The sequence below is a fragment of the Dermochelys coriacea genome, chromosome 21 (genome assembly GCF_009764565.3).
Source record: "Dermochelys coriacea isolate rDerCor1 chromosome 21, rDerCor1.pri.v4, whole genome shotgun sequence".
NCBI lineage: Eukaryota > Metazoa > Chordata > Testudines > Dermochelyidae > Dermochelys > Dermochelys coriacea.
In genome coordinates, this window is record NC_050088.1 from 15,049,364 (window position 1) to 15,311,951 (window position 262,588).

The 262,588-nt window shown below is 55.1% G+C and overlaps 1 protein-coding gene across 1 annotated transcript; it reads left to right on the forward strand.

The window, feature by feature from the left end:
• Window positions 1–8,893: 8,893 nt before the first annotated feature.
• NAV1 (neuron navigator 1) lies at window positions 8,894–235,763 on the forward strand. Its single transcript, XM_038380090.2, is given in 33 exon segments — window positions 8,894–9,044; window positions 19,394–20,211; window positions 23,401–23,504; window positions 43,937–44,680; window positions 131,658–131,760; window positions 140,056–140,421; window positions 199,571–199,709; window positions 200,449–200,749; window positions 202,066–202,759; window positions 204,136–204,579; window positions 205,005–205,046; window positions 205,813–205,961; window positions 206,854–207,024; window positions 208,083–208,135; window positions 208,608–208,685; window positions 210,100–210,183; window positions 210,918–211,029; window positions 212,371–212,492; window positions 213,130–213,138; window positions 218,057–218,253; window positions 218,806–218,971; window positions 219,363–219,537; window positions 220,031–220,122; window positions 220,260–220,355; window positions 221,033–221,192; window positions 221,633–221,871; window positions 222,397–222,551; window positions 223,443–223,472; window positions 223,474–223,512; window positions 224,117–224,313; window positions 225,827–225,945; window positions 226,340–226,537; window positions 227,642–235,763. Coding segments are annotated over 32 exon segments (6,474 nt in total). The 5' UTR covers window positions 8,894–9,044; window positions 19,394–19,411; the 3' UTR covers window positions 227,738–235,763.
• The last annotated feature ends 26,825 nt before the right edge of the window (window positions 235,764–262,588 follow it).

Consider the following 262,588-nt stretch of genomic DNA (forward strand, 5'->3'; position numbering starts at 1 on the left):
TGGCAATCAGGCACCTGAATCCCCCAGGCGGCTCTGAAAACCTCAGCCCTCATTTAGATCTGGACAATGCCCCTAGGAGCTGTCCTTTCAGCACCACCAGTGACAGGCCCTGGTAGCACATCAGGGCTGGGATCCAGGGGCGTTCGCATCTCTCTGAGAATGTCATCTCTGATGTAGCTTTTGCTCAGTAAGTTCTACACACATGTGCACATGCACACACAGCACGTTTGCATGCACAGACATAATCACACACACACTTGTGCACTCACGGACATACACACTGGTTTCAGATAGCAGCCGTGTTAGTCTGTATTCGCAAAAAGAAAAGGAGTACTTGTGGCACCTTAGAGACTAACAAATTTATTAGAGCATAAGCTTTCGTGAGCTACAGCTCACTTCATCGGATGCATTTGGTGGAAAAAACAGAGGAGAGATTTATATACACACACACAGAGAACATGAAACAATGGGTTTTATCATACACACTGTAAGGAGAGTGATCACTTAAGATAAGCCATCACCAACAGCGGGGGGGGGGGGGAAGGAGGAAAACCTTTCATGGTGACAAGCAGGTAGGCTAATTCCAGCAGTTAACAAGAATATCAGAGGAACAGTGGGCCACAACTCTGACTGGGGAGGAAGGAGGAAGGTGAGATTGTTGTTGTCACTTCTGTTTTTAAAATCTTGGAGGAGCTTAGATACCGTCTGTTAATAGTGGGAGCTACCTAACTATCTAGACTGCCTCTCCTTCCCCAGCCCACTTTCTGTGATGTCAGGTAGCAGCTGTACCATCCACTGAAATGTTAAAAACCTCCCACCCTGGGGTCTCTCTAGGTTACGCCAGGTTTTATCACTATTAGCTTTTTCCAGCTGCAAGCAGCTGTTACCTCTTCATTACCCAAGAGTCCCTCCTGATTGTATCTATCCCTCGTATTTAGGTGGAGGCATTCACAGGCCCAAGAGACAGGTAGGCACCTGGAAGTCGGTGGGCATTGTGTGCTAACTCCCATATGTGCTGGTGACCATCTCCCCCTTGGCCTTCCATATGGATGATGGGTATTTGCTTTTTTATGTCAATTTGCCTTGTCAATATTTGCAAAGCAAAACATGGAACTGCCTCATGCAGAGAAAATGCAGAACATACAGCGAAGCAGAAACACCAATAGCTTGGGGCAACCCCTTGAAGTAGAGCCAGAAAGCAAAAGCAAGAATCACCTTTCTCAAGGTGCCTGTGCTATAAAAAGAAATCCCTATGGACATCCCCTGCTAAGGTTTCCTGGGAACTCTCGCCAGAGCAATGCCCCTGTAACTGGGGAGAAGTGCTAACAAGCTGGAGATGTGCTATTCTCCTGGCTCTGTTTGGGGTTAGTTCCCTCCAGTAGCTGTCAGAAATCAGACACTCTCTTGGTAGGACACTAGCGTGGGCTTTCCAAGAACACTCAGCACTGGCCAGACTTTGTTCCCAACTAGAAGGATTCCCAGTGACCTCAAGGGGGGTGGAGTTAAGCCAATGCCTAGTGGTTTGGAAAATCTTTCACTTTAAAAGGGGCATCCCAGTAAAATTAAATCTGGCCTGTGATAGCCCAGGCTAAGCCCCTGGCACCTTCAAGTCAGGGATGCTGGGCTATGCTCTACCCCCATCATCGGACGTTTTCCAAAGTAATTGGTGGTGTTGGGGGCCCAACCTGGGACACCTCACACAGGCCTGCTTTTCAGGGGCTAGGTACCCAGCACTTCCTGGAAGCCGGATCCTATTAAGGGCTCGCATGTTGGGGCCCCCCTCACTAATCACTTTTGGAAACACTTGCCATCCATAGTGGGGTCATCATCAGCGAACTATGCCACTAGCAACAAGCAGCAGAATTACATTTCCTGAGGCTGACTTGGGCCAGTCATTGGCTGTCTTGGCTTCTTCTGCCATAATTGGCTTAGACACCAGGTTGCCATGCTGGCACCAACAGATTGGCATAGAAGTGGGGCTCAGCATGGAGAGGGACAACATGGAGGGAAGCAGGCGTGTATATGAGAGATGCGGAGAGGGGGCTGGGAGTAAAGACTTCATCCTCCGAGGTGCTGAGCACCGGCTAAAGGGTGCTGCACCCCCTCAACTGTTATGTATCTGTGCCATGGTAGTGCCTATGAGTCCTTGTCATGCTCCAGGATCCATTGTGCTAGGCACTGTAAAGACACTGAACAAAACAAGTGCTCTATGGGTCCCTCAGGATCTACCTCGGAGACCTGCCTGCCCGCCTGTGTCTCTCTGATTTCATCCCTTTATCCTCACTCCCCATCACCAGCGTGTTTTAATCAGAAGCCTGGCAGGAGCATTGAGACTGGACTCCATTTTGTCAGAGGCCCCTGTAAAGAGACGGCTAAGAACACTTTAGTGTTAACCCGACACTCCCTGTGTCTCCATCTCGTTGAGTCTCCAGCTTTCTTCCCATCTTAGCAGGAAAGATCTCTCTCTCTCTCTCTCTCTCTCTCTCTCTCTCACCTTCCCTTGTCTCTGCCTCCCCCTCTCATCTGCTGTTATTTATTATTTAGTCCCGTCAACACACAATTTCATTCTGTATGAAGTGGCACAAAATAAAATTCATTGTGTTGTAATTGTAAGTGCAAAATGCTGTAATAATCTTAGTGTGAGCACACCTCTGCCCTCTCCTTTGTGCAGCTTGAACTGCTCATTCATGGTCCTGCGTTATCCACTAGGTGACACTGCCTCCTGTCATACAGCAACTTTCCCCGCTTTCCCACTGACTTCAGTCCCCATCCCATGAGGTTAGCAGAGCACCCGTCACGATAGAATCTCATCCATTTCTCAATGCATTTACGGTGTGCCCATCACCATACTATGTAGGCACCAAATAGACAATTTTAAAAGCTACTTTCATCCCGCAGCCTCAGCCTTCCTGCCCCTCTGCTGCTGCTTCCAGCCCTTTCTAAGCAGGGATTTTTGTGTTCAATTGCTCGTTGCCTGGGGAAGGACTCCTGGCCGTTCCCTAGTTAAAGTCAGTGTGAGAGGGCTGGCACAGGCTGGGCATGCTGCAGTCTGGACACATCCTGATCTCCAGTGGAAGGGAGTTCCACAGCCAAAAGCTCAGCGGTGAATCATGGGCTGTCAGCTTGGGCATCCCTGCTAACTGCAGAGGGCATGACGGCTTGCCTGTCCATGACAGTTGGGTCCCACTTGTGGAAGGGATCTTCAAAAGTGACTAGCCATTTGGGGTGGTCAGTTTCTGCAAAGTGCCCAGCACCTAGCCTCTGGGAATCAGGCTTCTTTGAGGTACTCAGAATCACTCTTGAAAACCGTAGCCTCTAAAGGATGAGGATCTTGCAGTGGATCTGATATTGGAGATGGAGCCAGTAGAAAGCATGACGTGATGGGCACTTATCTGTCTGTGTGGGCCACCTGGTGATTCCACGGGGCCTTTGCCACCGGGCTCACACAGAGCACCTTGTAGTGGTCTAACCTGGAGGTGATGGAGGCATGAATCCCGGTGCAGTCTCCTAACCAGATGGAGACAGGCACAGCCCTGAAACATCATTCTAGCAATCAGAGGGTACATGGCCTCAGTGGCAGGAAAGATCAAAGTTCTTGAAATTTTTCCCTCATCCTCACTTCAGTTCTCTCTGGAGTATGCTTGAGCCAGCTGCTCTCCATCCATGTCCGGGTCTCGCACAGCCCCTGTGGAATGAGCAGTCCCACTGCCGAAGGGAGAGGACTTACTGTCCAGGGTGGGGGCTGCCTGCCGCCACAACTCCCAAAGCTGGGTCTGCTGCTGAGCTTTCTCCTGTCTGGCCAGCTCCGGCTGGTGCCTGGCTGGCAGGACCTGCCCTGGACCACAGGGCCAGACATCCACTTCCTTTGCTTGTGTTTCATTCTGGCCCCACAGCCCCTGCGGGTCAAGACCCCCAATCCCATGAAACAGGAGCTTCATGGGGTCTTTTCCCTATTTCCCCTCAACTCCTCTGGGACAGGCAGCAACGGTGTTGCCCATGTTGTACAGATGCGGAGCTCAGGCCCAGAGACCCTAAGGCCCAGATCCTCAAAGGGATTTAGGTGCCTAATTTTCTTTGAGGAGCTGGGCCTACAGGCCTGGCCCAAGGTCACACAGGGAGTCTGTGGTGGGATTGAACACAGGTCTCCTGAGTCCCGGGCTAGCTCCCTAACCGCTGAGCCATGCTGCTGGCCTACCTGGGCTATGGCTGCCAGATGATGTTCCTGGTTTCCTGTCCTGCTCCAGACTCTGTTGTAGGACTTGATCCTGACCCTTCCTCAGAAGTAACATGATCCAAATCGCTTATTCCTCAACTGGCTTCCTCTTCATCCAGCCCTTGGTCCAGCTCCCATGGTTTGCACGTGCCTAGTTCTGATTCTGTCTCTTCATGCATGGCCACTCCTTCCACGTATCCTGCAGCTTCACCTTGTTTCCTGACTGTGCTTCTCTGCAGCTGCCACTAACACCATATTCCCTTCAGCGAGATCTTGACCAAGCCCCCATCCAGGTCTCAGCTGCCTCCTTAGTCAGACTCACAGCCAATCTGCTGCCAGTCATGAACATCTCTTGCTTTTTGCTAATAGAAATTGAGAAGGGCAATGCCAAAGCAAGGGAAGGATGGCCTAGCAGTTGGGGCCCTGGCCTCAGACTTGGGAAGTCCGGGGACAGTTCCTGACTCTGCTACAGACTCGGTGTGTAACCTCAGGCAAGCCCCTTAAGCAGCCATTTCAGGAGGGCTGAGCAGCCACAATATACGGACTGGCTTTTGTGAAAGCTGCATGTGTTGGGTGCTGGGCGAATCTGAGCTTGAGTGTCCCAGTGGGAGCTGCTGGGTGCCGACAGCCTTTGGAAATGTGAGCCCCAGCTCCCCTCCTGTCCAAGGGTTAGTGCAAGTTAAATCCATTCACGTTTCTCAAATGTGAGGGCGAGAGGGGCAGGATCAGGACCCAGATTGAAAGAATGCCATTTTTCTTGGACCCATTCCCATGGGTCCCCATCCCCCACTGTCGTACGTACCGCCCCATCTCGGACTCAGCAGATTGCTCTTGCGTCTCTCACGCTCCTCCCCGACATTCCCAACTTCTCACTGGCCCATGGCACAAGAGTCGGGAAGTAACTGCCAGTCTCTGAGCTCCTCCAGTTCATTGTGCAGTAATGGGGAGCTCCCATGCTCGGGTCTCTGCAGAGCTCAGCACAGGTCTGTGCTAATGCTGGAAATGGGGGATGGGGGGAGGGGGTTGGACCTGGTCGGGCTTCAGCTGGGTTTGGGATTTGTCTTTAAAGCTGACTCAGGGGTTGGACATGGGTCTCATGTGCTGGCCTGGCCAACTCCACGATCCTGCACAGCCCCTGTTCAGTCTGACCCAGAGCCAAAGCCCTCGCTGTGGGTTTGGATTCAGGGATTTGAATCTAAGTTGCCCCCTGATTCAGTAGGGTTCAGAGTTGAGGTTCCTCAAATGGTTCAGAATTGGGTCTCTGTCTAGCTAGGAATCCAGAAGTCCAAATGCCCATGCAGCCCTCGGCTGACCTGCCCCAGCTTCATACAGCAGCACAGCTGTTCTGGATCTCCTGGCAGCAGGCTCTTCCATGAGATCCCTGCTAACTCCTGCTTCTGTTTGGACTACAGATACCGAGGGGATCATAGCATCCTGGAGCTGCTGGGCCAGATCCCAATCTGAGCCCAAAACACAGAGGCAGCTCTGCAAATGAAAGTTAATGGGAGGAAAGAGAGGTTACCCGAACATCTCAGAGCCCTCGGGTCAGAGCAAGGCAAGGTTTATTTAAACTGGTTCCCCCTTGCCTCTAATTAAAACAACTCTGAAGGGACTTTTGTAGCTCATAGCTCCCAGTGAAATCATTGGTGCTAATGCATGAGAACACTTAGATCTTGTCTGATAAATAAGACCTTTCTTTCCGTGACTCAGCGTGTTACCCGGAGTCCCTCCGAAAGCCCTGCTGGTCATATGATTTAGCCCTCAAGGGCCATTGAAAAGTAGATTTCATGTTAATTTAGCTGAATGCAGCCTGATGAAATGAAAAGCCTGTGGACGTCGCAGGACGTGCAGGCTGGGATTTGCATTCCCTTAGCCAGCTGTGCTTTTTAAAGATTAAATACACTGCCAGTCTGATTCCTCTGATGGATTACAGATGTCCTTTCAGACGGTTTTTTTGCAACCTCTGAGCTGTAGGCCCCTGATGCACCCTGAAAGCATGACCTATATTTCAGTTCTCACACAGACTGAAGAGATTCCAAACCAGGCCGGAGCCCACCTTTTTGTGGCAGGTGACTCTTGGTTGGCTTTAGCTGGCAAACTGGGATCGTAGAAGTAGAGGAGGTTGGAGAACATCATGGCAGAGATTCCTCCAATCTCCCCTCCACCTTCCTGCTTTCCTTTTCTCTGTCTTCACAGTCTTCCAGTCTCCCTTGGGAAGGGACCACGGTTGTAAACAGCCCCAGTCACAGTGTCTTGGCAACGTTGCTCATTGTGGTTTCCAAGCTGTTCACTTTAGCCGGTTCAGGAATGGACCCAGCTCTCCAGGCAACCCTGTGCACAGCGCAGACAGCAGCAGATACAGAGAGCATCCCCAGTTCCCAACCTCTCATGAACCACGTGCTGGCGTTAGATTTGCTGGGGCCTGGAGACAAAGCCCAAAGGCTTCAGCCCGGGGTGGCAGGGGTCAGGCTTCAGCTTTGCCCCCCAGCCCAGGGTGGCAGGCCTTAGGTGGGCTCAGGCTTCAGTCCCCCCTCCTTGAGTCCTGTAGTCATTTTTGTTGTCAGAAGGGGGTCAATAGTGGGCAGAGGGTGCAGAGCGGAGCCGGTAGCATGGTGCGAGGGGTGCACACACAAAGGGGTGTGGCGTGGCACAAAGAAAAAAGAGGCGTGGCTTGAGCTGTATGTCCCTTCCCTCCCCCATAGGCTTGCTTGAAATCCACACAAGGATTTCTCTAGGCAGGTTCAGTTTACACCTATCGGCCTGTGTGCCAGCGTGGGGGCACCAAGCACTGCTCACCCTGGAGCAGGGGCAAGGACACTTGGAATGAGGATCGCCAAGCCGTGACAGAGCCCTGCAGGGGCAAGGCATGGTCGCTGGATGGGAGGCAAAGAGAAGGATGCGGAACGAAGGGCCTTGCACTGCAGCAGACAGCTGTCCCTCCAGGAGGGAGCTTTGCATGGGGCCGCTGCCGATTGCACGGTAGCTCACAGAGCGCCTTGCTGCGTGCACAGGCTGTGCTCTGATCACATTGCACTATACAGCCTGGCGTGGGGAGCAGCCTGTGGGGAACTTTTAGGACTGCAGGTGTGTGGGAATAACAGCCTGGCCCAAGTGTTGATCGGGCTGGCTCACCACCCATCTCAGCGCCCCCCTCCCACGCAAGCTTGGCAGCTGGAAAGTCCCTGATGTTTAGTCCTCCCACGGGGCTAACTGGCCCCAGCATGGGCCGTGGCCCTGCTAAGATAGCCATCCTGCCCTGGGCTGTTCTCCGCTGGGTACACCTCCACCTAGGCTCCCCAGTTCCAGAGGGCTGAAGCAATCCCAGAGGCATTGGTTGGGGGCATGTTTGAGGGCACTTGGGGCTTAGATGCCGAACCGAGCACAAGGCATGAGATTTGCCCAAGGCATAGGCACCACTTAAGTCATCAAAGCCAGCTTTGAATGGGGCCTAAGTGTGTTTCTAAGCCTGGTGCTACCCTCTCCGCCAGGGGAGTCGCCCCCAGAGAGGGGACTGGGCCCTAAGTGTTATAGGGGAACACCCTTCAAAACTAGGGACTGGAAAACCGGTTCCCGGAAAATCAGAACTGACCCATACTTGCTCCCAGGACTCGGGGCCGAATGGAACCTTGAGGGAGGGTTGGAAAAGTTGCTGTCACTTTTTTAAATGCAATTTTTGCAGCTGCTCCAGCCAGTCTGTGTCCCGTTTGGGACTAGCAGTCAGAGAGCCCAGATACTGCAGGGGCCTGCACTCCCAGCCTGCAGCTCTGGAATCTCCAGGGAAACTGCAGCCTGAATTTTGGAGCCAAGAGTTCTGACCAGACAGACCCATGTGGCTGGACGCTCAGCCTGGCAGAGGCTCTGACCCTCTGGGGAAGTTCCCAAATGACAAGTCTTTTGCTCCCTTTCAGTGCTCCTTATTACTCATGACACTCTCCCCCATCATTGCCCAGCTAGTCTCCTTGTGCAATGTTCCAGCTTTGTCTTTCAGTGATGGTTTCCTCACTGGCTGAGTCCAGCCAGAGGACAAGAGACCTAATACTCCTACCACCTAAGGGAAATCGCCAATATCACAAGTGATGAAGGCCTTTGTTTTCTGTGCAGGAGCAGGGTTCTAGCCCCAGCTTTGCACATGCCTGTGATTTACCCACTGAGAGTATCTGTGGCACATGGATTTGTTATTGTTGCATGGGGGAAAACTGAGGCAGGAGGCAATTAAGTGACTTGGCTGTAGCCATGCAGGAAGTCAGTGCTGGGAGCAGAACTCGGGAGCCCCTGCTCGCACCTCTAGACCCATTCTCCCTCCACAGAGACTTTCTGGGTCTGCCCTCGAGAAGCAAGCGTAGCTGGGGAAGTGAACTAGCAAGAGCAGCATTCTTCGACTGCCAGGGACTCTCGTGTTCCCGCTGGCTTCATCCTGAGTAACTAGCTCTCCCCGCCCTCCCAGATGGAGCCAGAACTGAAAGCCAAGACGGCAGCTGGGAGAACGGGTGGAGGGAAGGGAATTAAACCAGGGGAAATAGTCATAAGGGGGGGAATTAAAAACCCAAATCCAAAGAAGCCCCATTTGTAGTGAGCTGTTGAAGAAACCGACGGATCATCCAAGGGGCTGGCAATACTGCTTCAGATGGGTTAGCAAGTGAATTATCTTAGCAGCACCGAGAGCCTCCCACTCCCTGCCCGGCTTGCAGAGCAGGAGCCAGTGTGCTGGGGAGGGATGTTTCGGTCAGCGAACATCTGGTGAGAAATGGGATTTGCCTTCCCAGATTTTGCATTCCTCTGCGTACGGCCTACGGGGAGCGTGTGAGTGGAGACTGCTTAGCCCAGGGCTCTGGTGAGTCAAACCCCCTTTCTCATTCTCCGATGTACTGTGCCTCCCGAATGCAGGCGGGTTGCACTTAGCCCTGGGCTGCAACTCAGGATGTTTGGCTAGAAGGAGCTGGGCTGCAGGGAGCTGCCATGCTCAGGCAGGGAGCTCCCTCCCAGGAGGCTGCAGTGCAGTGGAAAGTGGCTGCAGTGCAGGCAGCCCTGTGCGAGTGGAAGTAATAGGCTGCTGCAATGGACTGCGGTCCTGGGAGCACCGTTGCATTCACTAGGGCTGTGACATGAAAACTTGAGAAGTGGACAGTGGGATTAAGAAGAAAGTGACCCCCCGTGGTGGTTTATTCTTCCTTTCTCTTGTTTCCTCTCCTTTACAGCATTCGTGCATGTAGTATCTGAACAGCTCATGAACAGTCATGGGTGGCGCCGGGAGGCTGGGAAGTGTTTTCCCTATTTTACAGATGGAGAAACTGAGGCACGGACTTGCCCACAGACCCAGGAACAGATCCTAAGTTCTAGTCCAACGCCTTCTCCACAGGCCCATCCTTCTGCCCCGTCACATGGCAGAACGCTGCTTCTTCCACCGGCTGGGGGTCGAGGCACGGGACAGGCCTGTTCCCACTTGCGTGGTCACATTTCCTTTCGCTTCTTTTCGTTTGCCTAGCCCAGCCCCTGGCCAAGTCGTACAAACTAGCCACGAGCTAGGAAAGCAAAGGGTGGATCTGGGCCAGCCCGGCTCAGCCTCTCAAAGCTACGACCTGTGTGTAGGCCCAGGGGAAAGCTGAAGCGAAGGGAGGGGCTGGGTGCGGCTCATTTGCATGCCAGCCCCCAGCAGGCTTTTTGAGCATGCCGCGTGTCCAGAATGGTTCGTGAGCTGTGAGCCACGTTTGCGTAGACGGGGGTCACTGCACTCCAGCCTTGGGGAGGTTTCCCGCTCGGAGTTGGACAGTGAAACTCCAGTCGCATGGGATGTAGAGTCTTATAACCCAGCGCTGATGGTGTGGGTGTGAGACTGGACAATGGGCCAGGGCGGAAGCTCCCTGCGAATGGGGGTGAGGGAGCAAAGGGAGGTATTGGGACTAGGTGTGGAGAGGTGGAGGGCTGGGGGTTCAGACCTTCCGCTCCCAGGCCCATGGAGAGAAATCTGGGGGCCCAGCACAACCTGTTTGCTGGGGCATCTCCCCTTGCTCCTGCACTTCATTTACACAGAAGTTACAGCAGTTTTGGGGGCACATCTCAGCTCAGGGCCCTAACACAATTGTCTCCCTTCCCCACCCCCTTGTCAGCCCTGCCTGGGCCCATTCCAGCCCCTCTGGGTCCCACTCCCTGCTCCCTGGCTCCATCCTGGGCACCACGGCAGCTGCACCAGCCCCTGCAGGTCCCCCTGTCGCCTCTGCCCTCCCCCCAGGCATGTGTGAGTCCCTGCAGTATTTCCACTGCGGGGATGCTAACCTTCCCATTCCCCTCTCCCCACCTGTGCTGTCACCCCTGAGTACAATAACACCTCCTTTAGCATGCGCTCAAGGGGGTAACGAGATCATTCATCCACAGCATTATCAGAATGTCTGGACATGCTCAGCAAAGCTTCCAGTATTAACCTTAACTCTGACCCCTGTTTCCCCTCCCCAGCCTTAACTTTAACTCTTCCCCCTGTTTCCCCTCCCCCCACCACCATTTCTAACTGCAGTCACATGGCCTCTTGCTGTACTAGGGCATCCACCTCTCGCACCTGGGTTAGGAGCAGGAGGGTTGTGCCAAGAGGGTCAGGTAGGAGTAGGGGGAACCTGTATGTTCCATGTAGCTATTCTAGTGTCACCCAGTGGTGGAGGGTGGATGCTAAAGTAGCACGGCAGGCTACTGGATAGGCCATCAAAAGCCGTGGCACCTTATCCTCGCTCTCGTTGGCTCTGACGCTTGCTGTGGCAGAGACGCCGTGCTCCAGTGGGGAGAGCGTCTGAGTGGAAGTCAGGGGCCCTGAGCTCGCTTCCCAGATGGGGCGATTCCCACCTGCACTCTGCAAAAAGCGCTGCACAAGTGCTGAGGATAGCTGCGCAGCGGATCCGGGCCTTTGTGTTCCACCACGTTGGCGGAGGAATTTCCTTAGCTCCTGCCCTGCCCCTTTGTGGGTTATTTACCCTCATGCAGAAAAGGCACCAGGCAAGTGCAGTGTGCTGTGGGATGAGGATGCTGGCCTGGCTCCTGTTGCACAAGGCTATAGTCATGGCACATTGACCTAACCAATAGAGCACTGGATTTAGGGCCACAACCTTGTGGCTCTGGTCTCCTGTGGGGTCATTAGGTGCTACTGGAATAGAAATAATGCTAAGGTGCAAGGCAGTGGAGAATCAAGCTTCCCTAACAGCCTGGTGCTTTGCATGTGACATCCTCAGCTGCAACTCCAAGAGATCAGCATCCAAGCAGGAGAGACCACGTGCTTTGCACTGGAGTGGGTCAGAGGCTGGCTGGGAATGCGAGAACATAGTGCCTGTGAGCTGCTTGTATCCACCTCACCACCTGCCCATTGTCCCCCAGCAGAGGCGGGGGAAGTGGGCAGCCAAGGTTTCAGGGGCGGGAAGCATTACTGCAGGCCAGCTGTGGCTGGCAGGCTTCCCAGCTGTGCTCCGCAAGGCCCTGTAATCTGAGCACATTCCCAAGACCAGCAGAGGGCTTCCCTGCACATCTGTCCTGGGCGGTGCTTGGACAGGACAAGAAAGAGGCTCTTAAGCAGGGGAAAGTTTCCCCGCCAGCCTGTGCTGGGGAGTGCATTACTCCAGCCCCTGCAGGCCCTGCCTAATGATGCTCAGGCTAGGAAACTACAGGGATGCGATGAGACAGACACCCAGGCCAGGCTCAGGGAGAGCGAACAGCTCCGCCTGCCTGCCCCTCCAGCGCAGCAGAGAGCTAGAAGGCTGGAACAGGCAGTGTCAGCATGCAGCAGGTCCCAGCAGGGATCATAATTTATACTGCAGCTAACAGCATCTCCGGGGGTCACTAGGACAGGGGATACTCCCAGGGTAGCACACAGGAGGAAGGCCAGATATAGGACAGGGCTGTCCAACGCGAGGTCCTCCATCGAGAAGGAAGACATGCAAGCCAGACCTACCGACTGGGGGGTTGTGTCCTGGAAAGCAGGGACTCAGACAATCTTTAGCGGGGCCAGAGTGGACCAGCAACGGAACACGAGTGCCCAGCGAGATGCTGTGGCCAAAAGCACGACTGCAATATCTGAGCGTTTCAACAGGAGCGGTGAGCAGGAGCAGGAAGGCGACTTTACCTCTGTGTGCGGCACTGGGGAGACCAATACTGAAACGTTGCTTCCAGTTGTGGGGCCCACGATTTTTGAAAGGACGTTGCAAAATGGGAGCAGGCGCAGAAAAGAGCCACCAAAATGATTCAAGGGCTGGAGAAAATGCCGGACAGCGACAGACTTGCTGTGCTCGGTCTGTTTAGATGATCAAAAAGAAGAGTGAGAGTAAATACCTTCCCGGGGAGAACACAACAGGCTTATGGGGCTCTGCAATCTAGCAGAGAAAAGTAGAAGGAGAGTCAGTGGCTGGAAGCTGAAGCCAGACAAAGTACCAGTATTTAACCGTGAGTCGCAACAAACTCCCCAGGGAAGCAGTGGAGTCTCCATCTCTCGATGTCTTTAGATCCGGCCAGGACACCTTTCTGTTGAGCTCAGCACAGGGGCAACTGGGGGAAATTTCCTGGCAGGAGGTCAGACAAGGTGAGCTAATCGTCCCTTCTGGCCTTCAACACTTTGAACACTGGCTGCAGGGGCTGGTGACAGGCCTGTAGCCTCCAGGGAAGCAGCTCCAAAGCAGCCCACATCAGGGCGGAAAGTTGTTCCCCGCTTTAGATGTGGTTAACGCACCGGACACAGCCCCTGTGAAATGAGCTGTCAGGTTTCAGACCACATCACAGTCACTGCTAATTGGGTCCCTTAGAGGGCGTCTCCGCCGAGAGACCAAGGGGGGACCGAGTCAGGCAGACCCCCAGGCCCTCTCAGCCCTAGACGTCATCCCTCCAGCAAAGCATGTGGGAAACTCGCACTGATATGTGCTGCACTTGTTCCAGAGACGTACAGAGACCATCAGGCTCTTCTCCTGGCCCTGTTACATTCACACGTGCACAAGCTCTCCCAGACCAACAGGTGCCAGCCCCCTTCCTCGTGCACGCCGCATGCTGGTATAATCGTACAAAGCACGCCGAGCCCATCCTGGTTCCACACTGAAGGGGGAATTCACCCGGACGCCTCCTCCGATGGGCCAGTGCACTCCCACTTACCAATGGGGAGGCTGGCAGCTGGCATACCACGAAGGCAGAGCATGCTGCTGTTACCCCTTTTTACCCATGCAGTTGGCCAAAGTTTGTGGGTCTGGCAGGTTGTTTTTGCTAGGAGGAGAAAGTGATGGTGGAGTCGGGTATTAAGGTTGCCAACCCTCCAGGATTGGCCTGGAGTCTCCTGGAATCGGCATCGATCTCCTGGTGACTATTGAAAGCAATCTGGGAGATTTTAATTGGATATTTTAAGAAAATGACATTAAGTCATGTTGGGGATGGGGAGGAAATCTCCCGAAATAGCTTCAGTCAGAATTGGGTATCCTTGGCGTAGTGATGTTTATTTACAAGACCGTACATAAAGTCCTGTTTCCCTGAACACAGCAGGACTCAAACTCTAGGAGTTAGTGTCTTTGCTCACATCTCCAACCCCCGGTCAGCCAATACTCAGCCTAAAAGCTCTCCCTCTAGGCTTTTCTCAGGGGCACACGCCCAGGGCTTGTTTAGGTTGTGTCTGAAACTTCCTTGCTGCCTTCTCCTTCCTTCTCCAATGTTTCTCCCCTTCTCTCTCCCCAAAACCCTCCACTTGCATCGTGCCAATTGCTGAGCCCACTCAGGTGTGCCTTACCTTTGTTTTGGGTGCTGACCTGCCTGCGTTTTGGTTTGAAGCCCCCTTTTGGATCTGAATTTTATCCCACAGGCTACACTCTGCACTCACCCAGTTTCACCCAGCCCCACCATGCCATCACATGCTTTACAGGAGGGGGGGGAACCTGCATTCACTTACCCCCTTCTGTTAGCTGTTTCCTCTGATATGCTCCCCTCCTCCATTTATCACGTACACGCCCGTAGGCCCTGTCTCTGTCCGCTGTAATTGAAGAGGCTCAGGGCTGGCTCAAGACACAGTGGGTATCCCCATGTCACCTGGATAATACGCCGTTAGCATCCACAGCGCTAACCTTGCATTGCCCCAGGCGCTGCTGGCCTCATTCTCTGTGCATGGCCGCAGGGCCCTCTGTCTTTTGCTGTGGGACGCCATGGGGCAGCAGCCCAGATTGTCCAAGAACACACTGGATACAAACACAACTGGGCAGCGTGGCCGGCACAGATACAAGAGGGTAAACAGTGGGAAAGCGGCTATGTGGCGACAACTCTGTCCTGTTTGCTGTGACGGGGTCAGATGAGAGGGAGAGTCTTAACCTGAACAGAGGGAGCTGCCCGCAGGAGATGTGAAGCCTAGAGCAGACATGCTAAAGGAGCCAACCAGAGACATCTGCATGGGGCAGGCCTCTGCCCCTCGTGCAGCTGGTTCCTTATAAGGAGCTGAAGCAGTTTGGGGGGCAGGGCCTGAGGGGCTGCAGAGGAAGTGGTTTGGGTGGGGCAGATAAGAGAGGCTCTGTGAGGGAAGCTGTGTGTGCTCCCCTGGCTGTGAGGTAAGAGCCATGCCCTAGGACAGCTTGGGGACTCCGTGAGTGACTGTGGATGTTCCCTTTTCTTAGGGTTACCATATCTGAACATTCAAAAAAGGGGACACTCCATGGGAGGGAGAGGTATTTGCTCATGCCCCCCTGCCCTGGGCCCCACCCCAACTCCACCCCTTCCCTGCCCCCATTCCAACCCCTTCTCCAAAGTCCCCACCCCAACTCCGCCCCCTCCCTACCCCATTGCACCCCTTCCCCAAATCCCCACCCCGGCCCCGCCTCCTTCCCCTCCTCCCCCCTCCCCCCTCCCAGCCACACCTGGGAGCTGGGGGAATAGTGGGCACTCTCTCGAGTGATCAACATTCACTCTCTTTCTTGAATGATCAACTCTTCTTTGGGGAAAAATAATAATGGCAAAATCCCGGACGTTTTTAGATATTTAAAAATTCCTCCCGGACGGTGATTTAAGAACCAAAAAGCCGGACATGTCTGGGGAAATACAGACGTATGGTAACCCTGCCTTTTCTGCTTGTGTTTGAAGAACTTTGTGAATACGGAAACCAGCCCCCACGCAGGGCTGTGAGCAAAGGAGAAAGACTGCATGGGGCTGAAGGAGCCCTGCCCCTGAAGAAGGGGAAATGGGGCAGGCACTGCAGAGGTACCCCTGGCTTGGGTGGCAGCCATGCTGTCACACTGGGTTACAAAGCGGCACTGATAGGGCCAGATCCTCTGCTGGTGTAAATAAGTATTGCTTCGTTAAAGGGAATGCAGCAGCCTGTTGAGGATCAGGCCTAGCACATGGACCGGCCCTTAGATTTCTTTAGAGCAGGGGGCTCAAATAGGAGATGATGTGTGTGAGTCATGGGGCTAGTCTACCCAGGGAAATGTACCGTGTGGACAGGCTTATTCTGGAGTAAGCATGTTCACACTAGATGTTATGCTGATCAGTTTCCACAAGCCCTCAGGGAGTCTGACTGGTTTAACATATACACAAACGGGCTGGGGAAAGTGACGCTTCCCTACGCTAATTTCCTGGAGTCCAAGGCCACTGGTCTGGTCTGACCTCCTGCACGGCACAAGCCACAGAAGTCTCCTGTACTTGCGCAGCTCTTCTTGCAGAGTGCAAGTGGGAATCACCCCATCTGGGAAGCGAGCTCGGGGCCCCAACTTCCACCTGCTATCTCTGATACGCAAGACCTAAACTACGAAGGGTGTTGCAGAGCCAGATCAGCCCGGCACAGTGCCTAGATACAGTGGTAACTGGCCCCCTAGAAATGCCTACAGCAGATGGCTGGAGGGCAGTGCTACGGGTCACTGGTGAAATAGACCATACAGGACAGGTTTTCCAATGAGCTCGGCATGCTGGGGGCTGAGCTCTTCTGCAGACCTGCTTCCATGTGTGCAAGGCCCCCAAGTAATCAGGTGGCCTTTCCTACCAATGGGAGGGTGTCTGATAGAACCTGGTGGAGTGGGCCAGTCTGGGGGTGGCAGTGATATAGGTTAATCTGTTTGCAATAAATCAGCTCTTGCTTTGCTTAATTCTCTGCCGAGCTAGGTGTTCAGGGCACAAGGCAGTCAGCTCCTCTTCAGGGCAGCACATAAGGACTCCAGAGGCTAAACAGCGATGGAGTTTAGAGCCAGCTGTCCTCTTTTTAGGTGAATTACGGCACAGCGTGATTGACTGCTGTCTTGCAAACCTGCCTGCGTGAAGGAAACCAAGAGGAGGATCTGTTCCCTGGCCTGTGCTCGGTGGAGGCTGCCTGCTCTGGGATCATGGCCCTGGGGGCAAAGCACAATTCAGATTAAGATACAAAATAATAACGTCACCGGGAGTTGTACAGGGTCCCTGAAGCAAAGCAGGTACTGGGAGGCAGAAAGGCTCTCCCCTGGTTTTGTTCTGCATCTGTGCCCCAGCCTGGTTAAGGCCAAGTTTCCTATTGGTGCACTTCTTGTTAGACCCCTAAATAAGAGGCCTGATTTCTGTCTATGTAGATATTTGCTCTGTTGTTGTAGGATCCGAGTAGCTCACCATCAATGGCTTAACCCTCACATGTCCCAGGAGGTAGGGGAGTTATGCTCTAGGGATTATTGAGGGGCAGTTCTCTGGCCTGCACTATACAGGGGTCAGACTAGATGATCACACTGGTCCCTTTGGGCTTTGGAATCTATGAAGCTGGTTTCACAGCCATGGAACTGCTGCACAGGGTAGGTGAAGTGATTTGCCTCGATTGGAACCCAGGTCTCTGGGTCTGTGTCAGAGCTGAGCTGTGCTAAACCCAACCTCTGCTGGACCCTGTGCCAGGTCACAGCGGGAGTGTCCTGCCACTGGGGCCAGGTGGCCCTGAATCAGAGATCCCAGTCAGCCTTGTGCAGCTGCCTCTCTCTGCTACGTCTGAGCTTGGGGGCAGATCAGAGGCCAGAGTGCCACTGCTGGAGTCGGACCCGCCTGCACCAGGTCTGGTTCAGTATGTGCAGGCAACTTGGGACATGCAGCACACGAGATCCCCAGAACAGTCGCAAATCCTGTCTCCTGGCAGCCCTTGGAGAACCCACGCAGGGTGATACCAGCCTCTCTCTTCAGTCTGATAGGCCCAGCTGAGCGTTTCTCTGTTGCCTGCAGTTACCCAGCTGGCAGTGCCCACCTAGGTGTGCTTCAATACACTAGTTTATGGTGGGTAGAGACTGTTACGCATCCCGGGATACTTCGTAGATTTCAGTGATAAATATGGGAAAGAGGAGAGAGCCTCAGAGGCAGAGACAAGGGAGAAGAGCTGGGTGTTCAGATGAGATTTAGACAGAGATGGCCAGCGCAGGAGCTCTGGGGGGTGCAATGCTGCAGTGGAGAATGCTCTTGCACCCCGTCAGGGAGGAGGCTGGCACTAGCTGAGCAGAGCAAGCCTGTATCCTGGCAGGAGACACAGGGAGCTTGGAAGCTGAGCAGAGCACTAGATCCTGGTAGCATTCACCTGTCCTGGCTGAGTGTTTACAGCTGATTTCACAGAGAGCGAGAGAGTGCTTTGCACTTAGGGTTCTTCAGATCTGTTGTTGCTTTGAACCCCAAACCGGGTCGTGACCTCAATTTCCTGTAATCTGACTAAAGTGCTGGGTGGAGCGATATGGACTCCAGGTGGCTTCTTAATGGAAATTGAATTCTTGCAATCGTTTCATCTGCCCATTTTTCTCCGGCATATGAAAGGAATTCCTCTCGGCCACTCGAGGGCTCAGACGGTGACCTGTTCTGTGTGGCTGGACCTCATCCCCTGCTTTCAGGGGCAAGGCACCATACGGGACAGGTGAGAATCTCCCTGAAATGTGGATCAAGTGAGGAGATGGAGGGGAATTGTGTAGAAATGGATAATCAGGGAAATGGCCATTGCATTCTGGCCATTGTACTGGGGTCCTCCCCCCCCTGCACCCACAGCATTGTGACAAGGGGAACCTCAAAAACAGCACTGGGACCCAGCTTCAGGCAACAGACCTGGATCCCAACTTTCCTGGAGGTCTGTGGGGTGTGGATGACAAAGGGAGCTTTATTCAGACCCATCCACAAAACGGGGGCCAGCTGCAAGTTGTGAATCTGGAGTTGGACGTCTCCAAAGTTTTAGGTGGGTTTGGATCTGGGGGAGGGTTGGTGCATGTGATGCCATGTTTGCTTGCAATATATTACCCAACCTCTAGGTGTCTCTGTGCTGTGTAGTGTCCAGAGAGGTTATGGTCCATGGTGAATGAGCACAACAAAGCTGGAGCTCAAGCTGTGTGGAAGATTGTTTGTGTCTGTAGTTGTAGCTAGAACACCAGTTTAAGAAAGACTGTGATACCATAGGCCAGAGACATGATCTATGCTATCTCTGCTCCAAAGATTTGGTGGAAATCACCTATAAGAATGGATCTTAAATGTTTCTGAATGAAGTAACCCTCTTTTTAGTGCTTCCTGCTGATGTTTCCTGCTTCTGTCTAAGCCAGAAGCATCCCAGGTACAGCCCCTCTTGCAGTTGATTGGGATGGGCTTTTAGACCAGGGCCAGTGGTCTATCCTTGTGGGGATGGGGTAGGCAGATTGATGAGCGATGCTGTTACTGCCATGAGATTGGATCCAGAGGGCAGCACTGGGGCTCCTGGCAAGTTGACTGCAGGGTCCTGTGTGTCGGAGGACACCCCTGTGCTCATGAGAGAAGCAGGGCCCCTGAGCCAGCACCCCTCGGCTTGGCCAGCTCAGGGTCCCCAAGAAGCGGTGCCCTGTCTGTGATCATGCTTTCTCCGGGCTATAGCCAGGCAGACACTACAGCCTCTCTGTTGCCTGGATTCTGCAGTCAGTTCCCCAAAGTCCAAGCAAAGCTCCAAAAATACAGTCCCGGGGTAAAGGATCTGGGGTAAATGGCTGGGGCAGACAGGGACTCCATCCCCTCCAGCAGGGTGGGCTGGAGAGGGGTAGCCTATTATGCAGATCTTTAAGGGATCCTGAGGCCAAGGAAACAATCCTATTGCCAGTGGGCAGGGTCACGGGTCTCCTCATTAGTCCAAATCCCAGCAATTCCTCTGCCCCCCATAGTCTGGGCACCACACTGCCTGAGGAGGCCCTCTACCACCCCATCTAGGAGCATCTCCCCCATTCGCCCCCAAGCCCAGCCTTAATCTGCTCTGCTTTTCTCTTCCCTCCCCAGCCTGCAGACTCTCTGACGATGAATGGGACGGCCAACGTGAACGTGACTGGCCGGAGCCATTATGCGTCTGCTATCCCAGTGCCCCGCGCTATGTCTCAGAGCAAGCTGCCCTCGAGGCAGAGCAGCCTGGGGGCCCCCCCTTCCCAGCGGGCGGCATCACCACGGCCGGGGAAGGCGCCAGGCTGCATGGGCAGTCCGGCAGCCAAAGGCTCCAAGCCCAAGAGCCTTTCTAAAGCCCCCGTGGAGGCCGAGCCTGGGCCGGAGACACCAGAGGCATCGGAGGGCAAAAGGGCCGACGGGATGGAGTCTGGGCTCAGCCAGAGCACTAGGACTCCAGGCAGCAGCCCCCGGGGGGGGCCAAAGGCGACACCTCGAGCGACGGGGGCTCCGAAGAAGGCTCTGGTTCAAGGGACAGAGAGAGAGAAGGAGAGTCCGAAGCCCGGCGAGGCCTACAGCAGCCACAGCACCAAGAAGGGCTCAGGGAAGCTGAGTGGCGCAGCCGAGCTGGCCAAGACCCCTCACTTGCAGGGGAAGAGCCCCTCTCGCTTCAGCCTGTGCAGTGAGTCTGGGCTGCCCAGCGTCCCAGAAGGATCCAGTGCCAAGAGGCCCCAGAGCTGCCCGGTGAAAGGCCAGTGGGTGTCGGAAGCCCTCTGGAAAGGCAGTGGGGTGCCCAAGGCAGCCAGGGGTGAGGACAAGTCCCCGGGGATCTCACTGGGCACCAGCAACCCCATGCAGAATAAGGAGCCAGCCATCAGCTTCTCCTCAGTCCCACAGCAAAGTCACCCGGTCACCGCCACCGTGGCACCCTTCCACTACCGGTGAGTTCCCTGCCCAACAGTGTGCAGGGCACAGGGCTCCTTTGCGGGCAGGGGCATCTCATCTTCCCCTCCCCCGACTCTTCCCACCCCACACAAACCACGGGGCCATCTTCCCATGCCCCTCATTGGCACTGGGAGCATTTGCGGGGGTAGGGTAGGCTCACACCATGGAGCTTGGGGAGTGGCTTTCAGAGATCAGTTATGAGGAATGTGGAGCTTAGTCCATGCATGGGTTGGGGGCTGGGCATGCTCAGTGAGCAGTTGTGGGGGGCAGGCAAACAGGGTGAGGGGTTGGGCATATGCAGAGGGGCGGTGGGGTTGCTAACTTTCTAATTGCAAAAAAGAAATAAGTGAGCTGTAGCTCTCGAAAGCTTATGCTCAAATAAATTTGTTAGTCTTTAAGGTGCCACAAGTACTCCTTTTCTTTTTGCGAATACAGACTAACACGGCTGCTACTCTGAAATCTTTCTAATTGCACAAACCCAAACACCCTTGCTCTTCCCTGCCACGCCCCTTGCCTGAGGCCCCACCCCCTCACTCCATCCCCCCTCCATCTGTCACTCGCTATCCCCCACCCTCACTCACTTTCACCTGGCTGAGGCAGAGGGTTGGGGTGTGGGAGGGGGTGCAGGATCTGGGAGGGAGTTTGGTTGCAGGAGGGGGCTCAGGGCTGGGGCAGGGGGTTGGAGTGCGGGAGCAGGTGCAGGCTCTGGGAGGGAGTTTGAATGTGGGAGGGGGCTGGGGCAGGGAGCTAGGGTGCAGGAGGGGGTGAGGAGTGCAGGCTCTGGGATGGAGTTTGGGTGAGGGGGGCTCAGGGCTGGGACGGGGGTTGGGATGTAGGAGGGGGTTTGGGGTGCAGGCTCCAGCCGGGCAGCGCTTACCTCAGGCGACTCCTGAAAGCGATCGGCATATCCGGCTCCTAGGCTCAGGGGCGGCCAGGCGGTTCTGCACCCTGCCCCTGCCTACAGGCACCGCCCCTGCAACTCCCATTGGTCGCAGTTCCTGGCCAATGGGAGCTGTGGAGTCGGTGCCCAGGGCAGGGATGGCACGCAGAGGCTCCCTGGCTGTCCCTGTGCCTAGGAGCTAGACAGACGTGCCGACCACTTCCAGGAGCCGCGCAGAGCCAGGACAGGCAGGGAACCTGCCTTAGCCCCGTTGTGCTGCCAACCAGACTTTTAGGGACCTAAAATCTCCCAGGTTGGCTTCTGTAGCCACCCAGAGATCGAGGCCCATTCCAGGAGACTCCCGACCAATCCGGGAGGGTTGGCAACCCTAGGGGGGCCCAGAGTCATGGTGGGGATTGGAGGTGGGGTGGGGGTTGGTTGCACACACAGTGAGTGGGCAGCGTGGGGGTTGGGCACGTACAGTCGTGGTGGGGTTGGGCTGGGCACAGACAATGAGGGGCTCTGGGGGGCTGCTCCTGCTGTTCACCCCTGTCATTCTCATGCTCTGCTTGCCAAAATCGTGCCTCAAGTCTTGGTGGTTCTGAAAGTAGGGGGAGCTCTGTCCTGCCCTGCTGGAAGGGAGAGAGCTGTGCTCCTGGAAGCATCCCTCCTCCACCACCCGCCGTGGTGTTGATCCCAGCCACACTCGCAGGAGCCATGCACCGAACTGTATCCCATAACAGCTGCACGCGAGGGACGGTCCCACAGGCTCCTGGGGGTGGGGAGAGGGGCAGCGTCCAGCTGGGCAGCATTAGAGTAGCTCGGATGAGTCTGCGGCTGGGTCTGTCCTGTGCGGTTAAACGGCTGGATCCTTCACAGTCTTCCCAGAGGCCCACACCGTTTCAGCTCCCCATTCTATACTCCCTGACCCCTTAGCTGGTGCAGTCAGACCTAGCCCCTAAGCACCAGAGGCCCATGCTGATGTTTCTAGCCTTTGTGGATGTAGAGAAAAGGTTGATAATGTGGCCTGCCTGTGACCCTGGCAGCAATACCAGAGTCTGCAGGGAGCCTGAGCCAATGGCTCTGAAGGGTGTGAACTGCAGCAGGCATCTCCAAATGGTGTGAACTCCCAGGGCTCCACCAGCTTCCACGCAAGAGTGGGGAAAGCAAGAGTGCAGCATTGGGAGGGGAGAGGGCACCCTGCCACTGCCAAGCCAAGCTGGGGGGCGAGGCCACAGGGTGGTTCCATGGACAGCTGTCTGGGAACACAACGATCCCCTGTGGAACAGAGTATTCCCCTGGGAAAAGCCTGCCCGGGCTGAGTGGCTGAACAAGACAGTGGGGTAGGAAGTGTGGAGCAACTTGGAGCAAACCACTGATCCCTGTGTTATCTACCCATCCAACTGGGTGTAAATCAGGAGTAACCCCTGTGGAGCTAGTGGCAGTTACACTGGTCTCAGTAAGAGAAGCACCAGACCCAAGTCCTGATCTCTTTAGACCCATAAGCATCACATCACTGACCTCATGGAAGGAACGAGGATCCAACACGTGTTTAAACACCCCCAGACCACTGGGATGGGTTCCCTAGGGAGGTGGTGGAATCTCCTTCCTTAGAGGTTTTTAAGGTCAGGCTTGACAAAGCCCTGGCTGGGATGATTTAGTTGGGGTTGGTCCTGCTTTGAGCAGGGGGTTGGACTAGATGACCTCCTGAGGTCTCTTCCCACCCTGATCTTCTCTGATTCTATGAATCCTTAATGAGTCCCAGACCCATTTCCAAATCCAAAGGCCATGAGGAGGGCCAGATGGGCTCCCTGCTGCCATCAGAGGCCAGGCCCTACCTCCGAGCCAAGAGAGGCAGCCTGGCAACCAGCTGTGCCTTCTGCTGCCTCCTTGACTCACCCTTTCTGTCATGGTCCCCTCCGGCTGTGGGGCCCGGATCTTCTGGCTTCCCCTGTCACTGCTACTGGAAGTGGGGCCGGTTGAGTCTGCTGCCCGGCAGCCCAACGAGCTTTCAGTCCCCAAATGGCTGGGGAATGAACCTCTACCCCAGGGGACTACCCTGCATCTCCAGGGCCCTGCTTTTCATGCATGCATGACAGTAGACCTCTTGGCCAACACCTGACATGACGGGTTGAACCAGGGATCTCCAGAGCTAAAAGCAGCAGCTGCCACAGCTTGAGCTAAACAGCCCAGACGTCCTGCTTGAGGGCTGTAACAGACTCATTTCCCCTGTGGAGAAGGGGACTTGTAACACATTCACTGGGGGTCACACATGCACTGACCCTACTCCTTTCTCCATCTCCAGGCTGCAGGGAGACAGGGAGAAGAGTGAATTCTCCCAGGAGAAGCGCGTGGTAGAGGAACCGACCAGCCCTGCAGATGGGCCTGAGCTGGGCTTCCCAGGCTTGGGTGAGTCAAGCTAGGATTCACTCCTCTAGGGATTGGGGTCGGGGACAGCACGTGGGACCTGAGCAAACAGCTCTGTCACCGGGCGAGGGAGCTGGGAAGGAAGGAGCCAGCAGCTGTGTTTTAGGGTAACGGACTGACTAATAGCTGGCTCGGCCGAATCTGGCGCTCGGCAAGGCCTGGTTGAACATTGAGGTTGCTGCACTCGGTGGCCAGAGGCAGCGGAATGCGGCTGGTCTGCTCTTGCGGCGTAATGAGAGAAAAATTGAGACACCGGGTAATTAGCTCAAAATGAGGCAGGCCGTCAGTGCGCCATTGCCTGCGGCTGTGTGCTGGGTCTGTTGGGGTGCTCAATGAGCGCTGGCAGCAGGCCAGGCTGGGTAGCGCTCGTTGTTGCCTGGGGATGCTACAACAGCTGATGTGCTCACATCGGTTGTGCTAAGTGGTTTTTCTGAACCGGGTCCAGATGTCAGTGGGGTTTTTACAGGGGCCTGGGTTCTAGGTCTGCCACGGGGGGAGAGGCTGCAGGGAACCCTGCTGGGCCTTTGTGACCGGGATGGGCTGCAGCCAGGCTCCAGGGCCTGATCCTTCACCAGTGCAGAATGAATGTAAAACGCTGCCTAGCCAGCAGGGTAGCTGGTATGACCAATGCCCAAGGTGCTGGGGAAGGGACAGTCAGGTCCTGAATGCAAGGGACAGGGAGCGTTAGCACCAGTAGCACTCTACAGGGGCATATCTATGTCCCTTGCCTCTTCAGCACCTGCTAGTGGCTGGGGGAAGACATGCAAGCTAGGTCTGACCCTGCCGCCATAGCTGTCAACGACAAAACTTGTGCTGGCCTCAGTGGGAGTTGGAATGTCACCTAGAGCCATGCTGCCTGCTTCGGTCTAATACCGGGGAAAGGCTCCTGCTGCCTACTTCTGTCTAATACCGGGGAAAGGCTCCTGTGATTCCTGCTGGTCCGTGCCCCTCTGCGCTCCCCATAGCGCCGCTAGTGCTCTGGAAGGCACACAATGACAACGCGGCTGTATCTCTCTTGCTTGTCAGTTTGACATCGTTTTGGCACGTAGATGGGTCTTGTGGAGGGAGAAGGAGCAGATGCTGCTCTCACCTACACCAGGGGGCTCTTTTTTTATTTGAACAGAGTGAAGCTGGATTTACTCCAGTGTAAAGCAGGACAGGAATCTGGCCCTGTAGTTCCAGTGAGTCACATCAGTTCCACTCATGGTCAGGGAACTGATCAGCCCCTCCGGAGCTAGATACCTCCTCTGCCTTTTGCTCACATCCATTTCACTCCCTCCCTGAGTTATCACCATACGGTCTGAGGTGGCTGCCAGACCATTTGTCTGTGTGGACGAGGTCTGCCCAGCCACCCCAGGCCAAGTGGCGTATTTACCATGCCCTTTGATTGTGGGGGCAGGAAAGATGGTTTGCACTGATTGAAATCTGCCCCAGACTTGGACCCAACCCAGCCTGAACAGGACAGTTTGGTTCATTTTTTCAATAATGGTGTGGGGTTCTAGGCTTCTGGGTTTCAGCTAGTGACAGCTGTGAAATGACCGCTTGCTTGCCAGCCCGTTTGAGCCAGCAGTGCTGGATTTCTGGGTAAACCTGAACTCGTCAGATGTGTGGCCCGATCTCAAGACCAAAGGGGTTCGGGCACGTTCAGAAAAGAATCAGAACCCTGGAGCGCTGCCCTAACCTGAACCATTTGGGGCAGAAAGGTCCAATCCTGCTGGCGTAGTGTGTTTGAACATTAGGGTGGAGCGGCCTTATCTCCCAGAAGGAGTGAATAGGAATTGAGAAGATGCTGCCCCTCAACCCAGGTTTGGGCCCTGAATATAAGTATGCTTTTATCTCTGGGTGTCCATCCCTTGGGAGAACCTAATCAGAAATCAGAGTCATGCTTCTGAGTTGTGCTCCCCCAGTGGTCTGATCTCAGAAGCCATGTGATGTAGGAGACTGAACTCATGGCTGGAAACTGCAGGACTTCTAATCCCAGCTCTGTCACTGGCTATTGTGTGACCTTGAACAAGTCACAGCTCCTCTCTGTGCCTCTGTTTACCCTTTTGCAGAATATGGGGCTATGGCAGGCATTAGCAGAGATGGCACTATTACACATATCCTCCAAGTAATTTTTCTGAATGTGCGAGTAAGTTTTTAGTGTTGGAAGAAATGCTAGTGTTATTACTTTTAGGTTGGTCAAGGTTCTGCGTACAGGGAGCTACGTGAGTGGCAGGAAACTTTTCTCTCTGTCTTGGGCTCTGATTGGAGTCAATTCGTGAGGCTCCTTGGGAACTGGTCATTAGTGCTGGGCTGAGATTCCTGGAAGAAGGGATTGCTCTCCATGCTATTTGATCCCCTCTGTTCCAGGACTGGTGTTTGTGTGAATAAAGCAAGTCACACTTAAGAGGTACTCAGACTCTGCATCACTGATCTCTCCTCCACTGGGAAGCTGACCTGTGTGGCCCCAGAACGCTGCCACAGCTCAACCGAGGAGTGACACTGGGGTGAGAGCGGGATAGTGATGTCAGAAAGAGGCCCTGATATTATTATTTTTAATTAATAATCTCTATTATTTCTAAGGACCCCAACGGAGGCACTATGGTGCAGAGCACTGTACAGACAAATAGTACACAGGCAACTGCTGCTCCAGGGAGCTCACAATGCAGGATTTAGACAGTACCAAGAGAAGGAACAAACAAGACCAACCTTGCAGGGGTATGTGTGGGGTAGTATAAAGCCTGCAGTGATCTAAGACCCCGTCTCCTCCTAGCGCTGCAGCTGCAGTGCAAGCAGAAGAGGCCCTCAAACCGGAATCCCTCTTGATTTAAACAAAAAGGGGAAGCTGGCAGGCTGTTTGTGAGAGCCCCTTAACTCTGTTCCTCATGTCCTCTTTTGCAAGCCATCCAGATGTGCTGGAAGGTGCTTCATTTTCCTGAGGCATGTGGGGAAGGAGTGGCTAGGCATGGAGCTTTGGAGGAGTGCATTGGTGGGCAGCTATAAGCAGCCAATGCAGGGAGAGGCAGGTTATTATGGAGCAGATATTCGATAGACTCTATTCCCAGTCGGGCACGGAAAGAAGTGGCCAGATTTTCAGAGGGGCTGCGAGCCCTGGGTGCTGAGCTCTGGTGAAAATCTAGCCAATCAGGTGTAAATCAGGAGTAACTCCACAGGGTTTGATTCTGGCCTTTAGCTGGGTGCCTAAACGGGCACTGAGGGAGTCTAAAAATCAGGGCCTGGTTGCAGGAGGTGAGCGCTTGGCACTCTGACCCTGCACGCACAATGGACAATGGTGCTGACATTTATAATGCCTGGCTGAATCTTGTAAATGTGCCCAGAGCAGAGCAGTAGCATCCAGCACTATGCAGTGTTACCTACCGAACGTGTTAAATAGCCATGATATTTCTACCAAAGGTCTGCTGAGAATATCCATGCATCCATCCATCCATCCATCCAACCACCCACCACTCAGCATACTTTGTCTGTGGTCCTCTGTTGTTTGCAGTGTTGCTGTAGCTGTGTTGGTCCCAGGATATTAGAGAGACGAGGTGGGTGAGGTAATAAGTTTTATTGCACCAACTTCTGTCAGTGAAAGAGACGCTTTCGAGTCACACTGAGCTCTGTGTAAACTTGAAAACTCATCTCTTTCACCAAGGGAAGTTGGTCCAATAAAACGTATTACCTCACTCCCTTATCTCTCTATTTTCCTAGCTCCTTGGTTACACATCTGTCTATCAGTCTCTCCTGCTAGCTGTTACTATCGTCTTTGTCTGTCTGCCGTTCTCTGCCTGTCTGTCCTCCTAGATCTTAGTATACTGGTCTTCCCAGCTATCCGGCAGGGTTACCTGACTGAAGTGGCCACCGCATAGAAATGTACAGGGTGGAGACATCGATCTGTGACCTTGTTTGCTTTCATGATAGGAACTGGGCTCCATTACACCATCAGTTCTGGGATACTCCTTGTATCTCTCTAGGAGCCTGGTAAGGAGAGTGGCTCTTTCGCTAAAGGGACTGTGAATGGGGCCTTCGAACAGAATCCGCCTACTCTGGGTTTGTTCCCAAACTCACCCTGCTCCCTGAGGCTGGCTCTGTTAACAAGGTACCTCCCACTAGCATGGCTCCAGCCTCTCTCCCCAGGTGTGGCTGATTTCCTGGGGATGCTGCCTTGGGATGCCCCAGCCCCAGGAATGAAGGGGAGTGGAGGGTTAAAGTTTCAGCAGCCCTGACTGTGCTTGGTTCCAAGAGACTCCTGCAAGGTGCTGAATGGCCTCCACACCCACCAAAGCCAATCATAGAATATCAGGGTTGGAAAGGACCTCAGGAGGTCATCTAGTCCAACCCCCTGCTCAAAGCAGGACCAACCCCAACTAAATCAGCCCAGCCAGGGCTTTGTCAAGCCTGACCGTAAAAACCTCAAAGGAAGGAGATTCCACCACCTCCCTAGGTAACCCATTCCAGTGCTTCACCACCCTTCTAATGAAAATTGTTTTCCTAATATCCAACCTAAACCTCCCTCACTGCAACTTGAGACCATTGCTCCTTGTTCTGTCATCTGCTACCACTGAAGATAGTCTAGATCCATCCTCTTTGGAACCCCCTTTCAGGAGTTGAAAGCAGCTATCAAATCCCCCCTCGTTTTTCTCTTCCACAGACTAAACAATCCCAGTTCCCTCAGCCTCTCCTCATAAGTCATGTGTTCCAGCCCCCTAATCATTTTTGTTGCCCTCCGCTGGACAATTTCCAATTTTTCCACATCCTTCTTCTAGTGTGGGGCCCAAAACTGGACACAGTACTCCAGATGAGGCCTCACCAATGTCGAATAGAGGGGAACGATCATGTCCCTCGATCTGCTGGCAATGCCCGTACTTATACAGCCCAAAATGCCATTGGCCTTCTTGGCAACAAGGGCACACTGTTGACTCATATCCAGCTTCTCATCGACTGTAACCCCTAGGTCCTTTTCTGCAGAACTGCTGCCTAGCCATTCAGTCCTAGTCTGTAGCGGTGCATGGGATTCTTCCATCCTAAGTGCAGGACTCTGCACTTGTCCTTGTTGAACATCAGATTTCTTTTGGCCCAATCCTCTAATTTGTCTAGGTCCCTCCATATCCTATCCCTACCCTCCAGCGTATCTACCACTCTACCCAGTTTAGTGTCATCTGCAAACTTGCTGAGGGTGCAGTTCATGCCATCCTCCAGATCATTAATAAAGATACTGAACAAAACCGGCCCCAGGACCAATCCTTGGGGCACTCCACTTGATACCGGCTGCCAACTAGACATGGAGCCATTGATCAATACCCGTTGAGCCCAACAATCTAGCCAGCTTTCTATCCACCTTATAGTCCATTCATCCAGCCCATACTTCTTTAATTTGCTGACAAGAATACTGTGGGAGACCGTGTCAAAAGCTTTGCTTAAATCAAGGAATAACACGTCCACTGCTTTCCCCTCATCCACAGAGACAGTTATCACATCATAGAAGGCAATTAGATTAGTCAGGCATGACTTGCCCTTGGTGAATCCATGCTGACTATTCCTGATCACTTTCCTCTCCTCTAAGTGCTTCAAAATTGATTCCTTGAGGACCTGCTCCATGATTTTTCCAGGGACTGAGGTGAGGCTGACCAGTCTGTAATTCCCTGGATTATCCTTCTTCCTTTTTTTAAATATGGGCACTACATTAGCCTTTTTCCAGTTGTCCGGGACTTCCCCCAATCACCATGAGTTTTCAAAGATAATGGCCAATGGCTCTGCAATCACATCCGCCAACTCCTTTAGCACTCTCGGATGCAGCACATCCGGCCCCATGGATTGTGCTCGTCCAGCTTTTCTAAATAGTCCCGAACCACTTCTTTCTCCACAGAGGGCTGGTCAGCTCCTCCCCATAAAATGCTGCCCAGTGCAGTAGTCTGGGAGCCTAGAGAGGAGGGTGCGGTGCAGCTGCCAGGATCGGGCCCTTACACTGAACTCGGCCCCTGGTTATCAGCTGGATGGGCTGGACAGTGTCTAGTCAGTCCCATAACCCTGCATCCAGCTCCAATGCAATGAGGGACAATGGGATTGGCTGAACCTTACCCCTCTTGGAAAGATGGTCCAGGGTGTTTCAGAGGAGAACTCTGCAGCTCCAAGCAAAGCTTGGCAGGTGCTGCTCCTTGGCAGGCAGAGAGCAGGGCTCTGCTCCTGACTCCCCAACTGATTCAATGTGTGACCTTGAGCAAACTGCTTTCCCCTCTTCCTGCCTCAGTTTCCCCAGCTGTCACATGGGAGCCCGTGATACTGATCCCTCTGTAAATCTCTGTGAGGTCCTTCTCAGCATGCACTGGGAGCAGGGAGAAGAGTGGGTGAGGGTCAGGCTGGCCGTTTCAGTTCTGGAAACCCCAAGGGAAGCATTTGGAGAGGAGCCGGGTCAGAGATAGCACTAGGCAGTGGGGATTCTGGTAAGTGGGCTCTAGCGTTGCACTGATCTGCTTCAGTGGCTCAGAGCTCTGAGTGCTTAACACCAGGAGGAAAAGCTGGTGTCGGGTGTCTCGGGTGTGCTCAAGCTAGCTGGGTTGGTCTGGGCATCTCATTCATATGCACGACTGGAGAATAGGCAAGGCCACATTTTATGGCCAGCTAAAGCAAGGCAGCCATTCTTATGGTGGCCCCTATGTATAATATAGAGACACTCTGAAATCAAACTCGAAAGCCTCTCAGGTTCACCCGCGCGACTGAGAAGCACCAGCCCACAACGGAGCAAGGCGGTGGCAGATTTGTCACGTGGCCGTTGCCCACTTTGAAGCAAGTTTCCTTGCCGTTTTGTGTGAAGAACGTGAACCGTGCAAAGCCAGGAAAGCGCAGCCTGCGGTGGTGGTGGATGAACAGGCCTGGCCCACATGTAACCACGCTGGTGGTTCTCGCATTGGTCTGATGCCTGAGAGATGTGAAACTCCATCATCATCCTCGCCACTCAGGCAACGAGCATGTGTCGCCACCCGTGCTGCAATGTCCCCACGGCTATTTGGAGTGCACTCACTGGAGCGGAGCCAGCGCATCTGCCTGCCTGTGCTGGGACCAGCTGCACTGTAGACATCCCCTTGATAGTCAGAGGAGAGCTTGTGCTCTTCCCTATTGCAGTGGATGGCCGTTGCTATAGCCTGCCATGAGTGTGCCAAGATTCAGGCTAGGCCCCATAACATCTCTTCAATCCCTGGCTAACAACTGAGCCCCCAGCGGCGGCCTGGCTCAGCCAGGTCATTGCAAGCATTGGCATTCCCCTGCCGGGCTACACAGCACCTGCCCGGTAGCTGGTCACTTGGAGACAGGTTTCTTCCATCCCTGGACACGGAAGGCTGGATTCTCAGACAAGGAGAGTGATGGGAGGAAAAGTAGCTGTAAGCTGGCCAGCAACAAGAACAGCCCCTGGTATAAACTAGAGCAACCTTAGGGCTGCTCTAAATTCTGCTGACTGCCCCAGAGAGCACTGGACTGATGCAGAGCACCAGAGTGCTATGTGCTCTGTCCCTCCCCACCCGACCATGCACATACACTAGCTTATAGCCAAGCCAGCATGAGTGGGGTGAACGGCCAGGCTGGTGGAGTTAAGGAATGTCCAGTCCTGCTAGCATGCAGAATGGGCCGAGGAGCAGCAGTGAAGGGAACTCCTGGAAAGCAGGTGCCATTCAGTGCCGGAATTAGCCGCAGCTGGGCCCAGCACGCGAATCCACATCAGAGCCTAGAGAAAGAGGAGCCAGCTCACACAGTGTAAGAGAATTACAGCCCCATTAGGGGATTCTGCCCTAATTTGACTGCATGGCCATGAAGTGAGTGGGGGATAGTGATCAGCTCAGTGGATGCAGCCCAGACACCGCTGCAATGGAGATTAAATACAGAGAATTACTGCTGTTTACATACGGGTACGTTTCCCCTAAGCTGGCCCTAAGAAGCTCATGCCCCATGTCTGGCTCTAGGGGCAAATCCTGAGGCTGTCATCCAGGTCAAACTCTCACTGACTTCCATGGAGCTTAGCCCAGTAAGGCCTGGGAGGGAATGCAAGAATTAGGGGGTGTGGATTTGTGAGAGAGAATGACAAGGCGTCAGATTGCCATGGATTTGTGGGATCTTATTACTCACCAATAGAGCTGGTCAAATCCTGCAAAGCCCATGTGCACAACTGTGCATTCAAGTTCTAATCAGCTGTTCAGTGCAGACACAGCCGTGCCTCTTCCCTCTTTGCTGTCCGCAAACAGCTGTGCAAGGTGGGTTTTGTTTGGCTGCGTGTCGAAGAGCCGACTGCTGCTTGGGTGCCCCCCCCCCGTGGCCCTAAGGGCTTTGTTGCAAGGATAGGTTCCTGGGTTAGTGGTTCTGTTGTGTGGTTCCCGTTGCCAACTCTGTCCACATATCTATTCAGGGGACACCATCATAGGGCCTAATCACATCAGCCACACTATCAGAGGCTCATTCACCTGCACATCTACCAATGTGATATATGCCATCATGTGCCAGCAATGCCACTCTGCCATGTACATTGGTCAAACTGGACAGTCTCTACGTAAAAGAATAAATGGTCACAAATCAGACGTCAAGAATTATAACATTCAAAAACCAGTCGGAGAACACTTCAATCTCTCCGGTCACTCGATTACAGACCTGAGAGTGGCTATCCTTCAACAAAAAAACTTCAGAAACAGACTCCAGCGAGAGACTGCTGAATTGGAATTAATTTGCAAACTGGATACAATTAACTTAGGCTTGAATAGAGACTGGGAGTGGATGAGTCATTACACACATATTTCCCCATGTTATTTCTCCCCCCCACCCCACCCCCCACTGTTCCTCAGATGTTCTTGTTAACGGCTGGAAATGGCCTACCTTGCTTGTCACCATGAAAGGTTTTCCTCCTCCCCGCCCCCCCGCTGGTGATGGCTCATCTTAAGTGATCATTCTCCTTACAGTGTGTATGATAAAACCCATTGTTTCATGTTCTCTGTGTGTGTGTATATAAATCTCCCCACTGTATTTTCCACCAAATGCATCCGATGAAGTGAGCTGTAGCTCACGAAAGCTTATGCTCAAATAAATTTGTTAGTCTCTAAAGTGCCACAAGTACTCCTTTTCTTTTTGCGAATACAGACTAACACGGCTGCTACTCTGAAACCTGTCATTTGAGCAAGTTGAGTTCCCTCTGTGTGCCTCACTTTCCCCATTTGTAACATGACACCCCACCTTATGATCTACAGCTGGAAAGCCCCATGTAAAAGTTAAGGATTGGTCCCCATTGCCCCCCTCCAGCCCTCAATTCTGCAGCTCCTCCAGAAGAATCCCAGAGACTCCCTCTCAGTCAAAGTGCTTTACAATCTGGGCACCTGGTCCTGCCCCACAGACATCGCTGAGATGTTTGCCATTGGTGGCAGAACTACAACTGACTCATCACTGTACTTGTGGGGCGGTGAGAGGCCTTTAAGGGACATGGAGCCTTAAAGGGCCCTGCCTGACAGAATCATGGCTTTTAAGGCCAGAAGGGACCATTCTGATCATCCAGTCTGACCTCCTGTATAGCACAGGCCAGAGAATTTCATCCAGCTACTTCTGCACAGAGAGCGTGGGTTTTTAAGGCATTGGCTTAAAGAGCCTCTCTGTGTCTCAGTTTCCCCTTCCCTTCACCTCCCTTGCCCATTTAGACTGTAAGCTCTTTGGGGCAGGTGCTGTGTCTCTGCAGGGTCTGGCCCAATGGGCTCTGGTCCTATCTCTGCCTTTCTGCTGTCTCTCGGTCCTTATGGCCATGTGAGGCTGGGAGCCCATTGTGGGCAAATCCCAGAGCCAGCAGGCCCAGCTGTTCCCAGCTCTCAGCCTGCCTGGGAAAATAGAAATCCCTCTCTTCCAGCTGCAGCCCATCTCCAGGTGCTAGGGAGGGTGTTTAATTCACCGAGCCCGTGTGAAAATGACAGTCTCTTTCTGGGAACGGCTCCTCCTGGCCCCTCAGCCTCATGGGTGTAACACTATCCGGCCTGGCAGAGCTCTGATTTCGGGCTGAGAGCGCAGATTTGTCATGGGGCCTGCTCAGGAGGCAGCAGTAGCATGGGAACCGAATGAAGGGACACAGGCTCGCAATGCTGGAGCAGCTCCGCATTGACAGCAGTGCTCTCTGCCCCCAGTGGATCAGCAGACCCCTGGCTCGCCAGGGCTGTCACTCCAGTGCCATGCTCAAACACCTAACGCCCTTAGATCTCTGCACGTCAGCAGCTCTTCTGAGCTGGGATTCGGCAACGTCCATTAGAACCGCACTCGGCTGTACTGCTTAGAGTGAAAAATAGACCCCCAGATCTTGGGGCTCCTGCTGGGGTGGGGGATTTATCTTGCTGGGGTGATGTGGGGCCGTTTCTTTCCCATCACAAGCTCTCCCCAAAGGTAAATTTCTCCTTCTTCTGATTTAGCACATGCTGGGCTATTGCATGGGGGTGGGACGGGGGGAGATTACAAACCCATTCCAGCATAGCCAGGTGGTGAGGGTGCTCAACTGGGGTATGGGAGACCTATACCCCTGCTTTGTCTGACTCAGAGTAGGGGCTTGCACTTGGGTCAGCCAAGTTCTCTAAACACTAAGCTTTTGAAGCTGTTCTACTTGGTATAAATAATTAAATCTATTCAGTGACTTACAGAGACATTGATGCTCTAGCCTAGTGGTTAGGGCAGTCACGTGTGAGACCCAGGTTCAAGTGCCTACTCTGAACCTGGCACCACCAGGATTTGAATCTGGATCTTGGTGAGTGCCCTCACCTCTGGGCTTTTGGCTCTACTGGGGTGGGTCGGTCTCTCTCTGGCTTTGACCAGAAATTCCATCCTGGATCTGAGGAAACTTTCATCAAATTGGAGACATTTCTGTGAAAAAGTTCAGTTTGGACAACTCAGCATTTCCCACCCCTCCCGAGTGGCTCCATTTAGCAATCTTCAAAAGGCAATCAGTGCAGGCGAGACTAGTGATGATGTCCTGTAGGCCATCCCCAACCATCTCCATGTCCCATCAGCCTCCCCACCTCATACCCACCACCTCCCGCACTCTGACCCTCCACAAAATAAGGAGATTTAGGGTCAAATTATCAGAAGTGCCAAAATAACTCATTTCCAAAGGGATCCAGGTGCCTGGAGAGGCAAAGATTTTCAGAAGCCTCTAAGCAGGTTCAGTGCCTAAATCCCCTTGGCTATGCTGATCCCAGTGCTTTGCTGCAGCCTGCTGCAGCCAAGATTAAACTCCCCTTGCCAGCCCCTTTGCTGTTAAATGGAAAGAAGAATACAGCAACATTGTCTCTTTCCTCCTCTAATGACTTGATTGGATTCCAACAACCTATTATACATGCTCAAGCACTGGGCATCGCTTGGTTTCTCCTCTGTCTTTACCCCCTTTCAGTTTTTCTTTGAGCTCCAGGAATGACCCATTGCTAGAAGGATGCAGAGAGAGAGCAGAGAATTTAATGTTGCAAGCGAGACACAGCCAATGGGCTCCCCGTACAGCGTTATATCCGGGTTGAGGGTCACTAGGAGAAAATCACTGGTGAATTAATCTCCTCCATGCAGAAGCCACTATGTGCAATATTTGCTTGGCATCTTCGCCCCCTTCCAATCTGATGGTTGATTCCACGTTTACAAAGTCATTCTTCAATGAACCATTCACAGACATTTATTCCAGCTCATTGTATTTTGCAGGCTCTGTGCTGCCAGTGATACAGTGAGAGGTTGGAGGGGGGAGAGGGAGGGAAATCTAGTTACCTCATTTCTTAGAGGAAAAATCAGACACCCTCCAAAAAAAATCCCTTTGCAAATTGGTCTTACAAATGTTCCAGACCTCTCTAGGTTGTTATTTTATTGACTGATACTGGGATGGCTGTTGCCACGGCAGCAAGGAGCTGGCTCTGCCGTGGAGGATGGTGGGATACTCCGGGGATGTGCAGAGAATATAAAAAGAAAGGGAGAGAAGAGAAAAGGGAGAGGTTGGTTTAGGGAGCGTCTGAAACTTCTCTAGCTAAAATGGTTCTTTAAAGGGACAGAACTCACTCTAAGTCCCAATGAAAGTCCTATTACAGACCTCTCATTTTTGAGGCGCGACAGGTCCCTTCGGCGAGCTGGTCTGGACAGTGTTCATATTACAGGGCGTCAGGGGGCACAGGTGCCTGTCTGACATGGACTCCACCCATGCAGCCACATTTTCAAAGCAGGCTTCTGATTTTTGGGAGCCTCAGTTTTGGGTTGCCTCAGGTTGGGCCCCCCAAAAAGGGAGATGTACAAAATCAGCTAAAGTGATGATGGCCCATTTGCAAATGATTGACTTGAGACCTATTGGTAGCAAATTAGCAGGTGAGCGTGCAAACATGATGAAAGCAAGAACTGGGCCTCACAGACTGGCCTTGGCTTATTTGCCTTAGCCTGGTGTGAACTACTGATGCCCCTCTTGGATGCTCTGCCAGTAAGTATCCTGCAGTGCGGTTTGCAAAAGTAATAAACTTTCCAGCTAAGGAGACCACCCTACTGGACCGTCACTGCTGTTAAACCCTGTGCTGAGCAAAGAGGCGGGGCTGCTGGGTTTTGGGTGTGCGAGTTATAGGGTGAGCAGATTAGCGAGGTGCAAATTAGCCTGCTCTGGGATTCAAGTCTGCACAGCCAGATTTGGGGCTGTCAGCCGAGGAATAGACAGCTCAGGTGCTGGATTTCTCGCATCAACTTTTCGCTTTCTATTCTGATTCTTTGACAATTATGGCTGCATAGGGCAGGCTCGGCTCAGGTGCAAAAGGTCCATAGCGTTGAACTAGTTTCCCCACAAGCACCCTGGGCAGGGGGTCCCTAAAATAGTCTCAGCAAGCTCCTTAGGTGGTGCCTTTTGTCCTAAATTCTATGACTCTGGGAATCACAAGCAGCCCAGCCTGGGTCAATCATCATTTTATAGTTATCCAACGAAAAAATAGTCCCAAAATAAATGCAGTAGTCCTGGGATTGGGCTACTCCTTCAGCAAGGCTCTGACAGTCTGCAGAAGTCCTGGGCTATCCCTATTCAGGGAACAAAGAATAGGAGGACTGTTCTCCTCTGGGTCAACCAACAACTGAGCTGTCCCTCCATTATCTGACAGAGAGTGCAGGTGTAGCGGAGAGGGGCTGAGTCAGCCACAGCAGCTTGTTAACCCTCGCTGGCTTGGTGCAGGGTTGGTTACCCCATCCCAACAACTGATAATTAGTTTATTTGTGTCTAGCCCATTTATACAGCAGCTGCCACAGACAATCAATACAGATAAAGTGCCTGGGCTGTGCAAAGCTACTAATTAAGGGATATGGGTGCCCCAAATTAATGCGAATTGGGCATCCAAATCCCCTAGGCATCTGACAATCTCATCCTAAAGAATCAACCAAAAAATGTTGCAGCTAATGTGGGGAAATTCTATATTAGACCTTGTCCTGACAGATAGAGAGGGACTCATCACAGAACTAAAAGTTAATGATAGCTTAGGTTTCAGAGTAACAGCCATGTTAGTCTGTACCCGCAAAAAGAAAAGGAGGACTTGTGGCAACTTAGAGACTAACAAATTTATTTGAGCATAAGCTTTCGTGAGCTACAGCTCACTTCATTGGATGCTTGCAGTGGAAAATACAGTGGGGAGATTTATATACACACACAGAGAACATGGAACAATGGGTGTTACCATACACACTGTAAGGAGAGTGATCAGGTAAGGTGAGCTATTACCAGCAAGAGAGCTGGGGGTGGGGGTGGGGGACGGACCTTTTGTAGTGATAATCAAGGTGGGCCATTTCCAGCAGTTGACAAGAACTTGTGAGGAACAGTGGGGGGGGGGAATAAACATGGGGAAATAGTTTTACTTTGTGTAATGACACACTCACTCCCAGTCTTTATTATTTTTTCCCCATGTTTATTCCCCCCCCCACTGTTCCTCACACTTTCTTGTCAACTGCTGGAAATGGCCCACCTTGATTATCACTACAAAAGGTTCCACCCTACCCCACCCCACCCCCCGCCCCGCTCTCCTGCTGGTAATAGCTCACCTTATCTGATCACTCTCCTTACAGTGTGTATGGTAACACCCATTGTTTCATGTTCTCTGTGTATATAAATCCTCCCACTGTATTTTCCACTGCATGCATCTGATGAAGTGACCTGTAGCTCACAAAAGCTTATGCTCAAATAAATGTTTTAGTCTCTAAGGTGCCACAAGTACTCCTTTTCTTTTTAATGGTAGCTTAGTTACAAGTGATCATGATTTGATCACATTTATCATGTGCAAGCAGAATAAAGTCCAGACCGGTAAACTATCTATCTATCTATCGATAGATCGATGTATATACACACCCGGTGCTTTAATAGGGACAATTTCACAGAGCTGAAAACAATTATGAGTCAAATCAGCTAAAAGGAAGACTGTAACCAGAAGAATGTGAATGATCATTGGGAATCATTTCAAAACTAGATGCCCAAAAAGGCCCACAATTGTGCCCATAGGATTAGTCCCATAACCTAGGAAGCAGGCTGTGCTAGTTAAAAAAAAAAAACCTTGGTTGGTTTAGAGGGGAATTGAAGGCAGCTATGTATATATATATATAGTTATATAGTTATATAGTTATATATATAACAAATGGAAGAAGAGTGAAGTTGACAGTAATTAATATAAATCAGAAGTTAGAAATTGTAGAAAATTGATAAGGAAAGCCAGGGGACACAAGGCAAAAACTATGGACAGCAGTGTTAAGGACAATAAGGAGTTTTTAAAATATACTGAGAACAAAAAGAATCCTGACAATGTTATTGGTCCATTACTAGATGGAAATGATAGAATGATCAATAATAGTGCAGAAAGGGTGTTCAATAAATATTTCTGTTCTGTTTGGGGAAAAACAGGTAATGTGATCTCCTCATGTGATGATAACACTCCTTCCATTCCACTAGTATCTCTGGAGATATCTGTATCAGTGGTTAAACAGAAGCCACTGAAGACAGACATTTTAAAATTAGCATATCCAGATAATTTGCATCCAAGAGTTTGAAAAGAGTTGGCTGAGGAAGTCACTGGACAGTTAATGTTGATTTTCAGTAAGTCTTGCAGCACTGGAGAAGTTCCAGAAGACTGAAAGAAAGTTAATTTTGTGCTAATTTTTAAAAGGGTAGATGGGATGACCCAGGTAATAGTAGTTCTGTCAGCCTGACATCGATCCAGAGCAAGATAATGGAGAGGTTAATGTGGGATTCAATTAATAATGAACTAAAAGAGGATAATATAATTAATGCAAATCAACATGAGTTTATGAAAAACAGATCCTGTCAAACTAACTTGATATCTTTTTTGATGAGATTACAAGTTTGATTGATATAGGTAATAGTGTTGATGTAATATGCTTAGATTTCTGTAAGGTATATGACTTGGTAATGCACAACATTTTGATTAAAAAGGTAGAACAATATAACATTAAATGGATTAAAAACTGGGTAATGGGTAGGTTTCAACTTGTAACTGGAAATGGGGAATCGTCATCAAGTAGATTTGTTTCCAGTGGGGTCCTGCAGGGATCAGTTCTTGGCCCTTCGCTATTTAACATCTTTATCGATGACCTGGAAGAAAACATAAAATCATTATTTATAAAGTTTGCAGATGACACAAAAATTGGGGGAGTGTTAAATAATGAAGAGGACAGGTCACTGATTCAGAGTGATCTGGATCGCTTGGTAAATTGGGTGCAAACAAGCAGTATATGTTTTATTATGGCCAAATGTCAATGTATACCTCTAGGATCAAAGAACACAGGCCATACTTTCAGGATGGGGGACTCTATCCTGGGAAGTAGTGACTCGGAAACAGATTTGGGGGTGATGGTGGATAATCAGCTGAACAGGAGCTCCCAGTGTGATGCTGTGACCAAAAGAGCAAATGCGATCCTGGGATGCACAGGAATCTCAAGTAGGAGCAGAGAAGTTATTTTACCTATTTGGCACTGGTGTGACCATTGCTGGAAGGCTGTGTCCATTTCTGGTGCCCACAATTCAAGGCAGATGTTGATAAAGTGGAGAAGGTTCAGAGAAGAGCCATGAGAATGATTAAAGAATTAGAAAACCTGCCTTTTAGTGATAGACTGCAGGAGCTCAATCTATTTAGCATAACTAAGAGAATGCAAAGGGGTGACTTGATCACAGTTTATAAGTATCTACATGGGGAACAAATATTCAATAATGGGCTCCTCAGTCTAACAGAGGAATGTCTAACACGATCCAATGGCTGGAAGTTGAAGCAAGACAAATTCAGACTGGAAATAAGGTGTAAATTTTTAACAGGGAGGGTAATTAACCACTGGAACAATTTACCAAGGGTCGTGGTGGATTCTCCATCACTGGCAATTTTTAAATCAAAACAAGATGTGTTTTCTAAAAGCTCTGCTCTAGGAATGATTCTGGGGAAGTTCTGTGGCCTGTGTCATACAGGAGGTCAGACTGGATGATCACAGTGGTCCCTTCTGCCCTTAGAATCTATGAGCCAGACCAGATGCCTGGGACAGAGCCAACCCAGAAACTAGCAATAAGGCTTGAAGCACGGCCCAGATCCTCTTAGCCTCACTCATGAAAGTAACTTCCTTGGATGGGCAGTTAAGGGAGATGGAAGACACTTGCCCAAGGCCACCCAGTGAGCCAGTGCCAGGATGAGAACTCAGGTCCTGACTCCCAGACCTGTGCTCCAATCTCTAGGAGGCATTGCTTCCCCAGGAGATCTGCTCCCCAACTTGTCTCAGTCCCTGTTTCCTGTGATTCCCAGTGGCTAAGGGCCTGATCTTCCCGTCACAGGGAGTTTTGCCTAAGAAGGGACTGCAGAATTGGGTCCCAAGGAGCTTTGGTCTGTCTGCAGGAGTTTTCTCTGCTTTTCCAAGTCTCCTCCCTCTCCCTTATCTCTATAGCATAGTAATGTACCCTAATGCAATATATTTCGTTGGTTGCCATGGAATCCTGTGTGAGGTCACCACATAGAATTAATTCCCCCCTCCTAAGGGAAGGGTAATTAACAAAAAATGATGATAACCAGAACCCACTTCCCCCTTTGCCCTTAATTCCCTTGGAATATTAGAGATGGGCAGACAGATTCACGCAGACCCACCTTCCACAGGGGTGTCAGAGGCTGCTGGAGTCTTGTGAGTCTGACTCCTTGCTTTGACCTGCCTGCTGCCAGGATTTTGCCTTCAATCCCAGAGGTGCCACACCTGCACCCGCAGCTCTTAGGGCCCAGTGTGGCACTGCAGTGATAGGGATCTGATCCAGTTGGAGTCGTTCCATTGACTTCAATGCGCTTTGGCTCTGATCGGAGGTGCCTGTCTTCAAATGGCTCACTGCTTTCATGTCCTCTGAGCAGGTGCCCACAGGTAGCCATGTGGGGGTGGGGGGAGTTGGACGTGCTGTCTGGAGCTCTGAGGCCAGCTGAGTCACTCTAAAACATGTGGTATTGCAGCTAGCATGGGAGACTGGGCAGGCAGGACTCCTGGATTCTCTTTCTGTCTCTTCCACCTACTCTAACTGTGTAAGTTGGAGCAAGTTGTGTCACCTCCTTTCCCCCATGCCACAAAATAGGTTTAACAATCAGACAGTGCGGTCAGGACTCTGAGACCTGGAGAGAGCTGCTGGGGGACTCCTGAGGACAGGGCAGCAGGTAGGACTGCAAAGCACAGTGCAGAGATGGTGACAGGCAGGCACTAAACATGGCCCCTGGGGAGATGAGGGCGTACCTACAGGGTCAGGCAGATTGGGCAGCGCTGAGGATGGAGAGCCATGGTGATAAAGTGGAGCAGATACCACAGGGACAAGCGCTGTATAAAAACAGATGGAAATCATGAGCACACTGCACCGATCCAGCCTGTCTCCTGAACTCCATCCTGCAGTGCAGTGCTTGGCATGTAGGAATTGCCCCAGAGCCCCTGCTCCCTGCATTATGGGATAGGAGACACTGACTGTGCTGTTAGGACAGTTGTAAGGTGTGCTATGGGTTCGGTTCAACCCAGTGCTGAGGGCTGGGCCCCCTCCTTCCTTCCCGCTGACCCCCGGGGAACAGAGGGTGATTAGCTCCTTGCGCCATCCAGCTCCACGCATGTGGACATGCCGGAGTAGCCTTGCTTTCCGGGCGTCCTAGACTGCTGCAAGGACAAACCACTCCATGATCCTGCAGCAACTGGGCCTGGGCACAGGGAAGGTCTCTGGGCCCCTCAGGCTTCTGGTTGGACATTCCCTCCAAGCTTTCCCAAACCCACAGGAGCTGGGACCTCAGTACAGAGTCTCTGCAGCATCATCACTGTGACTAAGTGGGCCAGACATTGGAGGGTGGGGTGGACCATGGGGAGGCTCCAAGTCATTGTCTGTCCATGTGAAGTGAACAGATCTGCTCCGTGTTATCTTGGCTGGGTTTGGAGCAGGCTTGACTGGCCACAACCCAGCCCCGCAATGAGTCAGGAGCAGAGCCGAGAGGTAACTTCCTTCAATAGGCGTTTGCTCTTGGGATGTCTGCTGACTTCCAGAGGGCCTCAGTCCTCATGGCCTTTGCTTTGTGTTCCTGGGCTGGGCCTCTGCCTTTCCCTCAGCACCCATGTGTGTCTCTGCTTCTCCTCACAGCCCATGGGGGTGTCTGCTTCTCCTCAGCACCTATGGGTGTCTCTGCTTCTCCTCACAGCCCATGGGTGTCTCTGCTTCTCATTGCTCATGGGTGTCTCTGCTTCTCATCAGCACCCATGTGTGTCTCTGCTTCTCCTCAGCACCCACAGGTGGCTCTGCTTCTCATTGCCCATGGGTGTCTCTGCTTCTCCTCAGCACCCACAGGTGGCTCTGCTTCTTCTCATCACCCATGGGTGGCTCTGCTTCTCCTCAGCACCCACGGGCAGCTTTGCTTCTCCTCAGCACCCACAGCTTCACTTCTCCTCATTGCCCACGGGTGGCTCCGGTTCTCAGCACCCACTGATGGCCACTTCTCCTCATCATTGCTTGGTGGCTTGGCTTCTCCTCAACCCACGCAGGAGGCTCCTCTTCCCCTCAGTGTCCGCAGGCTGCTCTACTTCTCTGTAGCACCCATGGACAGCTCTGCTTCCCCTCAGCACCCACGCGGCATCCCCTTCCTGTCCACTGAGTCCGGCTTCTCTTTATACAGTACTGAGCTAGCCCTAGTGACAGGGCCTGGGTATTTCTGTGTGTGCAGCCTGAGCAGGGCACTTCCCACCCCACTGCCTATTTGCCACCCTAACCCTGATGCTCCTCTTTCCTCAGCCCCTTCAGCAGTGTCTCTGCTCCCAGCCTCTGACACCAACAGCACAGAAATTCCAAACCTTGCTTTTAGGGGGGTGCCCGCTTCAAGCCCTGTGTGCCATGACATCCTCGTAAAGGGGTTGTGAGATCAGGGGGTGCAGCCCCAAGCAGGGCACTGGGGTCAGGACTCCATCCCCGACTCTGACACACTCTGCTGCCACACTGGGAAAGTCACTGAATAGCTTTGTGACTCAGTTTCCCCCCCTGTATGGGGATAATGATATGCCCTGCCTCACAGGGCTATTGAGCGCTTTGAGAGAACACAGTCAGGGTGCTGCTTTTGAACCCTGTTCCCCGGCCCTGCTCCTTTGAGACCCAGGGGATGGTGCGAGAAGCCCCCTAAGAAGGGGTCTGGAAGAAGGCTTTTTCCTGGCTGCCTTCAGTGGATCTGGGAGTGGCCGGCCCATGCGACCCCCGAGCCCCGGCTGCGCCCCCCACTCACACGTGGAGCGAAAGCCTTGGAACCGCTGGGGGAGCCGGGACACGCCCGGGGCCGACGGAGCGGGGCTCAGGGTTGGCCCCTCGCTTCCTTCCGAGCACATCCTATTGGGGAGCACAGTGCCCTGGGCAGGGAGTGGCAGAGGCGCACGTGGGGCCAGGTTCCCGAGGCGATGGGGCAGGGGGCCGCCCCTGGGAGCAGCAGACCCTTTGCAAGCCGGCCGTGCGCTCCGGCTGCCCGTGGGAACGCAGGCAATCCAGGGCAGGGACCGCGGAGGGGTGTCGGGAGGGGTGTGTGGGTTGAAGCCACCCCTCGCTTTTGCTGGGGGGGGGGCGAGGCGGGGCGCTGGCTCCTCCTAGGCCCTTTAGGGAACCAGCCCGCATCCTCCCCCCCCCCACCCCCGCCAGCCCTGCGCACACCCGGGCGCGCAGCCTCCCCTCCCCGAGCGCTGGAAATAGAAGGCGGCCCTGCCCGCCTCCCCTCCCCTCGCTGGCTGAGCATCGCAGGCAGGAGGCGGAGGGGGAGGGCCCTTTTTGCGGGCCCGGACCTTCCGCCGGGTCTCAGTCTGCCGGCGGCGCGGCGCAGCGCGGAGGGGCTGCAGCGAAGCGCACTGGGCTGGGCTGGGCACCCTCGTGGTCTCACCGCCTCTCTCTCTCTCTCTTCTCTCCCCGCTCCGTGCCCCCTCCCCCCCCCCAGCAGCCGGCGTGTTAAATGGTTTCAGCGCAGGCGGGATGCTTGGCACCAACCTCAAAAGCCTGGAGCTCAGCGGCGAGGGGCCGGAGGAGCTGAAGGGCTACCGGAAAGGGGCCGAGGGCAAGGGCGGCGGCGGCATGATGCCCAAGCGGCCCAAAGCGCCCGGGGCGCACGAGCTGCGGGTCTTCAAGTCGGGCAGCGTGGAGAGCCGGCTGCCGCCCGGCCCCAGCCTGCGCAAGCAGAAGTCCCTCACCAACCTGGCCTTCCTCACCGACGCCGAGAAGAAGATGCAGCTCTACGAGCCCCGCTGGAGCGACGACATGGCCAAGGCGGCTAAGGGAGGCGGGCGCGGGGGGCTGAAAGCCAAGGAAGCCCCGCTCATGTCCAAGAGCCTCTCCAAGTCGGAGCACTCCCTCTTCCAAGCCAGGCTCGCCCCCGGCCTGGCCAAGCCGCCGCTGGCCCCGCTCCCGTCCAGCCTCGGCAAGCCCAGCCGCATCCCCCGCGGGCCCTACGCGGAGGTGAAGCCCCTGAGCACGGCGCCCGAGGCCGGCGGGGTGGAGGACAGCAAATCCGACGATGAGATCCTCTCCAGCAAAGCGAAGGGCCGGGAGAAGCCGCAGCAGGAGCCGGCGCCGGCGCCCGGCCCGGCGGGGAAGGGGCAGGAGGAGCGAGCCTACCTGAAGGTGGACCCGGAGCTCGTGGTGACGGTGCTGGGGGACCTGGAGCAGCTGCTCTTCAGCCAGATGCTGGGTGAGTCCCGTCCCCGCGCCCCCAACCCGTTACCGGCGGCGAGTTCAACTCCGGAGCGGGATCCGCTGGGCCAGGAGGGAATGAACGAATAGGGCCGGGGGAGGGGGCAGAAACCCGGCCCCTGCCCCCTTGAATCCAGGGGCCCGCGGTTGAAAGCGAGGGCGAGTTTGGGGGGAACATCCTCTCTTATTTGGGGGGCTTAGTATCGGCATTTGGGTCCCGTTTAGGCTGCGATCAAAGGGACTGGCGGAGGGTAAGGAGTGAACAGTGCCTAGAGCAAATGCTGCGTCCCGGAGGAGTTACTCTCTTCTCCTGGGTTTCTCCTTCCTTTATTCTGCAAGGCGCCGGCACACTGGGGCTCTTTACGTGGCTTTTTCCCCCTGGGTATTTGTAAGTGTTTCCTTGAGGTTCTACCTTAAAAAGCCCCCCCTCCCCTTCACTTTGTCTCCGGAGAACAATGCTTGCTTTGGCAAAGCGAGCCTTTCCTAGCCCGAGAGAAATCCCCTGGCTTGGCGGGACCGTGCGAGCTAGAACAGGGAGCGGGGAAAGGGGCAAGGGAGGAGAGAGCAACCCCCCCCCCAGGAACAGAGATGTGGGGGATAGAAAAGCACCCCTTTCCTGAGCATCCTTGTGATTGTCTTGGCTGGTGGAACTGACAAGGGGAAGGGGGAGGTGTGAGCTACAGACATCAGCCGGAGACCACAAGCTGGGCTGGGGGGGGTGAGTGTGTAAGGGTTGTGCATGTCATGATTATCTCAGCTGTGTCATTGATATGGGGAAGGGATAGGTGTGAGGTGTCAGACATCAGCCAGAGACCACAAGCCGGGCTGGGGTGTGTGTTGTGTGTGTGTGGGGGGGGGGGGAGTGATGTGCATGTCATGATACGACTGACATGGGGAAGAGAGAGCTGAGAGATGTCAGACATCAGCCAGAGACCACAAGCCGGGCTGGGGTGTGTGTGTGTGTGTAAGAGTGTGCATCTGTGTCAGCGCGCTGTGGGGGGAGCTGGAACGTGACACTCAAGAGGGAAATGGATGACAGATTGTGCCTCGCATCCTAGCGAGAGGCAGCTGCAGATGAATCAACTTTCGTATATGCAGCTGTGATGATCGGAGCTGTGAAAGGGCAGATCTCTGGGGAGGGGGCTACAGGCAGAAGGGAGGCACCAGGACCACCGAACCTGGGCTGTCCGCGGTGACATCCGTGCAGTAAATACAGCAGGGCCCTGCAATGTTGCATGCAGCTGACCCCTGGCTCTGCGGAATGGTTGTTTCACGGGCGTGTGTGGCAGGAGGGATACGCCTGCTCTTAGCAGAGCTGCTGAGTGCCCATGGCAGGCAGACATGGAGTGATCTGGGGGAGAAGGGGGAGTGGCCGTTTACCAGGCTCTGTTCTAGTCCCTTGTTTGTGGTACAGCTGCAAGGCAAGCGTGAGAAGACGGCTACTGGGCCAAAAGATGCACTGATGCCTCCTGTTGAGAGACAGAGAGTCATTTGATGAACCAACACTGAGTATCAGCTCTGCTCTGACCATCCCCTCTGTTACTATAGCCATTCTCTCCCCCTGCCCCCCCCCCCCAGTATTACTAGGGACAACAGCAATGTTCATGCTCCAGCATGGATCTGCGGCAGTTCTAGTCCCCATCTGGAGTCTTGGATTCTCTGTAACCCTTCCACGAATGGGATCTTCACGGGGGGCACTGACCAAGGGGTGTGATCTGAGCTGGGGAATCAGCAGCAGCAGCTGATCTGCTCTAAGCACAGAAGAGCCTGTTTCCATGCAACCGCCCCCCCATGATCAATACACACACACCCCGGAAAACAGATGATAATTAGCCGGAGCTGTGTGTGGGGATAGTGCTGTCCGCAACGACGCTTTGGAGAACTTGGGGTGGGAGGGGCAGACTGGATGAGCTTTTGCTTCTGGAGGTTTGGGCTAGCAGCAGGCTGTGGATGATACGGAGATAAGCCTTGCAGCCTTCATCTGTTACACTGCAGACATGTATTTGTTCATATCACACAAATTACCACCCCCTGGAGTTTGATTGGCAGCCACTGCTCAGGGCTGGAATAGCAGGAGAGCAGTGGGTCAGGATTGAGGGGCATTGGCAGAGCTGTGGGTGGGTGGATCCAGCACAGGAATAGCAGGAGGGTCTGTAGAGCGGGACTGGAGTGCGTTGGCACAGCTGCAGAGGGGGAGCCCAGGGCTGGAATAACAGGGGAGGAGACTATAGATTTGGTCAGTGTGCGGTGCCTGGCAAAGCTGGCGAGGCAGAGGATGGACATAGCTAGAGGTTCTGCACTTCAGGAGCAAGATGAATCTGCAAAGCTGCACAGAGGGAAAGTTGCACAGCGGCTGGCTGCTCTTTTCCCAGCTCGAACAAGCAGCCAAGCCCCAGCTTTCAAGTGCTTATGATATTCCCACACATTTCACAAAGGGTGAAATATTAAAGGAGCAGGGCCTCGGCGAGGCTCAGCGTGGGCTGGGGAAGGGGTGGGAGGCTCCATCGCTGGCTTGGGTTTCAAGGCTAAACACACAGAATATCCCCTTTCCTTGCAGCCCTGGAAAGCTTTCCACTTCCCCGTCTTGGCTGAGAATCCGCCCGCTCCCAGTACAAGAGGGGAGTGTAAATCCTGACGCTAGAAGGTTTGACAGACACACAGGCCTAGACCCAAATGAAAGGAAAAGGCAGCCGCGAAACCCGATCCCCTTCCCCCCCTCACTAGGAGCCCCCTGCCCCACTCAGCTGGGCCGCAGATGCTCTGCCAACACCACGCCCCAGAGCTCAGTCACCTTGCAAAAGGCAGGATTAGAGCCTGGCTCTGGAAAAAATATTATTGGCCCCTGTGTGTGTAGTTTCCTGGCACATCTGCAGGAGTTACCTGAACACATGCTACAGGCAAAGGCGGTCTGGGCATGGTAACGCCACTATCCAGCCTTGGGGCAGGGAGAGAAGGTATATCTGGGATATCTACCAGAGACACCCTGGAGGAAAGACTGGTCCAAATCTGCAGCTGCTGTAGCTCATCAGAGCTCCATTGGCTTCAATCAACTTCCACCAGTGGGGGTTCTGGCCCGTGATTTATGTATTGTACCAGTTTTGCGCATGGATTTCCTTCCAGCCCAGTGCATCCTTCTCCAGACATAACTGTGCCTTATCACTTTGTTTCCAAGGAGCCCAAAGACCTTCCCAGCTATTAAAGAATTAAACTTCACAAACCCTGTGAGGCAAGCAAGTGTTCCCATTGTGCAGAGGGGGAAACTGAGGCACAGGGGGTGACATTTCTTGTCCAAGGCCATACAGTGAGGCAGCAGTGGGAATAGAACCCAGGAGTCCTGATGAGCCATCATTGGTTCCAACCAGATCTCTTCCCAAAGCCAGTAATAGAACCCAGGACTCCTGCTTCCCAGTCTCTTGCTCTAACCACTAGACCCGCTCCCTCTTCAGGCCCATAGCATCCTCTGCTGATGGCAAGCCATGGTCTCACAAATCCAGCTTTAAGGTGACGGTTTGGAGTCTGGATCCCATCTGGCAAGTGGCAGTCCAGATGCTGGATTTGCCCCTGATCAGCAGACCTGCTTAGACTGCAGAACTGGAGTGGGGATTCCAGTTCTCCTGGCCCTTCCACGCAGAAAGAAAAGATTCGGTGTGTGCTTGGTCCTACAGATCAGGGAAGGGTCTGGAACCCCTGTTATTTTTTCCGCACTGGTTCCTCCATGGCTAAGCCCAGCACATGGCCCGGTTGTGTAGGGAAGGAAGTGGGGCTGGGTGGGAGCCAAGGTCTTCCTTTAAACACAGATGTCTTTGGTCATTAGCAAATAGCCCCAGGACTCTTCCCCCTTCCTGGTGTGGTAGCGAGTGCAGCGTGGACTCTGAGAGAGGGGTCAGGCCAGGCTCAAAGACCCTCTGCCACTGTGGATGCTCGACTCTGACTTCAGCTTGTGAGGAAGAGCCCAGATTCACCCCCGTGTCTAACCCAGCAGCACAGACCTGGTGGAAGAACATCTGCCAAGAGGTGGCAGGGGAAAGCAGCTGTGACTTCCCTTTCCGCTTAAGAGGCGGGTGGTCCAGTGGATGAGGCATCCGGCAGGGGCTCAACATAGGCTTCTATTCATAGCTGCAAACAGCAAACTGCATGACCTTGGGAACGTCCCCGCTCTCCTCTCTGGGACCCATCTGTGAAGCAGGGATAACGACACACCCCTTAGATCTAGGTGATAAGAGCCACTGCATTCAACTAGCTTAGGTACTGTCTGGCCTCCAGCTCCCCAGTGCCTGAGTACCTGGCTGTATTTACCCTGAGGTAGGGCTGTGTTCCTATCTCCATTTTACAGGTGGAGAACTGAGACGCAGAGATTACCTCTACATTGCAAAAAGAACCCTGCACCAGTGAATCACAGGGCCTTGGTCAGCTGACTCGGGCTTGCGGGACTCGCATGGGGCTAAAAGCAGCAGTGTAGACGTTCCTGCTCAGGGTCTGAAACCCGGGGAGGGGGTGGGTCTCCAAGTCTGAGTGGGAGCGTCTACATGGCTCTTCTTAGTGCCATAGTGCCAGCAGAAATCAGTTGACCTGGGCTCTGGGACTTGCTGCTGTGGGTTTGCAGAGATGACCTAGAGAGATTACAGGTTGGGTTTTCAAGGGCAATCAGGCACCTAAAGATGCAGATAGACACCTAGTGAGATTTTTTTAAACCAGTGGGAGTTAGGCACATATGAAAAATCCCAGTAGGCACCTAAACCCCTTTGAAAATCAGGCCTTATGGTTACGTCTTCATTACGTACTAACCCTGGGCCCTGTCTCAGGTTTGAGCCCAATGCCCCCTTCCGTCCACACACCAATCAATCAGACTCGGGTCAGCAAGTGCTCAGCACCTGGGTCCTAGGACCCTGCTGGGGGGTGGGAGGTGGAGCCCATGCCCTGCTGACTTGGCTCCACACCCTGTCAGTTTGGTTCAGCTCAAGCTGTAGACCTGAGTCTGAAGGTCAGCCCAGTGTGGTGTGGATGCATTAGCACAGCTGTGAGACCTGGGCCCAGCCACTGAAAGCCCAGTTTACAATGCAGTGGACGCTCCAGCACGGGCTTGGAAACACTGAGTCCACAAGTCCAAATCCCCCAGACCCGGGCTTAGTGTGCAGGGTAGACGTATCCAAAGTAACTAGCTTGAAGTCACGTGGGGATTTTGCAGGCACACAGGGAACTGAACCAGGTCTTTGGTGCACAGGCTAGGGCCTTAACCATTAGCCTATCCTGCCTCTCTGCCTATCTGTCTAACATCCCGGGCTTTGTGCTTCGTGGGTGACATGCACATATACAGGCATTGGGTGGGTGGAGGTGGGAGGAAGGGAAACTATTGTGAGTTATTTTTCAGCGTTTCTGCACCATTAATTAGAATGTCCCCAGCTTCCTCCCCAAAGGGGGAAGGGAAGGGCCAAGCCAAGGAGCTCACAGCACTAGGTCAGCAGGATGGAGATTCACGTTGTTTCCGGCCTTGCTGCTCAGGGGAATTTCAGGTTCTGCTTTGATTCTTTCCTCCCAACCTTGTGTTTTTGGGCACTGTCTTGCTTCTAAATCAGACTGAGGAATGCCAATACTTCTCCTTCCAGCCAGCTTGGCCTTGCTCCATCCCTGTGATCAGAGCTCCCCCTTCCCAGCCAAGCCACTGGACTGACCTGGGGGTGACCGATGGCATGTGGTGATGGTTTATGTAAGAGTGCCCTTATGTTGCCCGTGCAAGCATAGGATCGCTGCGTGCAATCTGGCATTGGGCTGTAGATAAGAGGCCCTGCTGCAGCAGGGCCTGCTTGCTTCTCTGTTCTTCCGGGACCACCGCTTCACTATTTACACCTGCAGTTTTAGCCCAGGGGGGTGGAATGTCCTTGGAAAGCAGAGCAGGTCCTGCCAGTCTGATGTGCTTGATCTTTCAATCCAGACCAGTAAATAAATGCAATAGCGCAGTTCTGGTTCTTCTTTGCACCATGGTGCGCCAGGCTTTGGCTAAGGTAGCAAAGATGTTGGGGTCCCAGACTCCTCTCAGGTCTGATCTCTGGGCCTGTTTCCACTTTTGGTAAATGAATCTGGGTCCCCCCAGCTGACACATGCACTTAAGAAGGACCTCAGTCAGAGCTCAGGGGTGTCTGGCTCTTGGGTTTCCATTAGGGTCAGTTACAGAGGTAGAAGCCCATCTCCAGTAAGGGCCAAGCATCATCTAGCTAGACTTTTGTTAGGCCTGCTTGCGGGCCTGATCCTGGGAGGTGCTGAGCTCCCTCAATTCCCATAAAGTCATGAGGAGCCTGGGGACAGCAGGGTGTGGAATCATACTTGGTTCTTCCCACATGTGCCTGGGATCGGGTGGCAGCAGGAAACACTCAGGGGCAGGGAAATGGCTTCCCACTCGGGTTCTCCGGAGCCCAGATCAGATGGCAGGTGGGACGTGCTGCAGGACACCTCTCTTTTCCGTGGGGTGGGGAGATGGCAGAGTGGGGCTGAGAGAGGATTGAGGGGGGCTGTGACGGACTCCACTGGAGTTGATGCTGGGCTGGGAGGGAAGGTGTGACAAGGCAGGAGCACTACCTACTCCCTGGTGAACATGGGGTTAACCTCTGCTCCCCCTTCTCTGGTACAGATTATCGGGGGAGGGCTATCTACTGGGAGTCAGAGGGGGGAGAGTGCCTTTGGGGAGGATGAGCTCTTCACTAAGTGGGGTGTGGCAGAGTGAGGCTGGGTGGGGTGGGACAGAATGGATGGGGTCAGGCAGGGTGAGGCTGTCGGGTGGGGTGAGACAGCGCAGGATAAGTCTGAGGGGCAGGGATGGAGCTGGTGGTGTGGGGCAGGGCATTCTCTGTCACTTGTTCCTTTCAGCTCACAGTAATGGGGCCTGATCTCTGGCTGCCCGCATCGCCCCAGGGAAAGCTCTTGCTGATAATGACCGTGCTCCCGTGCTGCTGAGCCAGCCCCCGCAGCTGGCAGACGCATCTCTGGTTCTTTGGCGATTTGGTTTTAAGTTGGTGATGTGCTGAGAGGATGGGCCACTTCCCCATGGGAGATGCTCCATAAGCGTCCCTCTGAGTCCAAGTGAATCAATAGATACCCATCAGGGCGGAGAGCGACTGCAGGGTCAGCTTTATGGCAGGAAATTGCGTCCCTACAGGGAGGCCCACTCCAGTGACATTCCTCCAGCACAGGAAGCCTGGAGCGGCTCAGCACCCTTCAGGCCCAGAAGGCTGCATGGGATGGGGGGCTGTTCCCTCCCTTGTGTGAGCAGAAGGAGAGAGGATGGCTTATGGTGCATGTCCCCAAGGGGCAGTGGTTGTCCAGCAAAGGGCCATGTCTGCAATCCATACACCCCACAAGCTGCCCATCATGAATGCACCATGCTGTACCTCCGGGAACACACTGCCCCTTTCCTAATCTTTGGTCCCTGCCAGCTGGAGTTCTGGAGCAAGAGATGCATCTACCACCATCATGCCGTCCCTTGTGGTGCTGGCCAGGGTAGGATTTGGCCATATGTGTAGGAACCACTTCAACCTCCAGCAATATGCTGCCAGCTCTGGAGTGGAATGCAGCAGCTGGGTGGCAGTGCCCAGCAACGATCCAGTGAGGAAGAATGCCATATCTAGTAGGGACTGCAGGAGAAGCTTGCATAGGCAGAGCAAGTGCAGAATACGCTCCCAAGTGAGGACCTCACAGGGCTGACGAGTTTCTTCACTGGCATATAATCAACTCGTTGCAGCCCCTGCTTCAGGGCACCCACAAGGCAGTACACCAGCGCAAGAGAGCAAACAGTCCACAGCGGTGTATCCCTAACACCCTGGGCTCAGGAACGTCCAGTCTCTATGAGGATCGTGTTAAGTCTATGGGGAGCGAGGATTTGCTTTGATGGGCTATGGAGCCTGGCTACCCCTCCTCTCCTTGCCATGCACAACCGTGTCAGGAATCCGCTCCCTCCGCCAAAGGTTTCCCTGGAACGCAGGGAGCTGCCTTCATGCACCGCACAATGGACACTCTCTGCGGGTTTCCCATTTGAACCCTGGGAGAGAGACGGGGCTGCGTGAGAACAGAGGTGCTGAGGCTGAGATGGAGGCAGCGAGCTAGAACAGAGAGATGAACAACAATGGGAGCCAGGTGAGGATGAGCCCCATCATAGAGACAGGCTACGCCTGGGTGTGCCCACGTCACCCTGCGCTAGCCCCAGCCTATGGAGCCCGCAGGACTCTGCACATAGGGCTGGGAGTGCCATAATTCCCACTGCTCTTGATGTTAGCCCCGAGGGTGTATTTGGGATGTGACGTACCGCACAGTGATGGGGCTGGATTACGCTGATACTGACCTATCACAAGATGTCACTGAAGCAAAGAGCTTAGCCGGCTTCCTAAAGGATTAGACACATATAGGAATAATAAAACGATCACCCGCAATGACACTGGCCAGGATTAACATGGAGGAGCTCAGCACTCCTGCTTCAGGGCATGTGCTAGCCTGAATGCCCTCTGGGGGTGGAGGGCTAGTCCCTCATTGCCCAGTAGGGGCATTCTTGCACCTTCAACTGGTCATTGGGCGGCATGGCAGACAGGACCAGCAGATGTGATGGATCCCAGACTGTCCATTGCTAGAATCCCACACTCCAGGCAGCGAACTCTAACTCTCACCCATGAGATGCCCGTCCATCCTCTGCCTTGGCTGCTGGACTGTTCAGTGAAACCTCGAACTCCTGCTGCGGCTCTGGAGCGGGTGCATCCATCCTGGGGCTATGGAGAAGAAGCCCTCGCATGGAGCTGGCCTCTGGAGACAGAAGTAGATTCTCATGATGGTATGATGGTATCTGCTAAAGCAGCGAGACTCAGACTTAGGCTCACGAGCCACAAACAGCTCTTTAATGTGTCTCCAGCGGCTCTTTGCAGAACAAGATATTAAAACATTGGTTAATAATTCAATCAGTCAATCTCAGTTATTAACCAATCAGGATGCTTTTACTATGTTATTAACCAATTGTAGAACACTTGGTCAGTCATTTTGCTGTGAGAATAATATATATATGTAAATGAAACAATGAATTCACATGGGCTCCTTTGGGTCATGTTGATCGCTAATTTGGCCCCTTAACCACTGAGGTCTGAGTGTCAGTGGACTAGAGGCCTGGAGCATCTCTGAGATCTTCAGTCTCTGTGCTGTGGAAATACACTCTGCTCGTGTGGCCTGTGGGGGATGAGTCCACCAGGATCTGTCTCATGCTCCGGCTGGCCACTCTCTGTTATCTCCTATGCTTTTTCAGGGAGCCATCCTTAAATCATGGAAAGCTGCTGATTCTACTCTCTGGACTGTGTCCCTGGTGGCCAGGACACTGGACTGGTGCAATGAACCAGCTGAGACGGAAGCTCTGACGGGAGAAGACTGGACAGACTCAAGAGTGTAAACTTTTAGCTTTAGTTTCAGATTGTTACAGGCTAAGTCCTGGCTCTGCTCAATCTGTAGGAGCCGGGCCCTGGACTTCAGTGAGGTCAGGATTCAGTCCTGGGAGGCAGGAGTTGCTCTGAGGAGAACTTAACTGCAACCTGGCCCCCTGGCTGGGATACACCACTGGAAGTCAAGAGAGCTGGGTTCTCTTCACTGAGTCACTGGGTGACCTTGGGCAAGTCCCTTCCCCATGCCTCTGTTTCCCCATCTGTAAAATGAGGATACTGGTACCTCTTGGAGAGTTACAGATGTAAGGCACAATAGACAAGCTGAGTCTATTATTGTATTATTTCCCCATATTTACCAATGGCAGAATACCCACCAGAAGCACATGACCCATGAATGAACACAGGCATTCAGGCATCTAAATCTCATCCCCATAGCAACATACTTCATAAATGTGCAGCGTGTAGTGCCTCTCCAGAAGTCGGACATCAGCTGGGTAACTTCCCTGCAGGGGTCAATGACCATAGAGCGTGGAACAAATCCAGACCAGTACAGGATCCTGTTTCATCGAATTAGACAAGCAGATTGTGTTCGCAGTGCACGTAGGGAAAAGGGACTGGGTGGAGAGCCGTGGGAAGCAAAGCTCTTTCTTCATCTCCAAAGCAGCATGGACAGCAGAAGTGCTGGTTCCCCACTTCCTCCCTCCCCACTCCAGAGATGTGCTTCAGAATGAGGCATCTGCCAGAGTTAGAGGCGAACTCCATCTTTGCATTCAGTCCTTGGCCTGTCTGTGGTGACGGCCAGTTGGTACCACGCATGAGGTGTTTTTTGCAAGACTCACCAACTCACCTGAAAGTCAACAGGCAGATATCGACTCGTACCAGCTTTCCGTCACTGCGGAAGTAGTTGGCTGCGAACTGGTGGCCTCTGCATGAAAGCCTCTGCCTCCACCCATCAGTCCAGAGCCATCCACTCCCCCTGCCTGGCGGTTTATGCGCTTTGCTCACTACTTCCTGAATTCTCATCTTTGCTGCATGGTCCGTATGCCAGAAGGACACACAGGCCTTTACCTTCGTGCAACACTGGCCAACATGTAGGATATTTGCAGCCTCTTAACATCTCATTGCTGTGGGGCGTTACCCATGTAAAACCATCTAAATCTTTGCAAGGACTGCACAAACAAAGCCACCTCCATAAATCAGGAGCAGCCTGCACCAGCTGGGAGAGGTCATTGGCCACATCAACCACATGTGTTTTACAGAGACTATTTCTAACATCAAATTATACCTTCCATGTCATCTGGAGACAGAGGTTTCTCATCAAAGCTCGACGGGAGCTGGGATTGCTAACTCCACTGGTAGCAGTCCCCGGCGTGATGGGGCATAGAGACCATGTGGGCAATGTGGTGGGAGAACCCAGTTTAGAATATCGTGAAGCTGCTTTTCTCTGTGTGTGTGTATGTGTGTGTGTGTGTGTACACAAGAGGGCATATGATGTGCCCTAGTATATGCTGTAGTTGCAGGGTGTGTGTGCTCTCTCTGTGTCTGTGTGCTCTGTACTTGTGGCACCTTAGAGACTAACAAATTTATTTGAGCATAAGCTTTTGTGAGCTACAGATGCATCCGATGAAGTGAGCTGTAGCTCACGAAAGCTTATGCTCAAATAAATTTGTTAGTCTCTAAGGTGCCACAAGTACTCCTTTTCTTTTTGCGAATACAGACTAACACGGCTGCTACTCTGAAACCTGTGTGCTCTGTGTGCGTGTTTGTGTCGGTGCAAGAGTGCATATGCTGTGTCAGTACATGTATTTGCAGGTATGTATGCTCTCTGTGCATGCTCTGTGTGGTACACGAGTGGGTGTGTAGGTGCATGGGTGCATAGGATGTGTGTGTCAGCACATGCTCTATTTGCAGTAGTGGGTGCGCTTTGTGTGGCAGGAAGATGAATGCGGTGGAAGCATGCATGAGTATGTACAGCGGTTTGCCATGAAAAGGTCAGCACTTCCCGGGGAGATTCCTAGGAGTGGTGTCTGAAATCCCACAGGTACTGTCTGTTCTAGGTTTGGCAATAATGCAGCTGGCTCTGGGCAGCACTTACTGTAGAGGGAGTACATGTGGCACCTTAGAGACTAACAAATTTATTTGAGCATAAGCTTTCATGAGCTACAGCTCACTTCATCAGATACATTCGGTGGAAAATACAGTGGGGAGATTTATATACACACACAGAGAACATGAAACAATGGGTTTTATCATACACACTGTAAGGAGAGTGATCACTTAAGATGAGCTATTACCAGCGAGGGGGGGGGGAGGAAAACCTTTTATGGTGATAATCAAGGTGGGCCATTTCCAGCAGTTAACAAGAACGTCTGAGGAACAGTGGGGGTTGGGGGGGGGGAGAAATAACATGGGGAAATAGTTTACTTTGTGTAATGACCCATCCACTCCCAGTCTCTATTCAAGCCTAAGTTAATTATATCCAGTTTGCAAATTAATTCCAATTCAGCAGTCTCTCGTTGGAGTCTGTTTCTGAAGTTTTTTTGTTGAAGGATAGCCACTCTCAGGTCTGTAATCGAATGATCGGAGAGATTGAAGTGTTCTCCAACTGGTTTTTGAATGTTATAATTCTTGACGTCTGATTTGTGTCCATTTATTCTTTTACGCAGAGACTGTCCAGTTTGACCAATGTACATGGCAGAGGGGCATTGCTGGCACATGATGGCATATATCACACTGGTAGATGCGCAGGTGAACGAGCCTCTGATAGTGTGGCTGATGTGATTAGGCCCTATGATGGTGTCCCCTGAATAGATATGTGGACAGAGATGGCAACGGGCTTTGTTGCAAGGATAGGTTCCTGGGTTAGTGGTTCTGTTGTGTGGTGTGTGGTTGCTGGTGAGTATTTGCTTCAGGTTGGGGGGCTGAAGAGGATGACTCTTAAATGGCAGCCGCTGTATGCAGGGGTGCACATGTGGGCAAGGGCCAGACAGTGCGTGATTGCTGTATGGATGTGCATGGGGGCAGGACACCAGGCGCCTCCGTCTCCTTGCATCCCCATGCCATGGCCAGGTACGACAGAAGTCCATGCTTGTGCTGGCTGGCCCTGGATGGTCGGGATGGCTTCCATGGAGCTCTTTCCATGCTGCCGAGGAGGGAGCGGGCCACTCCTCCTTGACCACTGGAGCAGTGGGTGCAGGTCTCCTGGGGACATGGGAGGCATGTGGCTCAGCAGTGCTCTGGCTGGGGCTGTCCTGAGTCACAGGTACTCCCGGTGTGTCCAGTATCATCAGCTCTGGCTCACGGTTGGGGAACACAAAGGGGAAGTGAGTGGCTCAAGGTCACCCAGCAGGTCAGAAAGGAACCCAGGAGTCCTGCCTCCCAGGCCAGTGCTCTGCCCACTAGGCGAGGCTTCCTGTTCGAGAATGTTCCCTTCCTAACAGGGTTGGCTAGGGACTGGAGAGGCAGAAGGCTGCCTGTTTGAGAAGAGCCAGGCCCTCAGAGAGGGAGCTGGGAGGATGGGGAGAAAAGGAGCCAAGCTGCCCACAGTCTTCCAAAAGCTTCTGGGCACAATGGCCAACTCAGCGGGCAGTACCTTGCCACCTAATTCCTTCACTGATTGACTAAAAAACCCATCATTCACAGCTGCAGGGAAGTCGGTTGGCTGGCACATGACAAGTCCCACTAAGAGGCAGCCCCACTTGCAGAGGAGGTGATGCTGTGTGCGCTCCGTTCCCCTGGCCTGCTGCCCATCTCACCTGCCTGCTGGCCACGGGACCGCACGCTTCCCTCCCCTCCCCTCAGTTGTTGTTGCTCTGTTTAGTTAAGCGATAATAGGGCTGCCGATGCTGCTTTACGAGGCAATAACCCGGCCCCATACGCGCAAGGAAGCCATAGGCCGAGTAGCTCTCCTGCATCAGCAGCAGATCATTGCCTCGTAAAGCCACACCATGGACACCGTGGTGCTCAGAGCACCATTATGCTAATTGTGTTCCGCTTGCAAGTCCCCAGTGCCCTGCTGCTCATGTGAGATGGTCAGTAGGGAGACAGATTTCTTTCCTGCCAGCTGTAAAATCTGGAGTAAAGCTCCTGAAATTGGGACATGGGATAGAAGAGGAAGGAAGGATCCTACCATCCTGTCACCCTCTGGTCCTTGGGCTTCATCTTAGATCCTTCAAGTGACCACTGCCAGGCTCCTTTCTTGAAAGACCAGAAGAGATGGCTGTCGTGGTCTTTAGGAGCAGAAAGCAGAAGCCCTGATACAAGCTGGTAATTTCCCCTTTGGTTAGCATGGGATGGGCATGGTGGGTGGGCTGACACCATCCAGGAATCACCAAGCCAGTTGGTTGGGAAAGGTTCTATGTTCTTGCAAGAAACTTTGAATTGGGGAGGTGGGGGTGAAAATCAAAACATTTTCTTCCAACGTTTTTAGTAAAAAGGTGAAACCCCCCAAACCTGATCTTCTTCTTCTTCTTTTGACAAAAATATGTGGCTTTGGTTGCCTAAAACTGGAAATATTTTGCATTTCAGACTCTTCACTGAAAATTTGAAAATGTTGCTGAAACTGGCAAATGTCCATTTTGATTAAAATTCATTTTTTGTCCAAAAAAAAACATTTTGAAAAATTTGGCCTGAGCCCCCTCACCAGCATGAGTCTGTCAGGAAAGCCAGCATGCCCATCTCCAAGCAGACATGGGCAGGGAAACCAGCAAGAGGACAACTCCACAGCTGGGCAGTTAGCTCAGGAAATGAAAGCACGGGGGCTGGTTGTTGAGACCTGAGCATCACTTGTTGTTGGTGTTGGTGTTGCCCTGCCTGAGGGTTTATCCCATCAAGGTCCTGACCTCCTCGCCAACCCACTCCTGGGTGATGCAACTCAAGAATTTTTGCGCTGGGTGATGCAACTCGGGAAGCTCCAGGGCTGTGTGGTGCGTGCTTAGCAGCCTGTGCCCCATGAGTGATGCAGTTCCCAGGGGCTCTGGTGACAGATGCCAGAATGCTCAGTAGGCCCCTTGGCTCTGCCCAGCTCTCAGTTTGTGATCACTGTGCATTGTGTCCTGGGCTTTGCTTTGCGCTTTCCCCTGCTGCAGCAGCCTCCAGCATTATTTCCAGCATGAGTCCCCTTTCCCACCATGTTGGTTTCCAGCACCCCCACCCCTGTCATTCCAGTTGAGTTACCACTTCCTTGATTTCCCAGTCAGCTTCATGCTTCATGGTGCAGGATAGTTATTCACCTCCGTGTCTCCTTCACTCTTGATCTCATTAAAGCCTCCGGGGGAATCACTCAGCCGGCATTTGTGCCTGCTTTACCTTGGGGAATTCGTTCCAGGTCAGTGCAGAGCTGCAGATAACATCCTTTAAGGTGCGCAACCTTTTAATAATGCCAGCCATTGGTGACAGGCCATCTCCTGTGACAAGTGCTTCCATCTCTAGCTGCTAGCGGCTGGTAGAGCAGCTCCTTCAACATAGCAAGGGACAAAAGCTGTTCCTTGAAGAACAGAGGGCTCGAGTTCAAATCCTGGGGCCTGCATGTGATTAGCAAGTTCATGACTGTGTTAGGCCAGTTGAAGTGTACGTAGTTGTGCCACCTCCAGTGGCTGGAGCTCAGCTGGGATACAAGCCCAGATTCTATTTTGTCAGATGGAGACCCTCCTTCATGTGGAGTGGTTAGTCCTGGTTTGTGTCCCCACAATGCTGTCTGTGTCTGTCAGCAGTACCATAATGCCATGTGTGTGAGTATATGGTAGTACTCCAGTGATGTGTGAGTGTGTGTGGTTGTACAACAGTGCTTTTGTGGTGATATAGCAATGTTGTGTGTGTGAAGTCCAGCAGTGCCACGTGTGTGATGGTACAGTGGTGCTGAATGTGTGTGTGTGTGTGTTCTTTGTATGTGGTCATGCTACAGCAGTGCTGAGTGTGTGTGATGGTGCAGCAGTGCTGAGTTTGTGTGGCATAGCTGTGACAAATGCAAAGTTGGCTGGGTGGTGGTTTAGGATCTCTGATGCCGGGCACCAGTCCTGCCTGTGTCACAAGCCAGCCGCCTTTCCAGCAGGGTGACCACTGAAGCACCAGTTCACCCCCAGCACACCACTTATTCATCAGGGGCCGAGTTTGCCCCTGGCTGTACACGAGGCTGCACTGAGCAAAGTGGGGGTGGCTCTCATCTGAGGTACCCAGGGTAAGCCAGTCCCTTGGCTTTTCCAGCCCACGTGTCTCAAGCACACTGTCCCCAGAGCTGTGGTAGCCCCGGACATGGAAAATCAAACCAGACTCCCGCACCCCTTTGCTATGCAACACCTTCTTTCAGTGGGGTGAAGTGGTTCCCCTGGGGGGCGGTTTGGTGCACTGGGCTGGTGACGATCTCTACTTGTTGCCCAGCATAAAGTTCATGTACTGCAGGAATGCCAAGCAGGTCTGCGCCAGGGAGCAGGGGAGTCTTGATGATGCCACAGGGGTTGAGCAAGGGAGTGGAGCCCAGGCGGTGAGGGATAGACAGGAGCATCCCCGCCATGCTGCATTGCAGCTTTGAGCTGGGGAGTGGAGCCCGGAGGGGAGCAGGGGATGCTGCATTGCAGCTTTGAGCTGGGGAGTGGACCCCAGAGGGGAGCAGGGGATGCTGCATTGCAGCTTTGAGCTGGGGAGCTGTGCAAAAGTGGCTCTATCTGTGGCAAAGCAGGAGTGACACTGCAGAGCTGCGCTGATCAGACCCTCGCATTAACTCGGCTGCCTTCTAGTCTGTTCCTTCACATTGTGTTTCCCTCCGTCGCGGCTTTCCTTCTTCGCCTCCCTTTTTGCCTTGTCCATGGGAGACAGTAATGTGGTGTTTATTGCTTCTCCAGTAGGGCTGAGACTCGTCTCCTGTTGGAAGGAAGTGCCAGAGCCTGGCTCTTGGGAGCTTGGGGCACTCGCTTTTTGCAAGATTTCTCCTCGCGTAGTCAGGGAATAGGATGTTTTGCCACGGTGGCAGAGTACAGCCTAGCAACTGTCAGTGCCCATGGGGGAAAGAGCTGGAGAGGTCTGAGCTGCAGTGGCACGGGGATAGTGCAGCGTGCCGGATGTTTGGGATGGCCCAGGCCAGGGCACACCCATTGACATACACACACACACACGTGGCGCCAGCACTCGTACACCAGCAAACATATTAAACAAATAATGCACCTTGTACCACAGAGACCCGCCGTGCACATCTCTCCGTCCCCCGGTATTCTGAGACTCACCCACACCTTCGCAGAGATGTGCACACGTTCGTGCCCAGATGTTGTACTGCCACAAAGTCACCCATGCACACAGACGCCTCCCGGGATTAGACGCTGGCCGCCGTGGTCTCCCTTCCAACCCTGTGATACTCATGCAGTGATAATCATACATCCCACTTACAACCCTTTTCATCTGTCTTCGGCCCTTATCGGTGTCGCACCTGAGAGCTGAGACCAATGGGAGTTAGGGGCTTAGGAAGATCTCACTAGGCACCAACCTGCAGCTTTAGAAACTTGGCCCCAGGTGTCTTCCCCAAGATCACACTGGAAGTCTGGGGCAGAGCCAAGATTTGAACCTTGGTCTCAGGCCAATGCCCTGACCTCTGTACCATCCTTCCTCATTGTCATTTTCCACCTGCCCTACAAAGCATATGGGAAGGGCTGTTATAAAGAGGGCAGTGACTGATTGATTGTTCTCCATGCCCTACCAGGGGAGGATAAGAAGCAATGGGCTTAATCTGCAGCAAGGGAGATGTAGGGTGGCTATTAGGGAAAACTTTCTAACCATAAGGAGAGTTATTCTCTGGAGCAGGCTTCCAAGGCAGGTTGCGGAATCCCCATCATTGGGGGTCAATAAGACCAGGCTGGAAAAACACGCATCAGGGATGGTCTAGGTTTTACTTGGTCCTGCCTCAATGTGGGGGGCTGAACTAGATGACCTCTCAAGGTCCCTTCCAGCCAGACATTTCTATGATTATCTAATCAATCCTCACGGCAATACAGGTAAGTAAGGTTTATTCCATTTCACATAAGGGGAAACTGAGGCACAGAACAGGGACATAACTTGCTCCAGGTCACAGAAAGAGTTAACTTCGCAGCCAGGAGCAGAGCTCAGGATTTCCTGGTCCATGTAGAGATCATTAAACCACACTTCTTCCTCGGTAGGTGCAAGCTCTTATTCCAGCTGCCGGTGAAGCAGTTTGTGGGCCAGGCTGGTAGCCAAGTCCCCATAGATCACTGGCCTGTTGGCTATATTGGCCTGCAGAATGGAAGCCTGCTGACCTGCTCAGCATGGTGGGAAGTGCTGTCCGCACCTGCAGAGGTCATCTGCCTCTGTGGTTCATTTTAAAATATCTCCGGCTCAGTGCAGCTGCTGAGGCTGGCAATCATTCTTGGGCGCAGCGGGGAGATGCTGAGAGCAGCGGTTTGAGTACCGATGCCTCAATGCGTGACCTAGAGCAGTGACACACGGTAATTGCACCATGATCCAGAGATGGGGGGTGGCTTCACTGCCACTTGCATAGTTGATATTGTATCCAGAGGAGTTTCCATGCAGTTACAAGTTAGGTTCCATTAGGAACAAGGGAACCAGTTTCTATAAAATAAGGACTGACCTGACCTTACACCCAAACCTAGAGGTTGGAAAACATTTAGAGAACTCCCCTCCCAACTCCTAATTTTCATTTTGTGGCAGCATGCAACCTGGTTCCATCTTGGACCGAAAGGGACAATGCCAGGTTTCTATAGGAAAATTGGAAATCATTAGTGAGCCAATGCACACAAAATTAACAGGAGTTTGTAGGACCAAGAGATTCAGTTATGCAACTGTTGTCTGAGTGCTACTCAGAACTGAGCTGCCAAACTTTCTTAGGGCTGTCTCCACAATGGGGTGATGCACCTCACGGAGATGTGATTTCTAAAGAGTGCTGATGCGTTGCACGTTAATTGGTCTATGCAGACCCTGCTGATGCTCACTAAAGGCTCCCTAGTGTGCTTTAACGTAGCACTGTTTCAAACAGCACTACATCAGAGCGCACAAGCAAGGTCTACCCAGACCAATTAATGTGCAACATGAGTGCATTTAGAAATCACCCCACATAATGCACATACCACCATGCAGACAAGCCCTGAGATGTGTTCATCACTAGAGATGAGGCCTTGAGCAGACCACTCTGGCCTTCAGAGATGAGATCTCTCTGGAGACAGCGGTACCCCAATTAGGAGTATATTCACAGAAGGATACAGTCAGATCGGGATTTGGCTGCAAATTTCATGGCTCTGGCCTATGTCTATGTTGAGCCCAAACTTGAGCACCGAATCCAGACACTTCCAAGCTTCAGAGAAGTTCAGGTTTGGATCTGAATGAAGATCTAAATTCCAGCTCTTCCAATCCCTAGGTCCTTTGCAGTAACGATGTGAGGTGGTTTCATCACAACGTGTGACAAAGCCAAATGCGAGATGCTACAATGAAACAACAAACGATTCTTCCTCTGCCAGTTCCAGGCTTTGCTGTGATTGCCAATCCACTGGGCACAGGAACGGTCTGCTCAACCAGCCACTCTGCTCTAGGGCAATAAAGTCCTCAACAAGGTCATTTAGAGTGGGATTTTCCTGAGTGTTCAGCGCTAACCTAACTGTGCCCCCACTGAATCAATGGCTATTGACTGCAGAAAGAGCACAGTAAATCCTGCAGTGGCACAGCTGCAGCCCTGCAGGGCTCTCCCGTCGCCGAGAGGCAATAGCTGGCTCAAGGGAAGAATTTGTCTGTCGACCTAGCACTGTCTACACTGAGGGTTACATCGGCTTAGCTGCGTGTCTCGGGGGGGGGGGGGCGTGAATTTTTCCCTCCCCTGAGAAATGTAGCTGTGCCCATGTAACTTTTCAGTGTAAACCAGCCCTGAAGCTAATGCCGAGCACTTCTGAAAATCCAGCCTTTAGGCTTTTTGTATGGGACTGAAATGTCCCGACACGATCTTCTAAATCTCTTCTCTAAGCAGCCTGAGGTTCCTGACTCACACAGTGATTCTGAATCACACTTACAGCCGAGATGCAGGTACGGCTCCATTGCTGGCTATTTATAGACGTGTAAGCATTCGCCGTATCTGAAGGCAGAGAATAGCTCTCTGATTAGGCAGTTCTCACAATCCAATGCCACTTGCCTGTGTACCTCGTGATGTTCTCAGACCTCCGGCACAAAGGCTGCCTGGCCTGTTTTGCCCTCAGGGAAGCCCAGCTCCCCGTGAGCAGAAGTTGCACCATAGTGCTTCTGTTGACCCATTTACTGCTACCAGTACATTGTGTAGTATGCCTGCTCTCCAATCAGAGGTGTAACTGCAGCCATACCTGAGCTAGCTCTGATCTAGCTACAGCAAATAACAATAGAAGTGAGGCTACAGCCAGTAGGCAGCTACTGCTTGAGTATATATCCAAGGTCCTGGATGGGCAGGGCTAGCCTGCCACCTCCCGTGTCTTTTGACTGGAGGGAAATTCTCGGCTCTAACTGGGCAGTTGGAACAACGATGGTGATGATGATTTGGATGAAGCTCCTTTCAATCTCCAGCATGACACCCCCCAGTGAAAAGGGCTTGTTTGCTAGTCACCGTGTTGCTATTGCATTGTGACGGTGTGTCCCACCGCTTGGTGGCACTGCACCTGTCTAGATCCAGTGGGAGGGAAGAGATGGAAGCCCCTACTCGTGTGAAATCCGTTGGGACATGGTAGGGAACAGCAGGCACTGGCTGAGGAAAGGTTGCATTAGCTGCGCTGGTATCGTCTGCCTCTTCTTCCCAGGATTTTGGTGGGACTGAACGGGAGTCTCAGCCCAGATTCCCTCCCCCCAGCCCAGTGGCCAATGCGACGTGTCTGTGATTGACAGCAGGCCACTTGCCCGTTTATTCCACTTTGTGAATCAAGGTGAAGGAACCCACAGTACAGACTCTGGGACACGCAGCACTGAAACCCATCCCTTTCACAAACCACTCAGGCAGGAAGCATTGGGAGCGGTCATGGCATTTCTAGTTCATTTCATCTCTAGCTGGCATTACCTTCCCAGAGGTTGTTTGGGCATGTGGGAAGATGGAGAACAGCTAACTCATGTGGACGTACATGGTTTGGGGATTCTAGCAGCTTCTCCCCTGTTTGCTATGGAAGCAGGGAAGGGGACGTTCTCCACAGGCCATTTCATGGGGTCAGAGACCCCCGCTCGAATCATTCAGGAGCCCCGATGGGAGTGCTCTCCCCATCTGACATCACGGCAGATTCCGTCACTCTGGGTGCCAAGGGAAACAGGAAGGTTTAGCCCTTGAAATAGGATGATTGTGTCTTGCCTTTAGCGAAGCAGACCACGACTCAAGCAAGGTACGGCTGGAGCCATCCCAGGAGGCCCTCCCTCTCCACTGTCCTACCTGCAATTCCAAAGGAGCAGCTTTGATTCTGCCCGACCTCAGCAGCGTTAAAGATCGTCACCAGGGAAGTCTGTAAAAGAGGGAAGAGAAGGTGAGAAGAAGCAGGGGGAAATGCCTCTGATGCTGCATCCCACCCATCCATCTGTGTCAGCTGTTCCAGTGCCACTGCTGGGCAAAGGCTGCTCATTGCTGGAGCTTCTGTCCATCCCTCTCAGTACACGGCACAGCAGAAGGTCTCTTCAGCAACACCAAAGAGTTTGGCCACCATGCCTGGTCAGTACTGGCAGGTGGAAACAGGACAGAGAGAGCAAGGGACACTCCCAGTAAAGGTTGAACTTGCCAAGAGCTTTTGCCTAGAGGGCTTTGTTTAGGACTTCTTAATTGGCCTTGTTAGTCACTGGCCTTGAGTGACTTGAGTGACCCATCTCAGTCCTCTGGATGGGATCTGATGTCTCACGTCTTGTGTTTGTGCCTTGGCTGGTTGAGGGGAATGGCTGAGCAGATCAGTTCAAAGAAGGCCCCATAAATGGGATTACAGTGAGCAGGAGACAATAGCTAGCCCCAAAACTTGCAGAGAGAGAGCTCAGAGTTAACAGCACCCCTTGCAAAGCAAAGGCAGAAAGCCAGGACTTAAGGGAAATAATCAGCTCCCAGCTCCATTCCCCTCTCCCACCAAAGAAAGAGAGAAAAATTGTGTTGGGGAAACCTTATTGTAACCCTGCATTAGTTGGGAAAGGTCTGACGCCAGTTCCTGAAGAGATCCTAGCTGCAGAGCTGGAATTCCAGCTGCAAACTGAAAATTCAGAGTTAATTGGATCCTGCCCTGTTAACATTTAAAGTTGGTTTCCTGCCTTTGTCTCTGATTGCAGTATTGTGAAGTGGAGAGCAAGGCCTCAGCTACTGAAGGCAAACAGTATCGAGCAGGGCTCCTCTGGGTGCCTTCCAGCAGTCAGCGTTTCAGAGCCCTGCTAAGTTTTCCCGTGCAGGCTGCTTCACTCCGAGGTGGACTTTGGGGCACATCTGGGGGCTCCTGTACAGAGCCTTTTACAAATCAAGGCTTCTTTTTAAAAAGTACCAGTAAAAACATGTTTCCTAAGAGCCTGACTTGTCCTGGGAGAGGTCAGTAGCCTCCCTGCACACATGAGGTTGTTGGTAGCACAGCAAGCTGCACACATGTAGCGTAGCCAAGACTTGTTTTATTTCCCTTGCTTTTTTCTCATAAGCAACATGCACACAGGCTCGATCCGAGATCGAAATCCTACCTCTGGTGAAAGGCAACATTCTCTCTGGCTCGGCCACTAACAAAATGGCAGCTGGATGCACTGTGTTAGGTTGAGGAACAAACGGGCTAAGGTTTGCCTCACTATTAGAGATGTAAAACTGAAGTCCTTGCTCCTTATGGCCATTAAAGAGACCACAGCGCTTTCCATAGGAGGAAGAAGGCTCACTCTGCTGTCTTGGGGGACTGCAAATTCCAGTTTGGTCAATATAATTCTTTCTTGATTTTTGATTGGATATGGCTTTTTTCTGCATGTCCTGTCTAATACTGCTGCATACAGTTGTTGTGTACTGTTCAATAGCTCCTGAGTTCCACCCCAGAAATGACTACATTTTGACTCCCAAATTGGGTTGCCATCTAGGCCATATCCTGGCCCTTGCTCTGGAGGGACTCAGGATTCTTCCAGTGTAAGTTTCCTGCGGCTCTGCCCCACATGGCTCCCCTGGGTCAGGGTATGAGAGACGTGGCCAGAGTACTCTGTGCTCCGGCAATCCCCAGCCAACATAATAACCCCTCGGAGCTGTTACAAGCTGACTGAAGGCAGAGCAGCTCTGAGTCTGTTCAGCATTACACTGGGGACCCCCAGCAGCCTCAGGGATTAGGGAAGCACAAAGGTGGCTTAAAGTCATCTTTGCCCTCAACTGTGCCAAGAGGAGATCTCGCGCTGCTGAGAATCTGGCCCTATAGATCAGAGGTGGGCAAACTACGGCCCGCGGGCCATATCCAACCCCTTAGCTCCTGGCTTGGGAGGCTAGCCCCCAGCCCCTCCCCCACTGTCCCTCCTCCCCTGCAGCCTCAGCTCACTGTGCCGCCGGCACAATGCTCTGGGCGGGCGGGGGCTGCGAGCTCTTGCCGGGCAGCGCAGCTGCAGACCACGGCCTGACCTGGTGCTCTGCGCTGCGCGGTGTGTGTCTGGCTCCAGCCGGGCGGCACAGCAGCCTGTCCTGGTGCTCTGGGCAGCATGGCTGTAGCATCGCCAGCCACCAGTGCTCCAGGCAGCGTGGTAAGGGGGCAGGGAGCAGGGGGTGTTGGATAGAGAGCAGGGGAGTTTGGGGTGGTGGTCAGGAGGTGAGGAACGGGGGTTGAATGGGGACAGGGGTCCCTGGTGGGGGGGCAGTAAAGAATGAGAGGAGGGGTTGGATGGGGCAGCAGGGGGCAGTCAGGGGCGGGGAGTCCGGGGGCAGGGAGGGGTGGATGGGTCAGGAGTTCCAGGGGGCCATCAAGGAACAGGGTGTAGTGGATGGGGCAGGAGTCCCGGGGGGATGTCAGGGGGCGAGAAGCAGGGTGGGGTGTCAGATGGGGGCAGGGGCCGGGCCACACCAGGCTGTTTGGGACGGCACAGCCTCCCCAACCGGTCCTCCATACAATTTCGGAAACTCAGGCCAAAAAGTTTGCTCTCCCTGCTTTATTGCTATATTCCAATGCTTTGAGACCCTGGATCATGGCGGGTACAACACAAACGTAAGCTGTCCCGACTATGAACTGTTGTGTGGCCAGTGCAGCTCATTGGTTGCTCCATTTCTGTTTCCTGCCCTTGGTGATGCCCGGTTGGCCAATCTCTTCAGGGAAAGGGGAACGCCTCTCCCCTGTAATGCACCTCTCCAAGTATGTGGTGTGATAGATGGGGAGAGAGGATTACTTCTTGACAGCCGTAGGCCGCTTGCTTCTGCCTGGAGTGTGGGATCTGGTTAAAATCGCTATTCCAGACAGCTAGGAACTGAATTACACGAAATGCTCTGATTCAAGCTGCCTGTACTGGGGAGAGATCTTCCCATTAAATACCCTGTCAGTGTAGGGAAAGGCATACCAAACTAGGAGCCAGAATTAAATCTCACCTCTGCTGACTCACATTTTTATATTTCTCTGTCCTTCACAGCCCTTCTTACCGACCCAGGCTTCACCCCCAACCCTAGAAGCCAGTCACCCAGGAACACCCCCGTCAAGTAAGCTAACAGGCTACAGTATAGGAACCCAGTTCTCTAACATGGCAGACTGAAATCTCAGCCGCACTATCTGTCAGGCTGCACATCCCAAATGTATGTTCTTTTGTTATCCCACCACTGCACCACACTCTCCTCCCAGAGCCGGGAGTCTGATCCCCGATATTCTAACATAGCTAGTTAATAGTTATGCACTGCATTGGCAAAGTGTGTGTCTAACCCTCCTCGAGTAGTTGGCTCACATAAAGGATCATCATATGTCATTAGTTTAAGAAGTAGAGAGCTGTGCTGGGGATCTAAAGGGCAGAGGTCCCACCTTTGGGGTTACGTGTTACAGAATTTGTCCAGTTTTCTTTTTTAAAACCCGGTTTATTTATTTCTCCCACTGAGCAATATAGAACATAAGAACGGCCATACTGGGTCACACCAATGGTCTGTCTAGTCCAATATCCTATCTTCTGACAGTGGCCAGTGCCAGGTGCCCCAGAGGGAATGTACAGAACAGGAAATCATCAAGTGATCCATCCCCTGTCGCCCGTTTCCAGCTTCTGGCAAACAGAGGCTAGGGACACCATCCCTGCCCATCTGGCTAATAGCCACTGATGGACCTGTCCTCCATGAACTTATCTAGTTCTTTTTTGACCCCTGTTATAGTCTTGGCCTTCACAACATCCTCTGGCAAGCAGGGCTTTGGAGCTGCGCTCCGGCTCCGCTCCAGCTCCAGGCAAAAACCTGCAGCTCCACTGCTCCGGAGCTGCTCCGCGCTCCAGCTCCGGGCTTCGCTCCAAAGCCCTGCTGGCAAGGACTTCCACAGGTTGACTCTGTGTTGTGTGAAGAAATACTTCCTTTTGTTTGTTTTAAACCTGCTGCCTATTAATTTCATGGGATTACCCCTGGCTCTTGTGTTATGAGGAGTAAATAACACTTCCTTATTTACTTTCTCCACACCAGTCATGATTTTATAGACCTTTATCATATTCCACCCTCCCCCCCCCCGTCGTCTATTTTCTAAGCTGAAAAGTCCCAGTCTCATTAAGCTCTCCTCGTACGGAAGCCGTTCCATACCCCTAATCATTTCTGTAACCGTTTTCTGAACCTTTTCCAATCCTAATATATCTTTTTTGAGATGGGGCAAACATAGTTTAAAGCAGGTTTTCTAGTTAAAAGCTGTTAGAATTTGTACAGCAAAACCCAGGGGTTCCACATTTATCATACATTTCTGTCCCTGGTGTCTCTTGCACACAATGGCAGGTTTGACAGTCAAGCGATATGGTTCCAAATAACTCCTGTTATGAAGTTACATTCTTTTTTGGGTTAGTAGCTCATTTTAAAATGGATCCTGATTTCCTGTTAATTGGTTTCTTTTTTGCCAAATACAGTAAAAGCTTTGTTATCCAGCATGTTGGGGGAATTGAGGGTGCTAGTAAATTAAAAATTCCGGTTGACTAAGAGGGAGGGAGTTTTGGTGCGAGAGGGGGCTCAGGACGGGGGGTTGGGGCATGAGAGGAGGTGTGCAGCGAAGGCTCTGGGAGGGAGTTTGAGTGCAGGAGGGTGTTTGGGGTAGGGAGTTGGGGCGCTGGATCTGGGCAGAGCTCACCTCAGGCAGCTCCGCAGAAGTGGCAGAGGCGTGGCTAGGTGGCTCTGTGCGCTGCCTCCACCCACAAGCACTGCCCCCGCAGCTCCCATTGGCTGGGAGCCACGGCCAATGGGAGCTGCAGAGCCAGCACTCGGAGTGGGGTGGGGATAGTGCACGGAGCCCCTGGGGCCATTCCTCAGCCTAGGAGCAGTAGGGACACGTTGCTGCTTCCAGGGAGCCACATGGAGCCAGGTCGGGAGCCTGCTAGCCCCACGCCAACCGGACTATCGACTTGGACTTCCTATGAAGATAAAAAATGCCGGTTTATAGAGCTTTCCAGCTGGTACAGGGCCGGATAACACTGCTTTTCCTGCACTTTGGCAGTCACATGTTAACACCCCAACAAGTAAGTGAACTGACAGGATATGCTAAATCACTTTAGGCAAAACAGAGAATATGACCCATTTTTCAGCTTATGGGGAGTTCATAGACTGCACACTTCAGCTATTCACTGTTCATTACTCATGCTGTATAATTGGTCACATAAATCACATGGCTTTGTTTCTGCTCCCCAATTGGATGATTGACACTTTTCGAGGAGAACAGTGAAGAGTAAACAATCAACTTTCCATTATGAATTTTCAGTCAAATAATTGTTGATACTAAAACTGGTGAACCCTGGGAGTCTTGAAAAATGTTCCTGCATGGCCACAAGCTGTCTGAACACTTGCAAAAAATGAAAGCCCATGGATGGCAGTGAATGAAACTCAGGGCTCAGATTCAAAATGAAATTTGTAAATCAGATTTTCCACTGTTCTGCTCACCACCTTAGTGTGTTTATCCACAAACAGTATTAGTGATCTTAAAATCATCTAGCTGATTTTCAAATCCAGCTACTTCATGATCTCCTGCAGCAGTGAGTTCCACAGGTCAGTGACATATTGTCGGAGCAGCATTTCCTTTTATTTGTTCAAAATTTACCAGTCATTACGTTCTGGGGAACTGCAAGGTTGATTTTTGGTTTGTTGCTAAGACCCCAGCTCCCTTTGCATGGAATAAAGCCAGTTCCATTTGGTTTAGCTGCTCTGCAGCCTCAAAGACAGATCAGCAGCTTCCTTTTGTACCATGAGAGATTCACATTTTGCATCCTAAATCCACCATGTTCTGCAGCTCAATAGTACAATCCAGACAGTGGCTTTAGAAATCAGATGCCAGCGTTTTTGGAACCACATTGCGGAGACAAAAGCCAGGAGCTGCATCCGGTGCCAGAATTTGTACATTTGCAAAAAAAGAAAAAGAAAAAAGTGGGGTGGGGATACTGGGTCTGATACTGTGTTTCCAGGGAGATAATGATAACGATCTTGCATTTCCATCTATTCCTTTCATCATATTCCAGCATTTTCAAAGATAATCAATTGATGAATAAGCTATATGCAGGCATCATTGAGTCTGCTGCTGAAATGCAGCCACTTTTAGGGAAGAATGCAGCAGCTCTTCCCAGTGTAGAACAATATGAACAGCTCTGGGCAGGAGTAAATACCTTTTCCCACTGAAAGTGTGGGGGAATTTTAAGCAGGCAGAATTGAATCACCCACATGGTATGTTGCCAGGACACTGACAGTAACATCTACAACTCTTGCAGACAGCACCCTGGAACAACTGGATCTTGAATGCCCACAAGTAGCAGGACCTCTAGTCTATGTCTTGACCAAAGGACAGCATGTTCAGCAGCACTGCACCCCCTCACGTCATGCTGGGGCCAGAGAACTTCCTCGAAATCATTCCTGTTTGTACTAGTGCAGATCTCTTAGGATGACATCCAGTCTTGATTTAAAAGTTGCCAATGATGGAGAATCCATCATGACTCTTGGTCAATTGTTCTAATGGTTAAATTACCCTCCCTGTTAGAAATGTCTGCCTTATTGCCAGTCTGAATTTGTCTAGATTCAACTCCCCGCCATTGGATCTTGTTAGACCTTTGTCTGCTAGACTGCAGAGCCCATTATACAATATTTGTAGGGCCTTATAGACTGCGATCAAGTCTCCTGTTGACCTTCCCTTAGTTAACCTGTAGAAGAATGTCAACTGAATCAACAAAAGCATTCTCTTCAACACCTAGTCATTCCTCTTGACCTGCCTGGTCTTACTTAGCTCATGAAATGTGACAGGATCACAGCATTAAGTCAAATGGCAGCATAACATATGGGATACACACACACACTTAAAGCCAGCTTTCTTAAGGCTCCCAATAAAGTAACAAGAGCTGGCAACACTATGGAACCTTGTTATGTAACAGTGTCAATAAAGTTGTTGATTTGTGCTGCAAATGGCATCCAGATGTCAGCAGCAGCCATGACTGGTGGCCAGTGCCTGCCACTTGCCTTTTGGAGAGGGTTTAGCATGAGGGTAAAGCCCCATGTTCCAACACACTGGGGCTGCGACCTTGCCAGAGTGGATGGGAGCAAAGTGGATTGTAACCGAGTTACAGAAACCTGCTCCTATCCCAGAAAGGTTCCCAAGCGATCATAGCAAAAAAAATGTCATTTGTGACAAAACCTCCTTTTCTGAAGGGAATAGTTTTGGGTGGAAAAGTTTTCCCTGGCTCTAGTGGTTAAGCACAAGTTGTATGAGGACAGAGAGAAAATGTATAGATATTCTCTCTAGAGGGAGAAAGAAAGGAGAGACAATACATCCATCTGCAGCATCGATCCATCTTTCTATTTGGGTTGGGGAGAGAAATCTATGTATCTTTCTGCCTCTCAGAGGAACTGAAATCTGTTGTCACTCCAGTGTAAATCCAGACTAACTCTGTTGACACAGTGGAGTGACTCTGGATTTGCACTGGGGTAACACAGAGCACAATGGGTCCCCTGGGTCTTCATATGGGTCCCTATGATGGTTTAGTCCTAGATTAGACCAATCCACGTGATAACATGGTGGGGACGCAATTGTGTTATAACCCATTGCTTTGACATGGTGTGTTGACAGAACCTTGGCATGCATTTGGGTGTGAAATGAGTGTGAAGTTATCCCAGATCCACCTCCTCTGAGACATTGCTCTGAAATGAGGAGGAAAGAAATACTAGAAAGAGAGGTTTCAGAGTAACAGCCGTGTTAGTCTGTATTTGCAAAAAGAAAAGGAGTACTTGTGGCACTTTAGAGACTAACAAATTTATTTGAGCATAAGCTTTTGTGAGCTACAGCTCACTTCATCAGATGCATTCAGTGGAAAATACAGTGGGGAGATGTATATACACAGAGAACATGAAACAATGGGTGTTATCATACACACTGTAAGGAGAGTGATCACTTAAGATGAGCTATTACCAGCGGGGGGGGGGGCGGGGAGGAAGAAAACCTTTTGTAGTGATAATCAAGATGGGCCATTTCCGGCAGTTGACAAGAACATCTGAGGAACAGTGGGGGGTTGGGGTGGAAAATAACATGGGGAAATAGTTTTACTTTGTGCAATGACCCATCCACTCCCAGTCTCTATTCAAGCCTAAGTTAATTGTATCCAGTTTGCAAATTAATTCCAATTCAGCAGTCTCTCGTTGGAGTCTGTTTTTGAAGCTCTTTTGTTGAAGTATAGCCACTCTTAGGTCTGTAATCGAGTGACCAGAGAGATTGAAGTGTTCTCCGACTGGTTTTTGAATGTTATAATTCTTGACGTCTGATTTGTGTCCGTTTATTCTGTTATGTAGAGACTGTCCAGTTTGACCAATGTACATGGCAGAGTGGCATTGCTGGCACATGATGGCATATATCACATTGGTAGATGTGCAGGTGAATGAGCCTCTGATAGTGTGGCTGATGTGATTAGGCCCTATGATGGTGTCCCCGGAATAGATACGTGGACACAGTTGGCAACGGGCTTTGTTGCAAGGATAGGTTCCTGGGTTAGTGGTTCTGTTGCGTGGTGTGTGGTGGCTGGTGAGTATTTGCTTCAGATTGGGGGGCTGTCTGTAAGCAAGGACTGGCCTGTCTCCCAAGATCTGTGAGAGTATGGGTTGTCCTTCAGGATAGGTTGTAGATCCTTGATGATGCGTTGGAGAGGTTTTAGATGGGGGCTGAAGGTGATGGCTAGTGGCGTTCTGTTAATTTCTTTGTTGGGCCTGTCCTGTAGTAGGTGACTTCTGGGTACTCTTCTGGCTCTGTCAATCTGTTTCTTCACTTCAGCAGGAGGGTATTGTAATTGTAAGAATGCTTGATAGAGATCTTGTAGGTGTTTGTCTCTGTCTGAGGTGTTGGAGAAAATGCGGTTATATCGTAGAACTTGCTGTAGACAATGGATTGTGTGGTGTGCTCTGGATGAAGGCTAGAGGCATGTAGGTAGGAATAGCGGTCAGTAGGGTTCCGATATAGGGTGGTGTTTATGTGACCATCGCTTATTAGCACCGTAGTGTCCAGGAAGTGGATCTCTTGTGTGGACTGGTCCAGGCTGAGGTTGATCGTGGGATGGAAATTGTTGAAATCCTGGTGGAATTCCTCAAGGGCTTCTTTTCCATGGGTCCAGATGATGAAGATGTCATCAATGTAGCGCTAGTAGAGTAGGGGCATTAGAGGACGAGAGCCGAGGAAGCATTGTTCTAAGTCAGCCATAAAAAGATTGGCATACTGTGGGGCCATGTGGGTACCCATCGCAGTGCCGCTGATTTGAAGGTATACATTGTCCCCAAATGTGAAAGAGAGAGGGAAATAGGATGGAAGGAGGTGAGTGAATTGCTATAGCTAATTAGGCCCAGTGCATTTGAATGTTAGCGGTGAGCTCTGTTTTCAAATGAGGCTGCCAAGCTCCCATTGATCACGAGCGGCTCACCCTGTTTTGTTAACAGAATTTATAGCTGATGTTATACGCATGGACTTTGCTTTGTAATAGTATTTCTCTTATTCCTGACTCACAAAGTGCCTCGAGGCAGGCAAATACAGGCTATGAAACATAGCCCAGCAGCTGGGAGATAACATCAAAATATTTCATCTATATCTTCCCATCCACCCTACTTCCAGGTGCTCCTGTGGGCGTTCTCCTCTCCCGGAAGGACTGCAGGCCCAAAGCCATGGTAGCTGGATGTTTTTAAGAGCTCGCAACATATGATTTTCACTAGGAGCTAGCAGCAGGATTCACAAGGAACGTCGACAGTGGAGATGGGTCCTAAACCAAAACCAGGATCCAAATAGCTCTCTTGACTTTGGGGAATTTCTGAGCTGGCTCCAATTTTTGTGGCTAGCACCCTTTTCATAAAGACCCAAAGCATAGACCTCCCCGGAATTTGGACAATCCAGATTCAATTTCAGGTCTGAACGTTGTGCTTAAAGCCCATGTTTAACGCTAAAGCTGAGCCAGACCTTCGGGCGGATGGTTCTTCTGAACCAGCTTCTAGAGAGAGGGATGGAGTTAGACACTGAAGACTTTTCCGCAGGAGATCACACCAGCAGCCCATCCAGTCCAGTCTCTTGTCTCTGACAGTGGCTAGCACTAACTGCTTGGAAGCATCTGTTAGCATCCAGAAGGAAAGCAATGTGGTCTAGTGGGCTACGGACCGGCCTAGGAATCAGGAGACATGGGTTCTATTCCTTCCTCTGACCTGCTTGGGCAAATCACTCACCTTCTATGTGCCTCAGTTTCCCTTCCCAATCCTTAGTCTGCTGTAGAGTGTAAGCTCTTTGGGAGAGAAACTCTCTCACTATGTGTTGGTATGGTGCTCATCACAATGAGATCTCTAGGTGCAATCGTAATACAAAGACATTAGTAATCATGGACAAACCAGATAATTTCATGCCTGAGAGGAAAGTTTCTTGCTAATCCCCAGTACTCAGAGGTTGGTTTGTGCTCTGAAGCTGGTGGGTTTAGGTAGGGTCACAAGTATAAGTGAGATGTTGATCTAATTATTTAGATAAGCCTCTCATCCTGTGAAGTTTGTGGCCTGAGTGATATTTGGTAGCAATGAGTTCCACAGGCTAATTCTGTTCTGTGTAAAAAAATCTCTTCCCTTATAGTTGTTCTAAATGCATTGCCTTAGCATTTTGTCAGGAATAGAGATTTCCCAGCAGACCTATTTATAATTGATACCAGAGCTGATATAAAAATAATTTGTAATGAGTAATTTTTACAATGACTTTAGAATTTTCTCTTGCTGAATTGTCTGCAAGCACTTTACACTATTCATGAATATATTCAGTACTCGGAGTATGCTTGTGAACAGTCCATTGGGAGTATTTCAGATTCAAAATTGAGGCTGAGTTGCCTAGTGCTCATTGGACTCATAGGTCATGTTGTATTTTTTCTGTTCCCTGTTTGGATGAATCAGGCGATTTACTGGTTCAAAAATTGCTTGACTTGAAATTTCCCTAGTAGCCACATGAACTTTCCTGCCACTTTGCTCATTTTTCTAACGGAAAGTGAATCCAGACAAAGACAATCCACTTTCTTGTTTGAGTGGCTGCTTGCTATTTGACCTCTGTGCTTCACTATTGCATGGACAATAAGCACCTCCAGCAAACTGGGTTAGTGGATCTCAGAAACATTACAATGGTGTGTTTCCCACTGAAAAGAAACCTAGCCTGATGGTTTCCTGGTTGGGCTCTACCATCACATATAGGTCAAGACACATGTTCCTGTGTGTAGGCACTCAATACAGTTTCTAATAAGTAAAATCCAGTCCAACTCCTGTTAAAGTCAATGATGCAAATACATCCAACTGACTTGGGTGGATCATGTCCTAAATGCAGGGAAACAGACAGACAGGCTGTGATTCCAGAACAGCTACGAACTCGGCTTTCTCGACACAACAGGGAGCCGCGTTGCCTGTAGCTCTGCAATCTCAAGATGTTGAAATGGAGGCATGTCACTCAGCCAGTTTTTGACACACTTAAACGGTTCTTGCAATCCCCTGGGGCCTGTGAGGCCTTTCCCGCTGAACTGAAGGGTGGTAGCCTGTCATTACAGTGGTGTTTCCAGGAAGGGGGCAATTGCCTTGCTTAATGTATGAATGCTTGGGAAATCTGGCATTCCCTTCCCCTAGCTGACGTGTCCTGGGGGCTGTACAGCCACGGGCCTGTCAGTGTGCGTCAATACAACATTCCATTCCAAGGCTGCGAGTGTGTTTTCAGGGCTCGCTGCACCAGGATCTCATGCGGGGCTGTGTGATAGGCGACGATCACTCCTATAAACAGCTCCATGGCAAAATTCCAGGCCAGGCCATCTATAACTGCCAAGTGCACAAAGACTTCATGGCCACAGACATTCCATTTCTCCCCAAAAAGTCACAAAAACTGTACCCTGTTTATAGAGCTACTCAGCATTTTCTGAATTTCAAAAGTCTGATGAAGAATTTTTGTTGAATTTCATTCACAAAAATGGGTTGAATTTTTAGGGGGAATTTTCACCAAAAAAAATTCTGATTTTCTGAACAGCTCAAGCTAAAAGCCCAGGGCTGAGTTGGGAAGTCTGGGCTCTAACTCCAGCGCTGTCATTAAACTACCTTGGGCAAATCGTCTTGCCACTCTGTGCCGCAGTTTCACAATCTGTGAAACAAGTGTCATAAGGCTTTGAGATTCTCCGGTGAAAGGTGCTATGGGAGTGCAGCATTATTATTTATTATTATGCACACACAGATCATGACGAGCAAACCCCTCTCAGCTCAGTCAGGTGTTGTTGGTCTTTGATAATGATCATGAAAAGACACTTGGCTTCTCTTCGCCACGATGAGGAGCACAGCCTCCGGAGAGACTAACTGTCGAGAGGACGGTTAGAGCCCCATGAAATTCTTTTTGTCTTTTATACATTTTTGTTTTATTTGGGGGGAATTTCTTATTTCAATTTGTCCATTTCCTCCTCCCCATGCCTCCCTCCATGAGGGAGGCCCTATGGTGTGTGTGTGTGTGTGTGTGGATTCCTGCTCGTTGCCGAGCGAGCCCATCCCATACTCACCTCTCAGCAGCGGGTCCTGTTCCCCAGGGGCTGGGCCCGACTCCCTGCTCCAGCTGTTGTGACCTGGTGCCAGGGTTGCAGCACTGCTCAGGTTTGGCCTGGCTGGTGGCAGAAGGGCAGCCAGGCTGAATTTGAGTGAGTGACGTTGCAACCCCATGCGCCAGCTTGTAACAGAGCCCCTCCCTTGGAGGGCAGCATCAAGGCAGAGGGATCGAATCAGGCTGAGCCACAAAGGTGAATTAAAACAGCCCTGTTCTGCCATGCGAGAACGCCATAAAATGTACAGCCTTGCTGGAGCGATGACATTCATGAGGCACTGTCTCCGTGGTGATCATATCCGACGGCTGTGTAAATTCCAAGCAAAACCAGTCTCTATCCAATGGGTCACTGAGTCCCTGAATTGTGAATGGGAGAGTCCTGTGAGCTGCCAGCACACGAGCAAGGTGTGGCACACTCAGACATCTAGCTCTGTGGATAGGGCAGGAGCAGGTCGCCGTGAGTTACAATGGGAATCCATTCCCTCTCCCAGGGCTTCTTATTCTGTTCAGATTTGGGGAGGTGACACCACCACTGAATCGGGTGTTCATAGAAGGGATGGATCCTCATCGGTTTTACCAAGGAAGTCACCCATTGTCCCCATTTTACAGATGGGGAAATCAACACAGAGGAAGGTGAAGCAACTGACCCAAGGTCACACTACAGGCCAGCTCCAGGACTAGAACCCAGCTGTCCTGAGTTTGAGGCCAGTGCTTGAGCCACTCAGCCACACTGCTTCCCTCCCAGCACACCTGGGGAAGTGTGGCACAAGCTTCTCCTAAGGCACATCATCGCTAACCTTGTGTTCCTGGTGCTCTCTGCACACGCAGCTTGGCCCGTGCACTTTGCTCCCAACTCACAGTCCCAGCCTCCTTCCATATATACTCCCCCAGCTGGAACTCTCCAGAGCTGAAAGTGGGAATGAGTTTGGTGACCAAAGGCGAGTGTGGAGCACGGGAGCGATTCATGCCCTTGTCTGAAGCTAATATGAAAAGTAGAGCTGTTTGGGAAATGGGCTTTAACTCCCCAGCAGAAAATTTCAACTTTTCAGCAAAAAATCAACCCCAAAATCATTCAATTATGAAATGCTGCACTAGGGCCTCATGGGCCTTGTAGTTTGGGTGCCTCATGCTCCCATTCTCCTCTGTAGATCTGGCTCCCTGGTCTGACTACATTTCCCATGATGCACCGCAGTCTCCCTTCATGGCAATTGCATCATGGGAGTCCTTGGCCATGGCACACCATGGGCTACATAGTCTGGATGGGGAACCTGGCCCACAGAGGAGAATGAGCACATGCAGAAACTGAAGTACAATTTTGATGAGTGGGACACCCAAACTGAGATATTTCTATTTCTGAGCAGTTGTTTTTTCAATTAAAATTTGATTTTTTTTCCCTGGAGAAAACAGATATTTCCCACAAAAATTTTTGTTTAGTCAAAAACCCAATTTTTTTTTGAAAAACAGCTGTGATAGGAAAGTTTCTGCCAGCCCTAAAGGCAACCTTTTGCTAACACATGAGTAACAACAGGACAGCAGAGAGGAGTGAGGAAGAGGTTTCATGGAAAGAATGGGGTATGCACTGACAAAGTAAAAGACGAGACACTGCTGAGAAATGCAGCCGAGTCTTTGCCTCTGTTCCCAATGGAAAAACAGCAACAAATTATACCAGACAATTTATTCCTATGCATCCCTTCCCTTGTTAAGGGTGCTTGAGGCACTGCATAGCAATTAAAATACAATCACCATAATAGACTCAACAGATCAACACTCTACACACTTGAGATTAAGAGGGGAAAGTATTTTGGGCGTATCCTCAGAAGTGACAACAGATGGATGGAAATGGGTGTTAACGAGGAGGAGTTCCAGACGCCACTGGCCGCTCCAGCAAGGATACGATCCCTTTCCAAGCTAAGGTGGAGCAGCTCCACTGAAGTGAACTGAGCCACTGTGGATTGATGCCAGCTGGGGATCCAGCCCACTGGGGGAATAGCTAGAAACAGACACTCCCCAGGGGAAGCAGAAGAGGGTATTGAAGGCAGTCTGGACCCCATCAGAACTCCCAAGCCAGCTGGGCTCCATCTCTGGAATTCCAGAGTCAATGGAGGCAGGCTGTGAAAGGGGATGGGGCTGGAGATGCCAGGGCCCTGGAGCATGAGTATCGGAGGCATTATCCGGGGAAGGCTGTTGCGGTTCTGCAGGCACCGCTCTGGCAGCATAGAGGACCCTGGAAATGGAAACATTTATCAGAGGCAGGCTAGGGGCATGCTTGGAAGGTTGCAATTCAATTGAAGAGAGTGAGGACAGGTTCACAGAAGGGAAACCATGCCCAGCAGAGATAATAGTGACATATATCAAAGCGGGGGAGCAGGCTGGGGGCACAAGGGAAGTCTGGGCAGGAGGAGAGCGTCTCATGTATCACAGAAGGGGCAAATCCACAAGGTCAGTGAGCAGGCATCTGATGTCAGGGATCATGAGCACCCTGGGGTCGGGGGAAACAGGCAGCCAGGTATAGGGGCGTCTGTGGGACACAGTATTGCTCAGATCCATCCTGTTACAGGAGTCCACCCTGCAGCTGCCCTGCCGCTCTTAGATGTGGCATCAGGCTTCCTGGAGTGGTCATGCCACGGGTCTTGCTGACAGTGACTTGTGCTATCTGGGTGCATGGAGAGGGGGAGCGATCATGTCACTGATCTAACCCAGGGGCGCTCTGGAGGATGAGCCTGGGGGTTGGAGCTGGGGTTGCAGACCCAGGGGTCAGGGAGGGGGTTTCTTTCAGACGGGGGCCTGTTTCTTTCAAAAGGTGGCTCCTAAGGGCTGCCAGGACAACTAGAATTCCACGCAGGGCTGCAGCAAGCTCCGACCTGGGGGTTATCTAAGGCAGTCCCTGGCCAATAGGGAAACAGATTTGCATTAGCATCCTCCAGCTGAGTAGAATCCTCACCTTACGCCTAGTGCCAGCCTCTTCGCCTAGTGCCAGCCTCTTCGTTGCTTCCGAATGAATTGCCCAGGCAGTGGGGGGACATCCCAGGCCAGAGTTGCATGCTCATCTACAGCAGCACCTATGGCTAAGGGTCGGACTCTGTCTCTAGATTTGAGGACCAGCGGTTCCCACTGTTCCCTGGGAGCTCTGTGCACACACCCGGCAGCCAAGCTTTGCTCTCTGTCACACTGGTGTCAATCTGGAGCGCTTCCAGAGAAACCACTGGTGTCACTGAGTAGGAGCTGGTGTCAGGCTCTTTTCAGAGTCTCGGACCTGGTGTGTGTTTGTTGACTTTCCCTCGATGCTGCTGCACCCCAGGCTGGGTGTGTTTCACTCCCCCGCTTGCATACCGCCCCTGGTTCTGCGCTGGCTTTCGTGCGAGGGACTAGCTGCGTGGCTGTGCAGTTTGCCAGTTGCCCTGTGGCTTTGCATTCCCTTTGAACGTGGAGTGACCCTGTGTGGTGGCTGCGCACACCGCCCGCTGACCGCGCTCGGCTGGCTGCCCAGCTGGTCCATCCCAGTGGTTAGCTCTCAGGGCTTGTCCTGGTGCTTGCTTGTTTGCTTTGGTGTTTTCTTAGAAGATGGGTGGGCTGGGAGGGAGGGAAATGTACGGGGAGGGCCCAGGCTGATGGAGTTAGATTCGGCAACCTTCTCTGCCATCCCAATTGCCTGGGTCTGGTGGACAGGGAGTGACTCTGGCTATGCCCTCAGGTACTTACTGGGCCCCCATCCTACAAATGGTCCCAGGAGTTGCCCTCATGGATCAGACAGTGGGTCCAAGCGCCGGCCATAACAGATCAGACCAAGGGTCCATCTAGTCCCATGTTTCTCAGCCCCTGAGGTGGGTCACTAGGGGTACCTGTTGGGCCATGCCCCATGGGCGAGCAGTACAATCCCATGAGCACTCGGATCCAAGGGGAGTGAGGGAAGGGGAGTTCTGCTCCCTACTTGCTTCCACCTTTGCTCGCTGCTGCTGCCACGGCTGCACCCCCAACCCCACTGCAGTTCTTCTCACCCCTGGCCCAAACCCCTTACTCAGCACAGCCTCAATCCCAAAGGAGTGTCCCAAAGACATTAGAGATCTGTGGGATCTGGATGGATCCCAGCAAAAAGCCTCAGGTGGATTTTGTTCGCTAGGCAGGGAGAGGTTGAGGAGCTGCCTCTTGCATTGCTGCAGAGCTGGTCCCGAAGGGTGATACCTGGACCTTCCACGGCAGCCAGTGTCTGGTGTCTGCTGCTTCAGAGGAAGGCAAAAATCCCTACAGTGCGGTGGAGGAGCATGGTTCCCCTTCCTGACCCCCATCTGCAGCTGATCACTTGTCACCCTGAAGCATGAGACTTGCTTTCCTGTATTCGTTTGTGCAAGAAACATTTTGTCAGCGGGGATAAAATTGGGACAAAATGTAAAGGGGCTGGTTAGTAAAATCTGTAGAGTGAAGGGCGTTGGGGCTGTGCCCAGACCTCCCCTTCCCCCGACCCCGTTTCTAGTGCCTTTGACATTAATAACTCTGATCATCCCTGCATTGTTGGAACACCAGTTCCATGCAGCTCTAACAACGTGTGTCAAAACATGTTCCCTCAGTCCTGGGTGAGCCCGTCAGGGCAATAATGAGACTGACATCAATTAATCCCACAGCCCGAGAATTAGCATAGTTGTAATACACATCGGAGAAAAAAGATTTCCCAGATGGAAATAAAAATAGCCTCATTTATTCCTCCCCCACTCCCCAGCAATAGGCGGTGTCTGCAGCAGAATCCCCAGATTGGTTTTACATTAATCTAACCAGGGATTATTCCCCAGCACCAAAGGGGTAATGGCAGGCGGGCTGGCTAAGGCTCTGAGCTGGCCATCCAGTCAGTATAGACAGACCCCAGGACCCATGTGGATCCAGGTGCAGTGTCAGGGTGGAAAAAGGCAACATAGCATTCCTGGAGTGGAGTAGCTACCACTGGCTGCTCTGTTAGGGTGTGTTTATATGGCAGGTACGGGGTGTGAATGCAGCTGGTGCAGACATATACGAGCTAACTTTGATCCCTCTAGCTAGCTCGGGTACTGGAGCTGCGGCAATGCATGCTTCAGCTTGGGCTGTACAAGTGCACCTGGAACCGAGGGTAATTGCTCACGCGGCTAGCCTACCCCAAAGCCCCCGCTGCTCTCTCAGGACCCGAGCTAGCTAGATTGAGCCTAGCTCAGCTGCGGATCCCCAAGGTGCAGTCACACCCTGTGTTTGCAGAAGAGACATATCTTTAGAGAGGGTGAAATCCTAGCTTCACTGGGGTCAGTGCCAAAACTCCCATTGACATCAGTGGGGCCAGGATTTCACTCTGACTTTCCAAAGAGCCCCCAGCCAGATTTCCATGTGCTCTCGCACACCATGAAAGGACACTCTGAGGAGCTCAGCACCTAACACGCCGAGCTGGTCTGGAAACCTGAGTGCTTACTGGGGGGTCTAAATGGGAGCTGAGCCATGCTGGAAGGCTGGCCCAGAATGTGGATACTGGGCCCATCTGAAAATTCTGGTCTCCGTGACCTGGAACAGATAAAATGCAGAGGGCAAGTGCTCGACTGACAGACACACCAGCCTACAGGAATGGGTTCGCTTGTTGGCTTGAGTGTCATGAGTTTGTTGGAGCTCACCCCAGCTCCTCATTGACAGGTGTCCCCATCCGGAAATACGCTCTCGCAATTGGCGTTGGTTAGCGTCCTTTCTGGAGGGGGTTGGCCGTAGCTACGCCAGCTTGACAAGCACTTCTGTCAGCTCTGGCGAGCTCAGCCAAGCTGGGCATGGGGAGAGATCGCCCTGGGGAACTCCAAGAAATGCCACAAGCGATCTGAGCATGTAGTGCTTGCATCTTTGAGTCACTCTTGGACTGAAGGCCCCTGTGCGGTGCTGATGTGCACTGTGCTGTTTGAAACACTGGCGTAATGGCTGAGACATGAAACTAACTGACGTCTTCAAAGCTGTGGTCAGAAAGATTCAATTCACCAAAGCAGGCTCTTAATCTTGGTTTCTGGCCAAAACCCAACCTGAGTAATTCAATTCTGCATCCCTAAATTCCCTCGGTTTCACCTTCCTGTCCTAAATCATCACTCTCAGCTGTTGAACGGCTGCCATTCCACCTCAGAGGTGGCTGCATTTCAGTGTTGTTTGTAAAGAGCGGGGGAATGAAAGGAGTTGTGTGAATGGAAACTCGCCTGTTGAATGACTGGGGAGGAGAGTGGGAGGACATTTTGCAGTCTCGCTGGAAATGCAAAGGGCTCTCTGGCAGCTCTCCTGACGGACATGCAGACCGAGTGTATATCAGAGCCACAGAGTCCAGCTGAGGCTGCGGAAAATTGTGTTTGTAACGCATTTCTCTACACAAAGCTCTTGGTCACTAGGAGAGCCTGACAAAAGGCTCCTTGTTCGCTTCATCCCGCTAGGTGCAAGTCCAACAGTTAAAAAGCAAATGCGAGTTGTTTGTCTCTCTGTATGAATACAAAGTTTCCCCGAGCATGTCTGTATTCTGCCCGGGAGCACGTGTTTGGCTCTGCTGACAATTCAGTTCTTGCTTTGGAGCTGCGCTCCTGGCAAAATCAAAGGAATATATGCAAAGCGACGCCCGGGCTGCGCCTCCAATCTGCCTCTAGTATGCAAGCTCTGACACGGTGCACGGGGCTGGGGAAAGGAGTGGCTGGAGATTACTAAGAGCATATGGACCCTCTAGGTCTGTCTACACTGCAGCTGGGAGTGGGCCTCTCAGCCTAAGTAAACCGACTCACTCTAGCTCCATTCAAGCTAGCAGGCTAAAAAGCTCAGGGAGGCCGCTGCGGCATGGGTGGGGGCTCAGGCTAGCCTCTGGAGTCCAAGCCCACCTGAGCCCCAGGGTCCGAGCTCAGGTAGGGTAGCCCCCATCACAGCACAAGCCCCAGTGTCCATGCTGCAGAGCTAGAGCATCTGTCTCCCGGGGTGGGGAGGCCAACTCCCAGCTGCCGGGTAGATGTACCTTCTAGGATAAATCAAGCCCAGGTTCATGGAGGATGACAATGGTTCCCAGGGGATGGTGGTAGGGTGGCTTGCGTGGAATGAGTTTGGTGGGTCTCAGTCCGTTTATCCATACCCCGCTGTTCCTGGGACAGTAACGGTTGGTCCCCTAGCTGGCAGTCTGGGTGGAGGCCATGCAGTGACAGAGCCATGAAGACTGGCCTCCCCTCTGCCGCAGAGCGCTCGGGCACGCTGGTAGCGGGGAGGGGGGAAGGCGTCCCTGCTGCAGTCACACTGTGCTTGTTCTGTAGATACATGGTCCAGGCCTGTGAGAAAAGCAGGAGGATCTGAGCTTTCTGGGCTAACAAGGCTGGGACAGGGGGAGCAGCAGTGTCCTCGCCCCTGCTGCCCCATGGAGCTGGCAGTGCAATCCCCCCAAGCCTGACTCTCAGGAAGAGCAGAGGCAACCAGGAGCCACAGGACTTTGGGAGAGAGTATCAGCCCCACTGAACCGGCTACATGTGGGAGAGGGGAAGGGAAACAAATGTCTGAGTGAAGGAAGCACCCTCAAAAAGGTGGCCTAGTCAGTCCCATCCCCTGACTCACTCATCTGCTCTAGGGGCCCCACACATGTAAATGCCCTGGATCAAGGGTCTGAACTTGCAGTCCAAGAGCCTCCCAGCACGCTATCAGCATTGCTGAACCACTTGAAGGGGAAGTAGCATTGTCCCCATTTTACAGTTGGGGACACTGGGGCATGGCGGCTTGGCTGGGATCCCCCACCAAGTCAGTGGCAGAGCTGGGAATAGATTCCAGCTCTCCTGATGCCCAGTTCTCTGCTCTAGCTGCTAGCCCTGGCTGCCTCTTCCAAAGCAAACACAGGGCAGGAGCACAAATGTGAGTCCCTGCCTTCGCTGCCGAGCTGGCACGGGGACAACGCACAAAAGGCAGAGTAGATGCTGAAAGATTCACGTAGGAGAAATTGCTTGGGTGCAACCTTCCCTCTGGGCCAGTCTACAAAGCTGGCGTTGTTAGCAAAGCTCTGTTTCCTTCCCACATATCATGCCATCGGGACAGCAGTACGAGGTGACTCGGCTAACGGCTGGCTCTAAAACTCTGGCTTTGTGGTGGGAAATAACCTGTTAAAAGTGATTCCTTAAGCTTGGGCTGCTAATGAAGCATGGAGGCCAGTACACAGAGCAAAAAACAAAAGAAAACCACTTCTGTTTGCAAACAGAGCTGGCTGAATCCTGGGAAAACCCTTGATTTGTGCATATCCCTGCAAGTAAAAGAACTGATTTCAAATCTCAGGGATTTCTTGGGTCACTTTATTAATGACTTGGGAGTATTCAGGAGGCTGCCTAGCATCACTGCAAATGGTTGTGCATCCCCACAGTGTTGAGTTTTAGCATGGATAGCCTGGGGAGCAGTGGGAGGGTCTAGCCACCTCAAGTCCAAGCCTGCCTGGACTCCATGGATAAGTTCTGCAGAAAAGGACCTAGGGGTTACAGTGGACAAGAAGCTGGATATGAATCAACAGTGTGCCATTGTTGCCAAGAAGGCTAGCGGCATTTTGGGCTGTATAAGTAGGGGAATTGCCAGCAGATCGAGGGACATGATCGTTCCTCTCTATTCAACATTGGTGAGGCCTCATCTGGAGTACTGTGTCCAGTTTTGGGCCCCACACTACAAGAAGGATGTGGAAAAATTGGAAAGAGTCCAGCGGAGGGCAACAAAAATGATTAGGGGACTGGAACACATGATTTAAGAGGAGAGGTTGAGTGAATTGGGATTATTTAGTCTACAAAGAAGGAGGGGGGATTTAATAGCTGCTTTCAACTACCTGAAAGGGGGTTCCAAAGAGGATGGATCTAGACTGTTTTCAATGGTAGCAGATGACAGAACAAGGAGTAATGGTCTCAAGTTGCAGTGGGGGAGGTTTAGGTTGGATATTAGGAAAAACTTTTTCACTAGGAGGGTGGTGAAGCACTGGAATGGATTACCTAGGGAGGTGGTGGAATCTCCTTCCTTTGAGGTTTTTAAGGTCAGGCTTGACAAAGCCCTGGCTGGGATGATTTAGTTGGGGATTGGTCCTGCTTTGTGCAGGGGTTGGACTAGATACCTCCTGAGGTCCCTTCCAACCCTAATAGTCTATGATTCAATACTCCGGCGGCTAGCCTGAGCTGCTGTCCATGCTACTGTGGCTACGCTCCTATTTTATAGCATGCTAGCTCAATGCAAGCTAGCGTGAGCACGTCTCCTCCAGCTGGAAATCACACCCCCAGCTCCAAGAGCAGACACCCTAAAGGTGTGCCTCTCCTGTAATCAGAGGTGTGATGGCAGCTTGGGCAGGTATCTCCAAGCTAGCTTTCCCCTAGCTAGCACAGCTAAAAATAGCCGTGGTCGGGAAAGCAGTCGGTGTGCATACCCTGGGTCCCAGACAGACTTTTCCAGGGTTTGTCACTGCTGTTGTTACCCACACGAGCTTGATTAAAGCCGACCCAAGCTGCAGTCACACCTCCAGTGGCAATGTGCCAATGGGAGTTAGGCATCTAACTCCCACCTAACTTCACCGGCACCTAAAAGCTTTGTCAAGCTGGGCACACCCCAGGTTCTGTTCTTCTCTTTAAAAGTTTCAACCTTGTAAGTAGTGAATGATCAGATTATGGGACAAACCATCGCAGATCATGGGTCGTGGCCAGCGAGCAGCCAAAGTGAACAGAATGTGGACACGCGCTAGGCTGAAATTTGTTCATATCAGCTATTTGGAGAATGCGTTGGAATAATGAGGGCATTGAGAGGGCAGCAGCTCAGATGCGTGACTCACCCGAAAGGGGCTCAATTCTTAACAAATATTCTTTGTAGCACAATCCGCTCAGCTCTAGACGGAACGGTGCCTATCATTTCAACCCCATTTACGACATGTGCAAGCTAAGATATGTGGAGCTCTGGCTTCACGGACAGCCTTAAATCTGGCCCTGTGTCTAGGGTGACCAGATGTCCAGATTTTATAGGGACAGTCCCAATTTTGGGGGCTTTTTCTTATATAGGCACCTATTACCCTCGACCCCTGTCCTGATTTTTCACATTTGCCCTCTGGTCACCCTACCTGTGTCCCTGCCTGACTCCTGTCAGGGGGAGCATTCTCCATCTCACAGGGGACCTTTTTGCAACACAGACCACAAAGGAAAGCGCAGTTCTACCCTGGCACGCCAAATTCCGGGGCCTTATGTCTCAGGGAGCACAGCTCCGGGCTAGAGAAGCCATTGGTTTGCTCACAAGCTGAGCACCTTTGGTACAGGATCAGACAGACACAGTGTCTATAGCCTGTCACAGTCACATTGTAGAGTATCATAGAATCATAGACTATCAGGGTTGGAAGGGACCTCAGGAGGTCATCTAGTCCAACCTCCTGCTCAAAGCAGGACCAATCCCTAACTAAATCATCCCAGCCAGGGCTTAGTCAAGCCTGACCTTAAAAACCTCTAAGGAAGGAGATTCTACCACTTCCCTAGGTAACGCATTCCAGTGCTTCACCACCCTCCTAGTGAAAAAGTTTATCCTAATATCCAACCTAAACCTCCCCCACTGCAACTTGAGACCATTGCTCCTCGTTCTGTCATCTGCCACCACTGAGAACAGTCTAGATCCATCCTCTTTGGAACCCCCTTTCAGGTAGTTGAAAGCAGCTATCAAATCCCCCCTCATTCTTCTCTTCCGCAGACTAAACAATCCCAGTTCCCTCAGCCTCTCTTCATAAGTCATGTGTTCCAGTCCCCTAATCATTTTTGTTGCCCTCCGCCGGACGCTTTCCAATCTTTCCACATCCTTCTTGTAGTGTGGAGCCCAAAACTGGACACAGTACTCCAGATGAAGCCTCACCAATGTCGAATAGAGGGGAATGATCACGTCCCTCCATCTGCTGGCAATGCCCCTACTTATACAGCCCAAAATGCCATTGGCCTTCTTGGCAACAATGGCACACTGTTGACTTTTATCCAGCTTCTCGTCCACTGTAACCCCTAGGTCCTTGCAGAACTGCTGCTGAGCCATTCAGTCCCTAGTCTGTAGTGGTGTATGGGATTCTTCCGTCCTAAGTGCAGGACTCTGCACTTGTCCTTGTTGAACCTCATCAGATTTCTTTTAGCCCAATCCTTCAATTTGTCTAGGCCCCTCTGTATCCTATCCCTACCCTCCAGCATATCTACCTCTCCTCCCAGTTTAGTGTCATCTGCAAACTTGCTGAAGGTGCAGTCCATGCCATCCTCCAGATCATTAATGAAGATATTGAACAAAACCAGCCCCAGGACCGACTCTTGGGGCACTCCCCTTGATATTGGCTGCTAACTAGATATGGAGCCATTGATCACTACCCGTTGAGCCCGACAATCTAGCCAGCTTTCTATCCACCTTATAGAATCACCTACTCTGGTACAGGATCAGACAAACACAGTGTCTGTGGCCTGTCACGGTCACACTGTAGAGTAGAATCATGTACTCTGTATCCCTACCTAAACCTGATGTGGGTATTATGGGACATGAGTTTCTGGGAAGGAGTAAAGGTGAGAACCATATGGAGCGGATGGATGGAGCAGACCCAGTAGGGTTCCTTATCTATCGATCCATCTTCCTTGATCTTAGTATACTGGCCTGTTTGTCTCTTTATCTGGCAGCGTTTCCTGCCTGAAGTGGCTTCTGATAAGAGAAATAAGGAGGCATTGATCTATGACCTTGTTTGAATTTATCAGATTGTGTAAGGGAATCCATAATGCATCTGCATAGGCAACCTTCAATTCTGGCATTTGCTAACTTCTTAGTGTTTGACTTTGCAACCTTAATGCACACGCACCGCCATTTGGGGGGATGAAATCTATATAAAGCCTGGATGGCACAGGTTGGAGTATGGCGTGGGATCATGACTGTTCGCTATTCTTTGTAGTGGGGCAGTCCCTAGCAGCCCACTTCAGGATTGGGGCAGCCTGGCGTTCGGTACTATACATACCTCGAGTCCGAGACAGCCCCCATTGCACAGAGCCTACAGCCTAATCTGAGACACGGCGCAGCGACAGCCCTGCGTGCGATAAGTGCAGGGAGGGGATGGGGCGGAGGAGGTGAAGAAAGCAGAGATCAGTGGTTTCCTAGGGAGCTGTGGCCCAGCACTAGGTTCCCTGGATGGCTCCAAAGCAGCCTTATCTATTTTCTTTGCAAGCCTCACCCACTTGCAAATAAAATCAGCGCCGCCTGAGCGTGCGGGGCTGGAGTGACACGGGGGCCACTACCCCAGGGGAGCATCTCAGCAGAAACGCTAGGCTATGGCCCTGCAGCCATAGGCGGAACTGGGAAACTCCAAACAGATCCATCACACATTACACCCGGTGTCAGAGTTGCCCGGGTCTTCATTAGGCGGGAGAGAGCCAGTGGCTCCTCCCATTCACCCCAGCTCGCTTGCGAGGCACTTGCCACGCCAGCTCACTTGCTTGCTCGCTCGCGAGAGGGCCACCCAAAGAAGTGCTACATTCCCCCCGTAAGCCAGCAATGGGACAGGTAAAAGCAGAGATGCTGCCTGCCTGGCCCCCGCACTGCCCAGCAGCTGGCGTGAGTCACTGGGGAGAGGCTTGCCTTTCTGCTGAATGGCATTAGCCGCCTGGCAGCAGGGACGGAGCAGAAGGCATGAGACTGGAACTTCGCTGGTCCGGGCTTGCGGCTGACTGGGGCCGGGGGGATTTTTCTTAGGGTGTGTTTGGAAATGAGTCCCTGGAGAGCCTTCACTCCAAAGGCCAGGGGCAGGCACAGAACAGGAAGGTGCTCCCTCGGCTTGTCCCCTTCCCCTTTCTGAGCATGCCCGCTCAGTATCTCTTCCATGACTTGGTTGTCCTGAGCAGGGGCAGCAAAGCTGCCTCTGGATCCAACCCATCTGGGCACATGACAGCCCCTACCCCAGCAGGGGAGTTGGAGGGTCTTTGTCACCCACTCACTCTGAGATAGGAGGATCTCCCCTGTCCGTCTGGAGTGGCTGGCACAGACACATTTTGAATCCTGAATGGCCCTGCGAGGGCACCATCAGAGTGAGAGAGAGAGAGAGAGAGAGAGAGCGCACCATCACAGAAAGTCAGGCTCAGCCCAGCTTACACTGGCGCAGCTAGGGAGAGCTTGGGTGTGTCCTGCCATTAGGCTGCAGCTCAGGAGGGTCCTGCTGGAGCTCCCAGCTGTGATGTGGTGCAGGATGTGCCCGCAGCAGGTCCAGCCACTGCACGAGTGTCCAGGGCAATGCCCCAGCTGGGCCATGGGACTGCACTGGTTCTGTAGTGAGATTAGCCAGGGTTCCCTTTGCTTTACAGACTCACTGTACACACAGTCAGACCACACATACACCCATCCCCTGCAGCACCCCCCTACCCATCCACCCACACATCCATCCCCCTCACACCGCAGGCCACCCACCCAGCTGCACTCACATGCGCCCAAAAGAGTGAAAGCGACAGACATGCTGGAGAAAGTTCAGCCTCCCGGCTCACAGTCTGCAAATGCACTGCAGACCCATGGCTCCCTCCCACCACTGCTGATTGGCTCTGTCGTCACCCCGTAACAGCTGGCGTGGAGTCGGCTCTGCATGCTGACAGCACTAAGAGCTTCCCGTTTCCATCTTTGCCTCGCCCGCTCCTCACCACTCTGGCCCATCTAGGAGAGTCCCCGGCAGTTCAGCATGAGGGGCTGTTTCCCAGCATGCCTGCCGCAGAGTCCGCGCTGCCCTGGGAGCTTTGCTGGATCTACCGGGGCACCTGAGACCTGTCCTGGGACCAGACCCCAAAGACAGGTCTGAACTCTCGAGAGCTATCCTTGGATTATGAGACAGTTTCACGGGGCCTGAACAGCTTCCCGGCCATCTCCCTATCAGACCCTTGGAGTATTTTCAGTGCGCCTGGGCAAGCAGCCCTGCAGTGAAGAAGGATGGCCCAGTGGTTAGAACACTAGACCTGGGTTCAATTCCCTGCTCCACCACAGACTTCCTGTGTGGCCCTGGGCAAGTCACTTGGCCTCTCTGTGCCTCAGTTTCCCATCTGTACAATGGGGATAGCAGCACTGGCCTGCCTCACTGGAGGATTGTGAAGAGAAATATATTATAGGCTGAGAGGTGCCAAGATGCTGTGGTGATGGAGGCCAAATAAGCACTGTAAATAGTGACCCAGCACAGGTACAGAGAGGCAGTGGGCATGGTCAGTGGTCCTCCGCATTGCCTTGAAAGGTCACCTCTGGGACTAAGATGGGCATTTACTCTTCCTTGGCCACTAATCCTTGGCCTGTCTATTGAGACTGCCAGCTGCCTGGGCACTGGATCCCATCCTTTGGCTGGCTTGTGAGCTCTTCAGAGCAGGGATTTTTTTTCTACATCTGTACAGCGCCTAGCGCAACAGAGCCCTCCAGGCCTTACCACTGTGTAAATGATGATGATAGTACTAAAGGGGGGCAGGTAGTGCCAGTGGCAGTGACCTTTTCTGTGACGTTCCCACCCGCCAACGGGAAACCAAGCTGAGGATCACCTCCCCTGCCATCTGGGCCAACCCATCTTGCACTCACAGCTGACTTCACTCACAGTCCAGCTAGCAGCCAAGAGGGAAAGGACTTTGCATCCACCGTGCCTCTGCTCACAGAGACTCAGCTTGGGCACTTGTCCCTTGAAATGCAGAGAGAGGCCAGGTCGAGGGGTAAATCCAGCACCGAGAGCACAAGATGCTGGATTGAACTCTCCTCCTCCCTACCAGAAAGCTCCTGGAATCAGAGGGCAGGCTGATCGGCCATGTGTACACGACACATCTGGAGGGAGCTGAAGCAATTAGCCGAAGGGACGGTTTGTGCGGCAGGAACCTTCAGCCCCCTGCTTTGATCCTTCAAATCAGCCCATTGCCTGTGTCATAGAAAGTCCCCCTGAGTTCTGCTTTCCTCAGTAGCTCTGAATGCACACAGCCGGCAACGCCACGGCAGCGGAGAGCTCGGGCTGGCTTTATCTTCCCCTGTTCTGCTGAACCAGAAGCAGGTGAAATTGCTATGGCAACTAGTGGATGGCAGCGAGACTTGTTGCCTTGGAAACGAGACCAAAACCCACAAATATAAAAGAAAGGCCATCTGGAATTTTGAATTTTCACGACGTCCAATCTCTATATGGCTTTGTGTGTCCAGGGAACGGACACCCTGCGGTTCTAGAACACAGCCCCAGACATGCCAGAGCCTTTCTAGAACCAGAATTCAAGGTGTAGTTACCCTTGAATTCTGGCTTTTCTTTTTTTCTTTCTTCGTCCTTTTGGTTTTCAGTCTCTGACTGTAGATTTCCGCTCTGAACCTGTGGGAGTGATGTGGGGCAGCTGGAGACTTAAAAGCATATGTACATATTTGCGTCAAAGCTGGGAATGGAACCCAGGTGTCCTGTTTCCCAGGTCACTACGTTAGCCACTAGACAACACTGCCTCCTTTATGGATGAGAATACATAGATTAGATAATTTGTGTCCTATGATAATTAATAGGATCATACATTTATATACATTATTCCTGTTCCATTCTCTATAGGTTCTTGTATCACCCTCATCACACTAGTTCCTGGGCACCTTCCATTATTGCATTCAGAGACATTACTGAGGTCTGTCCCATGTGGTTCGTTCTTTCATTGTCTCCCCAGAGTGAGACTTGTGGGTGCAGGAGAGTGTTTTGCTGGGGGGGTGGTAATAAATATGTCCCCACTGCTCTGTGCTGATGCTAGAGGAGGCCAGTCAGAGATATGCACCTGGCACTAGGAGAGGAAGGCAGGGTGGGGAGGGTTGTGATGGTTCTTAGATCCTGGAAAAGTTTGTTTCACCATCTCAGACCAGCCCTTGCACAGATGAGCTTTACCCTTGTGCTGTAGCAACATTCCTCCACATTGAGCAGGTTGGAAATTTTCCGACAAAACGGAGTTTTGAAAATGTGTTGGGGTTTGACAAACTTTTGCTGTATCACAGGCAGGGCTTCCGCAGAAAACTGGCTTCCCGGCCTCTTCGCCTGCTGGGGTGCCAAGCCTGCCAGGCTCCCAGGTAGCCCTGCTGCACTGTTAGCAGCTGTGAAAGTGGCAAGAACCCAACCCTGTGGATGTGAAGTTGAGTGGCTGACCCAAACCACCATCCATGCCCACAGTTCACACCACTATTCTTAGCTAGTGTGAGTCTGGCAGCCCGTGCCAGCAGCAATGCAGACATACCCTTTCAGTCAGTAGTTGGTGGGGTCCATATTTTGTTTCAGACACACCATGTGTCGATGGTTCCAAAATGACAAAGGGTTTGAGATTTCGGTTTGTGAGAAATTTTGAAAAACGTGAGTTTCATTCCAGTTTGGGGGTGAAACCAAGTTTTGAAATATTGAACCATGAATCAGAAATCCTGAGTTTTGGGCAGCTCTGCATCCAGAGCGCTCCAACATTAACGACTTCCCACCAGCTCTGGGATGTACCACCCATTGAAACAAAATGGTAAACTGAGGCACAGATCAGGACCAAGACTGGCCTAAAGCCACCCTGGGAGGTTCAGGCCAGCATGTTTAAAAGTGACTGGTGATTTTTGGGTGCCCAACTGGAGTGTCCTTGAGCTGAGAACAGCACATGCAGGACAGCTTTGCTCCTGACCAAGGGTGAGAGAATCCCAAAGGACTGCCAAAACCAGGTTCCAGCTAGCATCTCTGTATGGCTCAGAGGGGGATCGTGTGTGTGTGTAAAACCCAGTTAACTAGATTTATGGATACTCTAGCCTGAGAAAGTTCAAATCCCTTTTAAAAGCTTGGCTCACTTGTTTTACCCCAAAGGGAGTTTACGTTCCAGGTCTCTCGGCTCTTCCCTATTATTAAGAGAGATTCACATGACTTAGTAGCAGTAGCTGCCCAGGAAGTGCTGATGTGGATAAAGTGCTGTCTCTGCCCAGTAGCTACTACAGAATTGTTAATTCCTCAGCCTTCCCTTCTCTGCTGATGAATTAAAGCCTCTCTAGGCCCAACAGAGAGCTTTGAATAGATTCTTCGGGGTTGACCAATAACTCCCAGCTAGATTGCTCCCCGGCTGGCTGGCTCACGGTGCTGGCAGTGGCATTCCCATGGAAAAGGCTGCAGGAAGATAGGCCCATGGTTCTGTTCTCAACAGTGGCCAGTTTTGTGGGTTCTCATGGAGACTTGTGTTTGCAGCTAAAGGATCCACCCCAGCAGCCAATGCCGGCCTGGAGCCAGGCTCTGGCACTGCCAAAGCAGGGATGAATAAAGCAAAGATGAAATATGGGATCTACCAGTTCATCACCCTCTTTCTGGTGGGAGAGGGGAATGGAACTGAAGTTGATTATTTCCCTTGAGTCCTAGCTTTTTGCCTTTGCTTTGCAAGGGGTGCTATTAACTCTGAGCTCTCTCCCTGCTCGTTTTAGGGGCTGTCTCCTTCTTGCTATAATCTCATTTATCTGACTGCCTTTTAACTGAACTGCCTGGCCATTCCTCACAACCTGCCATCCTGCCCAGGCACAAATGCTGGACACGATGGATCTGGTCCCATCCTCCTTCTCCAAACCAGGCTCCCCTCAGAGTCCAGGAGAGTTTGGGAATATGGGATTGAACCAAGCAGGGTGACAAAGACCCAGATGCAAAACAGCAGCAAAGTAAGAGATCTTTTAGAAAAACCTCCCATCTTCATTTAAAAATTGCTAGTGATGGAGAATCCACCACGACCCTTGGTAAATTGGTCCAGAGGTTAATTACCCTCGCTTTAAAAAAATGTACACTGTGTCTGGCTTCAACTCCCAGCCACTGGATCAGGTTCTGCCTTTGTCTGCTAGACTGAAGAGGCCAGTATGAATGGTTTGTTCCCCAGGTAGGTATTTGGCAGGCAGCTCGAAAAGGTGTGGGATTCCTTCCTCCAGCATAGGGGACAGAGTATTGATGTCAGTAATGCTACGTCATGTGCCCCAGCTGAGGATTTGTCTGTAACATAAGTCTTGGTTTCCTAGCTGACAGTGATAACAGGGAGCCAGTGCCTAGTTTGCGTGGGACAGAGGTAAACAAGGGGCTAAGAGATCTGCTCTGAGTTAACCACATACACCCTCATATGTGAACTCCTGTTTACCTGACCGTGTCAGATGCCATCAGTTCCTTTTGGTAAGTGGGGTTCTGACTCCAGACTCCCAGCCCATGCATCGCGTTGAAACATTGTCTGACTGTCTGTCTGCCTCTCAATTGTCTGCTTGGGTCTGTTGGTTGATCTGCTCTACGGTGTTTGTAAGGTGTCTGTGTGTCATTACAGTATGTGCCAGCATTAACCTAAGGCAGATCATGGAGCACTCCCCTACAGTCAGAAATTTACTGAAATAGCTATTTTAGAATCATTTTTTCAGGCTGGGCCCTGTGTGGACACTCTTATTATTCTGCAGTGGCTGTGTCAATCCATTTCCAGGTCCTCAGTGCCGTTGGTGAGACATGAGCAGCCAGGCAGCAAAGGGTTAACATGGTGAGCATCAGTAATACCCTTTCGGATCCCCCTGGGGGCTAACAGCCCAACCCCTCCCCATCTGTACCCGTTTGGGGAAGCAAGACCTGCTGGCGGGGGGCTGCTGGGGAAAGACAAAGGTCAGTAACATGCGGTGACCAGCGAACAAACTGCAGCAGATTGAGGGGCGCACAAAAGCTGCCAACGGATTGGTGGAGCCTGAGGCAATGAAACCAAAGTGAGGGCGGGAGTGGGAATGAATCCACCACCTCCTGAACAGGCAAAGGGCCAGAGAGATGGAGGGGAAGTGCCTACAAAGCGTGACAGTGCCCTGGAAAACGCCCTCCTGGGGCAATGGGTTCCGTGACTGGGGGTTCAACCCCCATCTACAGCTGTAGCTAATCAAGTCAGGGAAGCCGGGTCCAAGGTAGCCTGGGTGGAACCTGGCCTTACAACCAAGCTGACAGCGTGGGCTTCCCGTGGCTTTGGGTGAAAGACACAGCCTCATGCCCTGAGCCCTCATTTCAATCCGCAGGACAGGCTGTAGGTAGACACGAAAGCAAGATTTGCCTAGGACCCTGGCTCAAGAGGATTTGGATTTGGATCATTTAGCACCCAAGAGGAGGCAGGAATTGACTCGGAAACGTTTTCATGCCAGGGCGGTTGCTTAGTAGGTCAGTTGCTGGGCATTGGGTCTTTGCTCCCAACGCAACATTAAGTATATGAGGAAAGCACCTGGATGCAGCTGGGTCCCAAATAACCGTGTTCACTGGGGCTAACACTGCTGCGGTAGAAGACAGTGTGCACCACCAGAGGGATCGCCAACTGTTTAAGGGGACACTACACAATTCCTAGTCACTGACTGCACGGCGTCATTCCATAAACTGAACTCCCCGCACCAACTCGGATTACTTGGGCCAACAGACGGTAATGACCTCTGAGCATCCCAGCCCTGGAGCTGGTGCCATGTGGCTGAAAGGCTTGGTACCCCATTCCCAATGCACTGAGCCATCCAGTCTCTCTGAGGGCTGCAGTTCAGAATGCTGCTGCGTGCCAATTTCCATGCCCCACTGGGCTCTGGTGCATCCCAAAGGCATCCCAAAGGCAGTCACAGAAGGTGTGGTACTGGGGAACTGTGCCTTTAAGGGCTGAACTTCCCAGACATAGTCAGGGCAGGGGGCTAGGAAGCTCTTGGCTTTACTGACAACCAGGTGGAACCACCACAGCATAAAGCTGAGCTTTTGCAAGCACCTTGAGTTCCTGTGCTGTAGGTGTGCTGAAGGCCCTAAGGGGGAGCAATCCCTGAGCCCCACATTCAACCAGGAGTAACGAGGAACTAAGAATATACCCTGAGCAGAGGAATGAAGCCATTAAAAGCCCCACCAAAGCGGATACTCTCTAGGAATATGGAGACGGTTCAGACAGCCTCCACTCTGTAGCTGCATGCAATGGCAGCCTGTGAAAAGGATGCCAGTCAGAAGGTAGCCTGGATTTGAGAGACGACGCCCTAACACTTGCTGGCCAAAACCTGATGGGCTTCCCCCTGGAACTCGTTCCCTGGCAGGAGGGGTCACTGTGGAAGAGAAACCTGGAGTTCCTGGACAGCTCGGGGGAATGAGCCAGAATCCAGGATCTTTGGTGCAGACTTGCAGAGAGGGCACTGATTTGCAAACGTGGCTAGAAATAGCCCTGAGCAGCACATAGAGTGTATCCGTCCCTCCTCCTTGGACACTGCAGTGTCCTCTGGGCTGCCACAAGGGGGCAACAGAAAGTGCTACAGCTGCCTCGCACCCAAGCATCATCTTTGTGCTACTTTCAGCTGGACGAAGCAAGAGGATGGGATCCCCGGACTCCTGCTGGGGGCTCTGGTGAAGCCCTCCATGCTGAGACACTGCCAGGGTCCAGGGCATCTCTCCCCATGCACACCTGGTACCCAGCAATCAATACAGATCATGCATGTGTATCTGGAGCCATGCCCTGCCATCCCTCATATGCGCCTTATGCACAGACTACACCTGCGAGGTACTCCCTACTCCAGAGATGGGAAGGCCAAGGTACAGCCGTGTGCCGCTGCAGCTCGCTCCTTTAGCGGAGGAGAGTGACTTGGTATTGACCGGCTCTGTACTCACAGCCTGGCCCCACTCCATGGCCTCATCTATGCTAGAAAGTGTTGCCGGTGTAGTGTGTGGGAAAAAACCACATGGCCCCTGACCAACATAACGGTGCTGGCAAAAGCCCTGGGATAGACAGAGCAGCACTTCTGCCAGCATAGCTTATTCCCGGCCCCCGAGTGAACCCAGCTATCCCATCAAAGTGCAGTTTTGCTGGAATAGCTGCGCCCACACTAGGGACTTCAGCCGACACAGCACAATTGGCAGGGTCACAGCTCTCTAGCCCCGACGCCAGCAAAAGCTCGGCGTGGAGACTTGGCCTGAGACATAGCTTTGGTGACCAAGGGCTAAGCGCAGTCCAGCCCCGGGGGGCCAGCACGGCCTAAAAAGCGGCAGAGAAGGGGCGTGGCTGGGGCCCGCAGCGGAGGTGCTGAATCAGCAAGTTCTTGCAGCAGCCTGTTTGGGCTCCTGCAGCGCTACCAAAAGAAACCCAGGCTGATGTCCCTGGAGCAAATCTCCTGCCCCCACCGCCAGGCCTTCTTTGCCAGTGGGGAAGGGACCCTAGCTCAAGCAATGTGTTCCGCCATCCGTGCAGTGTGGCGAGGCAGGGCTCAGGCAGATCAGAGCTCAGGGGCGGCTCACTCAGGAGTGATCCAACCCATGTGGGGGGAGGGATAGCTCAGTGGTTTGAGCATTGGCCTGCTAAACCCAGGGTTGTGAGTTCAATCCCTGAGGGGGCCATTTAGGGATCTGGGGCAAAAATTGGAGATTGGCCCTTCTTTGAGCAGGGGGTTGGACTAGATGACCTCCTGAGGTCCCTTCCAACCCTGAGATTCTATGATATCTCCCAGGAGGGGCCTCAAGTGGCTCCAGGAGTGCAACAGGCCACGTCAATGTGCGGATGCAACCTCAGTGTGGGGCACACCCCACACGTCCATCCCAGTGTCCATCACAAGCACACAGAGCAGCAGCCTGTGGCTCCAGCCTGCGCTTGGCTTCAATGCGCATGGAGCCTGAGGATTCAGCATGGTCATTTTAAGCGAACATGCAGCAGCCATTGAAAGTGACTTTCGCTAGCCCGGTCAGCCATTGCTGGTATGTGCTTGGTAGCTGTCGGAGGGGTGGGGGAGGATTAATTAAACCACAGGGATGGCATTCGCAAGTCGCTACCATCCCCAAGCCAGGCATGCAGGGCTGCGGTTCGGTGGTGGGTTTATTTCCCTCCCCTGCAGCAAGATGAAGCGGTTTCGTTGTGTTTGGAGAGGCTCTGCGTTTGGAATGCTAAGAGAATGGGAATTAAATCACATGCTCCAGGCGAAGGCAGGGGTCAGGAAGGATTGGTTTTCTGCCACGCACAGCATCACACAAGCAGTTTTCCCTTTCCTCTCATGCAGCCAGCATAGGCTGCTGCAGGAGAGGGTACCAGTCCAGTGGTCTGATGTGCTATGGCAGATCCTGTGCTGGCTGCAGGTTTGCTAAAGGCCCTAGGGGGTGGGTGGTCTGGTCTTTAAGGCAGCCATGGCTGGCTTCTCTTCTGTGTGTAATTGCCTCTGGGGATCACCGCTGTCTCTGCGAATCCTTTTCAGGAGATGGGAGTGTGAAGTGCTTTACATAGTGAGCTGCATTCCCGTGGAAGGAGCAGTGCCAAGATCATGGGCAGAGGAGATTTCCATGCTGGGATCCTTCTCCTGCCATGCCTGGAGCGCCAGGACCGGGAGCAGTGGGGCTGGCTGGTTTACGAGCCGGTACAAAAACTTTCCCTTGGACGCTGTGGTTGGTTTATAGCCCTGGTTAAAGCCCTCTGGGAAGTGCAGCTTTCCCCAGCTGTTCATGAGCACAGTCCCTGTTAATGACCCACCTCTTGCCAACACAAACAAATCCGCCATGGCTACAGGAGGGAGCTTTTTGCAGGACTGCCAGTCTCCTGCTGGTAAGTTCTGCTAAGAGACAGGCTTGTTGCCCCCCACATTGATTCCCCATCTTTCTCTCCCCCTCTTTCTAATTGCTAGAGTCCCCTGCCTGCAGACAGCATCTCCTCTCACTCGGTTAACAGAGACTGAGCTCAACCACAAGCTCTGAGCTGGGTGCAGGAATCCCTGGATGGGTTCCTGGCTTGGGCTGTACAGGGGGGTCAGACCTGATAGTGCCTTCTGGTCTTGAAATCTTTGCTGAGCCAGGTCCTCAGCTGGTTTACCTGGACTTCAGGGGAGATTCGCTGGTTGACACCAGCTGAGGAACTGGGTACACTCTCATACAACTTGAACCAATCCTATAGAGGGTGGCACAGCTCTGGGAGTCTCTCATCAGGCCTATCGGATGTTTTGGCCGAAGCTTGCGGTTTGGGGGGGGCAGTGCCCTTCCTGCCCCCCCCCAAATTATGCCCATGCTGCCGCCACGCCGCACCTGCCGGAGGCTACTCCGCCCATGATAACAGTGGGGTGGGCATGGCTCCCCTGCCCCTCCCCAGTTCTGGCACCCCTGGGGCCCCAGGGTTTTGGGGACCCAAATGCTCTTTGTGCCCAGGGCTCCAATAAATCTTAATTCACCTCTGAGGGCCACAGAAAGGCTCTCTGCATCTGAACCCAGCTCAATGGGGACAAGATAAGAGCAAGCGGCTATCCAGAGGGTTCAATGGGGAAAGGAGAGGCGGGGTCAGGGTGGCACAACTGGGAGCAACTGGACTTAGACACTTTGCATGGGCTGAAAACTGAGATCAGCCATCAGGGAGGAAGGGGTCATGCAGTCTCCATAGCAGGGGCCAACACCCTCTACCTAGGACATTTTGAACTAGCCGGGACCAGGTAGCATGGGTTATTTCCATCCCTGAATTCTATTGGCCAAATCCTGAAGTCTCTGCCCCATCAAACTACATTGAGAGTCCATTTCCACCAGCGCTGTCCATTGAGATCAATGGGGGTTTTGCCTGAGTAAGGATTTTGTGATCTGGCTGCCTGATCCTCTGACATGGCTTTATTGATGGCCTCACCCCTGGCTGGGCTCCTGCCATATGGGCAGGCGAGGGGGGTAGATTTTCCTGTCCCCCAGCCAACGGTTTCAGCGATGCCATTATGGCAGCTTTGGAGACAGCATGGCCGGAGGGGGAGGGAAGCCGTTTCAGATCCTGTTTTGGGCAAACAGGCTTGAAAATAATAAAACGTGGGGGAGGAAGGAACCAGGTGACCCAGGCTAACAGCAGCCAAACCTCATGGTGCTTACTTGGCAGAGTTACTCCTGGCATGGGTTCAGCCTGATGTTTCTGGAGCATTGGTGGGTGTCTGGTGGGGAATTCCCTCCTGCAGTGCTCTACCTCACTGCTCATTCCCTCTCCTGGTGCTTTGAAATATGGCCCTGGTTCATTCATAAATGCGGCTGTGATAGCCGGGTGAGCCAGCTGCTTATAAGGATGGACGAGTCTCTTAGAGGATTTATAGAGCTGAGGATCCTCCACTGGGCTACGAGAAGTTTTGTTACCCTGGGATATTGCCTTTTATTGCAGAATTTATTAATATTTTTTCCAAGCGCTGGAAGGGATCAAGCAACCATTTAAAAACATTTCACTGTCTGGGGAGATTCATTACTGCTTGTGTATAACAGGGCCTCTCTGTAATGGCTCAGAAATACAGCAAGGCCTTTTATAGTCAATTCCTGTTCACCGGTTGGAGGCTTTACTGGGAGCTGTTCCCAAACTTGATTTGTGTCTGAAACCGGAGGGTGCCTGGGGAGACTCTGGAGAGGGGGTTAAAAAAAAAAGCACCATATACTAAGGCCACAATTACACCCTCCCACGTGGATGCAAGTGCCACAAACAGACACACATATTTTAGTTTCAGAGTAGCAGCCGTGTTAGTCTGTATTCGCAAAAAGAAAAGGAGTACTTGTGGCACCTTAGAGACTAACAAATTTATTAGAGCATAAGCTTTCGTGAGCTACAGCTCACTTCATCGGATGCATTTTACTCCTTTTCTTTTTACATATTTTAGTGTCACTGCTGCACACACTCTCACATCCATGCCTAGGCACCATCTTCACACAAACGTGCCCAGGCAAACAAACACAAATCTCATTGCACACCCTCACACGTGCATGCAGCCAAATCACATGTACACGCACACACATGCACACTGTCACAATGCCCATGTTCACACATGCCCATGCAGCCACATGCAACATGCATCCACCCCGATGCACTGTACACGCTACTGCCACCGTCACACGCATGGTGCATGCACTCATGCATGCAAACACACATGCTCGTGCAAAGGCCATTATCTCTCTCTGTCTCTCACTCACACACTTTTCCATGTGTTTGCACGTTTTAGGGTTGCTGCTGCACATCCATGCACATGCGCCATCGTCACAAATATGCCTGCATACATGATGCAAACAGACACTTGAAACACATGTGTGCAAGCCCACATGCATGCTCACACATCCCTCCGTGGTTCATGCCCTGGATCTGTCTTACCATTACAAGTGTTGGTAGGAGTGTGATCCTTTGAAATGAGGTGTGGTGAGCTGTGTGAGTTTGTTATGATTTTATTATTCCTCGTATTAGTATTCTGAAGCATTTACTGACTTCAGCTGTGCCCAACCCTGAGCTATCTGCCTCACCCATCCCTGCTAGGAAACCATCCCATTCCATATGCAGGAAGACCAGGACCTGATCCAAAGCTGGTTGAAGTCAATGGAAAGACTCCCATCGATCTCAGTTGGGGGAGCAGGGCTGTGACCCCCAGAGAGCTGGGCCATGCTCTGACCCCACTGTCCCTTGGGGAACAATGCATGCCCCAGTCCCTCAGAATCTCACTTTCACTGATGCTTCCCTGACTTCCTTGCCATGTCTTCCACCAAGGTACCGCAGCATTGCCATGGCGATGCTGGGAGTCAGGCAGGGGCAATAGGGGAAGGCAGCAGGGTACATGGATCTCGCCAGCTAGGGGAGCAGCGGAGAGTGATGTTGATGTTCTCCTGTGGAAGCCAAGGACTCAGAGCAAAGCAATCAGGACTCTGTACTGTCAGGCGGCTTGCTGGTTCATTTTGTTAACCCCGTCCATTCCCACTGTAAAATCCCAGCAGCCAAGCAACCCACTGGATCTTTTAGCAGGGAGGGAATGTTGTCTGGGAGTCAGGCTGCAGGACTCCTGGGTTCTATTCGTGGCTCTCCCCCTATACTTGAGCAAGTCACGTCTTCCTTTCTCTGTGTCTCAGTTGAACAGAGGCTTTGAGACCCTGGGATGGAAAGAAGGAAAAAGCATTCACTCAAGACCCTCAAAGCCTAGGGGTACCACTCACCTCTCCTACCTTACGGGCTGCACTGGGGGAGGGGTGGAAAATACCTTTTCCTGGGAGGCTACAAACTAAATCAGAGGGACAAGTAATGGCATCCTGGATAATTACAGAACCAAGAGCCCTCTACAGCACTCCCTTGAGGTCCCCCCCTGGAACCCAGCACTGGTCTCCTGGTTTGGTACCCAGCGGTTTGCATGTTGTTTATTCATAGGACCGAATTTAAGTGTCATGTTTACTGAGGTTTGTTTATTGCATTTTTAAAAAGGGCATTCCCTGGTTGTAAGGAAAGAAACTGACATCCCCACACACCCCCTGATCTCTCCTGCTCTGCCTTGAAACTGTGACAGGCTTAGTTAATGCTAGGTATGGGGATGAGGGGCTCAGGCCCAGCTCCTCGGCTGGTGTCAATCGGTGCAGCTCCGTCGAAAGCAACAGAACCATGCTGGGTGGCACTGGCCTCTCCTGGATTCTGGATGGCGGTGATATCACATGGTGCTGGGCCGTACAAATCTGGATGGATGGATAGAGGGAGGTGTACAGAGGTGGATGGATGGATGGATGGATGGATGGATGGATGGATGGAAATATATAGAGGTGGATGGATGGATAGAGGGGTGTGTATGGGATGAACATAAGAACAGCCATACTGGGTCAGACCAATGGTCCATCTAGTCCAGTATCCTGTCTTCCTACAGTGGCCAGGTGCTTCTGAAGGAATGAATAGAACAGGGCAGTCAAATGATCAATCCCCTGTCGTCCACTCCTGGCTTCTGGCAGTTGGAGGCTTAGGGACACCCAGGGCATGGGGTTGCATCCCTGACCATCCTGGCTAATAGCTGTTGATGGACCCATCCTCCAGGAACTTATTTAGTTCTTTCTTGAACCCCATTTTGGTTTTGGGATGGATGGATGGATACCAGTGCAGAGATCCAGAACAGGCTAGAGCCAGCCCTGGCATGAACAGTGCGTAGTACAGCAGGACTGATGACTGGCCCAACCAGTCTCTTCTGGCCCCTCTGTGTAGAGCTCAGTGACTGGCTGCCATGTCTCATGATGGGTGAATCATGGGTGGGTTGTGCTCTCTCTTGGAGATGAACCGCCCCGTAGACAGGGGCTGGGGGAGGCAGCAGCATAGATGCTGTGCTGTCAGCCTGAATGTGATGTAAATCAGGGCAGGCAAAAGAAAGCAATGGGCCATTAGCAGCTGGTGAGGGCGGCGTTTCCCATGGCCCAGGAGTCTGGGCACTAATGGAAACACAAACTGCGTCAGAACGGAAGAGACAGGGGTGAAGAGCCCAGTCTGGGAGCTACTCTCAGGCCGGATAACCGGATAACCAGGCCGGGTCCCAGAAGCAGATCTGTCCCCAAGAGCTACCGAGATGGGTTATTGAACCCAGGTGGTGCCCAGGAAATGGTCCCTGCTGGCAGGGTCCTGGAGCGAGGACACACAGATTCTCGCACTCTGATTGCACCCTCACTGCGTTATACACAGAGACGGACTCGAGCTCCTCCAGGGTTTGCGGGGAGTTTGCTGGGATTTGAACCTGGATCTGAACTGTGCAGTTCTGGAAGTAAACATTTACAGAGAGCCCCGGAGTCCTTTGCACAGGGACTGCTGTGAGCCCATGCTGTGAGACCCTGTGCATTAGTGCCAGGGTGTGTGCAAACGGCCCTTGTGGACCTCTGCGGGCAGTGCCGTGGCGATGACAGAGAGATTTCCCTTTGGAATGAGTCAGAATCACAACCCTGCCAGCTCTGCAGGTCCTGGAGACCCTGCCACATGCCTTACCAAGCGAGTGTGATGCTGGGGCAACCCACAGCCCCAGCTGCACCCCGCAATCTTGATGCATCTGCAGGGACAGGAGCCCATGAATGTAGCTTGCTTCCTGCTCCACTCTGTGCAGCTCTTAGCTCAGCAACCCACACGATGACGGGGACCAGTGTGGATCAAAGACCTCTCAGCCTTGGGAGGGGAGCCTGCTCCATCCTGGTGGGAGAGGAGGTTTCACAGGTTAAGCATCAGCTGTACAGCACCCAGTCATACCTAAGCCACAGGTCTGAGCCCTGCCTGGGGCCACACAGCCATCCTCCTCTGTGAGGTTAGTCCCAAGCAGTTTGGGGTGTCAGAGGCCTTAGAAACCCAAGGCCCTGTCTGCTTGGTGTAGCCCTTTTCCAAAGAAGAAGGTATCCTTGGCTGGTATTTCTCCTTCCCTTATGGCTATCTGCACTCCTCCGTCCCAGAGGTGGCTGCATGCCAGTGCTGATGTGTGAACCTATGGCTGAAAGTTGCTGTGTATGTAGGATGTACTGGCTGGGTTTCTGTCTACTGCTGCCCACTGCTGACAGGGTGGAGAACAGCTTAGCCGTGCTTCACAGACCCTGGTACCATTTGTGCTGTGAGGGGTTGTCCGCTGGCTCCAGCGGCAGGGGCCTGTGGGTGGGCGCTGGAGGATCTGAGTTCTGTGCCCGCTGCTGCCACGAAGCTCTGAGTGATGTGACAGCTGTGACGTTTGATGGGGCCAGCGACTGTTTCCCCACAGCTGAATAAAGCCTGGGGCTGGAGGAAGTGGTCCCTCTCTGAGTGTGAGTGAATGCCAGGCCCCCACATGGTACTGTTATTGTGGGGGCCGTGCCAGCAGCCTTGGTGCAGAGATGCTGCCGTGGTGGCAGGTCTGCGATCCAGCACTTTGTAAAGCAGAGCGTGGGCTCTGCAGTCAGCACATCATGGTGGGGAACGCTCAGCTCTCTAGGCCAGTGCTGCAATTGTCCTGGGGCCCCCAAGCTGTGTGGGTGTGGGCACAGTGAGGTGGGGGGTAGAGAATCCTCCCTGCATTGGGTGCACAGCGGGCAACTTGCCCATCACTGTTTCTATGAGGAATGCAGAGTCCAACCACAGGCAGCAGATGGGGTATAAACCCACATTGGGGTATGAACCCACATTTCAGGCACATGTCCGAGGGGCCACAGGGATAAGGCCCAGCCCGAGGGGGTGCAGGGGTCAGGCCCAGTGCACACACTACCACTGAGAGCTGGGGGTCTCAGCTCTCCGCAGCACCCGAACAGCTGTGGAACACATGGCAGGGCAGCAGCGGCTCGCTAATTGATCTGAGCCAGAATCCAGCGCTCTCCGGCTGTTCCCACACTCTGGTCTTTCCCAGCAGATCTGGTTTCTGCAGGGTTTGCGGACATACACCAGCTCCCAAGGATCATACACTCTGTGAAAACTGCCCTGCCCCGTACTGATGCCAGCCCGGGATTCTCAATCCCCATGGCAGACTACACAAATGGAACTTATCCAAGCAGTGTGCCAGCCTTCCTCCCCTGCCTGGCATCACCCCCTGTCCTGTGATGACGTGAGACCACTGCGGGGCCACTTAGTCCTGGCACAAAGGTGCCATCCTCCAGCAGAGAAGGGTTTGATTATTATTAGCTGTATGTCAGTAACACCACCACAATCCGGACCCCAGTGTGCTAGGTGCTGTACAACAGGTAGTGAGAGACACTCCCTGCCCCAAATTGCCGGCACTTTCAATAGACAACAGCAGGATTACCATCTTATTTTACAGATGGGAAACTGAGTCATGGGGTAGATTCAGTGATGTGTCCAAGGTCACACAGGGAGTCTGTAGCAGAACTGGGAACTGAACCAAGCTCTTTTGGCCGCCAGCTGGGTACCTTCTTCCCAAGCCCATCCTTCCTGAGTGAGAGCAGCCTCCCCTCATGTGTGCTGAGAGCTCATGGCAGCCGCTGCTATTGCTATCTTCAATTCAGAGGTGCTTTAGAGAGGTGTCTCTCTGGGCAGTAAGGGGACCTTGGGGCTTGTTCACCTTCCTCTGCAGTGTGGGGCATGGGTCACTTGGTAAGATTAGGTATGTCTCACTTAATCCCTGGGCATTGGCACCCCTCAGTCCCGTCTGTTCTCTGCCTGTGGCACACAGTCACTTAGTCTCCTGAGGGCTGTAATGCTTTGGTCTCATTCTGGCTGTGGGGCTTGGTGGGGTTGGTGGCCTTTGATATTCAGTAGGTCAGATTGGAGAATCTGTGCTCCCCTCTGGCCTTAAACTCTGTGACTCGGCACTGAAATGCAGCCATCCCTGGGATGGAACCTGGCCCGCCTGAAGCTGCAGCTCCACTACACAGCAGTCTAGGGCAGAAAATGAAGACGACCCCTCTACCCACTCCAAAGTGCGGTGGGTTTTAGAGAGACAGGATGGGATTATAGGCCCTGGAATTGGCCAGAACGCCGGAGTTAACGTCCCTGCACTTATGAAAGCCCAGGCCATGAGCCATCAGCCCCTGGGCTTTGTGCTTCATTTGAAAAATGCACCTTTCTCATGTAGGAGGCACCTCTCACCAGAGTGCACAGCCCAGCACCCCTTATCCTCAGACTGGGCCATTTGTTCAGCTGGGACACAGCAAGAAGGAAGAGCGCCCCCTACTGAATCATTCACGGGAAGGTTCTTGGGTGTCCTCTATCTACATGCTGATCCAGGTGGGCACTACTTAGCTACTGGGACAATCACAGCCCCAAACACAGCCTGCCTTTCCTTTTGAGCATGGGCGTTAATGCCTCACATATCCCCTAACCCTGACCCATTGTCCTAAGTTGTTGTGTTGCTGGATGTGGTTAGAGAGCTGCTGCATTCCACTCCAGAGGTGGCTGCATGTCTGCAGTGGGTGCAGTGATTCCTACTGGCAAAGATCCTTTGCCCTGCAGGGTGCTGTGGCCATTTAAGCCATTCTACTCATGCAGCGAGCCTGACCCGCCACCCGTGCAGCTGTGGCTACACTGCTTTTAGCACACTAGTGCGTGTATGGCTACCCCTCCAGCTGTCAGCCCAGGGTATCAGCACAGGTGTGAGTAGCCACACTGCACAGCCCTGTCTGAGTTACTGGGTCCTCACTGGTGCTGTTCGCCCTGCGTGTTGCTAGGACTTCCAGTGTGTGCCACCCGCCTTGGAGGAGGGCTTGTACCATGTCAAACAGGGCTAGCGGCTCTCCCTGCCTGGCCTCAGGTGTCCATGTCCTTCCATTACTACACATTGTCGGGGGGCAGTTACAGGTCCAGCTGGGCTAAAAGCGATCAGGGCTGACAGGCATGGGCAGAGCTGAGTGTGTGTGGGGCCCAACGGTGGGATACCCGGGGGGGGTGATTGAGGGGCGACAGCAGACGGGGGGCATGCATGTGCAGGAGCCCAAGACTGGGATAGCAGCAGGACAGCTGGTCAGGACTGAGGGGCAGCACCAGAGACTAGAGTCGCGAGGAGCATTCCATCAGCAGAGCCAGTAAAGACGGAACCAGGCGCGGCGTCACCAAGCTGGTGGGGACACACCGAGCTAGTAGGGGCCAAAGGGCTGGAGGTGAGGAAATCCTACATCCGGGCAGGGGTCAGACTGGAAGGCCCTGACGGCCCCTGTGGCTCAGTGGCTGAAGGGCGCTGGCAGAGCTGCTTAGAAGCAGCCTGGGTGTCAAGTGCCGGCTTGTTCCAGCAGAGCCGTGAGAGTCTTAAGCACCGAACTGCCCAAATTCACGTTTCTCTGGATCAGTCGTCATCATTTCTTACCTAAGTGCCAGGGAGCCCCTCATTAGCTCCAGGGTCAGGTTTGTTCAGACAGAGCCAGCCCAGCCTAAGCTAGTCACTGAGGTGTTCGGGCTCCTGCCATGGGACCTGCCAGCGGCTGGGAAGCTGCACAGCTGCCCCCCCCAACCCCCCACTGCTCTCATCTGTAAGTGAAGTTGCTGTGGCAACCAAGGAGGTGTCAATGGGAAGTGCCAGGGCATTGTCCCTAATGGAAACATCTTTAAATAAACCATGTCGGTGGGGGGGGGGGAAGAATCTAGGTCATGAGCTGGAGCGATCCGTGTTTGGGAGCCAAATACCATCGAGATGGCAGGTGTGCGGAGCCAGGCTGCTGCGATCTGGGTCCCAAGGCAGAGATGAGCTGCTGCCACTGGGCATTTGGGCTCCCAAAGGGGCAACATCCAGTCGCAAGGCTCTGGAGCTGCTGTGGGGTCGGACCCCAGGACGGTCCAGGAGAGGGACAGCTTGTGGCAGGCAGCTCTGATGCCACCAGGGGCTGAGCTGCCCCTAAGCACCAGATGAGCTGCATGTACCTGGCCCCTTACAGGATCAGGTCTGTTTACTCTCACTACCACCACACGCTACAGAAACATCCGCAGAGACGTGATCAGTGGATACCTGGCTCAAACAGTCAAGAGATCACGAGTCAGATCCCCAGAAAATCTTGAGATTGGCTTAACACTCCTGAGATTTAAAAACAATACTAGCTGTGGACTCTTCATCCTCACATCCTGGTGACTGAATCTTTAAGGGTCACAGGTTTATGCTTTTCCCCGCAGCCAAGAGAGGCAGAAACTGGCCATTTTAAAATGAGTCTGGTGTATTCACGTGATTCCTGGAGCTGGGAGCTTTACATCAAATATAGAAGATGTGTGATCAAATCACAGGAGCTGGCAACAATGGAATTGTAGGATCAGCGTCAGGGATCCGGGCAGTCGTGCCCAGCATATAGAGCAGGAGTTGGTAGCCAGGAATCAGAGTTGAGAGTCAAAGCTGAAGTCAGAAATCAGAGCCGTGGGCCAGGATATCTGGAGCCAGGCAAGGCAGGAGCAGGGCTGGGAACCAGCTGACACAGGAGCTATCACAGCCGTGAGCAAATGCTTTGAGCAGCCACCAACCTGCTGCTGCTGGGCTTAAGAGCCAGCCTGCTACTGGCCTGCAGTGCTCATTACATTGCCCAGTGACTGGCTCCACTGCCGGCCATGATTCCTAACAACTGGATCCTGGTGCGTATGTAAATCCCCACCACCTAGCAGGGGGCAGCATTGCTCACCCCAAAACAGCCTCCAGCTCCCCACAAGCCTCCTGTGGAGACCGATCTGCTTGGTGCAAGCCACACCAGGGTGTGTCGAGTGGGGGCCCTGGATTGGCTCCCATCCAAACACCCTCCATCGATCTGGCGCCAGGCCGCGGTGGCCAGGGCTCATTGCCACTTGTAAGTATCTAGGCAGGGGTGTGTGGCTCTTTGCAGACCTGGCCTCAGCACAGGGGGTCCCACTGACACTCACAGCATCACCCCCGCTCTGGGGGAGAGCCTGGCAAGTTCACCTGCGCCTGCACCGGGATTAGGGCTCAATCAGCAAAAATCAGGGGTGAGGGGTTGGCTCCCACAAGGTTCCTGGAGCCATGGGACAGACTGGGACTGGCTTTGTTCAAGTCTACTGGAGGGGCTGCAAAGAACCTTCTGCTGGTCAGGGGTAGCTGTATCCCAGTCCCTGTTCATGTCACTACTCCAGTGGGGCAGGGGAAGGAAGAGGCCAGGTGTGGCCTCACCTCCTTCCAGCCTGGCTGGCAGATGTGGCTGGTTGCAGAGCAGGGAATGTGCTGCCCCTCCTAATGGGGGAGCGCCCGTGCAGCTCCATGCAGCCTCCGGCATAGCGCCGAGTTTCTGGGGCTCCCGGTCGGGCTGTGCCGGAGCAGGAGATGGGTCCAGAGAGGGTAGAGGCTGCTCTTGGCTCTATTTGCTCAGACTGGAATAAATCTCTAGTCTTTTGGGCCAGCCGAATCCCTGGCAGCATCTTCCTACAGGGCGAGAGGCGAATGGCTTCTCATGTCACAACCTTGTTGGAGGAACCCTTTGAGGCACAGATTCCCGGCTGCGTGGCCGGGGTGGAGAGTGGAGAGCAAACGTCCTTGGTCCTGGGCAGGTGCAGCTCAGGTGGGATGCATAGAGCAGAGTAACCCAGGGTGATCTGTGCTGCGGGTCTCAGACCCCAAATCCCAGGCCTGTAGCTGGAAGGGCAGGTGGCTAAGGGCTGCACAGAGCTCTGGGCAGTGTACCTGGATCAGCTGGTCAGAGCAAAGAGGCCGTGGGTGCTGGAAGTTGGGGAAGGATAAGAGGAAACAGGGAGGGTGCAGAGCAGAGTGAGATGCAGGATCTTCAGTGTGCAGGGAACTTGGGTGTGGAACAGATTTGGAGGCCCAAGGGAGGGGTCAGCTGAGTTGGATGTGGGGGCTGCAGCAGGTGCTCCCCAATGCCCGCAGTGAAACACTAACCTAACCAGGTCCCCGCCTGGTTCCTGAGCCTCCAGGCTGGGTCCAATGCCCGCGAGAAAATCCATGCTTGGACGGGCAGCTGCTCAGCGCTGCAGCTACGCCCGTGCCGGATTGGTGGCTGCCGTTTTGCTGGCCGAGGTCTGTCAGCACCATCTTGTGGCTAGATCTAGCAACTGGTGGAGGTGGAAGAAAGGCAGGTGTGTCTGTGCTGGGGGTGGGAGAGGGCTGGGGGAAGGGAGGGGAACTGGCTGGGGGAGGTGCAAAACTCAGGGCTGGGGCTAGTCGCTTTACCAACCAATCCACCAGCCCAAGGGACTGGTTTTGGCTTCAGGGGCCTCCCGTCCTTTCACCTTGGGAACTGCTTTTCTCCATGAGTCAGGCCAAATACAGTCAGTGCAATGCAAGCTGCTTCCCCACAGCTCTGCTGGTCCCCCTCAGTCCCCAGCCGCTGGCCCCTGTTATTCCACCCAGAAGACAGTTATGCTGACACCCAGCCCGCAGCCCCCTATTATTCCAGCTGTAAGCACCTCCCCCACTGCACTGCCAATGCCCCTTTGCCCCAATCCACAGCCCCTCTGCTATTCCAGTCCCCCTCCCCCATCCCTTTTTCAGTCCATCTCAATCCTGAGCTGTAGGATGCCATAATGAGACGCACCAGACAGACTGATAGATGGACACTGTCACTTTAGTTTAAGACTAAATGTCAGGTTTGTTTGGGGAAAAAGGAAGGGAGGTGTCAAGGGATGTAACAGCGCCTCCTAGGAATATAAAATGTTTGCCTGGGTTTTGCAATAGCTTTAAGCTCTGCCCTGCAGCCTGGGGCACTGAGCTGCTGGAAGAGAAACTGACACATCTCATTGCAATCTCCAAACCTAGGGAAATGCAAACAGCAGCGTCCCTGGTGCCAAGGGACTGAGCATCTGACCATGATTCCAGTTTCAACCCTCTGCCTTGCTACAGATTATGAGTAGGTTTTTTTTGAACCGATATTATCCCATTGAGCCAACCCAGGTTCTAAATGATGACCCCGTCCTCTCCCCTTCTGAAATGATCTCTGGGGCTACCATGGATTAGACCCCTCTCTGCTTGGCACCACTTTTGATTAAGGTCCTTAAATATGCATGGGTTGTCATTAAGATTTTGTAAGACAGTTATTGCCTGGGGTTTAATTACCAGTTAATTATTAAACTGTATTTATGGAAGCCTGGCAGGTATGTAATAGATGCACAGACATTGATACCTACCCCGTGCCAATTAATCCTTTACCTTTGAATTGTTCTTCCCGGGACATGTTCCTCATTATCAAAGAGTGTTTGTTTAAAAGGCTGGGAGGCTCAGAGAACTAGGAACGGGATACCCAGGGCTTGTGCAGTGAGTCAGTAACATTAGCTCAATTTTAAGCATTGTCTAGACTAGGATTTGATTTGACCAGATTAACACACATTGAAGGCACGCTGCCTTGTCTACACTGGGCTGTTAACACACGTCAGGTAAGACCTGTTAACATCACTCCTTGTATACCAGACTAGACAAAACACATTTCGTTCCATTCTAGCAGGTCAAGTTGTAGCCTAGAATCTGGCCTGGCCTGTGTGATGCAGCAGGGAGTGGGGCGTATTTGACCTGGGAGTGTTGCTGGGAAGGTTCACTGGGACTGTCTGCACTGGGGATGAGAGACTTCCCCTGAAGGAAGATACCTGAGGCTGTAACATGAGCCAGGAGGGGGGTTGGGAGAGCTGACACCTTTGCCTGGGAAACTGGACAAAGGCTAGAGGAGGAGCGGGGGACGGGGGAGAGCCTGCTGGAGGGGTTTTTGGTTTCAGTTTGGAGTGGGGTGGTGAAACGCAGGGAACCCCAAGGCTGGGGTCTAAGCTCTCTGCCCCCCAAAAGGACTTCACTGAGGGGAGTACCTGGTTGTACCTACAAGCTCTGTTTGGGACTGTGTTCCTGTCATCCAATAAACCTTCTGTTTTACTGGCTAGCTGAGAGTCACGGTTAATCCCAGGAAGAGGGGTGCAGGGCCCTGACTCTCCCCTTCGAGACTGAACTGAGCAGGGTCACTCTGACCGTGACCTGGGAAAGTTCAGGGCCCTCTCTCCGGGACAACGCATCCTCTATCATGTTGGCACATCCCTTCACATGGACCACGTCCATGTCGTAATCCTGCAGGAGCAGGCTCCACCTCAGGAGTTTGGCGTTGGCTCCTTTCATCTGGTGCAGCCAGGTCAGGGGAGAGTGGTTGGTTACACGGTGAAGTGTTGCCCGAAGAGATATGGCTCTAGTTTCTTAAGGGAACCACACCATGGCCAGGCACTCCTTCTCGATGGCCGTGTAGTTCTGCTCTTGGGATAGCAACTTCTTGCTCAAGTACACAGTGTCCCACAGTCCCCCTTCCTCTAGCTCCTCCTCTAGCCTTTGTCCAGTTTCCCAGGCAAAGGTGTCAGTTCTCCCAACCCCCCTCCTGGCTCATGTTACAGCCTCAGGTATCTTCCTTCAGGGGAAGTCCCCCATCCCCAGTGATCACAGTCCCAGTGAACCTCCCCAGCAAAACTCCCAGGTCAAATCCACCCCTTCCCTGCTGCATCACAGCCTGTAACCCAACCTCTCAAATCAAGCCAAAGATGCTAAGCTGCGTCCACAGTGGTGTTCAGCAGGGTTTTCAGTCGAGTCAAACTAGCTTCACTGAGCTAACGTTTTCCCAGCATCTTCATCAGCAATCTGGAAGACATTATAAAATCATTGCGGGTAGAGTGTGGATGAAACAGAAACCGGTGGAGTACATATTGTGACAAAGTTCTTCCTCTGCCTTGGTGGGTCCTGTGCTTATTGGCAGATTTGCTCGCCTCAGAGGTTCACAGCAGCCCTCAGTTTGGCCACTTTCGTGGCTAAAATCTGCCATTCACTCAGCCTCATCACTGGCCAGCATGGGGAAAGGAAGAAGAATAATCCCCACAGTCTCTGCTGATCCACCTAGTGGATCAGGGAACAGGCCAGAGACTTTCCCCTCTGGTGGAACCCACAGTCCAGTTCAACTCCTCCAATATCAAGTAGGGAGTTGGGGGATGGAGGGATGGGGGGAACCCAGGCCTGCCCTCTACTCCGGGTTCCAGCCCAGGTTCCCTGTGGATTGCAGCTGTCTACACTGGCTCCTGTAACAGCTGCGTGACAGCTACAACTCCCTGGGCTACTTCCCCATGGCCTCCTCCCAACACCTTCTTTATTCTTACCACAGAACCTTCCTCCTGATGTCTGATGATGCTTGTACTTCTTAGTCTTCCAGCAGTACACCTTCGCACTCTCAGCTCCTAGTGCCTCTTGCACCACAAACTGAAGTAAGCTCCTTTTTAAACCCAAGTGCTCTGATTAGCCTGCCTTAATTGATTCTAGAAGCTTCTTGATTGGCTGCAGGTGTTCTAATCAGCCTGTCTGCCTTAATTGTTTCCAGAAAGTTCCTGATTCTTCTGGAACCTTCCCTGTTACCTTACCCAGGGAAAAGGGACCTACTTAACCTGGGGCTAATATATCTGCCTTCTATTACTCTCCTGTAGCCCTCTGGCCCGACCCGGTCGCGATATATATGTTGTGATTGCATTTATATAGATGGTCAAGTCAAGTGTGTTCATCTAAGTGTTTTACCCACGCTGGAGTGGAGGGAAGGGCATTCTGCAAGTCCATGAAGGAGCCAGACAGCCCTCACCAATGGATGCAGCCTGCCAGTATGTGCCCTGCATAGCAGCCAAAATGAAGTGTGGCCATTAGCAACACATCTGATGGTGTGAATGATCAAAACCAGGGGGCTGGACTGTTGGATCCATCACCAGATAGGCACTGGCTACATCTGAAGCTTGGTCTTGCCAGCTAATACACAACGTGGAGGTGACATCAAGATTCCTCAAGGGAATTGGGTGTCTTGACCTCAGATAGAGACTCTGATTAAACGTATCTTTGAACAGGGGTAGAAGTGGCATGACATGGTAAACAGTGGTAAGGACAGTTCAGTGCTGCCCAGTGAACTAGGCTTACCCTGAGCAATGTGTATTTTCGGATAGCCAAATCCAGGGTCATGCGTCTAGGAACCAAGACTATAGGTCACCCTTGTAAGGTGGGGGAAGCAGTGAGTCTGAAAAGGGTTCTGGGGTCATGGCGGGAAGTCAATGAACATGAGTTCCCACTGCGATGCTATGGCTAAGAAATCCTTGGCTGGCTGGCTGGCTGATTTTGCATGGGAGTGTGTTACTGTGTGTATATTACCCTGCCTGTGTTTTGTATGAGGGTGTGTGTAATACACGTGTATTACAGCATGTGTATGTTTTGCTATCGCTCATGTCGCCTCCTGACAAAGCATAATACTCCCTGTATTATTTATACAGAGTGGGCAAGCCCTCCCCCCACCTCCGCCTCCCAATGCAGATGTTCTGTTGCATGCTGGGTACTTAGCTGTTGTTTACATGTAGTGGCTGTGCGTTACCATGGCAATTGCAAAAGTGTTGGTTGCCACATTACATTAAAAGAAGCCATAATTATCGCCCCCCTCCTCCTCCACCACCGACCTGCCTGTCAACTAAATTGTCAGTACATTTGAATGAGAAAAAAACCAGCCCCGACTGAAAGGGCTGGAAATTGTGGATCAAAGCGCTAGCGTCGCGGTCGTTAACAGCTGGCATGGGGGGGAGGGTCTGCCTTTTGATGGCTTTAAGGGGGAGACTTAATGCAGGTCCCACCTCCCACTGTGCCAAGCACCTGCTCCCCAGCCTTTCCACACATCCCTGCGGGTCTCTGCCCAGAGCCAGCACAGGAGCCCTGCTGAATTGGATCCGGTTTGGCACGGACTCAGACTGATCCAAGGGGAAGGGGGCAGGCTTCCGCTTGCAGAGGATGAACCTCATTCAGAGATGGAGACACCAGACCTTCCACTCCGGCCAGCCTGTGCTCAGTGCAAAGCCAAAGGGTCTTCAAGCCACTCGTATGGTCTGCTGATGCTGAGGCGAGCCTGGGGTGAGTTATACCCAAATGCCCAGCACCAGGTGAAGGGATTCCCCAGCCACACCCTGCTCCCTGATCTGTGGGAGACTTTGGCCTGTACCTGACCATGGGTGGCTAAGCTGGTGTCAACGACACCTTTCCCTCCTTAGTCCCTTCTGCCCGGAGGGGACAGAAGTCATTTTCTGGGTTGTTTCTGCCTGTTTCCCCCCAGAAAAGGGCCGGCACTGACTGCATCCCCCATCTGCCCTGGCATCCCATTCCCTCACACACTCACCCTGTCTCTGAATCAGACCAGCAGCCTCTTCTGGAGCTTGTCCTGGTAAATTTCCAACAGCCCCACCTTGGCCGACACAGCGGGTTTTGAACTGGCAACCTATGGAGCCTCAATCTCTGCACTTGGCCTGTAACAGCCACATACATAACACGTCCTAGCCAGAGGCTACAGCCGCACCTCTGGTGCTGAGATAGGAGAGGAGGTGTGGGAATCTTCCTGGGCAAGGAGGAAGAAAGGCCTGGTAGCAAGTCAGCTCTGTGCAGGGGATGGAAAATCCCAGTGGTCTGTAGAGCCAGACTTTCCCTACTGAATCCCTGAGCAGCCCCACTGCTAGACCCCAGGAGTGGTGACAGGGAAACGGTTACATATGAAAGCAGCCCGCTACCTGTGGGCTGGGATTGCAGCCTGCCTGGCGGTATAGCGCAGGAGTGATTAGCGGTAGCGGAGCACCAGATAGCAGCAGTTCAAGTCAGCTCAGAATTGGCATGTATGTGTTGTGAGGCACAAGCCAGGAATCAGAGCAGTGTGACTCTAAGGGCCAGTCTCCTGGGATCTGGGAGGGCTGGGAGCTTTGGCAAGACTCCAGTGCACTTACCTGGATCACCTTGCGGGTGGAAGGGCAAGGATGTATAATGATTGACTGGGGGGCTACAGGGGGTCCCTGGCCATGCTGCTTTCTGGTGGGGTTAAGCGCAGGGCCAGAGAGCTTCCCTGTAGGACCATGGCTTTGCTGAACAGGAACAGCAGCGACCCTGCAAGGTGAGGCTGTAGATCTTGAATATAATGCCCTCCTCCAATGTAAGGATCCCCTCCCTTCTGCCCAGCTTCACCTCTCTGGCTTCACAGCCCGCACCAAGCCCCTGGCATGTTGGGGCTCTGCCATCTGGAAATCAATGGTGCCATCGATCGAGCGGTAAAATCATTCATCCAGGCAGACAATGGCAATCAAATGGCCATTTTTATACTCAGTTAAACCCTGCTTGACCCAGCCAGCGTGGAACATGCCCCACTCCCGCACTCAATCCGGCAGTGCACTCCTCCTAGCCGACGTCAGGCAATCCAGGGGAACAAAGAATCTGGCTCAGCGGGCAGGGAGGAAAGGCAGCCAATAAGATGCTGCATGACTCTTACCAACACTGGAGCCTCACAGGGCCAGCGATCCCAGTCGCCGTCGTGTCAGGAGGGAGCAGGCGCCGCGCAGGGCCCGCGATCCCAGTCGCCGTCGCCCAAGATCCCAGTCGCTATCGTGTCAGGCGGGAGCAGGGGCCACGCAGGGCCCACGATCCCAGTCGCCGTCGTGTCAAGCGGGAGCAGATGCTGCGCAGGGCCCACGATCGCAGTCACCGTCGTGTCAGGCGGGAGCAGGCGCCGCGCAGGGCCCACGATCGCAGTCACCGTCATGTCAGGCGGGAGCAGGCGCCGCGCAGGGCCCGTGATCGCAGTCGCCGTCGTGTCAGGAGGGAGCAGGCGCGCGCAGGGCCCACGATCCCAGTCGCCGTCGTGTCAGGCAGGAGCAGGCGCCGCGCAGGGCCCACGATCGCAGTCACCGTCGTGTTAAGCGGGAGCAGGTGCCATGCAGGGCCCACGATCGCAGTCACCGTCGTGTTAAGCGGGAGCAGGCGCCGCGCAGGGCCCACGATCGCAGTCACCATCGTGTTAGGCGGGAGCAGGTGCCGCGCAGGGCCCATGATCGCAGTCGCCATTGCCCACGATCCCAGTCGCTATCGTGTCAGGCGGGAGCAGGGGCCACGCAGAGCCCACGATCGCAGTCGCCATCGTGTCAAGCGGGAGCAGATGCCGCGCAGGGCCCACGATCGCAGTCACCGTCGTGTCAGGCGGGAGCAGGCGCCGCGCAGGGCCCAAGATCGCAGTCACCGTCATGTCAGGCGGGAGCAGGCGCCGCGCAGGGCCCATGATCGCAGTCACCGTCGTGTTAAGCGGGAGCAGGCGCCGTGCAGGGCCCACGATCGCAGTCACCGTCGTGTTAGGCGGGAGCAGGTGCCGCGCAGGGCCCGTGATCGCAGTCGCCGTCGTGTCAGGAGGGAGCAGGCGCCACGCAGGGCCCGTGATCGCAGTCGCCGTCGTGTCAGGCGGGAGCAGGCGCCGCGCAGGGCCTGTGATCGCAGTCGCCGTCGTGTCAGGCGGGAGCAGGCGCCGCACAGGGCCCACGATCGCAGTCGCCGTCGTGTCAAGCGGGAGCAGGAGCTGCGCAGGGCCCACGATCGCAGTCACCGTCGTGTTAAGCGGGAGCAGGTGCCATGCAGGGCCCACAATCGCAGTCACCGTCGTGTCAGGCGGGAGCAGGTGCCGCGCAGGGCCGGTGATCCCAGGCGCCGTTGTGTCAGGCGGGAGCAGACGCCGCGCAGGGCCCGCGATCCCAGTCGCCGTCGTGTCAGGCGGGAGCAGGCGCCGCGCAGGGCCCGCGATCCCAGTCGCCGTCGCCCACGATCCCAGTCGCCGTCGTGTCAGGCGGGAGCAGGCGCAGCGCAGGGCCCACGATCGCAGTCGCCGTCGTGTTAAGCGGGAGCAGGTGCCACGCAGGGCCCACGATCGTGGTCACCGTCGTGTCAGGCGGGAGCAGGTGCCGCGCAGGGCCTGTGATCGCAGTCGCCGTCGTGTCAAGCGGAAGCAGGAGCTACGCAGGGCCCACGATCGCAGTCGCCGTCGTGTCAGGCGGGAGCAGGCGCCGCGCAGGGCCCGCGATCCCAGTCGCCGTCGTGTCAGGTGGGAGCAGGCGCCGCGCAGGGCCCACGATCGCAGTCGCCGTCGTGACAGGCGGGAACAGGTGCCGCGCAGGGCCCGCGATCACAGTCGCCGTCGTGTTAAGCGGGAGCAGGTGCCACGCAGGGCCCACGATCGCAGTCACCGTCGTGTCAGGCGGGAGCAGGTGCCGCGCAGGGCCTGTGATCGCAGTCGCCGTCGTGTCAGGCGGGAGCAGGCGCCGCGCAGGGCCTGTGATCGCCGTCGCCGTCGTGTCAAGCGGGAGCAGGAGCTACGCAGGGCCCACGATCGCAGTCGCCGTCGTGTCAAGCGGGAGCAGGAGCTACGCAGGGCCCACGATCGCAGTCACCGTCGTGTTAGGCGGGAGCAGGTGCCGCGCAGGGCCTGTGTTCGCAGTCGCCGTCGTGTCAGGAGGGAGCAGGCGCCGCGCAGGGCCCACGATCCCAGTCGCCGTCGTGTCAGGCAGGAGCAGGCGCCTCGCAGGGCCCACGATCCCAGTCGCCGTCGTGTCAGGCGGGAGCAGGCGCCGCGCAGGGCCCACGATCGCAGTTGCCGTCGTGTTAAGCGGGAGCAGGTGCCACGCAGGGCCCACGATCGCAGTCACCGTCGTGTCAGGCGGGAGCAGGTGCCGCGCAGGGCCTGTGATCGCAGTCGCCGTCGTGTCAAGCTGGAGCAGGAGCTACGCAGGACCCACGATCGCAGTCGCCGTCCTGTTAGGCGGGAGCAGGTGCCGCGCAGGGCCTGTGATCGCAGTCGCCGTCGTGTCAGGAGGGAGCAGGCGCCGCGCAGGGCCCACGATCCCAGTTGCCGTCATGTCAGGCGGGAGCAGGCGCCGCGCAGGGCCCGTGATCGCAGTCGCCGTCATGTCAGGAGGGAGCAGGCGCCGCGCAGGGCCCACGATCCCAGTCGCCGTCGTGTCAGGCGGGAGCAGGCGTCGCGCAGGACCCACGATCGCAGTCACCGTCATATTAAGCGGGAGCAGGTGCCACGCAGGGCCCACGATCGCAGTCACCGTCGTGTTAGGCGGGAGCAGGTGCCGCGCAGGGCCCGTGATCGCAGTCGCCGTCGTGTCAGGAGGGAGCAGGCGCCGCGCAGGGCTCACGATCCCAGTCGCCGTCGTGTCAGGCAGGAGCAGGCGCCTCGCAGGGCCCACGATCGCAGTCGCTGTCGTGTCAGCCGGGAGCAGGCGCCGCGCAGGGCCCGTGATCGCAGTCGCTGTCGTGTCAGGCGGGAGCAGGCGCCGCGCAGGGCCCACGATCCCAGTCGCCATCGTGTCAGGCGGGAGCAGGCGCCACGCAGGGCCCGCGATCCCAGTCGCCGTCATGTCAGGCGGGAGCAGGCGCAGCGTAGGGCCCACGATCCCAGTCGCCGTCGTGTCAGGCGGGAGCAGGCGCCGCGCAGGGCCCGCGATCCTAGTCGCCGTCGTGTCAGGCGGGAGCAGGCGCAGCGCAGGGCCCACGATCGCAGTCGCCGTCGTGTCAGGCGGGAGCAGGCGCCGCGCAGGGCCCGCGATCCCAGTCGCCGTCGTGTCAGGTGGGAGCAGGCGCCGCGCAGGGCCCACGATCGCAGTCGCCGTCGTGACAGGCGGGAACAGGTGCCGCGCAGGGCCCGCGATCACAGTCGCCGTCGTGTTAAGCGGGAGCAGGTGCCACGCAGGGCCCACGATCGCAGTCACCGTCGTGTCAGGCGGGAGCAGGTGCCGCGCAGGGCCTGTGATCGCAGTCGCCGTCGTGTCAGGCGGGAGCAGGCGCCGCGCAGGGCCTGTGATCGCCGTCGCCGTCGTGTCAAGCGGGAGCAGGAGCTACGCAGGGCCCACGATCGCAGTCGCCGTCGTGTCAAGCGGGAGCAGGAGCTACGCAGGGCCCACGATCGCAGTCACCGTCGTGTTAGGCGGGAGCAGGTGCCGCGCAGGGCCTGTGTTCGCAGTCGCCGTCGTGTCAGGAGGGAGCAGGCGCCGCGCAGGGCCCACGATCCCAGTCGCCGTCGTGTCAGGCAGGAGCAGGCGCCTCGCAGGGCCCACGATCCCAGTCGCCGTCGTGTCAGGCGGGAGCAGGCGCCGCGCAGGGCCCACGATCGCAGTTGCCGTCGTGTTAAGCGGGAGCAGGTGCCACGCAGGGCCCACGATCGCAGTCACCGTCGTGTCAGGCGGGAGCAGGTGCCGCGCAGGGCCTGTGATCGCAGTCGCCGTCGTGTCAAGCGGGAGCAGGAGCTACGCAGGACCCACGATCGCAGTCGCCGTCCTGTTAGGCGGGAGCAGGTGCCGCGCAGGGCCTGTGATCGCAGTCGCCGTCGTGTCAGGAGGGAGCAGGCGCCGCGCAGGGCCCACGATCCCAGTTGCCGTCATGTCAGGCGGGAGCAGGCGCCGCGCAGGGCCCGTGATCGCAGTCGCCGTCATGTCAGGAGGGAGCAGGCGCCGCGCAGGGCCCACGATCCCAGTCGCCGTCGTGTCAGGCGGGAGCAGGCGTCGCGCAGGACCCACGATCGCAGTCACCGTCATATTAAGCGGGAGCAGGTGCCACGCAGGGCCCACGATCGCAGTCGCCGTCGTGTTAGGCGGAAGCAGGTGCCGCGCAGGGCCCGTGATCGCAGTCGCTGTCGTGTCAGGCGGGAGCAGGCGCCGCGCAGGGCCCACGATCCCAGTCGCCATCGTGTCAGGCGGGAGCAGGCGCCACGCAGGGCCCGCGATCCCAGTCGCCGTCATGTCAGGCGGGAGCAGGCGCAGCGTAGGGCCCACGATCCCAGTCGCCGTCGTGTCAGGCGGGAGCAGGCGCCGCGCAGGGCCCGCGATCCCAGTCGCCGTCGTGTCAGGCGGGAGCAGGCGCAGCGCAGGGCCCACGATCGCAGTCGCCGTCGTGTCAGGCGGGAGCAGGTGCCACACAGGGCCCGCGATCCCAGTCGCCGTCGTGTCAGGCGGGAGCAGGCGCAGCGCAGGGCCCACGATCGCAGTCGCCGTCGTGTCAGGCGGGAGCAGGTGCCATGCAGGGCCCACGATCGCAGTCACCGTCGTGTCAGGCGGGAGCAGGTGCCGCGCAGGGCCTGTGATCGCAGTCGCCGTCATGTCAGGCGGGAGCAGGCGCAGCGTAGGGCCCACGATCCCAGTCGCCGTCGTGTCAGGCGGGAGCAGGCGCCGCGCAGGGCCCGCGATCCCAGTCGCCGTCATGTCAGGCGGGAGCAGGCGCAGCGCAGGGCCCACGATCCCAGTCACCGTCGTGTCAAGCGGGAGCAGGCGCCGCGCAGGGCCCGCGATCCCAGTCGCCGTCGTGTCAAGCGGGAGCAGGCGCCGCGCAGGGCCCGCGATCCCAGTCGCCGTCGTGTCAGGCGGGAGCAGGCGCCGCGCAGGGCCCGCGATCCCAGTCGCTGTCGCCCACGATCCCAGTCGCCGTCGTGTCAGGCGGGAGCAGGCGCCGCGCAGGGCCCACGATCCCAGTCGCCGTCGTGTCAGGCGGGAGCAGGCGCCGCGCAGGGCCCGCGATCCCAGTCGCTGTCGTGTCAGGCGGGAGCAGGCGCCGCGCAGGGCCCACGATCCCAGTCGCCGTCGTGTCAGGCGGGAGCAGGCGTCGCGCAGGGCCCACGATCCCAGTCGCCGTCGTGTCAGGCGGGAGCAGGCGCCGCGCAGGGCCCACGATCCCAGTCGCCGTCGTGTCAGGCGGGAGCAGGCGCCGCGCATGGCCCGCGATCCCAGTTGCTGTCGCCCACGATCCCAGTCGCCGTCGTGTCAGGCGGGAGCAGGCGCCGCGCAGGGCCCACGATCGCAGTCGCCGTCGTGTCAGGCGGGAGCAGGGGCCGCGCAGGGCTCACGATCCCAGTCGCCGTCGTGTCAGGCGGGATCAGGCTCCTCGCAGGGCCCACGATCGCAGTCGCTGTCGTGTCAGCCGGGAGCAGGCGCCGCGCAGGGCCCGTGATCGCAGTCGCAGTCGTGTCAGGCGGGAGCAGGCGCCGCGCAGGGCCCACGATCCCAGTCGCCGTCGTGTCAGGCGGGAGCAGGCGTCGCGCAGGGCCCACGATCGCAGTCACCCTCATGTTAAGCGGGAGCAGGTGCCACGCAGGGCCCACGATCGCAGTCACCGTCGTGTTAAGCGGGAGCAGGCGCCGCGCAGGGCCCACGATCGCAGTCACCATCGTGTTAGGCGGGAGCAGGCGCCGCGCAGGGCCCGTGATCGCAGTCGCTGTCGTGTCAGGCGGGAGCAGGCGCCGCGCAGGGCCCACGATCCCAGTCGCCGTCGTGTCAGGCGGGAGCAGGCGCCGCGCAGGGCCCGCGATCCCAGTCGCTGTCGCCCACGATCCCAGTCGCCGTCGGTCTGGCGGGAGCAGGCGCCGCGCAGGGCTCACGATCCCAGTCGCCGTCGTGTCAGGCGGGATCAGGCTCCTCGCAGGGCCCACGATCGCAGTCGCTGTCCTGTCAGCCGGGAGCAGGCGCCACGCAGGGCCCGTGATCGCAGTCGCAGTCGTGTCAGGCGGGAGCAGGCGCCGCGCAGGGCCCGCGATCCCAGTCGCCGTCGTGTCAGGCGGGAGCAGGCGCCGCGCAGGGCCCGCGATCCCAGTCGCCGTCGTGTCAGGCGGGAGCAGGCGCAGCGCAGGGCCCACGATCGCAGTCACCGTCGTGTCAAGCGGGAGCAGGAGCTACGCAGGGCCCACGATCGCAGTCGCTGTCGTGTCAGGTGGGAGCAGGCGCCGCGCAGGGCCCACGATCGCAGTCGCCGTCGTGTCAGGCGGGAGCAGGGGCCGTGCAGGGCTCACGATCCCAGTCGCCGTCGTGTCAGGCGGGATCAGGCGCCGCGCAGGGCCCACGATCCCAGTCGCCGTCGTGTCAGGCGGGAGCAGGCGCCGCGCAGGGCTCACGATCCCAGTCGCCGTCGTGTCAGGCGGGAGCAGGCGCCGCGCAGGGCCCACGATCCCAGTCGCCGTCGTGTCAGGCGGGAGCAGGCGCCGCGCAGGGCCCGCGATCCCAGTCGCTGTCGTGTCAGGTGGGAGCAGGCGCCGCGCAGGGCCCACGATCCCAGTCGCCGTCGTGTCAGGCGGGAGCAGGCGCCGCGCAGGGCCCGCGATCCCAGTCGCTGTCGTGTCAGGTGGGAGCAGGCGCCGCGCAGGGCCCACGATCGCAGTCGCCGTCGTGTCAGGCGGGAGCAGGCGCCGCGCAGGGCCCGCGATCCCAGTCGCCGTCGTGTCAGGCAGGAGCAGGCGCCTCGCAGGGCCCACGATCCCAGTCGCCGTCGTGTCAGGCGGGAGCAGGCGCCGCACAGGGCCCACGATCGCAGTCGCCGTCGTGTTAAGCGGGAGCAGGTGCCACGCAGGGCCCACGATCGCAGTCACCGTCGTGTCAGGCGGGAGCAGGTGCCGCGCAGGGCCTGTGATCGCAGTCGCCGTCGTGTCAAGCGGGAGCAGGCGCCGCGCAGGGCTGTGATCGCAGTCGCCGTCGTGTCAAGCGGGAGCAGGAGCTACGCAGGGCCCACGATCGCAGTCGCCGTCGTGTCAGGCGGGAGCAGGCGCCGCGCAGGGCCCACGATCCCAGTCGCCGTCGTGTCAGGCGGGAGCAGGCGCCGCGCAGGGCCCGCGATCCCAGTTGCCGTCGTGTCAGGCAGGAGCAGGCGCCTCGCAGGGCCCACGATCCCAGTCGCCGTCGTGTCAGGCGGGAGAAGGCGCCGCGCAGGGCCCACGATCGCAGTCGCCGTCGTGTTAAGCGGGAGCAGGTGCCACGCAGGGCCCACGATCGCAGTCACCGTCGTGTCAGGCGGGAGCAGGTGCCGCGCAGGGCCTGTGATCGCAGTCGCCGTCGTGTCAAGCGGGAGCAGGAGCTACGCAGGGCCCACGATCGCAGTCGCCGTCCTGTTAGGCGGGAACAGGTGCCGCGCAGGGCCTGTGATCGCAGTCGCCGTTGTGTCAGGAGGGAGCAGGCACCGCGCAGGGCCCACGATCCCAGTCGCCGTCGTGTCAGGCAGGAGCAGGCGCCGCGCAGGGCCCACGATCGCAGTCGCTGTCGTGTCAGCCGGGAGCAGGCGCCGCGCAGGGCCCGTGATCGCAGTCGCTGTCGTGTCAGGCGGGAGCAGGCGCCGCGCAGGGCCCGCGATCCCAGTCGCCGTCGTGTCAGGCGGGAGCAGGCGCCGCGCAGGGCCCACGATCGCAGTCACCCTCGTGTTAAGCGGGAGCAGGTGCCACGCAGGGCCCACGATCGCAGTCACCGTCGTGTTAGGCGGGAGCAGGTGCCTCGCAGGGCCCACGATCCCAGTCGCCGTCGTGTCAGGGCGGGAGCAGGTGCCGCGCAGGGCCCACGATCCCAGTCGCCGTCGTGTCAGCCGGGAGCAGGCGCCGCGCAGGGCCCGTGATCGCAGTCGCCGTCGTGTCAGGCGGGATCAGGCGCCGCGCAGGGCCCACGATCCCAGTCGCCGTCGTGTCAGGGCGGGAGCAGGCGCCGCGCAGGGCCCACGATCCCAGTCGCCGTCGTGTCAGGCGGGAGCAGGCGCCGCGCAGGGCCCACGATCCCAGTCGCCGTCGTGTCAGGCGGGAGCAGGCGCCGCGCAGGGCCCGCGATCCCAGTCGCCGTCGTGTCAGGCGGGAGCAGGCGCCGCGCAGGGCCCACGATCCCAGTCGCCGTCGTGTCAGGCGGGAGCAGGCGCCGCGCAGGGCCCACGATCCCAGTCGCCGTCGTGTCAGGCGGGAGCAGGCGCCGCGCAGGGCCCACGATCCCAGTCGCCGTCGTGTCAGGCGGGAGCAGGCGCCGCGCAGGGCCCGCGATCCCAGTCGCCGTCGTGTCAGGCGGGAGCAGGCGCCGCGCAGGGCCCACGATCCCAGTCGCCGTCGTGTCAGGCGGGAGCAGGCGCCGCGCAGGGCCCACGATCCCAGTCGCCGTCGTGTCAGGGCAGGAGCAGGCGCCGCGCAGGGCCCGCGATCCCAGTCGCTGTCGTGTCAGGCGGGATCAGGCTCCTCGCAGGGCCCACGATCGCAGTCGCTGTCCTGTCAGCCGGGAGCAGGCGCCACGCAGGGCCCGTGATCGCAGTCGCAGTCGTGTCAAGCGGGAGCAGGCGCCTCGCAGGGCCCACGATCGCAGTCGCCGTCGTGTCAAGCGGAAGCAGGAGCTACGCAGGGCCCACGATCGCAGTCGCCGTCGTGTCAGGCGGGAGCAGGCGCCGCGCAGGGCCCGCGATCCCAGTCGCCGTCGTGTCAGGCAGGAGCAGGCGCCTCGCAGGGCCCACGATCCCAGTCGCCGTCGTGTCAGGCGGGAGCAGGCGCCGCACAGGGCCCACGATCGCAGTCGCCGTCGTGTTAAGCGGGAGCAGGTGCCACGCAGGGCCCACGATCGCAGTCACCGTCGTGTCAGGCGGGAGCAGGTGCCGCGCAGGGCCTGTGATCGCAGTCGCCGTCGTGTCAAGCGGGAGCAGGCGCCGCGCAGGGCTGTGATCGCAGTCGCCGTCGTGTCAAGCGGGAGCAGGAGCTACGCAGGGCCCACGATCGCAGTCGCCGTCGTGTCAGGCGGGAGCAGGCGCCGCGCAGGGCCCACGATCCCAGTCGCCGTCGTGTCAGGCGGGAGCAGGCGCCGCGCAGGGCCCGCGATCCCAGTTGCCGTCGTGTCAGGCAGGAGCAGGCGCCTCGCAGGGCCCACGATCCCAGTCGCCGTCGTGTCAGGCGGGAGAAGGCGCCGCGCAGGGCCCACGATCGCAGTCGCCGTCGTGTTAAGCGGGAGCAGGTGCCACGCAGGGCCCACGATCGCAGTCACCGTCGTGTCAGGCGGGAGCAGGTGCCGCGCAGGGCCTGTGATCGCAGTCGCCGTCGTGTCAAGCGGGAGCAGGAGCTACGCAGGGCCCACGATCGCAGTCGCCGTCCTGTTAGGCGGGAACAGGTGCCGCGCAGGGCCTGTGATCGCAGTCGCCGTTGTGTCAGGAGGGAGCAGGCACCGCGCAGGGCCCACGATCCCAGTCGCCGTCGTGTCAGGCAGGAGCAGGCGCCGCGCAGGGCCCACGATCGCAGTCGCTGTCGTGTCAGCCGGGAGCAGGCGCCGCGCAGGGCCCGTGATCGCAGTCGCTGTCGTGTCAGGCGGGAGCAGGCGCCGCGCAGGGCCCGCGATCCCAGTCGCCGTCGTGTCAGGCGGGAGCAGGCGCCGCGCAGGGCCCACGATCGCAGTCACCCTCGTGTTAAGCGGGAGCAGGTGCCACGCAGGGCCCACGATCGCAGTCACCGTCGTGTTAGGCGGGAGCAGGTGCCTCGCAGGGCCCACGATCCCAGTCGCCGTCGTGTCAGGGCGGGAGCAGGTGCCGCGCAGGGCCCACGATCCCAGTCGCCGTCGTGTCAGCCGGGAGCAGGCGCCGCGCAGGGCCCGTGATCGCAGTCGCCGTCGTGTCAGGCGGGATCAGGCGCCGCGCAGGGCCCACGATCCCAGTCGCCGTCGTGTCAGGGCGGGAGCAGGCGCCGCGCAGGGCCCGTGATCGCAGTCGCCGTCGTGTCAGCCGGGAGCAGGCGCCGCGCAGGGCCCGTGATCGCAGTCGCCGTCGTGTCAGGCGGGAGCAGGTTCCGCGCAGGGCTCACGATCCCAGTCGCCGTCGTGTCAGGCGGGAGCAGGCGCCGCGCAGGGCCCACGATCCCAGTCGCCGTCGTGTCAGGCGGGAGCAGGCGCCGCGCAGGGCCCGCGATCCCAGTCGCCGTCGTGTCAGGCGGGAGCAGGCGCCGCGCAGGGCCCACGATCCCAGTCGCCGTCGTGTCAGGCGGGAGCAGGCGCCGCGCAGGGCCCACGATCCCAGTCGCCGTCGTGTCAGGCGGGAGCAGGCGCCGCGCAGGGCCCACGATCCCAGTCGCCGTCGTGTCAGGGCAGGAGCAGGCGCCGCGCAGGGCCCGCGATCGCAGTCGCCGTCGTGTCAGGGCGGGAGCAGGCGCCGCGCAGGGGCCATGATCGCAGTCGCCGTCGTGTCAGGCGGGAGCAGGTGCCGCGCAGGGCCCACGATCCCAGTCGCCGTCGTGTCAGGGCGGGAGCAGGCGCCGCGCAGGGCCCATGATCGCAGTCGCCGTCGTGCCAGGCGGGATCAGGCACCGCGCAGGGCTCACGATCACATTTGCCATCGTGTCAGGCGGGAGCAGGCACCGCGCAGGGTAACTCCTGAAGTAAGGGGAGGAGGCCTGCCTGGCCTAGCACCAAGTCTCTCCGAAGAAGGTTGGGCTCGAGGGGCTGGGGAATCTGTGTTCTGTACAAGAGTTAACCTGAGCCCCACGAGGGGGAAGTCTTGGCCTAAGTACTCTGGTCTGTGAGTAAAAAACACAATATGTCCCTGCAGTGCCCCAAAAGGGGCGGGAGTGCCCCTTACAGCCTCTCCCTACTTTGGTCTGCCCAAGGGGCTCAGGCATCTCCTGAGAAGGTGACCCATGGCCAGTCCAAATGTCCCACCAGACTCACAGTATCATAGTCCCCCAGGGCTAATAGACCTTTGGATTTGATTCCAGTAAGGGGTGAAGGTTCGGGCTGCAGAAGAGGTTCTTGTGTTTTTTCCAAACCTATTTGTCTGTAACGAGCAGGGTCTTGTCTACACTACCAGGTGTAGTTTGGAGCTATGTTTGGAGGGAGGACAAATCTGATTGTAACCAGGCCATGTGCAAACCATTTGTTCCTTATCTATGTAATCCATCTATCTAACTATCCTTCTTGATGATAATCCAGCCATCCAAACCTAACATAATGACAGTCTTTCCTAGAGGGTAGCGTACAGATCTGTCTGTCTGTCTCTCCATCCAATCTCCTAGATGTTAGTATACTGATCTGTCTGCCCATCTGTCCTCCAAAATGCACATGTACAGGTTCATCTGTCTGTCTACTGATCTATTGCACAAATAGATATCTACATAGCAGTGGGCTGCTGACTGAGTAGTATAGATGGGCCCTGGATTGTGGCTTGAGCACTAAGAGCTCCCTTTGCTCCAGGCTCGGGGCAATGGTCTAGGATGTCACACCCCACTGCAGCAGGCTGCCAGGGTAGGTTTGCAGGCCTGCTGAGGCATTTCCCTGGAGGCAATGCATCATCCAAAGGGACATTGCCAGCCTTACAATCCCAGGGAGACCCAGCCAGGTAGCACCCCTCACCTGGGTATGCAGGCTGCAGGGGGAGCAGTTTGCTCAGGATTCCTGCATGCGATGGCAGGCTCTAGTTCCTGGGGCAGCAGCTCAGATCCCTTGGAATGAGCGTGCCAGCTGTTGCCACTCATTCTGCCTTCAATTGGCTGGCAGCCTGCCCCATCATTTCCTTGCTGGCTCCTGTTTGTTCCTTAAGCCCATGCGCCTGTTCCCTCCACTCCCCCTGCTCCCTGGGAGAGCTGTAGCGCTGGCACTAAGTACTATGATGCAAAGGGTTGAGCCAAAGCAGAGTAGGAGGGTGAGCTGGGCTTGTGGAAAGCACCTGCCCTGCAGAGCTCCCCTTCTGTGCTGGCTGGCTGGGGAGGGAGGCTGCCACACCCGTGGGGCTGGGGTCAGAAGCTGCCAGTGCCTGGCTGGGGAGGTGGCTCTGCTGGGACTGAGTTTAGAAAGCAACTGAGATTTGTGCTGCTTGCTAATGCAATCCTTGGCTGCATGGACAGGAGCAGAGAGGCATTTCCATCTCTGTATTTGGCACTGGTGCGACCGCTGCTGGGATCCTGTGTCCAGCTCTGGTGCTCGCAATTCAAGGAGGAGGTTGATAAATTGGAGAGGGGTCAGAGAAGAGCCTGGGGAATGATTAGAAAACCTGCCTTAGAGTGAGAGACTGAGCTCTATGAGTCTAGTTAGCTTAACACAGAGAAGGTTGAGGGGTTACTTAATTACTGTCTGCGAGTATCCTGTATGGGGAACAAATTTGATAATGGACTTTTCTGTCTAGCAGAGATGGCTCTAATGGAATCCAATGGCTTGAGGCTGAAGCTAGACAAATTCAGCCTGGAAAGAAGGGTCACATTTTAACAGGGAGGGTAATTAACCGCTGGAACAATTGACCAGGAGTCGTGGCGGATTCTCCATCACTGGCCATTTTTAAATGCAGATGGGAGGTCTTTTCTCAGATCTGCTCTAGGGATTAAGTTGTGGGCAGTTCTCTGGCCTGTGCTGTGCAGCATCCCAATGGTTCCTTCTGGCCTTGGAATCTAGGAAGTTCTGGTCCTGTGCTCTCCCTGTGGCCCATCTCAGAGCAAAGCCGGGAGGAGGCGTGGGGCAGACGCTCCCTCTCCTGAGCGCTGGCCTTGGGCAGAGGCAGGTAAGCTTTCCCTGCTAAAGCAGCTCTTGGGGACTTTGGCAAGACCTGGGCAGGGTGCGGCATCTCCACCCCAGGCCTGGCTGGAAGATGGGTTGTGCTCACAGCTCGCCGAGGGCTCCAGCTGTCGCAGAATGTGGCAGGCAGGGGGCCAGTGGCTCTGTGATGCCAAAGCAGCAGACTGGAGCTCGCACAGGGAAGGCAGGGAAGGGACACGTGGGCAGCTGGGTGGGGAAGGGGCACATGGCACGGGGAGCGTCGTGGGGACACCTGGAACAGGAGTGGGGTGGGTGAGGCTATGGAGGGGGCACGTGTCACCCTCCTCTCCCTACAGCCATGGCTATAAAAGCCTTTGCTCTCTATTTCACTACAGACCCCGAGTCCCAGAGGAAGAGGACGGTGCAGAACGTGCTGGATCTTCGGCAGAATCTGGAGGAGACCATGTCCAGCCTGAGAGGCTCCCAGGTGTCTCACAGGTGAGGCCATGACGCCCGCTGTCTCCCCTCCCCCTCTCTCTCACCTGACCCCTCCCTTCCCTCTCCTCTGCCAGCCTGGCTCCTTGCTGGGTCTGATCCCCAAACCCGAGCCCTTTCTTGGGGGTGGGCACCCTGGCAGGGCAGGGGGCTAGTGATGTGGCTGTGCTCTGTCCTGCGCCAGTGTCTTCAGCCCAGGGGTGGGGCTGTCCCCCCGCCCCGGGGGAAAGACTCTGACTGCCCCCCTGTGTCACTGAGGCCTCTGTCCCAGTGCAGAGAGCCGCCAGCCTGCCTGCCTGCCTGACTCACTGCCCCAGTCTCTGATCCCTCCAGCTAGTATCTCTGGAGCACCACTCACACTGAGTCACGCCTCGTTAGCAGGTGTATTTCGGCGCACTCCGAGGCATCAGCTGAGATCAAGGTCCCATTGTGCTAGGGGCTGCAACAGCCACAGAGGGTACATCTGCTGGGCCCAGAAGCCCTGCGGCCACGAGTCTCAGAGCCCGGGTCAACTGACTCAGGCTTGCAGGGCTAGTTCTCCGGGGCCAGAAATAGCCATATTGGTGTTCCCACTCTGGCAGTGAATCCTGCCAAGAGGGCTGGGTCTCTGAGCCTGAGCTCCAGTCTGAGCAGGGACGTCTCCGCTGCTCTTTTGAGCAATGTAGTCAATTTAGGCCTGGTCTACATTAGAAAATTTGGTCAGTATAATTATCACTCAGGGGTGTGAAAAATCCACGCCTCTGAGCAGTGCAGTTAAACTGACCCAAGCCTACACTCAGTCGGCAGGAGAATTGTCCCATCAGCCTAACTACTGCCCCTTGTGGACATGATGTACCTACGCCGATGGGAGAACTCCCCCCTCGTCAGCATAGGCAGTGTCTTCACTGACGCACTACAGTGGTGCAGCATTTTAAATGTAGACAAGCCCTTAGTTCTGGTGCAAACTTCATGGAGATGCTTGGAGACCCTGGCAGTTTAATTCAATTAGTTTAGTTAAATTGATCAAACCAGTTTAAAAAAACCCTGCGTGAACACTCTTCTTTGGGGATGAGGGTCACTTATTTCAGCATAATTTAAACCTGTTCCCAGCTGATTGAATCTGTACCAGTTTGAGAGCAGCTTGTTTTAGAATCAGTGCATCCCCCAGGGGCTTTTGCCAGTTTAACTCTTGCTGTAAATTGACACCGTGGCTTCTCCCTGTCATGTTGACAGGGCCTGAGATGAAGGGGGTTAAATAGACTTGAAAAACTATGTGTTAAATCTGTGCAAATTTCAATATGGAAGAGTTTTAAGAGATTATCCTAGCCCTGAAGAGCTTATGGTTTACACAGACCTAGTGGGAGGGGAAACTGAGGCACCGAGAGGGGCCATGACTTGCCCAATATCACATAATCGGGACTAGAACTCAAGTCTGCTGAGTCTTAGCCATGTGCTCTAACCCCTAGGACACACTGCCTCTACATTCATATTTTTACAGCAGCAGCCCAAATGGGAGTCCAGCCCCCTCTGTGTTGAGACGTGCTCCTGTGTAGTTGTACTATAGCTGAGGGCAGTGCTGATACCAGGCCCTCCCAGCAACTGGAATGAATTGCTGATGGAATCTGCAGGTCATGGCACGGCAAGCCCATGTATTACCCCAACTGTGGAAGCAGAGCTGCTTGCCCGAGCCAAATCACGGGTTTCCCCAGGCTCACCCGGGTAGGGTGCTGGAAACACAAGTTTGACTGGGCTCATGATTCCTTAAGGACACCACCAAATCCCCATCTGGTTTGGAGGAGAGAAGTGAGCAGGGAAAGGATACGCTTCAAATTCTTCCAAAGCAGGGCACGGGAAACTACCCATTTCAGCCTGCAATGGGGGCTGCAGCCACTAGAGGGTGGCGTCAGGCCAGGTGGAGAAGGAGAGAGACACAGGGAAGCTAGTTTGACTCCAGCTGTTAAGTGCAGAGCACCAGGGATGAGCACAGCTACCCTAGAGGGTTATGGCAACAGGGGGACCCCCAGGGGTTTCTGTACATTTGAAGCACCCTCCCCCAGCTCCGGCTCCCACTGGAACAGGGGCTCAGCCAATGGGGTATTTCATGGGGGAGCCCAGCGAACAGCTCTCACTAGCCCCGCCGCCCCTGCAGTGGCCAGGAGGGGGCAGCACAAGCAGCAGGAAAAGGCTCAACCACTGAAAAGCACAAGGGCCATGGGAGATTGAAGCGCTTTGGTGCGGAGTCCTGTGTTCACCGCTCCCCCTAGGGGCTGCCCCCAGCAACTACAACAGCCGTTTGGTGCAGAAGGTCCTGAGTGGAATCCACCTCTGACCATGGTAGCTCTCTGCATCGCCTTTCCCACACCACAGAGCAAAGACCACGCTGTGCCTCTCAATGGAGGGTCTCAAAGCATTCTGGCATGGCTGGCTCCATATCATTATTACCCCCTTTTACAGGGGGGAAACTGAGGCACAGAGCAGGGCAGTGACTTGTCCCAGGTAATGCAGTGAGTCAATCAGGGAGCCTTCAGAGAGCCCCGCAGCCCCTCCAGGAGGCGGGGGGAGGTCCCCTAGTGAGACACGGGAACGTGCCATCCCGCTGCCCAAAACCACCCAGCAGGCAGAACTGATTCCCCCAGGCTCCCAGCTCCTGCCTCCCATCCTGAGATGCACAGGGCTTTCCCTGTGCCAACCCAGCACGCTGCCCTGGTGCTGAAGAAAGGAGACTCCTCATGGATCAGAGGCCGACCGCACCCATCCCCTGAGTGCTAGACACCAGGGCCCCCTCTGGAGATGCGTGGCCTGGCCTGCCTGCATTGTGTCCCATGGGGCTGCCTTCCCTAGGCCCTGTGCAGCAGCAGCTTGGGCTGAAACTGGGCCCCTGGCTACAACCCAGCTCCCCTTCCAACCCCTTCACAGCTGGCAGGAGGGAGCCATGCTGGCTACATGTGGCAGCGCTTGCCTGTACAAGGGGGGGCATCATTTCTGTTCCAATGGGATCTTTCTTGGACCAGCTGCTAACATAAGGGTAGGGGTGGAGTTTCCTGGGTCACCCAGAACCATGCCCCTCATAATAAACATGACACCCTGAGCTCTCCCCTGAGTGGCCAGGCACATCCCCCACCCCCAGGTTCCCTCCAAGCTCCTGCCACTGGCTAGCTGGGATTGGGGCATGGGCCTTAGTTGTGAAATGCTGGGCCCAATCCCACGAAGGCCTGGGCCCCCCTTGCTCCAAACAATGGCTGCAGGCTCAGCTCCTGCTGGGTTGGGGGGCTCCGTTAGCCAGCATGGCCTGTAGCCCAGGAGGGCTGGGCTAGTTGGCCTAGGGCAGAGCTCCGGCCCTATTGCAGCACAGCTCTGGGGGAGCTGCCTTGTCACGCTCCTATCCGTCGGAGCTTGGAGCTGGCAGCCCTGTCTGACTTGAGTAAGTTTTTTCCCCTCCCTGGCTCTGTGGCCCAGATGAGCTAATGCAGAGACAGCAGCTTCTCCAGGGGGGAGTCTCACTAGGAGGTGATGAGTCTGAGCTACCGGAGCAGGAAGAGGCCATGCCCTGGCAAGGGGTGGCCAGCGGGAGGTGGGAGGGAGCATGGGCAGGGTTAGCTTCCCGCTGAGTCCATGGAATCAGCGGCCAAGTGATAACAGCAGAGAGGCCAGTGATGGGAATGAGAGGGGTCAAGCTGGATTGCAGCGAGCAAGGAGCCGGGGACAGGGCTGAGAGACAGGGAGGCTCCTGGCCAGATCCCTTCTGTGGCTGCCTGGAGGCCTGGGACGTGAGCGGCTGCTCCCAGCCGGGTGTCCATTGTCAGATCTCTGCACAGCATGGTGTCACTATCTGAGCTGAGACCTGTCAGAGCCGTGGGACCCTCCCTGCCCCGGCGGGAGGGTCGGGGAGGTGTACTGTGAGAGTGGCCCCTATCTCCGCCTTGGGGAGCTGAAGACAGAGTAAGCTGGCAAACCCTTCCATTTTCTTGCTGCTGTGCCAACTGGGGGGCAATGCCACGGAGAGGTGTTAGAGCCCTGGAGCGATTCTTTTCTTCATTTGTCCATTAATCAAAATAAATTAATCAACCATCGCTCCTGTCCCTGGGAACGCCAGCCCCCCGTCTGTGGGTGCTCGGGTTGAGGAGTCGGAGGGGAAGGCTCCACCCCTCCGTTCTTCTGCTGTCCGTCTCCCGGACAGTGCCTGTGGCTGTGCCTTCCCATCTTGCGTAATCAGAGTCTCAAGCTGGATCACTGTGAGGGCACTGGGGAGAGGGAGAGCTGCCTGCTGAGCTCCACCCGAGATGAGTCAGGGCAGAAGGGGAGGAGGGCAGGGCTCCAACCTATTAATGTTTAGCTGGCAGCTCACTAGCAACGGCTTCCTGCAAGGAGGAGCCTGGCCCAGCTCTGTGCATCTTTATTCCCTTTGGCACCATGTGCACAGAGACACTGGTGCCCGGAGTGGGGTGAGCTGGATCTACCTAAAAGGAGCCATCTGTGCATGAGCTGCTGAGCTCATGGGCTGAACACCCAGGCAGCACAAGGGGAGCAGAGAACGCTCGCTCTGCTCTTGCACCAGCCTCTGAGACGAGCCCAGAAAACACAGCAGCCCCGAAAGGAAAGCAGGAGCTGAGGGTCGGGAGCCAAACCTGCAGAAACCATGACCTGACTGTGAGCAAGAGGCAGGGATTGCGCAGCACTGGTGAGGCCTCAGCTGGAGAACTGTGTCCAGCTGTGGGTACCACACCCTGAGAAAGATGTGAACATATGGAGAAAGGCCTAAGGGGGGAGACAAAAACGATCAGAGGTTTAGAAAATCTGACCTGCAAGGAAACATTGAAAGAATTGGGCACGTTTAATCTAGAGAAGAGAAGGCTGAGATGGGACCTGAGAAGTCTTCAGATAGGTAAATAATGTTATAAAGAGAACGGTGATCAGTTCTCCCTGTCCACCGAGGTTGGGCAAAAGGAATTGTCTGAGTTTGCAGAAAGAGAGATTCAGGTTAGATATTAGGGAAACCTGTCTACGGGTGGCTAAGCTCAGGAACGGGTTACCTAGAGAGGTTATGGAATTCCCCTCATTGGAAGTTTTTGCTAACAGGTTAGACAAACCCCTGTCTGAGATGGTCTAAGATACTTAATCCTGCCTCAGCACAGGGGAATGGACTAGATGAACTCTTGAGAACCCTTCCAGCCCTGCATTTCTATGCAGCCATCACAAGACAGATGCATGGGAGCTGAGAGCTCCGGAAACACCACCCAATGGGGCCCAGACTAGAACACATCCAGGAGTCTGCAAAGAGAACAGGAGACGGATGTATACTAGCCAAGCACTCGGAGAGTACACAGTACATGTGCCCAGTCTGAGTGCATAGAGTGCAATGTGCCTGCACTGGGAACCCACAGCACAAGCCAAGGGGGCATGTGCCAACTGCACAGAAACTGTGAGCCATGTGCACGAGCAGAGTATACAGATGTCAGTGAGCAAGCCGGACACGCAAACACAGACACACCACAGTGCAGGAGCTGAGCACTTGAAAATCACAAGGGTGCAAGAGTCCATCACAAGAGCCAAGTGCACAGAAATCGCCATCGGGGGCCAGGACCAGAACACACAGGCAATATGAGCCAGGCACGCTGGATGTGCAGGAAATCTGAGCCAGTGGCCAAGAGCCCAAGCGGAGAACGCAGGCACGAGTCAAGGGAACAAGGTACGTGTTAGCCATTAGAGCCTCCTGCTGGAACAAGGCACGTGCACCAGCCAGAATGGGCACAACCAAATCAACGCACAGCTAGCCAAACCTGCACACTGAGCTCAACAGACGCCGTGTGAGAGAACGGCCTGCACATTAGCGTTAGCCAAGCGCACTGCATGTGGGCTGGGCACTCTGAGTTCATAAGCTAAGTGCGCCGTGCATGTGAGCCACACTGCAGGAGACAAGTGTGCAAAGTGCCAGCCGAACCGCAGACTGTGGAAAATGTTGGTGCAAGATTTGGGGCAGGGCTCCAAGGCTTTTCTTCCGTCGCTGATCAATGTCTAGCACCACTCCCAGCCTCCAACGCGGCTGCTCCCAACCCTGCTTCTCCATAGGTGTCACGTGCCCTGGGATCTCTGAGTCCGCTCCCTGTTGCACACCCATCAGTGGGGAATGTGGATGCGCACCAAGGAGTTGTGGTGAAAGCCCTTTGCTCGCCGCCTGGGTCTGCAGCTAAGGTTTGGGGGTTCCCCCAAAACCCCAAAGTGGAGTGCTAACTCCTACAACTTAGCCAGCGGTTCTTCTCCCCCAGCCCCTCGCACCCTGGCCTCTTCTGCTCTGGTGGCACGATGGGATTATGTTCCAATGCGGCCATCACTCCACCGTGCAGCTCGGACTTGACTCACTCAGCTTCTCTGCTGAAGGAGCTAAGCACTGAATAACTGCAGGGATGGGACTCCCCGTCCCCCTACATCCCAGCAGGGCAGGGCAATGGGCGAGGCTGTGTCCGCTCTGTGCCTTCGCAAATGCCCTTGGATTTCAGGCCAGTTTCCCTTTGATCATGGCTTTGTGCTGCCTGATGAGTCAGCGAAACAGCCCATGGGAACAATCCCTGGTTTAGCCAGGGCCGAGTCAGCAAAGTCTCTCCATCCGCTGCCTACCACACCTGCAGGTGTCCAGAGCGTCTGGAAGTGTTTCTGTGGAGACTCCCGGGTCTGAAGGAGGCAGGCTCTGGGCAGCAGAAGAAAGTGCAGTTTGTGTACAGTACGGTACAGATTGGAGGGGCTGGGGAATTTGGCTGATATAAAAATAAGGAAGTAATAGGCTGGTTTGAGTGCATGGCAGGGGCTGTGCGAGCTTCCTCCATCCACCACTCTGCTGATGCCCCTCAATCTGACCTGCTCCCCGCACTGCTCTTCCAGCCTTGGGCTGCCCCCACCCCACCGCTCTGCTGATGCCCTTCAATCCTGACTTGCACCCCCGGCCCCCACTGCTTTTCCAGCCTAGGGCTTCCACTGCTACTCCACGCCACAGCTCTCATAGGCCCATGTGCCTCCATCTAGCCGTACAACTCCCTCTGCTGTCCGAGCCCTGGACTCCACTTGCTCAGCTCTGCTGGTGCCCCTCAGTCCCCATGGCACTCCCCCTAGCTCTTGTCTCAGCTAGATTCCAGAGATCAGTTGTTTTCTATGGATTCAGAACCTGCTCACCATCTGACTAGAATGGCTGATTGACAGCCAGGGGCAGGATCCCAGTGTTGGGGTGGGGGGAGCATTTATGGCAGCCGAGTTGTCTGTGTGAAGTTCCTCCCCATTACACGCAGATGGAAGTGAGTTTGCAGACTCTCTGCTCTGGGGTCTGCCATACTCTAGGTGCGTCTGTCAGCAGGGGACGCAATACTATCGAGGCCTCATTGAAATCTTATGGGGGAAATGCATTTCCCAGTGCTTGCACCCAGAGAGCCTAGGCACGTCCCCTCCAGCATGATGCAGGAGCTTGCGCGAAGCAAGATGTTGGCAGCTCTGTCCCTCAGTTTACAGGCTCCAAAACATCCACATAATTTAGATTTAATAAGACAACGCTTGTGCGTCAACCAAATGATTGGAACCAGCTCTGCTGGGCGGTTCTCTAGAGCTGTTAATCCACTGTCGATTTGTTTTTAATCATCACTTTGTGTTTAGCATCCAATACCCGCTTTATTGAATCAAACGAAAGGGGGCCCTCACCAGAGTGGGGAGCCTGCGCCTGCCTCTGCTGCCTGTCAAATCAAGGCACAAAGAGGGAATGGGACGCCGTCCCCTAGATTAATCTTGGAGCCATTTATGCGCTTTCCAGGATCTCTTTCTACTTCCAAGGCTGCCATTGCTTTCCTGCCACGCTGGAGGGCTAGAGGCAAGGCCACTGCAGAGCTCAACTCCTCGGTACCGTTAGGCTCAGAGAGGGAGGATGGCCTGGTGGGTAGGCACCAGCCTGGGACCTGGGAGACTAGGGAAGGGCCCAGGAGCAGTGCAAAGCCATTTGGAGCCGGAAGGGACATAAATGAGGGGAGCATAGGGGCCACTGGGATCATGAGAATAGGGATTGGGGGCAGCTGGGAAGAAGGAGAGGATTACGGTTAAGACAGTGGCCTAGTACTGTGGACTCTTGGGTTCCTATCCTGGTTCCACCCCATCCTTGAACCCAAAGTGTTAAACCTGGGTGGCTAAGAACAAGCCCTAATTTCTGGAGGTGCTGAGCACCTGCAGGTCCGATAGCAGGATGGAGCCAAGGACTCCACCTCTCCCCTAGGACCAGGGCTGTTTTCTTTGCGCTCACTGCCCCGGGGCATGCCCGTCCCTAAAGCTTTGCTCTCTGCTCCTTCCTTGCAGCTCTTTGGAGATGACCTGCTACGACAGCGATGAAGCCAACCCCAGGAGCGTGTCCAGCCTGTCCAACCGCTCCTCCCCCCTGTCCTGGCGCTACGGGCAATCCAGCCCCCGGCTGCAGGCCGGGGATGCTCCCTCGGTGGGTGGGAGTTGCCGGTCGGAAGGCACCCCCAGCTGGTACATGCATGGCGAGCGGGCGCACTATTCCCACACCATGCCTATGCGCAGCCCCAGCAAGCTGAGCCACATCTCCCGGCTGGAGCTCGTTGAGTCCCTGGATGTCGACGACGTGGATCTGAAGTCTGGGTACATGAGCGACAGCGACCTGATGGGGAAGACCCTGACAGAGGACGACGACATCACCACGGGGTGAGTGCCGCTGCTGGCGCGAGACAGATTCCGACTGGAAAAAAGGTGTACGTTTTTAACCATGAGAGTCATTGACACTGGAACAACTTACAAGGACTGTGGGGGATCCAAAGATTGGATCCTTCTCTAAATGATCTGCTCTAGGGATTATTGTGGGGAAGTTCTCTGCCCTGCATTATACAGGAGATCAGACTAGATAATCACAATGGTCCCTTCAGCCTTGGAATCTGAGTCTACGAGATCGAGAGAGAGAGAGACAGAAAGAGCAGATGGATGGATGGATTGATAGATGGGTGCATATAGGGATGGATAGATGGATGGGGGTGGATGGATGGATAGATAGATGAGTGCATAGAGGGATGGATGGATAGATGCATGGAGGGTGGATGGATGGATAGGTCAATGGGTGCATATAGGGATGGATGGATAGATAGAGGGGTGCTTAGAGGGATGGATGGATAGAAGCATGTCAGGGGGTGGATGGATGGATGGATAATTAGATACATTGCAGTGTCCTTCCCCCACCCATTATATTTCTAGTGGGTTCTAAGCTTTGTGGCAGGTGATAATTAGTATCAGGTGGCCTGTAGGGATGGTGCACCTTGTTGTGCCAGGCCAGCGGGCCAGCATCCTGTAAGGTGCTGTTGTCCCCTGGGCATGGTGGCGTGTTTGAGAGGAATACAAGCGGCATGGGGCAGCTCTGGAAGTATCTTTTATCTGATGTAAGCAGCATTTGGGGATCAGCAAAGTTAATGGCAATGATACTGGTTGAGAGCCAGGCTTGATGCCGAAACAGCCCTGCTAGACCGAGGGTTTGTCTGCACTGCAGCTGGGAGGGAGCATCCCAGCTCAGGTAGACCCACACGCTGTACTCAAAGTACAAGTGGCAGCGTGGCCACAGCAGATCGGGCTAGTCTCCTGAGTATGTTCCAGCAGGGTTGGGTGGCCATTGCCCGTGCCGCCACCGCAGCCGCACTGCTGTTTGTAGCACACTAAATCAAGCAGAGCTAGCGTGTGTCATTCTTGGCCCCTGCTGGGAAGCACCTCCCAGCTGCTCTGCAGATGGCTCCTGGGGGACCACATGACAGTGCTCAGGTGCAGTTTTCCAGAGGGCTGGGAAGGAGTGCTGAATAACCACGAGGAAGCTGGTGGGCTTCTGAGCTGTTCCACAATGTGAGCCATTCACTCCTCGTTCAGCTCCTCGGATCATAGAATCATAGAATATCAGCGTTGAAAGGGACCTCAGGAGGTCATCTAGTCCAACCCCCTGCTCAAAGCAGGACCAATCCCCAACTAAATCATCCCAGCCAGGGCTTTGTCAAGCCTGACCTTAAAAACTTCTAAGGAAGGAAATTCCACCACCTCCCTAGGTCACGCATTCCAGTATTTCACCACCCTCCTAGTGAAAAAGTTTTTCCTAATATCCAACCTAGACCTCCCCCACTGCAACTTGAGACCATTACTCCTCATTCTGTCATCTGCTACCACTGAGAACAGTCTAGATCCAGCCTCTTTGGAACCCCCTTTCAGGTACTTGAAAGCAGCTATTAAATCCCCCCTCATTCTTCTTTGTAGACTAAATAATCCCAATTCACTCAACCTCTCCTCTTAAGTCATGTGTTCCAGTCCCCTAATCATTTTTGTTGCCCTCCGCTGGACTCTTTCCAATTTTTCCACATCCTTCTTGTAGTGTGGGGCCCAAAACTGGACACAGTACTCCAGATGAGGCCTCACCAATGTTGAATAGAGAGGAACGATCATGTCCCTCCATCTGCTGGCAATGCCCCAACTTATACAGCCCAAAATGCCATTGGCCTTCTTGGCAAGAAGGGCACACTGTTGACTCATATCCAGCTTCTCGTCCAGTGTAACCCCTAGGTCCTTTTCTGCAGAACTGCTGCCTAGCCACTCGTCCCTAGTCTGTAGCAGTGCATGGGATTCTTCCGTCCTAAGTGCAGGACTCTGCACTTGTCCTTGTTGAACCTCATCAGATTTCTTTTGGCCCAATCCTCTAATCTGTCTAGACCCCTCTCTATCCTATCCCTACCTTCCAGTGTATCTATCTCTCCTCCCAGTTTAGTGTCATCTGCAAACTTGCTGAGGGTGCAATCCACGCCATCCTCCAGATCGTTAATGAAGATAATGAGGATCTGGGGCTTCATGTTCCAATGATCATCTGGCTGTATTTGCCACTTGGTCTTTGATCCGGCTTTAGTGGTTTCTCCTTCCACAGCGACTAGGGTGAGAAATTAACGTGCGAGAGCATCTGCCGTGCGCTTCTGCAAAGGGCCAGATCCTCAGCTGTAAAACAGTGTAGCCCCATTGACTTCAGTAGTTCTGTGATGATTTATACCCATTGAGAATCTGATCCTTTCGTGTTTTGGGAGAGATCAGCTGCCTAACCAGAAGGGTTGTTGGTGGGGGAGAGGGAAAAGCATGACTGTAATCAGAAGGATGTGATTTTAACGTCTCAGGACCTGATAGGGCTAGAACCAGCAAAGATGCTTTGGGGCTTTGCAGATTTTTCTTGAGTACCAACCTGGGATCAGTGGGAGATGGTACTAACTGGTCCCTGGTGCACATGGGGTTAAACTCAGCTTACCTTGTCTTCCCCACCCCCACCCCCACATCAGGGAAAGGCTACAAATGGACTGGACAGGAGAAAGCTTCTTAGGGAAGGTCAGTCTCTGTAGCCGGAGTGACAGGACTGGGTTAACCCCAGGCTGGGATGTTCTTTGTGCCGCCTATCTTTGGTTGATGGCTGTGTGTGTGTGATCCCTGGTTAGAGACGACACCCCTATCCCCGGAGGAAAAGCCCCAGCTGACTGCCCCTGTGCTGCTGGAATGTTTGCTGAGCCATCCCAGGGAGAGGAAGGAGAGCACAGCTCCAAGACAGCTCACCTGGGTCTGCTGGGACCCCAGCAGTGGATAAAAGCAGCCGGGAAGGGGGTCAACCAACAATTCCTGACCAACCTTCCAAGGCAGAATGCCCAGAAACAACACCACCCTGTCATCCTTCCTGCATGCAGCCCAGCTGGTCCTTACACATGCTCCATTTTGGCAGCGACAGGGGCCCCGATCCTGGGTTGTGCTCAGCTCTGTCCATTCACCATTGACGTCAGTGGGCATGGAGGGGATCTCATTTGATACAGCCCAGCTCTGGTTGAGGAAGAACAGCATTTGGCCTTGTCTGTTCCTCACTGCGTGTCAGAAATGGAAACTCAAGGGAGAGATACAATGTCATGAGTTTTCCATTTATCTCTGGAAGTATAAAAAGGGAGAAAAAATAGCCCAAATATCCTTCGAGGGATGGGGCATCGCCATGGTCCTAAAAATAACCATGCGGCATGGAGAGCTCTGTGCAAGCCCTTGTTAATTTCACAGCTCTGGGCTGCAGATCTGTTACCAACGAGACCTGAGTCCAGTGACTCTGCCAAACCTCCTGGCTGTTACCATCAGTGGGTGTTCAAGTGAAGGGGCAGATGGATCCAAGTCCCTGATGCACAGGAGCAGGGTGCTGCAGAGGGGAAATCCGTATTGGAGAGCTTGTTCAGTCCCCAGAAGGTGCTGGGTCATTCAGTGCCCCGCAGCAGCACTCTGCCTCTTGCGGGTTCCCCACTAGAAAGTAAGGCTGCTCAGCACCTGGCAGGATCAGACCCTGAGGCTAGCAGGAGTCGTCAGCCAGCCAAACCCTGCAAAGAGCTGTGTCCAGTCTCCCCAGCCCATTTGAGTTCTCTTCCACTCTTGCCCAGGAGAGGTTTCTGATGCCAAGTAAGGCTGTGAAAGTGACTGTTAGAAGGGGACAGATGGGTGGGACTTTTTGGATTTAAAGCATGTGTTGTTTTCTTTTGAAACACAGCCCTCCCCATACTGATCCCATCGAGCTCTTGAGATGCCGCCTGGGGGGTTGTGTGTTGAACAAAAAACCAGTCCCCCTCTCTTCCCTGCCCCCGCCTCTGACTCAAGGCCAGAATTTCAACACATTGGAGGTTTCCTGTTTCAATGCATGAGAAAATAAATAACCCTGGTATTTGATTTGTCCCAGAGAATGGGGCGGGATTTGGCCTGCTACACTGCTTAGAGCTCCTAGTCGTGCCAGCTGCTTGTGGCGTGTGGTGAGAGCCCGCAGCTCTGGTGGGTGCCTTGGGGACTCTCTGACACATGATGAGACCAGTAACCCTCTCTGCTTCCCCTGATCCCAAATGGCTGCTCTGTTCAAGGAGCCCTGTCCCTTAACACACTCAGTCCCTTTCTTTTTGGCCCATGTGGGTGAGCAAAAAGGCAGCTGTGAGGGGGTGGGTTGAGGAGAGGGCGGCGGCTGTGATAGCCCCATACGCCGACTTAGCGCAGGTCACCTTGTCTCCTGGGAAGTGACTGCTCCCAGAAACATGTAATGGGGATTCAGAGTAGCAGCCGTGTTAGTCTGTATTCGCAAAAAAGAAAAGGAGTACTTGTGGCACCTTAGAGACTAACAAATTTATTTGAGCATAAGCTTTCGTGAGCTACAGCTCACTTCATCGGATGCATTTGGTGGAAAATACAGTGGGAAGATTTATATATACACACAGAGAACATGAAACAATGGGTTTTATCATTTTCATTTTATCATTATCATTTTAAGTGATCACTCTCCTTACAGTGTGTATGATAAAACCCATTGTTTCATGTTCTCTGTGTGTATATATAAATCTTCCCACTGTATTTTCCACCAAATGCATCCGATGAAGTGAGCTGTAGCTCACGAAAGCTTATGCTCAAATACATTTGTTAGTCTCTAAGGTGCCACAAGTACTCCTTTTCTTTTTTGTAATGGGGATTGGGTCTCTGTGTTCGGTCTACACTGCCATTAAAAAACCACAGCTGGCCTCTGCCAGCTGACTTGGGCTAAAGGGCTCAGGCTAAGGGGCTGTTTAATTGTGTTGTAGACACTCGGGCTGGAGGCTGGGTTCTAGGACCCTGCGAGATGGGTGGGTCCCAGAGCTCAGGCTGTATCCCAAGATGGAATGTCTGCACCACAATTAAACAGCCCCTTACCCCGAGCCCGAATCAGCTGGTCTGGGCCAGCCGTGGCTGTCTTAACTGCAGTGTAGACAGACCCTTAGAGCCCACAGTGTCCGTACTGTATGGATGTGGAGTGGGCTTGTTATGCTGATCAAGGATAGCTTGCTGCTGCCCCCTTTGGGAGGTTCGGTAGGAGCCTAGAGCAGAAGCCGGGCAGAGCTCTGAGGCTGCCCTGGGAGAGACAGAGCTAGTTTGGGATCTGACCTACAGCCCATCGACATCCAGGGGAGTCTTCCTGAGGCAGAGCCTGCCAGTTCCCTCTGCGATCAGCAACGGGGCTTCTGCTCTTGGGGCATTAGGAGCCGGAAGAGTTGGGGCCCTTAGCTTCTTTTTTGGAAAGTGTGATGACTGTCAGGCTTAAGGCTGGTAGGAAAAGGCTGGCTGGCTAACGGCATGGGGGTTACTGGCTTTTAGTTCTAGGTCACGGGTTAAGATTCTATCTGGAGTGGTAATGATGATGCATTACTGCCTACTGGTGGCTGCTCAGTGGCCTTTGGCGATGCAGCGGTGATGCGTCTCTGTACAGGTTGTGGCCATGTGAACACATCATAGGGCACTAAGTGACCTTCTTTACTGTGGGTAAAGGCTGAAAATGGGCCAGAGCAACTGACCTCCTTGATCTGCCCTAGAGATGGATGTTGCCCCTTTGGCCTGAGTGGCAGCCATATCCAGGGTCTTGCAGGGTTGTTTCTGTCAAGAGGAGAACTCGATGCTGCGACTCAGGTCGGTTGTTGGTGGGATCTGGTTTATTTACAAAGAAAGTGCTCACAGGCACGTCCCTCTGACCGCTGCAGAAACTAGGAGCAGCAGGCAGGTTCCTCGTTCAGAAATCCCCACACCTGCCCCTCCAGCGAACTCTGTGCCCAGGAAGCTACGTCTCTCTGCTTGACGCTTCCTCTCAAGATCAGGCTCACAGCTCCTTCTCCTGGCTCTCTGCCTCCAACATACACAGCCCGCAACTTCCCAGCTCCGGTGTTTGCAAGCAGGGAAACCCCTCAGCCCACATGGATTTGCTGTGGCTGCCACGTGGCCTGTTGCTTTGGGCGGTCTCCCACATTGTCTGCATCTGCCTTTAGGCTTCATTGCTCCCATTGAGCCTAAAAGAAGGCTGTTTAGTACCCATTGCCTTACCAAGGTCAGTGCTGGTTTTTGGATTAAAATCCCCCACCCCACACTCACATTGTGGCAGCCTTTGGCACATTTCAGCATAGCTGGGGAACATGAATCAGGCATGGGGCACTGTGAGGGGAACTCTCCTGCGGTACCAGTTCTGTGGCTGCTCACTACCTGGATCCTCACTCCCGCCATGGGGGAATGACGGACGGTAATGCGGGCAGCTGTTTCCGGTGCCCCTCAGAGCTCTGTGCACAGGCACTAAGCCCCGGCAGCAGCTGCCAGTTTATTATTGGCCCTGGGGCCGAGTGAAAGGCAAAGCACATGGGTTTGCAGAGAGCTCTGTTAAAGTGACATGTGTCCCTATTGGCAGGGTTCTAATTACTGCCCTAGCGCTTGGCTCAAGGATTGCCCCCCACACCTCTGCCTGCGGAATGAAACATAATTGGTTCCCTGTGCAGGTGAATCAAGCTAAATATAGGACATGTTTAGGGGGCTGTATCAGCACCCCAACATCTTCATTATATGGGGGGTGGGGTCTGGCATAAATCAGGAGTAACTCCTGTGCCTGATTCCCCCCTCACTCGTCCCCGTGTAAATCAGGAGTAACTCCTGTGCCCGATTCCCCCCTCACTCATCCCCGTATAAATCAGGAGTAACTCCTGTACCCAATTCCCCTCTCACTTATCCCCGTGTAAATCAGGAGAAACTCCTGTGCCCGATTCCCCCCTCACTTACTTTCACATAAATCAGGAGTAACTCCTGTGCCCGATTCCCCCCTCACTTACCCTCACTCACCCCTGTGTAAATCAGGAGTAATTTCTGTGCCCGACTCCCCCTCACTCACCCCTGTGTAAATCAGGAGTAACTCCTGTGCCCGATTCTCCCCTCACTCACCCCTGTGTACTCACCCCCTGTATAAATCAGGAGTAACTCCATTGGGCCTGTTAATTCTTGAATGCTTGAATAAGTACTGAAAACTGTAAGTAATAATAACAATCTCTCTTTCTTCCCTGCTGATCCATATGGCCGCCCTCTGGTCCATACTCGGTTGTAAGCCCTTTGGTGATGGGGCCACATCATTTTATGTCTGCCCTAGTTATGAATCTGGCCCTGGTATTGTGGTGCTTCCTACGGGCTAGTTTCATGGCTCATGGAGACATTTGTGGGGCCAAAATGGCAGGAGCTCTGGTCTCTTCGTGGCACCTTTGTTCCTGGATGGTGGATGCCGTGAGATCTGGCTTTGTTTTTTCTCAGATCGTCATGTGGAAACACAAGCTCAAATGCCATGATGTGACAGATGCAGAAGCCCAGTTAGTGCAGGGCCGCGCACGGAGTCAGGTAACACCGAAGGGGGGGGACTCACCCTTTGCAATCTTGGTGTGCAGAGATTCGTGTGGCTGGCTGGCTAGAAGCCAATGTGCAGAGATGAGCCAAGCCCAAGCCCTCTGTGTAGGTGACACTTCATAGCAGCTTGATGCTGAGCCGTCAGTGGGAGCATGGACAGTCCCATAAGCTGCTTAGACGGACCGAGCGGGTAGGTGCATCCAACAGACAGCGCCTTTACAGCTGCCTTTGCACCAAGTGAGAAAAGCTGCCCCCACTCATTGTGGTTCCCATGCCCAGGGTCATTTCCTGCTACCTTGCGCTGCTTTGCTTTGCTGCTTTGCTCGCCAGTGGGTTTCCCTCCTTTGTTTAAAGCTCCTCACACAGATGGGATTAATTTTCTCTTTCTCCTTTCAAGTGCCCAGCTGTCAGGAGAAAGTCGCCTTAAGCCCAGCCTTGCTGAGGCTTTGAGACCCCCTGTACTGCTGGAATCGGAGGGTTTGGGGCCTAGGGCCCGGCAGACCTGGTAACTGCATGCTGCCTTTGAGAGCGCTCTGGCGAGATGGGGAGGGCTTTACTCTCAGCCTTGCATGGCTTGACGGTCCATGTCTTGCTGCAGTGCTTTGTTCTGATGCAACTCGCTCCTTTCACTGAAGCCAGGAGGGAGTCTAACCATCCCACCCAAATCCCCAGCACCCGAGCCTTCTTGGGGGTCTGTCAATAGCGTTTGCGAACACCAGAGACAGGGTCCAGCTCAGAACTACGTAGCTGGGAGGCAGAGAAGTCCAGTGGACAAGGCATGGGACAATGAATCAGGTGACCCGAGTTCCTCACTGGGCACTGCCACTGACCCACTGCATCGCCTTGGGTGAGTCACTTCACTGCTCTGTGCCTTAGTTTCCCCGTCACCTTTGTAAAGCACTTGAAGGTCTAGCATCAAAAAGCACTAGGGGGCTGTTCTCATATGGTGATTATCTGGTCCTGTGAAACGCGTGTGCTGCTCAGCTATTGAATAACCCCGCCCCCATCCTCCAAAACAATCAGCACTAAAACAGAGCCAGGCAATGACAAAGCCAGTTTGCAGATTAAACCATGACTCTCTAGCAGTTCTTCCCGATACAGCCGTACCCTTTGACCACAGGCCCCTCGCTAGGGTCCGTAAATAGTCTGAGACAAACGTCCCCTCTCCGTACTGGGACATCGCTCTCTCCGGGGACACAGTCTGAGTGATGCGAGCTGTGTTGCGGGGAGCACGCTCTGCCCCGCGCATCGAGATTCTTCTCTTTGCCACTGACAAACCAGCACTGCGGATCAGCTGCAGAAGCCCGGTTTGTTTCAGGTGCAGAAATCCGGGGTCCATGAGCTAGCCGTGCTTCCCTTCCCCTTTCCCCACCCAGCCCCGGAGCAGGTGGGTGAGCGCTCCCGCTCAGTGGTGGAACCTCAAGCTTCCTGGGTTCAGCCTAGTGACCCCAGGTTCCAGGGGCTCTCTCCTCCCTGGCTCTGGATGGAATTGGGAGCAGAGGTGCTGAAGGGTTTCCTTGCAGGAGTTGTGGCCAGATCTGGAGCCTCGTTCCATGAGAGGCTTGGAGGAGCATCCAAATGGGTAGGTGCTGAACTGAACCTTGAGCAGGTCAGATCTGTGACCACTGGGCTGTGCCATTAGCAGCAGTAGAAGCTCAGGGTTCAGACAGGCCAGGTGCACTATAATTCGGGTCAGCAGTACTGCATGCTCAGTGCATAGACAGGCCAGAGACCTGCAGGACCTGCTGGTTGTCTAGGTATGACAGTGGCGTCTCTCTGGGGCATATGAGAGCCAGAGTGAGGATGGTCCTACGTTCAAGCCCAAGGTGACTGTTCCCAATGCAGCCCAGGCTAGTAGTGACTGGCAGTCGTTTCCTGTGATGCCCGGCCTCGGTGACATGGGTGCATGAACCCAGTCCAGATCCTGGGGGATTGATGGAAACCTGCCATCATGAGCAGAGCCTTTGCTGGCACCTCAGCAGAGAGGCCGGGGATGGGCGCGTGCAGGGTGCTGTACAGAACATGGAAGAGACGCCATCCCTGCCCCACAGACCTTGTCATCGAAGCCTGCAGGGTGGGCACAGGGCCATGGAAGCCAAACTTCTCTCTCACCCCTCCAGCTGGTCCTTCCAGCTCTGGTATGTTGGTGGGCAGGAGGTGGGGGGGGAGCTGCTCTGCTGGTGCTGTACCGTCCTGGAGCACTCCAGGCCCCCAGTCCAGTTCAGGATCCTTCCTTTAATATCTCCCCAGCTGACTGTGACCTAGAATCAGTAAGATGCTGTGTCTGCCCCAGCTGTGCCCCATGTCTCCCATTGGCATTAATGCACCAGACAGCAGCAGAGTTCTCGAAATGGGGCCATTAGCCACCTTGAGACTGAACTGCTAATATGTTGGGGGGAAGGGAGGACATCCCTTTGGAAATGGATGTGATGCCAAAGCGAGATTTTGTAGGGCAGTAGGTCACCACGCAGTGCAGATATTAGTGCAGAGTCAGGGGCTCTCAGATTAACCTTTAATTCTCCCGCCTCCGCTGGCATCCCTTGCTGAGGCCTTGGAAAGGTGCCCCCAATCCCATTGATCATTGTAAGGCTCAGCACTCGCTGGGTTAATTGACCTCTGCCCCTCACCTGGAGAGTGGTGCTGATTACAGGAGATGGGAGTGATCTCTGCGCTGTGTGCTGTAGTTTAAACCTCAGGAGACTGAGGGTGGGAGGGAGACCTCAGGCGACTGTGTAGATGTGATTGCGTTGCCCTGTGTGCCTGCACTCTGTGTGTCTCTGTGTGGGTGAGTGAACGTGTGTGTGTGTGTGCAGGGGTGGGGAATTCAGCTCTCCTGGGAGCCTTGTACATTTCAGATGGCGTTTGCAAAGCAGACTGTGCGGCGTCCTTTGTGGTCTTGGTTTTTTACGGAGCCAGGAATCAATAATGTCGCCACGAACTGCGCCACCGCAGAACTGATGGGCCACGAAAGCTTGTGTGTCTATGTGTGTGTACCTGTGTGTGAGTGCACACCTGAGTGTGAGAGGATCTGCACACGTGTGTGTCTGGGTGAATATGAAGGGAGGGGTGCATGCACACAGGTGTGAGTATGTTCTGCATACGTGTGTGGGTTGCATTCGGTGCCTAGTGAGGGTTCGATGTGAGGCAGGGCTGCCACGTGGCTAACACGCTGTGGTTATTTTTGTGCAACGCTGCTTCTAGCCCCCAGGAGCTGCCCGGGTTCTTTTGGTGTGAGGCAGTGTGGGCATGGCCATGCAGAGGGGCAGGTCAAAACCCAAGTGCCTTTCCTGCTCATTCTCCCGGCTTAGCTGAACCATCCCCGGGCAAGGCTGCCCCTGGGTCAGCTACTCACCCATGAGCCATCAGAGTGGTCCGCTTCCCGGTGACAGCTCACTCTCAGCAGCCCTTTCTTCCTCAGGCCCTCCCCCTGCCCGCACTCATCCCCTGCACACCTGAGAGACAAGTCTGCCAGGCAGCGGCCAGGCACTGGGGTGCCATTAAATCAGGGGTCTGAGGTGTTTCTTAGCCTGCACTGGTACCAGGTGAGCTCAAAGGGGTTCACCCCATTCCCCCTCCTCTCCGATCTCCTTAGCTGTGCTAGGTTCAGCTCCCTGCCCCCCAAACACCCCACTTGATTTGCCCCAGCTGGATGGCTCAGGTCCAAACCACTTCTTCCTCCTGCCCAGGACATACTCATCCTCACTCCCCAGCCTGCCCCTGCAGGGACGGCTGCTGCTTGTGCAGGGAACACATGGGCAGACACAGTCCTTTGCCAAGGGGCCTGTCTAAGGCCTGTGCACCACTGAAGCTGGGCTGAAGCAAGATTTAAGTGGTGCATAGGCTGGAGCAGTGGTGCCTAGACTTTGTGCTGACTCCTCTGCCCAGGGAGGTGTGATCTGGATTCATAGGCGCCGCTCTCCCGGCGGAAGGCACAGCTCCCAGCTGCAGCATCAGTCCCAGCCATGCCCAGCTCCACAGAGTGGAAGGCTGTGGCTGGACTGGACGGTCCCCACATGGGCAGTGGCGCTGGGGTTTCTGCGTGTCATGCAGCCAGGCTGTTTGGTTGAGGCAGGTGCCAGAACCAAGCATCCTGCGCACGGGCCCTGCGCTGCCATCAGTAGCCCCCAGCCCAGGGATGACTTACAGGCATCAATCTCCTGTGCATTTGCACCTGAATGAGCCCGGAGGCAGAGGCACCCCTTCTAACACATCTCACTTGCTCCACAGCAGCTAGTTATTCCCTAAGGTTCCCCTCCTGGTCACATGGCATAAGGGAGATCCCGTCCCCCAGCTCGGTATTCACCTGCCACTCAGCGGGGTGGGGAAGCAGCATGCCCATAGGGGCAGGTCCGTGTGGGAGGGGACCCTGGGCAGGATTTGCCGGGCTGCCCACGTGTTGGTTCTGGGGGCTGCATGATGATGGGGGACTGAAGCCCTGCAGAGATCAGCTGCCAGTTCTCCCCTTTGCCTTTTCTTACACTAACGGAGCATTTTTACTTTTCTTGCTGCGTCCCCGGTGGAGAGGGCGACTGAACAACGCCCGTCTCACCAGGCCAGCGCCGGCAGGCAGCGGCACAACAGAAGGTGCTGGGAATGGAAAAGATAGTGTCTCCATGCTCTGCTGGGCTCTGGCCAGAGGCCTGGCTCTGGGAGGCTGGACGCATCTGATGGCTCTACAATGCACTGCCAAGCAGCCAGCTGGACAGGGACAGCCTTTGTCCTGGTCAGTTCCAGCTGCAACATTCTGGCTTCCAGAGACTGGTCAAGCCCAGACCCGTGGATTCAACACCCCCAACCCCGCTAGATTCGAGCACCTGCTGTCTCTGTAGCCTCTGAATCCAGCTGGGGCTTTGTGACACTAGAAACCGAGGCCCATATCTCCTTCTCCTGCTAGCCCTGTAAGCATGTACCTGCCGCATGGGGGAAATCTGGGAATGCAGCCCTGGCCGCGCTGCTCCATCTGCCTGCGTGGCAAGGAGCAGCTGCAATAGTGTGACAGATGTTTGTGTGGGGCGGGACGGGGGGTGAGGGTACAGGCACATTTCCATGGCAACATGGCCAGACGGGGCCCATTCCGTGGCAAATGCGCTAAGGATGTTCTAGGAACTTGCCAGCCAGCAATGGGCTTTCGTTTCCATTGCCAAATGTGCCATGGATTTGCTGATGTGGTGACAGCCTGTGAATTCGGGTAGCCTTGAAGCTGTGCTGCCACTTAAGGGTTCAGTGTTCGAGTAGGAGGGGAGATTTCCCTGCCTTTGGTGGGGGTCACCCCCTCTCTGCTCCTTGGTGCCTTTCATCCTTGGCTTCTGTGCAGCCCTTTGCTCTGGGAATGCACTGCATCACACCCAAGCATGACTTGTGGTTTCCAAGAATTTCCATGGGGAAGAACCGACCCCCATTTCTGAGCAAGGCCCAACTGTTGCAATTCCCCATTGGCCCAAATCTTCCAGAGCTTACTCCCTAATCCACTCACAGTGCCCAGCCCTGGACCTGACCGGTCTAACTGCAACATCCAGTTCCATACCCCTTCTGCCCTCCCAGCTTGCCCCTCCCCTGGACAAGAGCCCACATCTGCTCCCCCCAGTGTTAAACTCACCTACAATCCCCCTCTGAGTCAGGGATGGGGGATGTGTCTCCACCATAGCATTCCCCAGTGGCAGAGCGGGACAGAGGCTGGTGTCCTTGTGCACAGTTTTGGGGCAGAGCCATAGTTCCCTGCTGTAGGGGGAGTGTGTTTGAATGGTTGAACTCAGGGACCAACTGCCAGGACTCCTGGGTTTTATCCCCACCTCTGCCACTGGCTCGCTTGGAGTGGTTGGGCTAGTCACTTTCAGGTACAGTTACACAGTGACTGCTGATTGTGGGTCCCTCGGGTTCTGGGTGGCCAATGTGAGACCCTGCCATTTTTAAAACATTGCTCTTAGTCTTGCTGGCTTCTCGTTTCCCCATCTAAACACAAGCAGGGAGCAGATATTGGTTTCCGTTGAGATGAACACTAAGATGTACAACCCCCAAAGTCAATGAATGGATATTTCAGGCGCATAAATCATGTTAGCTGAAACCTAAAGGCCGTAGCTGGCTGCGTGGAGTCAGGACGGGTACATCGGAAAACTCGCTCCATGATGACTGTGGTTTTCTGGTTGGTAACACTTTTTCCCTCTGACAATGACATTCCAAAGGAGACGTGAACGTAGAAGGCTGGGAAAAGAGCTGTCGTTAATCTCTGAACCAGTCAGGTAGCAGAGATTTGCATACACCATCGGATTGGCTCATTAGAAGTGAATATGCCTTTTCAGAGGAATCAGCTGCAGCCAATCAGGAGGCAGCAGTTGCCTGTGCAGTTTGATTCACTGATGTTCTGCCAAACCTCCCTCTTACTGATCTTTCAGGAGGTGATCAGCTTCCTGACTGGCACCTCACTGTTGTCAGACAAGCATATGCCACAGTTCAACTGTAGTGTACACAGTGTAGTGCATACACAATCCAATAGCAGTGCACACACAGTCCTTGTAACTGCTTCCCAGGGAAGCTGTGAGCTCGTAAAGTGCTTTGAGATTCCCTGATAAAAGGAACCATGAATGCGTTGTTTTTTATTGCAGCAGCACTTAGAAGGCTCGGGTAGTGATGTGCTGTACACATGCAATGAAAAGACAGCCCCCAGCTCCGGAGCCTGTTTCTATTCCTAGGGCAACCCAAGGGGCCGGTAGGAGCCATGCAGAGGCTGCCTGAACCCTGCACCTAACACATTAGAACAAATCCCTGGTTGGTTCCCCTTGGCTAGGAGCTGCAACGGCAGTGCGTGGGGGATGCAGTGGGTTCCGGCAGGGGCGGGTGTCTCTCTGGTTCGTTGCGTGAGCTCCATAATCGTAGTTGTAGCACAATCACCCTATTCCATGTCAAGCCGATCTCAGAAGAAACCGGCTCCTTCCACATCATCTGGCTGCTCCGATGCCTAAAAATTCATGCTGGGTGTCTTGGTGCCTTCCCGAGCTGCCCTCGCCAATATCCTCATGCTGTCCATTCAACCATGAGCTGCTCTACTACCAAGTGTTTCAGCTGGGGGGGAAGGGGAGGACAGGGAGGGCCGCTGGCAGCTTGATTGAGAGCCAAAGTGTGAGCACTCAGGCACCCCCAAAAGGCATGCTGGGCTTCAGGATGCACCCCAAGGCCATGGCTTCCGGGGGCAAAGGGCAGCGAGTTAGTGTCACAGCAGCACAGGACCTTGATCCCTGCCCAGTGACTGGCTCCCAGCCAATCTGATAGTTCCCGTCACTGCAGGAGGAAGGGTTGGGTTTGGTCTGGTGGGATTCAAACCTATGCTTGCTATTGATGCGAGTCTTGTGTTGTGGATGCTCACCCCCCTCCCTCCAGAGTAGCAGAAGCCAGCGCTCGGGACTCACGCAGATTCCCCATTCTCTCATAGGAAGAATACGGTGGACAATTTGCTGTAACCTGGATGCAAAGCCACAGCTCTTGCTGGTGGCTTCCTAGGGCTTGATCCTGGCATCTTCCGGCACACCAGCTGCCTAACTGATGCCAAGATTTTTGCAGAGCTACTTTGTCCCCTAGGGCAGAGTTCTGCATGGTTTGCTTTTCTCCCAAGGAGGGTTAAACAGGCATTAACGGGAGCACACATCAAATGAATAGTTGGAATGAAAATAGTTTTCCTTCCCCCCTCAGATTCACTTTCTTGGTAATTCTAATGCCACGCTCAGCTCTCTGGTCAGCCATAGAGACCTGCAGGCTAGACCTGGAAAAGACGGATGATCATTAGCCATACATGGCTTCTTTATACATTGAACAAGGTGTGACAGGTTCGGGCACGGAGACTTCCCTCGAGACTGTCACTCGATGAGCTGGGATACCACTGAGAACAATCCTCCTGCCAGAACAGGCGTCCCTCCACTCCTGTCTTGCTGATTTAGTCACCTCAGTCAGCTCCAACACAGACCCAGAGGTTAGGCCATACTGCTTTGCAGTTCACTGAAACTGAGATTCACTCAGCCCAGGGGCTTCTCAGTTAACAGGGACTTTCTCAGCACCCAGTGTTCAGCCTTTCTGGGAGCCTGAACCCCAAATAAATACATTTTACTCTGTATAAAGCTTTTACAGGGTAAATTCGTAAAGTGTCCGCCCTCTATAACACTGATAGAGAGATATGCACAGCTGTTTGCTCCTCCAGGTATTAATCACTTACTTTGGGTTTATTAATAAACAAAAGTGATTTTATTAAGTATAAAAAGAGGATTTAAGCAGTTTCAAGTAATAACAGACAGAACAAAGTAAGTCACCAAGCAAAGTAAAGCAAAAACACACAAGTCTAAGTCTAATACATTAAGAAACTGATTACATGTAATATTTCACCCTCAGAGATGTTCCAATAAGTTTCTTTCACAGACTAGACTCCTTCCTAGTCTGGGCCCAATCATTTCCCCTGGTACAGTCCTTGTTAGTTCCAACAGACATCTCAGGTGGTAAGCAGGGGTTTTCTCATGACTGGCCACCTCTTTTGTCCTGCTCCCCCCTCTTTTATAGCTTTGGCACAAGGCGGGTATGTTTTGTCTCTCTGGGTCCCCATCCCTCCTTCTAAATGGAAAAGTACCAGATTTAAAATGGATTTCATTATCAGGTGAAAAGAAAAGGAGTACTTGTGGCACCTTAGAGACTAACAAATTTATTAGAGCATAAGCTTTCGTGAGCTACAGCTCACTTCATCGGATGCATTTGAAGTGAGCTGTAGCTCACGAAAGCTTATGCTCTAATAAATTTGTTAGTCTCTAAGGTGCCACAAGTACTCCTTTTCTTTTTGCGAATACAGACTAACACGGCTGCTACTCTGAAACCTGTGATTATCAGGTGACATGATCATATGTCACTGTAAGACCCCTCATCTCCATTCCCCATGGGCTGGCCCACAGGTACACAGGCAGGCTTTCAAGTAACTAAGGCCATTTACAACTGATTGTTTCTGGAGCACCCTTAATGGCCTCCACTTAATATGTTTACATCGTGAGCTGTAGCTCACGAAAGCTTATGCTCTAATAAATTTGTTAGTCTCTAAGGTGCCCCAAGTACTCCTTTTCTTTTTGCGAATACAGACTAACACGGCTGCTACTCTTAAACCTATGTTTACATCAGTGATACAAGTTATATTTTATTCTCCTAACTCTAGCTACAGAAATAATACATGCAAACAAATAGGATGAACACACTTAGTAGATTATAGGCTTTCTAATGACACCATAGAAAGGGTATTTAGCATAAAGCATATTCCAGTTATCTCATATTCATCAGCATATTTCCATGAAGCATATGGAGTGCAACATCACACAAGGTACAAGCGCAAGGGGATGGGGGAAGAAGCCTCATTGCTTCAGGCATTGAAAGCTAGACTGGCCAGAGCTCCATGGGGCTCCGATCCTGCCCAGGCCCCTGCTGAATGGACTAGCGGAGAGGCTATGGGCTTGTCTATGTTTTCACTGCTGCAGCTGTAGTGCTTCTGTCTGTGCCAATGAGAGAACGTAGATACTCCACCTCCCTGAGAGGCGGGAGCTGTGTCGACGGGAGAAGTTGTCCTGTCGACATAGCGTTGGTATAACTACATTGCTCAGAGGGGTGGGTTTCCCTCCAGTCCCTCAGTAGAGGTGATAGATGGTGGCACAGAGAGACTCTCCACCCATCTGTTGTAAACCCAGCTAGCTTACATCTTGCCTGATGAAGCTGGCACATGCTCTGCACCCAGCATGGCTCATCCCCGGAAATTCATGACAAGCCCTATCCTCCAGGTCAGACTGCATAGAGGGGCCCCCAGTGCCTCTGGTGCTAGGAGGGGAGACCCACGCCCTGCTGCAGGGTATCCGTCAGCCTGAAAGGAGCCCAGGTACTCCCCTCTCCCCCCCGTGCTGCCAGCCATTGGTGCAGGCTCCTCGCTAAGAGGCCTAGTGCAAGGTATTTCTCAGAGGATGGAGGTAGGGCCCATGGGGTGCCCATGAGCACTTCCTTTCTTTGCTTCTGGGCAGACACTGAGAGGGGTCGGGGTTTTCCATTTGGGACAGCCTTGTTATTCTCTTTGTCTTTGCCTTTCCTGAAGGCCTAAACTACTGAGGACTGGCCAGGGCAGAGAGGGACCGACCTGTCCCCTAAGCCTATCCCCCACCATCGTTAGAAATGCTTCAGTGTCTGGTCTTGCTGTTCCGTAAAGCTGCCGCCCACATGGCACTGCTCCAGGGGCTGGGCTCGCAACTATGGAATCACTAGGGGTCCGCACCTGGTTTGGGAAGGCGATGTGGTCGAGTGGAAAGGGCGTCAGGCTGGGTTTTATGAGATTTGGGTTCAATTTCCAGCTCTGCTTCTGACTTTCTAAGTGACCTTGGCAAGACACGACCCTGCTCTGTGCCTCAGTTTCCCCTCCCACCTTTTGTCTTGTCCACTTGAATTGTGAGCGCTTTAGGGACAATTTCTGTGTGTGTGTGTTTGTGTGTGTGTGCGTACAGCACCTGGCACCACAAGGCCCCGCACTCAGGACGCCTGGGCTCTGTTGCTGGCTCTGTCGGTGCCTCACCATGTTACTGTGGCCGAGTCATTTACGCTCTCTGTGCTGGATAAAACGGGAGGAGCGGTGCCTGCAGTTGGCTTAGTTTTGGCAGGTTTGCAGAAGACAGCGTGTTAATGCAGATGCCTGCCGAGCCTCACAGCTAATTCCGTCAGGTGGCAGGTATCAAGGTAACCGCATCCTCCCTCATTGTGGTTTATGAGGCCATGCTTGCTGGCTTTATGAGTCACCAGCAGACTGGGATACAGGGGTGTGTGTGTGTGTGTCTGCGTGCACGCACATCGTGGGGGGAGGAGGGGAAGGGTACACACGAGCCAGGCACAGCGGGGTGGGAGGGCGGCTTTCCAGAGTTGTGGCTCAAAGGCCAGGATAAAAGGATGGGGTAGAGCAGCTTTAGTCATGATACTCTTGGTGCTGAGCTGGGCTTACCTGCGACACAAGTTAAGCAGTCTCATGTGTGGGGACATGGGTGGGGTGGGAGACACGGTATTGCTCTGCGAAGCCCAGCGCTGATCTGCAGTGTCCTCCTGGGCCCCCATTCGTCTGATTCACCATTAAAAGGAAAGGAATCCGGGACATAAAGATTACCGCCCACACACCCTCCGCAACCATTCTAGCCCAATAGCTAGGTCAGGAGGCACTCGCCAGCAGTGTACCCCCAGGCCATGGACCGCCACGCTGTCCTGGCATGAAACGGAGCCCTCTTGTTCAATAGGAAGGTGCAGCCCATGGAGACTACGGTCCCCAGCATTCTGTGCTCTCAGCCGGGATCATGGGAGGTCAGACACAGCATTGCATGCTGGGCCTTGTAGTCTCCATGGGTCACGCCTCTGTGTTGCAGTGGAGCTGTGGGCACCAAAGGCTGCCCCTTGGCTGCTGCTTGAGCGGAAAACTAGGGATCATTCCTGTGTGGGGGATTATTCCCCACTGATGGCATCACTAATGCAGAGAGCCCCATGTGGCCTCAGCCCAGCAAGCGATCACCCTGGGGCACATGGAAGGAGTGATGCCGACCAGAGCAGAGACACGGTGCCCCTGGGCATTGTCTGCTCCTGATAGCTGGCACCCAGCAGGGTGGCTTGAGATTCTAGGAGGCCTTGGGAGAGTGAGGACGGGGGAGGAGGCGTGGGGATTCTAGGCACAATCTGGTGGCTTCAGATTGGCTGAGGCTGGATGACTCCCCCAGAAATGTTACTGTGCGAGGCGGGAAGGGTGATGATGCCCTGGGATACAGCACGGTGAGATAGTATTTAGGAAGAGAGCTCATGGGTGGAGTTATTTGGGGGGATCCACACACAGGACAGGGATTTGGGGAGGCACCTATTTAGAGAGGGTGGGGTGATACTATTGCCCGTTTGGCTGGGGCAGTTAGTCAGTATTGGAGGCCTTGCCGGGTTGTTTCCATTAGGAGGAGAAATTGATTATATGAGTCAGGGATATTCTTTGGTGCCATTCCTGTTTATTTGTAAAGAATGCACACAGAGTCCCGTTCTGCTGTACACAGTAGAAATAATTTGCAGCAGGCAGTTTCCTTGCTCACCATTTCCAAGCCTGTCTCTGTGGGCCATGTTCACCACTGCTTCTCTTGCTGTGGCTTTCTCCTTCTAACACCCATGGTTTGCCAAACAATCCCCCAGCTCCTGTGTTTGCAATCAGTCCCTTGGGAACCACTCAGCCCACATGGCTTAACTGTTGACCAGGCCTTGTCATATGACCATTACCTTGGGCAGTGGCTTCTATTGTGTCCAGCTATCACTACATAAAGGGCTATTTAATTGCTCCCACCATCTAGCCTGAAAGAAGGGTGCATAGCACACCTATCAGTCCTAACAAGGTTTGTGATTGTGTATAGTTCAAAGACATGAATACCTTCCAGTCAGGCTGGGCTGGGATTTGGAAATTCCTGCAGGGATCAGGGTGACTTGTAGGCAGAGATGCTTTTTTCATTGCTCCCATGTGAGGGTTTGTGGTGGTGATGCCCCTTCCCCCCCCCCCCATTCATTGTGGTGATTATGGGAGTGAGGCTAGGAAAGAAGTAGTGCCCCTTTAACACGGGGTCCCCCGTTGAGCTCTGGGTTGGGGCAGGCACGGTGCCCAGCGGCTCGCCCACAGCTATTCTCAGCAGCCTTGTTGTAGCATAACACAGCCTGGAGGTCGGAGCAGCTATTTGGCTGAGCTGCTCTGTGAGCTGCAGGAGGTGGGAGTCCTCGCTGCCTTTCCCCAGCATCATCCTGTCTGGGGCAGGACTGGTGCTGGATCTCCAGCTCTGTCCTCTCTCCTGCTGATTCCCCCCAAGTCTGACACTGGCTGGCCGGGCGCCATCTCCAGCCTCAGGCCCTGAAAGGGCTGAGTCCACACACGGAGGCTCCCACTGGAAGAGTCCGTGAAGTCACTGCCACCACGGCAGCATCTGGCTCGCTCCTCTGAAGCTGAGAGGGCCCTGGGGGAGAGAGAACTTGGCCAGCGAGCTGTGGCCCTGCACATGTGTCTGTCTGTCTCTGTGTGCGCCTGTGTGTTTGTCTGTGGAGATGTGTGTGTGTCTGTGTGCATGCCGTGAGCTGGCCATGTCTCGCAGGCAGCTGTGCAGCAGCCGCTCGTGGGGGGAAGGACGTCCAGGGATGGTTTGCTATTGAATCATAGAATATCAGGGTTGGAAGGGACCTCAGGAGATCATCTAGTCCAACCCCCTGCTCAAAGCAGGACCAATCCCCAATTTTTGCCCCAAATGGCCCCCTCAGGGATTGAACTCACAACCCTGGGTTTAGCAAGCTAATGCTCAAACCACTGAGTTATTGTATAAATATTTACCACGCTGTCATGAGCAGCAGGGATTACTGGGAGCACTAGCCCCTCTGCATCCCAGCTGGCCCAGCACTGTCACAGTCCATCCTTTGACTCAGTGGGCTGGGTGAGGAATGGGACAACGTAGGATGCAGAGAGCAGGATTGGGGCAGGTCAGTGCAGGAGGAACTGCCCCTCTAAGAGGTGCATTTAACTCTTTGTGCCCCGTGCTTCAGTGCATATTCCTCACTCCTTTCACGTGCATTGCACATCCATCCCGCAGAACAGAGAGCTACAGATAAAATATGTGCTCCTGGGGCGTGCAGCCTAGAGGTCACAGCAGGCGATTGGGAGTCCGGAGAGCTGGACTTTATTCTCTGCTCTGCCATTGACTCACCAGGTGACCTTGGTCGCTAGCCACCCTGGGCCTCAGTTTCCCCATCTATAAATCAGCACAGTAATATTGGCTTTGGGAAAGTGCTTTGAGATCCTCCAGTGAAAGGTGCTGGATAAGTGCATAGGATCACTGATAATAATTGTGATTGCTATAGGAACCTCCAAGCCCCTCGTCACACAGCATGTGCTGTCTTCCACTCTCGCTCACCCCGGTGTAATTCAGCAGTAATCCTGCTTCCAGTCAATGGTGTGACCCCAGGGTAAGCGAGGGGAAGAGGAGGACTTGGATAGGCAGGTTACCGTCCCTGCTGTGTGATCCCAGGGTTAATAGCCCCCTCTTCTGAGCATCAGCCGTGTTAGTCTGTATTTGCAAAAAGAAAAGGAGTACTTGTGGCACCTTAGAAACTAACAAATAACAAATTTGTTAGTCTCTAAGGTGCCACAAGTACTCCTTTTCTTCTTCTGAGCATGCAGCTCTGCATGAAGGGCAGCAGCTAGCTCGAGGCATTGGTCCAGCCCCTTCCTGGTTCCCAAGGCAAAACATACTCTTCTTTCTGTGACTTGGGCCCTGAGAGAACAGCTGTGGCCAGCTGCACTGGCCCAGAGCCAACTGGCCCCTTCCCCCCCACCTCCCACGCGGAGCAATCTGTCTGGGTCGCAGCAAAGGAAGCTGGGAGCAGCTCAGCTCACCAGCCACACCCGTCACCCTGCCCAGGATTTGACGCCTTCACGGAGTGAGGGTCCAAGGAGTGGCTCTCAGGTTACCGCATCCCGGCCTAACCACAGAGGGGGAAATCAAAGATCACCTGGGAGGGATCCCTCTGCCCCATGGACAGCTACTAAATATAGGGCACAAGGAGCCGATGTGGGGCTCAGGGGCTGCGTGTCTGTGCACGCAATGAGGTGTGTGTGTCAGGATGTGTGCACATGTGTGTGCAGAGCATGGCTGTGAGCTTGTGGAGGCATGTGGGAGGACTGGAGTTGCTCTGCGGGTGTCCCGTGGTCAGTCTGAGCACCTGTAGGATGTGGGTAAATGTGGGAGTGTTGTGTGTGGGAGTGCGAATGTGTGTGGGTTGCGTAGTGGGGAGCTGTGGGAGTGGCATAGTGCGGATATCCACGGGAGGGTGCATGAGGCTCCTGTATGAGCTCTTTGCTGCGGGCCCCCAGCCCCTCCCTGTGGTCTGTAGTGATAGGAATGTGGCCATTCTGTCTGTCCAGCCCTGGACATCTGTCCATAGGCACTAAGCCAGCACATGCTCTGACACGCTCTGGTGGTTAAGCAGCAGGAGGTGTTGCAGGCCAGCACACTCAGGCACGCGGGATGGGACATCTATGTAGCATCTACCTCCTGCATGGAGGTTGGTCCAGCTGGAGATTGTCCTAAGCCCAAAAAACATGCCCTGCCTCCCTGACATCAGTGAGTGTCTAAAAGGGGATGGGTGCTAAATCCATCCACTGCGGGGGGCAGCTGCCCACCTGCCCTCTGGGAACACAGAGCCGCTTCCCTGGGAACAGCATCGGGCCCCTGGCTCCTAGCAGAGCCTGGTTTCCAGGGAGTCCTTGTGTGTGTGTGAGGTAGTGTCGGTCCTGGCTACACTGCCCTGGCAGCAGACAGCGCCAGGATGGCGCGCGCCGCACTTTGCTAAATGCCGGCATTGTCAGCTCGCTCTCGGCGGAGGAGCCAGAGGTTTGGACCCCGCTTATGTCCTAGAGTTCCTAGAAGTGGCTTTGTCAGGCAGCCTCTTCCAATATAAACAGCGGGCATGGCTGAGGGGAGGGAGCGGGCAGCGGGGAGGCCTGGGCTAGCATTTCATGGCAGTGTGGAGGCTGGAAGTGATTTGGGAAGCCCGCCCCGCTGGTTTTGACGCCCAGCTGCTCGTCGAATCAGGAGAGCCCCCCTCCAGGGCTGCTGGAGCACTTTGATGTGCAGATGGAAAATCGCAGCCCTGAGATCCTCCTCTGGGAGTCTTCCACCTAATGGGGAACAGCCCAGGGACAGCCCCCCTCTCCCATAACACGATCTGTCCCCCTGCCTTGAAAGCTCTGTCCCAGCGCACAGCAGCTGGCTTGTCTGATTTGTAAAGGTCTGTGCTTTCAGTCCGGGGCCTGCTAGAGGGGAGGCAGCTTAATCAAGTGGACAGACCACTGGAGTGGGAGTCAGGAGTCCTGGAGCCTGGTCCTCGCTTTGCCACTGGATGACACGGTGCAAGTCTCTGTGCCTCGGTTTCCCCTTCTAACGTGCTTTGAGTTCTGTGGGTGGGAAGTGTCATTGTGACAGTAACAGTGCAGAGCCGGACCACTGTGTGCAGAGAGGAGTCGAGACAAAAGTTTTGCTCCAGACAGCAGGGAAAGTGGGGAGATCTGGATTTCACAACCAGCCCCTTCTTAGAACTGGACAAGCTAAACCCATGGAGCCACTCAGCCCTGAGCTTTGTGGGGAGTGGGCCTTGGCTGGGCTCTGCAAACGGTGCTCCCGGGACAGGACCCTCACTGCACTGTCCCTCTGAGCTAAGGAGGCAGCATGGGGCAATGATGCTGTGGCACTGGGATGAAAGCATACATGAAGCTGGAGAGACTCCGGACGCTGGCAATGCACACCCAATGCAGAGAGCCAGCAGGCCTAGGGTGAAAGTGGAGGAAGCAAGGGTTCCTGGGAAGAGCAGAGGAGAGAGAGGTGGTTGGGTGTCCTGGGTTCTAGTCCTGGATCTGCTGCTAATTTGTTATGTGACCTTGGGCTGGACACCTCCCCTCGTGTGCCTTAGTTTCCCTGTCTGTATATGGGAGTCGTAGCAGTGTGCTGTGAGGGTTGATTGGTTACAGTTTGCAAAGCACATTGAGATCCCTGGCTGGAGAGGGCATTGCTACACTTGATGGGGGATGGGCCCCGGATGGCATGGCTCTGCAGGATACCCAGGCTCCTGCTCTCCTGGGTGCTGGCTCTCCGCTGACCTCAGCAGTTCTGCGTGGCATTACAGCCAGGGCACATGGTTCAGATTTGCCGCTGACGTCATTGCCACAAGTGGGTAAGCACCAGGATCGTCTGGGCCTTCCCTCTCCACCAGAGCTCTCCCCATGGAAATCAGACCCCGCTATTACTGCAGTCCTCAGCGGGGAGCTGGAGCGGGGCAGGGGGAAGGGAGAAGATGCTGCCTTCCCAGATGCTGTGTGAGTTTGGACTGCTCAGCACAGAGAGATAGGCTAGCGCAGGCTGGAGCAGCTTCCTGAGACAGGAGTGCTCATAGGAGAGTGGGGATTTTGTTCTGGAGCGGGGAAGGCAGATCCCCAGGGCGGTGTTGACCAGGCCTGCATGTCCTCTCTGGAAAGACAGTGATGATACACCCCAAGGTGGTGGGCTACAAATAACCACCAGCCAGCGTCTCCGTGGGAACAGTCATGAGCCCATAGGCTGGGAGTGGGATCCAGCAGCACCCTGTCAGCGCTATCAGCTGGTTGGGATCTTGGATCCAGGTGGCATGTGGGATCCAGTGGGGATGGAACAAAGGATTCCCTCAAGTAGGCCTGGGGTCTGGGATGTTGGGGCAAGAGAGCTAGTGAGGTTGGCACCAGCTGGGGCAGGGATAGCGGCCCAGGCAGGGCAGGGGGATGAGAGCTGAGGTCTGGGATCGGAGATTCCACTGGGGCATGGCCAGGCCTGACTCAGAGACCATGTGTTAGTGTTATGACAGCAGTGATAATGGCAACTGTGGCAGGGCCTGGAGGCTTCCTCAGACTAGGGTGGCCTAATGGACAGAGTGCTGGACAGGGATTCAGGAGGCCTGGATTCTACTCCCAGATTTACCACTAGCCTGCTGGGGGCAATCACGGCACTGCTTTTTTGCCTTAGTTTCCCCATCTGTAAAGTGGGGATAGTGGCACTAGCTTCCTTTGTGAAGCGCTTTGTGATCTCCTGAGAAAGAGTGCTGTCTAGGAGCTGGGTGGTATTATTGTGCTGGGCCCTGTGCAAAGTCTCTGCCCCACAGAGCTCACCCTGCAAGGTGACAGTCCCTGCATGCCATTCCCTCCTACCCTTACTCACATGCAGGCCTGGTGGCAGAAGTGGCTCTGGAGGCGATGATGATAGACTTGCCGATAAGCAGGCATTTTGCTGTAGGCGGCAGTGGGGCAGAAGGGGCCAAGGCCGCCATGGGAGAAGCAGGCATGGCCAGGGTCGCTGCGTGAAATCCAAGAACAGCTAAGCATCATGCAAAGACAACAGGCATGCCGAGAGCTTAGCTTGTGTCACAGGGGCTGACGCGCAGGACAGCTGGGACTGGCTGCTCTGTGGTGCTTAGCCCCAGACCTGGGCCATAGTCAGGGAAACAAAGCGTTCTGTCCCTGGCACATGGCAGGGCCTGCCACTGTTCTTTGGTGGACACAGAACAAACCACAGCAGCCCGAGTGCGGAGTCCGGCTCTTCTCCACACGAGAGGGACTGGCCGTCTCAGAGCTGGGAGGGCAGCGCTGGCTTTTGAGCGTTTGAGGTTGCGTTGCAAATGTGATACCGTTAACTAAGACCTCTAACAAGCGGCTGATGGGGGAAAAAGGCCAGCCCTAGCCGTGGGATCAGGCCCTCGTTGGGGCTGGGGCTGGAGAAACGCAGGTGTGTTTGTTTTTCCTCCTTCCCACGGAAGGAAACGGGTTCTGGCAGAGATCGTCCCCCGAACGATTCTCTAATTGGCTTTGAGGGCTGGGTGGAAACAAAGTGTCAGGTTCATGAGCTCTGACAACCAGACTCTCTCCCCCTTTCCCAGAGCTCCATCCCCCCAACACAAATATTGATTTATGACACTGTTTTGCTACCCAGTTAAGTGAAAGTAAATGGGAAGAGAGGAACGAGCCCAGGTGGCTGAGAGACACACCACCCACAGCTGCCGCAGTCCTGTCCCGAGCAGGAGCTGCTGCCCCCGGGAAGTTTTCCTTTCCACTCTTTGCTTCCCAAGCGGGGCCTTCAGAGTCCGATGCAGTCACATTGGGGAGAGGAGCAGAATTCCCTGGCGAGTGGCACAAATGATCTCCCCCGTCAACCCTAAAAACAGGGATCCTGAAAGGCCTGCTGGCCTGGGACAGGACCAGGACACCTCTCCACGGGCCACCAGTGACCTCACTGAGCTGAGACCTTCAGTCCCAGCCTTTCTCCCGTGAGCTAAGGGAGTAATGCATCGCCCCCGGCAGCAGGCACTTGAACTCGCTAGGGGCAGCCACTAGAGGGAGACACTTAGCCAGAGAGTGACTTGTCCGCTCCTCCCGTGGCAGGATGAGGAGGTAGAGCTAAGCCCCCCCAGCAGGTGCCTGCCCCCCTCTTTGCAGGGATTGCCAAGGGACAAGACATGCAGGGCTTATGTGCGAGTGCACATCCTCCTCATTCCTGGGGACAGATCCCCACCGGGGGGCGAGGTGGAGGAGAGATCCTCTCCTGAGTGCCATGAGTGGGGTAGTCGTGCTGTTCTCCGGCCACTCCCGGTTTCATCGCCAATTGCAGGAAATCCGATATCCTGATGTCCCCTGTGGGGCACAGGAACATACGCAGTGTGAACAGTGATGAAGGAGCCCTTTGCTCATGCCTGGCTGCGATGCTATCCAGTACCATGGCCCATAGGCACCAACTTCCCCTCTTCCCCATGGGGGGTACTCGACCCCCCGCTCTGTCCCCGCCCCTGCCCTGCCTCTTTCCACCCCTGCCCTGCCCCCATTCTAACCCCTTCCCCAAAATCCCAGCCCCAATCCCGCCCCCTCCCTGCCCCTATTCCAACTCCTTCCCCAAATCCCCGCCCCAGCTCGCCTCTTCCCCGCCTCCTCCCCTGAGCGCGCTATGTTTCCGCTCCTCCCGCTCCCTCCTGGAGCATGCTAATGCTGCCAAACAGCTGTTTGGCGGCGACAGCGTGGGAAGCACTGTGAGGTAGGCGGAGGAGTGGGGACGCAGCACGCTCGGGAGTTGGAAGAGGAGGAGGAGGTGAGGTGGGGGAAGGGAGCTTGGCTGCCAGTAGGTGCAGAGCACCCACTTGTTTTTCACCGTAGGTGTTCCAGTCCCGGAGCACCCATGGAGTCAGCGCCTATGCCATGGCCCAGTTCCAATTCCAGCTCTGTGTCCCAGTGGGACCCACCCATCAAAACAGGGACTCTGGGTTGTATCTCCCCTGGGGAGGAGCTTTGTGGCAGGCAAGGACAACAGCTGCTATGTCCTAACACAGGGGTGCCCAACCTATGGCCCCCGGGTCGTACACAGCCCACCTGAGCATTTCATAAGGCCCGCAGCCTGCTTCAATACATTATACTAACAGCCAATTCATTAGCGTTTTGTTGTCACGTTTGCATCATTTTAGTTTACACAAGTGTATAAACAGACAGTACTGTACATAGAAACCACCTATCTCAATACCTACGAAACAAGCTGAACTGAAAACATAAATCAGCACAGGGGACTTTCAATCTTATTAAAATATGTAGAATCTGTTTGGCTCACACAAGGTTGTGCTAAGGTTTATATAGCAGGCCAGACTAGGTCAGGGCCCACTACACTCAGAGAGCAGTGCCAACAATGTACTAAGAAATCTGCCTAGACACTTAGCATCAGGGCTGGGCAGCAGACGGTTTCCCCATCCTATGAGGATATTTGACATTTCAAAAAATTTTCCCAGCCCAAATTGGGATGAAAAATCAAAATCTCCAAAAATTTCATGAAACAAAAATCCAGAGGGGAAAAATTGGTTTGGGTCCATGGAAACACTTCATTTGGGTAAATTCAAAATGGTTCATTTTGATATTGACCTTTTTTTACCTCTTTATAAAGAAAATTTACCAACATTTCCAAACAAATACCAAGTTTCACTCAAAACCCATGAAACTTTTCAGTTGTTTGATGAAAACATCAAAGTGGGGCATTTTGACAATATCAAAACTTTTTCAGCCAAATATTTTGCAAGTTGGGTGTTTCATCAAACCCAGCAATGTTTTGCAGACAGTTTTGGTTTTGACAAATCAACGTATTTGTTCAGAAAATTCCTGACTAGTCCTGTTCAGGATTAGCCCATCGTTGTGGTACTGCAAGGAAATGGTGGGGGGGGAGGAGGTGTGTGGGTAATGCAGCTAGGGGATGGAGTCCGAGCTGCTCAGCCATGTGTCAGACACCCAATACACGCAGCAGCTAACGGAGATTCTCCTCGAATTGTCAGTGGTTTGGGAGCAGGTGGATCTGAGTTCAATTCTGGTATTGCCGTTCGGTCCGGGGTGGATCTGGATCTGCTACCTTTTCTGGGATAGTGCCGCACAGAGCCTGCTGGAATCAGAGCTTTAGCACCAGCCCCGCCATGTTTCCAAAAAGGCACCAACCCAGAGCAGAGGAATTTCTGCACCTCCCCCCACGCCCTGGAGGCTGCTTGGGGATTTCACAGCACTTTGCAATGGAGCTAGGACAGAAAGAGACAAATCCCCTCCCTGGGGAGCATCAGTGATCACCCCTCCTTCCCCAAAGCACTAACAATTACACTTGGCCAGCTGAGCTGGGGGTTTGAATCTGGTTGGCTCCCTCTCAGCCAATGGCCAGAGACAGGGACTAATGACCCCCCCCACCCTTCCCTCAGGCCACAGCCCCCCTAACCAGTAACAGGCAGGCAAAGAGCAAGCCTGCTCCCCCCTCCCCTCCCTACATCTCTCCAGCCCCTTCCCCGCCTGGCAGCATTTTTGAATGCAAACAAGACTTTATTAACCCTTTCGCTTCCTGAGTCCCCGAGCCCACCTCAAGCCGTGCGTTTGCTGCAGGGAGCACCGAACCCCTGGGTGCTGCTGCTGCATGGGGACCCTGCACACCACATGGAGAAGAACTGGACCACTCAAGGACTGTGTCAAGAGGCAGTGGTCCCCAGCGGATGGGTGACTGGAGTGAGAGTCAGGAGACCCCGGTTCTAATTCTAGCTCTGCCACTGACCTGATGTGGGACCTTGGGCAAGCCACTTCCCCACTCTGTACCTCAGTTTCCCCTTGTCTGTATACAGGGATTGTCTCTCGCTATATGTCTGGCCAGCCCCTAGAACAATGGGGTTTCTAGGGGCTACTCTACTCGAGTAGCTTTTCAAAAGCACTGAAGGAATTTCGAAGTGCAAGGCCCGCGGACTTGCATTGGGACGTGTGCTCTTGGAAATTCCCTGCCTTGCGAACACACGTCTTTCTTTGCTGTGTTCTTAATGACTTGGGAAGCTTTGGAAGTTTCTGATTTTGGCAGCTCAGATGTTTGGGTGCCCGGTTTGAGACACTCCAGAGTGTGTGAGGGCTCCTTTAATTGGGGGCGGGGTTCGATGCTTTCCAGAGACAGACAGAGACTCTAACAGGGAGGGGGGCTCATCTTCCTGTGCCAGTCATAGGGGCCATGTGGTCCAGTCTGAGGCCGTTGCACCTGTGAGAGCTGCGGAGGGGTCTTCACTGCCTGATGCACAATGATCCTTGGCATGTGGGGCATTCCCCGATTTGCCATTTTTGATAGTGCTCTGGGATGAGTGAGATGTTTGTGTAGCATTGGCTGCATTCCAGAAGGCTCAGCATTTCAAGGCGTGTTTGTGTGTGTGTGTATCTCTATAAAGGCACAAACACACACACAATATGAGTGTCAGGCAGAGTTCTCCGCAAAGGCTCTTCATCTCAGGTCCATGCTGAACAGGTGTCCCCGACGGCACATGCCATGTGACCCAGCTGTCACATACTTGCCTGGCAGCAAGGAGGCTTTGGAAATCCGCCCTGGCTTCTGGCCCCCCCAGCCAGTTCAGGCTCCTATCTCTGCCAGATCCTGGGGGAAAGGGAATGGTTCTGCCCAGAAAAGTCCCAGGTCTCAGGGGCAGATGGGGTGCACACACCTTTGCCAGCCCATGTGTCCAGCCCAGAGATTTGTCCTGCCTCTGCCTTGATTGCAACTGAAGTTACAGGGAGAAGGACCCAATGGGAGGAGGGCTTCTGCCCCCAGTGCTCTGCAGTGCCCACTATGGCCTGTCCAGGCTTCTCAAGGAGCTGCATTCAGGTGGCCTGGGCAGGATCTGTTCGGGGGAGTGTGTGTGTTGGAACCAAAGGGCCCGGATTTGTTCCCAGTTGCACTGATGTGAATCTTGATGTCTAGACCCTGCTCTCGCTCGCAGATTCTCTTTCCGAAGAGCAGAGGTGCGTCAGCCCAGGTCCTGCAGCAGAATCAGCCAGCCTGGAAGCAGCAAGCCTCTGAGCTGCGGTGCTCTCCTCTTGCGAAGCTGCAGTGCAGGCCAGAGACTGAGCCACCATCCTTTCTCTGGAATCCAATCCTCTTTTCCCTGCTACTCCAAATATAGCAGAGGGGTGTCCCTGGGGGCTCCCGTGCCAGCCTCACCAACACCCCCAGCTGAGATCCGGTTGAGTGGCAGCTCCTTGCGGGGGAGGGGATGCATGGCACACTATTAGCAGTACCCCTAGGAGTAACGGACAGCCTTTGGATGGGGGCTGCTGTCAGCAGATCACAGCTCATTTCCTGATTTCTCTGCAACTCCCCCACATGCCGGAGGAGATCGCAGCAGGCCCAGACTTTGGAAGGAGCAAGATTGATGGAGCTGGCTGATTTACAAGGCAGACAATGGGCTCAGCTCCTCACACTGGAGCAGAGTGGCACGTGGGCAGAATGAATAACTGCACCGTGGCTCGGGAGTCCTTTGGCACAAGCTGCATTGGCTCACCCCTCCCACCTCGGGACTGCCGTTGCTCCGAACTTTGGCAAAGGAGCTGTCAGGCCAGGGCTCCCATTCTCCTTCCTTATCCTCGTGCTGCTAACAATGAGGGGGTTTCTTAGCATGGGGAGAGGCAATGCAGTCCAGGAGACAGGCCTGGGACCCAGGAGTCCTGCGTTCCAGGACCAGCTCTTGTTACTCACCTCCTGTGGGACCTTCGACACGTCACTTCCTTTCTCTATGCCTTAGTCTCCTCTGGTCTATTTAGCCTGTAAGCTGTTTGGGGCAGGGGCTGTCTGTCTCTGTGTTTGTGCAGTACCTGCACAGTGGGGCCCTGATCTCAATTGGACTCTTATCATCATATAAATTATACAAATCAATGCACTGGGCTGTGTTGGACTAACAAAGCCTCCTGTGTTACACATGGGGAAAGTGAGGCAAAGACAGGTCAAGGACTAAGGCAGGGGTGGGCAAATTATGGCCAGTCACCATGGTATCTGAGGACCTGCCACGCCAAATCAATAACAACAGAACTAAGAGCATCTACACAGGCGTGTGGCCCTGTCTTTGAAAGTGGTGTGAAATTAAAATAGTGCCACTCTAAATGAGCAGAAGGCCGATTCAGGAATTCAGCTCTGGGGAGTCACTGAGTATGTCTACACAGCAAAAAAAACAACCCTCAGTACCACATGTCAGAGCCTCAGTCAACTGACTCAGGCTCCCGGGGTTTGCTCTGCTGGGCTAAAAATAGCGGTGTAGACGTTAGGGCTAGAGCCCAGGCTCTGAAATCCGGCGAGGAAGGCTCTGAGACTCGGATCTTTCTTTTGCCATGTAGACGTACCCATTGAGACCAGCTGTTCGGTTTTCGGAGGCAGCAATCATGTCAGGCACGTGAGTGAGTGACAGTCCAGGGTGGGTGGGTGTCCGGATCTCCTTGACACCCAGCCGCCCATCTCATTACAAACTGCTGGAGAACTCTGTGAGCCCTGTCGGCTGCTAACGGTGCACCTGGTCCCAGCAGATCCGGGCCTGCCAATGCCTCATGTCGAACTCCTGGCTCTGAGACTGTCTCTAAGGTTCTGACAGCCTACATTGTCATTTTAGCTCTGCCCCTCATGTGCTTGCCATTGTGGGGGGTGAGGGGGGGAATGGGGCAGCCTGCCAGCAGGAGGGGAGGTGGTGGTGTAGGAGCCATATGTTATGGCAGGGAGAGAGACACAGCTCTGGGAGAATGTGAAGGGATGCAGCCCTTGTACAGAGTAATCTCTGGGAAGTCTGTGCTTGACTGGCTCCAGGCCGTGCGTGTCTGGCATATGTAGTGGCTGGGTGGTGCATGCTGTAAACAGCCATATAGTTCACTGATCTGGTGGTTGTTGCATACAGTGAGACGTCTGGAGATAGGCTGCATACCGGCGGGGGGGGGGGGGGCGGGGGAATGTCCTTGAACAGGGTCAAGCGGTGGAGAAGCCTCCCGTGGGAAATGGCAGAAGCCCCATCATTTGAATCATTGTAACGCCACGTTGTTGTGCGCTATGAAATGGCTTCCACCTTCCCCCCAGAGATGGCTGCATTTTACTAGGGGGTAAGGAATTCTGGGCTGCAGCCCTGTGTAACAACTCCTGTGTGATTCTTTTTCCCCTAAGTACTAGCTCTTGGGGAGAATTAAATACATGAGAGATTTGGGTGACCCTTTGGCATGAAAGGCGCTGTAGGATGCCATTAGAATTAAGAGATGGCTGGATAAAGCCCTGGGAAATAGACCATCCTCCCTGCACTTCAAGAGAGTTGCCTGGATGGGACCTGGTGTTTTTTTCCCACCTCTATGACCTTCCTTTAGAGAAGATAGTGTGGCCTAGTGGACACAGCATTGCACTGGGACCCAGGCAACAGGTCCTATTCCCAGCTCTTCCATTGGCCTTCTTGGTGACCCTGGGCAAGTCACTTCTTGACCCCGTGCCCCATCTGTAAAATGGGGATGATGATCCTGCCCTTCTTTGTAAAGTGCTTTGAGATCTACTGGGATGAGCTAGGGATTATTATTAAGAGCTGCCTTAACACTTCATGTGCCACTGTGTGGAGAATATTCAGGAGCTGCATCCTTTCCGCATGGCCAGCCGCCCCTCGGAGAGATAGCAGGGCCACATCACATAAAGGAAATTGCACTTCCCTTTGGGCAAATCTGTGTCAAAAGGTGCCTGAATTCATTCACTAGAGTGGGTTCCTGGGCTGAGCCCCTGACCCACTTGGAACTGCACATACCTGCATGCTTGATGCACTAGCATGCTGCTGGCAAATAACACTGCCTCTCTGAGCTGACAGCAGGAGCCCTGGCCTGGCCCTTCCTACTTTACTGCTTCACCAGACCCAGGAATAAACAAAGCAGAGACCCATTTACCAAGGAGCAGAGAGCCGCTGTTTAGGCAGAGGGAAACCAAGGAAGGAATTACTTATTTCCTAGCCCAGAGGGACCAGTTCTGCAGGGCTCGCAGCAACGTCTCTGCTAGTGCTGCAATTAACCCCCTCCACCCTGCTGCGGAGCTCAACCTCCCCCATAAACACCTCCCCCAGGCAACAGAGGAGGGTGCACACCCCTGCAGAGGACACAGCATGGAGATCAAGGGTGCCTTTCTGCTCCATAAGGGCATGATCCCGCTCAGTGGGAGCTTTTTCATGGATGTTAATAGGCAGAGGCGGATTAGGGGTTTGTGGGGCCCTGGGCCAGAGCAAGTGGGGGCCCTTCTCCACCCTTTCTGCCTGCAGTCCCCCCACCGCCCAGCGCTCCTGCCGGGGAGCTGGGTTGGGGCGCAGAGGTGTCCTCCGCTCCCCGGCAGCAGCGCTGGGTAGGCGGGCAGAGCAGGGCAAGCCCCAGCACCCCGACTCCAGACAGGTGGAGAGGGTCGGGGTTCCCATTTTTCTGGGGCCCCCGGTTGGCCAGGGCCCCTGGGCCCAGATCCCGCTGGCCCACTGGCTAATCTGCCACTGTTAATAAGAGCTGGATTGGGCCTCCGTAAGGCCAGATAGAGCCATTGGAGCCAAGGGCAGCAGCTACCCCCATTGTCCCATCCCAGGTCCAGAATCTGCCCCCAGCTCTCTGCCTCTCCCCAGGCCGGGAAGCACCTGGAATCCCTTCCAGTTGGGAGGAGGAAAGTACCTCCAATTCTCCCCCTACACACACTCACAAATCTCCCACAGCTGTTCTCATTGGTGTGTACAGGAGCTGTGTACACCCCCCCATCACCTGTGCGCCCCACTTTGGAGATATAGGGTTGGGGGCAGTTGGGGGATGTCAAAAGGGGGCTTATTTGAAACATGCTTCCTGGGGCATCTTCTGGAGGGGGGCTCCAGTCAGTGCAGTTAGGCAGTGGGGGCTATGGAAGGGGCTGGCGGGCCCTTCAGATACCTAACTCCCTGCACCCCTGAGCTCACAAATGGCTTTCCCCAGGGAGCAGAGGGCTGGGAGGTACTAGTTTCTGATATAATTGAATGGCAACAATATTGTAGACACTGGTGGTCCACATGGGTTTTTATCTTTACAAACCCAGGATAGCAGACGTCCTCTGTCCATCTTTCCTTCCTCACACCAATGATTCCTCCTTGTTTATGGTTCCCTGACATGTCTCCCCTTGTGTCTGTCTCCCTTATGCCCTGACTAGGCTACAGCCCTGGCTGGGTCAGGGAGACTTGTTTCCAGCACTTTCAGAAGTTGTAATGTAATGGTGACCTCACTGGGACCAGTTCAAAGCCCCTAGCATCCCAAGGTAGTAGCTTAGCTTTGAGGACACAGATCCAGTGCATGGCCCAAAATCCTTGTGTACATGGGACCTCCGACTGTGTGGCTGTGGGCGCTGTATCAATGATTTTCAGACAGTCCTGGCTGGCCTGGGTCAGAGCAAGCAGCGGGCTGTTCTGGGCACTGTTTGTAGGGGGGTGCAAACGCTTTGGGGGCGCTGCGAAGGAGTTGAGGACAGAAGGTGCAGTGGGAGTGTTAGCATTCTCAGAAGTGGGAGGCTGGCTGGATTTAACCCTTTCAGCACCATGTCACCCTCCAAACTGGCTCCCTGGAGGAAAGGGAAGGATTCCACCTGCCAGGCTGCATGCATCAGGCTCATGGCCATGGTATGCAGCGAGTCACAGTGCCAAGCGAAAGGTGGTGCTGCTAGCTGCGGTTGCATGGAGACCCAGCCAGTTGGGTACTAGCCTAGGCTGTGGGAGGCCAGGGTTCAATTCTCTGATCTGCCATGCACCTCTGCTGTGGCCACTGGCCAGTTGCTTAACCTCTCTGTGCCTTGGTTCCCCATTGACTAAGTGAGGATCATAGCACTGCTCTGCCTCGCAGGGGTGCATGAGGATCAATGTGGTAAGGATTGGGGGGGTGCTCCCAGACTGTGGTAATAAGGGGTAGATCAGTACCTAGCTAAAAAGAAAAGGAAGACTTGTGGCACCTTAGAGACTAACAAATTTATTTGAGCATAAGCTTTCCTGAGCTATAGCTCACTTCATCAGATGCATCGAAAGCTTATGCTCAAATAAATGTGTTAGTTCTAAGGTGCCACAAGTCCTCCTTTTCTTTTTTGCCAATACAGACTAACGCGGCTGCTACTCTAGTACCTATCTAGAGAGGCAATGATCCGAGCCTGGCCATTGAATAGTGAGGAAGGCAGCCCTGGCCGGGGGAGGGATGGGACAGCCGCAGCAGCCTGCCAGGGGGTCAGACACCGGGCACAATTAATGGCACTCAATGGAGCTGGGGGATTTCGTTGGTGTTGAGCCCTCCTCTGAGGCCCTCCTTTCTGATTCAGCCAGCCTGGGGTGCAGGCAGTGGAGGAGCTTGGCATGATTTCAAATCGGGAGCGTTCTTGCAGAATCCAGTATGGGGGGGCGGCAGTGTGACACTGGTACCCCCAGGGGGGAGCCCCGCCGCCCGTGTGCCACGCAGGGGATGGGCCTGCTGGAGCTGTGGAGCAGCCAGCTAAGAAAAGGCCTAGGGAAGAACAAAGCCATCGGGCCCCTCGGTCACCCAGAGAAATGCTGCCCCGGGACCTTACGACTTTCCCAGCGCGGGCACCCCGGTGCGTGCCCACCGAGGCGTTAAGGCTGCTTCGCTGGGCCCGGGGGGGTGCCCTCCACCCCAAGGCGGGCGATTCTGCAGCCAGGCTCTAGCTGGGGTGCTCGCGGTGGCAGCTTCGTGCCCGGGCCGGGAGGGTGCCCGGGGCCGCGGCGAGCTGCAAGGGGTGGGCCGGCGGCAGCCCTTTGTCTGCCGTACCTGCGCCGGGTGTTAAAGGGGCCGCTCCGGGGCGGCCGGCGGCGCTGGGGGGAAAGGGGCGCTGCCGCTTTAAGGAGCCAGCCGCGGAGAGCGGGGAGGAGGGGCCCGGCCCTCGCTCGCTGCCCGGCTGCATGTGGCTGCTCCCCGGGAGCCCGAGTGAGGCGCGGGGCGCGGGCTCGCTGCGGCAATGCTGCATGTCCCGGGGCAGGCGCTCAGGACGGGGCATTTGGCCAGCAGGTAACGGGGGAGCCGGGCTGGGGCTGCGGCTCCAAGCCCCCCTGCGCATCACGCTGCGCCCGGCAACTGCGGGGGGGGGCCGTCCGCCAATTCGGGGTGGCAGCGCCGGGATGAGCTCTAGCAGGGCGCGGGGGGGGTTATTATGACAGCCCCCCCCCGTGTGTGCGCTCTGGGGGGGGCATGCGAGGTGTTTGCAGCTGTGCTTGGCAGGCGGGGTTGGTGCCTCTCTCCCCCCCCCCCCCATGGCCCTATTCAATATCCTGGTTGAAACCGTGGCTCGTTGCTGAGCTGGAAGCCGGGCAGTGGCCCCTGGGGGCGCGTCGCGTTTTGTGGGGAAACGGCCGCATTTCCCCAAGTTTTTCTTCCTTTCTGATTAATTCATTTGATATTCAGCCGGGCGGAAATATTCACCCGTTGGTTTTGGCCTCGTTTGAAACCAGGCGTGTCGGGAAACAAGCAAAAAAAAACAAAAAAACCCCTCACCGGAGAGGAAGTCGCAAATATTTTCTTTGTAAAATCTGCAGAGATGCACGCACCCATCGTTGCAGCCGTGGTCTCGGGGGTCTAGGCAGCAGCTCTGCCTGTTTTATGCAGCGGGCTCGATGCTTTCCTTCCCTGGGAGTGTGTTTGGAGCCGGCACCTAAGCGGTGCTTTCTTCCCCGTGATTTCTGCGAAATGCAAGAGCTCAGCAACTTGCACGGCAAAGGTGCTGGCGGGGGGCGGATTTGAACGGGCAGGCAGAGCCCCTGGCGTGCGGCGAGCGAGCAGTGCGAATGCAGGCAGCCCGGCGTTGCAAACCGGGGGGGGCTTTGCAATTGCTGCGGTGCTGGGGAGGGGGACGAGCCGCTTTGCTGCGTGCATGTTCTGCAGGCAGAGCTGCCCCGAGCCAGCTGGGCCGGGCGGGGAGGTTGGGAAAGCTCCTGCAGAGAGGGTGTGAGAGCTGCGGGTTTTAAACTGCCAGTGGAGAGGCACTAGGGGAAGAGAAGGAGCCGGGTGCACTGGGCAGGGAATTGCTCCGAATCGCGCCCGGGAGAGCTTTCTGGCGACCTGGCAATCCGATCTTGCTGGGGGGGGTCGCTCCTTGATCCGCCTCTGGGGCAGGGGGCCGGGCAGGGCAGGGCTCAGCGGCGATTGCCCGGGATCCGCGTGGCTTTGCAAACAAAGCTGTAATTGACAGGCCACCAAACCCTGCACCCCGAAAAACCCTGGCAGTCTGCTTCGGGCCCCTGCCTGCGAAGGGGGCTGGGAGGGTTGGGATGAATCACATGCCCCCCCCCCCCGGTCCCTCCTAATCCGTCCTTCCAGGGCTGGGGCAGAATCGAGCCCTGCAGGGCTTTGTCTAGTCTAGTTTGAATTCAGGAGTTAGACTTTGTCTCCTTGCCAGAGAGCGTCACCCAGTGCTTCCCAAGCGGAAATTAATGGGCACCACACCCCTCTGCCGGGATCAGAACCCGGGGCTGGCAGCTCGGTGCCGGGATCAGAACCCGGGGCTGGCAGCTCGGTGCTAGAGTCTGGCTCAGAAGCCAGGCACTGGCCTGTTTTGGCTTGGGATGTCAGTCAGGGACCAGTGGTTTGTGGTGGAGTGAAGGCTCACGCCAGGCAGCGGTGCCACAGGACATCATACCCAGGCCCGATCCCTGTACTCTCCCTCTGTGTGAGACGGCCCTGAGCGGAGCTGGACCGGCTCCCTGGGCAGGTTTGTTCTGGGCGCGCAGGCTGTGAGCCTGCCACGTGCCTCGCCCGCCTCCCACCTGCTTCCCAATTTGTGGGTGTGCCTGTACCTAAAATCTAAACCCCAGATCCTGCAGCAGTCCACAGCGGACGCAGGTGCTAACCTGTGCTGTGCCGGGGGCAGCTTGACAGCCCTGGCTGCACACCCGTATCCTTTAACCAGCTGGGCACTAACTTCCTGTCAACCACCACCCAGCAGTCACTGGGCCCTTGCACTGCTCAGAAGGGTCCTTTCTGCCTCCCAGCGCCCCCTCTGAGGGTGCAGCAGGCCCAAGGCTGATCCTCTCTACAGGAGCTAAGGAAATGAGAATGCTGATCACAGCTAATTCTCCTGGAGATGGGGAGGGGCTTTGAACCAAGTGCTAATGGCCTGCGAATGGTGCTTCTCACATCTGGAGATCACTGGCCTTGAAGCCGGCCTCATGGCAGCAGGGATTCCCACTGCGAACTGCAGCACACACATCCCGACACTCCCCCACCACTCCCGGCTGAGGGGCAGCGTGGCATAAAACACTTCTCTGCAGCCTGCCCTGGCAGATGGTTAAATATTTGGCCTTTGAGGCAGCCTCTGAAGGGAGGAAGTGGGCACCTGGATGGGGAAGTGGTTGCACGTGCACGCAGGGGAGTTCTCCTTCCCAGCCTCCAGGTGTTCAGTTTGAGCAAGGGGTCCTGGTTAGCTCTGCAGGCCCAGGTTCCCCTGGGGCTGAAGCTCTGTTTCTGGAAGGCAGGGAGGTTAAGTTCCTCTCCCCAGAGGCGGTGCTTCCTTGGACACCAGGAGAAGGTGGAATTGCTCTTTGGCCATTAAGGAATTGTCCAACATCATCAGGATTGGGATAAGTCTAACAGACAGACCCCCTGCTCTGCCCTCCCCGGCTAGGAGCCAGCACTCCGGTTCTGAACTCTCTCTCCAATGCTCCTGACTCCTTTTATTGGACAGCGAGGCTAATGGCAGGAGGGCTGCATCTGAATTTGCTGGTAGTGTGGCCGACAGAGCCATGGGCAGATCCAGGTGTGGTCGACTACAGCTCAAGTGGCTCATCATTCTATACTTCGGCCAAAGAGCTCTCAGCCTCCAGCCTAACTGGGTCCTTGGGGCTGGAGTTCCCTTCACCAGCCAAGATCTAGAGGCAAGCAATTGACCCATGTCCCTCTTCCTAGTCACCTCCCTGATGGCCAGTTCCTGGTCCCATTGGAGCCACGAGCAGCGTTCCCATTTACTTCAGTAGGACAAGTATGTGGTCTCAGGAAACCTTATGTTGCACCCCCAAAGGTCACCAGAGAGGTTTGAACCCAGGGTTTTCAGCACTAATAGCACAAGCTTCTTCTAGACCTTGAGCTAAAGGAGTAACTCCTCTAGCTAGTAGTAGACACATATATAGACTATCCACTAGTGCTAGTGTGTGTTGCTCCCAGAAACAGGATAGGGTTTTGTGTGTCTAATAATAACAAATAACAATGGGGCCCTTGTCTGACCCCCAACATCAGACTGTCCCATGGGGGAGGCTCATGTTGCTATCCCCACTTTACAGCAGAGGAAGACTGAGGCCCATAAAAACCAAGTGACTTGACCAGAGCTAGGAACAGAGCCCTGGTCTCCTGGCCATGGAGGGGCCCTGCTCTACCCACTACACGGCACCCCCTCTCACACAGGAATGTTGACACCTGCAATGGCCAGCCTTGCTGAATGTCCCTGTTGCAGACTGGCGCTCCCAGCCTGCAGTCTCTGCTCTGCGACAGACTCCCTGGGCTACGTCAGAGCCCTTCCCCGTGCCTCAGTTTCCCCTACTGTGGGGATAAGGACACTCTTGAGGTGTGAGGTTAAGCGGCGCCAAACTGTCTCTGAATGGAGCTACACGTGGGTCAGCCTCATGGCTCCTTGGGAACGTGAGGAGCTGTAGTGCCTCTGGGGTCCCGTTAGTATAAGACAAAGATCCTGTGCTGGGTTCTGATTTAACTCCAAACCCGCCCTATGCTGAGAGTCGGGCTGCTCCTGCCCCGAGCACGTGTCCAGAGACCCCCAGCTGGGGTGACTCAGCTGCTTGCGGGTCTGTGACTCTGTCAGTTCACACCGGCTGGGGGCTGTGTGAGCGCAGTCTTCTTGTTCTCCAATCTCCAGAGCTGCTTTGCTTGGCCCACGTCCGACTGCAATTACAGTCTCAACAAGTCGGAGGCAGCGGCTGCAGGGTAGCTGAATGGCTCCTCGTTAGACTGTGCGGGGGTAACGCTCTGGACAGGCAGGATGAGGTCTGCAGTTGGCCGTCTCTGCCTTGAAGCCCTGGGTTTTCCCTTTAATTGGGTGAAATTCGATGTCTGATACTCCTGTGAGAGCCGGGCTAGCTGGGCAGGTTCCTTCCCAATGCCCTCATTGTGCACCCAGACCCTGGCCTGCAGCAGGCATGGGAGTCTCCTCGGAACAACTGCCACTGTTCACCTGTGCTCTCCCGGTACTTACCCGCAGTCCCCCTGCTACCCTAGCCCTGGGCTCCCCACACATGCAGCTCTGCCAGGTCCCCTCAGTCCTGATCTGCCTGCACCCCCTCTCTTTTCCTTGCCCTGGGCCCACTCGCTGCACTGGGTTCTACGGTTTGCCTCCAAGCAACCTGCCCATCCTGCTACGTCTAGTCTTCCCTAGCAGAGACAGATGTGGGCATGTGGGGAAGGAGCCAAAAGGCGCGCAGCTGGGGCATGGATGCTTGCTCCGCCTCAGCCCCGTCAGGAGGTTTGGTAACTTGGCCATCTGCCATCCTGCTAAGGGGAGGCTGACAGGGTGGGGTTGTTCTAGTCCGCACCTGAAAGCTGTCTCATTCTGTACCACCGGATGGCAACCCCCCCCCCCCCCCCGCCAGAGCACTGCAGGTGGGGGCAGGGGAAGGAGAACCCCCAGGAACTGCCAGGCCGGTGTGGATTTCCTGAGTAGCCGTAGCGTGCTTGGTGCTGCGTGAGACACAGACATCGGCACGGTCCCTGCCTGGAGAACCATGCTGGGAGCCAGGCAAGGAGCTTTCATCCCAACCCCCCATCTCAGTCTGATATTGACATGCCATGGGGGGAGGTGGACTGCAGCCAGGGCCGGGGCCGGGGTCTGCAGGCATGTATGGCCATGGCATACTTCGAGAGAAGGCGGGACCCAGTGCTGGGGGTTGGGACGGGTACTGGTGTGAAGAGGGGACGTGTCAGGCTGATGGCTTCAGCAGAGAAAGGGGCATGCATTGGGAGACAGGAACCCCTGCACAGGTGAGGCAGTGCGGATCGGACAGGTGGGCAGAGGAGGGCTGCGGCTCGGCAGGGAGCATGGCAGTGGCTGTGTGCTGCCAGCCAACACCTGAGAGTCTGATCCCTGGGAGGAGAGCCTGCCCCTGCTCCCAGGCTGTTCTGACACCTGCAGTATAGGTGCAACCCTGGGATGTGCTGGGTACCCAGAGCACCCTCAGAAGTCACTAGCACTCAGCACCTCAGACACTGCTCTGACAGAAGAGATGGGGGGCGTGCCATTGTTATTCTCATCCCCCTATTTAAGGTGGGGGGAAACTGAGGTACAGAGGGGGGATGTGACTTGCCCAAAGTGATGAGTAGGTGGCAGAGTCAGGAATAGAACCCGGGAGTCTCGGGGAGTTTGGATGGGAAACGGAGCAGGAGCTGCTGGGGTGCTGCGGGACTTGGGCTTTGGGCTGGGTTGTTAGTGGGGGGGGCTGGGAGGGGGGCTAAGCTGCTGTTCAGGTGAACGATGGGATGGTCCCATGGCTGGGTCACTGCACTTAGGCTTAGGAGACCTGGGTTCTGTTCTGGGTCTGTGCAGTGCCCAGAACAGTGATGGCCTCATCCAGGACCTGACCCGCTCACTGTGCCCTCAGGACAGTCCCTTGGTTGTGGATGATAATCCTGCTCTGCTCTGCCCTGGAGTAGACCCTGGGCTCGAGAGATACCATGTGCTGGGCACTGTGGGTGGTGGTCTAATGCCCTGCGTCTCTTGAGCACCTTCTAGCTAAGGGCTTCCTGGTCTGGGAGGAGGGACTGCTCCTGCCCGATGGCGAAGGCAACCACAGGCTCACAGTACCAGGGAAGGAGCTGAGCCGAGTGCCCTGCTCTGAACATTAGATGCCACCTCCGCTTCCAGTTCCTGGTTGCCTCCACCCTTGTGCCTTCTGGGAGGTTCAAGAGTAGCTTTCACTGGGGGTCATGGGTGCCAAGCACTATGCCAGGTTGGGCCCCTAGTTAGTATGTAAGGGCCAGAGCAGCAGCAGCACCCCCTGCCAGTTCACACAGCATCCAGCCCCTCACCCCCCTGATCCCAAAGGGCTGGGATCTCTGCCTATGGCCTGTGCAGCTCATTGACTTGTGGGCAGGGGCAGGACTTGTCCCATGGGCTCTTAGGCTGAGATTTTTCTTATCCTATCAATGGGAATGGGAGTTCACATCCACTCAGCCCCATTGTTATAGACAAAGGTGTATGATTGTAGTCCATTGCGAGAGCTGATGGAGAGAAGCTTTGTGCCTGAATCTGACCTAATTGCAGGGAGTTCCACAGGCTGATTGTGTGTGCCAGAAAGTATCTCCAAGCGGCCTGTGCCCTGGGCTGGCCATTGCTGGTAGCTACAGGGACTGGGAGTCTGCACTCAGTGACATACATGTCCTCTGTCTGAACAACCTCCTCTTGGGCTTGCTCATGGCTTGATCAGATGGGAGCTCGAGGAGCTGAGCACAGGTCCTGCTATCTCAAGGCAAGGCCTGGTCTCTCCCTCACGCACAGGCCCGGGGAGGAATCTACGGAGTTGTTTTAACGCTGCCTGCGCAGGGGACGTTTCGCTACCCTGGAAGTGGCTGTTTGGATGCACCTGACCTGACAGTGCAAATCTCCTGTTGGAATGAGTCAGAGACTGGTAGATTACTAGGAAGTCAACCAGCACGCAGGGCGTGGAACTGGCCGTTGGACTCCTCTCCTGCGGAGAATGCATGGGTAGTGTGTTTAGTTGATTTGATGTGGCCCTGGACTGGAATAGCAGGGGGCTGTGGTTAGGAGTGAGGGACATGGGCAGAGCTGTGGGGCGATGGGGGCAGGGCTGTGGGTGTGAGGAGGTGCATTGGCAGTCATGGGGTGGTGGGATCTGTTTGACTGCAGCACCCTTCATCTGTCTGTGTATCACTCCCATTCACATCAGTCAGCGGAGAGCCCTCCAGGGTAGACAAGCCCTGAATTTCTGAGCAACCATAAAGAAGTGAAAGGGGGACAGACCTGTTCCCCACCACCCCCTTTTGCAGGTTACTTTTAAGTCAGTGCATAAGATTGCATTGCAAATGGAAATTCTCCTTTACCTCGGGCAGTAGAACTGAGCTCTGCCTGCGGTGGTCGTAACACACCGGTTTGAATGCTGGCACGTGCTCCTCAAACCAGATCTTGATAACATACCGATTGCTTGTGGATTTTCAAAGGAGACCATTTATCCAGGTTTGTCCTGGACCAAGATCCCTTTGCGATGGGCATTGTACGTTCTTCACTAGATGTATTGTGGTAGCATCAAGGAGCCCCAATTGTAGACTCGAGTCCCATTGTGCTAGGTGCTGTGCATACACGTCTAGGCACGTCAAATATTCGTTGTTTTCTTTAGAAATAGGAAGGCGTTGTGCAGGAGGTGGAGCTGCTCCGTATTCATTATGAAGCTGTTTTCAACTTCTGGACAAGGGAGCAGTTGTGAATTGACTGGATTTTCTGCCAGTTCTGTTTGTCAAAGATTAGGCTGAATAGTTGCGGCAAATTTCTATGGGTTCTTCACCAAGGGTTTAGATCGTCTTCCTTCGTGTTGTCAGACTGGCCCCCTCAGTCACATTGGGATCATTTGTGTTTCCTGTCTGGATGGCTGAAAGTTTGTGGCTAGGTGGAGTATAATAACCCCTAGCTCTTACTTAGCACTTTCATCAGTAGTTCTCAAGGTGCTCTGCAAAGGAGGTCAGAATCATTATCCCCGTTTTACAGATGGGGAAACTGAGGCACAGGGAGGGAGAATGACAACATCCCCAGCAGGCCGGTGGCAGAGCTGGGAATAGAACCCAGGTCTACTGAGAATAATAAATATCAAGGAACACACTTTCCACAAATCATTTGGGCTCAGATTGGTGATTGTTTCAGGGTTCAGGAGGATGGTCCGGTGGTTAGGGCCCTACCCTATGACTTAGGAGACCTGTGTTGAATCCCTGTTCTGCAGCCTTCCTTTGTGACCTTGGGAGAGTCACTTAATTGCTCTGTGCCTCAGTTTCCCATCTGCCCCATGAGGCTAGTAGCCCTGCCCTGCCTCCCAGGGGTGTGTGAGGATCAAGACATGATAGATGGTGATGAAAAGGGCTGGATGAGAGCTAGGGCTGGTTGTCGACTCTTCATGGGATTGCTTGAGGACAGGGAGGCACCCACCAATCTCAGCGAAGCAACTGTGCCAGTTCCGTTTCCGTAAATGCCAGCAAATGGGTTGTTGTGCCATCTGGCTGGCTCCTGCTGGCCGAGCCTGCAGGGTGAGATTGGATTTCCTGCTACCGCTCCTACCCCCGCTGAGCTAGGAGTCTGTATGGGAGAGGTTCAGCCATCCAGAAAGCTTCCCTCATTGCCTTTGAGAGTATCTAACATCACCGCGCCCTGCCTGAGCAACGCTGCTTAAGGCATACCTGAGGTGACAGTTCCCCACCGTGCAGAAGGGACCCCTCTTATGCCCCACTGCTGCCCTCCAGGATTAATATGACACTGAGGACTTTCACCCACCAAATACTGTGGCAACACGTCCTCCGTGTGCCAGAGGCACTTAAGGATGGTGACCCCATGTCCCAGCACAGCGCTGCTCCCTAGGGTCAGATGCCATTCCCAGAGGGTTTGCCGAGAGCTCCCCAGGGGCCCCACACATTTGCTGCCCTTTAACCACTAGGCGTCGGGTGTCCGCTCCCCAGCCCCCACCAGCCCTCGTTGTTTCTCAGTCAATCTGCCCCTGCCTCCACCAATTAATTCCCAGCAAACTCACGGCTCAGCAATGCAGCCTCTCTCCTCTGCCGCAAATCCTTCTTTCCATAGGGTTCAGCTTGTTCCCCTGCTGCCGGCTGGCTGAGCACAGCAGCCCACTCACGCCAAGCCGTTCCAAACCACAGTCACATGATGAGGCAGACAGCGGCCGTCCCTCACTGGAGTTGCTCTAAGGTCGAGGGGAAGGATGGGAGCAGGGAAGTTTGTGTGTTTGGGGGAGGAATATTAAATCCGAGAGGAATGTCTGTTCTGCACACATGGTCCAGATCTCTCCCTTCCCATCCCTACCGCTGGCTCCCCCGCATCCCCGTGGAACATCATCCGCATCCGTCAGGGGCTCAGCGCAGCGCTTGCTGCTAGGCGCTTAAAACAACGCTGCCGTGTTTGGGGCATCAAAGCGAAGGTTTAGCCAGAGTTTTAAACCCAGCCACAGCTATTGATGGCCAGGGGCCAGCAAAGCTACTGCCATGCTCTCGTGGCCGACACGTCCCATGTTTCCAGCTGCCGGAGGAAGACACGAGGGTGTCACCTCTCCTCGCTGCTGCAACAGCCCAGATGGGATGGAGGGTTGCGGGGCTGAATCGGGAAGTTCACACTAGAGGCACAGGGCCTGAACCCCCACTGAGCTGCATGTGTCTCGGACACGGTTGTGTTATGATGCCAGCACAGAAGAGCAGCTAATGCAGGGCATTTGGTGCCTCCCCTTGGATTTGAGACCAGCCCCCAAGGGAGCATTCGGAGTCGGATCAAGGGACAGAGTTCACCAGGAATGGAGAGCGTATTCTGTCCGTAGGGCATAAAGGCAGGGTGGTGGGACAGACCCGGGGTCACTAGATACTCAGCTTCTGCTGCCATGGGGTGATCCTGATATCTAGTGCTGTTCATCCCAAAGCCAATCAGTATCATCATCCCCGCTTCACAGAGGAGGAAACTGAGGTACAGAGACTTGCCCAAGGTCTCCAGCAGAGCCAGGAATAGAACCTAGGTCTCCTGAATTACAGACTGGGGTTCTATCCACTAGGCCATGCTGCCTTCCCGAACAACAGCTCTAAGCCATCTGCCACTAGTGCAAGCTTATTTCCTCTCCTGTGTTCTCCAGTGTCGTGCCCCATCTAGGCTGAAGTGCCCCCAGCAATGGGGCTCCCACCCGGAAAGTATCCCATAGTCCTAGAGAGCTCAGACTGCTAGGCAGCCTATGGCTTCCCTTTCTCTGTTGCATCCCAGCCGCACTAGTTAGACCCCTCGGAGTACCCTAAATCATCCTCTCCTTCCTTGATATTAACAGGGTGTCTGCATTGGGCAGCCTGGCATCTGGGCTGAGCCCTGGCCAACTGATCACACAGCAACATCTGGGTCACAGCTGTATCCCTCCTCCCAGTGCCAAGGGATCTCCGTACAGCAGGCTGCCCCAGATGGAGGAGGGGCATGGGCCTGGTATGCCAGTGTGGCACTGAGGATGTCGACTGCCCCCAGCCCTTGTCTTGGAGCAGGAGGAGACAGGCAGCGACGGGGAAACTGCAAACCTCCAAATGCACTTGAACCACATGTGCCTGTGGCCCCTGGTCACCTGACTAGCGGGGGGGGGGCAGGGGTGCAGCTGTATGCTTCACTGCAATCAGGGTGGTATGCCAACGGGGGGAGGAGGGAGCCCAGGGCCAACTGGATCAGGAGTCCTGGGTTCTATTCCCAGCTGTGCCGTTGACCAACTTTGTGCAAGTCACTCCCATGTGCCTCAGTTTCCCCGTCAGTATCATGATGCTGGCTTCCAGGTGAGATGTTGGCTTCCCTTGGGAATGGCTCTGATGTCTGTGGCTAAAAGCCTGTATCAGTGCTACCAGTCAATACCCTTCCAGCAGGGTACGCGGGGGCATCTGCCCTGTGTGACTCCAGCACATGCCACCTGCTTCTCCCTAGGGCAGTGGCGAAGGCTGTCACTGGAATCAGACTTGTTTAGCTGTTCTCAATAACCCGATCAGAGTAGCTGCATTGGAGTCATGTCTGCCACTTTCCTTAGCTGGGGTATTTTTCCCTCTTCCGGCTCATTACTGCAGGGCTCGTTTGCCAACTGGGGGCACTGTGCCCTGGACTGTTAATGGGGGGGGAGGGGAAGGCCTTGGAACAGAACTGATTGGTCTATTAGCTCCACTGGCTACACCTATGCAGGGTTGGCCTGCAAGAAAGGCAGCCCACAGAAGCTGGGTCCTGGCTAGAGAGCTGAGCCCAAGGCAGGCAGAGGGCTGGGGCAGACTCCCAGTTGGCAGGCCTGCACAGAACAGAGCAGGGCATGACCCAAGGCAGGGAAGGGCTGGGAAGCTGTGCCCAGTGTGGATGGCGGAGGATTGACAGACTGGGGGGCAGATGCTGTTCCCAGAGGGTTTGCCGAGAGCTCCCCTGGGGCCCCATGCATTTGCTGCCCTCTATCCGCTAGGCGTCAGATGTCTGCTCCCAAGCCATTCCCTGGAGTGGGGCGGGGAGACTCCTCATAAACCAGCCACCAAGAACGGCTGTTGCTGGACTCTGCTCGCTGCCATTGTGTAAGGAAGGGCACACAAGCTAAGCTGCACTCATGCCAACCTGGGCTAGTGCCCTTTAAGGATGGCTGTACTTTGGGTGGAGGGTGCGCTGTTCAAACACACTGTGCTCTCCTGCCTATTGGGGGAGTGGGTGTGCTCTGAGTTGGCTTTGGGGTGGTCCCCCGGCTGGCTCAGCAGCACAGTTTGACACCGCCTTGGCACTGCCTCTGCCACTCAAGGCACAGGAGTATCTCTGTTCCCTGTTGAGTATAGTAGGCTGTTATCCTTTGGGGCCCCAGCCCCTAGAGGGGAATATTGCACTCTGCTAGCATGTACCGGTTTACGTTCCACCAGTATGGATGGACTTTAAAGGGCCCGATCATGTAGATTGCTGAACATCTCCAGTTCTGCAGCGGAAGCACGGGGGGCTCTCCGCACCTCCCAGGATAGCTTGCGAATCTCTCCTGCCCCCCTCTTCCTCTTTACACCCGTCTGACTTGGCTCTCACCCGGGTGACACTGCGCTCCTTGTCTCTCGCCCCTTTCCCCTCTCACCCCATCCATCTGTCTCATTCCTCCCACCAAGCAGGGAGGGGAGTGGCTGGGCTGGGAGCCGATTGTTGGTGTTGGTGCTCTTCCCGCTCCATGTGCTCCAGCAGTTGTCAGGGCAGATACAAACAGTGCAGTGTTCCAGGAGCCACAGTGGAGCTGGCTGCTTTGACAGTCCCTCTTTTCATCCGCCCCGGCAGACAGGGTGTGGGGGGGCGTGGTCTATATATGATGGATTGGAGCAGGAGATGGTGACTCTCCGGCTCCGACCCAGTGCTGGCCTCGCCTTGCAGCCTGAATGACCTTGAAGAGCCCTCCAGCCACTGAACCTGGCATTCGGGAGGAGCTAGTCTATTATGGATCGAATGCACCCAGCTGGGGTGCGATTGCTCCAGAGCCGAGCCACTCCCTTTGCAGGACAGTGCTTGCCTGTCAGAGCAGTGCAGAGGTGAGCTCTGCTCCCCCCACAATGGATTGCTCACCCCCTGTTGTAACAGCATGCTCCACAGTGGGTGGCGCGCTGGAGTTACCTGCACCCAGATTCTCAAAGGGACTTAGGTGCCAAACTGACATTGATTTTAATGGGAGTTAGGAGCTTAACTCTTTAGTAATCTGGACCCTAGTGATCATGCTTAACATGCAAGTAGCACCCCTTTCTCCTCCAGGTGCCTTGTACATCTCCCCCCCAGCCCCTGTGCTAATGGGGTCACTACTGCCACTTCTACAGGAGTCTTTAGGGACCTTTAAATGGGGCCTCAAGTGTCTAATCTGAGTGACAGTCTCTCTAGCAACTCCGCTGTGCCCCCACTGACTCGGATGGGAGAGTGCCTGCCTCTGAATTACCTAGTCTATTCAGGGCCTCCATCCAAGCACTGACACGGCTGAGCGCTGCTTAGCTTGGCAGAGCTGACAACATAATAGCATAGCCTGATAGGAGTGCAGATGAGGTTAATGAGTGGGTTAATGTGAGTATTGATGCCCTCTACTGGATGGGATCTGAACTGCTGCACTGTGTGTCATAGGCCCCATGTTGCTAACAGCTAAAGGAGATTCTCCTGTAGTTCAAGTGGCGGGGCCTGGGCTTTGGGAGCGGGAGGAGCTACGTTCTTGCCACAATGTTACTCATAGCTGTGACCTGCACTGTACCGACCACTGGGAAGGAACTAGGGGTCACAGGCTTGTTGCAAAGCAGCGGTCATGGTATAAGGTGGCTGAGGATGCATATTCCCTGCCTGACACCAGTTCTGGCCTGGGGTATGCAGGTATGAGAACTGCTTCTCAGCTCCCCTTACAAAGGGCATTGTGCGTCTGCGCCTTGCTTGACTGCAGGAGGCATGAGGTGTTGCCTCAGGAGACAAGGGGCTTTGATTTGGCTTGAGGACCTTGTACAGTCAAGATCCTTTAGTGGCAGATCCTCCCAGTCCCGATTAGGGGCCGGGTAAACCTTTTCCATCCATTCAGGATAGGATCAGTCCAGGGGGGTCCAGAGCTCACAGAGAGGCGTCAGGGCTAGAACCTGTGCCACTTGAACCCGAATAGCATTTGGGGCTTAAAATTATGGACTGAACTTAAGGATTTCATAAACAACTGTCCTTGTCTCCCTTATGGACCTTTTGTTGTTGATGATGATGATGATGATGATGATGTGCCTCCAGACCTTGCTCAGCACGGGGATCCCATTGTGTTAGGAGCTGTACAAACACGATCCCCACCTGCTGCGTAGGGGATAACACAGCAGTGCCTTGGGGATGTTCCCAGTTCCCGTGTGCATCACCTCCTGGATAGTATCCTTCCACCTTCAGTTTTAAAGGGAAAAAGTCCTTTCCCCTTTTCCCCCTTGTTTGGGAAAAGAAAATAGAGCAAAGGGTGTATGAATGATGGTGTCAAATAATATCAAAGTAGAGCGGAGCTTGGACTATCCACTGCTGGGTGCAAGAATGCTAATTTGTAGAGCTGGATGGAAGATAAAATTTCCGTTCCATGAAAATTCCGATGTTTCAACGTTGGTTTTCGTTCCAATCTCAAAAAGTGGAAATTCCCGGTGGGATAGAAATTCTGGAATATTTCAGCTTGGGAACACCGAACAGTTTCATTTGGATAACGCTGAAGTGTATCGTTCCGGCAAGGCAAAACTGGGTTTTTAGGTTTTTTTGATAAAGTCAAAACATGATAATAGAATATGAAATATTAGATAGTGTTTGATAGATTCTGTATGCAAACATAAGGGAATATTCAAGGTAATATTTTACTAGCCTAGCAAAGTCTACATGAATTGAAATGCTGCATTCAAGGCGATTCTCTTTGACATTTTTCTGGTACTGGTTTCATCAAAGTCCCGCAAACCACTTTGATTTAGACAAAAGAGCATTTCTGGTGGGAAAACGTTTCCGTCCAAAATGTTCGGCCCAGCTCTAGGAGCTTTGAAGGAAGCACCAGGGTCACCCATCTGCTCTGGACTCTGCAGATCGGCTCTGGCACAAGCTCTTCCCCATGCGGCCAGTGAAGCTGCATTTAGACGGGAGAACTCAGTCCCAGTGCAGTTACGTGGGTATGGTTGCACTGGAGTCTCTGCGCTGGTGCACCAGACCCTAGTCTTACACTAGCACAGGCGGCTGCCCCGGGGGCATAACCACCCCAAAGAATGTTTTGCTACAGCAGCCAAGCTCTAGCGTTCTCATCCCTGCATGGGGGCATCCACCTAGAGGGCCACTCACTCCTGCACTTTCTGCCGTGGGGTGGTTTTGGGGAGGTGGACCCTTGCTCCTGTAGGAAGTGTGTGCATGTCACCAATTCAGTCATCTGGCAGGAGCCACCAAACATGGCAAAATGGAGCCATTTTCAGGCCTGATTGCTGTCCTGGATTCAGGCTGGCAGCTTATTATTCTGTATTAGGTGTACCGTATTACAGTAGCGCCCAGAAGCTCCCGGACCACGTTGTGCTAGACGCTGTACAGACGCAGAACCAAGAGACAATCTCTGCTCTAAAGAACTTTCAGCCCCCCCCATACATGACCAAGCCCCCTTTACACAGTAACCTTAATGGAGCAAGAGGTCATCATTGTGGGTGGGGTAGGGGGGCTCTGAGTATCCACACCCCCAGTGCATTAGAGGCTGCCTCACTCACAGGGCACTGCTGGAGGTTGTGGGAGATGGGGTGCCATCCCAAAGAGAGCAAGTTCCTGCTGCTGGATCAGGGCGGTGAAGTCTCCTGGTGCAAGGCTGTGAGAAGCCAGGAGACTTCACCGGGAGTCTCCTTTTAATCTTGGGGCTTCGCGTTAGCCCTGGGCCAGCGAGCCGGGCTGCTTCTTTCCTTGTCAAACAAGGAACAAGCTCAGTTTCGGGTTTAGTGTTTGGATCCCTTGCTGGAAAGTGCAAGAGGCTCAGTGGGGAAGTGGGAGCCAGAGACCGAAGGAGCTGCCCCAGGTCAGGGGAAGGAGGGGCTTCCACGCAGGGTATAACTTTCCCATGGAGAAGTGGTTGGTTTTGTGAGTCAGTAGTTACAGCACAGAGAGATTAGCGAGGGGCCTTCCCGATTCAGGGCTGGCTTTGGGTGAAGATTTGCTTGAGGTCATCCAAGGTCCCCATGTGCTTTAACGTTTTGATTCCTGTCACAAAGGGGCCCTGCTCCCGTGGCGAGGGATGCCACAGAAATGAGGAAACAAATCCTTGGAACATGGGCGCGGCTGGATCGGAGCTGGAATCCGATACCCAGGCTCCTGTCTCTGACAGCGGCCAGTACCAGCTGCTTCAGAGGCAGGGGTAAGAACCCCCCAGCGGGCAGAGGTTGAACAACCTACGCCCAGGAAGGTCTTATCCGTAATAGCTAGGGATTGGCTTAAGCCCTGCAGCAGGAGTTTAATATCGGGTGTGGATCTGTCCTTACAACATGGTTACCCATCCTTCAAAGGGTGTGTGTGTTGTGGCTGTGGCTGGTGCTCAAGCCTAATTACCTAGGTGTTTGCTCACAATACAGGCTAATGCTTCCTTAATTGCCTTTTGCATGCAGACCTGCTTTTGCTGCAATCTGATTACAGCAAATTGGGGGTGCTGCTCTGTGCGCTAAAGCAGGTGGCCCTGTGTGGCTGGCATGGATTCAGTGCTGCTTAGCTGCTCGCTGCCAGAGGGTCTAGCTGCCCAGGGCGTCCCAGCAGGCCCACCTCGTGTGCGTGAAGATTGCATAGACAGGCATGCAGTGGGGCGGTGTTGCACCGGGATCTAAGAGAGCTGAAATCTGTTCCTGGCCCTGTCGCTGACTTAATGTGAGAAATTGAGCAAGACTTTTCCCTTTTTGATGCCTCAGTTTCCCTGACTGTAAGATAGGGGCTTTGTAAAGTGCTTTGAGATCCTCAGGTGCTGTATGGGTCGGAAGGGGTGGGCTACTTGTTAGAGGCACTGGACTGGGACTCGGGAGCCCTGGGGAACTCCTGGTTCCCTTGGGCAAGTGACTTAGCCTCTGTGTGCCTCAGTTTCCCATCTGTACAGTAGGGATAACTGCACTGCCCAGCCTCACAGAGGTTAATATGGTGAAGGCTGTGAGGTGCTTAGATACTGTGGTAAGGGGGGGGGCAGAGAAGTACCCAGATAGCTAACCCAGTGGTCTGTATCTGGTGTGCATAAAGGCGGGCTGGTTTATGGAGGGGCAGAGTCACCCCGGCTCTGATGGGCCATGGGGCAGTGATGGGCTGGCCCCTTGCAGTCACATGCCTGCGCATGGATTTTGGTGCCTGGCCCTAAGTGCCCTCAGCCAGTTGTTCCTGGGGAAGGTGCCAGGATCATGGGAAGGAGTGCTGTACACATCTGCAGCCCAGGGAACAGAATCATAGAATCTCAGGGTTGGAAGCAACCTGAGGAGGTAGCTAGTCCAACCCCCTGCTCAAAGAAGGGCCAATCTCCAATTTTTGCCCCAGATCCCTAAATGGTCCCCTCAGGGATTGAACTCACAACCCTGGGTTTAGCAGGCCAATGCTCAGACCACTGAGCTATCCCTGCCCCCCGAATGGGCCAGGACTGCTCCTGCTGCTGGCATCTCCAGGGCTGGCTGGAGCATGTTCTGCCATCAGTGCGGCGGGGTCTCCCGCTGCCCAACCCCGGCTGTGGGAAGGCTCACGAGGACACCCCACCCCTCTCTAGCACCTCACAGAGCCTTTCAGAGCCTGCTGGAGGCATTAACTAATTAAGGAGCCAGATGCTGGAGAAGTGAAACTGACTCCCCTCCTTCTGCATGACCCGGAAACCCCGGCTGCAGAGCCTAGCAGCCCAGCATGCCATAGAGGCTGTGAAAGCACCATCGCTGGGGCATTACCTGGTCCCACAGCAGAGTGTCTTGGGGAGCGGGGGCAGCTGACAGTGAGTTGCTCCGTGTGGGAGAACAAAGGAATCTCGCTGCTGGCCAGCCGACCGCCTTCCCAGCCCTGCCCCACAAGGGGCACAGGCCGTGGGGTAATTAGCCTTTGCCACAGTGCAGGCAGCAATCCCTCAGCAGGAGGCTGAATGCTCGGTGTCCATCCCTGCAGTGTCCTTCCGTTATAGAAACTAGAAATGGCCCCTTCTCGTCCATCCCCTTGGCCGATGCAGCAGTGCCTCCCCAGCCCCTCTCATGGGAGCTGGCTTGGCTCTCTGTGCCTTCTTTCGGGTGCCCCTGCCCCTGGGATCCCACCCCATTCCCCTTTGGGCATGTGCAGATGGGCGTTCCCAGCTCGACTGAGCCCTTGTACCATCTCCCCTGAGCTCCCTCCTAACAAGGTTATCCGGATGCAGGGTTCCAGCCCCCCCACAGTCAGTGCAGCCACATGGGCCTCCGTGGTGCCTGGAGTCCTCTATTTATCTAGGTTTGTCAAGCGCGGCACCAGCACCAGCTTTCCTGGCCGCAGCACCTCCACGCAGACCCACAGGGGGTGGTCCTGGACCAAGGGCAAACTCAAGTCCTCAGCCCCTCCGCCCAAGCCCCAACACGGCATGGTGAGGGTTGCAGTGGAGCGGTGGGGTTACCTAGTAGCTGAGCTGAGAACCCACCAGCTCGTGGCACACAGACCATTGTGCTGACAAGTTGCAGGAAAGGCTTTGCTTGATCAGTGGCCTAGGCTGGAACTGAGCCGGCAACCAAGAGCCAAAGGGCCTGTAGCATCCTGATGATTAGCACCCTCCTCCCTTCAGCCCCTCTGCATCACTGCCCCACCTCTGGGAGGCACAGACCCATCCCTCCCCCCGGCAAGCTCCCTGTTCCCCCTCCCCTCTCTGAGGTCTAGGTCAAAGGTGTTTCGGCTCCTAACTCCAGCAGACATAGCAGGAGGCTGCAGGTCAGGATCGGGGGGGGGGGAGCTCCAGGCTGGGATAACGCGTCGGGGTCGGCAGCATGGGGCTATGTAATGTTGTCTGACATCCACAGGAGACCTAGACTGAGCACGGTGCTCCCTATGGCCCGAGCTGGCTGTGAACGGGCGTCTCCGATGTTTTGTCCTGTTTGTATCCAGATGCACCCCAGTGCCAGGGAGCCGGAGCTGGGGCACAGGGGCCTCCCCCACATCCCATCACCAATGCTTGCCCTTTCCGTTGTCTGCAGCTAGACTCCTTCGACCGGCCTGCAGGGGCCTCGCTGACCTACTCAGCCACTGACCTGAAAGGAGGCCGTGCTCATCTGGGCCCCTCTGTGGCGGGGAAGCCCTGCAGGCGTACGGCTCCCCCCGTCGCGGGCTGGATGGGCCTTTGGGAGAAATGGCAGCTGCCACCCCAGTCCGGAGCGGCCCTTCCTCACTCCAGCTGAGGGCTGATTGACAGCCTGGGAGATGGGCTTTTCCATACGGTCTGCTGAGCCTGCATGGGGGCACTGTCTGCAAGATCGGCCCCTATCCCTCCGGGGCCTGCTGCCTCCTTCCCAGCTACCCCAGCAAGCAGCCCATTGCTCCAGAGGGAGTTCTGCCAGGCAGGGGCCCAGCAGCCAGGTCAGGACAGTATCCTGCTGTCGGGGTATCCGTGACCCACAGACCTGCCTTCCCACTGCTGCTGCCCCGGCCCGGCAGGACAGAGAGGGCTGGAGGCCCATGCTTGCATAGGCGCCAGCTGGGAGGAGGAGCATTGAACAGCTCGGAGGTAAGAGGATGAGGGGCCGGGTGGGCATCTGTCTCCTATGACCCTTGTCTACTTGGGGCCACTCTCCCAAGATCTCTGCTCCCCTTGGGACACTGATAGTCTCAGCCATACATATGTGTGCAAGAATCCTCTGTGCCACAGGAGCCGTGTGGAAGGTGCCCGTGCCCCAGCCCTCGAGCTCCAGCCGGTGAATTCAGTGGGGGATTTTTGATATAGTGGGGCTGGCTGGCTGAGAAGGGGGATTTCTGGCTGGGTGGATGCACCAGCACGTGTTGTGCGTGCGCGTTCCCTGCATGGATGCACGGTGTGTTTGTACGTTCCGTGTATTCCTCGGTTGCGTGTGCATTCATCCTGGCCCCGCTGAGCTCCGTGACATAGCCCCTTCCTCTCTCTGTTGGGGGAGGGGAGGGTTTCTTGCTGATGTTAAAATTAGTAGAACTCCAGTGGGTGGAAAAGGGGTGTGTGGGAGAGACCACAAATGCCTGCGCTCAAGTCGGATGTGCAGCATGTCTAAGAGTTCTGGGTGGGGGCTGGGACTGAGCTGGGGGAGCATGGGAGTAAAGACCATTAGGCTGGGAGTGAGGAGACCAGGGTGTAAGTGGTCAGGAGTGCTGGATCCATTTGTATAGTGGGGGTGTTGAGAGCCATTGAACCAAACTGTAAACCCTTGATATGGTGGAATCCACTTCAGTCCAGGAGGTGTGGCAGCCCCCCTACTTCCAGCACCTCAGTAGGTGATGGGCATGGGCGGAAGGGGTGGAGCTTGGGGCTAGCCTCCCCGAAGTGGGGCTCCACCCACCATCCATGAGCTCAACACCTTCTGCGTGAGCAGAGCAGACCAGCCAGGGGTGGACTGTCCCCGGGGATCCTGCCCTTGCGGACCCCATGCGGCTAGCCCTTCCTGGGGTGAGCAGGGCTGGGGAACTCCCTGGGACTGCTGGCTGCAGGACCGGGCCCGGGCTTTGCTGCGGCTGGCTGGCAGAGCCAAGGGTGGAGGGAGCACCCCGTGCGCTGTGCACACCAAGGTACCCCATGGCGTGTTGGGAATGCAAGCAGCGGGGTGCAGCTATTAGGGGGCAATCGCTGTCAGGCTGATCCGGGGGAACACGCCAGTCCCAGCTGGGGAAAGGTCTGCTCCCGGAAGGGGATGAAGGGTCGGTGACTGTGTGCATGGGGGGACTCCCCACTGAGGGATGAGTCAGCAGGGCCATTTCATGGTGGTTGTGGGCCTGGATCGCACTTATCCCCTCCTTCACCCAGCTCAGCAGGTGCCAACATCCACAGAGATGGGCTTGTGCCACCCCCTGCTGAGTGGGCCCTGGATTTGAATAGCCCAGAGCTGGGAGCATTCGGACCCGGGGGTTTGGTTCAGCTTGTTACAGAGCTGGGAGCCGCTTGCCAACCTTGACTTTGGATCTGGTCCCAAAGGTCCCCAAAGCCAGGCCGGGCAGGATCTAGGGTTCCAGCCAGTCTCTACAAACTAACCATCGCATCTGTATCAGTCATGGGTCAGAGCAGCCTTGCCCTTCCTTCCATCCTCAGCTCCTGCTCCAGCAGGGCTCTGCTCGGCTGCAGAGGGAATGTGGGATTCCACGCTGGAGAGGGAGACTTGGCCACAAATGAGTGCCGGGCTCTCTGGGAATGATTCGATCCAGTGTTCTCCCTTTGGCCGTTGGAGGGAGACAGCATGGTCTGATGGGCTGGGCACCAGAACTCCTGGATCCTTTTCCTAACCACTGTATGATGGTGGGCACAGATAACTTGTAGATATGGAGTCCCTCTTGTGGCATGCCCAGCTTTGGGGTCCTGGCTGGCTCCTGGCAGTGGGGCTGGGTTATTGTGGGGTCCCTACCATTGGGGGGAGGGTGGCGCTGTGATAGGTGAGTTCAGGGCTCTGCAAACTGGCCCAGGGAGCACCTCACACCTGCTGGGGTGCTGAAGTTGAACTAGAATCACTACTGGAACCGGGAATCTGTCCCCTCTGTAAAGTGAATCCCCTCCAACTATGAGCAGAGGGAGGTGGGGCTGAATTAGAGTCCACCAGACGGGTGCTGGGGCAGGGGGCCGGAGTCTGTTTGAAATGTAAAAACTGCCCTAGAAATCCCGGTGGTGTCCATCTTGTATCCTTCCCTATGGACAGTGGTTAAAGGCAAACCTGCGCTGGGTGACCTGCTTCAAGGTGCAGTGTCTCTTAGCTACCTGGTGTCAGCGGAGTGACTCTAGATCGAGTAGCTCCGTATCTACTAATCTATCTGGATCAGTGGCTGCTAGAAGTGAGCTCAGGCCCCACAGTGGGAAGTGATTTGCAGCATTTGGGCCCTTTGGGGTTTGGGAATGTGGGGTTTTGCGTCCAGCCCATCTTCAGTCCCTGACAAAGATAAAAGGGTCACGTCTACCCTCGGCCACACCCCACCCGTCCCCGAGCCCCAGTGGAGTGGTCGGTGCCATATGGGGTTAGTTAGGTCAAAGAGTCAATAGGATCCGTATTAACCCTTGGACTGCTGGAGAGCTGGTTGCTCTGCTCTGGGCTGTGTTAATGTGTCTGGGGCCCTGGAGCACTGATCCAAGTGGGATCACTGGTGCTTGTACAATCTGGACACAACAGGGACCCAGTCTCTGCCCTGACCGTCCTCCGGGACACTCGGGCTCTGGAGGATCATAGGAACACCGGGCACAAGCAAACTGATCACTAGGACTACCCCTGCACACACCCATCCTGTGCTTTCTTCACAGACTGCGTGAAATGTGCTTCTTAGGGGCTGGATGAGCAGCTGTCTGCCTCCTGCCCCGTCCATGCTGGTCTATGTTGATTGTGCTGTCCTTCTGGTGCCCTCAAGGGGACTTAGGAACACCCCTTCACCCCCAGCCTGTTCTCGCACTGAAGTCAGTGAACGTCTTGCCAGTGACTCGAACGGGGGCAGGATCAGGTGCCTTGTGAGCACACCAGAGCTCACGCTGGCTCACGGCTGGCTCCCATGGTGGGGCTGGCCCTGTGGCTAGGAGGGACTGGCATGGTGCCCTCCCTCTGGGAAGGCTCGCCGGTGGTTTGGATCACGATGCAGGATCATGTTTGAATAGGATCAGACCATGTTTGGGTGACAGGCAGCCTTGGGTAACAGGTTATAACCTAGTTCGGCCCCTCCTGCATGGGACTAATCAGACGTGACTAGCACAGCCCCCTGCTGTGTCACCGCTGCTGGCCCGAGCCCCAGGTCTTTGTGTCCCATGATCTCATGGATGATTTTAAAAACTGGGCTTAAGCATGCTTCACACTGGGCTGTAGCCAGGCGGGCCCTGCTACCCACCCAGTCCCTGCGGGCGCTCCAGCTGGGTTAAAGCATGTCACAATAGTAGAGATGAAGCCTTTGGAGGAACATCCCACCCCCTCCTGTTCTTCCCCAAATCCCGGCCCACAGCCCGTACAGGAAAGAGCAGCTCTCCAGCCCCCTGCAGCCATAACCCATGTGGGAGGATGTGTTATTGGCTGCTCTTCCTAAGGCTTGCCGAGTAACGCTTCCACTCCTGGGGAATCGGCCAGCCAGGCAGCTTCCATTGAATTTGTTTGCTCTTCTCCGAGCTTCCTCCCCGCTCCTTGGTATGAGGGATGGGCCTGAGCTGCAAAATCCGGATCCTGGTTGTGAGCTCCTGCAGGTTCGGGGCTGTTTGGATCTGGGGTTCCCATGGGTGCTGTGGTGGGTGGTGCTGGCATGGAAAGCCCTTTGGATAGGTGCAGGGGGGCTGGCTGTTTTTTCTCTGGGAGCCCTGGGGGTAGGAGCTGCAGCCCTGCTCTCCCCCTGCGACACACAGCACCTGTGGCTGTGCTCAGTGGAGGGAACTCTCTCTCTCTCTCCTGCTCCAGCTGGGATGAGAGCAGCTCCATCAGCAGTGGCCTCAGCGATGCCTCTGACAACCTCAGCTCGGAAGAGTTCAACGCCAGCTCCTCCCTCAACTCCCTCCCGTCCAGCCCCACGGCTTCCCGGCGGAACTCAGCTATAGCGGTACATGCTGACTGCCATGGGGAGGTGCCCGTTCAGCACTGGTGAAAGGGGTGGGGTGGGCAGACCTGGAGAGGGGCGGCCCGTGTCCCAGTGAGAGCGCCGGTGGGAGGGGCGTGCACTGGTGACATTGGTGCCTGGTGGCTAAGAACGCGACTGCGACCCACCATCTCGCCACACATGGGGCAGAGACACTGGGGCCAGCCCCTCTGCGGGCAGGTCAGGGCCAGCCCAGTCAGCATAGCTCCATTGACTTCAGCCGGGCTGCCCCAACCTGCCCACAGAGGGGCTGGCCCCCGAGCCTGCTCTGGGTTATAGAGGAGTCTAGGCCATCAGAGTGTGGGGCTGTCCCATTTCCACAGCTGTAATGCCGCCCCTAAAGAGTTAGCCTCCAGCCCTGGTACCGAAGCAGAATGAGCCTTTATGGTGATGGCACTGGAGTGTGAGTCGGGATCTTGGGTCTCTTCCTGGCTCCGGCACTGACCCTGCATGGCCTCGGGCACTCTGCAGAGAGGGAAACTGAGGCACTGAATGGGGCAGTGGTGGGCAGTGGGTCAGTGGTGGAGCTGGGAAGAGAACCAGGCCCCCAGCCTCTTGGACCGTCCTCAAGGGTGAGAGGCCTGTGATCTAGAGGGGAAGGCCCCTGCATTCTCCTCCCCAAGCGGCAGTGTCTCCTGGGTGGGCAGCGGGTGTGGTTGGCTGGGAGCGGCCCCCCTCACCTCTCTGTCCCTGCCCCGCGCAGCTGCGCACGGACTCGGAGAAGCGCTCGCTGGCCGAGAGCGGGCTGAGCTGGTACAGCGAGGCGGAGGAGAAGGGCCCAAAGAAGCTGGACTACGACAGCGGCAGCCTCAAGATGGAGCACAGCGCCTCCAAGTGGCGGCGGGAGCGGGCCGAGAGCTGCGACGAGGCCCCCGCCAAGGGGGGGGAGCTGAAGAAGCCCGTCAGCCTGGGCCCACCGGGGTCACTGAAGAAGGGCAAGACGCCACCGGTGGCAGTGACCTCACCCATCACCCACACAGCCCAGAGCACCCTCAAAGTGGCAGGTGAGGCTGCAGCAGGGGGAGGGCGTTGGATGCTTCCCACCTTCCCATGCCTTCTGGGGCTTCGGCCAATGGGTGTGCAACCCCTCCGGGCTATGGGGGCAGGCCAGCCTCAGGAGCGCCATGTGCCGCGGACAGGCCCAGTCTGTGGATTCAGGGCTCCCCCTAGTGACAGACGCAGGGATCACGCCAGCCACTGCTCCCTTAGCTCCCAGGCAGGGGTTCAATCCCCATGACGGGCTGAAGCGGCTGCGTGCTCGGGATTCATCCTGGGGATCGGCTGGGAATCTCCTCAGGGAAGCTATGAGAGGGGACTACAGCGTCCTCCTGGGGAACACTCTAGGGGGCCTTACAGGGGTCGCACACCCCTCTCTGGGGGAGAACGTGTGGTGGGTACAATTCACCGAGGCCTCGCCCGGGCTATGGGCATGCAGCTGCCCCAACACTGGGCAGTGTGGGCAGCTGGTGACCTCCGGCTCGTGCTGCCTGTAGTGCCAGACCCACCCCGCTGGCACCGTCACTGATGCTGCAGGGGCCCGAGAGGTGCTTTCCCTGCAGATGTCACATCATGTCCTGCTGTGACAGCAGGCATCCAAAGGCCGTCAGCCCCATCATCCCAGCTGGACTGCTCCCCGCAGTGTATTCCCCGTCCCGTGGGCTTGGCCCATCCCAGGCTTGGCAGCTGTCCCTCCAGTTGGCAAGTACCACAGAACAGAGCAGGGCACGTGCCAGCTCTTATGCAAAAGTTGAGTGTAAATCTTTGACATGATCCGGTGGTCATGCCCCCTACCATGGGGAAGTTGGTGCCCTTCACGTTCGGTTCGGCCTTGAAATGAGGCTGTTTTTTGCCTGGAAACCATGCACAGATTTCCATGTTGAAAGGCTTGGTCCCCTGCTCCAGTGTGGCCTAGTGGAGAGGGCACTGGACCGAGACTCAGGAAATCTGGGTTCTATTCCTGACTGTGTTGCTGGGTGAGTCACTGCCCCCATCTGTGCCTCAGTTTCCCCATCTGCCCAGTAGGAATGATGATCCTGGCCTTCTTGGTAAAGCGCTTTGGCACCTATGGCTGAGAAGTGCTCTGTAAGAGCCAGGGCTTGTTAAATTAATCTCATCACACCTGCTCCTTGGGAACTGGCTCTTTCAAGGTAGGTGAAAGCAAGGCTGTTTGCAGAACAGAAGCTCCCTGGATGGGGTGAAGTTTCTTAGCCACAGGAGCCCACGTTGTGCTAGGGGAGTCCAATCCCAGGAGAGCCAGGGGGGGCTGTTGTACACTTCTGTATTGCTTGTGACCTTCTCCATCTCGCTCCGCTCCCCACAGGCAAACCTGAAACTAAAGCCACTGACAAGAGCAAGCTGTCTGTGAAGAACGCGGGCCTGCAGCGCTCTTCCTCAGACGCTGGCCGGGATCGGATTGGGGATGCCAAGAAGCCTCCCTCAGGGCTTACCCGGCCCTCTACCTCTGGCTCCTTCGGATACAAGAAGCCACCTCCCACCACCGGCACGGCTACGGTGATGCAGGCGGGCGGCTCAGCCACGCTCGGCAAGATCCAGAAGAGCTCCGGCATCCCTGTCAAGCCTGTCAATGGGAGGAAAACCAGCCTGGATGTCTCCAATGCTGGGGAGCCTGGCTTTCTGGCCCCTGGGGCTCGCTCCAACATCCAGTACCGGAGCCTGCCACGGCCGGCCAAATCCAGTTCCATGAGCGTGACGGGCGGGCGTGGCGGGAACCGGCCTGTGAGCAGCAGCATCGACCCCAGCCTCCTAAGCACCAAGCAAGGGGGCATCTCGGTGTCACGGCTCAAGGAGCCCTCCAAGATCGGCACGAGCCGGAGCACGCCGGCCCCAGTGAACCAGACAGACCGTGAGAAGGAGAAAGCCAAAGCCAAGGCCGTGGCCCTGGACTCTGAGTGCGTCTCGCTGAAGAGCATCGGCTCCCCTGAAAGCACCCCCAAGGCCCAAGCCAGCCACCTGCCTGCTGCCAAAGGGGCCGAGCTGCCCCCAACGCCACTCAGGTAAGAGCCAGGGAAACCTCCCAGCATCAGCCCCACTGCCATAGGCAGCCACCCCCCATCCTTAGCCAGGGCTTGCCATGAGGGCTGGTCAGACATTTTCCATCCAAACTGGCTTTTGATGGAAAATTGGGTTTTCAACTAAGAAATCAAACACCTGAAAACCCAAATATTTCAATATTTGCCACAGTGTCTCTTGGAAGTTGTAGTTCGGTTACCTCTTGTCCCCATTCTTCCATATGGGCTGGGCTCCTAAGCTGGACTCCATCTCCCATAATGCATCACAGCTAGGGTCTCAGCATGCACATCTTCCCTTTCCAAGAGCTGAGACTGGGGTGCATCATGGGATATATAGTCCAACTAGGGACTCTGGCAAATCAAGGAGAATGGGAATATGAGGCAGTCAAACTACAGCTCCCATGAGGCATTGTGGTGGTCTTTCCAAGTGAAATATTCTTGGTTTTCAGCTAAGATTTGTCAGTGTTCAAAACAGTTGCTGAAAAATTGAAGTTCTGGTGGGGGACTTTCTCACCAGTTCAACATAACCACCCCCCTCTTTCCCTACGGATACATGAGCGAGGGGCCTGACACGGGGTCAGATCGCTGGTCTTGGCCAGCTGGCACTGATTCCATAGTGCTTGGGGGTAGTTTGCTTCCTTTGTTGATACCAGCTGCCTGTTCCTAACCAGCAACCCTACAATAACACACCAGCGCATGCAGCTTGGTGCTGGTGAGTAGCGGTGCACTAACACACTGAAGAGGGGAGCCCAGCCAACGGGAACAAACCCCAGGGTGTGTATGGGATAAAGAAGGGAGTTCGTTGTGGCTAAGGGAGCCTCTCCCAACAGGGTTCTTCCAGACTCTGGTTGGGGACCCCAAAGCAATGGTCTCTATTTAGAAAATCCCCAGGGCACTGCCTTCTCCTGCCATGGGGGGGAAGCATATTTTCCTGAGGGGCGTGTGTGACTGTCGATCAGCCTTGGGGTTTTGTATGGTTGCCCGTCACCATGGCATCTGGATGTAGACCTCAGTCAGGGAGAGAACCAAGGTGGTGCGGGGTGGGTGGTATGTGAAACTAGAGAAATTGCCAGAATTAGGGTCGCCAACAGACTGTTCAGGTGCTTTTTTTTTTTTTTTTTTAAACCCTCTCCCCAAAAGTGAGTCAGGCCTCGGCAGTAAGGCTGGGCCCCATACACTGCAAGTGCAGGGTGAGTCCTGCCGGGCCGGGCCCCATCCCGCTCTTCCCTGCTGAACCGGGCCGGGCCCCGCCACGCTCTCAGGCTGCTAGGTGAACAGCTGAGCTTCCTCCCGCATCTGGGCTCAGCCTCAGGCGCGGCGTCTTTGCTGCCCCTCTCCAACCCGGTACTGTGTTCCCACAGAGCGCCCGCCAAGAGCTACATAAAGCCCCCTTCCCTGGCCAACTTGGACAAGGTCAACTCCAACAGCCTGGACCTGCCATCCTCCAGCGACCTGCCCCAGCCCCACGCCAGCAAGCGGCAGGACGTGCACCAGGCGGCCGGGCACGTCACTCCTTGCTTCGCCCCCAGCCCTGCCCCCATCCTCAACATCAACTCAGCCAGCTTCTCCCAGGGCCTGGAGCTCATGAGCGGCTTCAGCGTCCCCAAGGAGGGCAGGATGTACCCCAAGCTCTCGGGCCTGCACCGCAGCATGGAGTCTCTGCAGATGCCAATCAGCCTGCCCAGTGCCTTTTCCGGGGGCAGCACCACCACCCCTGCCCCTGCTGCCACCCCTCCCGTCAGCACAGAGGAGGAGACCAGCGAGCAGGGCTGGACCGGCAGCCCCAGGGCTGCACATCTGGACAGGTGCCACCGGAGGAGGGGGAGGGTAGGCAGGAGCAGGGCCACCTCCCAGATGTGCTGGGGCTTGGCTATCGGGGTAGGGGGGTTCCAGAGCCTCCCTGCTATGCTCTGGGGGGCACAGAACCCCAACCCCCACTATGATCCCCTGGGGAGGGCTGCCTGACCCCTTGGGGCACCTGGCAGCCCTAGGGATGGACAGCTTTGTGAGGCACAAGCATCAGGCCGGAATCCCCTCCACACCCTGGAAACACCAGCTCCAGTCCCACCCACACCTTCTATACCCGCTCCCAGTGAAGCCAGCAGACTGGACCCACCACCAAGCTGGCATGGCCTCCAGCTGCGCATTGCCCCTAGCCTGCCCCTGGTAACTGCCCTCCCTCTCCCAGCCCACGGAGCCGACTATGACTCGTGTTTCTCTTCCTCCCCAGCACCAACCGCGACCGGAATACGCTGCCCAAGAAGGGGCTGAGGTAAAATCTCAATGCCTGTGTGGCCCCCTCACAGACACTCAGGGGCCTCTCAGCCACAGGGACTGAGGTACTAGCCCTCCATTAGTGCTGGGACCTGAGGCTCCAAGAGGCTAAGGAACTTGCCCAAGGTCACTGTGGCAGAGCAAGGAACTGACCCTGGGTTTGCTAGGCTAGTGCTCTAAACACAGGGCCATCCTCCCTGCCCCTCACCCTCTTGCACCAAAAGCACAGCTTTGCTGCCCAGGTGACTGAGAGAGAGGACAAAATATTATTCCTGGAGCAGCGGAGACCAGCCCTTCATCGATGCCAGAGATGCCGCTGTCGTGTCGAGCCCATGCCCCCTAGCCTGGCTTCCCAGTGCTGCGACTGGTGTCTCGGCCTCCCCTGTGCTGTCCCGGGCAGCGGGAAATGCCTCAGGACTGAAGGGGACATCTTGGCAAGAGAACTGAGCCCAGCCCTCCACCTCCTTGGTACACCTGATACTCCAGAGACAGGCCAAGCCTTCCCCCTCACCACTGGGTTTGTCAGATCCTTGCGGAGGGAGAGGCGGACTGAGCCCCTAGAACTGCCCCCCCAGCGACTTCATGGGCACAAGGATCTGCCCGGGGGATCCAGTGACAGGGTCTGGGCTGTGTCACCACATGGCTTTAATCTGAGCTCCTGGTGAGAGCCGTGGCCATTCCAAAGCCCTTTGGCCACTTGACCCTGGTTGGGAAAAATGGACAGGGCAGCGTCGCCTTGCTGATCTCTCCCTCGGCCCTGGCAGGTACCAGCTCCAGTCCCAAGAGGAGACCAAGGAGAGGCGTCACTCCCACACGATCGGAGGGCTCCCGGAGTCGGACGACCCATCAGAGCTGCCCTCGCCTCCCGCCCTCTCCGTATCCTTGGCTGGGAAAAGCCCACTCACGAACATCGGTCAGTTTCCCGTGGCCGGGTCGGGGCCAAATCCCCGGCGGGTGTAAATCAGCACAGCGCCACTGAAAGCAACGTCCCTGGAGCTCTGCCAGTTTATGCCTGCTGAAGAGCTGGCCTTGGTGTCTGTGCCGCACACGGGGATCACAGCAAGGCCCGTGTGCTCCAGAGGGCGGAGCTGGCTTGTCCAGAGGGCCTTGCCCATAGAAATCGGTGGCCTCTGGCACCTGCCCTCTGCTTCCTCTCTGGGCAGCCGCTGCACAAAGGGCCGTGCTCTGACATAGCCCAGCTGGGGCAGGGAGGGCAAGTGGGGGGCTACCCTTGAAAGCGCCCCCAGTGAAAGTGAGTGGGAGGCAAACTGTCGGGTAGGAGAGTCCCTCACGGGTGTGGGGCCCACTTCTCTCACTTGTGCCAGAAGAACTGGCTTCAGTGGGATTTTCCTGATTTACACCAATGTGAAGGTTCAGGCCCAGTGGGGTTACTCCTGATTGAAACCGAAGCGAGTCAGCAGGCCCAGTGTTACTCCTGTTTTATGCTGGAGTGAGTGCGGGGAGGGATCGGGGCCCAATGGGATTATTCCTGATTGACACCGGCTTTGGGCATGAACACACTGTTCCCAGGATGCACCACCTGGGAGAGCGCGTGGGCCAGCCCCAAGCGGGTATCCCTCAGCCTAGCAGTACTGGCTTCGCTCGAGTCTCCCCGTCCTGCCTGAGCTAAGGCTCTGGCCCCGAGTGTGACCATGTGTGGCGTCCTCCCCCACCCTCCCGCGTCCCTGGCTCCTCAGGGCTCCGGCCCCTCCTCGCCCCACGCTCCCTGCTGCTCCGCTCCCCTGGGCCAGGTGCGTTTCTGACCCTACCTCTTCTCTTCTCCCTCCCCTGCCTTCTTCATGCAGTGAGTCCCACTGCTGCCACCACTCCGCGGATCACCCGTTCCAACAGCATCCCCACCCACGACTCTGCCTTTGAGCTCTACAGCACCTCCCAGATGGGCAGCACCCTCTCCCTGGCAGACAGACCCAAGGGCATGATCCGCTCGGGCTCCTTCCGGGACCCCGCGGATGACGGTGAGATACTCGTGCTCTGGCCGGAGCGACGGGCTCTTCCTCCCCGTTACCCGGGGATAGCATGGCTCCGTGGTCCCCTGCCCCGGGCATCCCTTTTGGTACCCGTAGATGGCAGCGGCGGCGCTCACAATCCGGAGCACTGCTACTGTGGGGAGACAAGAAAGGGTTAATCCTGCTGGCGAGCAAGTGAGGAATCCCGTCAGTCCCAAACCAGTCTCCTCCATTGAGCGTGAGAGCAGTGGTGGGGCCCATGGCTCTGTCTGCTCCCTGCCCCAGAGTGCAGGCTTCATGGCTCCTCTGGGGGAAGGAACCTGCACAGTCCTATTGGGGGAGAGAGGGGTTGAGCTCAGAGGTGCCCCTGGAGGTGTCAGGGGCTACACGTGCAAAGCTGGGCTGGGAACCTGGCTCTGAGCCCACAAGTCCCTCAGTGTAGATGAGCAGATAGACACAGGGGCTCCAGGTGCCCACCTGGTACGTTGCGACAGGTTTGGCGGCCTAGTGGGCACTGGGGATGGATTAGCTTTAGGGCCAGGAAGGGAGGATTTGGGCAGCTGGGGATGCAGATCCTCATGGGCTGAGCCTGGAGAGAGACTGAGCCACCATGGGCAAGGCACGGGGCTGGAAATCAGACTATTCCTTGCTGTGCCTCACTGTGTTACCTGGGGCAAGGCCCCCCATTCCCCACCCTGGTGCCTCAGTTTCCCCATCTGTATAATGGGGATGGTGATGCTGACCCGGCCCTTCCCAGGGATGAGGAGGGGTCTGGGGGTGGTCAGGCTCTGCTCAATGGGGTCCCCACAGCAACGTGAGCTCCTTGGCTGGGTGGTGCCCCATGGCAAGGGCAAGCTTGCCAGGGCAGGCTGCCCAGCTGAATGTGGCCCCTGCCCGTAACCTGTCCCTCTGCAGTACCTCTCCTGCCCCTGCCTCCCCATTCATCCCCTGCTGTGGTGCCCCACAGACCCCTCTGGGAAAGCCGGCACTCGCCCCCTGGACTCCCGCGCTCTGAGCCAGGGCGCGGTGGAGGGCTCCGTGACTCAGATGGGTTTGTTCTGTTGCAGTTCATGGATCGGTGCTGTCCCTGGCCTCCAGCGCCTCCTCCACCTACTCCTCAGTAAGAGCTGCTCCTGCGGTCCCCCCGCCTGCGCCGGGGTGCCCCCGTTCCCTGCATGTCCGGGGTGGTGGGGCACGGGCCGGCCACGCCCACGGGGCCTTGCGGGGGTGGCTGCAGCCAGCTGCTGTCTGGATGGCTTTGTGGGAGGAGCCCCACGGTGGCTGGGGATGGGGTTCAGTTCTATGCATGGCTCTGCCCCACAGTCTCTGCCTGTCTGCACCTCACTTCCCCCCTCTGTCCTAACGCTGGCCTCTCTGTCTCTCTTCCTGCTGCACTGCACCCCCCCCCCCCCCCCCCCCCCCCCCCCCCCCCCCCCCCCCTGCACTCTCTGCCAAGGCGGAGGAGAGGATGCAATCGAGGTACGGTGAGACCCCACTTCTCCACCTGCCCTGACGGCTCGCTCCCAGCCCCCGAGGGGGGGAGCAGCCCACTCCTCCCTGACCCTTCCCCCTTTGCCTTCTCTCACTTCCAGCAAATCCGCAAGCTGCGCCGGGAGCTGGAGTCGTCCCAGGAGAAGGTGGCGACCCTGACGTCTCAGCTGTCAGCCAACGTGAGTCCAGCCGCGGCTCCGGGCCAGACCTAGTGCTTGTCCGGAGTGGGGGGCATCGTCAGAGGTCTCTGGACTCACTAAAATGCCAACTGTGGTAATCCCCTAAAGATGGGGGGAGGAGTGATGGGGCACGTGGGACCATCACACTGGAGACAAGGCAGGGATTGGGCGCACCCTGCTCCGGCGAGCAGATGGGGACATTTCTGCCCTGCCAGGAGCAAGAAGGGAAAGGCGCACCGCGTGGTGGGCGTGAGGGGCAGAGCTGGCACCGAAGGGCGGGCGGGGCAGAGATGCAGAGGCCAGTCCCCAGCGGAGGCACTCCAGCCTGTGCAGCTCTCCCTGGGACAGGAGCTGGTCAGAGTAAATGATGGGTGATGGGGCAGAGTAGCAGCTGGCAGTGGAGTGTCCTCGGGTGGCTGGGGCCAGTGCATCCCCTGTGCCCGGCACTCTCAACTGGCAGTTTGCAGGAAGATGCCCGTTTTGACAGCACCCTTGGCTCTATGTGGGGGTGGGGGTCAACCCCCCACTGAGATCATCCCCCCCACATGGCTCTCTGCAGGGCAAGAGTGCCACCCCGGAGCCACGCAGCATCCCCATGGTGCACAGGGCCCCTGGCACGCTGGGCAAGCCTGCTGCACGGAGGAGGCGTGGCCCTGGGAGATGGTCTGCTGCATCCCAGCGGGAGAGACTGCACACACCCTATGGCGTGACATGAGTGCGGCTGCTCTGGTCTGTGGTCTCGGCACCACTGGCTCCAAGACCAGAGGGGTCGGAGCGGCAGGACCCGCAGCAGGCATCGAGCTGTGAACCCACCCAGCCACTCTCAGCCCTGGGGGAACCTCCCACAAGGGCCACACCTATCCGCCTGTTCCTATCTCAGGCCCCCTTTGCTCAGGCACCATCCCTCCGCAACCTAGACTCCAGGTGTCCATCCCCAACTCTGGCACCTTCCTCTGGCTCCCCCCGCCCCTTGGGAGAGAGTCTCTTCCCAGGGGCAAGAGATCAGGGCTCTTCTCCGCCATTGTTCCGAGAGACCATGGCAATAGTACGGACAGGGCTGCTGGGCTTGTGAACCTGGGTCCCTCCGGGACAGGGCAGGCAATAGAGCAGCACACTGGGCAATGTTCCCTCTAATTTTTGACAGGCCGTGTCCACAAAAAATTTCTTCTGTGCCAATTTTTGTGTGCGCGGGGTTTAGGATCTGTGTGTGCGCACAGCTTAGAGGGAACAGTGATGCTGGGAGATGATGCGGGGGGGATGCCGCATGCTTACCTCCCCCCACCCAGGGCGCTTGCCACGTAGTGGCCAGTGGTCCGACCAGAGGGGCCAGCTGGGGACTGCCATTGCAGCTGGGCTCCCCACTGTGCTCTCCGTTCCCCAGCTGAGCGCGACGCCCTCTCCCACTGCCTTTCAGGCTAACCTGGTGGCGGCCTTCGAGCAGAGCCTGGTGAATATGACGTCCCGTCTGCGCCAGCTGGCAGAGACCGCGGAAGAGAAGGTGGGTGCTGCACAGGGAGAGCTGGCGGGGCACCGGGGTCTCTATGCCAGGGAGCAGGTCTCTTCCCCCTCCCCATCCCCCGGGGTCTCCTGTTGGCTGCCACTGGGCTCAGCGAAGCTGCAGGGCTTGGGGGATAGAACTTGGCGCTGTCGGCTCCCTGTGAGTCCCCTCAGGGCTTCATCTGCGAAGGGGCGCCCGACCCATGGGCAGGCCGGCACCTCTGTCCAGGAGAGGGCCCAAGCGCCACCAGCGCCCCAGCCAGCCCGCTGGGCGATGGGAAAGCCTCTTCCCAGAGAAGGAGCAGAGCCTGCCATGTCCTTGCAGGAGGTTAGCCGTGCCTCGGACTGATCCCTGGGATAGCTGTCTCCCGGGGGGTTGACTGGAGACCGCATCTACCCCCACACGTAGCGCCCATGCTCATCCCTGCGGGGCCTGAGCTTCTCCTGTGTCCCAGGGTCTGTGCCGGCTGGTGCAGTGGGCTGCCCTGGAGTGGCTGGGGTCATCTCTGGACAGCGAGGTCCGGCCCAGACCCTCCTTTTCTCTTGGGCATCCCTGGAGGACTCTGGCTGTTAGCCCTGGAGGCTGGTAGCCCGCTGTGCCCAGCACCCTGAGCAAGCAGTTGGCATGTGTCCTGGCGGGGGGGAGAGGTGCTTGCTGTGGACATGGGTTAGCGATGTCCCGAGCATCTCCACCCAACCAGGGACTACAGGGTATCTTCCCTGTGCTTCTGCCAGGACACGGAGCTGCTGGATCTGCGGGAGACCATCGACTTCTTGAAGAAGAAGAACTCGGAGGCTCAAGCCGTGATCCAAGGAGCTCTGAATGGGACTGACATCACGCCCAAAGGTGAGCCAGGCACCGTGGCAATGCTTCCACCCCTGCTTCTCGTTGCTGTGAGGCCAGTGTTAGGCCTGTGATCTAGACCCCGGGTCATGTCCTCATCAAGGCAGGGGATCCAGGTCCTCGTCAGGATGGGGAGGAAAGGGTGACAATGGGATTCTGCTCATTCACAAGGAGCTGGGAGGTTTTAAACACCCCCAAGTGCAATGTCTTGTATTCTCCCCCAGGGGAGATGGGGTATCTGCTCTACCACCCCACCCGCTGTAACGCCCAGCAAAGACCATCCTGCATCAGCGTCTCCCGACTCTCGGCAGCAATTTGGAGCCCGTGGCATGTGTCTGATCCGTGTCATTCTCGCCTGGGCCTTGTGTATTTAATGCAATATGTATGAGCGTCTCTTTCAAGTCCAGGTAGGAGAGAGAGTCTGGAATCTCATTGAAACAGAATAACATTGGCCGGTGATGAGAGAGAACCCAGCATGGTCTGTCAACACATCCCAGTGGGAGCAAGCTGCCAATGGGGCTGTGCATGCCCCCCGCTGTTGTACTAAGAGCGGCTTGTTAATTACAACCAGCCGATCGCAGGACACTGGGGCGCAGATCCTCAGAGGTCTCAAGCTCCAAGCTCCCATTGATTTCAATGGGCATTTGGCACTGAAACACCTTTTGGAAATCTCACTCTGGTTCTGGGTGCAGAGCATTTGAAAATCTGGGTCTAATTCTTAGTCTGTGCAAACCCAGCCTGCACAGAGCCCTGTCACAGAATTTACCAGAGAACCCAGCCCCTTTGCTGCAGGACTGTGGGAATCCCAGCTTTCATTCCACATACTTGTTTCTAGCTTTTCTGATGCTTTGAAAGCCTGATCCAAATGTAATGATGCAGAAATGTCTGCCTGAGTCTGGAGAGAGCCTGAACCAATAGCTGAGAGTTGTGTACTGCCCTTATTTGCCACCATGGGTTCTGATCCTTCCCTCCTGCCCGCCAAATTATCAGGGTGCTCTAGGAGGACAAAGAACCATTATTAGATGGTGGCAAAATGTCTCAATGGTCCCATAAGAACAGATTTCTTGGAGACAGCACACTCATCCCATAAGGGAAGATAAGGATCCCCATGGCGCTGGACGAACAAGAAGCGAAGTGCAGAGAAATCCAGGGAAACCGCTGCAGGGCGCAGGAGCTGGTGCTAAGCCCGGGGTGGGGAAGATGCTAGCTGAGCCAGGGGAGCAGAGCAGGATAGATGGGGTGTGACTGGCCCCAGTGGGGAGGGCTCTTTGCCAACATGTAGATTCTCAGCCTCTCTCTCTCTCTCTCTCTCTCTCTCTCTGCCTTCCCGCCCTGGGACCCCAGAGCTGCGCATCAAGAGGCAGAACTCCTCTGACAGCATCTCCAGCCTCAACAGCATCACCAGCCACTCCAGCATCGGCAGCAGCAAGGATGCCGACGCCAAGAAGAAGAAGAAGAAGAGCTGGGTAGGTCAGGGGAGCTGGCGGGGAGGAGGCATGGGGGGAAATTGTGGCAGGATCTGCCCCAGGATTGGGCTCTCCACGTCGTGTTCTTAGCTCACAAGGCATCCCGGCGGCATGGGGCTGGACCCTTGGTGCCCCGGATTAGCATGCTGCTGTCTGCCTTGGGGGGGACGCTACAGGCTGGGACTTCCTCTCGGAAGAGCTTTGCCAACTCCTGGGACTGAGGGCTGAGTCGCTGGCTGGGCAGGGTTTTCAGCCCACTTGGGAAAGTTCCCCAGCCCAGTTCCAGTACATGTGCACCATTCCGGACTGATCTTCCTCCCCCCATATCCCACAGCTGGCTCCCGCAATGCAGCCTGGACCAGTGCAGTTGGACAGAGCAGGGACCAGCCCGGTCGCCCTCCCATGCCGGGATTCCCCATGGGGGTCAGTCACCCCTTCTTTCCAGGTCCCAGCTCAGGTAGAGGGGAAGGGCTGGCTGCAGCAGGCTAGGGGAGGCTGTCCAGGTCTCCAGGGCTCCCTAGCTGTGCACTGACTCCAGCAGCTCGGTACAGGCAGGGCTCTGAGCTGAGTGTGTGATTAAGTCTTGCTTTGTTTTGTTTTCTCTCCCCCAATGCTGACCCCAACCCTTTTTTTCCAGGTATACGAGGTAAGTCTGACACCTTTTCCCACCCCCCCCGGTTCCCCGTGTTTTGCCCCCGGTCCAGGGCAATCGCTCATTTCCAGTGGGACAGCACTCATGAAACTAACCATTCCATCCATTCCACTGGCGCTCACCACCCGTGGAGCATGATCCATCCACCGGGGTTGCTGAAATTTGCTGGCTCACGGGCTTGTTTTAGCTTTGAAGCCAGCTCCTCGGCCTCCACCCCCCCATCAAGCTCTGGCCAAGGGGAGTTGGGCTCCTGTGTCTGAATCGTCAGAGGGGGCTAGGGCTGTTGGGTGCCCTTGAGTTTTGGTACCGGAAACGCCTTAGTGGGTCTTTGGAGCGATGCTCTGTCTCAGCCACAAGGCCTGGGGCTCAGGGCAGCGGTGGCCGGGCTGGGATCTCTGGCCTGGGCGGTGCAGGAGGTCAGACTGATTGATTAATCAGAACCTGGAAACCTATGGAGCTGGGTACCCCAGCTGGCTAGTCACTGCTGATCAGACAGGCTGCGCTTTGGACCTTCTCCTCCGGGTGAGGAGCGAATCCCTAGAGAGCCCCAGAGCCTGAACTTTCTGAACCTTTTGGGACTGCGACAGTGGGCTGGGTGGGCGCTCGTGGGATCCTTCTGCTGCCATTGGCCAGACTGGGAACACCCCAGGGCAGCTGTGATGATACCTCATGTCCCTGAAACCACCTGCCTCTGCCCTACCTTCCAGGCCTCTGCGGAACTCGCTCGGTCTGTGCTGGTAGCAACAGGTACAGGCCAGTCCTGAGCCCTCGGCGCGTTCCCTGTGTGTCCAGCCCCGGGTGCACTGAGCACTCACCAAATTATCCAGTCCACTGTTCCTGAAGGAACTGCACATATCAGAGGATCAGCCCTCTGCATGGCGCCCCAGCTAAGATATATTTATAGCAAACACGAGAATATGTTTATCATATTTAAGTCATGAGGAGTGAGGATACTGGAAAGAAGGTTACGTTGAAAACAAAATCATCATACGCTTTCTAGAGGCTAAACTGACCCTCCTGGCTAAAGAGGTTTCCCTCACCCAAAGTTCTCATCAGCATTTTCAGCCAAGCCGGTTGAGACCCCTTCCTCAGCCTTGCTCCTGAGTTGCCGGCGTCCCCACTCCCATCCCAAATCTGCTGAAACCAAATGGGACGAGAGGGCAAAGTTCTCCAAGCTCCTTCATTTACTCAACTCCAAGGGCCGCATCTTCTGGTGCTAGGAGGGGGAGAATTCGAGAGTCCGGAGATGTGGGTCTAGCCTGATTCGGCCACCCACCACATGGGGCGGTGGTCAGGTCACTGCCCCTCTCTGGTGGTGATGCCCGGCATTGCCACGTGTTCAGAGTAGATGGTGGCCGAATATCCTTCAGTCCCATATCCACAGATTTATGGAGGCTGCAGGCTCAGGCCCTAAGGTAAAATGGCCCCCCAAGGCACCCCAGTCCCTCTCAATGGGCTGACTGGCTCCAGAGAGGGCGGTGTCCATCCTTGGAGGGAGCTGGGTCGCCCTCCTTCCCCTCTGAAATACACAAGATGACCAGATATATTTTAATATGAAACTCTGTTGACAAAGACCAACCCCCCCAATCCAGGGAAGGACCTCATTGTATTTCAGGAACTGTATTTCAGGGACACTGCCCCCCTACCCCATCGAACTACATCTCCCATGATGCACTGGGTTGCCATAATGCACAGCCTCTCCTGGCCAAGAGAGGAGACCGTGCATCATGGGAGTTGTAGTCTGATTGGGGATCCTAGCCCATGAAGGAGGACGGGAGCATGAGGTAACTGAACTACAACTCCCATGTAGCACCCTGGCAGCTGTTCAGAATCAAAATATTTCAGTTCCTGACTTCTGATGATTTGGGGGGTTTTTTTTGTTTTGTTTTTTTTTCCCCCTAAAAATGCAACATTTTCAGTAGGGAGCCCTCCCTTCGACCACATTGTCCAGCCCGCTCTCCCCACCAAGCCTAGTCCACTGGCTGACAGGCTGGTGCCCATCCCCAAGACCAAGTCCTGCCCCTTTGAACCCAGCTGTGCATTGGCTCCATTAGGAGCAGAACAGGGCCTTAACTTCTCAGGAAGACCTGGTCCGTACGGGTCTGTCAGGCATGCTGCAAGGCCAGGGTAATGAAAGAGCAATGCACTGATTGCCAGCCCTGTGACATCCATCTGGTGACGCCCCCAGCAATCCACAAGGGCTGGTTGGCATCCTGCAGTCGTTGTGAAAGCCGCTCACCTTGCGGGATGAGCGCTAAAGGGGAGCAGCTTCCTTGAGTGATCTGGGGTTGGTGTGGGACCGTGAATGAGGCAGGCGACACCCCCATTTCAGAGTCCCCTCCGCCCATCACAGCGTCTGGCCCCCTGAGCCGTCCTTTCAGTCGGTGTCTCTGTTCTGTGCCCCCCGGTGTGTGCGTGTGTGCATGCTGCATGCTCCATCTGGGATGCGGATTGAGCAGGAGTCTGGGCCGCCGGGCCCGTCATGTGTTAGCAACCCCGTCATCCTCCTTGCTGGGGAGGCTCATGCAGAGCTGGGCATGAGCAGCATTCCCTCTCCGAGCCCTCCGAGTCCTTTTGGGGCTGGATTCCAAGTTCTTGGGTTGGGTGCCTTGCACTGGCAGGAGCAGCTCCATTGAATTCACTGGGGCGAGCGTGAACCTTGCAGAATGGCGGCATTGGGCACCAGAGCAGAGGGCTTTGTGGGCTTGGCCTTCTCCCTCATACCATGAGCCAGGCTCCTCTGTGATCAGAGCCAAAGAGATGTTCTGTAGCACCACATGGGCCCCCGGCTACCACGCTCTAGCCCCGTGATTTGGCATCTGAGATGCTTTCCCCCATGCTGGAGCTTCCCGCCAGCCATGCCTGGCCTGACAGAACAGACTCAAGCCCCCAGAGACAGGGACTGTGCTCTCCCCGCCTCACGCCCGCTGCCTTTCATGGCACCACGAGCTGGGCTTTAGGGGAATGGGATGTCCCATGTCCACCGGAACGGGATGTTCCTCTGCCAGGTTGTCCCCTAGCTGCGTGCGGTGGAAAGTTCACCCGATGCCATGCCATTCGAATAGAATCCCTCGCCAGCCAATCATCTTCTGTGGGCGTAGAATGAGGGATGGTGGTTGGCTGGAGTGGCGGTAATGAGTTTCCCAGAGAACACTAGGATTGGGTATCCCGCATCCGAGACCCGAGGCTGATCTCTGCCTTCTGTGCCCCGGATGTTGGCAGTTCCCGTCCCAGGAGTCCTGCGCAGGGGGCCAGTTACAGCTGCTTTGAGCTGAGCCAGTCCAGGCCCAGACAGAGCAGCCGGCGCACTAACAGTCCTGTTGTGCCCTCTGGTAGGGGCTGAACGGTGGAACCAGCCCCCCACAGCAAAGCAGCGCTGGAAAGAGAAACCCCGAGCGCTGTCACTCAAGCCGCTGCTCTCCCCACTATCCCATGCTCCCCTGGCAAAGCAGGGAGGGGGCCCCTGAAGTGGTCTCGGATCACACGGCTCCCTCATATTGCAGTCCCCTTTCAGGGTTCTTTCAAACAAGGGATGGATGGATGGCAGGCAGCAGGCCAAGGTCTTCCCTGGTCAGGCTCCTCTGAGCCCTGCAGAGTCCTGGCAGGGCTGGATGTGCCCCAGGGTGCCTCCTGCTGGAGTGGAGCTGGCATGGCATGAGTGGCCCTGCCGCTGTGACGCTGGCCTGGGGTGCCAAGGGGTTGTGTGTGGATGCCCAGGAGCCGCCTCACGGGGGGACATATTCTGTGTGTGCTGCCAGGGGGCGGTGATGGGACCTGACCATGGCCCTGTGGGATTTTGTCCCTGGAGCGTAACGCGGACGTGCCTCCAGCACTGGGCACAGCCATGCTGGCTCAGCCAGGCTCGGAGAGCACCTGCACTTGCCTCTGCTTGCTCAGGTGCACCTCTGGATTCCAGAAAGGGGAACCATGTCTGATAGCCACGGGCACGGCAGGACCTGCCCATGGGGGTGGCGGTTCCCGGCTGCCCTCAGTCGGCATTGGAGGGCTCATTCAGGGAGGCCGTTTCTCCTTCCCAGGAGTGCTGGGCTGATCCGGAGCCCAGCGGAATGCTGATAGGCCTGGAATTACGCAGCTCGGTCCCGCCGAGTGCGCTGAAGCCCCCAAGGTTACGGCTTCGTCCCACGCGGCCCTCGGCCAACAGCCCCACAGAGGGGCATGGGGCACCTAGAACCAGATCATCAAAGCTGTTCAGGCTCCTAACTCCCACTGATTTGCGGATCTGGGCCCTAAGCATTGGGCAGCAAGTGGGGGCAGGGGTAGGAACAGCAACAGGAGTGGAGGTTGGAGGCTAGGGGCACTCTGCCATGCAGGGACCCCATGGCATCCCAACTTAGGTCTGGAGAGACCCCGATGTTCACAATTGGTCCCTTCCTTTGGGGAGGATCCCTCTCCCCTGTGGATGGCTGAGTAGCCACAGGAGACAGGGCGGGCAGGACATAAGGGGCGCCGACCCCTGGCGGGGGCTGGGTGATGTGCAAGGTCGACCAGCTCTCTCCTACCCAGGCAAGGGGATGCACCGGACATCCCGGTCGGTCTCCCCCAGGGCCGGCTCCTCTGACGCAGCCACCACCCAGCAGAATGCTGCTCTTGCAAGCAGGGAGGGGGGACACACGGGGTGCGTGCATTCGTGATCATGGAAGATCCACCCACCCTCCTGTGGGGTTCCCCCGCGGGGCCGGTGCAGCAGTGGAAGGGCTGGGGGAGATGGAGCCTCCCGGGAGGAACCCAAGATAAAGCTCTCCCTGCCGAGCGACCCTGGAGTTTGTCGCCTGCTGGCCAGAGCTGGGGTCAGGATGGGAGATGGCTGGAGCCAGCGGGAGAAGTGTCTGGTGTCACAGCTGGGGTGATCTGTGGTTTAACCCTTTCTGGACATCCTCCTTGTCTTCTACAGCTCCGGAGCTCGTTCAACAAGGCCTTCAGCATCAAGAAAGGCCCGAAGTCAGCTTCCTCCTACTCGGACATCGAGGAAATCGCCACCCCCGACTCCTCAGCCCCGTCCTCTCCCAAGCTGCAGCACGGCTCCACTGAGACCGCCTCGCCTTCCATCAAGTCCTCCAACTCCTCCTCCGTGGGCATCGAAGCCACTGAGTAAGGGCAGCCGTCGCCCTGCAGCTGGCGCGGGGCTATGCACGGGGCCAGATCCTCAGCTGATGTAACCCAGTGATGCTGCATGGAGTCCAGCTGGGAGCCTGGCCCATAGACTTGGATTCCTGTGCCAGCTGCTCAGGCCCCAGGCCATGGTGTGGGGCACCCAGCCCCTTCTCCCTTCCTGGGTGCAGCATGTCTGGCAGCCAGCTCTGACCCCTGGCCTGGTGCATTCATTGTCCTCAGCACTGCTGCCCTGGCTAGATCGCTGTGGATGGGGGTGGATGAGGCAGCTTGGCTGGCATTGTTTGCATCCCTAGCCCTCGATGGTCCTGCCGCCGCATGGGCACAGAAAGTCATTGGGGCATCGGCTGGGCCCTGTGACCCCTTCCCCCCCCCCCGCCCCCATCCGGCTGCTGCTCAGCCTCCTCTGAAAGCATTGCTCAGACCTGGCAGTGGCCTCTGGGTGGAAATCAGGGTCGCACCTCTCTTCAGCACCCCCTAGCAGAGCACATTGTGACCGGCCACCCTATGGGTGTCTTTTTCCCGGCGCAGGCTCTTCCAGGCCAACGAGGAGGAGGAAGAGCCGGAGAAGAAGGAGGTGTCAGAACTGCGCTCGGAGCTGTGGGAAAAGGAGATGAAACTGACTGACATCCGGCTGGAGGCTCTGAACTCGGCCCACCAGCTGGACCAGCTCCGTGAGACCATGCACAACATGCAGGTGAGGGCCCCGTCCCTGCGTGGGGAGCCACGGACCCACCACAGAGTGGGCCTGGCTCACCGACCCTGGGCCACTCCCCTGGCCTGCCTCTTCCAGCCATTTCCAGCCCTCTCCCCAGTGGGGCCAGGCACCACCCCCCGGTCTCCTCTGCAGATGTGCGCCTTGAGCATACGCTCCAGCCCGTAGCCTTTGATGATCGTGGGGCTGCGCTCTGTCCAGTAGCACCACAGGTCTCGTGGCATTGGGGATCAGTGGCTCCATGGCACAGGAGAGGGGGTGGGCTGAGAGCCCTGCTGGACCAGCCCAGGGTCTGTTTTCCCTGCACTGGGAGGGTTCCTGATCTGGGTCCATGGCCACGGGCTCTGCTCTGTAACCCCTGCCTTCTCCACAGCTGGAGGTGGATCTCTTGAAGGCCGAGAACGATCGGCTCAAGGTGGTCCCAGGGCCTTCGTCAGTGCCAGACTCCATCCCCGGGCACATCAGGAGCACATCTGCCTCCTCGTCCCCACGGCGCTCACTGGGCCTCGCCCTCGCTCAGTCCTTCAGCCCCGGCTTGGCAGATACAGGTACTAGGGAGAGTGGGATGCATCAGGAATGGGACCTCTGTGCTGCGAGTGTGCACTGCTGACCACAGCACAGAGCAGCAACCCACTCCTGGGCAGGGGTCTGGCTGCCTCTCTACCACGGGCTCTGCTGCGGGATGGGGTCAGCCTGGGCCCCAAAGAGCATGGGAGGAGCCACACAGCAGATGCAGGGGCAGGTGCAGGCCAGATATGCAGGGAAATCCTGACCCCTGGCAGCTCCAAAGGAGCTGGGAACCTCCTGCCCTTGGGGCCAGATCCAAGGGTCCACCCCAGCCTGCTGCTGGGTGCCAGGGAGCTGGGGCAAGGAGCCTGAGCCTGCCTCGTTGCAGACACTGGGAGCCGTAGCAGGCTATGGGTCAGGCCCTGGCTTGCAGGAGCTGCGTCAGTCACAAGGGTTGTCGGGATGGCTGTCGCCTGCTGCGGGTTGTGTGGCTTCCAGCAGCAAGCGGGGCTGACTCTGCTGCTCCCTCCCCAGACCTGTCGCCAATGGACGCCGTGGGGGCCCAGAAGGACGAGGTGACGCTGCGGATCGTAGTGCGCATGCCGCCCCAGCACATCATCAAAGGGGTAAGGACCCCGGGGGCACAGCCGGGCCAGGGCGAGCACACGACCCAGGACCCAGTTGGGGCGCGTGGATGGCTCGCAGCGGGGCGTGCCAGGTGGGACGTCCCAGCCATGCTCATGCCTTTGCCTTCGGCTTTCAGGACTTAAAGCAGCAGGAATTCTTCCTGGGCTGCAGCAAGGTGAGCGGGAAGGTGGATTGGAAGACGTTGGATGAAGCCGTCTGCCAGGTGTTCAAGGTACGGATGCTAACAAACTCCCAGGGATCGAGAGTTCTGGGGTGCTAGGGAACTGGGCTTTGAGCCCTGCCCTAGTTCGGAGCGAGACCCAGCTCTGCTCTCGCTGCCCCTAGCCAGAGAAGAGGGGAGACACTTGGCTAAGGGGCCTTTAAATGCCCATGCTAGATGGGTGGAAGCAGGGAGAAAGGGAGCCAATCTCGGCAGGTGTTGGCCCTTCGCATGCGTCACCTCCCATGGGGATTCCTAGATGTCCGGCCCAGAAGGAACAATTCTGCCCATCCAGTCAGCATGGACCTCTCTCTCGAGTGGCATTCTCAGCCAATGTTGTAAGGCGCCCTCCCTGGCGCTGCTGGTGCCCCGGCCTCTCCATGTCTCCTAGCTAAGCCCTGGCCAGAGTCACCCAGCTTATTGCGAGAGCTGCGTGAGGCCAGCACAGGTCCCCCAGCAGCCCTGCGCCTTATTCCCCTTGGTGGGACCTGCCCAGGGCCGGATAGGGAGTCTCCCGCTGGCCCGGTGCGGTCTCCTAGTGCTGCAGGGGGGTGCCAGCGGGAGGAACCATGTCTGGTTGGGCTGGGGAGGAGCACAGGACTGGGATGGCGTGGGGCGGTGGGTCAGGATCGATGGGCATCAGCCAGGAGCCAGGGAAGCTAAGCGCTGGCGCTGCCCTCTCTGCCCAGGACTACGTCACCAAGATGGACCCTGCCTCCACGCTGGGGCTGAGCACCGAGTCCGTCCACGGCTACAGCATCAGCCACGTGAAGAGGGTCCTGGACACGGAGCCCCCGGAGCTGCCCCCCTGCCGGAGGGGCGTGACCAGCATCGCTGTGGTTCTCAAAGGCCAGTACTGGGCGGGGAGCCGGCACGCCCCTGGAGACAGGGTCTGGCGTTAGCCCTTTGGGGCACGGTTTGTCCAGTGCTTCCCACCCCCTCATCTTCAGGAGCCACGGCTAAGTCTGGGGGAGGTAGGGTGGCACTGGGCCCCATCTCCTCCCCCGCTGCTTTTCCCCAGTAGCATGCCCTGCCACTACCGGGTCGGCACAAGAAGCCGAGTGGAGAAGAGCTGGCCTGGCCCACATCAGGCTGCTTCCAGCGTGGACGATGCAGGCGGCTAGGGGATCTTCCAGGGAAGCGGGCCCTGCATACTGTGCACCTGAAGGGGAGGGGGCCCTGGAGTCTCACTCAGGCAACCCCCCCTACCCCGTTCTTGGGGGCGAGTATCCAGCTCGGGTCGAGCTGGGGTGTGCCCCCGCGAAGATCTCTCTAATGCCCCCTGACAGGCCTGAAGGAGAAGTGCGTGGGACAGCCTGGTTTCGAGAACGCCATCCCAAGCCCATTTGCAGCACTACAATCATGCCTCCTGCTCAAGCACCGGCTCCCGTCATCCTCTCGGGGCCACCAGTGGCACGGCAAGACCGACCTGACCAACCGCTTGGCCGAGTACCTGTGGAGCGCTCGGCCGGGGAGGTCACCGAGGGCATTGTCAACAACCTTCAACATGCACCAGCAGTCGTGCAAGGAAGGCTTCCGTAGATGGCTGTGCGGCCCGGATAATCCCCCCTGTACTAACCCCAGGAGAGCCTGGCAACTCCAGACGCTGCCGTCCCAACCCTGGGCTCTCCTCCAACTCTACCGGTGCCCCCAGCCCTGTGCCGTCCCAGCCCCGGGATCCCCCCCAGCTCTGCCGGTACCCCGCAGTCCCGACCCACAGCCCCGGGATCCCCCCCAGCTCTGCCGTACCCCTCAGTCCCGACCCACAGCCCCGGGATCCCCCAGCTCTGCCGGTACCCCCTCAGAGTCCCGACCCACAGCCCCGGGATCCCCCACAGCTCTGCCATTGCCCCTCAGTCCTAACCCAAGCTCTTTGCTGTCCCAGCCCTGGGCTCCCCCCAACGCAACTCTGCTGGTGCCCTTCAATCCCAACCCGGAGCCCCCACTGTCCCAGACCTGCTCTCCCGCACTCTGCTCTGTTGACACCTCATGCTCCTGAAAACCCCTCGCTCCCTGCTGTGGTGGGTGGTTCAGTGCCGCTGTTCCATTCCAGGACCTACAGCTGTACCTCTCCAACCTGGCCAATCAGATCGACCGGGAGACAGGCATCGGGGACGTGCCATTGGTCATCCTCCTCGATGACCTCAGCGAGGCCTGCTCCATCAGCGAGCTTGTCAATGGCGCGCTCACCTGCAAATACCACAAATGGTAAGAGCCCCGCCCCCGCATGCAGGCCCCGCCCCCTGCTTGGTGCCACCAATGGCATCCAGCCTTGGACCCTGCTGCGCCCCGGGTAGCGCCCTGTGCCCACACACGTGGCACTGCTCCGGCAGGGATTGAGCTGTTCAACTCCACCACCCTGCACTCCCGGGGATCGACAGTCCCTGGGCCCCCCAGCCCCACTCCCTAACCCCCAACCCCTCGCTCTGTGGCAAGAGCCCAGCCCTGCTCTCTTGGGGACATTGGGGGGAATGGAGCATCGGGCGATCCCAGCCTGCCCATCGTAGGGGACGACTCTTATGCTCCATGGTTGCAGACGCCCTTGGCGCTTCCTCTGATCTCTGGCCAGCCCCACCCCCTTGGACTTCACCCCGTACATTACGCCGGCTGCCCTGTGACTGGCGTGGGACGGGGGGGCTCCCTGTGCCCTCCCAGTGCACCAGCTGTGGTCCCCTTGGCCTGGCCCCTCTCCCTTTCTCCGCAAAAAGCCTGGGGGACAGCAGTGAGGCCCAAGCAGCTCCCCTAGCACAGGGCCAGGCACTCCCAGAGCCCCCAGCTATAATCCTGAGAGCGCAGCCCAGAAGATCTGAGCTGGGAAGCCTCGCTTGCTGGCCAGAGGGACGGCCCAGGGCCAGCATCCCACCCGAGTCCCCTGGGGGAGTTTCCTGGGTAGTGGGGAGGAGGCTGGGAACTATTTTCTGGGCCTCTCTCCCCCCAAGATGGGGGCAGCAGGCCACTCTCTCCTCCTGCCTGAAGGGGGAGACAGTGGGATCGCTGCCCCTTCCTCTCCCCATGCCAGCCCCAGTGGTGATGACATTAACCCAAAGCAGGGGCCAGCTGTGCAGAGTTTCATGGGGCCCTGTACTCTCTCTCCCCAAGCCCCTACATCATCGGGACGACAACCAGCCCGTAAGATGAGCCCAAACCATGGCCTGCACCTCAGCTTCAGGTACCGGGGACCTCAGGCCTGGGGGGAGAAGAGCCACCCTGTTGGGTCCCTGCATGGCAGCTGTCCCTCCTCGCGCTGTCTGCCCTGGAGGCCAGGGTGAGCAGACCCTGGGCCTAACATCTCCATCACCTGAGTGTGCTGCTTCTGTGCCTGCCCAGCCTGGGATCAAGGGGCTCCCACGCTGGGGGGAGCCACGACCTGTTGGGGTAGGTGGCACAGCCTGACCCTGCTCCATGGCCAGGAAACCGATCTCCCGGCAACCCCAGTGGGAGCTCTGGGAGCATGCGAGGCTTGCGTTGGGAGGCCCCTTTTAGGAGCCTTTAGGGTTGGGCACTGCTGGGGTTGTAGCGCATGACAGGGCTCGGCAGGAATCGCGTGGGTACAGCGCCCGGAGGAGTGCAGGGGGGCCTGGTGCTGAGGCTTGGGGATACAGTGCACGGGGATAGGTCTGGAGCTGATACCAGGGTTGGGCCCTGGGGGGGTGCAGGGGGCGCTGGGGCTGGTGCCTGGGGTACCATGCACAGGGGTTTCTGGGGGGGCAAGGTGGCATTGGGGGTGATTGTTTTGTCCAGATGTGCACCGCTGAGCCCTCCCTGCCCCCAAGGCTGCTGACTTTCTCGAACAACGTGGAGCCAGCCAATGGCTTCTTGGTCCGCTACCTGCGCCGGAAGCTGCTTGAGTCGGACAGCGACATCAACGCCAACAGGATGGAGCTTCTGCGGGTCCTGGACTGGGTGCCCAAGCTCTGGTACCACCTGCACACCTTCCTGGAGAAGCACAGCACCTCGGACTTCCTCATCGGTGAGTGGGGTGGGTGCCAGTGGGGCCGGGGCGGAGACAGGACGGGGAGCAGACCTGCTACGGCCCAGGGATCGGCTCTGCAGCTCCCCCAACGGGCAGTTTCTCTGCCACTGGCCTTCCCATAGGGGAGGAGCCTGCAGGAGTGGGCGGAGCTAAATGCTTTGCCCCTTCTAGGCAATGATCCACTTCGGTTGGCTGCCTACTGAGTCTTTGGCAAACCTACCACTGACCCGGAAACGAGCCAAAGCCATCCCCGTGCACTCACCTGATCTGTCCCGCAGCCCAGCAGGAAGTCCCGCCTCTGGGAGGCGGGACTTCTGACAGTCACACGGCAGAGTCAGAAGGCAGGAGCTCCATCCCCCTGGTGGGGTGGGCAGGGCTTTGGAGTCCAGCTAAGGTGGTGGACTAAGGTGCCAGCTAAGGTGACACCTGTTTTTTTTGAACTTCCAGGCTGGTTTTCCCTTGGAAATTGCCTTTTCCTCCCCAAAACAAACATTTTTGGCAAAAGTGTTTAATTTTTGACCTTTTTCTTGGCAGGTGACGTTTCATATGGAATTTTCCATCGAGATTGTCACCAAAACCCAGTATTAAAATTACCCTCAACTGAAATCAAGTGTTTGGGGTGACCCGAAGGTCCCAAGGGCCATTTTTCAATCAGGATTTTGATAAACATCTGGACTAAAAACAAACACAAAACCAAGTGCTGGGAAATACGTCCGAGCTCTGGGAAAGAAGCTCCATTTCGATCCTGGCACGATCCAGCCACTCTTGGCAGGAGGGGGGATTTTTGCCCTGTTTCCCCAGCTCCACTCAGGAGCTTTCACCCTGTTATACAGCCAGCCTGCCAGGATGCTTCCTGCAGAGGGGGGTCTGGTCCCTGGCCCCGGGTGCCTAACGGCCTCCCCTCCACCAGTGTGCCATCCCAGAGGTGGCTGCATTTCAGTGCACGTCACTCTGGTTTGTAAAGCCCTTGGGGTGAAAGATCCAAATTCCGGGGGGGATGTTTTCGGGGAGCTGCTGCTCAGCAGTGCCGGAGAGCATTCCCAGTGCCGCCGTCCTGCTCCATCCCCCCTGGCCCTCGCCCCAGAGATAGCTGTGGAAAACAGCTAGGGGTGGGTACATCCACTGCAGCCTTTGCAGGGGGCAAATTGGCCACTTGGCCGGGGCACTCAGCTCCAGGCGAGGGTCAGAAGCAACCTCTGCTCAGGTGCCAACATCGTGTTTTCCATCACAGCCCTGCTGGGGTTGGGGCTGGGATCACGGTCCAAGCACTTGTTGGGAGCGTGGCCTCCTCTGGGGAGGGGACAAGTGTTCCGGATTGAGAACCTCATAGGGGCAGGGTTGAGGCACCTTTTGGGATCATGGTTCCCTTGTGATTGTGCAGGCTGGGAGGAGCCGTGACCTGGTAGCCAAAGCTGGGGAGGAGCACGGCAGGTCCTAGAGGCCAAGTTGGATGGGGGGGCTTGTGTCTGCTCGGCTCACTGGCCTCTCCTTGTCCCCTCCCCTCCTGCAGGCCCCTGCTTCTTCCTGTCCTGTCCCATCGGGATTGAGGATTTCCGGACCTGGTTCATTGACCTGTGGAATAACTCCATCATTCCCTACCTGCAGGAGGGGGCGAAGGATGGGATCAAGGTACTGCGCTGAAACCTCTGAACCCTGACCCAGGGCTCTAACACCCCAGCCCTAATGTGGGGCATTCGATCAGAGGAATGGCCCTGAGCTGCCCTGCCCCATAGCCAGGCGAATGACCCTCAACAGAGCTGGCAGGAGATGAGGAGGAGGACTGGGCAGGGGCCTGCGGGGTGGGATTGAGGGTCACTAGCGGAGCTGGGTGTTAGAAGTTGCCCGGTCTCTGCCTGCGCTAACCCTGACCTTCCAGGCTTTCCCTGTCCTGAACCCCACTCTCCGTCAGTGGGACCAAGCTGCAGCTGCCTCCGGGCGGGAATTGGGCCCACGGTGCAGTGAGCATTGAGTCTTGCACCCCTTCCCCACTGTTCCTTCACCAAGGCTCTGTCTCCTCTTTCAGGTCCATGGCCAGAAAGCAGCCTGGGAAGACCCTGTGGAGTGGGTCCGGGACACCCTGCCCTGGCCGTCAGCGCAGCAGGACCAATCGAAGCTGTACCACCTGCCCCCGCCCAGCGTGGGGCCCCACACCACAGCCTCCCCCCCGGAGGAGCGGACTGTCAAAGACACCACGCCCAGCTCCTTGGACTCCGACCCCCTGGTATGGGCCGCTTCCAGTAAGGGGTGCAAGCAGGCATGTGGGGGATCAGAGCCCGCAAGATACAGGGGGGTCACAGAGGCAGCGGGGGCAGGGCAGTGTGTGTCGGGGTGGGGGGGTCACAGAGGCAGCAGGGACAAGGCAGTGTGTGTAGGGGTGGGGGAGTCACGGGGGCAGGGCAATGTGTCGGGGTGGAGGGTCTCAGAGGCAGCGGGGCAGGGCAGTGTGTAGTAATGGCTGGGTAGAGGTTCCTGGAGGGGAAGGGGGTTACAATGGGGAGGGTTGGTGGGGGAGGATGGGCATCCTCCCCAGGTGACTGTCTGTACACAGTCACAGAGGGCCACCACCCCCACCCCAACGTGTCTCTCAGTCTGGAGACGTTCCCCAGAGACAGATTCCACTGAGCACACAGTTGATAGCAGGGCCGCTCCGTACAACGGGTGCTGCGGGGAACAAGCCGAAACGCATGGCAGATGGGGCCCAGTACAAGCAGGCTGGTATCTGGCTTGGTCTGCAAACGGACATCCCTCGTAAGCCCTACAATACACATAACATCAGACCTAGAGAGAAGCGTCTGTTACCTACTGCCTGGAAAGAACCCACCTGCCTAGCACCACTCCTGGGCTGACCGGCCTTACCTTCCAACCGTAATTTTCAATGTAGACACATAACTTCTTCAGTGTTCGCCTTACTCACATTTTGCAACGTTTACAAGGAGCAGCAGAGTACTGGCTCTCAGTAGTGACTTCACGTTGCCACCCTTTGGTGAACTAATATGTGTCAACTTGACCCAGGGGATCCCTATGAACATTTGTGTACCCCTGTGCCAGTTGGCACCGAGAGGTCCCTGGGTCACACAGAGCTCCAGCTGAAGGATGGGAATGTGGAGTGGGGACTCTGCAGGTCAGGAGTGGGGGGCTCTGGGAGAGCTGGGGCAGAAGTGGAGTAGACATGGGGCAGGACTGGAGGGCCATCCGCAGAGCTGGCCTGGACTGGCTGACAGTCAAGGGCGAGGGGGGCTGTGGATCAGGTGTGGGGGGCGCTGGCTGTGCCCCGCTGCGCACTTGCCTGGTTGAGCTGCTCTCGGTGCCCTTGCTTCCTGCACAGATGGCCATGTTGCTGAAGCTCCAGGAAGCAGCCAACTACATAGAGTCTCCAGACCGAGAGACCCTGGTGGATCCCAACCTGCAGCCGACGCCGTGAGACCGCACCGGAGAGGGGAGCTCACCGCCCTCGGCCGCCAGCATCCTCGCCAGCTGGTTTTGCTTTTCGTTTGGTCTCCTGGGAGTGCGCGGCCAGGGCTGGAAAGCGGCGGGGACGTGGGCTCTGGCACGTCCCCTTGGGGCATGGGGGCAGCGGGGCTCAGCCCACGAGAGAGCGCAAGGCACCCGCCTCCCAGCCTGACTCTGGTGGTAGGAGAATCCTGGTTTCTCTTCTTGGTTTTTTTGTCTCTGTCGCAAACTCCTGGGGGCCAAATGCAGCCAACGCAGACTCCCCGGCACCAACAGGCAGGCCCCTGCGTGGGGCGGGGACCCCGCAGAACCCCTCCCAGGGTGCGGCTAGGGGGCAGGGAGGAGCATGCAGCCCCCGAACAAGAGGATTTTTTTTTTATTATTATTTTAATGAAACAATCTGTGGGGCAAAGAGAAGAACAAAGTCCTGATGGAAGTGTCTGAGTCACGCTGTCAGGGACCCGCCGGGCACCGGGTTCTGCTGTCTCCCGCGCCAGCCACCCCACAAACTCCAGTGCAAGCGAAGGCCTGGAAGGAGGAGCCGGACTCTCAGCTCTGTCTTTGTACATCCCTTATTTAATCTGCATGACCGTCATTTAAACCAGGACTTCCTAATAAACCCTGCTTTGGTTATATTCTTTCCCCCTACCCCACCACCCTCCCATTTGATTGGGACAGAGTTCAGCTCTTCCTTTGTTCCTCTTTGGGTCTGGTTCTTTTCTCCGCATTGCTTCGGCCCGAGGAGGAGCGGGCAGCCTTGCGTTGAGTCGATTTTTTCATTTCCGTTTGACTCATTTCTTTTTGTAGCTGTTGGTTTCTTCTCTTTCCCCCCGCCACCCCCCAAGTCACCTCAGCGGTGAGCCTGGTGCTGACTGGATGCTCTCCAGTAACTGATTCCCCCCTCGCAGCTCCTGGCAGGCTCAGCGTGGATTCAGTCAGCAGCATGATGCTCACAAAGAAGCACAACTGGCTGGGGGGCGTTCCGCTCCTCACCCCCCACTTTGGGACACCCATCTTCTATAAGCACAAGATGCCCATAGCTGGGGCCCAGGCCCTGGCAGGGGGAGCTGAGAGACAGGGCTGCTGCAGCCCCTGGCGCCTCAAGTGCGAGGGAGTAGCCAGAGATGGTGACAATCTCCTACCAAGCCAGCAGAGCTGGTAGCGTCCGTCCCTCATGACAGTTCTTGGCTGGCTAGGGTAGAGGGCGACAGGGCACTGAGGTGAGGGGGCTGGCAGAGGAGGCCCTGCCTGTGCCATGTCTCCATGTGTGGTTAGCGCAGGCAGAGATCTCGCTTCACATCTCCATGTCCAGCATAGAGATCTCAGTAGCACTTAGGAGACATCTAGACAAGGGGCAGGCAGCACATGGGCCTCCCTCCTCCATGCATGGCAGCAGAGGAACCAGTGAAAGAGCCCACTTCGTCTCCCCCAGCCAACACCCTTAGAAAGCCCTTCCTTTTTCCCTCAGGCTCCAGGACAGGCTGGGAGCGTTGGCTTGGGTCCATCCATGGGGTGGGTTCAGTACCACTGGTGGTGCAGTACATTGCAGGGGTGTCTCATCTCAGGACTCATCCCGCATCTGTCATCGATAGCTTTCTGGACATCAGAAGGCCATGAAATAGCCCGAGATAGCAGCTCTAGCCATTCAGGCCAGAGGGAACCGTTCTCATCTCTGCTCAGCACCTACCTAGCACGGGCTAGAGGGCTCCTTCGCCCCCCCCATTCTTGCATCCAGCTCACAGCTTGTGTGTGATGGCTTAGAAAGAGACACCTAGTCTTGATTTAAAGGCTCCAAGGTCTGGAGAACGTACCCCGGCCCTAGGTGACCATGGGACTGGGTGATGTGCAGACACATCCTCTAGGTAACTACTCCCCCAGGGCCATTCGTATACTCAGCGCAGGAGGCCAGTAACTCATGGCCTGAGGGATAACTCAGCCCAGCGGGTGCTGTTTCCTAGCAATCCAGGCAGACTAGCACCTCGGGTTGAGTCTCTGGCAAGCGGCCTGTGGACTTGCTTGGAATTCAGCCTGAGCTACTCAAGCTGAGCCGCAGGCAAAAGCATGTCCCTTCCCTCGCCCAGACCCACGCAGGGAGCAGAAGCCCCCAGCTGGGAAGCTGCCCTGCCTCGTGCTGCAGACTGAATCTGCGCTGCTGACCCTGCAAGCTGTGAAGATCCAAGCCAAGACCTGCAAAAGAAATATGCAAATGCACAGCCCAAAGAGGTGGCTGTGGAAGGGGGGGGCAACCACGGTGCTGCGATGCTGCCTTATTACCTCTGGTGCAGGGGCCGACAGAGCAGCCTGGCGTGTACGAGGCAAGGGCACGTGTTGGCCAAAGCATTGGGTATGTGACTGGGCCCCAGCCCAGGAGCGCCAAACGGAGTCAATGTGTGTAACCAGGGGAGGGAGGGTGGGTGTGTTTAACCCCACTTCTCTGCTGGTGCCTGCGGTGCTCCTGTCCTGCCTAAATGTTCCACTGATATACGCTCAGGGACCGCCGAGGCCTGCACCGCTCTCTGGCGAGCAGGGAGGAAAGCCGAACTGGGAGCTCGGTCCTAGCCCCACCGCGCTCCCTGCTGTGGAGTGCTGGGCTCCGGCTAGCGCTCACCCCAGCTCCCCATGGGCTGGGCTGGGTCAATCCCTGTCCGGCTCCATGACTTGGGGGTGGCTGCTGCTAACAGAGATGGATCCTTAGCCTCTGCCCACTGTGGTTTGACGCCGCTGCTGGCCGTGAGCCGGGTCTGGTGAGTGTCCGTAACCAGGCAGTTCTGGATCAGGGGTCTCAGCCTCCAGGAGACTGTTGGAGCCCAGGACCCTGCTTACACTTCCAGGGGTCCAGGGATTCCTGCCACCAGCCAAAACTCATGGTTGGGCTCAAGCAGATCATGTAGAGAGACACCCAGTCACGATTTCATGGCTCCAAGTGACAGAGAATCCACCCCGTCCCTACGTGACCGTGGACATGACCTACAAATACGTCCTCTAGGCAAACTCCTGGTCCTATCGTGTTCCACCTGGTGCCACTCACAGCCAGAGCTGCTGCACCAGCCTTGTCTCTTGACAGGTCTGATCCCATGGGCCAGCCTTGCCCCACTGCCTACGCTGTCCCATGCAGATTGCTGTCTGTGTTGGGGAGGTGGCTATGGGCACACGCTGGTGAATAGTGCACGAGTGGAGGAGAGCAGTCGCTCCTCATCCTGCAGCCTGTTGTGTTGAATTCACCCTGGTGGCGATGGAGGGCGGAGGTGTAGGGAAGGGAAACCAGTGCCTAGTGCGGTGGTTACTGGAGCCCCTGTGGAGCTGTCCAGATGCAGCAGCCTGGCATCTTGGTGGGGAGGGCAGGGCAGTGGGCTCCTGGCTCGATGGGCAGCCCCGCAGCGGGGAGCAAGGGCGAACTTTGGTGCTGGTGGCGGTTGGCCACGTGCAGTAACGTGTCACAGGCAGAGTGCAATCAGCTGCGGCGCCTTCGGCCTGGAGGGGCTGATGCAGCCGTGGCCACGGTTCTGAAAAGGGCTCTGGCCCCAGTGCCCTGCCTTCCCAAAGGGTGTCTCTGGCAGGAGGCAGGTGCTGCTATCATTCCAGTTTGCTTTTGCTCGGTGACAACACAAAACAACACCCAACTTGCCTTTCTCAGTCGCATGCTATCTCCGGGTGCAGGGCTTGGGCAGTCTGGCACACGGCACCTGCTGGGTAGGGCCAAGGCCTGTGCACAGAATCTCTCTGTCCCTGATGCTCTCTGGGGGCTTAAAACCAACCCAAGAGGCCTTTCGATGTAAGGAAAATCTGGCCTGGTGCAATTCCCCGCCCCCCGCCAGATGCTATGTGTGTAGGCGCAGGGGGCGTTCCTGTTGAAATGCATCTGTGACCCTCCCAAGGGCAGACCCTTGGACCGGTGCTGCCAGGGATTTGCAGCAATGTTCTGTGCAAATCTAAGGTGCTTGCTTCACTCTCTTGTGTGATTGTGGACATGTACACCCTGTCGTATGTGGGGGTTGCATGCACAACACTGGGAACTCTGGGGGCTGAAGGGATAGGTTTGGCTGTAGCAGAAGGTTCCATTGGCTGGTTTAATGTGCACAGTCCCCTTGGTGATTGTCTTGGGCGCTGGTTTTTGTTACTCTTGGCTCTGATCTCACCTGGATCTGCCGATGTTAGGGGCCAGCCCCTTGACTGATGGAAATCGGTCCAGCCGCATTGGAGCATTGCTGCAGTTCTTTGCGCCAGCCAAGGGTCCAGTGGCAGGGGGGAAGCGACACGGGCACAGATGATGTCCGTGGCTTTTAACAATGGTGATAGAATCAGTGTGGACAGAGATGGGGAAAGGCCTGGGGTGTCTCATCTAGTCTATCCCGCAGGCCCTGTTCTCTAGAGCTTTGTTCCGTGATCTTAAATGACTCAAGCAATGGTCTAGCCACCTCTGCCCCAGGGCTACCGTTCCACACTGTTCCCTCTTGCTGCTGAGAAACTTACTTTTGCTCAAAGCTCCCACAGGACCAACCCACGTGATTCCTCCTCTTCCATGGGCTCAGCACCTTTCCCAGAGTCGCAGGCAATTGGAAGGGCCTCGCTTTGGCTTAGCCACCACTTAGTAAAGCTATTAATACTGAGTTCTCTTCATTCTTCCCCTACTGTTCATCTCTCCAGCTCCATTCTCACCAGAGTTGATCTTCTCTCAATCCCCTTGCTTTGCTATTAACACTGACGTTATAGGAGCAGCCAGAGAGCCATTCAGGACTGGGGCTTGTGTGCGCTTGTACAAACTCTCAGCAAGATCGAGGTCAAGAGCCTCAAAGGTATTTCGGTGCCTGACTCCCATTGGGTTCTGGGCCAGGTTGAAGAAAAATTGTTGGCATCTTTCTGCCTAACACAGAACCCAAGATCCAACCCCACCACCACCACCACCACGTACATGTTTGGATTCAGAGCTGGAGTCACATTGGGCAGCTGGGCCGTGTCTCATGGGGAGGTGCTGTATTCTGGGCCCAGGCTGTCCCGTGTTGTGATGTAGATGCCACTCTGATCCAGCATGGTTTTCAGTGTTTGGCAGCACAGGTGGCTGGGTAATTAAATCCCCACTGGAATCCAGTGATCCCACCCAGAGGTTTCTTTTACAATCTTTCAACAAGGAGTCCGGTGGCACCTTAAAGACTAACAGATTTATTTGAGCATAAGCTTTCATGGGTAAAAACCTCACTTCTTCAGATGCATGGTTTTTACCCACAAAAGCTTATGCTCAAATAAATCTATTAGCCTTTAAGGTGCTTCCGGCCTCCTCATTGTTTTTGTGGTTACAGACTAACACGGCTACCCCCTGATATTTTACACTCTTTGTGGCTTCTGTTTTGGAGACTTGGGTTTGAAGGCGCTCAGCAGCTGTCACTCTTGCGGGGACACACCTGACTAGGCCAAGACTCTCCCAGGTGCATAGGCACCTTGTCCCCATTTCATTTCAGTGGGCTGGAGGCACTTGAATCCCTTTTGATTCAAGGCCTTAATTTCTTGCCCAACCCCACACAATTTCACCCTCCTCATCGTGGCCAGGCATCCCTGTCAGTGCACCAGCGCTGGACTGGGTATGGCCCAGTTGGGTGGCAGGGTCCTAGCTGCATTCTGTAGGGTTTGAATCAACCCTTGGCATGCTGGCATCCAGATTTGAGCCAGCCAGCAGGTGGCACGCTCCCATTCCTGGCGAGGAAGGAAGAGCCAAGAGGTAGCGTATTAAACCAGCCAAGCCACCAAGGGTAGGAATGCAGCAGCTGCATGGCACGGGCGGCTTCTCCGCCAATGCGTCTCTACAGGATAAGCCCTGGTCCTTGTCTGTCCGCTCTGTATCCATATGAGCCGGGTGCTTTGCACAGTGATTTACCTGGACTCGACACTGGGGTTTTCTCTCGTTTGCCTTTTCTGTTCACTCTGTAGGATAAGGACACGCTGTAAATAGCACTGTACCCGGAGGCCCCGAGTGAGTTGGACGGGGCCTGGCCCTGCCTGTCTGTCCCTTTTTGTATTATGTGTGGATAACTGTGCTGTGCTGACTCATGTTTCTGATTGTATGAGACACCTGCCCAGCAATCGCTATAGGGCAGTAGCAAGGACGGGGCAGGGGGCCACGAGCCCTGCCCCATCAGACTGGGACTGCCCCCCCACCTGCCCCCTTGCATGGGCTGCAGGAACAGCGGTGCTAGAGGGGGCAGCACAGGGGACAGGAGGGCTTCAGGGGCCTGATGCTGAGAGCTCGTGGGGGGAGAGGCCCATTTCTGACAGGCTACGGATGGGTGTTTAAAAGGAGCCTAAGGGCATGAGCCCCCCAGCTCCCCTTCAACTGCATCTGGGTGCCTCACTCCCGGAGCCCTTGGCTGTTGCCCATAGTCCAGCTCTGTCCCTAGGAGCAGCCCTTGCCCATCCACTATGGAGCTTTCTAGGCCATCGCTAGGAAGTGGCCAAGTGCTTCGGACAGGCAGAGGGTTGGGGCTGGAATAAAGACCCACCCAGAGTTGGAACCAACTGTTTTCTCTGCCCCGCCTCCCCCCCAGCTATGGTTTCCATTCTGAATTCAAGTTAGGCTCCCCTGCCTTCTCCCCACCCCCGCCAGGCACCCCATAATCAAGGGAGCTCGGCGCTCGATGTAGGGAGAGCAATGGCGCGCTGTCCACTCACGCCTGCTGGGCAAGGCCCGAAGGCCTGAGCTGACCCTCTCGAGGGAGGATTTTAAAGAAACAGGTTCAAGTCCTCACTTTTACCAGGGGGAGAGGGGGTTGACTTTAATGGCATTACTCCTGATTTACACCAGAGTGAGCAAGAGGGGAATTGGGCCCAGCGGGGTTACTCCTGAAATACAAGGGGGGGGGTGAGAGGGGAACTGGGCCCGCAGAGCTATGGTATACAAGACTAGCCTCAGCAAGGAGGGATGCTAGGTTGGAGACGCCAAAGTGCTAATTACATTTTACTGGCCAGCTCCTCAGCTGTTGCAGGTCAGCAGACGTGGACTTCAGTGGAGCGCTGCCCATTTACACTCGCTGAGGATCTGGCCCTGCATCTGGGCAGAGCAGGGGAGAGAGGACACCCATGAGAGCAAACGCACCCCAGGGCATGATACTCCAGCCCTGCAGAGAGGGGGTCAGTGCTGGCTGCCTCCTTTAGCCTGCAGGGGACAGAGTGGTGGGAATGTGGGGCCAGCCTTTGACGCTGTCCTAATTTCAGCCCCTGCTTTGCAAAAAACAATATGGGGGAGGAGATTGTGGGAATTCCACCCATCAGTCCATGAGGAAGCCAAAGGGAGATAGTGGCTGGTTCCTCCGGGCTCCGCCTGGAGCATTGGTGCTAAGATACCCAGGGCACTGGTGCCTGTGGAAGGCCGGAGTGAGGCTGTTGGAAAAGCTGACAATTGCACTAATTCATCCAACCATTGGCCAACCTGACCTCCCTTCCCCACCTCCCCTGCCAAAGACATTGATTAACCTTTCCTTCTGCTCTTCCCCCCTGTGAGCCCAAGCCTGGGCTTCACTACATCCGGGGCTGAATTTAGGATTCCTCCAAAGTCTTGTGTCTCCCTGGCCCATTAGCAACTGCTGACGGGTGGCCTAAACCTTACGGGTTTAGTTTTTTTTCTATTAAAAACAAACAAACCTTTTTTTTATTGAATTAAAAAAAAACCTGAAATGGATGAATTCCTGTTTCAGATGAGCTGTGTAATTGATGAGGTTCTGTGTTTCTGAACTGCATGGTATTCCTGCTGAGGGGGTTTTATAGCACTTTTTAAATTTCTCTTAAGATTTTGGTCCAAATTTCTACTGCTTCTCTCTCTCTCCTGTCTTTCTTTGCTTTCTTCTTTCCTTCTTGAAGAGATTCTTTGTAGACTTGCTCCATTTTATACCTGATGTAGACACGACAAAAACCGCGAGTCAGACATTGTACATAGCTGCAGAAACAATCATGGGACACCAACATGAGCTGGACTGTTTCCAAGATGAATCGTTTTTACTTAAGTTTAAAAATTTTAAGAAGAAGAAAACGAAGCCAAAAATAGGCTTTTTAAAATAATAATAATAAAGACATAGAGCAAAATACAACCTGCCACCTACTCATCTCTTGCTGCCCCAGCCGGTCACACCAAAGGCCATGTCTCCTCTGGGGTCATCTGTCTAACACCTTGGAAGTTCAATAAATTTATCTCCTGTACTGTCTGTCTGTTGGTCCTATTTATCCTGGGGGGGCCCTGCTTCTAAGCTCCACCCCACCCCTGGATCTAGAAGGTGGAGTCTGACTCCCTTGGTAATTACTGTCCTATTGTAATGGGGAAGGGAATTAGGCCAGCAAGCACTGCCCTGTACTGCATAGAATGAGAGCTGTTCATCAAGCTGGGAGGCATAAACAGGAATCTTGAGTAGGAGCAGGGAGGTTATTTTATCTCTGTATTTGGCACTGGTGCGACCACTGCTGGGATCCTGTGGCCAATTCTGGTGCCCACAATTCAAGAAGGATGTTGATAAATTGGAGAGGGATCAGAGATAAGTCCTGGGAATGATTGAAAAACCTGCCTGAGAGTGATAGATTGAATTGATTTAGTTAACAAACAAACAAAGGTTAAGGGGTGACTTGATTACAAGCTATATCTACAGGGTGAACAAATATTTAATAATGGGCTCTTCAGTCTAGCAGAGGAAGGTCTAACATGATCCGATGGCTGGAGGTTAAAACTAGACAAATTCAGACTGGAAATAAGGTGTAATTTTTGTAACAGAGTAATTAAGCACTGGAACAATTTGCCAAGGGTTGTGGTGGATTCTGTACCACTGACAATTTTTAAATCAAGATGGGATGTTTGTCTAAAAGATCTGCTCTGGGAATGATTGTGGGGCCATTCTCCAGCCTGTGTTATGCAGGAGGTCAGACTAGATCAGTGGTTTTCAACCTGTTTGTCATTGTGGGCCACATATGCAGCTCACAAAGTGTTCCCTGGGCCGCAGGTTGAAGCTGGCAGCACTGCTGTAGGGATAAAGGCCACGCTTGGCAATATCCCCTGACAGACTATTTTTTAATGTTCGCTGTTTCCACTCCTGTTTTTGTTCATTGGTGTATTTTTCCACCAGAGGAGGGTGTGTATATGAATGGAAGTAGAGCCCTGTGCTATGTGACCAGCTGACTGCTCTTTTGGGGGCTAGGTTGCCCCCCGCCCCGTGGCTAAAGGCAGCCACCAAAGTTATAAGCTCCAGCACTGCTCGGGCTAAGGGAGATTCCCCATGCATTCCACTCCCCATGTCCTGGGTTTGAATCCCTACCAGCGAGCCAGGAGGGCCGTGATCTTTGGCCTACATGATGCTGCGTGGTCAGGGCTCACTCCTGCACTTGGTGCTGCAGCCTGCTGCAAGGGGCACTCTGGAGGCAGAAACTGGTAATTGCTTTTGGTTCAATTCGGCAGCTGTTCATCCAGTCCTGTGACACATGCCTTATGGACTCTTCCAAAACAATATTGGGTAAGCCCAGGAGCCCATATGATCAACTTGGCCCACCCTTGCTTAGTGACTGGGATGCCACCATTGATCGCTCTCATGTAGAGCCACATGTATCTAGGTACCCTTTCCTCTGAGGCCCTCAAAGCCCCTTGCAAACATTGATCGCGCCGGCTACCCTGTCCCAGAGGCAGGTAAACAGCCCTGTGAAACCCCACATACCCAGGAACCTTTGCATGTGATATGGCTGAACAGTTGGTCGGATTCTATTGCTTCCAAGCTCGGCGCTCACTGAGAATGCAGCCCGGGATGGTGTTAACCAGAGAGAGCTCAACTGCGTACAAGTGCCTCTTGATGTCCCGCACGTGAGTCTCATCATGCATGGTAGTTCGCAGCCCTCCGTTTCCAAGGGGGTTGGGAGACGGGGTTTCCAGCCCCCCTGGGTGTGTTCATGTTCTCTGGTCAGGCAGGCCAAGCACCACCCCCAATAGCCCTCCTGGAAGGGGCAAATTATTGCCCTATTCATTAGGTAACTAACCCAGCCAGCTCTGTCCTGCTGTCAGTGACCTTGGAGATCTCACCCCTAGCTACACACTGACTTTGGTTGCTCACCAGTCAGTATTCATCTCGTCAGTCAATACATTTTGGATTCTTACAGAAATCAAATCTCTGCTCCTTTGCCACACAGGGAGAGAGGAAACATGCCAAGATCAAGCGCCCACAGAGATGGTGGCAGACAGATGGGACTTGCCATTGTAGCCAATGAAAACGGCAGGGGAAAGTAGGAAGCAGGAATGGAGTTCCTCAAACTCCAGTTGAGCCAGGACAACAAAAGTGAAAAGTGCCCTGGGGTTTTTAATAACCCCCAGGTGAGCAGAATCTGAGCATTATCATAGAATCATGGAAGATTAGGGTTGGAAGGGACCTCAGGAGGTATCTAGTCCAACCCCCTGCTCAAAGCAGGACCAACCCCCACTAATTATGTCCCCCCTGCAGCAGCCCTGCTCCATGTTCAGCAGAGGCATACTCAGGGTGCATCTACACTGCAGTTAGAGGTGTAAGTCCAGTTCCTGAACTGCCTACGGCCAGTCCCATGATCACAAGCAGTCCCCGCCCAGCATGGCAGTTTCATCTGTGTTGGCAACACAGGCTGTCTGCAAACAGTGGCGAGCCCCACCCTCTGCGCATGCCACGCCCCGCCGGGGAGCTGCTGCAGGAGAGGTGGTGAACGGGAGAGGTCTGGGGTGGGGCACACCATGCCCAGATGCAGGTTGGAGGGGTGATTCGGCTGCACAGGGTGGCAGTTGTCTCTCCCGTGCCCTTTGGTAAAGACCTGGTTTATCTCATAGACCCTGTGAGGACGCAGTCCTGCAGGCAGGATCCCCAGTTAGAGCCCAAACAAATAGCTCAATTATGGTGCAACATGCAACAAAACCCCCGTGTCACGCACTCCTCCCACGCCCACATGCCCCTGGCTGGCGTCACACGCTGGCAGGGGCAGGCACTGGGAGTTCTCCCCCACTCCGCTCAAGCACCTATCTCTAGAGCTCCCCGCAGCCTCGCAGGGAAGGAAGTAAAGGGAAAGATGGGCACTGACTTGGGAGAGCCAAGTGCAAGTCCCTGCTTTGTCAGACTCCCTGTGTGACCTTGGGCAAGTCATTTAGCCTCTCTGTGGCTCAGTGTCCCCCCTCTGTACAATGGAGCTAATAGCATCGCCTTGCCTCCCAGATGTATGTGAGGATAAATGCAGTAAAGATTGTGAGCGGTGCAGCTAATACAGTAACAGGGGCTGGAACCATACAAGCGACAGCTGCTCAGAACAGCATCTGCTGGGCCGAGCTCCCCCATGCGCAGGGGAGGGAGTTGGAGAGGCAGCGCCCCCTACAGCCTTCACGGAGGGACGCAGGTGAACCAGACACTGTCACCTAAAAGCTGCAGCTCACAGCCCATGCAGAACACAGCTGCCCCGGGGTGACAGGGCTTCACTCTGCGTCTAAACCCAGGGGTGGTTTGCGTCTTGCGGCTGCCTGTGTATCCATTCAGCTGGCTCCCCGTCCCCCACTGTAGCAGCCAGGCACTGGTACACGACTGCAAAGTGGTCTCACTATTTCCCAGCCGGACTCACTTTTCTCTGCTCCGCCTTCTGCTCCCTTGGCCCTCTGCCAGCTGCCTCCATGTTCTCCAACAAACCCCAGCACCAGGCCCTACCAGCAAAGCTCTCTGCAGGCCACTGTGCAGCTACCACCATGCCATTGGTGGGGTCCCCCACCTCCCACAGGATCAGGGAGCAGCCCATGGAGCAATGTGCTGGTGCGAGGCATGCTTTCCCCGTGGGTCACTGCTCTCTAAGAGACACCCAACAGTGACTCAGGGCTGGGGCCTCCGTGTCCCCAGGCACAGAGCCTAGTGAGCCAGGTGCAAAGATACAGGGACTCTCCAGGCACTTGCTGAGCTTAGGGAGTCCAAGGACCCATCATCACGCAGACCTGGCCCTCACCCCGGTGTCCCGCACACCCCCCAACCGATTGTCTCATAGACCCCCCATCCCGGTGTCCTGAAGACCCCCTACCCCGTTATCCTGCAGACCCTGGCCCCACCATCCCAGTGTCCCGCAGACCTCCCGGTCCCCATCCTCGTGTCCACAGACCCCAGGCCCCATCCTGGTGTCCCACAGATCCTGGCCCCTATCTTGATGTCCCGCAGACACCTGGACCCACATCCTGGTGTCCCACAGACCCCCAGACCGCCATCCTGGTGTCCAGCAGGCGCCCCCCTACCCCTGTCCCAGTGCCCCGCAGATCCTGGCCCCTGTCCTGGTGTCCCGCAGACTCCGGCCCTCATCCCAGTCTCCCACAGACCACAGACCCCCATCCCCATGTCCTGCAGACCCCATCCCCTACCCTGGTGTCCCGCAGACCCTCAGTCCCATCCCAGTGTCCCACAGACCTTGGCCCCCACCCTGGTGTACTGCAGACCCCTCAGACCCTACCCCAGGGTCCCACAGATTCCCTTGCCCCTACCCCAGTGTCCCGCAGACCAGTCCCCATGTCCCACAGACCCCCTTGTTTCTGCCCTGGTGTCCCGCAGATCCAGCCCCTTTCAGTACAACCTAGATAGGAACTTCTGGCAGGGAGCAGTTTGTGCCACTACACCAGCACCCGCCCTCCCAGCTTTCCCATCGTCCTGCCCCGAGCGGATATACCCCTGGAGGTGCAATCTGGCCTTGCTGCCCTATGGCTCTCCAGCTCTCTGGTGCTGGGCACTGTCCCAGGCCAGCCAGCTTGTCACACAGCCCCTCAGGTGATCTGAGATAATGCTTCAGTTCTTGCCCAACTCCAGCGGCTGCAAAATTTCTTGCATGGCCGTGCCAAGCTGCTGTACCTGCTCCAGTCCCACTGGCACCGTCAGGCATTGGCCAAACTCTGAGACTGCCACAGTCCAAGAGACTCAGATTGCAACCCTGCTTGCATGAATGATGGCCCGGCCCTGAGCTAGAGGGCACAGTGGCTGAGTGCCAAGCTCTGGAGACTGACTGGCCAGCTCTGGAGACTGACTGCTCGGGGGGGAAGGAATCCAGGGTTTGAATGGCAGCAGCACCCTTGCCCCCCCCAGCATGTGGATGTGATGGGGAGCAGTCCTAGAGCTACCATGAGCTGGCACCAGCCTGACGTGCCCCATTGTCCGCCTGCGCTGTGAGTGAGCGCTCTGCCAAGAGAACCGCGTGTGGGCACTTCTCTCTCTCCATCAGTCCCGCTCCAGTCTCTGGGGAGTGTGCTCTGCCCCGGCTCTTTGTCTCCTGCCCCCGGACATCTGACTGGGCGTTTCCAGGAGCAGTGACAAGCTGCCCAGGACAGGTGCCAGCCGAGCCCAGAGCCAGGGGGAAGTCGGGCAGGGCTGACTGGCCATGGGAAGGGGGTGTCCTGCTTTCCTGGGCACTCCTCTGCCCCAGTGCTCCAGGCCGTCCCGGGACCAGCTCTGCGGGGGAAGCTCTTTGGATGGCTCAGAGGGCTGATGGTGATGGTTGTTGCCATGGATGCTGTTGCCACAGGACAGCTACACACTGACCTCTGGGGAACAGAGTTGGTGGCTCTGAGCACATTTCATAGCAGGCCGGTGTCACCACGGGCACCTTTGGGGGCAGTGCCCAGGCATGGCTGCCAAATACCTGGGTCAACCCTAGCCATGGGCACATGGGTCAGGGCTATTGCTGAGGGCGGGCAGAGCATGTGTGGGTGGAGGTGCTTGTTCCACTACTTCCTACAGGCCAGCCAGTGCCACCTTCTTGCCCTTCCAGTGCCAGCTCCGCCCAATAGTCACACACACTCATCCGCCCACAGGGGCACACACGCACACGCATGGCCATACACACTCACATATGCAGCCACATTCTGGGAACTTTCCCACCAAGACCGCAAACGCCAGTCACATTCAGCCCCTGTGGCTATTGCTGCTCCCTGCCAGATGCTGTGCCCGGGCTGCACTGTGGCACAGCTCCCTGTGCATTGGGAACCCGCAGTGTATTAACAGCCCCACATTTCCCCATGGCCGCTGAATCACGTCCTGACACAGGGGCAGCATTCAGGGGCTACTGACCCAGCATGTATGCAAACTAGCAGCCTGGTGAGGGAAAGCCCCTTCCCTTAGTGCTGCTCCCCAGAGAGATCCAGGCCCTCAGGCCCCAGAAGGAAAGAAATGTCTCCACTGTGCCTTCTTCCTTCACTTCCCAACCAGCCCCTGAAATCAGGAGAGCTAATCCAGCCTCATGTATAAACCCTGCACTGGTTAACCAGGAGTTAATAGCCCAAATAGGCCACTGGATGGCTCCTGAAGGGGTGCGGGTCACAACTGGTGACCAACCCCAGCTGGGGAGGAGCTGAGTCTTCAGAAAGGAAGGGCACAGGGCAGTGAGAAGAAGGCCACGGAAGCGACCTAGGAAAGAGAGAGAAAGGGGTAGAGTTAGCTGGGAGTTTCTGCTCTTGGGCCAAAGGCAGTAGGAGGCCTGGAGCCAGAGCCCCAGGGTCCTGATCCAGGAGGGAGGCTGGGGGTGTCTGGGGCCAGAGGTGGGCAGGCCTGAGCCAGGGGGAAGCTGCAGACAGTAAGGCAGGGAAGCCCAAGAGACAATGACAAGAAAGCCTAGGGGCTGGACTGATGTTCGGTGGTCTGCAGGGAGAGAGAGAAGAACTCCGCAGCCCCTCCTGGGGTGGGTGAGAGTGGGGAGACCTGTGGGGAACAAGAAAGCTCCTGCAGGGCAAAGAGGAAGCCTGAACGTGGCGGGGAGGGGAAATACTTGGGAGATGCAGGATTGGAGCGAGCTGCTGTGGCTGCCCTGATGAACAGGAAAGCCCTAGGAGTGCCGGTTGTTACAAAGGGCCCAGGAAGGCTGGGGGAAGGACTGCAGGAAGGCTAGAGAGGACTGAGGAGGTGTCTGATTAGCAGACCGTGGGTGCTCGTCCAGGGTCCCTCGACGAACCCGGTGCAGAGGGTGGGCTTGGGTTCCTCTTCCAGCCCCTGGGAAGGTGGCGTGAAGCCCTGATGTAAGGGGATAAGGATGACTTAACGCCTAGAGAAGGGGGTGAGGACCACTGAACCCAGAGCTGGGGTCGAAGATGTCTTGTGAGGATGCTGGGCTGCTTGCTATGCACTGGGCTGTGTATCTGGAGGGGTGACCTGGCTGGAGGGCCGAGTCACCAGAAGAAGCAGATCACCGCAGGGCCGGAGCAACTGTCAACAGGAGGTGCTAGCTGAAGACAGCCTGCTGTTGCCAGTCACTAGGAGTGCACCAGTGGTGAGTCAACTCCTCAGTGCTCACAAAATAGACACATTTGCCAGCCTAGGCACCTCCTCCCACCCCTTCCCAGGGTGACCCTGGCAATGCTGTTGGCTTTGCCCAGGTAAGGGAGTTACTCTCTACTCCTTTCCTGGCACCACCACCCTCTGGCTGGATTTGTTGTGTGCCAGTGCTACGGAGAATCCTCGGGGCTTTGCTACAAGGCAAGTCCAGGATGATCTTTACGGGCCGCAGGAAATTTGGTGGCCATTTTTCCATGCCACTTTCACCTTGCCCTCCTCCTTGCTGGTCAGCTGTCTTCAGCCAAGTGTCTGCTACTTCCCCTCCCCATCCAAAGGGCTGCATTGCTGTGAACCCCTCTCTGCCACGCCGGCCTGCTCCTAGGAAACACCCAGACCCCAGACTCAAACTTGGAAATGGCATTGCCAGAAAACCTGAGACATGGGTCCCCACAGCATCTCCAGCTGATCCCCTTGTGCCCAGTACAGTGTATGTGGGTGGGTGTCTTTATCCTTTATTGGACCAACTTCTGTTGGTGACAGAGACAAGCTTTCGAGGGTCCCACATTTGAACTCCACACCCAGTGCCCCAAGTCTGTGCTCATCAGGACATGCTGCAACTTTCTGCCAGCAGATGGCTCCCTAGCCATGCGCATTTGGAAACAGTCCAAATGCATCCGATGAAGTGAGCTGTGGCTCACGAAAGCTTATGCTCCACTAAATTTGTTACTCTCTAGGCTGCCACAAGTCCTCCTTTTCTTTTTGCGAATACAGACTAACACGGCTGCTACTCTGAAACCAGTCCAACTTCTAAGCCCCCTGTTTCAACCTTCCCAATGATTCTTTGCAAGGGATGGAAAGTGCTGTTCAAACAACAGCATGCCCCAGTGCTGCTAAGTTATGAAATGTCCTTCCCTTGCAGTCAGGTGTCTTTGCTTTAATGTCACATCTTAAGTCCTCCTTGGTCATTTCTTCCCTGTCCGGACTCTCAGGCTTGGTGACGTGAAACGAACATTCATAGATTGCTAGAGGCTGAAAGCCAGAAGGGATCCTTAGGCACTGGCCTAAGAACACGCCCCCCCCCGCCACCCCCAGCGGTTCCTGCATCCAGCCCAGAGCGTGTGGTCGAGCGAGACTAGAGCATACTTTGTAGAAGGAGACCGCCAGTAGTAAACACTGATCCTATAGCACATCCAGCCTATTAAAGGGGACGTGTGCAAGACCGCTCGTGCTCTGCTGCAGCTGCCTTGTAATGCCTTAGCATCCAAAGCCCAACCTCTGCTATGGTGTTGCCAATTAGGAAATCTCAATTTACTTGGTATTTGTTCCTAAAGTCCCAGCTCCTGGAGTCAAGTAACTGAGTCAAAAGCTCAGCTTGCATTTTAACAGAAAAGCAAATGTCCAGCCTTAGGGATTGCAGACAAAAGCTGTAAAATGTGACCCAAAGGCTCAGAAAGCAGAATGCAAAAAACAAACAAATAAACAAAACAAAAACAGAAACCAACAGGGATGATTTTTAAATCCTGAGATTCTTAAAAGCTGATCTCATGAGTTGGAGATGTCTGACTCATGGTGTGGTGTGTATGTGGTTTTTGTTTTTAATGGTTGGCTGGTGACATTGCTAATGTGGTAAAAATTGACTTCTGTGCAATGGGCCCCCACCCAGGTCTAGGCCCTGCTAAACTCCCACTCAGACCCCTAAAAGACAGATTTTGTAAAGACCTCAGCTCCCGTTTAGGTACCTGACTAAGGTTCATCTATGCTGGAGCTGGAGGTCTTATGCTCAAATAAATTTGTTAGTCTCTAAGGTGCTACAAGTACTCCTTTTCTTTTTGCAAATGCAGACTAACATGGCTGCTACTCTGAAACCTATATATTCAAATGTAATCCACACTAAAGTTTGGGAACCCCTCTCTCTTGTGTATTGGTGAGAGAACACATGTCTGGGTGGGTCATGGATGGGGCTTTCTGACATATATAACATAAGCATCTCTGTGCGTGGGCATTAGAGAGACACAGGGTTACACTTAGATCAGCTAAGTGCTCTCACTGAGATCAAGGTGTGGCAGATTTATCACCAACTCAAATAGCACCACAGAAAGAGCAAATACTGTGGAAGTCTGAATTTCTAATTAATGGCCCTTAATAGGGGAATATGAATCCTTTTTATAATGCAGCCAACTAATCTCTCAGCAATAGCAAGCTAGTTGAAACAGGCATCTTTTGGGCTCAACTTCTTCCATACGCTCATGAGAAATAAAGGTTAGAAAATGTCACACTGCCTTGTTTTAGGCTGTTAAGAAATTCTGTACCGCACCCAGCATCAATGTGAAATACACTGCATTGCTGACTTTCGTTTGGCTGGTCTCTTCATTCCTGAGAGTGCATATGTGACAGTGGCAAAGTATGGGCCACCTACATCTCCCTCAAGTGGCTGGTGCACTGGAGGATAACAGTAAGGAAACTGCTCTTTTAGCTCAAGTGGCAGACCTTAAACAAGTGCCTAACTTTAAGCATTTCAGTGGGGAGATAAAAGGACAGCAGGCTGATGTAGCATTATGCCTGGGGAAGACTATTCAATTCACTCTACTCCATGGCAGTCTTTGTTGTGATGCCAGGATGGGTTTTGTGTCACAGGAGAACAGGATTTGAGGTCCCAATCCAGCAAAGCGTTTAAGTATCCCCCCTAATATTTCAGCACTATAACCTGGATAGCTTTGCGGCACCGCAGAGCAAATCTGGAGTCACTCCACTGATGTCTGTGTTGTTACCGCAGTGTAAACAAGAGAAGACCAAAGCTTCAGGGAATATTCATCCCATTTCTAACCCCAGCGCAAACCCACTGATTTTTGCCGGGGTGGCCCAGAGGTAAATGACAATAGAGTTTAACCCATAGCCTTCAACAAAGCTCTCAGCACAGCCTGTAAGAGCTGCCATGTAGCATCACCTCGAGTCCCAGCTCTGCACAGCCCTCTTTTGAAATCTGGCCCCAGGCACTCAGCTATAACAGGGATCAGGGCCATAGAAGCACCAGGCTAGATGGATGAATGGATGGAGAGCCAAGGGAAGAAGAATCTCATTTTCACAGTACGTTCTCAGCTGTGTGCCCTAATAAACACAGGCGTCTTTGAAATGTTAATTGAATTAATATATTTGTAGTGACTTGTTACAGTGACTTGTGGCCTTCAGGTTTTTTAACGCCAATTAAATGAGCGGCTCAGCCAGGTTCTGCAGTCCCATTTATTGTTTTATCAACTAACGGGGCTGTCAAAGGATTGCAGTAAAAAGAGCCACTGTTACAAATACAGAACAATGGAGGGTTTTACAGCTGTGTTCAATTACAATGAGCAGGCAGCCCCTCTCCCCAAAGGCCTTTTTCACTCCAGACTCCAGGCGGGTTTGTAATGGCTCTGGCCCCATTCTGGACTTAGAAAACTCACCACATCCCTGGGAAAACAAGCATGATCTTTCCTGGGCTGAATGACTGCAGTGCTAAAAGAAAAGGAGTACTTGTGGCACCTTAGAGACTAACAAATTTATTAGAGCATAAGCTTTCGTGAGCTACAGCTCACTTCTGAGCTGTAGCTCACGAAAGCTTATGCTCTAATAAATTTGTTAGTCTCTAAGGTGCCACAAGTACTCCTTTTCTTTTTGCGAATACAGACTAACACGGCTGCTACTCTGAAATGCAGTGCTAAGGAGCCGCTAATGTCTCTTGACCAGGGTGCAGTGGGGGGTCACAGATTAACCCTTACAAGCTCACTCCATTAGCTGCACTAGGCTGGAAGGCAGGGCCCAGCTGCAATGGTATTGTGTCCCTCTCTCTCAGAGCCCTGCCAGGGCACAGGGGACTCGGTCCCTAGTCTCCTCCAACCAAGTACCCTCTCTGAGGTGGCTAATACAGGCGTGGCCACTAGCTTCCCCCACTCCCCCAAGTGCTGTCCAGTGCTCAAAGCACCAGGGTGAAAGGGGCTCCCTGACCCCTCTCCCCACCCAGGGCTGGATAGAAGGGGGGGACAGCACCCAGGGGGGCAGCACCCCAGCAGCAGCCACTGCAGTTTGATCTCTGGGTCATCTGAGATAGCTGTTTAGCACTCCCCTCCCACTTCTCCAATGCACCCGGCCCCAGCAGGCTCCCATGACCAGGGGGTCTCCAAACACTGGTGCAGAGGACGCAGGTTTCCTCTGAACATGCACATGTAAAGCACTCACATCTCAGCTCCATGTGCACTTTGATATAGAGGAGGCAAGTTAAGCTGGTACCACGCTGCAAGAACCCATAGAAAAGGGACATAGCAACACAGAGACCTCCCCCCCCCATGCCATTGGTTTTCCCTAGTGATGAATTCAGCCCTTAATGAGGCTTGAATTACTGCAGTCTCGGGGTAGCCTGAGCTGTGGAACAGACCCAGTGACGCCCAGCTACCAGTGAACAGGGAGTTCGGATGAGCTCCAGCAACAGAACCCCGGCCAGCACCTACATTAGGGCTGAGCCATCCAGGGTCAGGGAGCGACAGCCTGTTCTAGACAGAGTCTGAGGGGTTGATTAATTTCCCTCTATGCACTGCCCTTGCAGACAGCCGGGTGGAGGTCTGCCCTGGCTATAATGAAAAGGGTGCTGTCCCATTATTGAAATTGAAACACAGATTCATTACTCCTTTGGCGGCTGCTGCTGCAACGGAGCCAAGGGACTTTTCCGCCACCCGACAGAGGGTCCTTCAGCTCAAGCCAACGGTGAGCGATAACAACCCTGATCTAGCCACCAGGCAAAGGGAGACAGGGCTGGTTTTTTCCCCATGCAGCCTGGAGCGAAAGGACTTAGCTGAGAGAGACAGTGATTGGGCCTTTTCTGTCCCCAGTCTTCCACTTCCCTGTGCTTTGGAGCTGTTCTTAGCTCTGCAGCAGACATTTAACTCAGCTTCCCCAAGGAGGAAGTCAGAGAACTGGCTTTGTCTTTGGGTGAGACGACAATCCGCTTGTATTCATGCCACGATCACAAGGGAAGGGGTGATACCTTGTATAGCAGCTCCCAATATCCCTCCAGAGCTTTCATCCAGACACTACATTCAGCTGGGCCTCTTGCCTTCTGTTACTTCCAAGTGATACAGTGCGCTGTTAAACATGTGTCATGTTCCTCCCCAGAGGCAGCTGCATTTCAGCAGTCCCCACATGATGCTTGTCCATGACCTTGTCAAGTGTTTTGGCAACCTGTGATGCAGCCGGGATGGGGGAGTGTTGACCTGGGAACGTGGCAGGGGAGTTTCACTGGGGATGGGAGACCTGAGAGCCTGTAACCTGAGCTGGGAGGGGAAGGGGGGCGTGGGAGGTAACACCTCTGCCCTGGGAATGTGGACAAAGGCTGCAGGAGAGAGCCTGCTAGGGAGGATTTAGTTTCAGTTGGTGCTGGGTGTTGGAACGCAGGGAACCCCAGGGCTAGGGTCTAAGCTCCCTGCTCCCCCAGAAGGACTTGACTGAGGGGTCCTGGTTGTTCCTATTGTCCAATAAACCTTCCGTTTTACTGGCTGGCTGAGAGTCACAGTGAATCCCAGGAAAAGAGATGCAGGCCCCAGACTCCCCCACACTCCATGACAACTGGTGGCAGCTGTGGGATCTACTGCACCCCGTGAACGGCGCTTCCTGCAGTAAATGACTGGGGAACAGTAAAACGAAGGGGGATTGACAGGGATCAGGCGTGCTGAAGATTCAGAGAGAGACGGTTTCTGAGGGCGGTTATCCCTTGGGAGTGTGTGATCAGAGAGAAGGACTTTTGCAGTAACAGGGTCCCCCGGGGGATTGCAGCGAGTGGTCCCAGGGGCAGAGGAGTCTGCAGCTCAACCCTGGCAAAGAGGTGGTGACCTCAAGAAGGACAGGCACCCTACGGGTTCTTCCTGGAAACCGTGGAAAGCTGCCCAGGCCTGCGAGTGGCCAGCAGGGAGATGTTTGCTAAATGCCTTAAGAGCGACCTGGTGGAGCTGTGCAGGCAGAGGGGCGCATTGGGGAGGTCCACCAAGGAACAGCTGATTGCCCAGCTGGAGGAGAGGGATCGCTTGGATGACCCGATCCCTGTCCCTGAGGGAAGCCACCGGTGGATGTAGCGTGGGCCCCGGGGCCTGACTGGGCTGAGAGGGGTCAGACTACTGCCGAGGACATCCCGAGACCCTTCCTACCTATGCCTGGGGGAGGGGTTGGGGGAAGCCCAGCGAATACTGAGGGTACCCTGACCCCGGCAGCCAGCAGGGGATCCTCCCAGCGGAGCTCCCCATCCCTGGAGCGGAGGCAGCTGGAATGGGAGAGGGAGATGAAAATGAGGGGGCTGGAGAATCATGAAAAGCAGCGTCAGCATGAGTGGGAAGAGAAGTAGAGGCAATGCCAGCATGAGCAGGAGGAGAAGGAGAAACAGAGGCAGCATGAACTGGAGCTGGCCAGGCTGAGGAGCAGTGGGACCCCGGCTGCGGTGAGTGAGGGGGGATCCAAGACTGCAAGGAGCTTTAATAAGTGCTTCCTGGCCCAGTGTAAGGAGGGGGAGGACATAGATAGCTTCCTGGTGGCCTTTGAGAATGCCTGCGAGATGCACAGGGTTGACCCTGCAGACAGGCTCCAGTTTCTCACCCCCTTACTCATGATCCCAAAGCCGTGGAGGTGTACAGCCGAATGACAGGAGCGGAGGCAGGGGACTACGAACTGTTCAAAAAGGCCCTGCTCCGTGAGTTTGGGCTGACCCCCGAGATGTACTGGAAAAGGTTCCGGAGTCAGTGTAAAACGCCTGAGGTCACATACCTACAACTGGTCAACCAAATGCAGGGATATGCCCGCAAGTGGACAGCTGGGGCCCAAGCTAAAGAGGACCTGCTTGACCTAATTGTACTGGAGCAACTGTATGAACAGTGCCCTTCCAACCTGAGACTATGGTTGGTGGACAAAAAGCTAGAGAACTCACAGCATGCAGGGCAGCTGGCTGACGAGTTTGTGAACAGTCGGTCTGGGGGTAGCAGGGAGGAGTCCCAAAAGAACAGGCCCCCCACGATGCAGAGAGAGAGTCACCGTGGGACCTCCAAGCGGGGAAATATGGAGAACCCCCTCCCCAGGGGAATGCTTGGCGCTGGGACCCTCCGACCCGCTAGAGGGGGCCAACGTGACCTGAGCTGCTATCACTGTGGCCAGAGAGGCCACGTACGGACCCAGTGCCCCAGGCTCAGGGACAGACTGAGCAGACCCAGCCTACCCAGGATTAACTGGGCAGGGACCCAGCTGGACGAGGGGCAGACGGCCCAGGCAAGGGGGGCTGCCAGCTTACCACTTGCTCAGGGGGGAAGAGTACCCCAGGCCAGCTCCGCCAGAGGGCTGGATGCTCTGGACTCAGGGTTCTCGGTTTACAGGGTGGGGGCGGGGCTGTCCCTCCGGAGAGAGGGCCTTGTTCCCCTGAAGGTGGATGGGAGGAAGGTCAATGGATACTGGGATACGGGCACAGAGGTGACGCTGGCCCAGCCCGAGGTGGTGGCCCTAGATTGGGTGGTGCCCAACACTTACCTGACCCTGACAGGGGTGGGTCGGACCCCATTCAAGGTGCCTGTGACAAGGGTACACCTGAAATGGGGGGCCAAGGAGGACCCCAAGGATGTGGGGGTGCATCACCATTTGCCCACTGAGGTTTTGATGGGGGGGGAACCTAGAGGACTGTCCAAGCAACCCCCAGACCGCCCTGGTTGTGACCCGTAGCCAGAGCCAGCGAGGGGCACTGTGTCCTGACCTTGGGGAGGGTGCCACACCGGAGGCACAGGACCCTACCCTGGTGGGGAGGGAGCGCCGAGGGGCACGGCTCAGAGGCTGTGGCCTCAGACCCAGCCAATGAGAGGGAACTGGGCCTCATCCCTTCCCCAGCCGCTGAGTTCCAGGCCGAGTTGCAGAAAGATCCCTCCTTGCGGAAGCTCAGGGACCTGGCCGACCTCAGTGTGGGATGGACCATGAGGAGAGGTTGCCAGGAGAGGTTCCTGTGGGAGGAGGGGTTCCTGTACCGAGAATGGGCTCCCCCAAGGGAAGTGGAGTCCTGTGGGATCAGGAGGCAGCTGGTGGTACCCCAGAAGTATCACCGCAAGCTACTGTACCTGGCCCATGACATCCCCCTCTCAGGGCACCAGGGAATCCAGCACACCGGGCAGAGGTTGCTACAGAACTTTTACTGGCCTGGGGTCTTTACCACTGTCCGGCAGTATTGCTGATCCTGTGACCCCTGTCAGAGGGTGGGGAAGGCCCGGGACAAAGGGAAAGTGGCTTTGAGACCTTTGCCCATCAGAGAGGAACCTTTCCCGAAGGTGGCCATGGACATAGTGGGAGCAGCAAGATGACCTGGTCGGGGAAGAAATACATTCTGGTGGTGGTAGATTTTTGCCACCCGCTACCCCGAGGCAGTGCCCTGAGCTTCCACTGAAGCAGACACCGTGGCAGATGCGCTGCTGACCATTTTCAGCCGAGTGGGGTTCCCCAAGGAAGTCTTGACAGACCAAGGATCCAACTTCATGTCAGCCCTGCTCCGGTGCTTGTGGGAGAAATTTGGGGTCCGGCACCACTGGGCCTCAGCGTATCACCCCCAGTCCAATGAGTTGGTGGAGAGGTTCAATGGGAAGCTAAAGATGATGCTGAAAACCTTTATGAACCGGCACCTGCAGGATTGGGACAAGTATTTGTCTCACCTGCTGTTCGCGTACAGGGAGGTACCCCAGGAGTCTACCGGATTTTCGCCTTTTGAACTGTTATATGGAAGGAGGGCAAGGGGCCCCCTGGACCTGATGAGAGACGAATGGGAGGGGAAGGCCGCTCCCGATGGAGAGTCAGTGATGGAGTATGTCCTGATCTTCTGAGAGATACTTGCTGAACTCATGGGCCTGGCCAGGGAGAATCTGGCCAGAGCCCAGAAGAAGCAGAAGGTCTGGTATGACCGCACGGTGTGGGCCCGCGCCTACGCCACCGGGGATCCGGTGACGGTTCTCATCCCCGTGAGAAAGAACAAACTACAGGCTGCCTGGGAGGGCCCTTTCAAGGTTGTCAAGCAGCTAAATGAGGTAAACTATGTAGTGGAGCTGTCGAACCGGGCCACCACCGCCGGGTGTACCATGTGAATATGATGAAGCCATATTATGCCGGGGGAATGTGGGGTTGGCTGTGTGCGGACGTTGGGAGGAGCAGGGAGATGACCCTTTAGTAGATCTATTCCCTGGGACCAGAGCTGGTTCACCCCTGGAAACAATTCCCCTCTCGGATCAGCTAACCCCTGCCCAGCAAGCTGAGATTGGGGGGTGCTGCATCCGTACTAACAGCTGTTTTCCGACCAGCCTGGACACACTAATCTGACTGTCCACTGGGTGCAGACAGGATCGCACCCGCCGATAAGATGCTCCCCCTTTCGAGTCACAGGGAAAACGGCTCAGGACCTGGAAAGAGAGGGCAGGGACATGCTGGCTTTGGGGGTGATCCAGCCATCTGCTAGCCCTTGGGCCTCGCCGGTGGTGCTGGTCCCCAAAAAGGACGGGTCGATCTGGTTCTGTGTAGACTATCGGAAGCTCAGTGCCATCACTTTATCTGATGCCTACCCCATGCCCAGGCCTGATGAGCTCCTAGACAAATTGGGAGGAGCTCACCACCATGGACCTTACAAAGGGCTACTGGCAAGAGCTGCTGGATGCAGATGCCCGGCTGAAATCGGCCTTTATCACCCTCTGGGGCTCTATGAGTTCCTGACCCTGCCTTTTGGCCTCAAGGGAGCGCTGGCCACCTTCCAGCGCCTGGTGGATCAGCTACTGAGGGGGATGGAGAGTTTTGCTATGGCGTATATTGATGACATCTATGTCTTTAGCCAGACCTGGGAGTACCATGTTTCTCAGGTTAGACAAGTGTTGGACCGACTCCAGGAGGCTGGGCTGACTGTAAAAGCAGAGAAGTGCAAGGTGGTGATGGCTGAAGTATCTTACCTGGGCAATCGGGGGGGAGCGGCCGCCTAAAGTCGGAACCAGCTAAGGTGGAGGTGATCAGAGACTGGCCCGCTCCCCACACCAAAAAGCAGGTCCAAGCCTTTATTGGGTTGGCAGGATACTACTGAAGGTTTGTGCCCTGCTTTAGCGCCATAGCCACCCCCAGCACGGAGCTATGCAAGAAGAGGAAGCCAGACAAGGTGGTCTGGACCAAGCAGTGCCAGGAGGCTTTCCGGGCGCTGAAGGAGGCTCTGGTCAGTGGCACAGTTCTGGCAAACCCAGACTTTGACAAGCCCTTTATGGTGTTCACCGATGCCTCAGACACGGGACTGGGGCGGTGTTAATGCAGGAGGATGAAAAGGGGAAGAGACACCCCATCGTGTACCTGAGCAAGAAGTTGCTACCCCAGGAGCAACACTACGCGGCCATCGAGAAGGAGTGCCTGGCCATGGTGTGGGTCCTCAAGAAACTAGAGCCATATCTCTTCGGGCGACACTTCACTGTGTACACCGACCACTCTCCCCTGACCTGGCTGCACCAGATGAAAGGAGCCAACGCCAAACTCCTGAGGTGGAGTCTGCTCCTGCAGGATTATGACATGGACTTGGTCCACGTGAAGGGAACTGCCAACATGATAGCGGACGCGTTGTCCCGGAGAGGGGGCCTGAACTTCCCCAGGTCACTGGTCAGAGTGACCCGCTCAGTTCAGTCTCGAAGGGGGGAGAGATGTGATGCAGCAGGGAGCGGGGAGTGTTGACCTGGGAATGTGGCAGAGGAGTTTCACTGGGGATGGGAGACCTGAGCTAGGAGGGGGAGTGGGAGGTAACACCTCTGCCCTGGGAATGTGGACAAAGGCTGCAGGACAGGGCCTGCTTGGGGGGGTTTAGTTTCAGTTTGGTGCTGGGTGATGGAACGCAGGGAACCCCAGGGCTGGGGTCTAAGCTCCCTGCTCCCCAGAAGCACTTGACTGAGGGGTGCTGGTTGTACCCAAAAGCTCTGTTTTAGACTGTGTTCCTATTGTCCAATAAACCTTCCGTTTTACTGGCTGGCTGAGATTCACAGTGAATCCCAGGAAGAGGGGTGCAGGCTCCCCACACTCCGTGACAACAACCTGCTGACTGAACAGTGCTCTGTGACAGAGGATGAGCTGATATCATAACTGAGCACTCAGGGAGTCTCTGCGGGTGTAGATATATCAGGAATTCCTTTCCATGATGGCACAGTCTGGACCCAGCTGCAAGCTTCTTCCTTTTTGATCTGGTCACAGATTCCGTCTGCCTAGCTCGGGGACTCTAATGCACACACAGGGAGCTGCTCTTTCTGCATGTGACATGCCATGGGCCTGAGCCCTCTCCCATTCGAATCAGTGGAAAGTCTTGGCTGAACTGGATCAGAACCCAAGTCCTTCAGAAGACTTACCACCTGGCACTGCCACTGTCTTGGTTAAATCCTACCATGCTAAGGCAGTTCTCACTGCCCAGACACTTGCTTAAGTTAATCTTCCTACTGCCAGGCATGGACATTTTTCCAGCAAATCCATTAGGGCCAACTGGACCATGGACAGATTGGGAATGAATTTTGCCAACTGGCTGGATCACCCCGGATCTGGTCTCCATTGTGGAGTGGCCATTCAAGCTGCTGTTTCAATCATACCTGACTCAGCAGTTACATCATCACTGATCAGCCCTGTGCAGAGGACATGCCTGAAGCCCTGAGCTCTCCAGTGTCAGGGATGGGGGGCGGGGGGGTTCCTTTTTCAGCTGATGTAGGCTCTGTTCCACCCTGTGCTGAGATGAGAGCGAGTCAAGGCTCATCAAAGTAACCCTTAACTTAGGGGAAAGATCACAGGGCTGGGAGCCAGGAGTTGGAGTTGAAAGCCCCCAGCTCTTCTGTTCACTGCTGCTTTTATGTCTGTGCATGGCACAGCCCTTATTACTGAGCCAGACCTCAGACCCCCAATCTTGGCAGCAGGGCAGTATCCGCTCTGCCTCCAGTTTTACAAATACATTAATGTAGGGGTTACATACAGTCACTTCAGGGCGAGTATGGAACAGTCCCAGTCTCATCTTCTCAGACAGAGGGCCCCTGGGGACTAACGCACTATAGACTTGGCTAACCTGGCTGTAACAGGCTATACTCGCTCCTAGAACCCAAGTCTACAAAATCTACCTCTGTCTAGCAAACCTTGTGTCCCCCACTGGCAAAGCACCCATCACAAACTGCTCTAGTGGCTAGCACAGAGAGGGCCTCTCAGCTGCTCTTGAGCCCCAGAAGCAGAGCTCTGTGCTTGAGACAGGAAGGACCAGCGTTCAAATCCTGTTGCTGACCCATGCTAATGGCACGATATAAAACAAAACCGCCATGCTCCACATTGCTCACACAGATAGCTTGTCACACACTGGCAGGTTTGACCGTTAAGGGTAGGGCAAGGCCTAAGCACCACCTGAGGCTTCAAAATAAGACTTAAATATTGCCTCATTCTTGTGCTTCATGGGAGTGAATGTTCCCCACTGTGTCCCTTTCAGAGAGTTTCTTGGAGACCAGCTTTTGTCTTGTGTCTAGAGGCAACCTTGCAAAGGCAAAGCAAATGGGTTTTGTGGCCTGATCTGTTTCTTTAGGATGAATCACAAAGGACTGGGTGGGTGGTTTTGTTTTGAGCTGGTTTTATGCTCAAATAAATTTGTTAGTTTCTAAGGTGCCACAAGTACTCCTTTTATTTGAATATATAGATTGTCCAGTGGACACTTCATAGAATATCAGGGTTGGAAGGGACCTCAGGAGGTCATCTAATCCAACCCCCTGCTCAAAGCAGGACCAAGCCCCACTAATTTTTCCACATCCTTCTTGTAGTGTGGGGCCCAAAACTGGACACAGTACTGCAGATGAGGCCTCACCAATGTCGAATAGAGGGGAACGATCATGTCCCTCGATCTGCTGGCAATGCCCCTACTTATACAGCCCAAAATGCCATTAGCCTTCTTGGCAACAAGGGCACACTGTTGACTCATGTCCAGCTTCTCATCCACTGTAACCCCTAGGTCCTTTTCTGCAGAACTGCTGCCGAGCCATTCGAGCCCTAGTCTGTAGCAGTGCATGGGATTTCTTCTGTCCTAAGTGCAGGACTCTGCACTTGTTCTTGTTGAACCTCATCAGATTTCTTTTAGCCCAGTCCTCCAATTTGTCTAGGTCCCTCTGTATCCTATCCCTACCCTCCAGTGTATCTACCTCTCCTCCCAGTTTAGTGTCATCTGCAAACTTGCTGAGAGTGCAATCCACGCCATCCTCCAGATCATTAATGAGGATATTGAACAAAACCAGCCCCAGGACCGACCCTTGGGGCACTCTGCTTAATGCCACTTCCCATGCCATAATAGTCACTGTAGCTGAGCAGAGTCTCACCAGCAGTGCCTCCTGCTGGTCATCTCATGGAATTAGCATCCAGCCTCCAGAGCGCCTCCTTCAGGCCAGTGACTCGCCACCCCTGGCCCCCGTGTCCCTCCCCAGACCCTGATGCCCTTGGGTGCTGCGACACACACACACACACACACACACACACTCTCTCTCTTTCTGCTGCCTGCTGGGTGGAATTGGATCTTGCTGGAGTGTCTGTATTTCCTTCACTCTCTAGTCAGTGGATCCTCCCTGAGGGTGAGATATGATGGTACCAGCCCTGGATGGCAAATCTGCTCTCGCCTGAGTGCTGGAGACTTGTGTTTTTGTAGCATAAAAGACTGAGTGTGTGAGTTAGCTGCATCCGATGAAGTGAGCTGTAGCTCACGAAAGCTTATGCTCCAATAAATTTGTTAGTCTCTAAGGTGCCACAAGTACTCCTTTTCTTTTTGCGAATACAGACTAACACAGCTGCTACTCTGAAACCTGCTCCCATAGTATCTGTTCACGTGCCCATGAGTTTGTTGCAAAGACTGGCCAGATAAAGAGCCTGAAGGACATTTGAGTTAAACAAGAAGGAGGAGACTCTGATTTAGCAAGCGGGGGGGGGGGGGGGGGGGGGGGAGGAGTGGCGGAATAGCATGTGGGCTGTAAAACCAGAGAGTGCTAGACTGAAGGGAAAGGTGAGTCCAGCTGCTGAGATTCTGCTCAAACAAGGACAATTCACTGGGAGAGAAGGCAGCCAGAACTGAAGCAGGCTGCCAGTCTTTCTCAGGTTGAGCCCCGGCTGCATTGCTGACCTGCCACTCACCCATCATTTGCAAGCCAGAGGGGGCAGGTGCAGCCTCCTGCCAGCCACAGAGCTAAGAAAAACTGGACTGAACAGGTTTCTGGAGGACAGTGCAGTTCTGTTGATATCAAAACCCCTTGGGAACTCACGTCAGTTTCACCACCTGGGGTGGGGGAGTTCCCACAATATCGTTTGGACATTTCAGAATGAACCCTTTTATCTTTTTGTTTTGAATTATTTTTTTTAGAGTTTTATATATTGTATTGTTACTAGAAGATAGAATTTTTAAAAAGTCAAAATCAAAGAAAAACATGTCAGCTGATCCAAAATGAATTGGTTTTTTTATAATTATCTTCCGTGTTGAATTTGGAACTTTGGGGACTTTGTTCTGAGTCGAAATGCAGACAATGTTTTAAAGCTCAAAATTTGTCATGAAATGGATTTTCTACCCCCGGCCTAGCTCCGCTTGGGAGCAAGAGGGTTGGGAGTAGGCCACTGGAGAAACCTGCCACAGTGACTGGCCTGGATTGCGCACATGCAGGAAGGTATCCGTACATTAGCTTTGCTAAATCAATGGGCTGCAGCCCGACCAGAGGCATCAGGCTGTCCCTTAGTGAGGGACAAGCCCCAGCTCGGAAATCCCTACACCCCTTGGGATAAAGGATGTGACTTTCTATCAGGGTTAGCTCACACCCCCATCACACACACGCACAGAACTAGACTGATTTACCCCAGCTGAGGTTCTCGGACATTGATGCTTATTCACTTTACTCTTTCCACTGAATGCATCCGATGAAGTGAGCTGTAGCTCACGAAAACTTATGCTCAAATAATTTGTTAGTCTCTAAGGTGCCACAAGTCCTCCTTTTCTTTTCACTTTACTCTGTGTGTGTCTTTCAGAGAAGCCTTTACAAACCCAATGTCCTCCCTGTGCTGCTGGACATGAAAGATTCCAGGGCAGCTTCTGGCACTGGAAGGCCTCACCTAGTGCCCTTGGCCCACATTTCTCCTCCTCCCCAAGTTGGGGCTGTCTGGCTGCTGCTTTCCACCCCAGAGCTGGCTGCATTTGTAAAGCATTTTTATATCCTTTGGGATAAAAGGGCTGTATATATGGATCTGTAAGAGGGGATGATAGTATGAGTATGGGACCTCTTCGCCTGCATGCTCCCTCCTCCAAATAGCTGCCATTTTGCTTTGTTAAATCAACTTCCTCCTATGCCAGGCAAAAAAGTTTATTTCTCCCCAAAATGTGAAATTTCCCCTCCTTCCAAGATTACACTGAGCCGAGGTCCAAGAGGGACAATCTTCCATCCCATCCCAGTGACATGTCTAATGTCTGATCCCATGTGACCCCTTGAGGCCAGAAGGAGGAGCTTTTTCCAAGCAGCGAGAAGCTGGGGTCTTCCTTGCCCATGAGACACAGCCCTGGCTTCTAGCCCAGGGAGGAAGCTGGTGAGGTATTGAACTTTAAAGCCATGATGTTCTGAGTTATAGAAATAATCATGATACTAAGTTCTTCACCCGCTGATCTCAAAGCCCTTTACGAGGAGCATTAGCCCAATTTTTATGGGGGGGGGAATGGAGGCACTGAGCTCGGAAGGGACTAAAGCTCAGATCCTCAAAGGTACTTAGGTGCCTAACTCCCACCGATTTCAAAGGGAGTTGGGTGCCTATATATCTATCAGGGTCTAGGCCTAATCCAAGTTCACACGAAGTCTGGGAATAGGGCCTGAATCTCCTGACTCCCAGTCTAGTTCTTTATCTCTATTAAATAGAATATTTCTTTCCACCTGAGGCCTGTAGAATTGATTTCAAGGCACTACCCTGGCTTCACAGATAGAGCAGGGGTTGGGGTCCTGACCCCATTTTAATGGGGTCACCAAGGCTGGTGTTCGACTCGCTGGGACCTAGGGCTGAGGCTGAAGCCGAAGCCTGAGCCCCACCGCCCAGGGCTGAAGCCTGAATGCTTCAGCCCTGGGAAGGGGGCTAAGGTTATGCCCCCTGCCCAGGGCAGAAGCCCTTGGGCTTCAGCTTTGCCCGCCCTGTGCCAGCAGGGCTGGGGTGGCCTTGAGCTTTGGTCCCCCATCCTGGGGGCATGTAGTAATTTTTGTTGTCAGAAGGGAGGTCACGGTGCAATGAAGTTTGAGAACCACTGAGATTGAGGAATCGAAAAATAGCCCCGACACTGTTTTAAAAAACAAACAATAAAGATCAGACATTGCTGGAATGGTTTGCCGACATAAATATATGGGCTAAGCAAAACCCATGAAGGCAGGGATGGGTTAAAGGTCTGATTAGGAATAAGTTGGGGGATGCCCTGGATAATGTAATGTGCCCATCCTCATGCCCACAAAAGCTTTCTGTCCAATCCGAGCTGGAGGGGAAATGATTCTTCTTTTCCCCATGAAACATTTTGACAAAAATCAACATTCAAAGGTCAGAAGTTTCATTAGAAATGTTCCTTGGAAAGGACAGACAAACCCTGGGAGAGAATCAATTTAAAAGGGAGAAAACTTGGGGAGGGAGGGGTTGGTTGATTATTTTTTTAATGTAAACCTGAACATTTGCTCCCAAAATGGATGTTTTGCAGTCAAAATTACCATTTCTAAACCAGTTCTCATCCCAGTGTTCATGGCTGACCAGGTCTAGCTGCGACACCCTGTAGCTCTGATGGGGAAGTCACTGCCAGAGAACGGGCAAAATTCTCCCATCTGTAGAGCCAGCCCAAAGCCCAGTTGCCACTTGAATGGCATTAGTGGAACTTAAGTGGTGCCTAGCTTCACGCTGACTCTCTGCACAGGGGCAAATTTCACCTAGAGTGATTAGAAACTGCTTCTGAAGGAGACTGTGCACCGATACGCTAGCCGCGAGTGTATTGTGCAGTCATTTTGCCCAAATGTTACTGCATCCAGTAGCATTACTGCCAGGTTCTGAGATATCCAGGTAAGGTGGGTTTTTCAGGAACTCCAAGCCCTTTGCAAGTGGGGGACAGATTCTGCAGGCAAAATTTCCACTTGCTTGACAGGTTGTTCTGCTTGCAGAAGCACAACTGGATAGGTGGCCGCAGCGTAGCCTCTGTTGCCCATCAATGCAGTCATTCTGGGCACAGCAGTGCCAGTAGCTCACATAAAGTCCCAGGCTCTGATCCTGCATTGAGACCATGTGGGCAGATTCCTGGGACGCGATGCAGGAACAGGAGGGTTGCCCATGCACTTCTAAGTGCAGGACTGGGGCCTGGGTCACGAGAGCATATTTTACTGAGAGAAGAGCTGCTGATCAGACACAGAGATTCTCCTCTGTTCTGCCCTCAGGGGCTTGAGAGGGGGGGTTACTTTGGTAACAAAGTGTTCTGGGATCCTCTGGTAAAAGGGGCTAGAGCAGAGTCAAGTATCTTACGTTGTCATAGCAGGAACCAGATGGCACTGTTACAAATAATCTTACAAGTTCTTTTTTCTAACATGACAGCAAGTTTTTAGTCTTTGAAGAAATGCTGTATTGATGTAGGTTTCAGAGTAGCAGCCATGTTAGTCTGTATTCGCAAAAAGAAAAGGAGTACTTGGGTTCACGAAAGCTTATGCTCTAATAAATTTGTTAGTCTCTAAGGTGCCACAAGTACTCCTTTTCTTTTGTGTTGATGTAGTTTTTATTGCTGGCCTTCTTTAGGGGAGCTGTTGTAAGGAGCTGGAGAGTTTGTTCTTTGCCTTATTCTCTTGCCTGAGTCAATTCTGGGACTGCTCCCTGGGGACGCGACAAGGGTGTTGGGCTGAGATTCCCAGAAAACCGGATTGTCTGCATGCTGTTTGACCCCCTTCCATCCCAGGATGGGTGTTTACATGCAATTAAAACAAGTTACACTCAGACTCTGTGTCACCGATTTTCTCTTCACTGGTAGCTGACCAGCAAGGCCTAAGTAGATGCTACTGCTCCACAGAGGGGCAACAGTATTATAGTATTGTAACCTGTGCCAACCGTTGTTGGGATATGTTAGGGTTAAGTAAAGACCTGGGAAGCTGCTGGTGTGCTGACATGGCACGAAAAGGCACAAACAGGCAGTATTTCTTTGTTTAATAAATAAGTTGCTATATTTTTCCCTTCCCTGTAGCTTGTTGAGAATTGATAAGCCTTGCAGCTGCATGAGAAATGTCGTTGTCTAAAAAATACCCTTTGTGTAAAAGAAGTGTGATCTCCCCCTCCCTTCTTTCCCAGCTACACAAGCAGGTCCCACGTCATGGCCCCTTCCTCCCACCCCTGAGAACTGCTCAGGGCCCCCTTCCTCCCTCCAGTAAGAACTGCTAATTAAGAAAATTTGTAGCAACAAATTATGCAAAGGAATGTATTTTCAAGGTAAAAAATACCTGTATAACATGCGTAGTGTTGTAAACAAGAGAAAGGGGTGGGTATAGTAATTATATGGGTGTTTTTATTACTTAATAAGGGTTTTGGGGGTATTGTACTGGATGTAGGCATTTACATACTAATTTAAATGTAAAACGCGTGCTGTAATTAATCCAGTGCTTACTGGACAATTGGGTCGAGGGGAACAAGTATCGCAATAAAGAAGCCGGTACTCAAATCCGCCTCTGGGTCAACCCGCTCTCCCGCTAACAACAGCGTGTCTCTGTCTCCCGCTAATGGCTACGCCACGTATAGCGGCTTATGAGGCAGCTACAGGCTTTGCACTGCGGGAGCTGGGTTTAGTAGCTCCGGCGGGGGTGATTCAGATACCCCAGGTTCAATCCCAGGGCGGACGGCTCACCAAGGGTCTATTACATCCCTGTATAAATTGAGGTCTTTGATTGCCACATGAACAATCACTAGACGGGGCAGAGGGGCAGCTGTCTCTAGTTTGCTAATACAGAGTCATAGAGTTTTGTCCTTCCCTATCCCCTCCGAGGATCTCAAAGCCCACTACAGCCGTTCCTGAAGTAAGCCTCATCCGTCCATCCATCCACCCCAGCCCGCAAGGGGGACAGGACACGTGTTATTGTCCTTATGTCACAGAGTGAGAAGCCGATGCACATAGGAGCAACGTGGCCAACTTCCTCCAGCAGGCAAGTGGCACAGCCAGGGATAGAACCCAGGAGTCCGGCCTCCCCAGCCCCACTACGAGGCAGTGCTCTCTGGCCTCCAGCGGCCCCCCCACCCACTCCGCATTCAGCGCTCGTCCGGGCAAGGGGAAGCCGAAGCCCCAAAGAGGAGCCTTCCAAAGGGAGGGGGGCTGCGAATCCAGAGCGGAGCCAGATCCCTGCTCGGGGGCCTCGATCCGGGTAGCGTGTCGGCTCCCCAGCCTTGCCTCTGCCGGGGAGGGGGGGGTCGCCTGGCTCGGAGCCAGTCACTGCGCAGCGCGCGGGAGGCACGTTAGCGAGCCTCAGAGCCTGACCTTGGAGCGAGCCCGGGCTCAGCCTGAAGTTTCCGTCCCTCCTCGCCGCTCCTGCCAGCGCAAT